This window comes from Staurois parvus, unplaced genomic scaffold (assembly GCF_062004578.1).
Source record: "Staurois parvus isolate SC_StPar_1 unplaced genomic scaffold, SC_StPar_1.0 ptg000915l, whole genome shotgun sequence".
Classification (NCBI taxonomy): domain Eukaryota; kingdom Metazoa; phylum Chordata; class Amphibia; order Anura; family Ranidae; genus Staurois; species Staurois parvus.
In genome coordinates this window covers 264,404-532,369 of record NW_028318711.1, presented here as the reverse complement: position 1 = coordinate 532,369, position 267,966 = coordinate 264,404, and the positions used below count along the sequence as shown (strand labels likewise).

The window sequence follows — 267,966 nt, the reverse complement described above, 5'->3', positions numbered from 1 at the left end:
CACTACACTACTCTACACTACTCTACCCTAACCTACACTACACTACCCTAACCTACACTACTCTACCCTAATCTACACTACACTACCCTAACGTACACTACACTACCCTAATCTACACTACCCTAGCCTACACTACACTACTCTACCCTAACCTATACTACGCTACCCTAATCTACTCTACTCTAATCTACACTACACTACTCTACCCTAACCTATACTACGCTACTCAGCCCTAACCTACACTTCACTGCTCAACCCTAATCTACACTACTCTACCCTAATCTACACTACTCTACCATAACCTACACTACTCTACCCTAATCTACACTACTCTACCCTACTCTACACTACCCTAATCTATACTACACTACTCTACCCTAACCTAAACTACACTACTCTACCTACACTACTCTACCCTAACCTACACTACTCTACCCTAATCTACACTACACTACTCTACCCTAACCTACACTAATCTACACTACTCTACCCTAATCTATACTACACTACCCTAATCTACACTACCCTACCCTAACCTACACTACTCTACCCTAACCTACACTACACTACTCTACCCTAACCTACACTACTCTACCCTAACCTACACTACTCTACTCTACTCTAATCTACACTACACTATTCTACCCTAATCTACACTACTCTACCCTAATCTACACAACCCTAGCCTACACTACACTACTCTACCCTAATCTACACTACACTACTCTACCCTAATCTACACTACACTACTCTACCCTAACCTACACTACTCTACCCTAATCTACACTAATCTACCCAAATCTACACTAATCTACCCTAATCTACACTACCCTAGCCTACACTACTCTACCCTAATCTACACTACACTACTCTACTCTAATCTACACTACTCTACCCTAATCTACACTACCCTAATCTATACTACACTACTCTATACTACACTACTCTACCCTAACCTACACTACACTACTCTACACTAACATACACTACTCTACCCTAACCTACACTACTCTACCGTAATCTACACTACTCTACCCTAATCTACACTACCCTAGCCTACACTACACTACTCTATCCTAATCTACACTACACTACTCTACCCTAATCTACATTACACTACTCTACCCTAATTTACACTACTCTACCCTAATCTACACTACACTACTCTACCCTAACCTACACTACCCTAGCTCTACCCTAATCTACACTACTCTACCCTAATCTACACTACCCTAGCCTACACTACACTACTCTACCCTAATCTACACTACACTACTCTACCCTAATCTACACTACTCTACCCTAACCTACACTACTCTACCCTAATCTACACTACACTACTCTACTCTAACCTACACTAATCTACACTACTCTACCCTAATCTATACTACACTACCCTACCCTACCCTAATCTACACTACCCTAACCTACACTACACTACTCTACCCTAATCTACACTACACTACTTTACCCTAACCTACACTACACTACTCTACCCTAATCTACACTACTCTACCCTAATCTACACTACACTACTCTACCCTAACCTACACTTCTCTACCCTAACCTACACTACTCTACCCTTATTCTACACTACTCTCCCCTAATTCTACACTACTCTACACTACACTACTCTACCCTAACCTACACTACACTACTCTACCCTAATCTACACTACTCTACCCTAACCTACACTACTCTACCCTAATCTACACTACACTACTCTACTCTAACCTACACTAATCTACACTACTCTACCCTAATCTATACTACACTACCCTACCCTACCCTAATCTACACTACCCTAACCTACACTACACTACTCTACCCTAATCTACACTACACTACTTTACCCTAACCTACACTACACTACTCTACCCTAATCTACACTACTCTACCCTAATCTACACTACACTACTCTACCCTAACTTACACTTCTCTACCCTAACCTACACTACTCTACCCTTATTCTACACTACTCTCCCCTAATTCTACACTACTCTACACTACACTACTCTACCCTAACCTACACTACACTACTCTACCCTTATCTACACTTCACTACTCTACCCTAACCTATTCTACTCTTATCTACACTACACTACTCTACCCTAACCTACACTACTCTACCCTAACCTATACTACACTACTCTACCCTAACCTACACTACTCTACCCTAACCTACACTACACTACTCTACCCTTATGTACACTACTCTACCCTAACCTATTCTACTCTAGTCTACACTACCCTACCCTAACGTACACTACACTACTCTACCCTAATCTACACTACACTACTCTACCCTAATCTACACTACTCTACCCAAATCTACACTACACCACTCGACCCTAATCTACACTACTCTACGCTAATCTACACTACTCTACCCTAATCTACACTACACTACTCTACCCTAATCTTCATTACCCTAATCTGTAAAAAAATACTCTACCCTAACCTACATTACACTACTCTACCCTAACCTACACTACACTACTCTACCCTAATCTACACTACACTACTCTACCCTAACCTACACTACTCTACCCTAATCTTCACTACACTACTCTACCCTAATCTACACTACCCTAACCTATACTACTCTACCCTAATCTACACTACTCTACCCTAATCTACACTACCCTAGCCTACACTACTGTACGATAATCTACACTACACTACTCTACCCTAACCTACACTACTCTACCCTAATCTACACTACACTACTGTACCCTAATCTACACTACACTACTCTACCCTAACCTACACTAATCTACACTACCCTAACCTACACTACACTACCCTAACCTACACTACACTACTGTACCCTAATCTACACTACACTACTCTACCCTAACCTACAATACTCTACCCTAACCTACACTACACTACTCTACCCTAATCTACACTACACTACTCTACCCTAACCTACACTAATCTACACTACTCTACCCTAACCTACACTAATCTTCACTACTCTACCCTAATCTATACTACACTACCCTACCCTAATCTACACTACCCTAACCTACACTACTCTACCCTAACCTACACTACACTACTCTACCCTAATCTACACTACACTACTCTACCCTAACCTACACTACTCTACCCTAACCTACACTACACTACTCTACCCTAATCTACACTACACTACTCTACCCTAACCTACACTACACTACTCTACCCTAATCTACACTACTCTACCCTACACTACACTATTCTACCCTAATCTACACTACACTACTTACCCTAATCTACACTACTCTACCCTAATCTACACTACCCTAATCTATATTACACTACCCTAACCTACACTACTCTACCCTAACCTACACTACCCTAATCTACACTACTCTACCCTAACCTACACTAATCTACACTACTCTACCCTAATCTACACTACACTACTCTACCCTAATTTACACTACACTACCTCTACCCTAACCTACACTAATCTACACTACTCTACCCTAACCTACACTACTCTACCCTAACCTACACTAATCTACACTACTCTACCCTAATCTATACTACACTACCCTACTCTAATCTACACTACCCTAACCTACACTACTCTACCCTAACCTACACTACCCTAATCTACACTACTCTACCCTAACCTACACTAATCTACACTACTCTACCCTAATCTATACTACACTAATCTATCTTAATCTACACTACCCTAATCTACACTACCCTACCCTTACCTACACTACTCTACCCTAACCTACACTACACTACTCTACCCTAACCTACACTACTCTACCCTAATCTACACTACTCTACCCTATCCTACCCTAATTTACACTACTCTACCCTAATCTACACTACACTACCCTAATCTACACTACACTACTCGACCCTAATATACACTACACTCCTCTACACTAATCTACACTACTCTACCCTAATCTACACTACTCTACGCTAATTTACACTACTCTACTCTAATCTACATTACCCTAATCTATACAAAACTACTCTACCCTAACCTACATTACACTACTCTACCCTAATCTACACTACACTGCTCTACCCTAACCTACACTACACTACCCTAACCTACACTACCCTAGCCTACACTACTCTACCCTAACCTATACTACGCTACCCTAATCTACTCTACTCTAATCTACACTACACTACTCTACCCTAACCTATACTACGCTACTCAACCCTAACCTACACTACACTACTCAACCCTAATCTACACTACTCTACCGTAATCTACACTACTCTACCCTAATCTACACTACTCTACCATAACCTACACTACTCTACCCTAATCTACACCTCTCTACCCTAATCTACACTACCCTAATCTATACTACACTACTCTACCTTAACCTAAACTACACTACTCTAACCTACACTACTCTACCCTAACCTACACTACTCTACCCTAATCTACACTACACTACTCTACCCTAACCTACACTAATCTACCCTAACCTACACTACTCTACCCTAATCTATACTACACTACTCTACCTTAATCTACACTACCCTAATCTACACTACCCTACCCTTACCTACACTACTCTACCCTAACCTACACTACACTACTCTACCCTAATCTACACTACCCTAATCTATACTACACTACTCTACCCTAATCTATACTACACTACTCTACCCTAACCTAAACTACACTGCTCTAACCTACACTACTCTACCCTAACCTACACTACTCTACCCTAATCTACCCTACACTACTCTACCCTAACCTACACAAATCTACACTACCCTACCCTAAACTATACTACACTACCCTACCCTAATCTACACTACCCTACCCTAACCTACACTACTCTACCCTAACCTAAACTACACTACTCTACCCTAACCTACACTACTCTACCCTAACCTACACTACTCTACCCTAACCTACACTACTCTTCTCTACTCTACTCTAATCTACACTACACTATTCTACCCTAATCTACACTACACTACTCTACCCTAATCTACACTACTCTACTCTACCCTAACCTACGCTATCTACACTACTCTACCCTAATCTATACTACACTACCCTACCCTAATCTACACTACCCTACCCTAACCTACACTACTCTACCCTAACCTACACTACACTACTCTACCCTAACCTACACTACTCTACCCTAATCTACACTACTCTACCCTAACCTACACTACCCTAACCTACACTACTCTACCCTAATCTACACTACTCTACCCTAATCTACACTACTCTACCCTTATCTACACTACCCTAACCTATACTACACTACCTTAACCTACACTACACTACTCTACCCTAACCTACACTACTCTACCCTAATCTACACTAATCTACACTACTCTACCCTAATCTATACTACACTACACTACCCTAACCTACACTACTCTACCCTAACCTATACTACTCTACCCTAACCTACACTACACTACTCTACCCTAACCTACACTACTCTACCCTAATCTACATTACACTACTCTACCCTAATCTACACTACACTACTCTACCCTAACCTACGCTATCTACACTACTCTACCCTAATCTATACTACACTTCCCTACCCTAACCTACACTACTCTACCCTAACCTACACTACACTACTCTACCCTAACCTACACTACTCTACCCTAACCTACACTACTCTACCCAAATCTACACTACTCTACCCAAATCTACACTACTCTACCCAAATCTACACTACTCTACCCTAATCTACACTACACTACTCTACCCTAATCTACACTACTCTACCCTAATCTACACTACCCTAATCTACACTACACTACTCTATACTACACTACTCTACCCTAACCTACACTACACTACTCTACCCTAACCTACACTACTCTACCCTAATCTACACTACTCTACCCTAATCTACACTACCCTAGCCTACACTACACTACTCTATCCTAATCTACACTACACTACTCTACCCTAATCTACATTACACTACTCTACCCTAACCTACACTACTCTACCCTAATCTACACTACACTACTCTACCCTAACCTACACTACTCTACCCTAATCTACACTACCCTAGCTCTACCCTAATCTACACTACTCTACCCTAATCTACACTACCCTAGCCTACACTACACTACTCTACCCTAATCTACACTACACTACTCTACCCTAATCTACACTACACTACTCTACCCTAACCTACGCTACTCTACCCTAATCTACACTACACTACTCTACCCTAACCTACACTAATCTACACTACTCTACCCTAATCTATACTACACTACCGTACCCTAATCTACACTACCCTAACCTACACTACTCTACCCTAACCTACACTACACTTCTCTACCCTAATCTACACTACTCTACCCTAATCTACACTACTCTACCCTAATCTACACTACCCTAGCCTACACTACACTAATCTACACTACACTACTCTACCCTAATCTACACTACACTACTCTACCCTAATCTATACTACCCTATCCTAATCTACACTACCCTACCCTAACCTACACTTCTCTACCCTAACCTACACTTCTCTACCCTAACCTACACTACACTACTCTACCCTAACCTACACTACTCTACCCTGATCTACACTACTCTACCCTAACCACACTACTCTACTCTACCATAATCTACACTACTCTACCCTAACCTACACTAATCTACACTACTCTACCCTAATCTATACTACACTACCCTAACCTACACTACACTACTCTACCCTAATCTACACTACTCTACCCTAACCTACACTACTCTACCCTACCCTAATCTACACTACCCTAGACTACACTACTCTACCCTAATCTACACTACTCTACCCTAATCTACACTACTCTACCCTAATCTACACTACTCTACCCTTATCTACACTACCCTAACCTATACTACACTACCCTAACCTACCCTACACTACTCTACCCTAACCTACACTACTCTACCCTAATCTACACTACTCTACCCTAACCTACACTAATCTACACTACTCTACCCTAATCTACACTACCCTAATCTACACTACCCTACCCTTACCTAAACTACTCTACCCTAATCTACACTACTCTACCCTAATCTACTCTACTCTAATCTACACTACTCTACCCTAATCTACACTACACTATTCTACCCTAATCTACACTACACTACCCTAAACTACACTACTCTACACTACACTACTCTATCCTAATCTACACTACACTAGTCTACCCTAACCTATACTACTCTACCCTAATCTACACTACTCTACCCTAATCTACACTGCACTACTCTACCCTAACCTACACTAATCTACACTACTCTACCCTAATCTATACTACACTACCCTACCCTAATCTACACTACCCTAACCTACACTACTCTACCCTAACCTACACTACACTACTCTACCCTAATCTACACTACTCTACCCTAATCTACACTACTCTACCCTAATCTACACTACTCTACACTAATCTACACTACACTAGCCTACACTACACTACTCTACCCTAATCTACACTACACTACTCTACCCTAATCTACACTACACTACTCTACCCTAATCTATACTACCCTATCCTAATCTACACTACCCTACCCTAACCTACACTTCTCTACCCTAACCTACACTACACTACTCTACCCTAACCTACACTACTCTACCCTGATCTACACTACTCTACCCTAACCACACTACTCTACCCTAATCTACACTACGCTACTCTACCCTAATCTACACTACTCTACCCTAACCTACACTACTCTACCCTAATCTACACTACTCTACCCTAATCTACACTACTCTACCCTAACCTACACTAATCTACACTACTCTTCCCTAATCTATACTACACTACCCTACCCTAATCTACACTACCCTAACCTACACTACTCTACCCTAACCTACACTACACTACTCTACCCTAATCTACACTACACTACTCTACCCTAACCTACACTACTCTACCCTAATCTACACTACCCTAGACTACACTACTCTACCCTAATCTACTCTACACTATTCTACCCTAATCTACACTACTCTACCCTTATCTACACTACCCTAACCTATACTACACTACCCTAACCTACACTACACTACTCTACCCTAACCTACACTACTCTACCCTAATCTACACTACTCTACCCTAACCTACACTAATCTACACTACTCTACCCTAATCTATACTACACTACTCTACCCTAATCTACACTACCCTAATCTACACTACCCTACCCTTACGTACACTACTCTACCCTAACCTACTCTACCCTAATCTACACTGCTCTACCCTAATCTACACTACACTATTCTACCCTAATCTACACTACCCTAAACTACACTACTCTACACTACACTACACTACTCTATCCTAATCTACACTACACTAGTCTACCCTAACCTATACTACTCTACCCTAATCTACACTACTCTACCCTAATCTACACTGCACTACTCTACCCTACCCTAATCTACATTACTCTAAACTACACTACTCTACCCGAATATACACTACTCTACCCTAATCTACACTACACTGCTCTACCCTAATCTACCCAAATCTACACTACACTACTCTACTCTACCCTAACCTGTTGTGAATAGCCCTGTACCATGTGATCTCTGTGATCATTCACAGATTTCACTAGTAGTAAGCAATGATGTCAAAAAGTGATATCTTGCTTACTACTTTTCATGTGATCACTGATTGGCCAATCAGTGATCACATGATCGGGACCTCACACAGAGGTCCCGTACAGAGATCGGTGTTCCGGATCGCGGTGCCTCGCCTTCCCAGGGAGAGCACACAGGCTTAAATGGTGGGTGCCGTTTATGAACGGCCACCCGCCCCTGCACTGCCACCGTCCGGCCGTTTATATACATGGGCCGGACGGGAAGTGGTTACATCGTATGTAGCGGTTCACATTAGTGTGCTGCATTTGTGCTTCGGTTTGAAAAGTCCTGCACCTTCCATAGAATTCAATGGTAACACAACAAAAAACATTGAAAATGCACTGCGTTTTTGGAGTCACATGTTCAGGCTTCATGGGTGCATTGCTGGGAGTCAGGAAATCCTGTTTTGTGCAGTGAAGAGAGAGAAAGCCATGAGGCAGCGCAGGACCATGGAGCGCGGCACAGCTAGTCACCGTAACATTGAGCATGGGGAGTATGAGTACTGAGCATGGGCACCCCGAGCGCTACAATACATTCTTTCATCATTCTATGTAATATTGTGCCTAGGTATGTCCCTTCCAAGTTTGGCAGTAGTCACATGTATATGCTGATGCTTTTTTCAAGTGTCTCACTCTTGTAATTGCATTTGCACTGAACTTTGACCTCTGTACATCTTGCATTGATTGCATTTGCTGTGCCAGTGTAGAGATCTGCTGCCCTCTAGCGTCTGAATTTGTAAATGCCTGTAAATACAGTGGGGAAAATAATGATTTGATCCCCTGCAGATTTTGCAAGTTTGCCCACTTACAAAGAAATGAAAGGTCTGTAATTTGTTTTTTATCAGAGGTGTATTTTAAATGACAGAGAAAGAATATTAACCAAAAATCCAGAAAAAACATGATACAAATTATATAAATTGAGTCGCAGTTCTGTGAACAAAATAAGTATTTGAGCCGCAAACAAAACATACTTGATGGAGAATTCCTTGTTGGCAAGCACAGAAGAGGTAAGATGTTTCTTGTAGTTGGTTCCCAGGTTTGCACACATCTCAGGGGGGATTTTTGTCCACGCTAATCTAATGATCTCTAAATCCTTCAGGTTTCTTGGCTGTCACTTGGCAACTAGAAGTTTCATCTCCCTCCATAAATTTTCCATAGGATTAAGGTCTGGAGGCTGGCTAGGCCACTCCAGGACCTTAACCCATTGGCGCCGGCACCTCCCGATCCTTTAAGGGTTTCAGAAGTCTGGAGGCGGGTGGGATTTTAGGGTCATGTGACTGCCGTGATTTGCTGTCACATGATCGGGAAAGGTCCCGATCACAAGAGGAGATCGGGACTTTTCCGTGAGTATCGGACATGTGTGCTGGTGGCACGCGCACTCAGCACATGGTTTTTTTAATTGCACGCAAATGTGCGGCCACTCGGCGTTGAGGCCCAGATGTTTGCTTGCGCTCGGCGTGAAGAGGTTAATGTGCTTCTTCTTCAACCACTCCTTTGTTGCCTTGGCCGTATTTGTTGGGTCATTTTCATGCTGGAAGACCCATCTTCAGTGTTCTGGTTGAGGGAAGAATACAATACATAGCCCCGTCCATTGGCCCCTCAATGCGGCAAAGTTGGCCTGTACCTTTCGCAGAGAAACAGCCCCAAAGCATAATGTTTCCACCTCCGTGCTTCACTGTACAGATGGTGCTCTTAGGGTCATAGTCAGCTGTTTTCTTCCTCCAAACACAGCGAGTCAAGTTAATGTCAAAGAGTTCAATTTTGGTGTCATCTGACCACAGCACTTTCTCCCAATCCTCCTCTGAATCATTTAGATGTTCATGGGCAAATTTCAGACAGACCTGGACATGTGCTTTCTTGAGGTGGGGAACCTTGCGGGCACTGCAGGATTTCAATCCATGGCACTGTATTGTGTTACCAATGGTTTGTTTGGTGATTGTAGTCTCAACTGCCTTGTGATCATTCACAAGATCCTCCCGTGCAGTTCTGGGCTGGTCCCTCACTTTTTTCATGATCATCCTCACCCCTTGAGGAGAAGTCTTGCATGGAGCTCCAGACCAAGGGTGATTGATGGTTATTTTGTATATCTTCCATTTGCGGATAATCGCTCCAACAGTTGTCTCCTCCTCACCAAGCTTCTTGCTGATGGTCTTATAGCCCATTCCAGCCTTGTGCAGGTTTACAGTCTTGTCCCTGATGTCCTTTGATAGCTCTTTGGTCCTGCCCATGAAGATGAGGAAGATGGATATTCTGTGGACAGGTGTCTTTTATACACATAATGTGTTGTTGTTAGGAGCACCTTCTTTAACCTCCCTAGCGGTATGATTATTTCAGATTTTTGGTGCTGAAAGCGGTACCATTTTTTTGCATGGAAATATGTAGTTTTTTTTTATTGTAGGCCTGTAATTTAGGAATAACTCACTGAAATCTGTCCGAACAAGAGTCTAGTAAACATCCCGGATATGATAAAACTTGAAACACGAAATCATAAATTATCATTTAATAAATAATCATAAAAATAATAATATAATAATAAATTTAATTCAATAATATAATCAAACCAAAAACACTGAAATTTGAAATATAGCGCTAAGTTCGCACATCGCTGAGCAAAGTCGCAGAATCGTTTTCAGTGTCTGATGATGAATTTCCCCCACGAATCATCACTCAATTCTGCAAGTGGTTCTGATTTACTATCGCTGTTCTCTAGCCGGTCTAAAACCGATTTTGACATAAAGGGACCGTTTTTGGACGCTATGGACTTTTCTAAGTTTCCAGGCAGAAAGAACAGTCAAAATGCAGGCAGGGCACAGGACAAAGCACTCGGGACAAAATGTATGTGAAATGCTTTGAAACAGCAATGTTTTGCTATGTAATAATTGTTTTAAAAAAAAATTTCATTTTTAAAAATTTTCAAATTTGCCGCCGATTCCGGCTCCCGTACATCCCGACGTCACAGGGACCGGATGCCGGCATCGGCCCGGAGGAGATGGCCTGGGACGCTGCAGGGGACGCATCGTGGGAGTGAAGGACAAGGTAAGCGCTGCAGTAAATCCCTATGCAACGCTGCATGGTAAGCCCGAGTGTAGCTCGGGCTTACCGCTTTTGGTACTGAAACTCTACCCCGAGCTACACTTGGGAATACCGCTAGGGAGGTTAATTGACAGGACTAATCTGTGAGCACATAGCCAGTCTGTGGGAGCCAGAATTGGTTGGTAGGGGATCAAATACTTATTTTACTCAATGAACGGCAACTCAATTTATAACTTTTTTATCATGTGTTTTTTCTGGATTTGTGGTTGATATTCTGTTATTTAGAATACACATATGATAAAAATTATAGACCCTTCATTTCTTTGTAAGTGGGCAAACCTACAAAATCTGCAAGGGAACAAATAATTATTTTCCCCACTGTACATTATGTATGCACTTCCTGCCCCTGGTTGCTGGCTTTGAAACCCCCCAAAGGAGGAAGTGGGGGGAGAGAGAAAGTTGCAGCCACATGTCCTGTCAATGCTGCTAAATGCTGAACCATAAAAGACTATTGTACACTTACTAGGTAGGGACCAAAGCACAGAGTAGATAGGCTGACTCATTCCAATGCAATATCACAGTTCCTGTGGGTGAGAAGTTCTATTCCAGGCTGGTCGGACTATTATCCAACTCCAAGCTGTATAAAGTTGAATGCTTATTGGATGTCAGCATATCAGGTGATGCATATTTGTATAATGAGGGAGGGTGTGGCCTAAGGAGATCAACGCCCTATAACAAGCTGTGCATAATTATTAGGCAGCTTCCTTTTCTCAGGCAAAATGGGCCAAAAAAGAGATTTACCTGACCCTGAAAAGTCACAAATTGTAAAAAGTCTGTCAGAGGGATGCAGCACTCTTGAAATTGCTAAAATAATGGGGCGTGATCAGAAAACCATCAAACGTTTTGTTGCAAATAGTCAACAGGGTCACAAGAAACGTGTTCAGAAAAACAAAAGATGCAAATTAACTGCCAAAGATTTGAGAAGAATCAAATGTGAATCTACCAGGAACCCATTCTTCTCCAGTGCGGTCATATTCCAGAACTGCAACCTACCTGAAGTGCTTAGAAGTACAAGGTGTCCAATGCTCAGAGACATGGCCAAGGTAAGGAAGGCTGAAACCCGACCACCACTGAACAAGACGCATAGGTTGAAATGTCAAGACTGCCGGCCTTTTACTTTCCAGTGCAGAGGTAGGCAACCCCAGCGCGGCGATCCACTTTAAAAACAGGGAAGAAATTAAAGATCAGCATGGGGGCCATATGTTTAAAAGGGCATGGGCGAACTAAAGTGGGCGTGGTCTGTGATGAAAGGGCAAGAAGATAAAGCATGCACTGGTTGTCTGTATATCCCCCTCCCCCCACAATTAATACTTTCCTTATATTGGTGGCTAGTAGGGAGCCCCAGTAACATCCACAACACTGGTGGTCAGTAAGCCCTCCCATCACAGTACCTCCTTTATGCAGCAACTCATCATTAAATTATTAGTAAGTACCCCCAAGTGCCATCCTATCCCCTGTCAGACGTGATGCCCTTCTTGCCTTTTCAGCAGCAGTTAGGGATGTTTAATAAAACTGGAGAGTGCAAAATCTGGTGCAGCTCTGCATAGAATCCAATCCGCTTCCAGGTTTTATTGCCATAGCTTGCTTGAACAAGCTGAAGTTACAAGCCGATTGGCTACAATGCACAGCTGCACCAGTTTTAGTAAATCTCCTCCATAGTGCCCAACCCCTCCTTCCCAATCCATCTCTTATATCTTGTCCAGGAGTTAGTATGCAACATCACAAAGTGTTTGGGATGGATGCAAGAGGAGTAGCACAGGCATGGCAGAGTATGTAGCTATCATACTGCTGCTTCTCTGAGTAGAGAAAGCATTTCCAATGGCGGGGGTGCGATAGACCTGTTGCTGACCCTCACTCGAATATTAACCTCTTCACGCCGGCCGAACACAAATGTCCTGCGTCTGGGCCTAGACAGCGAGCGGCCGCACATTTGCGTTCTATTAAAAAAGAACATATGTGCTGTAGGGAATGCGCCCTACGCGCTCCCAGCTCACATGTCCGGTACTCACGGAAAGATCCAGATCTCCTCTTTCGATCGGGACCTTTCCCGATCATGTGGCGGCGTGTCACATGACCCTAAAGCCCGATCCGCCTCCCTGCTTCTGAAACCCTTAAAGGGCCGGGAGGTGCCGGTGTGAATGGGTTAACACAGGGAAGGTGCTCAGGAAGATGGCAGAGTGTGGAGGCCTGATTGGAAGGACTTTGCTGCTTCTGAGAATGAATGGTTGTCTGCAGCTACAGAGGTCAGTGCAGGTTTGTTTTGCTGATTGGCAAGACTGTGTACATTTTTAAATGTTCATAGCCTGGTCATAGTTCCCCAAAAGCCAAGCAATATTCAGAAGGACCGCTCCACAAAAGGACAGCCTCTGTGTTTATCTCACAAAGAGTTTCCTCCATGTGAAATTTTCTTGTTTTTTACCATTTTCAATTTCAACTTCATTAAGTCATATAGGAAATTTATATACACATTGCTTTTCAATTTTAAGTAAGGAGACATTGTTGGTACGAGACACCAAGATCTAGACAGCTAGTTGCTACCATGATCCACCAGTCTGAGGCAGAAAATCCCCTCTCGAAATGCAAATAAAGCACGCTGCATCACACTACAGGCGTACCTCTGTTTACAAATTTAATGCGTTCTCCGGGACTTTTCGTATTGCGAAAAATTCGTAAACTGAATGCACTGAAAACCAATCAATCCATTCCGGAGGTCAGAAAAAAGTTTAAAAAAAGTATTTTATTTGTTCAAAACTCTTTATAAAGTGCACTTTAACCACTTGAGCTCCTGAGGATTTACCCCACTTAATGACCAGGCCTTTTTTTGCTGTTTGGCGCTGCACTAATTCAAATGATAATTGCACGGTCATGCAATGCTGTACCCAAACGAAATTTACGTCCTTTTTTTCACACAAATAGAGCTTTATTTTGGTGGTATTTTATCACCTGTGCACTTTTTATTTTTTGCGCTATAAACAAAAAAACACGAAAATTTTGAAAAAAAACAATATTTTCTACTTTCAGCTATGAAAAAATATATCGTAAACTCAAAGTTGGTCATAAATTTAAGCCAAAATGTATTCTGCTACATGTTTTTGGTAAAAAAAATCCCAATAAATGTATATTGATTGCTTTGTGTGAAAGTTATAGCGTCTACAAACTATGGTATAGATAATTTGAAATTTACACAGCTTTTACTTTCTGACCGCCCATCACATCTCTTGAGGTGCTAAAATACCAGGATAGAACAAACACCCCCAAATGACCCCTTTTTGGAAAGTAGACACCCTAAGCTATCTGCTGAGAGACATATTGTGTCCATGGAAGATTTATTTCTTTTTCCACAAGTTTCTGGAAAATGACAAAAACTTTTTTTTCTTTTTTTTTTTTTTTACACAAAGTTGTCATTTAAATGATTTATTTCTTGCACAAGCCATGGGTATATGTGGAATTACACCCCAAAATACATTCTGCTACTTCTACCGAGTATGAGGATACCACACATGTGACACTTTTTGGGAGCCTAGCCACATACAGGAGCCTGAAATCCAATGACCACTTTGAAAGCCTGAAGGTGCGTAACTTCTTCATTTCACTTCCCCACTACCTATCACAGTTTCGGAGGCCCTGAAATGCCAGGATAGCACCAACCCCCCCCCCCCCCCCCAAATGACCCCTTTTTGGAAAGTAGACACTCCAAGGAATTTAAAAAGAGGCATGGTAAGTATTTTGCAGATCTCATTTTTTCTCACAAGGTTTTGAAATATAAAAAAGAAAAGAAAAAATATGTTTTTGTTTTCTTCATTTTCCAAAAACTTGTGGCAATAAATGAGATCTGCAAAATACTTACCATGCTTCTTATCAAATTCCTTTGGGTGTCTACTTTCCAAAAATTGGTCATTTGGGGGGGGGGGGGGGTTTGGTGCTTTTCTGGCATTCCAGGGCCTCCGAAACTGTGATAGGTAGTCAGGAAGTGTAATGAGGAAATAAAGCCCTTTAAAAGCCTGAAGGTGCTTATTGGATTTTGGGGTCCTGTACTTGGCTAGACTGCCAAAATGTCTCTCACCTGTGGTACCCCCATACTTGGGAGAAGTAGCAGAATGTATTTTGGGGAGTAATTCCACATATACATATGGCTTGTGTGAGCAATAAATTATTTAAATGACAATTTTGAGTAATTTTTTTTTTAGTCATTTTCCAAAAACTTGTGGTAAAAAAATAAAAAAAGATGTTTTTTATGGGGAGTATACACATCTGCAAATTTTTGGTTAAAGTGATTTACGAGGGGCCGAATTTTGTGGAGCTGGTCAAATTCAGGGTCACCCCGAGGACGACTGAGTGTGTTGTCGTGGAAGTGCATAAAACGCATTATCGTCTCATATCTATGCCTGGCCATGGCAGCAGAGAACACGGACATGTGAACAAGTGGGTCTGCGGACCAGTACAACCGCAATTGATTTTTTTTATTAATGCCCATGTTGAGGGTTAGGCCCAAAGAAACTTTAAATTTGGAAACCGTAATGGGTTTCCATGCGAATGGTCTGGCAAGGTTTGAATTTGGGTTGGCGGCGATATATTGTCGTGCATATAAATTGCTTTGATCCACAATCAATGCATAAAGATCTTCTGTGAAAACAGCTCAAAAAAATCAAGGGGAGTATTTAAATTTGCTGTTTCCACCTGAATTCCGGGTTGGGCAGTGAATGGGGGAAGTAAGTGTGCTGCAGAATTTGTGGGCTGCCAATCGGGATTTGCAAGCACATCCGGAAGGATACTAGGGGATCGGAAGTCACCAGTGACACTAATACAGTGATCAGTAAAAATCTGTTCACTGTAATCAATGACACTGGTGACAGGGCAGTGAAGGGGTTAACTGGGGGGGGCGATCAAGGGGTTAAATGGGATTTCTGGTGCACTAGCGGTCAAACTGGCGCTATCTGGGAGGGGCGCTAACACTATCGGAAGTCACCAGTGACACTAATACAGTGATCAGTAAAAATCTGTTCACTGTAATCAATGACACTGGTGACAGGGCAGTGAAGGGGTTAACTGGGGGGGATCAAGGGGTTAAATGGGATTACTGGTGTACTGGCGGGCAAACTGGCGCTATCTGGGAGGGGCGCTAACACTATTGGAAGTCGCCAGCGACACTGATACAGTGATCAGTAAAAATCTGTTCACTGATCAATGACACTGGTGACAGGGCAGTGAAGGGGTTAACTCGGGGGGGCGATCAAGGGGTTAGACGGGATTACTGGTGTATTAGCGGGCAATCTGGCGCTATCTGGGAGGGGCGCTAACACTATCGGAAGTCGCCAGCGACACTGATACAGTGATCAGTAAAAATCGGTTCACTGATCAGTGACACTGGTGACAGGGCAGTGAAGGGGTTAACTGGGGGGGGCGATCAGGGGGTTAAATGTGTCCTAGAGTGTTCTAACTATGGGTATGTGCTGTTTTACTCACAATTTGTATGTCTTCTTGTCTGTCTGGAACAGAATGTGTCCAGGCAGAGAAGAATGACATCATATCCTGTCCTGTGTAACTGTCAACACAGGACAGGATAGGACAGGGACCGATCATCCGATTTCAGCCAGACATCACTGGCTGAAATCAAATGATTGATCCCTCTGGGATCAAATGGTGTCGCCCGCGGGTTGGCGGGAGCGCCGCGCTCCCTGCCCGCAAAAACGTCGGGAGCGCGGACCCCTTTTTAAAACGTGCTTTTGCGCCCCACTGCCGCCCTGCACACGTATATGTGCAGTGGCAGGGCGGCAAGTGGTTAAAAGGTATAAATACTGTACAGGGACATGATAAAAAAAAATTGTAAATGCATTGAAAACCAATTAATCTGTTCATATTGGGAAAAAAATTTGCAAACTGAGGCATTATTTTCAATGGATTTTTATTCGTAAACCGAAAATTACATTAACTGTGGCGTTCGTAAACCGAGGTACGCCTGTATTTTATTTTCAGGCATTCCTAACTCATCTGAATATAAAAACCAGTGGTAAACACTCTGATCTTGTCAGGCATATAGTTTTATTCTTCTATGAAAGGAGGATTTGGTGACCTGACCTAAGCGTTTTTGGCTGTACTTCTCCTGTGGATCACAGGAGTGCAGTTCGTTCTGCACTCCTGTGACCCATCTTCAGCTGGCAGCAGGCTGAAGTCCACTGTTGGCTGACGTCACTTGGGTGGGAAAAAATCCCGACTTTAAAGTCAGGATCCACCCGAGTCTGGAGCGGGACCTGGCTCAGCCTCTCAACAAAGCACTGAGAGCCTGAGCCAGCCGCTCCCTCCCCCTCCACAGCCCAGCGCTCCAGTGAGTGCGGGGGAGGGGGGGGTTGGGGTTGGCAGCGTTGCCTCTGAGCAGACGGTGGTTACTGATGGTCACCGCTCTCTGCTCAGAGGGGCAGAAAAAACTCACCGAAGGGTGGTCATGTGATTTCTGACTTCTCACCCTTCAAGCCGGCAGGGGACAGATGCGCCATCGGACCGATGCTGCATCCACCTAGGTAAGTATGATTTTTAAATTAAAATCATTCCTTTACTTTTCTTTTAATAGCAGCCACAAAAAGATCCTGTGATCCCTAAAGTGCACCTGTGCCCAGATCATGCACACCCAAGTATTTACATATTCTGGACAAGCAGCAAAAGTATATTCAAACATGCCCTTACATCTGTATCTACAAGCACTGTACAGAAATTCAATTTCAAATTTCACAACACAGGCATTGAAATCTTAGTTATTCCCCCACCCCCCCATGAAAGCAGATGCCAGCCCTCTAATGTAAACACACAGCACGTGTTTTTAACCACTTGCCCTCTAGAGCATTTACCCCCATTAATGACCAGGCCTCTTTTTGCTACTCGGCACTGCACTAATTCAACTGATAATTGCGCAGTCATGCAATGCTGTACCCAAACGAAATCTACGTCCTTTTTTTCACACAAATAGAGCTTTCTTTCGGTGGTATTTGATCACCTGTGCGCTTTTTATTTTTTGCGCTATAAACAAAAAAGACCGAATTTTTTGAAGAAAAACAATACTTTTTACTTTCGGCTATACAAAATATATAGTAAACTCAAAGTTAGTTATAAATTTAGGCCAAAATGTATTCTGCTACATGTTTTTGGTAAAAAAAATACCAATAAGTGTATATTGATTGCTTTGTGTGAAAGTTATAGCGTCTACAAACTATGGTATAGATACTGGAATTTACACAGCTTTTCCTTTCTTACTGCCCATCACATTTCTTGAGGTGCTAAAATACCAGGACAGTACAAACACCCCCAAATGACCCCTTTTCGGAAAGTAGACACCCTACACTATCTGCTGAGAGGCATATTGAGTCCATGGAAGATTTATTTTTTTCCACAAGTTTCTGGAATATGACAAAAACTTTTTTTTTTTTTACACAAAGTTGTCATTTAAATTATATATTTCTCGCACAAGCCATGGGCATATGTGGAATTACACCCTAAAATACATTCTGCTACTTCTACTGAGTATGGGGATACCACATGGGTGAGACGTTTTTGGGAGCCTAGCCATATACAGAAGCCTGAAATCCAATGACCACTTTGAAAGCCTGCAGGTGCGTAACTTCCTCATTTCACTTCCTTACTACCTATCACAGTTTCGAAGGCCCTGAAATGCCAGGATAGCCCCAAACCCCTCCAAATTACCCCTTTTTGGAAAGTAGACACAAGGAATTTAAAAAGAGGCATGATGAGTATTTTGCAGATCTCATTTTTTCTCACAAGGTTTTGAAATATAAAAAAAGAAAAGAAAAAATATGTTTTTGTTTTCTTCATTTTCCAAAAACTTGTGGCAACAAACGAGATCTGCAAAATACTCACCATGCTTCTTATCAAATTTCTTGGGGTGTCTACTTTCTAAAAAGTGGTTATTTGGGGGGGGGTTTGGATTTTGGGGTCCTGTACTTGGCTAGACTGCCAAAACGTCGCTCACATGTGGTACCCCCATATTTGGGAGAAGTAGCAGAATGTATTTTGTGGAGTAATTCCACATATACCCATGGCATGTGTGAACAATAAATCATTTAAGTGACAATTTTATGTAAAAAAAAAAAATGGTCATTTTCCAAAAACTTGTGGTAAAAAAATAAATTCTTCTATTGATTCAACATGCCTCTCAGCAAATAGTTTGGGGTGTCTTCTTTTCAAAAAGGGGTCGTTTTGGGCGGTGGGAGCATTAGAAGTTTATGCCACACATCACTCACTCTTCTAACCACCTGAAGACCAAGCCTTTTCTGCCACTGTTTGTTCACATGAAAAAATCAGTATTTTTTTGCTAGGAAATTAATTTAAACCCCACACATTATATAATTTTTAAAGCAAACACCCTAGTGAATTAAATGGTGGGTGCTGCAATTTTTTATGTTACATAGTACTCGTGCAGCGATTTTTCAAACGCAATTTAAAAAAAAAAATAAAATATTTTTACTTTTAATGCACAAAAACACAATATATTGGCCAATTATTTGGTAAAATATAAAAGATGATGGTATGCCGAGCAAATAGATACCAAACATGACATGCTTTAAAACTGCATGCCCCATGCAATGGCGACAAACTGCATACGTTTTTAATATCCATAGGCAACATTTTAAAAGCCTTTACAAGCTACCATTTTAGATGTACAGAGGAGGTCTAGTGTCAGAATTACTGCCCTTGATTTGACGTTCGTGGCGATACCTCACATGCATGGTGCAACTGCTGTTTCCATACTGGCACAGGGTCAAGGCTCACGAATGCAGGTGTGCGTGGGAGGGTGAGGGTACTTTTTTTTTTTTTAAGTTATTTTGATTTTTTAAATTATTTTTACACTGTCCCTTTTTTTTATCACTTTTAATGCTATCACAGGGAATGCAAATATCCCCTATAACTTCAGTGGGCATTGTCATATATTCTTTTTTCAGAAATCAGACTCTAGATATCTCCTCTGCCCTTACATTATCTAATGAAACCAAGATCGGTGTGATCAGATGGTTTCCCAATTTACAAATGGCGCTGTTTATATCCTGCAAAACTGAAGTGATGAAATGCTCGTAACTTCTGATTTCTTAGGCTATAGAGATGATTGGCACCATACTGGTCTCCAATCAGGTCTATGGTCAGCTGGCAGAAACACCGGCTGCATTCTCAGGTTCCCCCGATGGCACGGGACTGCCCGAGAAGGCCGTGGAAGGCAGTGGGGGAAGGGGGCATCGTCTTCTGCTGCTTGTAAAAGCAATCCTGCAGCTAATTAGCCACTAGGATTGCTTTTACATGAAAGCCGATCGCTGGCTGAAAAGAAATGATACCAGGATGATGCCTGCAGCTGTAGGTATCATCCTGGTATAACCATTTAAAGTCCAGTACCTCGGTGTACGAATTTAATTCGTTCTGCAGGACATTTCATATAGCGAAAAATTTGTAAACCAAAACACTGTTTCCCATAGGAATACATTGAAAACCAATTAATCCGTTCAGATGGTCAGAAAAACAGTAAACACTACTAAAATATTATTATGTTATTTTATTAACTCATGCGGTATTTTAGTAGTGACAACCATGTGTTAATGTTTCAGCTGTCAGCGGGGTTCCCCACTGACAGATGAATGTAAAAGAATTGCTGGTAATTAAATAAAAATTTTAATTGCAGGCAATTCACTCAGCTGTCAGGTGTCAGTTTTTAAACGTAATTACAGTTTTGGTTTTTTTCCCTTCACTATACAGTAGTTCAGAAATTCAGCTGTCACTTTCCCCCTCCAGCTGAAAGAGAGTTTCTTTTAGTTTATTTCCCCAAGTTCAAAGATACAATGTTTCCTTTCAGTTTCTTAAAATATACAAAGTATCCTTTAGCTCTCGGAAACTGACAGCTAATGTTGTGAGCTATACTGAAGAAGAAAAAAAAAAAGATGGCAATTGCATTTAAAAATCAGCACTGACATACACTTAGTATTGTGAAAACAATTTGTAAAAAATTTGCAAACGAGGCATTATTTTCAGTGGATTTTTATTCGTAAACCGAAAATTACGTTAACATAGGCATTTGTAAACCAAGGTATTACTGTATATGCTATGTTCTTTTTTTTTTTTTTTTTGTATGAAGCCTGTGGACTGAATAAAAAAAAAGAGAAGAAATCTCTGCCAGAAAAAGTATGTGATATGCCCACCATTAGAATATACCTGCATCCACCCACTTCTAATGGTGGGCACACATGAGGTCACACTTTGCCACATACGCCAGTTCCAAGATTGTACAAATGTCTAAATAGTGGCACGCTTGAATAAAAATTGTCCATGTATAAGTGGTACCCCATATGGAAAAAGGATGACGCCAAGTCCCAAACTATCATGCCACTGCTCCCCATTTAGTCTGGGTATCTGGGGGGCTCCACGTGACTATCTTTTCTCTCGTAAATCCGAAACTTATAAGTATAGCCTGTTGTCCTCTCACGGGTCTTATACACCTTGACCCCATATTTGGCACGCTTGCTGGGGAGAAATTGTTTGAATGCAAGGCGGCCAGAAAAATTAATGAGGGACTCATCAACGCAGATGTTTTGCTGGGGAGTATAAACATCTGCAAATTTTTGGTTAAGATGATTTGTGAGGGGCTGAATTTTGGGGAGCCGATCAAATTCAAGGTCACCCCGAGGACGACAGAGTGTAATGTAATTTAAATGCATAAATCACATTATACTCTCATATCTATGCCTGGCCATGGCAGCAGAGAAGACGGGCATATGATGAATCGGGTCTGCGGACCAATACAACCGCAGTTCATTTTTTTTAGTAATGCCAATGTTGAGGGTTAGGTCCAAAAAAAAAAAAAATTTAATTCAGAAACCGTAATGGGTTTCCATGGGAATGGTCTGGCAAGGTTTGAATTTGGGTTGGCGGCTCTACGGGCCTGTGTGTGAATTCTTGGTGGTTGCCGGACAATACTTGTGCTCACCACTGCGCCAGCTTGCACTACGCTTATGGGACTCGCCATGTTGCCAAATCATACTGCAGTGCTGGTACAGGATTTATATAGCGCCAACAGTTTGCTCAGTGCTTTACAATATAACGGGAAATAATACAGTTCAACACAAGAGGGTTAGGAGGGCCTGATCCTGGGAGCTTACAATCTAAGAGGTATGTGAAAGACCAGGATTTACTAGACCGCTGGTGCTCGCCAGTTCACCAAAAGGTAGTATGGCACTAGCACTGGCACTCTGCTGCATTTTAGAGTCATCAAAATTTACTGGAAAGTGCTAACAGAGATCAGGCCTGATTCTGCCAACAAAACGGTTTTGTGTACAATGTATCAAGTGACAGTGACCTACTGACATTGCACTTGCTGGGGAGAAGGGAGGGGGGGGGTAAGTGTAGGGGGTAAACACAGGTGTTGGCAGGTGCCGGGGCTAGTCCCACTAACGCTGCATTTTTGGGGATGCTATACTAATGTGAACGCTGGTATAGTACTGATCTGAATCAAGATATTGATCTGTTCAGACATACTAGCGATGAAGGTTTACTGTGTATGAGCGTCTTCCTGGCAATCAAGGGGTTAAATAAGATGACTGGTGTACTGACGGGCAATCTGACGCTATCTGGGAGGGGCCTGAAAACCAAGGAAGCGTGAATCACGTATAGATATGTGATTTTGCGCACCCATGTATTTCTGCTACAGGGCGGTCAGGAAGCGGTTACATAAGCGGTTTGTGTTACGGCGCTGCGTTACTTTAACTGACAATTGCGCAGTCATGCAACACTGCACCAAAATTAAATTTACATCTTTTTTTCCCCCATGAATTGAGCTTTCTTTCGGTGGTTCTCCAGGGCTCTTAGGTGGAGATGGGTTGTGCTGCAGACAATGTTTCCCAAGCTGGGGTTCTCTAAATCTCTCTGGTGCTAAACAAACACAGAAATGGATTGAAGATTCAAAAAACATTGGTCCCAGGAAGACTAAAGGAATAAATGTTGATTTTGATGTAAACTCTTTTGCAAGTTCTGCTGTTCCTACTCCTTTCCTCCCTACTCTGCCACTAATGCAAAGCTGTTTTATTTTGGAGGAGGAAGGGGAGTGGGTACTTGGTTTTAACAAGTACCCACTCACTTCTGCAGGCATTGTCTGGGTGAGCCCAGAGGAAATGTGTCCCCCCCCTCACCGCCTGCAGTCTCCTGGGACACTTCAAAGGTCCTAGGAAGCTGCCGGACCACTCACAGATCACAGTGCAGCTCATGCATGCATGGTGGGGAGCCAGCTGTGAAGCCACAAGGAGTCAAAGCAGGCTTAAAACAGTCAACATGGCAGCACTTGGGACCCAAAGACTGGCAAAGAACCGGCCTGGGTGAGGACAGTGCTGGATCCCTAGACCGGGAGATATCCGTTTTTAAAAATTGTCAGCTGCAGTATTTGTAGATGCTTTTTTCTTTTTATGACTGTAGATCCTCTTTGAGAAGTTTACAAACTATAAGCCTCATCTCTTTTGCATACATATCACATACAATACCATACCATACCGCTTTTCTGCACTTTGGAAGAACAGGTCTTGCTGTCTGTTCCCCATAAAGCAGTATGGAGATCGTCTGAGCTTGCTGCAATAAAACGGCCAATGGTTTCTCGCTTGTCTGGCTACCTTGACTTTCCACCACCTTAACAACAGTGGCTGTTGTATAAAGAATGATGGGTTCACCACGTCCATGGGAAAACCACCCTTTAGGCGAACAGGTCCTGCTGTCTATCCTCCGTAAAGAGGTACACCTTCTTACCCGTTTTACAGTCGAGCGTGCACACACAGACGGGACAGCAGTAAAGGGCTTTTTAGTATTTTGAGGGGGAGTTTACTAAAAAGGGAGAAGACAGAATCTGGAGCCACTGAGTATGGCAACCACTTAGCTCCTTGTGTCCATTTCAAACCTTCACTCAACAAGCTGAAGTGAGAAGCTGATTGCTTACGATGCACAACTACTCCGGATCCTGTCTGCACCCATTTTAAGTAAATTCCCCTCGAGGTAGCCCAAAGGAGGACTGTCTACAAGCTCTCTTTAGCCCATTGCACAGTAAGTCCATGAACTGTACAAGCTATATAACCACGGTAACCTACGGAAAAAATCTATATCTGCTCATATAGGAAAAGAATTGTAACATACCTGGTGGTGGAGCCTGATGTGGAGAGAGGGCGTCCTCTTTCCACTCCTGTTTGGGACCCCTGATAAGGTAGACAGGAAGTAACGAGCTGGGAGAGGCATGAGTGCCTGACGGGTCTGCGGTGACAGCTGGCAGGTGGAGACCCAGAATACCAGGATGCGGGTAGCAGGATGCAGGTGAGCAGGTGCAGCAGAGACGTGTAGCTGAGATGTGGATGACCGTGTCAGCTGGTAGCCAAGGATAGTCACAGGCAGAGTAGAATAGTCAGGCAGGCCGGGGCAGGGTCAATCGGACGGATCAGGTACAGAGGAACAAGAAAGCAGATAGTCAAGGGAGAGCCGGGTCAGTGCAGGTGGAGTTCAATTGTTTGTCAGGAATCAAGCAAGGAGGTCACAGGAGTCAAGATACAGGAAACAGGAAGTAGTAGATCAGAAGGCACCATTCTGTTTGCAGCAGGGGTTTAAATAGCCCGCCTGTGCTCGTCAGTACATGCACGTGTGCGCAGCTGTAACAATCTTCTTCCCTGACAAGAATTGTGTTTGTGACTTTTCATCTTAAGAACATTCCTTTCATTTACTAATTGGTCAATTTGATGTTTGTTTTGAAATGCAGTGAGTCATGAAACTCATTTCTAACAGTGTATGCAGTTTTCAATCAAGAAAGTCTATTCATGTGACAATCCAATGGTAAAAGAAAAGGGTAACTTGAAGTACTTTCAGACAACCTTCAGCCAGAGGTCCCCTTTAGGTGGGATGGAATATCTAAGGGGGACCTCTGGCTGACTTCTAACCACCCCAGACTCCAGAGGAGGGATATCCAGACCAGGCTGTATTTCATCCCACCCTAAAGGGGACCTCTGGCTGACAACAACATATTTATACACTGCGCATTTAAAATGCGCATCTGGTGAGTGTGCATTTTTACCATACTCTACATGTCTCCGGAATATCTGTTTATATGCCACTGGGATAACAAGATTTATTAGTTCATATCCAAATCACTTACACTTATTGGGACTGTTTTTATTTATTATATATCTGGACATTATTAATTAATATTTATTCATTGATTTGCATATCAATTATTTCCTAAGGTGGTTATTTACTAAGCACTTTATCTGGATATTAAGCATTTTGTTTTGTTATTACTAAGCACTTTATTTGGATAATATCCAGTTACTTATCCAGTCTTATTATTAGCGCTGCACTTTCTACAATTGTACTAAATCACATATATATATATATATATATATATATATACGTGACTGCACAGCCCTGCCGCCCTGTAGCATTACTGCTGCTATAAGTCGGCTGGAAAGTGGTTCAATTTCATTTATTTATTTATTTTGTTTTTACACTTTACCTTTATATTTTTTTTTTATCACCTATATTGCTATCACAAAGGATGAACAACAGCCCTTGTAATAGCATGGACCATGACAGGTCCTCTTTATGGAGACATCTGGGGTCTCTGAGACCCCAGATCTCTCCTCTGGCCTCCAAAGCAGCAGACAAAAAACTGAGATTGGTTTGATCTGCTGCTACACAAGCTAGGAATGGCTTGCAAACAAAAAAACTGAAATCTTGTTCGTCCCACTGTGTGACGTCAGAAACCAGCCGGTTTCTGACATCATACAGTGGGAGGAGTAAGATCAGTTCCTCTGTGTTCAGGGAAGCCGATGCTGCCAGTGGCATCCTTAAGGGGCCCCCTGATTGGTCAGAAGAGCCAGGTAAAGGCGGCATCTGCGGCGGCGGGAGTGGGACCAGCTTCCGTCACCGGTAACTGTAATCCAGCAGCTTCTTAGGATTGCTTTTACAGGGAAGGGGATTGCTGGCAGAAGAAAATGATATCGCCATCATTTTTGTAGCTGCAGCAATGAAAGAGATATCACTCTTCCAATACAGTGACGTACCAGTACCAAGGAGCAAGGACGATAATAAGACACCCCTGCCTCATTCCCCATGCAGAGGAAATGGGGTCCTACAATACATTATCAATTTTATACGTATATTGGTGGTATACAGTAACCATATCCATTTTATGAAACATGGGCCAAACTGAAATGCAGAGAGCACCTGCCAAAAATAATGCCACTCAATGCTGTGAAACTCTTCGGCAGTGTCAAGGGATAGAATTGCTTGCGTCCCCTTATTATCAGCGGGAATCCGCAGATTCAAAAACACTTGTCTGATATTTCGGCTTGTCCATCTATTAAGCTGGCCATACAAATATACAATTTTTGTATGAAAATTTTTACCTTCAGAACATTCGTTCGATTTCCTAATCGTTAGTGGGTTGAACGCTTTATGTGGTTTTCATTAAAAAATTATATTTATTTTAAAATTTCATGTTAAAAGCAAGTGAATTTTTCAAACTTAATTTGTCCATGCATTGAATGTGCAAAAAAATGTGCATACATGTACTCTCGTTTGTCCAGTCAAACAATTTACTAAAATGTATTTATTATTTACAACCGCCCCCCCCACCCCAATATTAGGACAGATCACCCTGTACCCCTAACAGGCACAGGGTGATTTACACATAAGAGGGATATGGGGAGCTGAGACAGGGGTCTCCCCACCTCTCCTAAGTGATCTGGGTTCCATGGCCCCCCCCCCCCACCCTAAGTGACTCCCGTCACAAACTCCAAAACACATGATATATTTTTCTAAAGCAGATGCCCTAGAGCAGAGGTGTCAAACTGGCAGCCCTCCAGCTGTTGCCAAACCACAAGTCCCATGAGGCATTGCAATACTGACGGTTATAAGCATGACTCCAAAAGGTAGAGGCATGATGGGACTTGGAAGTTTGGCAACAGCTGGAGGGCCGCCAGTTTGACACCCCTGCTCTAGAAAATAAATTGATGGTTGTTGCAATTTTTTATGTCACACGGTATTTGCGCAGCAGTTTTCAAATCCAATTTTTTGGGGGAAAAAAAATATATTTTTGTTAATTTTAATGCAAAAACAATACATAACCCAATTTTTTGGGGCAAAATCTAAAAGATGATGTTACGCCAAGCAAATAGATACCAAACATGTCACGCTTTAAAATTTTGCATGCCTGTGCGACAAAGATGAAAAGTTGTCCATAGGCTAGAATTAGTGCCTGACGTTCGCAGTGATACCTCACGTGTGGGATGATCACTGCCTGAGTGCGTGACTGATGAGTGCATTTGCCTTTGCGCACAAGCACAAGGGAATGAGAGCACTTGAATGTTTTTTTTTTTATTAATTTTTATATTTACACTGTCAGTCACTTTAATTTCCTTTTAGCAATTTTATTGCTGTCACAAGAAATGTAAATATCCTTTGTGACAACAAAAGGCATGTGACAGGTACACTTTATGGAGGGTTCTGAGGTCAATAAGACCCCAAATCCCTCTTCTGCCCTTAAAAGTATTTGATCACATGCTTTTCATTTTTAAAAATGGTGCCGTTTACATCCAGATAAATAGGAAGTGATGTAAGGTCATCGTTTCCAGTTCACTAAATCACAGAGCCGAACGGAGCGGTTCCCCTCCTTGTTCGGCTCTGTGATCAGCCGGCAGAAGCGCGGACTGGTTGATCGGGTGTCTCGGTGGGGGTGTCCCCTCCAGCTGCTTGTTTTTAGACCGTCGGCTCTAAAAAATGGTACCGGGATGATGCCTGCATGAAGCTACATTTATCATCCCAATACAACCACTTAACACCAAATGGCATACATGTACGTGATTTGACATCAAGCGGTTAAAGGCAAGTATACCTGGAGGGAGCCCCTTCCTCCCAATAGAAGCCAGGCAGGAGCACAATGGCACCTGAAGGCCTACAATGTGTCTCCACAGTAAATCCAGGGAACCAGCTATAAAAAAAAAATGACAACAATCCCAATTTATAACTAGCTATTGAAGATGCACATGGAGGGCATGGCACAGTTGAAACAGAAAATTTCCCAGCACACTTACCAGCTAGCTTGAAAAAGAAAAATTACTCAACCTAATAATTTACATTAAAAACAGAGATTTTAGTTGCAGACATTTGCAAATGTATGTGGAAGCCGCACTGCCTCACCAAGGCTCCTCTGTAAAGTGCGGTCCAACTCATAAATGTGAGAGTCTTCCTGTTGGAGCATTCACAACAGAAATAAAAATGGAACCAAAAGGAGCGATATACTCATGTTTCCGCCAACAATCCTGTCCTGCATCTTCTCCATCTCTATTGGCTGGCACGAGATGACATCACTTCTGTGCATGCACAGGAGCTAGTCATTCTGACACACAGAGACTGGCCCGGAGCCATAGGCTGAGCTGTGCATGTGCAGATCAGGTTACAGAGCTGGAGAGGACATCGAGCAGGCAGGTAGGGGCATTTAACTGCTTGCCATCCAGCCACTGTGGAAAAACAGCCACAAGGTGGCACCGCTGGGCAAAATCACGTTTAAAACGTGATATTGCAAAACAAGTAGGGGGTGCGCACGAGGCACGCAACCGCCCTACCCGTGCTGCAATAAAACGGCCAGCGGTTTGTCGCTTGTCTGACCAACTTTGACCACCCACCTCTCTCTAACAACAGTGGCTGTTGTGTAAAGAACCAGGTTGACCACGCCCATGGGAAAACCACACTTTAGGCGAACAGGTCCTGCTGTCTATCCTCCGTAAAGGGGTACACCTTCTTCCCCGTTTTACAGTCGAGCGTGCACACGCAGACGGGACAGCAGTAAAGAGCTTTGTAGTATTTTGAGGGGGCGTTTACTAAAAAGGGAGAAGACAGAATCTGGAGCCACTGAGTATGGCAACCACTCAGCTCCTTGTGTCCATTTCAAACCTTCACTCAACAAGCTGAAGTGAGAAGCTGATTGTTTACGATGCACAACTACTCCGGATCCTGTCTGCACCCATTTTAAGTAAATTCCCCTCGAGGTAGCCCAAAGGAGGACTGTCTAAAAGCTCTCTTTAGCCCATTGCACAGTAAGTCCATGAACTTTTTTTCTGATGACATGTACTCTTTAATGAAACATGTGATCTCTCCCCTGTGCTCCACTTAATGGAATCCAGTGCAGATCGCATTGCATTAGTCTTTCCCGGCCATACTGGTATACTTGTCAGATATACAGACGCCCCCATCCAAAGACCTGGCAGTGAAAGGGTTAAAAGGTGTCCAGTATGTCCCCCACACCAAATCCATTGAACAAGCTATACAGGAATTTGAAGCACCTCAATTAATAACTAGCTTTTGAAGTAAGGTGCACATGGGAGGGCATTGCACAGTACAAACAAACTGAAATTTCCCAGCATGCTTACCAGCTAGCCTTAAACAAAACACAATCGGACCCTAAAAATATACATTACAAAACAGAGGTTTTAGTTGTACACGTATGTGGAAGCTGCACTGCCTCCCAGCATCTTCTCCTGTGTCAGGCTATCTTCGTTGGTCAGCTTGGGATGAGTGACCAGTGGCGTAACGCGTAGGGGTGGGACTGTGAACGTCACTCGGAGGGAGTCAGTCCGTCGGCCGGACCACGAGCGCACAGCTCCGTCAGTCAGCGGCAGTCTGAGATTACATTTGTACTACCACTATCCGAATACATGTGAGTGTCACATCTGAAAGCAAATAAAAGGCAAGCTTTTTTAAAAACGATAAAGCACCATGTCAGGATCTTTTTTATATATGGAGAACCGCATGGAGACAGGAAGATAGAGGAGTGGCACCCTAGGAGAGGAGATTTATTCCATAATATATGTCGCATTCCATGGATTTCTTGTAACAGGAGTTCGTAACAAGCAGGTTCCAAAGGAGGTGAACCGCAAGCTTTAATAGCCTAATTGCAGGCTACCTATGAGGTGAGCGCACATCTTCACTTGAGGGAGGAGTCACAAGCAGTCACCGATTTTATGCCATTTGAAGATTTTTTCAGCACAAAGTCACTTTTTGGGACATTTATTATATATTATATATAATTATACATTATATATTTATATTATTTACATTTTTTTATTTGTTTATTTATTTATCATTGCCCCATGTACACTGGTTATTTGAGTTGATTCAAAAGATTCACAAGTATAAGTATCTATGTTTATTAATACACATTTTTTAATATATATTGATTGAAGGATTGAGAGCGCAACACTATATATATTTTTATTTCAGCTTGGGATGAGGCTAGTCATTCTAGCATACAGAGACAGGCCCAGTGCTGTAAGCTGAGTTGAGTATGTGCAGCTCAGGTGACAGGACAGCGAGCAGGCAGGGAGGGGCATTGCATAAGAATGTGCAGGGGGGTGGGGCGATGGTAAACACATCAGGATTACCAGCCCCTTCCTTTCTTGAATGAAGACAGTGAGCAATCGCTGCTGTGTTTATTCATCACTGAAGCATAGTTTTTACTTTTCTATGCTTCTGTTTATAAATAAATAGAAAGCAGAAGCTTCCTAATTATCTGCGGTGCACCTGAGGCTGCAGAGAAAAAAAAATAAAGACTCCATCCTCAGTCCCTTTTTCTGCGTCTCAATAAAGATTTTGGTGGTCTATTTGCACCCCTGATATTTATTATTATTTATTTCAGGTACTTATATAGTGCCATCAATTTACACAGCGCTTTACATATATATTGTACATTCACATCAGTCCCTAACCCTCAAGGGGCGTACAATCTAAGGTCCCTAACTCACATTCATACATACACATACATACTAGGGACACTTTAGACAGGAGCCAATTAACCGAGCAGCATGTCTTTGGAGTGTGGGAGGAAACCCACGCAGGCACAGGGAGAACATGCAAACTCCAGGCAGGAGGTGCCGTGGCTGGGATTCGAACCAACGACCCTAATACTGCCAGGCGGAAGTGCAAACCATTTAGCCACTGTGCTGCCCACTGATATCTCACCAAAGATCCCCCACCAGGGCTGTAATAATAACATTGCAACACAAAAAAAAAAATTCCTTATTCACAGGGGGCATCCCACAGCAAATACCCAGGAGAAGCTGTTTTAACCTGCTTGGGGATGCACAGATGTTCAATGCAGGCAGTCCGACTGATGTCCCAATGGACATCCATGAGGGATCCATAATAGATAAAAAAAAAAAATAATAAATCAAATAACAATAATAGATAATACATAAAATATTGACTGTATCAATAAACATTATAGGTAAAATACAAAAAAAAAATCTAAAAATAGATAAAACAATAAAAGACAATAATAAACAATATGAATAATAAAATATTAAGAACATATGTAATCAATAAACTAAGACAGTAATAAATAACAGATATAATAGTAATAAAATAGTAATCAATACTATATTAATAGATATCAATAATAATAAAATGATAAATAAAAGTCAATAATAACACCAGATATAATCAATAATATTAGATAATAAATAAAATAATAGCAATAAAAAAAAAAAACTACACTCCCTCGGCCTCAGAGATTCTGCTCTCTCCTGGCTCTCATCCTACCTGTCACAATGCTCTTTCAGCGTTACCTATAATGCTACCACCTCCCTCTCACTCCCCCTCTCTGTTGGGGTCCCTCAAGGCTCTGTCCTCGGGCCCCTTCTCTTCTCCATCTACACCTCCTCCCTTGGCCAACTCATACACTCTCACGGCTTCAACTACCACCTCTATGCCGACGACACACAAATCTATCTCTCAACCCCCCACCTCACCCCCTCGGTCTCCGCCCGAATCACACACCTGTTGAGCGACATATCAGACTGGATGTCGCTCCACTTCCTTAAACTGAACCTCTCCAAAACCGAGTTTCTTGTCTTCCCCCCAGCCCGGACACCCCCCCCCCATTGACTTCTCTATCACATCGAACAATGCTACCATCAAACCCGCCCCGCAGGCCAGAGTACTTGGTGTCATTTTGGACTCCAACCTATCCTTCCAGCCCCAAGTCCACTCTTTAACAAACTCGTGCAGACTCCACCTCCGCAACATCGCCAAAATCCGCACGTTCCTAACTCCAGAAACCACTAAACAGCTCATCCACTCCCTCATCATATCACGACTCGACTACTGCAACTCCCTCCTCACTGGCCTGCCTCGCCGCTGGCTATCCCCGCTTCAGTCCATCCTGAATACGGCTGCCAGACTCATTCACCTTTCCAACCGCTCCGTTTCCGCCACCCCCCTCTGCCAATCCCTCCACTGGCTTCCGATTGCGCAATGGATCAAATTCAAAATCCTAACGCTGACGTACAAAGCTGTCCACCATACTGCCCCGAACTACATCACTGACCTAATATCCAAGTACCGCCCAACACGCACACTCCGCTCCTCACAAGACCTCCTTCTCTCTAGTTCCCTGGTCTGCTCCTCCCATGCCCACCTCCAGGACTTCTCCAGGGTGTCACCCATCCTCTTGAACTCCCTGCCCCAACCCATCAGATTATCACCTACTCTCCTCTCCTTTAGGCGCACCCTGAAAACCCATCTCTTCAGGGAAGCCTACACCACCCCCTGCTAACTTGCCGACCTCCTCCACTCTTCCTACCACTCCATCCCCCACAGCTATCTCCTCCTGTGCCACCATCCCCTCCCTCCTAGATTGTAAGCTCGAAAGAGCAGGGCCCTCAATCCCCTCATGTTTTGTACTGTATTGGTATTGTTCTGTCACATGTTCTGTCCCCCTCTGTAATGTACAGCACTGAGCGAACTATTGGCGCTTTATAAATACTGTATAATAATAATAATAATAATAAAGGGTGGGCCAACTCAGTACTGAACCCTACGGACTAAGATTGGGATGCCAGTGTGCGTGTAAAGGCAGGTGTCCCAATACTTTTGGTAATATACTGTATATAGCCTGCTTTTCTACCTGTTTTATAGCAGGAGCCTAGGAGGAAGCCTCCATGATGTCCCCTGCATTCTTTAGCGCCCAGCACCCTTTGGCCCATGCTGTCGGCGTCCAGCAATAAGCATCAGCCCTGCCCTTTCTCTTGCGCCTCTGAGGCCGAAACCAGAAGCCTCTGGTGCAGAGAGAACATCACATCCCCCAGAATCATGACACCCAGCATCTTCCAGGCTAGCTGCGTCACATCCGGCCTCCAGGAAGGCACTCCCTCAGCACTGCCTGACCTAAACGCGCCAAGGATGGATGCCATTCTAACCAGCTCCTTCACTGGCACTGGAAAGAGGTAGAAGCGGGTACATTCCTACACCGATGCAGAGGGGACTTGAGGCCAAAAAGTAAAGAACTGCAGGTGAGGGCACATTTCCTGGGCAGCCCTTGAGACATGGCTTGCTGCTTAAAAAGCAGTTCTTCTAGTCAACATGCTTTTTCCAGACAGAGTAAACACAAAATGGCCATGTTCCTGTAGGACCATCTTAAGAAGCTTGAAGCAATGTGTTTCCTATCCTGGTTGAAGGAGCTCAATCGTTCAAGGTCTGTCCTGGAAGACAACCAGGGGGGAAAAATTATATACATTTCATTTGTGTACAGTGTTGCATGACCAAGCAATTGCTAGTTAAAGCTGCAGTGCTGAAAAGCAAAAAAGTTCCATGATCATGAAGGGGTTAAAACCTTCTGGAGATCAAGTGGTTAAAGTCTAATTTGGCCAGGTTTTGAGCCTCTCTGTTGGTCTGTTATTATAAAGACTTCAGGTTGATTTGTATTTTTATATAAAAGTTTTTTTTCCCAATGATATCCCTAGTTCCCATTCACATGGAATCTGTATACAGCATTGTTCAATTAAAAAAAATGCAGTTCCAAAGCCACCCATTTACAAATACCACAAATGCATACCAGTTCATAAGGAAAAAACTATTACTGCAAACTTGAGAAAGTACTTTAATAGTTTTCATTTTACATTTTAGATCTAAAAAGGAACACATGCAGCAAGTGAATATTAAGAATTCTGCTGGAACCAACTGTTTAAATTATATGTACAGAGAGGATTACTATCAAAACTAGTAACCTTCAGTGAGGCTATTTACAGAATTTACAAAAAAAAAAAAAGAAAAAAAAAAAGGACAAAGTGTATCAGTACAACAAAGGCAACATGAAAATTAGCATACTGTGGTATTCTGAGACTTGTATCGAATAAAGCTTTCAGAAGCAAAAAGCTACCAAAAATACTCTTTCCAGTCCACAAGAAAACATGTCACCAAAGTAAATTTACAATATTAGGTACATAAGCAGAATACCAAGGTGAACATTTAGAAATAGCATTGTACACTACAATTTCATAAAACTGAAGGGAAGAAACAAATTAACATACTGCCCACAAGTTTCACCTTTGAACCTTGAAAACTTCAGGTGACATCTGGCTGGTTGCTTTGGGCATGCAAATTAATATCTTTTCTTTCACGTCCAGATAATCCTCTCCCAAAGGGTGACCAATCACAGAGCTACCAGGGATATAGAAATATCAGCATTCTGTCCTGGAACTGCTCTATATAATAAAGACTTGTTTTAAATAACACTTTCATTCTTTGTCTTAAACCTACAATAATAAATCAATATGTTATAACATCTAGTTGAAGCCGTGTATAGAGTGGTACAACTCAAAGAGGAACAAAACATGATGGATCTCTTACAAATGTAGGCAGTCTTTGTATTAAAAATGCTTCATCAGAAGGAAGTAAAAGCGTCCTGATAAATGGCAATTTCACAGGACACGTGGAGCTGAACTAAACAGAGCTGTCGTGAGGTGGTGAACTCCATCGTGACTGCAGATGCCGAAGAATGCTGTTCGATATCGTCCCAAGTTTTTCCTGCATTTCAAAAAGCTGGCTTCCAGAATATTTTCCAAGCTCCTCTGTAGTCACCAACAAAGAAAGTGTACTAATCTGTGCATCAAGGTCTAGGGTGGCTGCAGATTCCACAGGTGCTGTGGCAGATGCTTCAGGCAGGTCTGTAAAGCAAGCAAGGATTAGTTATGGTGAAGTAACTGAAAAAAAAAAAACTCATGAAATACGCCAATACTCTAGGGGTCACCATACATGTTACAATCTGACTGCAATACATCAAAACATAATAGGAGAACCTTCCTAAACTTTCCAGTCAGTTTGTATTCAATCAAGCCCTTGCATTACATAATTGGTAGATCCAAAAGAAGACTACAATAAGATATTGGCAGAAAGTCAGTGCAAAAAATGCCCATCAGTAGTTTGATTTGCAGAGACACCCAATGTGGTTGTTCAAAGGATAGGCAGGAGTCGTCTGCTTTAGTAGAACATCCAATTACTTTATTTCACCAAATACATTTTTTTATTATTATTATGAACTACCGCATCGGACACCTCAGCCAATCGAACTACCGAGAGCCTTTTATGTGCTGGCTCTTCCTATCAATGCGTTCACCCACCTGAGAACCCCCACAGAACGGGAATGTCCGAGGCATAGACCGTGTCCACACTGTGCACTAGGAATGCTGCATGTCCCCCACCCCCCTTGCTGGGTGACCAGTCAACAGCTGCAAGTCCATTTTGACCTTTTTCTTTTTATTGTGGAACCGTTTACCCTTGTTTCTGAATTTAGTACACGATAAGGGCTCTCCCACCTCCTTCTCTTTTTCAGTGGAAACGAAAGACCCCTGGTCAGCTCCTCAGGATATTTCAGTCTACAATGTTCCACCAAACCCCAGACCCTACAATAAGATTGTAATGTGTGTGGAAAGCTTTACAACTATCGGTGGTCACCTTTTTAGAGTCTCAATTGTAATATAGAGTAGTATCAATGGTACTTGCACAGCACTGCCATACAGTACGTGCCTAAACTGGAAAATACAGGAATGGAAAGAGCTTGGGAGGAATGGTGGAACTAAAATCGCAGCAATCTGCTGCAATGTTGCAGGCTCAGAATTCATGGAATTACGCAGCCTGGATCAGACAGAATTAAACTGAGAACAGAATAGATAAAATGGCCTATAACCTGGACTGCTTTTTTTAAATTTTAATTGAGACAATCTTTAAATTAAATTTTAAAAAGCAAGAAAAATTAGCAGATTAATAATTTAAAGCCCCATAGCTTTAAGTACAGCTCACGGTCTTAAAAAGCAGCTTAATCATTAAGCGTAGGTTCCACAACTTCGCAGTTCTGCGTGTCACGTTTGCAAGGGCACAGCTGCGTTTCCTGCAATCTTTTTTAAAAACATGGACGCACAGAAATCACATGGTGCTTTGACACCACTTTCCTTAAAGCAACACACTTTTTGTGCGGCTGCGGGAACGTGTGCGATTTACACACACAGTCCTATGGAAATCTATGGAAAGAACTAAAGATCAGAGTTCACAGAAGAGGCCCACAGAACCTTCAAGATTAGAAGACCGTTTGTGTGGAAGAATGGGCCAAAAATCACACGTGAGCAATGCAATGCGACTAGTTTCTCCATATAGGAGGCATCTTGAAGCTGTCATTACCAACAAGGATTTTGGATGAAGTATTTATTTTTTTTTGTATGCACGGATTATTACTGACATGTGGTGAAAACGCAGTTATTTACCTGTTAACTGTATTTCCAGGAATCTTCTAGGACAGCTTCACTTGAGAGATAGGGCTCCTCCCAGGAAACACCCGCTCCACCTTTTCCCCTTTATAAGTATCCGCTCTCCCAGTGGGCCCTCAGTATAAGAATATGACCGAAGGCCTAGGAGAAAGCATAAAATAAAAAACGGTAATAGAGACAACCCATCACAGGTTCATAACATACCTAGACATCAGTACATAATCACACAGCAATCGGGAGGGAGTTATGCTGTCCTAGAAGATTCCTGGAAATACAGTTAACAGGTAAATAACTGCGTTTTCCCGTGTCATCTTCTAGGACAGCTTCACTTGAGAGGAGTTGAATAGAAATACATACATTAGGGTGGGCCCCTTGCTTGTAGGACCTTCCTGCCGAACGCCTGGTCATTGCTGCCAATCAGATCCAATCTGTAGTGCTTAGCAAAGGTGGCGAAACTGGACCACGTTGCGGCTCTGCAGATCTGTCCGGGGGAGGCCCGCTCTTCAGGACCGTGCCCAGGTCCCATGTGGGGTACTTCGATGTGGACGGGGCTCGGCGCCTGGAGATAGCCCTCAGGAACCTGATTATCAACGGGTCTGCCGCCAACCTCAACTCCAGAAAGCTTGACAAAGCCGCTACCTGCACTTTAAGGGTATTAGCGGCCAGGTTCTTATCCGCCCCGGCTTGGAGGAATTCAAGCATTGTATGCAAGATGGGAGCCCGGGTTCCTCGTTCCTGTCCTTCCAGGCGGAAAATTTCTTCCAGACTTTATCATATATGGCGTTTGTTGATTTCTTCCTTCCGTCCAAGATGGTGGCGACCACTCTTTCAGACAGTCCCTTCTCCACTAGCCTGTCCCGTTCAGAAGCCACGCTGCTAGGGACAGCCTTTCTGGGTGAGGATGTAGCACTCCCCCTTGGGCAAGTAAATCGTGTGAAGGTGTATCATCCATGGGTCTGTTAAGCTTAGTTCCCTCAGCCGGGAGAACCATGATCTTTTGGGCCAAAATGGTGCAATCAGGATGACCGTGGCTTGAGAAGACTGGATCTTCTGTACCACCTTTGGTAATAATCTGAACGGAGGAAAGGCATAGAGGAGGTTTCCTTCCCAATGCTGGGCTAGCGCGTCTATCCCTGCACTCCTGGGGTTCTTCTGCAGGCAGAAGTATCTCTCCAGCTTCACATTTTGGCTGTTGACGAAGAGATCCGTAGAGGGGGTGCCCCATCTGGCGCATATTTGATTGAATGCTGGACAACTGAGGCACCATTCTGTCTGGGTGACCTCTTTCCAACTCAACTGGTCCGCCAACTGGTTCAGATTCCCTTTTAGATGCACCGCAGTGATGGACTCTAGGTTCCTCTCTGCACAGGTCAGGAGGGTTCCTGCCAATTCCATCAGCCTCGGGGACCTCGTGCCCCCCTGCCTGTTCAAGTATGCTACTGCCGTTGTGTTGTTGGATAGAATCTGGACTTCTCTCCCCTCTATCCTCTCCTGAAAAGCCGTAAGAGCTTTGAAGATTGCCGACAGCTCCTTGTAGTTCGATGATTTCCTTGAATTTTCTGCATCCCATCTGCCCTGGGCTAGGCAGTCTCCCATATGAGCAACCCACCTGGTCATGCTTGCATCCGTGGTGATCCTCACTGGGCTGGCTTGCTTCCATTTCCTTCCCGCCTCCAAGGTGTGGATGTTCCCCCACCACCTTAGTGATTCCCTCACCTTGTGCGTGAGGCAGATCCTGGAATTCAGACCTGCTTGGCTGCCATCTCAGTGGGAGAGGGTGTGATTCTGTAGTACCCTGGAGTGGAGCTGTGCCCATTGCACCCCTGGCATTGCGGCTGTCATGCTCCCGACTAGCTTCATTGTGGTCCTTACTGTGCAGGTCGACATCCTTTGGAAGGCTCTCGTGTCTTGCTGCAGTTTGAGAGCTTTTTCCGTTGTCAGGTATGAGCAAGCATTTGCGGAGTCCAGGATGTACCCCAAGTACGTGATCCTCCTGGAGGGTACTAGCTGTGATTTTTCCTCGTTCATCAACCACCCCAAGCTCTCTAGAAAAGATATTGTGCGTTCGACATGGGACCTCAGGCCTCTTTCTGTATCTGAAAATAGAAGCAGGTCGTCCAAGTAGGGGATGATATTTATTCCTTCCAGCCTCAAGACTCTTAGGGGTTCCGCCAGGATCTTGGTAAATATCCTTGGAGCTGATGACAGGCCAAAGGGGAGTGCATTGAACTGAAACAGAATCGTTCTTTTTGCGCCTTCCAGCGCAAACCTCAGGAACTTCCTCGATTCCTCCCTTATCGGGACGTGCAGATATGCATCTTTCAAATCTATTGAGGCCATGAATGCTCCTGGCGACAAGAGTTCTTTTACCGTGTATAAGGTCTCCATGCAGAACTTCTTGGGTCTCACGAACTTGTTTACCTTCTTCAGATTTAGTATCATCCTGTAGGTACCGGACGACTTCTTCCTTAGGAAGAAATGGGAGAAGAACCCACTTCCCTTCTCTTCCTCCTCCAGCTGGCAAATCACATTCTGCCTGAGCATCCCTTCCAGGAGGTCCACCAATGCATCTGCCTTCTCCCTGTCCCTTGGCAGGGGTGTTGCGAAGAATCTTTGAGGGGGGGGCCTTAAAAACTCTATTTTGTAACCTCTGCGAACGGCCTCTAGAATGTAAGTGTTCTGGGTGATCTTCAGCCATTGTGTGTGGAAGTGCCCCAGCCTTCCTCCCACCTGGCTTCTCCAGTCACTTGGGCTGGGTCTTGGGTCTATTCTGGTTGGGGTTGAAGAGGAAACCTCCCCTTCCCCTTGACTCGTTCCTGCCCCTCCTTGCGCCCCAGCCTGTGCGCTGGCTTTGAAATCATCGTGTACTGCCTGTTGAGGAGAAACCCCTTTCGTCCTACTTGCCTGCTGGGGACTGGAAAGCTCTTCTTTTTTTTTATCGGCCGACCTTTCCAGGACCGAAGTTAGTTCCGGCCCGAAGAGGAGTTTTCCCTCGAAGGGCAGACCGCAGAGTTTGGACTTAGAGGCAAGGTCCCCCTGCAAAGACTTTAGCTAGATAGCTCTTCTCGCGGAATTTATGAGCGCCGTTGATCTAGCTAAGAATCTGATAGTTTCTGCTGATGCGTCTGCAATAAAAGCCACCGCTTTTTCCAGTACAGGCAGCGACTTCAGGATTTCCTCCGCCGGGGTGCCTTGTTCCAGGTGCGAGCGGAGCTGCCCCAACCATACATCCAAAGTTCTGGAGACACACGTCGTCGCAACTGCTGGCTTGAAATTCACCGCGGATGCTTCCCATGCTCTCCTCAGGAATGTATCCGCTTTCCAGTCCATCCATTGGGTCATTCAGGGACCCGCTGTCCTCGAAGGACAGGTCCATCGCTTTCGAGATTCTAGAAAGGGGGGCATCTGGCTTCGGGCAGATTTCCCACACGGAAGCGTCTTCTTCCTTGAACGGGAATCGCCTCTTAAGGTTCTTGGGAAAGAAAGCCTTTTTCTCCGGCTCTTCCCATTCCCTCCTGATAGTGGACCATAGGGCAGAGTGCACTGGGAATGTGCGGCTGCTCTTTGTAGCCCTGCGTACAGCTGGTCATGGAGAGAGGGGTCCTGCTGTTCCTCCTCCAGATCCAGAGTCTCGTAGATCACTTTCAGAAGGTCTTCTGCCTGAAAAAGGAATCTTTGTGCTTTTGGGTCATGATCCTCGACCTCGTCTTCCTCCGAGTCTGAAGTACTCAATGGTTCGGCTCCCCTTGCGACAGTTACCTGGTCCTTCCTCTTTTTCCCCCCCTGGGCATTGCCTGAAGTGCCCGGTTGGGGCTCGTCCTGGGCCGGTCCCTGCTTCTGCTCCCTAAAGCTCTGAAAAGTCTTGGACATATCTTGCATCATGTTCTGTAAGAAATCCTTAAAGAGGGACCCAGACTCCTTTTTGATAAGCTTATCTATGCAGTCTTGGCAGAGTTGCTTCCGTCAGGAACTCGCCAGCCTCTTTCTGCAAGTGGCGCATTTCTTTTTCAGCTCGCAAGGAGCTTCTCTTTCCCCTCTATCCTCCTCCTGTGGGCCCATCTGGGGACAAGAAGACATAGGTATTCATCAACCGCGGAGGCTCCCCCCCCAGGGATTGCCCCCCGTGCACTCCCCCAACACCCTAAAAAGTCAGCATGTGGGGGGGGGGGGGGAGATGAGTGTGGGGGTGCCCAAGGGTCCCAGAGGGGGGAGGGGGGGAAGGGGGAGGGGGTGAGTGGCGGCCAAATACCTTGCCGCAGGATTCCCCCGGCCCAGACAGATCTGCCTCCATCCTGCCGCGAACTCCTCCTCAGTGCGGCGATTTTTCAGGGTTTGGCGGGCTCCGCCCCCTCCCTGGGATCCCTGCGCGCCGACCTTCCTCTCACGGCCGCAGGTGGAGAAGCGGCCGTGGTGTGGGCTCGTTCCGCGGTCCGCCGCCCATTTCCAACATGGCGGCCGCTGCTCCATGCTTCCTGCGCCGGAAGTGACGCCGTCCCGTGCCCGGAAGTGACGTGTTTGCGGCATCCTGACCCCGACAGCCTCACCCCCTGGCCATGCTGCCGGGATCCTGGAACAGGTAGGACTTACCTCAGCCCCCCCAGGGAAAGGCACCACTGCCCAGGTCGGCGGAGCGGGCTCTACCCCCCTGGAGAGCCCCGCTGGGACCATCCGGGGTCTGTCACCCCCACCCCGAAGGGTCTGTCCATAGGATGAGCCTGGATGAAAACCCCCCCACAAGGTCCCTGCCATCCTTAGAGAAAGGAGGAAGGGGGGGCCTCAGCCAGGGGCCCTCTGTACCTCGCCAGGCAGCCGGGGAAAAAATAACAAACCGGGCGTAGCTCCGTCCTGGCCGGAGGAAACACTAATACTGAGGGCCCACTGGGAGAGAGGATACTTATAAAGGGGAAAAGGTGGAGCGGGTGTTTCCTGGGAGGAGCCCTATCTCTCAAGTGAAGCTGTCCTAGAAGATGACTCAGGAAAATTTTATGTCAATAGCACCTTTAGATATATATTTACCTAGAAAAACGGTGACGTTTTCAATACTTATTTTACCCGATGTACTATTAAAACCTGTTGTTTTTTTTTCAGGATTTGAGTGCAATGACTACACTTCTGCTTCCCCAGAATACCCTGAGAACACGACAGTGTCGTATGTCACGACAACAGACCCTCTCTGCACTCCAATCCCTGCCCATCAGAGCAGATCACATGTAGACAGTTTGCTCACAAAAACAAGGACACGCCCATGAGACACACCCACTATGCAGAAATGCTGCATTGCATGCTGGGAAATGTAGTTTCTTACTTCAATTATAGGGCTTATTTGCAAGGTGAAGCACTAGATTACATTAAGGCAGCACAAATGCTGGTCAGACATTTAGATGTCTATTTTCCAATGATTGCTGATGCATGCATGTTACCCTACGCCTGTTAAGACCTTAAAATGTACTATGAATGCAGTTAGCCAGAAATTAGACCTATGACTACTAATCTCAAGTACGATCCCTATTCTTGCATGAGAGATTTTCCGCAAAAATGTATGGGTGTCAACTATAGGTGAATTCAAATCTAACTGCAGATTTCAGTGAACTTAAGTCATTTGGACCAAGCTGGCATAAACAAATTTACTTCACTTAACAGATGAAGTGGATGTGAGCACTGTATAAACAGGTATGTCGTCTCAGCCACATACAGCACTGTGTTCCAGCAGCTGTCAAATTGGACTGAGTGCTGCTCAGCCATTCACAGGCGGTTGGGTGCCCTCACAGTCTCCACCTCAGCCTGAGGAACCTTTGTATTCATTCATAGTCCCATAGCCTGAACACAGCAACGCATATGTAGCTGATGCTACATACAGTTTATAGAGGTGCTGCATCTGTTAATGATGTAAACAGTACATTTGGACTAGCTTGGTCCAAACTATTCAAAGTTCACTAAAACCTGGAGATCAGCTTTAATCGCTCATCCCCAATAATCACACATTTTATGTTAAGATAAATCATACACAAAAGGTAAGACTTTTATCCTTCTCACCTTAAAAACTTCAAAGAGACGAGAGAACTGCTTTCCAACCAAGACATTGAAAACTTTCCCATCTTCTCCACTAAGACGGCTACAAAGAGGACAAATGTCAAATTATTACACACAAACTGATATACATTACCCTAAATATTTTATTGTGGAATATAATGTTCTACTTGAAGGAATATTCACCACTAAATAGTTCTAAAGATCAGAATGGAAGATTATACACCATGGGGTTGTTTTAGCTGAATTTGCTTGCCAAAGAGGTAAAGCACTCTGGCAGCTGTCCGCTCTAGTGTGAATTCAGCCTGAAAGGGTTTTGTTATATCTGCTTGATAAGTGCAAAAAATACCTGTTGATCTTGTTAGAAATCTCGTGAGCTGATAACTTACTGTGCACTCTGCTAACTATTATCTCTAAGGTGTACAGAAGCACTCCCCTCCGGTATGTACAATAAGAGAAGGACAGCATTCTGTAGTCCTGTCTTGTTTCTGCTGATACAAAAGGAAGAGTAGGCATTGTCATCCTACGGCAGTTTTGTTACTGGAGGATCATCAGGGAAAAAATAAAGGAAGAAAACTAGTGCAGCGACATCTAAGGACTAGAAAGCTGCAATATATTCATTTTTTTGTGGCTTAGATGCACTTTAAGAATAGGCTGTTCAACTAGAAAAGTTGGTATTGAGTGAAAACAGCTCCCCTTGTTCACTAACATTTATTGGCTAGGTATTCCTTAGTAAATCAATTCCTGCATCCACTGCAATATTCTGCACCGCAACAATCTGGAATGTTTCTAGCTCCAAAATGCAATTGTACTCACTTTGCAATTGCAAGATAAGCATCTGTCTGTTCTGTATGTGAGGTAGATGTGTCTTCCAAGGTTTCTAGTAAAGGCAAGAATTGAGCGTTTTCAGGATTAGCAGCCATATTCCCAAAAAACTGCAAAGAAATAAGAAGTCACTTAAAATAATCAGCCCAGTGGTTTGCTACAGTAGGAAATAAATTGTGTTTCTATATCTTACAGTTTTCTTGCTTAGTGCAGCAACTATAGATACAAAACGTTACACTTTTTATCTGCTTGAACACCAGACTGTTTCACCCCCTTCCTGCCCAGGCCATTTTTCAGATTTCAGCGCTGTCGTACTTTGAATGACAATTACTCAGTCATGCAACACTGTACCCATATGAAATTTATATCAATCTGTGAGACAGATAGAGCTTTCTTTTGGTGGTATTAAGTCATTTAGTCACAACTGTTTTTTTTGTTTTGTTTTTTGCGCTATATAAAATGGAAAAAAGTTTTTTGCCATTTCTTCATTTCCTGTCTGTAAAGTTTTGCCAAGAATATTTCTTCATAAATGTGGGCCAAAATACATTCTACTACATACAAACTATGGTATATACTGTATATCCATAAAATGATCAATTCTGATGTACTGACTGCCCAACTCATTTCTTGAGGCCCTAAAATGCTAGGACAGTACAAATACCCCCCAAATTACCCTTTTTTTCATTTTAATTCAGACAGTCCAAGGTATTTAGTAAGAGGCATAGTAACATTTTTGAAGTTGTAATTGTTCAGAAAATGAAAGAAAAAAAAACCATTTCCCCAAGTTGTCATTTTAAAAAGTTTTTTCACATAAGCAGCATGGGCACACTTACAATTACACCTCAACACATTCTGCTTCTCCTCCTTAGTATGGGGATAGCACATGCATGAGACGTTTTCACAACTTACCCACATGGGGGGGGGGGCCCAAAATCAAAGTAGAACCTTCAAGCTTTATAAGGGTGTAAATTAGGCATCTCATTTCCTCACTACCTCTCTCATTTATGTAGGCCCTGGAGCACAAGGACAGCAGAAACGCCCAAACGAATAGGACTGCCTGCATGGGGATGCACAGAACACCTGCTCCCAGTTTGACATCCTTGCAGGTGTACAGCCCCAAATGCAGACAGTGATTTCGGGGACATGCACCTGCACTGATGTTGGATTGGGAAAAGCGGCTGTGTCCATGCAGCTGTTGTGTCCCAATAATCAATGTGACTGCCTGCATGGGATGCACAGAGCACCTGTGCAGGTAAACATGGCCCTTGCACAAGGTATGCATCGATAAGCCCCTTGTGAACAAAACCTTACGTCAACACTGGGGCAGATGTGACATAGCGATGTTCAGGGACACTGACTGGCTGCACTGGTGTGGTAATGGTGTATTTACACTGGGGGGGTTGGGGAATGCTACGGTTGAGTCAAATTTTTACCACCCCTCAACTGTTCCCCCTTAAGCTGGGAGCGCAGCAGTCAGGGAAGTACACATGCTGCAGCAGGAATTTCACCACATTGAGCTCAGCAGGCACTACTAAGGATCACTGTTGTATATAAATGGCAGGACTGTGGTAGTGCAAGGTCGAGTGGCCGGTTATAAACGGCCTCCCCGCCCCCTGCTTTTGCGCGCTCCCTGGGATAGCACAGCACCACGATCCGGTGCCCGCTGTGTCCTCCGGACACAGTGAAACACCGATCGTCATACGGAACCTCTGTGCGAGGTCCCGATCATGTGATCACTGCTTGGCCAATCAGTGATCACATGCAAAGTATTATTACTATACAGTATTTATATAGCGCTAAGAGTTTGCTCAGCGCTGTACATTATAGTGGGGTACAGTAACAATACAATGCGATACACGAGGGGTTCGAGGGCCCTGCTCCTCGGAGCTAACAATCTAGGAGTAAGTAAGATGTCACTTCTGACATCATTGCTTACTACGTGTGAAATCTGTGAATGATCACAGAGATCACATGGTACAAGGCTGTTGTGAACAGCCTTGTACCATGTGACAAGCTGGGACCAATCACAGCTCACACAGTAGTTCTCAATGGATGCAAGAATGTAGTCAGAGAGACGGAGAAATGATTGCTTTTACAGCCTTTATGGGTATAAAAGCAATCAATGTAAACAAAAAAATAAAAAATCATCCCCCACAAGTAGTACAGTGTCACCATGGTGACACTGTACTGCTAGAGTGACAGTATGCAAAAAAAAAAATAAAAAAATGTAAAAAAATTTTTAAAATGATAATTTTTGGTTATAAACTAATTTGGCTTTTTTTTTACTAAAAAGATAACAAAATAAATTTTGGCCAAGATTTATGATGAAATATTTATTTGAAAAATTTTATAAGAAAAACACTCAAAATTTTTGGACTTTTTCATTTACATAGCAAAACAAAAAAAATCCAAGTGGTGAATAAATACCACCAAAATAAAGCTTTATTGGTCTCAAAAAAATGCTAAAAAACATTCATATGGGTACAGTGTTGCATGACCACGCAATTGTCATTCAAAATATGATAGCGCTGAAAGCTGAAAATTGGCCTGGACAGGAAGGGGGCAAAAGTGTCCGGACTTGAAGTGGTTAAATAAAAATGGAGTCTGATATGTACCAGATTCAACCTCTAATAGTATATAAGTCTCTTCTGTCATTCTCAGAGTGGATAAGATATCTTGTTCCTTAACCACATAGCTGGTTATTTATATTTACCACTGCATATTGATATCCAAGAAATTGTCTATTTTAAACTTTACATACTAACTAAATTATACACCACACTTTTGTCAAGGTTTTTTTTTTATCTGATTAATCAAAGCAATAATTGGCCAACTAATCGATTATGAAAACAATCATTAGTAGCAGTCCTATAGGGGTCCCCTTTGTATTGGAGGTGTCAGATATTACCCCGTATCCAGGTACTGGAGGTGTCAGGTGTCCCTACCCCTTGTCCTGGTGTTGGCAGTGTCCCATTTGTCCTTGTATTGGAGGTGTCTCCCTGGTGTTGGGAGGGATCCTAGTATTAGAAGTGTGCCCCTAGTGTTAGGTGTCCCCTCCATCCTAGTACTGGAGGTGTCTCCCTGGTGTTAGAGAGTTCCTGGTATTGGTGGTGTACCACCTTCCCCCATCCAGGTATTGGTGGGGAACCTCCCACCCAAGAAATGGCAGTGTCTCTGTGATATTTAAAATGCCGCCCCCTCCCCCATTCCATTACTGGATGTATCAGATGCCCCCGTCCCAATAATGGTGGTATCCCCCTGGTATTAGAGTTATCACTTTTCTACCCTGCCCCAGTATTGGAGGTGTCCCCTCCATCACAGTACTGGAAGTGTTGTCTCCCTGGTGTTGAATGTTCCTCCACCTCCCCACCATTGCAGTATTAAGAGACGTCAGGTCCCCCTCCACCCTGGTATTGGAGATGTTATCCTTGTCCTATTATCTCAGGTGTCCAATATCGCCCCCGTGTACTGGAGGGGATCTGCCCCCTGTCCTGGTTGTGAAGGTGTCAAGTGTCCCCCCCATCCTGGTGTACTGGAGAGGTGGCCCCTGGAATTGGATGTGTCCTGGTATTAGAGCTGTCAGATGTTCCATGTCCCCCCCCCCCCCCTTCCCAGTTTTGAAGGTGTCCCCTCTTTCCCCATATTGAAGGTATCCCCTCTGTCCTGGATTTGGCAGTGTCCACCCCTTTTGCAGCATTGGAGGTGGCCGCTGCCCCCCCCAGTACTGGAGTGGCCCCTGGTATTAAAGGTGCCCCCCCCAGCCCCAGTGCTGGAGGTATCCCCCCTGCTGGAGGTGTCAGGTGCCACCCCTGCCCCAGTGCTGGAGATGTCCCCACTTTCCGAGTATTGGAGGTGTCCCCCCTGCCCCTGTGCTGGAGGTATTCCCCATGATGGAGGTGTCAGGTGCCCCCCCTGCCACAGTGCTGGAGATTTCCCCACTATCCGAGTATTGGAGGTGTCCCCCCTGCCCCAGTGCTGGAGGTGTCCCCACTGTCCGAGTATTGGAGGTGTTCCCCTGCCCCAGTGCTGGAGGTGTGCCACCTGCCCCAGTGCTGGAGGTAACCCCCCTGCCCCAGTGCTGGAGGTGTCCCCACTGAACGAGTATTGGAGGTGTCCCCCCTGCCCCAGTGCTGGAGGTGTCCCCACTGTCCGAGTATTGGAGGTGTCCCCTATGCTCCAGTGCTGGAGGTGTCCCCACTGTCCGAGTATTGGAGGTGTCCCCCCTGCCCCAGTGCTGGAGGTGTCCCCACTGACCCAGTGCTGGAGGTGTCCCCACTGTCCGAGTATTGGAGGTGCCCCCCCTGCCCCAGTGCTGGAGGTGTCCCCACTGTCCGAGTATTGGAGGTGTCCCCCCTGCCACAGTGCTGGAGGTGTCCCGCGCTCTTTGGCTGCAGCTCATGGCCGGTCAGTTTGCCATTAATCTGGACCAGATACTAGGCTCGTACCCCATATTCAGGGCTTTGCACTCCTGTATCTCTGCGGAGCCTCCGACATCAGAGTGGAGTTTATCCCCTGTTTCAGGGCCTCTCACACTTGTCTTGTAGAGCCTCCAACATTAGCGAGGAGTTCATCCCCTATTTCAGGGCCTAGGACGCTACTGTCTAGGACACTGGTGCTGAGCTGGTTCCCTGTCTCAGACATTGGCTTTGGTACCAAGCTCTCCTCCTCTCTACAACAGATTATCCAGAGAAACATCCAACCTTTAGAGAACCTCTAGAGGCTACAGGCGAAAGCTTGACTTTCACCTTCAAGAAATCCCAACAAGTAGCCCAAAGAGGACTCTGTCAGAGCTCCACTAGGGCCTACAGTGCAACCGTTGTCACATTTGTAAAATGGCACCTTTGTGCTCCACACAGACATGGGAAGATCCAGGAACAACCCTCTGCACACTGCTATATATCCTTTCCAGCAAACTTTGCCATAAACATTGAGATTTTTAGTTCACACATATTGCAATACATGTTTAACCTGGCCAACTGCGTCAAACTAAACCTTTCTGGCCAAACCCTACTCTACCAAAAGCAAATGCTACTGTGGACACAATGCCAACATGGGGCAAAAAGACACAAAGTGGGGGGAGAGCTGCTAGGTTAAAACCTGGCTACTGACCTTCAAAGCTCTAGAGGATGTGAGAAACATGCTTCACTAGGGCATCCCGCGCTCTTTGGCTGCAGCTCATGGCCGGTCAGTTTGCCATTAATCTGGACCAGATACTAGGCTCGTACCCCATATTCAGGGCTTTGCACTCCTGTGTCTCTGCGGAGCCTCCGACATCAGAGTGGAGTTTATCCCCTGTTTCAGGGCCTCTCACACTTGTCTTGTAGAGCCTCCAACATTAGCGAGGAGTTTATCCCCTATTTCAGGGCCTCGGACGCTACTGTCTAGGACACTGGTGCTGAGCTGGTTCCCTGTCTCAGACATTGGCTTTGGTACCAAGCTCTCCTCCTCTCTACAACAGATTATCCAGAGAAACATCCAACCTTTAGAGAACCTCTAGAGGCTACAGGCGAAAGCTTGACTTTCACCTTCAAGAAATCCCAACAAGTAGCCCAAAGAGGACTCTGTCAGAGCTCCACTAGGGCCTACAGTGCAACCGTTGTCACATTTGTAAAATGGCACCTTTGTGCTCCACACAGACATGGGAAGATCCAGGAACAACCCTCTGCACACTGCTATATATCCTTTCCAGCAAACTTTGCCATAAACATTGAGATTTTTAGTTCACACATATTGCAATACATGTTTAAGCTGGCCAACTGCGTCAAACTAAACCTTTCTGGCCAAACCCTACTCTACCAAAAGCAAATGCTACTGTGGACACAATGCCAACATGGGGCAAAAAGACACAAAATTGGGGGAGAGCTGCTAGGTTAAAACCTGGCTACTGACCTTCAAAGCTCTAGAGGATGTGAGAAGCATGCTTCACTAGGGCATCCCGCGCTCTTTGGCTGCAGCTCATGGCCGGTCAGTTTGCCATTAATCTGGACCAGATACTAGGCTCGTACCCCATATTCAGGGCTTTGCACTCCTGTGTCTCTGCGGAGCCTCCGACATCAGAGTGGAGTTTATCCCCTGTTTCAGGGCCTCTCACACTTGTCTTGTAGAGCCTCCAACATTAGCGTGGAGTTCATCCCCTATTTCAGGGCCTCGGACGCTACTGTCTAGGACACTGGTGCTGAGCTGGTTCCCTGTCTCAGACATTGGCTTTGGTACCAAGCTCTCCTCCTCTCTACAACAGATTATCCAGAGAAACATCCAACCTTTAGAGAACCTCTAGAGGCTACAGGCGAAAGCTTGACTTTCACCTTCAAGAAATCCCAACAAGTAGCCCAAAGAGGACTCTGTCAGAGCTCCACTAGGGCCTAAAGTGCAACCGTTGTCACATTTGTAAAATGGCACCTTTGTGCTCCACACAGACATGGGAAGATCCAGGAACAACCCTCTGCACACTGCTATATATCCTTTCCAGCAAACTTTGCCATAAACATTGAGATTTTTAGTTCACACATATTGCAATACATGTTTAAGCTGGCCAACTGCGTCAAACTAAACCTTTCTGGCCAAACCCTACTCTACCAAAAGCAAATGCTACTGTGGACACAATGCCAACATGGGGCAAAAAGACACAAAGTGGGGGGAGAGCTGCTAGGTTAAAACCTGGCTACTGACCTTCAAAGCTCTAGAGGATGTGAGAAACATGCTTCACTAGGGCATCCCGCGCTCTTTGGCTGCAGCTCATGGCCGGTCAGTTTGCCATTAATTTGGACCAGATACTAGGCTCGTACCCCATATTCAGGGCTTTGCACTCCTGTGTCTCTGCGGAGCCTCCGACATCAGAGTGGAGTTTATCCCCTGTTTCAGGGCCTCTCACACTTGTCTTGTAGAGCCTCCAACATTAGCGAGGAGTTTATCCCCTATTTCAGGGCCTCGGACGCTACTGTCTAGGACACTGGTGCTGAGCTGGTTCCCTGTCTCAGACATTGGCTTTGGTACCAAGCTCTCCTCCTCTCTACAACAGATTATCCAGAGAAACATCCAACCTTTAGAGAACCTCTAGAGGCTACAGGCGAAAGCTTGACTTTCACCTTCAAGAAATCCCAACAAGTAGCCCAAAGAGGACTCTGTCAGAGCTCCACTAGGGCCTACAGTGCAACCGTTGTCACATTTGTAAAATGGCACCTTTGTGCTCCACACAGACATGGGAAGATCCAGGAACAACCCTCTGCACACTGCTATATATCCTTTCCAGCAAACTTTGCCATAAACATTGAGATTTTTAGTTCACACATATTGCAATACATGTTTAAGCTGGCCAACTGCGTCAAACTAAACCTTTCTGGCAAAACCCTACTCTACCAAAAGCAAATGCTACTGTGGACACAATGCCAACATGGGGCAAAAAGACACAAAGTGGGGGGAGAGCTGCTAGGTTAAAACCTGGCTACTGACCTTCAAAGCTCTAGAGGATGTGAGAAGCATGCTTCACTAGGGCATCCCGCGCTCTTTGGCTGCAGCTCATGGCCGGTCAGTTTGCCATTAATCTGGACCAGATACTAGGCTCGTACCCCATATTCAGGGCTTTGCACTCCTGTGTCTCTGCGGAGCCTCCGACATCAGAGTGGAGTTTATCCCCTGTTTCAGGGCCTCTCACACTTGTCTTGTAGAGCCTCCAACATTAGCGAGGAGTTCATCCCCTATTTCAGGGCCTAGGACGCTACTGTCTAGGACACTGGTGCTGAGCTGGTTCCCTGTCTCAGACATTGGCTTTGGTACCAAGCTCTCCTCCTCTCTACAACAGATTATCCAGAGAAACATCCAACCTTTAGAGAACCTCTAGAGGCTACAGGCGAAAGCTTGACTTTCACCTTCAAGAAATCCCAACAAGTAGCCCAAAGAGGACTCTGTCAGAGCTCCACTAGGGCCTAAAGTGCAACCGTTGTCACATTTGTAAAATGGCACCTTTGTGCTCCACACAGACATGGGAAGATCCAGGAACAACCCTCTGCACACTGCTATATATCCTTTCCAGCAAACTTTGCCATAAACATTGAGATTTTTAGTTCACACATATTGCAATACATGTTTAAGCTGGCCAACTGCGTCAAACTAAACCTTTCTGGCCAAACCCTACTCTACCAAAAGCAAATGCTACTGTGGACACAATGCCAACATGGGGCAAAAAGACACAAAGTGGGGGGAGAGCTGCTAGGTTAAAACCTGGCTACTGACCTTCAAAGCTCTAGAGGATGTGAGAAGCATGCTTCACTAGGGCATCCCGCGCTCTTTGGCTGCAGCTCATGGCCGGTCAGTTTGCCATTAATCTGGACCAGATACTAGGCTCGTACCCCATATTCAGGGCTTTGCACTCCTGTGTCTCTGCGGAGCCTCCGACATCAGAGTGGAGTTTATCCCCTGTTTCAGGGCCTCTCACACTTGTCTTGTAGAGCCTCCAACATTAGCGAGGAGTTCATCCCCTATTTCAGGGCCTCGGACGCTACTGTCTAGGACACTGGTGCTGAGCTGGTTCCCTGTCTCAGACATTGGCTTTGGTACCAAGCTCTCCTCCTCTCTACAACAGATTATCCAGAGAAACATCCAACCTTTAGAGAACCTCTAGAGGCTACAGGCGAAAGCTTGACTTTCACCTTCAAGAAATCCCAACAAGTAGCCCAAAGAGGACTCTGTCAGAGCTCCACTAGGGCCTACAGTGCAACCGTTGTCACATTTGTAAAATGGCACCTTTGTGCTCCACACAGACATGGGAAGATCCAGGAACAACCCTCTGCACACTGCTATATATCCTTTCCAGCAAACTTTGCCATAAACATTGAGATTTTTAGTTCACACATATTGCAATACATGTTTAAGCTGGCCAACTGCGTCAAACTAAACCTTTCTGGCCAAACCCTACTCTACCAAAAGCAAATGCTACTGTGGACACAATGCCAACATGGGGCAAAAAGACACAAAGTGGGGGGAGAGCTGCTAGGTTAAAACCTGGCTACTGACCTTCAAAGCTCTAGAGGATGTGAGAAGCATGCTTCACTAGGGCATCCCGCGCTCTTTGGCTGCAGCTCATGGCCGGTCAGTTTGCCATTAATCTGGACCAGATACTAGGCTCGTACCCCATATTCAGGGCTTTGCACTCCTGTGTCTCTGCGGAGCCTCCGACATCAGAGTGGAGTTTATCCCCTGTTTCAGGGCCTCTCACACTTGTCTTGTAGAGCCTCCAACATTAGCGAGGAGTTCATCCCCTATTTCAGGGCCTCGGACGCTACTGTCTAGGACACTGGTGCTGAGCTGGTTCCCTGTCTCAGACATTGGCTTTGGTACCAAGCTCTCCTCCTCTCTACAACAGATTATCCAGAGAAACATCCAACCTTTAGAGAACCTCTAGAGGCTACAGGCGAAAGCTTGACTTTCACCTTCAAGAAATCCCAACAAGTAGCCCAAAGAGGACTCTGTCAGAGCTCCACTAGGGCCTACAGTGCAACCGTTGTCACATTTGTAAAATGGCACCTTTGTGCTCCACACAGACATGGGAAGATCCAGGAACAACCCTCTGCACACTGCTATATATCCTTTCCAGCAAACTTTGCCATAAACATTGAGATTTTTAGTTCACACATATTGCAATACATGTTTAAGCTGGCCAACTGCGTCAAACTAAACATTAAGGCAGCACAAATGCTGGTCAGACATTTAGATGTCTATTTTCCAATGATTGCTGATGCATGCATGTTACCCTACGCCTGTTAAGACCTTAAAATGTACTATGAATGCAGTTAGCCAGAAATTAAACCTATGACTACCAATCTCAAGTACGATCCCTATTCTTGCATGAGAGATTTTCCGAAAAAATGTATGGGTATCAACTGTAGGTGAATTCAAATCTAACTGCAGAATTCTGCGAACTTAAGTAATTTGGACCAAGCTGGCATAAACAAATTTACTTCACTTAACAGATGAAGTGGATGTGAGCGCTATATAAACAGGTATGTCGTCTCAGCCACATACAGCACTGTGTTCCAGCAGCTGTCAAATTGGATTGAGTGCTGCTCAGCCATTCACAGGCGGTTGGGTGCCCTCACAGTCTCCACCTCAGCCTGAGGAACCTTTGTATTCATTCATAGTCCCATAGCCTGAACACAGCAACGCATATGTAGCTGATGCTACATACAGTTTATAGAGGTGCTGCATCTGTTAATGATGTAAACAGTACATTTGGACTAGCTTGGTCCAAACTATTCAAAGTTCGCTAAAACCTGGAGATCAGCTTTAATCGCTCATCCCCAATAATCACACATTTTATGTTAAGATAAATCATACACAAAAGGTAAGACTTTTATCCTTCTCACCTTAAAAACTTCAAAGAGACGAGAGAACTGCTTTCCAACCAAGACATTGAAAACTTTCCCATCTTCTCCACTAAGACGGCTACAAAGGAGGACAAATGTCAAATTATTACACACAAACTGATATACATTACCCTAAATATTTTATTGTGGAATATAATTTCTACTTGAAGGAATATTCACCACTAAATAGTTCTAAAGATCAGAATGGAAGATTATACACCATGGGGTTGTTTTAGCTGAATTTGCTTGCCAAAGAGGTAAAGCACTCTGGCAGCTGTCCGCTCTAGTGTGAATTCAGCCTGAAAGGGTTTTGTTATATCTGCTTGATAAGTGCAAAAAATACCTGTTGATCTTGTTAGAAATCTCGTGAGCTGATAACTTACTGTGCACTCTGCTAACTATTATCTCTAAGGTGTACAGAAGCACTCCCCTCCGGTATGTACAATAAGAGAAGGACAGCATTCTGTTGTCCTGTCTTGTTTCTGCTGATACAAAAGGAAGAGTAGGCATTGTCATCCTACGGCAGTTTTGTTACTGGAGGATCATCAGGGGAAAAAATAAAGGAAGAAAACTAGTGCAGCCACCACATCTAAGGACTAGAAAGCTGCAATATATTCATTTTTTTGTGGCTTAGATGCACTTTAAGAATAGGCTGTTCAACTAGAAAAGTTGGTATTGAGTGAAAACAGCTCCCCTTGTTCACTAACATTTATTGGCTAGGTATTCCTTAGTAAATCAATTCCTGCATCCACTGCAATATTCTGCACCGCAACAATCTGGAATGTTTCTAGCTCCAAAATGCAATTGTACTCACTTTGCAATTGCAAGATAAGCATCTGTCTGTTCTGTATGTGAGGTAGATGTGTCTTCCAAGGTTTCTAGTAAAGGCAAGAGTTGAGCGTTTTCAGGATTAGCAGCCATATTCCCAAAAAACTGCAAAGAAATAAGAAGTCACTTAAAATAATCAGCCCAGTGGTTTGCTACAGTAGGAAATAAATTGTGTTTCTATATCTTACAGTTTTCTTGCTTAGTGCAGCAACTATAGATACAAAACGTTACACTTTTTATCTGCTTGAACACCAGACTGTTTCACCCCCTTCCTGCCCAGGCCATTTTTCAGATTTCAGCGCTGTCGTACTTTGAATGACAATTACTCAGTCATGCAACACTGTACCCATATGAAATTTATATCAATCTGTGAGACAGATAGAGCTTTCTTTTGGTGGTATTAAGTCATTTAGTCACAACTGTTTTTTTTGTTTTGTTTTTTGCACTATATAAAATGGAAAAACGTTTTGCCATTTCTTCATTTCCGGTCTGTAAAGTTTTGCCAATAATATTTCTTCATAAATGTGGGCCAAAATACATTCTACTACATACAAACTATGGTATATACTGTATATCCATAAAATGATCAATTCTGATGTACTGACTGCCCAACTCATTTCTTGAGGCCCTAAAATGCTAGGACAGTACAAATACCCCCCAAATTACCCTTTTTTTTTAATTTTAAATCAGACAGTCCAAGGTATTTAGTAAGAGGCATAGTAACATTTTTGAAGTTGTAATTGTTCAGAAAATGAAAGAAAAAAAACAAAACAAAACAAAAAAAAAAAACATTTCCCCAAGTTGTCATTTTAAAAAGTTTTTTCACATAAGCAGCATGGGCACACTTACAATTACACCTCAACACATTCTGCTTCTCCTCCTTAGTATGGGGATAGCACATGCATGAGACGTTTTCACAACTTACCCACATGGGGGGGGGGGGGGGGGGGGGCCCAAAATCAAAGTAGAACCTTCAAGCTTTATAAGGGTGTAAATTAGGCATCTCATTTCCTCACTACCTCTCTCATTTATGTAGGCCCTGGAGCACAAGGACAGCAGGAACGCCCAAACGAATAGGACTGCCTGCATGGGGATGCACAGAACTCCTGCCCCCAGTCTGACATCCTTGCAGGTGTACAGCCCCAAATGCAGACAGTGATTTCGGGGACATGCACCTGCACTGATGTTGGATTGGGAAAAGCGGCTGTGTCCATGCAGCTGTTGTGTCCCAATAATCAATGTGACTGCCTGCATGGGATGCACAGAGCACCTGTGCAGGTAAACATGGCCCTTGCACAAGGTATGCATCGATAAGCCCCTTGTGAACAAAACCTTACGTCAACACTGGGGCAGATGTGACATAGCGATGTTCAGGGACACTGACTGGCTGCACTGGTGTGGTAATGGTGTATTTACACTGGGGGGGTTGGGGAATGCTACGGTTGAGTCAAATTTTTACCACCCCTCAACTGTTCCCCCTTTAGCTGGGAGGGCAGCAGTCAGGGAAGTACACATGCTGCAGCAGGAATTTCACCACATTGAGCTCAGCAGGCACTACTAAGGATCACTGTTGTATATAAATGGCCGGACTGTGGCAGTGCAAGGTCGAGTGGCCGGTTATAAACGGCCTCCCCGCCCCCTGCTTTTGCGCGCTCCCTGGGATCGCACAGCACCACGATCCGGTGCCCGCTGTGTCCTCCGGACACAGTGAAACACCGATCGTCATACAGAACCTCTGTGTGAGGTCCCAATCATGTGATCACTGATTGGCCAATCAGTGATCACATGCAAAGAATTATTACTATACAGTATTTATATAGCGCTAAGAGTTTGCTCAGCGCTGTACATTTTAGTGGGGTACAGTAACAATACAATACACGAGGGGTTCGAGGGCACTGCTCCACGGAGCTAACAATCTAGGAGTAAGTAAGATGTCACTTCTGACATCATTGCTTACTACGTGTGAAATCTGTGAATTATCACAGAGATCACATGGTACAAGGCTGTTGTGAACAGCCTTGTACCATGTGACAAGCTGGGACCAATCACAGCTCACACAGTAGTTCTCAATGGATGCAAGAATGTAGTCAGAGAGAAGGAGAAATGATTGCTTTTACAGCCTTTATGGGTATAAAAGCAATCAGTGTAAACAAGAAAATAAAAAATCATCCCCCACAAGTAGTACAGTGTCACCATGGTGACACTGTACTGCTAGAGTGACAGTATGTAAAAAAAAAAAAAATAATAAAATGTAAAAATTTTTTAAAATGATAATTTTTGGTTATAAACTAATTTGGCATTTTTTTTTACTAAAAAGATAACAAAATAAATTTTGGCCAAGATTTATGATGAAATATTTATTTGAAAAATTTTATAAGAAAAACACTCAAAATTTGTGGACTTTTTCATTTACATAGCAAAACAAAAAAAATCCCAGTGGTGAATAAATACCACCAAAATAAAGCTTTATTGGTCTCAAAAAAATGCTAAAAAACATTCATATGGGTACAGTGTTGCATGACCACGCAATTGTCATTCAAAATATGATAGCGCTGAAAGCTGAAAATTGGCCTGGACAGGAAGGAGGCAAAAGTGTCCGGACTTGAAGTGGTTAAATAAAAATGGAGTCTGATATGTACCAGATTCAACCTCTAATAGTATATAAGTCTCTTCTGTCATTCTCAGAGTGGATAAGATATCTTGTTCCTTAACCACATAGCTGGTTATTTATATTTACCACTGCATATTGATATCCAAGAAATTGTCTATTTTAAACTTTACATACTAACTAAATTATACACCACACTTTTGTCAAGGTTTTTTTTTTATCTGATTAATCAAAGCAATAATTGGCCAACTAATCGATTATGAAAACAATCATTAGTAGCAGTCCTATAGGGGTCCCCTTTGTATTGGAGATGTCAGATATTACCCCGTATCCAGGTACTGGAGGTGTCAGGTGTCCCTACCCCTTGTCCTGGTGTTGGCAGTGTCCCATTTGTCCTTGTATTGGAGGTGTCTCCCTGGTGTTGGGAGGGATCCTAGTATTAGAAGTGTGCCCCTAGTGTTAGGTGTCCCCTCCATCCTAGTACTGGAGGTGTCTCCCTGGTGTTAGAGAGTTCCTGGTATTGGTGGTGTACCCCCATCCAGGTATTGGTGGGGAACCTCCCACCCAAGAAATGGCAGTGTCTCTGTGATATTTAAAATACCGCCCCCTCCCCCATTCCATTACTGGATGTATCAGATGCCCCCGTCCCAATAATGGTGGTATCCCCCTGGTATTAGAGTTATCACTTTTCTACCCTGCCCCAGTATTGGAGGTGTCCCCTCCATCCCAGTACTGGAAGTGTTGTCTCCCTGGTGTTGGATGTTCCTCCACCTCCCCACCATTGCAGTATTAAGAGAAGTCAGGTCCCCCTCCACCCTGGTATTGGAGATGTTCTCCTTGTCCTATTATCTCAGGTGTCCAATATCGCCCCCGTGTACTGGAGGGGACCTGCCTCCTGTACTGGTTGTGAAGGTGTCAAGTGTCCCCCCCATCCTGGTGTACTGGAGAGGTGGCCCCTGGTATTGGATGTGTCCTGGTATTAGAGCTGTCAGATGTTCCATGTCCCCCCCCCCTTCCCAGTTTTGAAGATGTCCCCTCTTTCCCCATATTGAAGGTATCCCCTCTGTCCTGGATTTGGCAGTGTCCACCCCTTTTGCAGCATTGGAGGTGGCCGCTGCCCCCCCCCCCCCAGTACTGGAGTGGCCCCTGGTTTTAAAGGTAGCCCCCCCAGCCCCAGTGCTGGAGGTATCCCCCCTGCTGGAGGTGTCAGGTGCCCCCCCCTGCCCCAGTGCTGTAGATTTCCCCACTGTCCGAGTTTTGGAGGTGTCCCCCCTGCCCCAGTGCTGGAGGTATCCCCCATGCTGAAGGTGTCCCCCCTGCCCCAGTGCTGGAGGTGTCCCCACTGTCCAAGTATTGGAGGTGCCCCCTCTGTCCCAGTGCTGGAGGTGTCCCCACTGTCCGAGTATTGGAGGTGTCCCCCCTGCCCCAGTGCTGGAGGTGTCCCCCCTGCCCCAGTGCTGGAGGTGTCCCCACTGTCCGAGTATTGGAGGTGTCCCCCCTGCCCCAACGCTGGAGGTGTCCCCCCTGCCCCAGTGCTGGTTGTGTGCCCACTGTCCGAGTATTGGAGGTGTCCCCCCTGCCCCAGTGCTGCAGGTGTCCCCACTGTCCGAGTATTGGAGGTGTCCCCCCTGCCCCAGTGCTGGAGGTGTCCCCCCTGCCCCAGTACTGGAGGTGTCCCCCCTGCACCAGTGCTGGAGGTGTCCCGCGCTCTTTGGCTGCAGCTCATGGCCGCTCAGTTTGCCATTAATCTGGACCAGATACTAGGCTCGTACCCCATATTCAGGGCTTTGCACTCCTGTGTCTCTGCGGAGCCTCCGACATCAGAGTGGAGTTTATCCCCTGTTTCAGGGCCTCTCACACTTGTCTTGTAGAGCCTCCAACATTAGCGAGGAGTTTATCCCCTATTTCAGGGCCTCGGACGCTACTGTCTAGGACACTGGTGCTGAGCTGGTTCCCTGTCTCAGACATTGGCTTTGGTACCAAGCTCTCCTCCTCTCTACAACAGATTATCCAGAGAAACATCCAACCTTTAGAGAACCTCTAGAGGCTACAGGCGAAAGCTTGACTTTCACCTTCAAGAAATCCCAACAAGTAGCCCAAAGAGGACTCTGTCAGAGCTCCACTAGGGCCTACAGTGCAACCGTTGTCACATTTGTAAAATGGCACCTTTGTGCTCCACACAGACATGGGAAGATCCAGGAACAACCCTCTGCACACTGCTATATATCCTTTCCAGCAAACTTTGCCATAAACATTGAGATTTTTAGTTCACACATATTGCAATACATGTTTAAGCTGGCCAACTGCGTCAAACTAAACCTTTCTGGCCAAACCCTACTCTACCAAAAGCAAATGCTACTGTGGACACAATGCCAACATGGGGCAAAAAGACACAAAGTGGGGGGAGAGCTGCTAGGTTAAAACCTGGCTACTGACCTTCAAAGCTCTAGAGGATGTGAGAAGCATGCTTCACTAGGGCATCCCGCGCTCTTTGGCTGCAGCTCATGGCCGGTCAGTTTGCCATTAATCTGGACCAGATACTAGGCTCGTACCCCATATTCAGGGCTTTGCACTCCTGTGTCTCTGCGGAGCCTCCGACATCAGAGTGGAGTTTATCCCCTGTTTCAGGGCCTCTCACACTTGTCTTGTAGAGCCTCCAACATTAGCGAGGAGTTCATCCCCTATTTCAGGGCCTCGGACGCTACTGTCTAGGACACTGGTGCTGAGCTGGTTCCCTGTCTCAGACATTGGCTTTGGTACCAAGCTCTCCTCCTCTCTACAACAGATTATCCAGAGAAACATCCAACCTTTAGAGAACCTCTAGAGGCTACAGGCGAAAGCTTGACTTTCACCTTCAAGAAATCCCAACAAGTAGCCCAAAGAGGACTCTGTCAGAGCTCCACTAGGGCCTACAGTGCAACCGTTGTCACATTTGTAAAATGGCACCTTTGTGCTCCACACAGACATGGGAAGATCCAGGAACAACCCTCTGCACACTGCTATATATCCTTTCCAGCAAACTTTGCCATAAACATTGAGATTTTTAGTTCACACATATTGCAATACATGTTTAAGCTGGCCAACTGCGTCAAAGTAAACCTTTCTGGCCAAACCCTACTCTACCAAAAGCAAATGCTACTGTGGACACAATGCCAACATGGGGCAAAAAGACACAAAGTGGGGGGAGAGCTGCTAGGTTAAAACCTGGCTACTGACCTTCAAAGCTCTAGAGGATGTGAGAAGCATGCTTCACTAGGGCATCCCGCGCTCTTTGGCTGCAGCTCATGGCCGGTCAGTTTGCCATTAATCTGGACCAGATACTAGGCTCGTACCCCATATTCAGGGCTTTGCACTCCTGTGTCTCTGCGGAGCCTCCGACATCAGAGTGGAGTTTATCCCCTGTTTCAGGGCCTCTCACACTTGTCTTGTAGAGCCTCCAACATTAGCGAGGAGTTCATCCCCTATTTCAGGGCCTCGGACGCTACTGTCTAGGACACTGGTGCTGAGCTGGTTCCCTGTCTCAGACATTGGCTTTGGTACCAAGCTCTCCTCCTCTCTACAACAGATTATCCAGAGAAACATCCAACCTTTAGAGAACCTCTAGAGGCTACAGGCGAAAGCTTGACTTTCACCTTCAAGAAATCCCAACAAGTAGCCCAAAGAGGACTCTGTCAGAGCTCCACTAGGGCCTACAGTGCAACCGTTGTCACATTTGTAAAATGGCACCTTTGTGCTCCACACAGACATGGGAAGATCCAGGAACAACCCTCTGCACACTGCTATATATCCTTTCCAGCAAACTTTGCCATAAACATTGAGATTTTTAGTTCACACATATTGCAATACATGTTTAAGCTGGCCAACTGCGTCAAACTAAACCTTTCTGGCCAAACCCTACTCTACCAAAAGCAAATGCTACTGTGGACACAATGCCAACATGGGGCAAAAAGACACAAAGTGGGGGGAGAGCTGCTAGGTTAAAACCTGGCTACTGACCTTCAAAGCTCTAGAGGATATGAGAAGCATGCTTCACTAGGGCATCCCGCGCTCTTTGGCTGCAGCTCATGGCCGGTCAGTTTGCCATTAATCTGGACCAGATACTAGGCTCGTACCCCATATTCAGGGCTTTGCACTCCTGTGTCTCTGCGGAGCCTCCGACATCAGAGTGGAGTTTATCCCCTGTTTCAGGGCCTCTCACACTTGTCTTGTAGAGCCTCCAACATTAGCGAGGAGTTTATCCCCTATTTCAGGGCCTCGGACGCTACTGTCTAGGACACTGGTGCTGAGCTGGTTCCCTGTCTCAGACATTGGCTTTGGTACCAAGCTCTCCTCCTCTCTACAACAGATTATCCAGAGAAACATCCAACCTTTAGAGAACCTCTAGAGGCTACAGGCGAAAGCTTGACTTTCACCTTCAAGAAATCCCAACAAGTAGCCCAAAGAGGACTCTGTCAGAGCTCCACTAGGGCCTACAGTGCAACCGTTGTCACATTTGTAAAATGGCACCTTTGTGCTCCACACAGACATGGGAAGATCCAGGAACAACCCTCTGCACACTGATATATATCCTTTCCAGCAAACTTTGCCATAAACATTGAGATTTTTAGTTCACACATATTGCAATACATGTTTAAGCTGGCCAACTGCGTCAAAGTAAACCTTTCTGGCCAAACCCTACTCTACCAAAAGCAAATGCTACTGTGGACACAATGCCAACATGGGGCAAAAAGACACAAAGTGGGGGGAGAGCTGCTAGGTTAAAACCTGGCTACTGACCTTCAAAGCTCTAGAGGATGTGAGAAGCATGCTTCACTAGGGCATCCCGCGCTCTTTGGCTGCAGCTCATGGCCGCTCAGTTTGCCATTAATCTGGACCAGATACTAGGCTCGTACCCCATATTCAGGGCTTTGCACTCCTGTGTCTCTGCGGAGCCTCCGACATCAGAGTGGAGTTTATCCCCTGTTTCAGGGCCTCTCACACTTGTCTTGTAGAGCCTCCAACATTAGCGAGGAGTTCATCCCCTATTTCAGGGCCTAGGACGCTACTGTCTAGGACACTGGTGCTGAGCTGGTTCCCTGTCTCAGACATTGGCTTTGGTACCAAGCTCTCCTCCTCTCTACAACAGATTATCCAGAGAAACATCCAACCTTTAGAGAACCTCTAGAGGCTACAGGCGAAAGCTTGACTTTCACCTTCAAGAAATCCCAACAAGTAGCCCAAAGAGGACTCTGTCAGAGCTCCACTAGGGCCTACAGTGCAACCGTTGTCACATTTGTAAAATGGCACCTTTGTGCTCCACACAGACATGGGAAGATCCAGGAACAACCCTCTGCACACTGCTATATATCCTTTCCAGCAAACTTTGCCATAAACATTGAGATTTTTAGTTCACACATATTGCAATACATGTTTAAGCTGGCCAACTGCGTCAAACTAAACCTTTCTGGCCAAACCCTACTCTACCAAAAGCAAATGCTACTGTGGACACAATGCCAACATGGGGCAAAAAGACACAAAGTGGGGGGAGAGCTGCTAGGTTAAAACCTGGCTACTGACCTTCAAAGCTCTAGAGGATGTGAGAAGCATGCTTCACTAGGGCATCCCGCGCTCTTTGGCTGCAGCTCATGGCCGGTCAGTTTGCCATTAATCTGGACCAGATACTAGGCTCGTACCCCATATTCAGGGCTTTGCACTCCTGTGTCTCTGCGGAGCCTCCGACATCAGAGTGGAGTTTATCCCCTGTTTCAGGGCCTCTCACACTTGTCTTGTAGAGCCTCCAACATTAGCGAGGAGTTCATCCCCTATTTCAGGGCCTCGGACGCTACTGTCTAGGACACTGGTGCTGAGCTGGTTCCCTGTCTCAGACATTGGCTTTGGTACCAAGCTCTCCTCCTCTCTACAACAGATTATCCAGAGAAACATCCAACCTTTAGAGAACCTCTAGAGGCTACAGGCGAAAGCTTGACTTTCACCTTCAAGAAATCCCAACAAGTAGCCCAAAGAGGACTCTGTCAGAGCTCCACTAGGGCCTACAGTGCAACCGTTGTCACATTTGTAAAATGGCACCTTTGTGCTCCACACAGACATGGGAAGATCCAGGAACAACCCTCTGCACACTGCTATATATCCTTTCCAGCAAACTTTGCCATAAACATTGAGATTTTTAGTTCACACATATTGCAATACATGTTTAAGCTGGCCAACTGCGTCAAACTAAACCTTTCTGGCCAAACCCTACTCTACCAAAAGCAAATGCTACTGTGGACACAATGCCAACATGGGGCAAAAAGACACAAAGTGGGGGGAGAGCTGCTAGGTTAAAACCTGGCTACTGACCTTCAAAGCTCTAGAGGATGTGAGAAGCATGCTTCACTAGGGCATCCCGCGCTCTTTGGCTGCAGCTCATGGCCGGTCAGTTTGCCATTAATCTGGACCAGATACTAGGCTCGTACCCCATATTCAGGGCTTTGCACTCCTGTGTCTCTGCGGAGCCTCCGACATCAGAGTGGAGTTTATCCCCTGTTTCAGGGCCTCTCACACTTGTCTTGTAGAGCCTCCAACATTAGCGAGGAGTTTATCCCCTATTTCAGGGCCTAGGACGCTACTGTCTAGGACACTGGTGCTGAGCTGGTTCCCTGTCTCAGACATTGGCTTTGGTACCAAGCTCTCCTCCTCTCTACAACAGATTATCCAGAGAAACATCCAACCTTTAGAGAACCTCTAGAGGCTACAGGCGAAAGCTTGACTTTCACCTTCAAGAAATCCCAACAAGTAGCCCAAAGAGGACTCTGTCAGAGCTCCACTAGGGCCTAAAGTGCAACCGTTGTCACATTTGTAAAATGGCACCTTTGTGCTCCACACAGACATGGGAAGATCCAGGAACAACCCTCTGCACACTGCTATATATCCTTTCCAGCAAACTTTGCCATAAACATTGAGATTTTTAGTTCACACATATTGCAATACATGTTTAAGCTGGCCAACTGCGTCAAACTAAACCTTTCTGGCCAAACCCTACTCTACCAAAAGCAAATGCTACTGTGGACACAATGCCAACATGGGGCAAAAAGACACAAAGTGGGGGGAGAGCTGCTAGGTTAAAACCTGGCTACTGACCTTCAAAGCTCTAGAGGATGTGAGAAGCATGCTTCACTAGGGCATCCCGCGCTCTTTGGCTGCAGCTCATGGCCGCTCAGTTTGCCATTAATCTGGACCAGATACTAGGCTCGTACCCCATATTCAGGGCTTTGCACTCCTGTGTCTCTGCGGAGCCTCCGACATCAGAGTGGAGTTTATCCCCTGTTTCAGGGCCTCTCACACTTGTCTTGTAGAGCCTCCAACATTAGCGAGGAGTTTATCCCCTATTTCAGGGCCTCGGACGCTACTGTCTAGGACACTGGTGCTGAGCTGGTTCCCTGTCTCAGACATTGGCTTTGGTACCAAGCTCTCCTCCTCTCTACAACAGATTATCCAGAGAAACATCCAACCTTTAGAGAACCTCTAGAGGCTACAGGCGAAAGCTTGACTTTCACCTTCAAGAAATCCCAACAAGTAGCCCAAAGAGGACTCTGTCAGAGCTCCACTAGGGCCTACAGTGCAACCGTTGTCACATTTGTAAAATGGCACCTTTGTGCTCCACACAGACATGGGAAGATCCAGGAACAACCCTCTGCACACTGCTATATATCCTTTCCAGCAAACTTTGCCATAAACATTGAGATTTTTAGTTCACACATATTGCAATACATGTTTAAGCTGGCCAACTGCGTCAAACTAAACCTTTCTGGCCAAACCCTACTCTACCAAAAGCAAATGCTACTGTGGACACAATGCCAACATGGGGCAAAAAGACACAAAGTGGGGGGAGAGCTGCTAGGTTAAAACCTGGCTACTGACCTTCAAAGCTCTAGAGGATGTGAGAAGCATGCTTCACTAGGGCATCCCGCGCTCTTTGGCTGCAGCTCATGGCCGGTCAGTTTGCCATTAATCTGGACCAGATACTAGGCTCGTACCCCATATTCAGGGCTTTGCACTCCTGTGTCTCTGCGGAGCCTCCGACATCAGAGTGGAGTTTATCCCCTGTTTCAGGGCCTCTCACACTTGTCTTGTAGAGCCTCCAACATTAGCGAGGAGTTTATCCCCTATTTCAGGGCCTCGGACGCTACTGTCTAGGACACTGGTGCTGAGCTGGTTCCCTGTCTCAGACATTGGCTTTGGTACCAAGCTCTCCTCCTCTCTACAACAGATTATCCAGAGAAACATCCAACCTTTAGAGAACCTCTAGAGGCTACAGGCGAAAGCTTGACTTTCACCTTCAAGAAATCCCAACAAGTAGCCCAAAGAGGACTCTGTCAGAGCTCCACTAGGGCCTACAGTGCAACCGTTGTCACATTTGTAAAATGGCACCTTTGTGCTCCACACAGACATGGGAAGATCCAGGAACAACCCTCTGCACACTGCTATATATCCTTTCCAGCAAACTTTGCCATAAACATTGAGATTTTTAGTTCACACATATTGCAATACATGTTTAAGCTGGCCAACTGCGTCAAACTAAACCTTTCTGGCCAAACCCTACTCTACCAAAAGCAAATGCTACTGTGGACACAATGCCAACATGGGGCAAAAAGACACAAAGTGGGGGGAGAGCTGCTAGGTTAAAACCTGGCTACTGACCTTCAAAGCTCTAGAGGATGTGAGAAGCATGCTTCACTAGGGCATCCCGCGCTCTTTGGCTGCAGCTCATGGCCGGTCAGTTTGCCATTAATCTGGACCAGATACTAGGCTCGTACCCCATATTCAGGGCTTTGCACTCCTGTGTCTCTGCGGAGCCTCCGACATCAGAGTGGAGTTTATCCCCTGTTTCAGGGCCTCTCACACTTGTCTTGTAGAGCCTCCAACATTAGCGAGGAGTTCATCCCCTATTTCAGGGCCTCGGACGCTACTGTCTAGGACACTGGTGCTGAGCTGGTTCCCTGTCTCAGACATTGGCTTTGGTACCAAGCTCTCCTCCTCTCTACAACAGATTATCCAGAGAAACATCCAACCTTTAGAGAACCTCTAGAGGCTACAGGCGAAAGCTTGACTTTCACCTTCAAGAAATCCCAACAAGTAGCCCAAAGAGGACTCTGTCAGAGCTCCACTAGGGCCTACAGTGCAACCGTTGTCACATTTGTAAAATGGCACCTTTGTGCTCCACACAGACATGGGAAGATCCAGGAACAACCCTCTGCACACTGCTATATATCCTTTCCAGCAAACTTTGCCATAAACATTGAGATTTTTAGTTCACACATATTGCAATACATGTTTAAGCTGGCCAACTGCGTCAAACTAAACCTTTCTGGCCAAACCCTACTCTACCAAAAGCAAATGCTACTGTGGACACAATGCCAACATGGGGCAAAAAGACACAAAGTGGGGGGAGAGCTGCTAGGTTAAAACCTGGCTACTGACCTTCAAAGCTCTAGAGGATGTGAGAAGCATGCTTCACTAGGGCATCCCGCGCTCTTTGGCTGCAGCTCATGGCCGGTCAGTTTGCCATTAATCTGGACCAGATACTAGGCTCGTACCCCATATTCAGGGCTTTGCACTCCTGTGTCTCTGCGGAGCCTCCGACATCAGAGTGGAGTTTATCCCCTGTTTCAGGGCCTCTCACACTTGTCTTGTAGAGCCTCCAACATTAGCGAGGAGTTTATCCCCTATTTCAGGGCCTCGGACGCTACTGTCTAGGACACTGGTGCTGAGCTGGTTCCCTGTCTCAGACATTGGCTTTGGTACCAAGCTCTCCTCCTCTCTACAACAGATTATCCAGAGAAACATCCAACCTTTAGAGAACCTCTAGAGGCTACAGGCGAAAGCTTGACTTTCACCTTCAAGAAATCCCAACAAGTAGCCCAAAGAGGACTCTGTCAGAGCTCCACTAGGGCCTACAGTGCAACCGTTGTCACATTTGTAAAATGGCACCTTTGTGCTCCACACAGACATGGGAAGATCCAGGAACAACCCTCTGCACACTGCTATATATCCTTTCCAGCAAACTTTGCCATAAACATAGAGATTTTTAGTTCACACATATTGCAATACATGTTTAAGCTGGCCAACTGCGTCAAACTAAACCTTTCTGGCCAAACCCTACTCTACCAAAAGCAAATGCTACTGTGGACACAATGCCAACATGGGGCAAAAAGACACAAAGTGGGGGGAGAGCTGCTAGGTTAAAACCTGGCTACTGACCTTCAAAGCTCTAGAGGATGTGAGAAGCATGCTTCACTAGGGCATCCCGCGCTCTTTGGCTGCAGCTCATGGCCGGTCAGTTTGCCATTAATCTGGACCAGATACTAGGCTCGTACCCCATATTCAGGGCTTTGCACTCCTGTGTCTCTGCGGAGCCTCCGACATCAGAGTGGAGTTTATCCCCTGTTTCAGGGCCTCTCACACTTGTCTTGTAGAGCCTCCAACATTAGCGAGGAGTTTATCCCCTATTTCAGGGCCTCGGACGCTACTGTCTAGGACACTGGTGCTGAGCTGGTTCCCTGTCTCAGACATTGGCTTTGGTACCAAGCTCTCCTCCTCTCTACAACAGATTATCCAGAGAAACATCCAACCTTTAGAGAACCTCTAGAGGCTACAGGCGAAAGCTTGACTTTCACCTTCAAGAAATCCCAACAAGTAGCCCAAAGAGGACTCTGTCAGAGCTCCACTAGGGCCTACAGTGCAACCGTTGTCACATTTGTAAAATGGCACCTTTGTGCTCCACACAGACATGGGAAGATCCAGGAACAACCCTCTGCACACTGCTATATATCCTTTCCAGCAAACTTTGCCATAAACATTGAGATTTTTAGTTCACACATATTGCAATACATGTTTAAGCTGGCCAACTGCGTCAAACTAAACCTTTCTGGCCAAACCCTACTCTACCAAAAGCAAATGCTACTGTGGACACAATGCCAACATGGGGCAAAAAGACACAAAGTGGGGGGAGAGCTGCTAGGTTAAAACCTGGCTACTGACCTTCAAAGCTCTAGAGGATGTGAGAAGCATGCTTCACTAGGGCATCCCGCGCTCTTTGGCTGCAGCTCATGGCCGGTCAGTTTGCCATTAATCTGGACCAGATACTAGGCTCGTACCCCATATTCAGGGCTTTGCACTCCTGTGTCTCTGTGGAGCCTCCGACATCAGAGTGGAGTTTATCCCCTGTTTCAGGGCCTCTCACACTTGTCTTGTAGAGCCTCCAACATTAGCGAGGCGTTCATCCCCTATTTCAGGGCCTCGGACGCTACTGTCTAGGACACTGGTGCTGAGCTGGTTCCCTGTCTCAGACATTGGCTTTGGTACCAAGCTCTCCTCCTCTCTACAACAGATTATCCAGAGAAACATCCAACCTTTAGAGAACCTCTAGAGGCTACAGGCGAAAGCTTGACTTTCACCTTCAAGAAATCCCAACAAGTAGCCCAAAGAGGACTCTGTCAGAGCTCCACTAGGGCCTACAGTGCAACCGTTGTCACATTTGTAAAATGGCACCTTTGTGCTCCACACAGACATGGGAAGATCCAGGAACAACCCTCTGCACACTGCTATACATCCTTTCCAGCAAACTTTGCCATAAACATTGAGATTTTTAGTTCACACATATTGCAATACATGTTTAAGCTGGCCAACTGCGTCAAACTAAACCTTTCTGGCCAAACCCTACTCTACCAAAAGCAAATGCTACTGTGGACACAATGCCAACATGGGGCAAAAAGACACAAAGTGGGGGGAGAGCTGCTAGGTTAAAACCTGGCTACTGACCTTCAAAGCTCTAGAGGATGTGAGAAGCATGCTTCACTAGGGCATCCCGCGCTCTTTGGCTGCAGCTCATGGCCGGTCAGTTTGCCATTAATCTGGACCAGATACTAGGCTCGTACCCCATATTCAGGGCTTTGCACTCCTGTGTCTCTGCGGAGCCTCCGACATCAGAGTGGAGTTTATCCCCTGTTTCAGGGCCTCTCACACTTGTCTTGTAGAGCCTCCAACATTAGCGAGGAGTTTATCCCCTATTTCAGGGCCTCGGACGCTACTGTCTAGGACACTGGTGCTGAGCTGGTTCCCTGTCTCAGACATTGGCTTTGGTACCAAGCTCTCCTCCTCTCTACAACAGATTATCCAGAGAAACATCCAACCTTTAGAGAACCTCTAGAGGCTACAGGCGAAAGCTTGACTTTCACCTTCAAGAAATCCCAACAAGTAGCCCAAAGAGGACTCTGTCAGAGCTCCACTAGGGCCTACAGTGCAACCGTTGTCACATTTGTAAAATGGCACCTTTGTGCTCCACACAGACATGGGAAGATCCAGGAACAACCCTCTGCACACTGATATATATCCTTTCCAGCAAACTTTGCCATAAACATTGAGATTTTTAGTTCACACATATTGCAATACATGTTTAAGCTGGCCAACTGCGTCAAAGTAAACCTTTCTGGCCAAACCCTACTCTACCAAAAGCAAATGCTACTGTGGACACAATGCCAACATGGGGCAAAAAGACACAAAGTGGGGGGAGAGCTGCTAGGTTAAAACCTGGCTACTGACCTTCAAAGCTCTAGAGGATGTGAGAAGCATGCTTCACTAGGGCATCCCGCGCTCTTTGGCTGCAGCTCATGGCCGCTCAGTTTGCCATTAATCTGGACCAGATACTAGGCTCGTACCCCATATTCAGGACTTTGCACTCCTGTGTCTCTGCGGAGCCTCCGACATCAGAGTGGAGTTTATCCCCTGTTTCAGGGCCTCTCACACTTGTCTTGTAGAGCCTCCAACATTAGCGAGGAGTTTATCCCCTATTTCAGGGCCTCGGACGCTACTGTCTAGGACACTGGTGCTGAGCTGGTTCCCTGTCTCAGACATTGGCTTTGGTACCAAGCTCTCCTCCTCTCTACAACAGATTATCCAGAGAAACATCCAACCTTTAGAGAACCTCTAGAGGCTACAGGCGAAAGCTTGACTTTCACCTTCAAGAAATCCCAACAAGTAGCCCAAAGAGGACTCTGTCAGAGCTCCACTAGGGCCTACAGTGCAACCGTTGTCACATTTGTAAAATGGCACCTTTGTGCTCCACACAGACATGGGAAGATCCAGGAACAACCCTCTGCACACTGCTATATATCCTTTCCAGCAAACTTTGCCATAAACATTGAGATTTTTAGTTCACACATATTGCAATACATGTTTAAGCTGGCCAACTGCGTCAAACTAAACCTTTCTGGCCAAACCCTACTCTACCAAAAGCAAATGCTACTGTGGACACAATGCCAACATGGGGCAAAAAGACACAAAGTGGGGGGAGAGCTGCTAGGTTAAAACCTGGCTACTGACCTTCAAAGCTCTAGAGGATGTGAGAAGCATGCTTCACTAGGGCATCCCGCGCTCTTTGGCTGCAGCTCATGGCCGGTCAGTTTGCCATTAATCTGGACCAGATACTAGGCTCGTACCCCATATTCAGGGCTTTGCACTCCTGTGTCTCTGTGGAGCCTCCGACATCAGAGTGGAGTTTATCCCCTGTTTCAGGGCCTCTCACACTTGTCTTGTAGAGCCTCCAACATTAGCGAGGCGTTCATCCCCTATTTCAGGGCCTCGGACGCTACTGTCTAGGACACTGGTGCTGAGCTGGTTCCCTGTCTCAGACATTGGCTTTGGTACCAAGCTCTCCTCCTCTCTACAACAGATTATCCAGAGAAACATCCAACCTTTAGAGAACCTCTAGAGGCTACAGGCGAAAGCTTGACTTTCACCTTCAAGAAATCCCAACAAGTAGCCCAAAGAGGACTCTGTCAGAGCTCCACTAGGGCCTACAGTGCAACCGTTGTCACATTTGTAAAATGGCACCTTTGTGCTCCACACAGACATGGGAAGATCCAGGAACAACCCTCTGCACACTGCTATACATCCTTTCCAGCAAACTTTGCCATAAACATTGAGATTTTTAGTTCACACATATTGCAATACATGTTTAAGCTGGCCAACTGCGTCAAACTAAACCTTTCTGGCCAAACCCTACTCTACCAAAAGCAAATGCTACTGTGGACACAATGCCAACATGGGGCAAAAAGACACAAAGTGGGGGGAGAGCTGCTAGGTTAAAACCTGGCTACTGACCTTCAAAGCTCTAGAGGATGTGAGAAGCATGCTTCACTAGGGCATCCCGCGCTCTTTGGCTGCAGCTCATGGCCGGTCAGTTTGCCATTAATCTGGACCAGATACTAGGCTCATACCCCATATTCAGGGCTTTGCACTCCTGTGTCTCTGCGGAGCCTCCGACATCAGAGTGGAGTTTATCCCCTGTTTCAGGGCCTCTCACACTTGTCTTGTAGAGCCTCCAACATTAGCGAGGAGTTTATCCCCTATTTCAGGGCCTCGGACGCTACTGTCTAGGACACTGGTGCTGAGCTGGTTCCCTGTCTCAGACATTGGCTTTGGTACCAAGCTCTCCTCCTCTCTACAACAGATTATCCAGAGAAACATCCAACCTTTAGAGAACCTCTAGAGGCTACAGGCGAAAGCTTGACTTTCACCTTCAAGAAATCCCAACAAGTAGCCCAAAGAGGACTCTGTCAGAGCTCCACTAGGGCCTACAGTGCAACCGTTGTCACATTTGTAAAATGGCACCTTTGTGCTCCACACAGACATGGGAAGATCCAGGAACAACCCTCTGCACACTGCTATATATCCTTTCCAGCAAACTTTGCCATAAACATTGAGATTTTTAGTTCACACATATTGCAATACATGTTTAAGCTGGCCAACTGCGTCAAACTAAACCTTTCTGGCCAAACCCTACTCTACCAAAAGCAAATGCTACTGTGGACACAATGCCAACATGGGGCAAAAAGACACAAAGTGGGGGGAGAGCTGCTAGGTTAAAACCTGGCTACTGACCTTCAAAGCTCTAGAGGATGTGAGAAGCATGCTTCACTAGGGCATCCCGCGCTCTTTGGCTGCAGCTCATGGCCGCTCAGTTTGCCATTAATCTGGACCAGATACTAGGCTCGTACCCCATATTCAGGGCTTTGCACTCCTGTGTCTCTGCGGAGCCTCCGACATCAGAGTGGAGTTTATCCCCTGTTTCAGGGCCTCTCACACTTGTCTTGTAGAGCCTCCAACATTAGCGAGGAGTTTATCCCCTATTTCAGGGCCTCGGACGCTACTGTCTAGGACACTGGTGCTGAGCTGGTTCCCTGTCTCAGACATTGGCTTTGGTACCAAGCTCTCCTCCTCTCTACAACAGATTATCCAGAGAAACATCCAACCTTTAGAGAACCTCTAGAGGCTACAGGCGAAAGCTTGACTTTCACCTTCAAGAAATCCCAACAAGTAGCCCAAAGAGGACTCTGTCAGAGCTCCACTAGGGCCTACAGTGCAACCGTTGTCACATTTGTAAAATGGCACCTTTGTGCTCCACACAGACATGGGAAGATCCAGGAACAACCCTCTGCACACTGATATATATCCTTTCCAGCAAACTTTGCCATAAACATTGAGATTTTTAGTTCACACATATTGCAATACATGTTTAAGCTGGCCAACTGCGTCAAACTAAACCTTTCTGGCCAAACCCTACTCTACCAAAAGCAAATGCTACTGTGGACACAATGCCAACATGGGGCAAAAAGACACAAAGTGGGGGGAGAGCTGCTAGGTTAAAACCTGGCTACTGACCTTCAAAGCTCTAGAGGATGTGAGAAGCATGCTTCACTAGGGCATCCCGCGCTCTTTGGCTGCAGCTCATGGCCGCTCAGTTTGCCATTAATCTGGACCAGATACTAGGCTCGTATCCCATATTCAGGGCTTTGCACTCCTGTGTCTCTGCGGAGCCTCCGACATCAGAGTGGAGTTTATCCCCTGTTTCAGGGCCTCTCACACTTGTCTTGTAGAGCCTCCAACATTAGCGAGGAGTTTATCCCCTATTTCAGGGCCTAGGACGCTACTGTCTAGGACACTGGTGCTGAGCTGGTTCCCTGTCTCAGACATTGGCTTTGGTACCAAGCTCTCCTCCTCTCTACAACAGATTATCCAGAGAAACATCCAACCTTTAGAGAACCTCTAGAGGCTACAGGCGAAAGCTTGACTTTCACCTTCAAGAAATCCCAACAAGTAGCCCAAAGAGGACTCTGTCAGAGCTCCACTAGGGCCTACAGTGCAACCGTTGTCACATTTGTAAAATGGCACCTTTGTGCTCCACACAGACATGGGAAGATCCAGGAACAACCCTCTGCACACTGCTATATATCCTTTCCAGCAAACTTTGCCATAAACATTGAGATTTTTAGTTCACACATATTGCAATACATGTTTAAGCTGGCCAACTGCGTCAAACTAAACCTTTCTGGCCAAACCCTACTCTACCAAAAGCAAATGCTACTGTGGACACAATGCCAACATGGGGCAAAAAGACACAAAGTGGGGGGAGAGCTGCTAGGTTAAAACCTGGCTACTGACCTTCAAAGCTCTAGAGGATGTGAGAAGCATGCTTCACTAGGGCATCCCGCGCTCTTTGGCTGCAGCTCATGGCCGCTCAGTTTGCCATTAATCTGGACCAGATACTAGGCTCGTACCCCATATTCAGGGCTTTGCACTCCTGTGTCTCTGCGGAGCCTCCGACATCAGAGTGGAGTTTATCCCCTGTTTCAGGGCCTCTCACACTTGTCTTGTAGAGCCTCCAACATTAGCGAGGAGTTTATCCCCTATTTCAGGGCCTCGGACGCTACTGTCTAGGACACTGGTGCTGAGCTGGTTCCCTGTCTCAGACATTGGCTTTGGTACCAAGCTCTCCTCCTCTCTACAACAGATTATCCAGAGAAACATCCAACCTTTAGAGAACCTCTAGAGGCTACAGGCGAAAGCTTGACTTTCACCTTCAAGAAATCCCAACAAGTAGCCCAAAGAGGACTCTGTCAGAGCTCCACTAGGGCCTACAGTGCAACCGTTGTCACATTTGTAAAATGGCACCTTTGTGCTCCACACAGACATGGGAAGATCCAGGAACAACCCTCTGCACACTGCTATATATCCTTTCCAGCAAACTTTGCCATAAACATTGAGATTTTTAGTTCACACATATTGCAATACATGTTTAAGCTGGCCAACTGCGTCAAACTAAACCTTTCTGGCCAAACCCTACTCTACCAAAAGCAAATGCTACTGTGGACACAATGCCAACATGGGGCAAAAAGACACAAAGTGGGGGGAGAGCTGCTAGGTTAAAACCTGGCTACTGACCTTCAAAGCTCTAGAGGATGTGAGAAGCATGCTTCACTAGGGCATCCCGCGCTCTTTGGCTGCAGCTCATGGCCGCTCAGTTTGCCATTAATCTGGACCAGATACTAGGCTCGTACCCCATATTCAGGGCTTTGCACTCCTGTGTCTCTGCGGAGCCTCCGACATCAGAGTGGAGTTTATCCCCTGTTTCAGGGCCTCTCACACTTGTCTTGTAGAGCCTCCAACATTAGCGAGGAGTTCATCCCCTATTTCAGGGCCTAGGACGCTACTGTCTAGGACACTGGTGCTGAGCTGGTTCCCTGTCTCAGACATTGGCTTTGGTACCAAGCTCTCCTCCTCTCTACAACAGATTATCCAGAGAAACATCCAACCTTTAGAGAACCTCTAGAGGCTACAGGCGAAAGCTTGACTTTCACCTTCAAGAAATCCCAACAAGTAGCCCAAAGAGGACTCTGTCAGAGCTCCACTAGGGCCTACAGTGCAACCGTTGTCACATTTGTAAAATGGCACCTTTGTGCTCCACACAGACATGGGAAGATCCAGGAACAACCCTCTGCACACTGCTATATATCCTTTCCAGCAAACTTTGCCATAAACATTGAGATTTTTAGTTCACACATATTGCAATACATGTTTAAGCTGGCCAACTGCGTCAAACTAAACCTTTCTGGCCAAACCCTACTCTACCAAAAGCAAATGCTACTGTGGACACAATGCCAACATGGGGCAAAAAGACACAAAGTGGGGGGAGAGCTGCTAGGTTAAAACCTGGCTACTGACCTTCAAAGCTCTAGAGGATGTGAGAAGCATGCTTCACTAGGGCATCCCGCGCTCTTTGGCTGCAGCTCATGGCCGGTCAGTTTGCCATTAATCTGGACCAGATACTAGGCTCGTACCCCATATTCAGGGCTTTGCACTCCTGTGTCTCTGCGGAGCCTCCGACATCAGAGTGGAGTTTATCCCCTGTTTCAGGGCCTCTCACACTTGTCTTGTAGAGCCTCCAACATTAGCGAGGAGTTTATCCCCTATTTCAGGGCCTCGGACGCTACTGTCTAGGACACTGGTGCTGAGCTGGTTCCCTGTCTCAGACATTGGCTTTGGTACCAAGCTCTCCTCCTCTCTACAACAGATTATCCAGAGAAACATCCAACCTTTAGAGAACCTCTAGAGGCTACAGGCGAAAGCTTGACTTTCACCTTCAAGAAATCCCAACAAGTAGCCCAAAGAGGACTCTGTCAGAGCTCCACTAGGGCCTACAGTGCAACCGTTGTCACATTTGTAAAATGGCACCTTTGTGCTCCACACAGACATGGGAAGATCCAGGAACAACCCTCTGCACACTGCTATATATCCTTTCCAGCAAACTTTGCCATAAACATTGAGATTTTTAGTTCACACATATTGCAATACATGTTTAAGCTGGCCAACTGCGTCAAACTAAACCTTTCTGGCCAAACCCTACTCTACCAAAAGCAAATGCTACTGTGGACACAATGCCAACATGGGGCAAAAAGACACAAAGTGGGGGGAGAGCTGCTAGGTTAAAACCTGGCTACTGACCTTCAAAGCTCTAGAGGATGTGAGAAGCATGCTTCACTAGGGCATCCCGCGCTCTTTGGCTGCAGCTCATGGCCGGTCAGTTTGCCATTAATCTGGACCAGATACTAGGCTCGTACCCCATATTCAGGGCTTTGCACTCCTGTGTCTCTGCGGAGCCTCCGACATCAGAGTGGAGTTTATCCCCTGTTTCAGGGCCTCTCACACTTGTCTTGTAGAGCCTCCAACATTAGCGAGGAGTTTATCCCCTATTTCAGGGCCTAGGACGCTACTGTCTAGGACACTGGTGCTGAGCTGGTTCCCTGTCTCAGACATTGGCTTTGGTACCAAGCTCTCCTCCTCTCTACAACAGATTATCCAGAGAAACATCCAACCTTTAGAGAACCTCTAGAGGCTACAGGCGAAAGCTTGACTTTCACCTTCAAGAAATCCCAACAAGTAGCCCAAAGAGGACTCTGTCAGAGCTCCACTAGGGCCTACAGTGCAACCGTTGTCACATTTGTAAAATGGCACCTTTGTGCTCCACACAGACATGGGAAGATCCAGGAACAACCCTCTGCACACTGCTATATATCCTTTCCAGCAAACTTTGCCATAAACATTGAGATTTTTAGTTCACACATATTGCAATACATGTTTAAGCTGGCCAACTGCGTCAAACTAAACCTTTCTGGCCAAACCCTACTCTACCAAAAGCAAATGCTACTGTGGACACAATGCCAACATGGGGCAAAAAGACACAAAGTGGGGGGAGAGCTGCTAGGTTAAAACCTGGCTACTGACCTTCAAAGCTCTAGAGGATGTGAGAAGCATGCTTCACTAGGGCATCCCGCGCTCTTTGGCTGCAGCTCATGGCCGGTCAGTTTGCCATTAATCTGGACCAGATACTAGGCTCGTACCCCATATTCAGGGCTTTGCACTCCTGTGTCTCTGCGGAGCCTCCGACATCAGAGTGGAGTTTATCCCCTGTTTCAGGGCCTCTCACACTTGTCTTGTAGAGCCTCCAACATTAGCGAGGAGTTCATCCCCTATTTCAGGGCCTCGGACGCTACTGTCTAGGACACTGGTGCTGAGCTGGTTCCCTGTCTCAGACATTGGCTTTGGTACCAAGCTCTCCTCCTCTCTACAACAGATTATCCAGAGAAACATCCAACCTTTAGAGAACCTCTAGAGGCTACAGGCGAAAGCTTGACTTTCACCTTCAAGAAATCCCAACAAGTAGCCCAAAGAGGACTCTGTCAGAGCTCCACTAGGGCCTACAGTGCAACCGTTGTCACATTTGTAAAATGGCACCTTTGTGCTCCACACAGACATGGGAAGATCCAGGAACAACCCTCTGCACACTGCTATATATCCTTTCCAGCAAACTTTGCCATAAACATTGAGATTTTTAGTTCACACATATTGCAATACATGTTTAAGCTGGCCAACTGCGTCAAACTAAACCTTTCTGGCCAAACCCTACTCTACCAAAAGCAAATGCTACTGTGGACACAATGCCAACATGGGGCAAAAAGACACAAAGTGGGGGGAGAGCTGCTAGGTTAAAACCTGGCTACTGACCTTCAAAGCTCTAGAGGATGTGAGAAGCATGCTTCACTAGGGCATCCCGCGCTCTTTGGCTGCAGCTCATGGCCGCTCAGTTTGCCATTAATCTGGACCAGATACTAGGCTCGTACCCCATATTCAGGGCTTTGCACTCCTGTGTCTCTGCGGAGCCTCCGACATCAGAGTGGAGTTTATCCCCTGTTTCAGGGCCTCTCACACTTGTCTTGTAGAGCCTCCAACATTAGCGAGGAGTTTATCCCCTATTTCAGGGCCTCGGACGCTACTGTCTAGGACACTGGTGCTGAGCTGGTTCCCTGTCTCAGACATTGGCTTTGGTACCAAGCTCTCCTCCTCTCTACAACAGATTATCCAGAGAAACATCCAACCTTTAGAGAACCTCTAGAGGCTACAGGCGAAAGCTTGACTTTCACCTTCAAGAAATCCCAACAAGTAGCCCAAAGAGGACTCTGTCAGAGCTCCACTAGGGCCTACAGTGCAACCGTTGTCACATTTGTAAAATGGCACCTTTGTGCTCCACACAGACATGGGAAGATCCAGGAACAACCCTCTGCACACTGCTATATATCCTTTCCAGCAAACTTTGCCATAAACATTGAGATTTTTAGTTCACACATATTGCAATACATGTTTAAGCTGGCCAACTGCGTCAAACTAAACCTTTCTGGCCAAACCCTACTCTACCAAAAGCAAATGCTACTGTGGACACAATGCCAACATGGGGCAAAAAGACACAAAGTGGGGGGAGAGCTGCTAGGTTAAAACCTGGCTACTGACCTTCAAAGCTCTAGAGGATGTGAGAAGCATGCTTCACTAGGGCATCCCGCGCTCTTTGGCTGCAGCTCATGGCCGCTCAGTTTGCCATTAATCTGGACCAGATACTAGGCTCGTACCCCATATTCAGGGCTTTGCACTCCTGTGTCTCTGCGGAGCCTCCGACATCAGAGTGGAGTTTATCCCCTGTTTCAGGGCCTCTCACACTTGTCTTGTAGAGCCTCCAACATTAGCGAGGAGTTCATCCCCTATTTCAGGGCCTAGGACGCTACTGTCTAGGACACTGGTGCTGAGCTGGTTCCCTGTCTCAGACATTGGCTTTGGTACCAAGCTCCCCTCCTCTCTACAACAGATTATCCAGAGAAACATCCAACCTTTAGAGAACCTCTAGAGGCTACAGGCGAAAGCTTGACTTTCACCTTCAAGAAATCCCAACAAGTAGCCCAAAGAGGACTCTGTCAGAGCTCCACTAGGGCCTACAGTGCAACCGTTGTCACATTTGTAAAATGGCACCTTTGTGCTCCACACAGACATGGGAAGATCCAGGAACAACCCTCTGCACACTGCTATATATCCTTTCCAGCAAACTTTGCCATAAACATTGAGATTTTTAGTTCACACATATTGCAATACATGTTTAAGCTGGCCAACTGCGTCAAACTAAACCTTTCTGGCCAAACCCTACTCTACCAAAAGCAAATGCTACTGTGGACACAATGCCAACATGGGGCAAAAAGACACAAAGTGGGGGGAGAGCTGCTAGGTTAAAACCTGGCTACTGACCTTCAAAGCTCTAGAGGATGTGAGAAGCATGCTTCACTAGGGCATCCCGCGCTCTTTGGCTGCAGCTCATGGCCGGTCAGTTTGCCATTAATCTGGACCAGATACTAGGCTCGTACCCCATATTCAGGGCTTTGCACTCCTGTGTCTCTGCGGAGCCTCCGACATCAGAGTGGAGTTTATCCCCTGTTTCAGGGCCTCTCACACTTGTCTTGTAGAGCCTCCAACATTAGCGAGGAGTTTATCCCCTATTTCAGGGCCTCGGACGCTACTGTCTAGGACACTGGTGCTGAGCTGGTTCCCTGTCTCAGACATTGGCTTTGGTACCAAGCTCTCCTCCTCTCTACAACAGATTATCCAGAGAAACATCCAACCTTTAGAGAACCTCTAGAGGCTACAGGCGAAAGCTTGACTTTCACCTTCAAGAAATCCCAACAAGTAGCCCAAAGAGGACTCTGTCAGAGCTCCACTAGGGCCTACAGTGCAACCGTTGTCACATTTGTAAAATGGCACCTTTGTGCTCCACACAGACATGGGAAGATCCAGGAACAACCCTCTGCACACTGCTATATATCCTTTCCAGCAAACTTTGCCATAAACATTGAGATTTTTAGTTCACACATATTGCAATACATGTTTAAGCTGGCCAACTGCGTCAAACTAAACCTTTCTGGCCAAACCCTACTCTACCAAAAGCAAATGCTACTGTGGACACAATGCCAACATGGGGCAAAAAGACACAAAGTGGGGGGAGAGCTGCTAGGTTAAAACCTGGCTACTGACCTTCAAAGCTCTAGAGGATGTGAGAAGCATGCTTCACTAGGGCATCCCGCGCTCTTTGGCTGCAGCTCATGGCCGGTCAGTTTGCCATTAATCTGGACCAGATACTAGGCTCGTACCCCATATTCAGGGCTTTGCACTCCTGTGTCTCTGCGGAGCCTCCGACATCAGAGTGGAGTTTATCCCCTGTTTCAGGGCCTCTCACACTTGTCTTGTAGAGCCTCCAACATTAGCGAGGAGTTTATCCCCTATTTCAGGGCCTAGGACGCTACTGTCTAGGACACTGGTGCTGAGCTGGTTCCCTGTCTCAGACATTGGCTTTGGTACCAAGCTCTCCTCCTCTCTACAACAGATTATCCAGAGAAACATCCAACCTTTAGAGAACCTCTAGAGGCTACAGGCAAAAGCTTGACTTTCACCTTCAAGAAATCCCAACAAGTAGCCCAAAGAGGACTCTGTCAGAGCTCCACTAGGGCCTAAAGTGCAACCGTTGTCACATTTGTAAAATGGCACCTTTGTGCTCCACACAGACATGGGAAGATCCAGGAACAACCCTCTGCACACTGCTATATATCCTTTCCAGCAAACTTTGCCATAAACATTGAGATTTTTAGTTCACACATATTGCAATACATGTTTAAGCTGGCCAACTGCGTCAAACTAAACCTTTCTGGCCAAACCCTACTCTACCAAAAGCAAATGCTACTGTGGACACAATGCCAACATGGGGCAAAAAGACACAAAGTGGGGGGAGAGCTGCTAGGTTAAAACCTGGCTACTGACCTTCAAAGCTCTAGAGGATGTGAGAAGCATGCTTCACTAGGGCATCCCGCGCTCTTTGGCTGCAGCTCATGGCCGGTCAGTTTGCCATTAATCTGGACCAGATACTAGGCTCGTACCCCATATTCAGGGCTTTGCACTCCTGTGTCTCTGCGGAGCCTCCGACATCAGAGTGGAGTTTATCCCCTGTTTCAGGGCCTCTCACACTTGTCTTGTAGAGCCTCCAACATTAGCGAGGAGTTTATCCCCTATTTCAGGGCCTAGGACGCTTCTGTCTAGGACACTGGTGCTGAGCTGGTTCCCTGTCTCAGACATTGGCTTTGGTACCAAGCTCTCCTCCTCTCTACAACAGATTATCCAGAGAAACATCCAACCTTTAGAGAACCTCTAGAGGCTACAGGCGAAAGCTTGACTTTCACCTTCAAGAAATCCCAACAAGTAGCCCAAAGAGGACTCTGTCAGAGCTCCACTAGGGCCTACAGTGCAACCGTTGTCACATTTGTAAAATGGCACCTTTGTGCTCCACACAGACATGGGAAGATCCAGGAACAACCCTCTGCACACTGCTATATATCCTTTCCAGCAAACTTTGCCATAAACATTGAGATTTTTAGTTCACACATATTGCAATACATGTTTAAGCTGGCCAACTGCGTCAAACTAAACCTTTCTGGCCAAACCCTACTCTACCAAAAGCAAATGCTACTGTGGACACAATGCCAACATGGGGCAAAAAGACACAAAGTGGGGGGAGAGCTGCTAGGTTAAAACCTGGCTACTGACCTTCAAAGCTCTAGAGGATGTGAGAAGCATGCTTCACTAGGGCATCCCGCGCTCTTTGGCTGCAGCTCATGGCCGGTCAGTTTGCCATTAATCTGGACCAGATACTAGGCTCGTACCCCATATTCAGGGCTTTGCACTCCTGTGTCTCTGCGGAGCCTCCGACATCAGAGTGGAGTTTATCCCCTGTTTCAGGGCCTCTCACACTTGTCTTGTAGAGCCTCCAACATTAGCGAGGAGTTTATCCCCTATTTCAGGGCCTAGGACGCTTCTGTCTAGGACACTGGTGCTGAGCTGGTTCCCTGTCTCAGACATTGGCTTTGGTACCAAGCTCTCCTCCTCTCTACAACAGATTATCCAGAGAAACATCCAACCTTTAGAGAACCTCTAGAGGCTACAGGCGAAAGCTTGACTTTCACCTTCAAGAAATCCCAACAAGTAGCCCAAAGAGGACTCTGTCAGAGCTCCACTAGGGCCTACAGTGCAACCGTTGTCACATTTGTAAAATGGCACCTTTGTGCTCCACACAGACATGGGAAGATCCAGGAACAACCCTCTGCACACTGCTATATATCCTTTCCAGCAAACTTTGCCATAAACATTGAGATTTTTAGTTCACACATATTGCAATACATGTTTAAGCTGGCCAACTGCGTCAAACTAAACCTTTCTGGCCAAACCCTACTCTACCAAAAGCAAATGCTACTGTGGACACAATGCCAACATGGGGCAAAAAGACACAAAGTGGGGGGAGAGCTGCTAGGTTAAAACCTGGCTACTGACCTTCAAAGCTCTAGAGGATGTGAGAAGCATGCTTCACTAGGGCATCCCGCGCTCTTTGGCTGCAGCTCATGGCCGGTCAGTTTGCCATTAATCTGGACCAGATACTAGGCTCGTACCCCATATTCAGGGCTTTGCACTCCTGTGTCTCTGCGGAGCCTCCGACATCAGAGTGGAGTTTATCCCCTGTTTCAGGGCCTCTCATACTTGTCTTGTAGAGCCTCCAACATTAGCGAGGAGTTCATCCCCTATTTCAGGGCCTAGGACGCTACTGTCTAGGACACTGGTGCTGAGCTGGTTCCCTGTCTCAGACATTGGCTTTGGTACCAAGCTCTCCTCCTCTCTACAACAGATTATCCAGAGAAACATCCAACCTTTAGAGAACCCCTAGAGGCTACAGGCGAAAGCTTGACTTTCACCTTCAAGAAATCCCAACAAGTAGCCCAAAGAGGACTCTGTCAGAGCTCCACTAGGGCCTACAGTGCAACCGTTGTCACATTTGTAAAATGGCACCTTTGTGCTCCACACAGACATGGGAAGATCCAGGAACAACCCTCTGCACACTGCTATATATCCTTTCCAGCAAACTTTGCCATAAACATTGAGATTTTTAGTTCACACATATTGCAATACATGTTTAAGCTGGCCAACTGCGTCAAACTAAACCTTTCTGGCCAAACCCTACTCTACCAAAAGCAAATGCTACTGTGGACACAATGCCAACATGGGGCAAAAAGACACAAAGTGGGGGGAGAGCTGCTAGGTTAAAACCTGGCTACTGACCTTCAAAGCTCTAGAGGATGTGAGAAGCATGCTTCACTAGGGCATCCCGCGCTCTTTGGCTGCAGCTCATGGCCGGTCAGTTTGCCATTAATCTGGACCAGATACTAGGCTCGTACCCCATATTCAGGGCTTTGCACTCCTGTGTCTCTGCGGAGCCTCCGACATCAGAGTGGAGTTTATCCCCTGTTTCAGGGCCTCTCACACTTGTCTTGTAGAGCCTCCAACATTAGCGAGGAGTTCATCCCCTATTTCAGGGCCTAGGACGCTACTGTCTAGGACACTGGTGCTGAGCTGGTTCCCTGTCTCAGACATTGGCTTTGGTACCAAGCTCTCCTCCTCTCTACAACAGATTATCCAGAGAAACATCCAACCTTTAGAGAACCTCTAGAGGCTACAGGCGAAAGCTTGACTTTCACCTTCAAGAAATCCCAACAAGTAGCCCAAAGAGGACTCTGTCAGAGCTCCACTAGGGCCTACAGTGCAACCGTTGTCACATTTGTAAAATGGCACCTTTGTGCTCCACACAGACATGGGAAGATCCAGGAACAACCCTCTGCACACTGCTATATATCCTTTCCAGCAAACTTTGCCATAAACATTGAGATTTTTAGTTCACACATATTGCAATACATGTTTAAGCTGGCCAACTGCGTCAAACTAAACCTTTCTGGCCAAACCCTACTCTACCAAAAGCAAATGCTACTGTGGACACAATGCCAACATGGGGCAAAAAGACACAAAGTGGGGGGAGAGCTGCTAGGTTAAAACCTGGCTACTGACCTTCAAAGCTCTAGAGGATGTGAGAAGCATGCTTCACTAGGGCATCCCGCGCTCTTTGGCTGCAGCTCATGGCCGGTCAGTTTGCCATTAATCTGGACCAGATACTAGGCTCGTACCCCATATTCAGGGCTTTGCACTCCTGTGTCTCTGCGGAGCCTCCGACATCAGAGTGGAGTTTATCCCCTGTTTCAGGGCCTCTCACACTTGTCTTGTAGAGCCTCCAACATTAGCGAGGAGTTCATCCCCTATTTCAGGGCCTCGGACGCTACTGTCTAGGACACTGGTGCTGAGCTGGTTCCCTGTCTCAGACATTGGCTTTGGTACCAAGCTCTCCTCCTCTCTACAACAGATTATCCAGAGAAACATCCAACCTTTAGAGAACCTCTAGAGGCTACAGGCGAAAGCTTGACTTTCACCTTCAAGAAATCCCAACAAGTAGCCCAAAGAGGACTCTGTCAGAGCTCCACTAGGGCCTACAGTGCAACCGTTGTCACATTTGTAAAATGGCACCTTTGTGCTCCACACAGACATGGGAAGATCCAGGAACAACCCTCTGCACACTGCTATATATCCTTTCCAGCAAACTTTGCCATAAACATTGAGATTTTTAGTTCACACATATTGCAATACATGTTTAAGCTGGCCAACTGCGTCAAACTAAACCTTTCTGGCCAAACCCTACTCTACCAAAAGCAAATGCTACTGTGGACACAATGCCAACATGGGGCAAAAAGACACAAAGTGGGGGGAGAGCTGCTAGGTTAAAACCTGGCTACTGACCTTCAAAGCTCTAGAGGATGTGAGAAGCATGCTTCACTAGGGCATCCCGCGCTCTTTGGCTGCAGCTCATGGCCGGTCAGTTTGCCATTAATCTGGACCAGATACTAGGCTCGTACCCCATATTCAGGGCTTTGCACTCCTGTGTCTCTGCGGAGCCTCCGACATCAGAGTGGAGTTTATCCCCTGTTTCAGGGCCTCTCACACTTGTCTTGTAGAGCCTCCAACATTAGCGAGGAGTTTATCCCCTATTTCAGGGCCTCGGACGCTACTGTCTAGGTCACTGGTGCTGAGCTGGTTCCCTGTCTCAGACATTGGCTTTGGTACCAAGCTCTCCTCCTCTCTACAACAGATTATCCAGAGAAACATCCAACCTTTAGAGAACCTCTAGAGGCTACAGGCGAAAGCTTGACTTTCACCTTCAAGAAATCCCAACAAGTAGCCCAAAGAGGACTCTGTCAGAGCTCCACTAGGGCCTACAGTGCAACCGTTGTCACATTTGTAAAATGGCACCTTTGTGCTCCACACAGACATGGGAAGATCCAGGAACAACCCTCTGCACACTGCTATATATCCTTTCCAGCAAACTTTGCCATAAACATTGAGATTTTTAGTTCACACATATTGCAATACATGTTTAAGCTGGCCAACTGCGTCAAACTAAACCTTTCTGGCCAAACCCTACTCTACCAAAAGCAAATGCTACTGTGGACACAATGCCAACATGGGGCAAAAAGACACAAAGTGGGGGGAGAGCTGCTAGGTTAAAACCTGGCTACTGACCTTCAAAGCTCTAGAGGATGTGAGAAGCATGCTTCACTAGGGCATCCCGCGCTCTTTGGCTGCAGCTCATGGCCGGTCAGTTTGCCATTAATCTGGACCAGATACTAGGCTCGTACCCCATATTCAGGGCTTTGCACTCCTGTGTCTCTGCGGAGCCTCCGACATCAGAGTGGAGTTTATCCCCTGTTTCAGGGCCTCTCACACTTGTCTTGTAGAGCCTCCAACATTAGCGAGGAGTTTATCCCCTATTTCAGGGCCTCGGACGCTACTGTCTAGGACACTGGTGCTGAGCTGGTTCCCTGTCTCAGACATTGGCTTTGGTACCAAGCTCTCCTCCTCTCTACAACAGATTATCCAGAGAAACATCCAACCTTTAGAGAACCTCTAGAGGCTACAGGCGAAAGCTTGACTTTCACCTTCAAGAAATCCCAACAAGTAGCCCAAAGAGGACTCTGTCAGAGCTCCACTAGGGCCTACAGTGCAACCGTTGTCACATTTGTAAAATGGCACCTTTGTGCTCCACACAGACATGGGAAGATCCAGGAACAACCCTCTGCACACTGCTATATATCCTTTCCAGCAAACTTTGCCATAAACATTGAGATTTTTAGTTCACACATATTGCAATACATGTTTAAGCTGGCCAACTGCGTCAAACTAAACCTTTCTGGCCAAACCCTACTCTACCAAAAGCAAATGCTACTGTGGACACAATGCCAACATGGGGCAAAAAGACACAAAGTGGGGGGAGAGCTGCTAGGTTAAAACCTGGCTACTGACCTTCAAAGCTCTAGAGGATGTGAGAAGCATGCTTCACTAGGGCATCCCGCGCTCTTTGGCTGCAGCTCATGGCCGGTCAGTTTGCCATTAATCTGGACCAGATACTAGGCTCGTACCCCATATTCAGGGCTTTGCACTCCTGTGTCTCTGCGGAGCCTCCGACATCAGAGTGGAGTTTATCCCCTGTTTCAGGGCCTCTCACACTTGTCTTGTAGAGCCTCCAACATTAGCGAGGAGTTTATCCCCTATTTCAGGGCCTCGGACGCTACTGTCTAGGACACTGGTGCTGAGCTGGTTCCCTGTCTCAGACATTGGCTTTGGTACCAAGCTCTCCTCCTCTCTACAACAGATTATCCAGAGAAACATCCAACTTTTAGAGAACCTCTAGAGGCTACAGGCGAAAGCTTGACTTTCACCTTCAAGAAATCCCAACAAGTAGCCCAAAGAGGACTCTGTCAGAGCTCCACTAGGGCCTACAGTGCAACCGTTGTCACATTTGTAAAATGGCACCTTTGTGCTCCACACAGACATGGGAAGATCCAGGAACAACCCTCTGCACACTGCTTTATATCCTTTCCAGCAAACTTTGCCATAAACATTGAGATTTTTAGTTCACACATATTGCAATACATGTTTAAGCTGGCCAACTGCGTCAAACTAAACCTTTCTGGCCAAACCCTACTCTACCAAAAGCAAATGCTACTGTGGACACAATGCCAACATGGGGCAAAAAGACACAAAGTGGGGGGAGAGCTGCTAGGTTAAAACCTGGCTACTGACCTTCAAAGCTCTAGAGGATGTGAGAAGCATGCTTCACTAGGGCATCCCGCGCTCTTTGGCTGCAGCTCATGGCCGGTCAGTTTGCCATTAATCTGGACCAGATACTAGGCTCGTACCCCATATTCAGGGCTTTGCACTCCTGTGTCTCTGCGGAGCCTCCGACATCAGAGTGGAGTTTATCCCCTGTTTCAGGGCCTCTCACACTTGTCTTGTAGAGCCTCCAACATTAGCGAGGAGTTTATCCCCTATTTCAGGGCCTCGGACGCTACTGTCTAGGACACTGGTGCTGAGCTGGTTCCCTGTCTCAGACATTGGCTTTGGTACCAAGCTCTCCTCCTCTCTACAACAGATTATCCAGAGAAACATCCAACCTTTAGAGAACCTCTAGAGGCTACAGGCGAAAGCTTGACTTTCACCTTCAAGAAATCCCAACAAGTAGCCCAAAGAGGACTCTGTCAGAGCTCCACTAGGGCCTACAGTGCAACCGTTGTCACATTTGTAAAATGGCACCTTTGTGCTCCACACAGACATGGGAAGATCCAGGAACAACCCTCTGCACACTGCTATATATCCTTTCCAGCAAACTTTGCCATAAACATTGAGATTTTTAGTTCACACATATTGCAATACATGTTTAAGCTGGCCAACTGCGTCAAACTAAACCTTTCTGGCCAAACCCTACTCTACCAAAAGCAAATGCTACTGTGGACACAATGCCAACATGGGGCAAAAAGACACAAAGTGGGGGGAGAGCTGCTAGGTTAAAACCTGGCTACTGACCTTCAAAGCTCTAGAGGATGTGAGAAGCATGCTTCACTAGGGCATCCCGCGCTCTTTGGCTGCAGCTCATGGCCGGTCAGTTTGCCATTAATCTGGACCAGATACTAGGCTCGTACCCCATATTCAGGGCTTTGCACTCCTGTGTCTCTGCGGAGCCTCCGACATCAGAGTGGAGTTTATCCCCTGTTTCAGGGCCTCTCACACTTGTCTTGTAGAGCCTCCAACATTAGCGAGGAGTTCATCCCCTATTTCAGGGCCTCGGACGCTACTGTCTAGGACACTGGTGCTGAGCTGGTTCCCTGTCTCAGACATTGGCTTTGGTACCAAGCTCTCCTCCTCTCTACAACAGATTATCCAGAGAAACATCCAACCTTTAGAGAACCTCTAGAGGCTACAGGCGAAAGCTTGACTTTCACCTTCAAGAAATCCCAACAAGTAGCCCAAAGAGGACTCTGTCAGAGCTCCACTAGGGCCTACAGTGCAACCGTTGTCACATTTGTAAAATGGCACCTTTGTGCTCCACACAGACATGGGAAGATCCAGGAACAACGCTCTGCACACTGCTATATATCCTTTCCAGCAAACTTTGCCATAAACATTGAGATTTTTAGTTCACACATATTGCAATACATGTTTAAGCTGGCCAACTGCGTCAAACTAAACCTTTCTGGCCAAACCCTACTCTACCAAAAGCAAATGCTACTGTGGACACAATGCCAACATGGGGCAAAAAGACACAAAGTGGGGGGAGAGCTGCTAGGTTAAAACCTGGCTACTGACCTTCAAAGCTCTAGAGGATGTGAGAAGCATGCTTCACTAGGGCATCCCGCGCTCTTTGGCTGCAGCTCATGGCCGGTCAGTTTGCCATTAATCTGGACCAGATACTAGGCTCGTACCCCATATTCAGGGCTTTGCACTCCTGTGTCTCTGCGGAGCCTCCGACATCAGAGTGGAGTTTATCCCCTGTTTCAGGGCCTCTCACACTTGTCTTGTAGAGCCTCCAACATTAGCGAGGAGTTCATCCCCTATTTCAGGGCCTCGGACGCTACTGTCTAGGACACTGGTGCTGAGCTGGTTCCCTGTCTCAGACATTGGCTTTGGTACCAAGCTCTCCTCCTCTCTACAACAGATTATCCAGAGAAACATCCAACCTTTAGAGAACCTCTAGAGGCTACAGGCGAAAGCTTGACTTTCACCTTCAAGAAATCCCAACAAGTAGCCCAAAGAGGACTCTGTCAGAGCTCCACTAGGGCCTACAGTGCAACCGTTGTCACATTTGTAAAATGGCACCTTTGTGCTCCACACAGACATGGGAAGATCCAGGAACAACCCTCTGCACACTGCTATATATCCTTTCCAGCAAACTTTGCCATAAACATTGAGATTTTTAGTTCACACATATTGCAATACATGTTTAAGCTGGCCAACTGCGTCAAACTAAACCTTTCTGGCCAAACCCTACTCTACCAAAAGCAAATGCTACTGTGGACACAATGCCAACATGGGGCAAAAAGACACAAAGTGGGGGGAGAGCTGCTAGGTTAAAACCTGGCTACTGACCTTCAAAGCTCTAGAGGATGTGAGAAGCATGCTTCACTAGGGCATCCCGCGCTCTTTGGCTGCAGCTCATGGCCGCTCAGTTTGCCATTAATCTGGACCAGATACTAGGCTCGTACCCCATATTCAGGGCTTTGCACTCCTGTGTCTCTGCGGAGCCTCCGACATCAGAGTGGAGTTTATCCCCTGTTTCAGGGCCTCTCACACTTGTCTTGTAGAGCCTCCAACATTAGCGAGGAGTTTATCCCCTATTTCAGGGCCTCGGACGCTACTGTCTAGGTCACTGGTGCTGAGCTGGTTCCCTGTCTCAGACATTGGCTTTGGTACCAAGCTCTCCTCCTCTCTACAACAGATTATCCAGAGAAACATCCAACCTTTAGAGAACCTCTAGAGGCTACAGGCGAAAGCTTGACTTTCACCTTCAAGAAATCCCAACAAGTAGCCCAAAGAGGACTCTGTCAGAGCTCCACTAGGGCCTACAGTGCAACCGTTGTCACATTTGTAAAATGGCACCTTTGTGCTCCACACAGACATGGGAAGATCCAGGAACAACCCTCTGCACACTGCTATATATCCTTTCCAGCAAACTTTGCCATAAACATTGAGATTTTTAGTTCACACATATTGCAATACATGTTTAAGCTGGCCAACTGCGTCAAACTAAACCTTTCTGGCCAAACCCTACTCTACCAAAAGCAAATGCTACTGTGGACACAATGCCAACATGGGGCAAAAAGACACAAAGTGGGGGGAGAGCTGCTAGGTTAAAACCTGGCTACTGACCTTCAAAGCTCTAGAGGATGTGAGAAGCATGCTTCACTAGGGCATCCCGCGCTCTTTGGCTGCAGCTCATGGCCGGTCAGTTTGCCATTAATCTGGACCAGATACTAGGCTCGTACCCCATATTCAGGGCTTTGCACTCCTGTGTCTCTGCGGAGCCTCCGACATCAGAGTGGAGTTTATCCCCTGTTTCAGGGCCTCTCACACTTGTCTTGTAGAGCCTCCAACATTAGCGAGGAGTTTATCCCCTATTTCAGGGCCTCGGACGCTACTGTCTAGGACACTGGTGCTGAGCTGGTTCCCTGTCTCAGACATTGGCTTTGGTACCAAGCTCTCCTCCTCTCTACAACAGATTATCCAGAGAAACATCCAACCTTTAGAGAACCTCTAGAGGCTACAGGCGAAAGCTTGACTTTCACCTTCAAGAAATCCCAACAAGTAGCCCAAAGAGGACTCTGTCAGAGCTCCACTAGGGCCTACAGTGCAACCGTTGTCACATTTGTAAAATGGCACCTTTGTGCTCCACACAGACATGGGAAGATCCAGGAACAACCCTCTGCACACTGCTATATATCCTTTCCAGCAAACTTTGCCATAAACATTGAGATTTTTAGTTCACACATATTGCAATACATGTTTAAGCTGGCCAACTGCGTCAAACTAAACCTTTCTGGCCAAACCCTACTCTACCAAAAGCAAATGCTACTGTGGACACAATGCCAACATGGGGCAAAAAGACACAAAGTGGGGGGAGAGCTGCTAGGTTAAAACCTGGCTACTGACCTTCAAAGCTCTAGAGGATGTGAGAAGCATGCTTCACTAGGGCATCCCGCGCTCTTTGGCTGCAGCTCATGGCCGGTCAGTTTGCCATTAATCTGGACCAGATACTAGGCTCGTACCCCATATTCAGGGCTTTGCACTCCTGTGTCTCTGCGGAGCCTCCGACATCAGAGTGGAGTTTATCCCCTGTTTCAGGGCCTCTCACACTTGTCTTGTAGAGCCTCCAACATTAGCGAGGAGTTTATCCCCTATTTCAGGGCCTCGGACGCTACTGTCTAGGACACTGGTGCTGAGCTGGTTCCCTGTCTCAGACATTGGCTTTGGTACCAAGCTCTCCTCCTCTCTACAACAGATTATCCAGAGAAACATCCAACTTTTAGAGAACCTCTAGAGGCTACAGGCGAAAGCTTGACTTTCACCTTCAAGAAATCCCAACAAGTAGCCCAAAGAGGACTCTGTCAGAGCTCCACTAGGGCCTACAGTGCAACCGTTGTCACATTTGTAAAATGGCACCTTTGTGCTCCACACAGACATGGGAAGATCCAGGAACAACCCTCTGCACACTGCTTTATATCCTTTCCAGCAAACTTTGCCATAAACATTGAGATTTTTAGTTCACACATATTGCAATACATGTTTAAGCTGGCCAACTGCGTCAAACTAAACCTTTCTGGCCAAACCCTACTCTACCAAAAGCAAATGCTACTGTGGACACAATGCCAACATGGGGCAAAAAGACACAAAGTGGGGGGAGAGCTGCTAGGTTAAAACCTGGCTACTGACCTTCAAAGCTCTAGAGGATGTGAGAAGCATGCTTCACTAGGGCATCCCGCGCTCTTTGGCTGCAGCTCATGGCCGGTCAGTTTGCCATTAATCTGGACCAGATACTAGGCTCGTACCCCATATTCAGGGCTTTGCACTCCTGTGTCTCTGCGGAGCCTCCGACATCAGAGTGGAGTTTATCCCCTGTTTCAGGGCCTCTCACACTTGTCTTGTAGAGCCTCCAACATTAGCGAGGAGTTTATCCCCTATTTCAGGGCCTCGGACGCTACTGTCTAGGACACTGGTGCTGAGCTGGTTCCCTGTCTCAGACATTGGCTTTGGTACCAAGCTCTCCTCCTCTCTACAACAGATTATCCAGAGAAACATCCAACCTTTAGAGAACCTCTAGAGGCTACAGGCGAAAGCTTGACTTTCACCTTCAAGAAATCCCAACAAGTAGCCCAAAGAGGACTCTGTCAGAGCTCCACTAGGGCCTACAGTGCAACCGTTGTCACATTTGTAAAATGGCACCTTTGTGCTCCACACAGACATGGGAAGATCCAGGAACAACCCTCTGCACACTGCTATATATCCTTTCCAGCAAACTTTGCCATAAACATTGAGATTTTTAGTTCACACATATTGCAATACATGTTTAAGCTGGCCAACTGCGTCAAACTAAACCTTTCTGGCCAAACCCTACTCTACCAAAAGCAAATGCTACTGTGGACACAATGCCAACATGGGGCAAAAAGACACAAAGTGGGGGGAGAGCTGCTAGGTTAAAACCTGGCTACTGACCTTCAAAGCTCTAGAGGATGTGAGAAGCATGCTTCACTAGGGCATCCCGCGCTCTTTGGCTGCAGCTCATGGCCGGTCAGTTTGCCATTAATCTGGACCAGATACTAGGCTCGTACCCCATATTCAGGGCTTTGCACTCCTGTGTCTCTGCGGAGCCTCCGACATCAGAGTGGAGTTTATCCCCTGTTTCAGGGCCTCTCACACTTGTCTTGTAGAGCCTCCAACATTAGCGAGGAGTTCATCCCCTATTTCAGGGCCTCGGACGCTACTGTCTAGGACACTGGTGCTGAGCTGGTTCCCTGTCTCAGACATTGGCTTTGGTACCAAGCTCTCCTCCTCTCTACAACAGATTATCCAGAGAAACATCCAACCTTTAGAGAACCTCTAGAGGCTACAGGCGAAAGCTTGACTTTCACCTTCAAGAAATCCCAACAAGTAGCCCAAAGAGGACTCTGTCAGAGCTCCACTAGGGCCTACAGTGCAACCGTTGTCACATTTGTAAAATGGCACCTTTGTGCTCCACACAGACATGGGAAGATCCAGGAACAACGCTCTGCACACTGCTATATATCCTTTCCAGCAAACTTTGCCATAAACATTGAGATTTTTAGTTCACACATATTGCAATACATGTTTAAGCTGGCCAACTGCGTCAAACTAAACCTTTCTGGCCAAACCCTACTCTACCAAAAGCAAATGCTACTGTGGACACAATGCCAACATGGGGCAAAAAGACACAAAGTGGGGGGAGAGCTGCTAGGTTAAAACCTGGCTACTGACCTTCAAAGCTCTAGAGGATGTGAGAAGCATGCTTCACTAGGGCATCCCGCGCTCTTTGGCTGCAGCTCATGGCCGGTCAGTTTGCCATTAATCTGGACCAGATACTAGGCTCGTACCCCATATTCAGGGCTTTGCACTCCTGTGTCTCTGCGGAGCCTCCGACATCAGAGTGGAGTTTATCCCCTGTTTCAGGGCCTCTCACACTTGTCTTGTAGAGCCTCCAACATTAGCGAGGAGTTTATCCCCTATTTCAGGGCCTCGGACGCTACTGTCTAGGACACTGGTGCTGAGCTGGTTCCCTGTCTCAGACATTGGCTTTGGTACCAAGCTCTCCTCCTCTCTACAACAGATTATCCAGAGAAACATCCAACCTTTAGAGAACCTCTAGAGGCTACAGGCGAAAGCTTGACTTTCACCTTCAAGAAATCCCAACAAGTAGCCCAAAGAGGACTCTGTCAGAGCTCCACTAGGGCCTACAGTGCAACCGTTGTCACATTTGTAAAATGGCACCTTTGTGCTCCACACAGACATGGGAAGATCCAGGAACAACCCTCTGCACACTGCTATATATCCTTTCCAGCAAACTTTGCCATAAACATTGAGATTTTTAGTTCACACATATTGCAATACATGTTTAAGCTGGCCAACTGCGTCAAACTAAACCTTTCTGGCCAAACCCTACTCTACCAAAAGCAAATGCTACTGTGGACACAATGCCAACATGGGGCAAAAAGACACAAAGTGGGGGGAGAGCTGCTAGGTTAAAACCTGGCTACTGACCTTCAAAGCTCTAGAGGATGTGAGAAGCATGCTTCACTAGGGCATCCCGCGCTCTTTGGCTGCAGCTCATGGCCGGTCAGTTTGCCATTAATCTGGACCAGATACTAGGCTCGTATCCCATATTCAGGGCTTTGCACTCCTGTGTCTCTGCGGAGCCTCCGACATCAGAGTGGAGTTTATCCCCTGTTTCAGGGCCTCTCACACTTGTCTTGTAGAGCCTCCAACATTAGCGAGGAGTTTATCCCCTATTTCAGGGCCTCGGACGCTACTGTCTAGGACACTGGTGCTGAGCTGGTTCCCTGTCTCAGACATTGGCTTTGGTACCAAGCTCTCCTCCTCTCTACAACAGATTATCCAGAGAAACATCCAACCTTTAGAGAACCTCTAGAGGCTACAGGCGAAAGCTTGACTTTCACCTTCAAGAAATCCCAACAAGTAGCCCAAAGAGGACTCTGTCAGAGCTCCACTAGGGCCTACAGTGCAACCGTTGTCACATTTGTAAAATGGCACCTTTGTGCTCCACACAGACATGGGAAGATCCAGGAACAACCCTCTGCACACTGCTATATATCCTTTCCAGCAAACTTTGCCATAAACATTGAGATTTTTAGTTCACACATATTGCAATACATGTTTAAGCTGGCCAACTGCGTCAAACTAAACCTTTCTGGCCAAACCCTACTCTACCAAAAGCAAATGCTACTGTGGACACAATGCCAACATGGGGCAAAAAGACACAAAGTGGGGGGAGAGCTGCTAGGTTAAAACCTGGCTACTGACCTTCAAAGCTCTAGAGGATGTGAGAAGCATGCTTCACTAGGGCATCCCGCGCTCTTTGGCTGCAGCTCATGGCCGCTCAGTTTGCCATTAATCTGGACCAGATACTAGGCTCGTACCCCATATTCAGGGCTTTGCACTCCTGTGTCTCTGCGGAGCCTCCGACATCAGAGTGGAGTTTATCCCCTGTTTCAGGGCCTCTCACACTTGTCTTGTAGAGCCTCCAACATTAGCGAGGAGTTTATCCCCTATTTCAGGGCCTCGGACGCTACTGTCTAGGACACTGGTGCTGAGCTGGTTCCCTGTCTCAGACATTGGCTTTGGTACCAAGCTCTCCTCCTCTCTACAACAGATTATCCAGAGAAACATCCAACCTTTAGAGAACCTCTAGAGGCTACAGGCGAAAGCTTGACTTTCACCTTCAAGAAATCCCAACAAGTGGCCCAAAGAGGACTCTGTCAGAGCTCCACTAGGGCCTACAGTGCAACCGTTGTCACATTTGTAAAATGGCACCTTTGTGCTCCACACAGACATGGGAAGATCCAGGAACAACCCTCTGCACACTGCTATATATCCTTTCCAGCAAACTTTGCCATAAACATTGAGATTTTTAGTTCACACATATTGCAATACATGTTTAAGCTGGCCAACTGCGTCAAACTAAACCTTTCTGGCCAAACCCTACTCTACCAAAAGCAAATGCTACTGTGGACACAATGCCAACATGGGGCAAAAAGACACAAAGTGGGGGGAGAGCTGCTAGGTTAAAACCTGGCTACTGACCTTCAAAGCTCTAGAGGATGTGAGAAGCATGCTTCACTAGGGCATCCCGCGCTCTTTGGCTGCAGCTCATGGCCGGTCAGTTTGCCATTAATCTGGACCAGACACTAGGCTCGTACCCCATATTCAGGGCTTTGCACTCCTGTGTCTCTGCGGAGCCTCCGACATCAGAGTGGAGTTTATCCCCTGTTTCAGGGCCTCTCACACTTGTCTTGTAGAGCCTCCAACATTAGCGAGGAGTTCATCCCCTATTTCAGGGCCTAGGACGCTACTGTCTAGGACACTGGTGCTGAGCTGGTTCCCTGTCTCAGACATTGGCTTTGGTACCAAGCTCTCCTCCTCTCTACAACAGATTATCCAGAGAAACATCCAACCTTTAGAGAACCTCTAGAGGCTACAGGCGAAAGCTTGACTTTCACCTTCAAGAAATCCCAACAAGTAGCCCAAAGAGGACTCTGTCAGAGCTCCACTAGGGCCTACAGTGCAACCGTTGTCACATTTGTAAAATGGCACCTTTGTGCTCCACACAGACATGGGAAGATCCAGGAACAACCCTCTGCACACTGCTATATATCCTTTCCAGCAAACTTTGCCATAAACATTGAGATTTTTAGTTCACACATATTGCAATACATGTTTAAGCTGGCCAACTGCGTCAAACTAAACCTTTCTGGCCAAACCCTACTCTACCAAAAGCAAATGCTACTGTGGACACAATGCCAACATGGGGCAAAAAGACACAAAGTGGGGGGAGAGCTGCTAGGTTAAAACCTGGCTACTGACCTTCAAAGCTCTAGAGGATGTGAGAAGCATGCTTCACTAGGGCATCCCGCGCTCTTTGGCTGCAGCTCATGGCCGGTCAGTTTGCCATTAATCTGGACCAGATACTAGGCTCGTACCCCATATTCAGGGCTTTGCACTCCTGTGTCTCTGCGGAGCCTCCGACATCAGAGTGGAGTTTATCCCCTGTTTCAGGGCCTCTCACACTTGTCTTGTAGAGCCTCCAACATTAGCGAGGAGTTCATCCCCTATTTCAGGGCCTCGGACGCTACTGTCTAGGACACTGGTGCTGAGCTGGTTCCCTGTCTCAGACATTGGCTTTGGTACCAAGCTCTCCTCCTCTCTACAACAGATTATCCAGAGAAACATCCAACCTTTAGAGAACCTCTAGAGGCTACAGGCGAAAGCTTGACTTTCACCTTCAAGAAATCCCAACAAGTAGCCCAAAGAGGACTCTGTCAGAGCTCCACTAGGGCCTACAGTGCAACCGTTGTCACATTTGTAAAATGGCACCTTTGTGCTCCACACAGACATGGGAAGATCCAGGAACAACCCTCTGCACACTGCTATATATCCTTTCCAGCAAACTTTGCCATAAACATTGAGATTTTTAGTTCACACATATTGCAATACATGTTTAAGCTGGCCAACTGCGTCAAACTAAACCTTTCTGGCCAAACCCTACTCTACCAAAAGCAAATGCTACTGTGGACACAATGCCAACATGGGGCAAAAAGACACAAAGTGGGGGGAGAGCTGCTAGGTTAAAACCTGGCTACTGACCTTCAAAGCTCTAGAGGATGTGAGAAGCATGCTTCACTAGGGCATCCCGCGCTCTTTGGCTGCAGCTCATGGCCGGTCAGTTTGCCATTAATCTGGACCAGATACTAGGCTCGTACCCCATATTCAGGGCTTTGCACTCCTGTGTCTCTGCGGAGCCTCCGACATCAGAGTGGAGTTTATCCCCTGTTTCAGGGCCTCTCACACTTGTCTTGTAGAGCCTCCAACATTAGCGAGGAGTTTATCCCCTATTTCAGGGCCTCGGACGCTACTGTCTAGGACACTGGTGCTGAGCTGGTTCCCTGTCTCAGACATTGGCTTTGGTACCAAGCTCTCCTCCTCTCTACAACAGATTATCCAGAGAAACATCCAACCTTTAGAGAACCTCTAGAGGCTACAGGCGAAAGCTTGACTTTCACCTTCAAGAAATCCCAACAAGTAGCCCAAAGAGGACTCTGTCAGAGCTCCACTAGGGCCTACAGTGCAACCGTTGTCACATTTGTAAAATGGCACCTTTGTGCTCCACACAGACATGGGAAGATCCAGGAACAACCCTCTGCACACTGCTATATATCCTTTCCAGCAAACTTTGCCATAAACATTGAGATTTTTAGTTCACACATATTGCAATACATGTTTAAGCTGGCCAACTGCGTCAAACTAAACCTTTCTGGCCAAACCCTACTCTACCAAAAGCAAATGCTACTGTGGACACAATGCCAACATGGGGCAAAAAGACACAAAGTGGGGGGAGAGCTGCTAGGTTAAAACCTGGCTACTGACCTTCAAAGCTCTAGAGGATGTGAGAAGCATGCTTCACTAGGGCATCCCGCGCTCTTTGGCTGCAGCTCATGGCCGGTCAGTTTGCCATTAATCTGGACCAGATACTAGGCTCGTACCCCATATTCAGGGCTTTGCACTCCTGTGTCTCTGCGGAGCCTCCGACATCAGAGTGGAGTTTATCCCCTGTTTCAGGGCCTCTCACACTTGTCTTGTAGAGCCTCCAACATTAGCGAGGAGTTTATCCCCTATTTCAGGGCCTCGGACGCTACTGTCTAGGACACTGGTGCTGAGCTGGTTCCCTGTCTCAGACATTGGCTTTGGTACCAAGCTCTCCTCCTCTCTACAACAGATTATCCAGAGAAACATCCAACTTTTAGAGAACCTCTAGAGGCTACAGGCGAAAGCTTGACTTTCACCTTCAAGAAATCCCAACAAGTAGCCCAAAGAGGACTCTGTCAGAGCTCCACTAGGGCCTACAGTGCAACCGTTGTCACATTTGTAAAATGGCACCTTTGTGCTCCACACAGACATGGGAAGATCCAGGAACAACCCTCTGCACACTGCTTTATATCCTTTCCAGCAAACTTTGCCATAAACATTGAGATTTTTAGTTCACACATATTGCAATACATGTTTAAGCTGGCCAACTGCGTCAAACTAAACCTTTCTGGCCAAACCCTACTCTACCAAAAGCAAATGCTACTGTGGACACAATGCCAACATGGGGCAAAAAGACACAAAGTGGGGGGAGAGCTGCTAGGTTAAAACCTGGCTACTGACCTTCAAAGCTCTAGAGGATGTGAGAAGCATGCTTCACTAGGGCATCCCGCGCTCTTTGGCTGCAGCTCATGGCCGGTCAGTTTGCCATTAATCTGGACCAGATACTAGGCTCGTACCCCATATTCAGGGCTTTGCACTCCTGTGTCTCTGCGGAGCCTCCGACATCAGAGTGGAGTTTATCCCCTGTTTCAGGGCCTCTCACACTTGTCTTGTAGAGCCTCCAACATTAGCGAGGAGTTTATCCCCTATTTCAGGGCCTCGGACGCTACTGTCTAGGACACTGGTGCTGAGCTGGTTCCCTGTCTCAGACATTGGCTTTGGTACCAAGCTCTCCTCCTCTCTACAACAGATTATCCAGAGAAACATCCAACCTTTAGAGAACCTCTAGAGGCTACAGGCGAAAGCTTGACTTTCACCTTCAAGAAATCCCAACAAGTAGCCCAAAGAGGACTCTGTCAGAGCTCCACTAGGGCCTACAGTGCAACCGTTGTCACATTTGTAAAATGGCACCTTTGTGCTCCACACAGACATGGGAAGATCCAGGAACAACCCTCTGCACACTGCTATATATCCTTTCCAGCAAACTTTGCCATAAACATTGAGATTTTTAGTTCACACATATTGCAATACATGTTTAAGCTGGCCAACTGCGTCAAACTAAACCTTTCTGGCCAAACCCTACTCTACCAAAAGCAAATGCTACTGTGGACACAATGCCAACATGGGGCAAAAAGACACAAAGTGGGGGGAGAGCTGCTAGGTTAAAACCTGGCTACTGACCTTCAAAGCTCTAGAGGATGTGAGAAGCATGCTTCACTAGGGCATCCCGCGCTCTTTGGCTGCAGCTCATGGCCGGTCAGTTTGCCATTAATCTGGACCAGATACTAGGCTCGTACCCCATATTCAGGGCTTTGCACTCCTGTGTCTCTGCGGAGTCTCCGACATCAGAGTGGAGTTTATCCCCTGTTTCAGGGCCTCTCACACTTGTCTTGTAGAGCCTCCAACATTAGCGAGGAGTTTATCCCCTATTTCAGGGCCTCGGACGCTACTGTCTAGGACACTGGTGCTGAGCTGGTTCCCTGTCTCAGACATTGGCTTTGGTACCAAGCTCTCCTCCTCTCTACAACAGATTATCCAGAGAAACATCCAACCTTTAGAGAACCTCTAGAGGCTACAGGCGAAAGCTTGACTTTCACCTTCAAGAAATCCCAACAAGTAGCCCAAAGAGGACTCTGTCAGAGCTCCACTAGGGCCTACAGTGCAACCGTTGTCACATTTGTAAAATGGCACCTTTGTGCTCCACACAGACATGGGAAGATCCAGGAACAACCCTCTGCACACTGATATATATCCTTTCCAGCAAACTTTGCCATAAACATTGAGATTTTTAGTTCACACATATTGCAATACATGTTTAAGCTGGCCAACTGCGTCAAACTAAACCTTTCTGGCCAAACCCTACTCTACCAAAAGCAAATGCTACTGTGGACACAATGCCAACATGGGGCAAAAAGACACAAAGTGGGGGGAGAGCTGCTAGGTTAAAACCTGGCTACTGACCTTCAAAGCTCTAGAGGATGTGAGAAGCATGCTTCACTAGGGCATCCCGCGCTCTTTGGCTGCAGCTCATGGCCGGTCAGTTTGCCATTAATCTGGACCAGATACTAGGCTCGTACCCCATATTCAGGACTTTGCACTCCTGTGTCTCTGCGGAGCCTCCGACATCAGAGTGGAGTTTATCCCCTGTTTCAGGGCCTCTCACACTTGTCTTGTAGAGCCTCCAACATTAGCGAGGAGTTTATCCCCTATTTCAGGGCCTCGGACGCTACTGTCTAGGACACTGGTGCTGAGCTGGTTCCCTGTCTCAGACATTGGCTTTGGTACCAAGCTCTCCTCCTCTCTACAACAGATTATCCAGAGAAACATCCAACCTTTAGAGAACCTCTAGAGGCTACAGGCGAAAGCTTGACTTTCACCTTCAAGAAATCCCAACAAGTAGCCCAAAGAGGACTCTGTCAGAGCTCCACTAGGGCCTACAGTGCAACCGTTGTCACATTTGTAAAATGGCACCTTTGTGCTCCACACAGACATGGGAAGATCCAGGAACAACCCTCTGCACACTGCTATATATCCTTTCCAGCAAACTTTGCCATAAACATTGAGATTTTTAGTTCACACATATTGCAATACATGTTTAAGCTGGCCAACTGCGTCAAACTAAACCTTTCTGGCCAAACCCTACTCTACCAAAAGCAAATGCTACTGTGGACACAATGCCAACATGGGGCAAAAAGACACAAAGTGGGGGGAGAGCTGCTAGGTTAAAACCTGGCTACTGACCTTCAAAGCTCTAGAGGATGTGAGAAGCATGCTTCACTAGGGCATCCCGCGCTCTTTGGCTGCAGCTCATGGCCGCTCAGTTTGCCATTAATCTGGACCAGATACTAGGCTCGTATCCCATATTCAGGGCTTTGCACTCCTGTGTCTCTGCGGAGCCTCCGACATCAGAGTGGAGTTTATCCCCTGTTTCAGGGCCTCTCACACTTGTCTTGTAGAGCCTCCAACATTAGCGAGGAGTTTATCCCCTATTTCAGGGCCTCGGACGCTACTGTCTAGGACACTGGTGCTGAGCTGGTTCCCTGTCTCAGACATTGGCTTTGGTACCAAGCTCTCCTCCTCTCTACAACAGATTATCCAGAGAAACATCCAACCTTTAGAGAACCTCTAGAGGCTACAGGCGAAAGCTTGACTTTCACCTTCAAGAAATCCCAACAAGTAGCCCAAAGAGGACTCTGTCAGAGCTCCACTAGGGCCTACAGTGCAACCGTTGTCACATTTGTAAAATGGCACCTTTGTGCTCCACACAGACATGGGAAGATCCAGGAACAACCCTCTGCACACTGCTATATATCCTTTCCAGCAAACTTTGCCATAAACATTGAGATTTTTAGTTCACACATATTGCAATACATGTTTAAGCTGGCCAACTGCGTCAAACTAAACCTTTCTGGCCAAACCCTACTCTACCAAAAGCAAATGCTACTGTGGACACAATGCCAACATGGGGCAAAAAGACACAAAGTGGGGGGAGAGCTGCTAGGTTAAAACCTGGCTACTGACCTTCAAAGCTCTAGAGGATGTGAGAAGCATGCTTCACTAGGGCATCCCGCGCTCTTTGGCTGCAGCTCATGGCCGCTCAGTTTGCCATTAATCTGGACCAGATACTAGGCTCGTACCCCATATTCAGGGCTTTGCACTCCTGTGTCTCTGCGGAGCCTCCGACATCAGAGTGGAGTTTATCCCCTGTTTCAGGGCCTCTCACACTTGTCTTGTAGAGCCTCCAACATTAGCGAGGAGTTTATCCCCTATTTCAGGGCCTCGGACGCTACTGTCTAGGACACTGGTGCTGAGCTGGTTCCCTGTCTCAGACATTGGCTTTGGTACCAAGCTCTCCTCCTCTCTACAACAGATTATCCAGAGAAACATCCAACCTTTAGAGAACCTCTAGAGGCTACAGGCGAAAGCTTGACTTTCACCTTCAAGAAATCCCAACAAGTGGCCCAAAGAGGACTCTGTCAGAGCTCCACTAGGGCCTACAGTGCAACCGTTGTCACATTTGTAAAATGGCACCTTTGTGCTCCACACAGACATGGGAAGATCCAGGAACAACCCTCTGCACACTGCTATATATCCTTTCCAGCAAACTTTGCCATAAACATTGAGATTTTTAGTTCACACATATTGCAATACATGTTTAAGCTGGCCAACTGCGTCAAACTAAACCTTTCTGGCCAAACCCTACTCTACCAAAAGCAAATGCTACTGTGGACACAATGCCAACATGGGGCAAAAAGACACAAAGTGGGGGGAGAGCTGCTAGGTTAAAACCTGGCTACTGACCTTCAAAGCTCTAGAGGATGTGAGAAGCATGCTTCACTAGGGCATCCCGCGCTCTTTGGCTGCAGCTCATGGCCGGTCAGTTTGCCATTAATCTGGACCAGATACTAGGCTCGTACCCCATATTCAGGGCTTTGCACTCCTGTGTCTCTGCGGAGCCTCCGACATCAGAGTGGAGTTTATCCCCTGTTTCAGGGCCTCTCACACTTGTCTTGTAGAGCCTCCAACATTAGCGAGGAGTTCATCCCCTATTTCAGGGCCTAGGACGCTACTGTCTAGGACACTGGTGCTGAGCTGGTTCCCTGTCTCAGACATTGGCTTTGGTACCAAGCTCTCCTCCTCTCTACAACAGATTATCCAGAGAAACATCCAACCTTTAGAGAACCTCTAGAGGCTACAGGCGAAAGCTTGACTTTCACCTTCAAGAAATCCCAACAAGTAGCCCAAAGAGGACTCTGTCAGAGCTCCACTAGGGCCTACAGTGCAACCGTTGTCACATTTGTAAAATGGCACCTTTGTGCTCCACACAGACATGGGAAGATCCAGGAACAACCCTCTGCACACTGCTATATATCCTTTCCAGCAAACTTTGCCATAAACATTGAGATTTTTAGTTCACACATATTGCAATACATGTTTAAGCTGGCCAACTGCGTCAAACTAAACCTTTCTGGCCAAACCCTACTCTACCAAAAGCAAATGCTACTGTGGACACAATGCCAACATGGGGCAAAAAGACACAAAGTGGGGGGAGAGCTGCTAGGTTAAAACCTGGCTACTGACCTTCAAAGCTCTAGAGGATGTGAGAAGCATGCTTCACTAGGGCATCCCGCGCTCTTTGGCTGCAGCTCATGGCCGGTCAGTTTGCCATTAATCTGGACCAGATACTAGGCTCGTACCCCATATTCAGGGCTTTGCACTCCTGTGTCTCTGCGGAGCCTCCGACATCAGAGTGGAGTTTATCCCCTGTTTCAGGGCCTCTCACACTTGTCTTGTAGAGCCTCCAACATTAGCGAGGAGTTCATCCCCTATTTCAGGGCCTCGGACGCTACTGTCTAGGACACTGGTGCTGAGCTGGTTCCCTGTCTCAGACATTGGCTTTGGTACCAAGCTCTCCTCCTCTCTACAACAGATTATCCAGAGAAACATCCAACCTTTAGAGAACCTCTAGAGGCTACAGGCGAAAGCTTGACTTTCACCTTCAAGAAATCCCAACAAGTAGCCCAAAGAGGACTCTGTCAGAGCTCCACTAGGGCCTACAGTGCAACCGTTGTCACATTTGTAAAATGGCACCTTTGTGCTCCACACAGACATGGGAAGATCCAGGAACAACCCTCTGCACACTGCTATATATCCTTTCCAGCAAACTTTGCCATAAACATTGAGATTTTTAGTTCACACATATTGCAATACATGTTTAAGCTGGCCAACTGCGTCAAACTAAACCTTTCTGGCCAAACCCTACTCTACCAAAAGCAAATGCTACTGTGGACACAATGCCAACATGGGGCAAAAAGACACAAAGTGGGGGGAGAGCTGCTAGGTTAAAACCTGGCTACTGACCTTCAAAGCTCTAGAGGATGTGAGAAGCATGCTTCACTAGGGCATCCCGCGCTCTTTGGCTGCAGCTCATGGCCGGTCAGTTTGCCATTAATCTGGACCAGATACTAGGCTCGTACCCCATATTCAGGGCTTTGCACTCCTGTGTCTCTGCGGAGCCTCCGACATCAGAGTGGAGTTTATCCCCTGTTTCAGGGCCTCTCACACTTGTCTTGTAGAGCCTCCAACATTAGCGAGGAGTTTATCCCCTATTTCAGGGCCTCGGACGCTACTGTCTAGGACACTGGTGCTGAGCTGGTTCCCTGTCTCAGACATTGGCTTTGGTACCAAGCTCTCCTCCTCTCTACAACAGATTATCCAGAGAAACATCCAACCTTTAGAGAACCTCTAGAGGCTACAGGCGAAAGCTTGACTTTCACCTTCAAGAAATCCCAACAAGTAGGCCAAAGAGGACTCTGTCAGAGCTCCACTAGGGCCTACAGTGCAACCGTTGTCACATTTGTAAAATGGCACCTTTGTGCTCCACACAGACATGGGAAGATCCAGGAACAACCCTCTGCACACTGCTATATATCCTTTCCAGCAAACTTTGCCATAAACATTGAGATTTTTAGTTCACACATATTGCAATACATGTTTAAGCTGGCCAACTGCGTCAAACTAAACCTTTCTGGCCAAACCCTACTCTACCAAAAGCAAATGCTACTGTGGACACAATGCCAACATGGGGCAAAAAGACACAAAGTGGGGGGAGAGCTGCTAGGTTAAAACCTGGCTACTGACCTTCAAAGCTCTAGAGGATGTGAGAAGCATGCTTCACTAGGGCATCCCGCGCTCTTTGGCTGCAGCTCATGGCCGGTCAGTTTGCCATTAATCTGGACCAGATACTAGGCTCGTACCCCATATTCAGGGCTTTGCACTCCTGTGTCTCTGCGGAGCCTCCGACATCAGAGTGGAGTTTATCCCCTGTTTCAGGGCCTCTCACACTTGTCTTGTAGAGCCTCCAACATTAGCGAGGAGTTTATCCCCTATTTCAGGGCCTCGGACGCTACTGTCTAGGACACTGGTGCTGAGCTGGTTCCCTGTCTCAGACATTGGCTTTGGTACCAAGCTCTCCTCCTCTCTACAACAGATTATCCAGAGAAACATCCAACCTTTAGAGAACCTCTAGAGGCTACAGGCGAAAGCTTGACTTTCACCTTCAAGAAATCCCAACAAGTAGCCCAAAGAGGACTCTGTCAGAGCTCCACTAGGGCCTACAGTGCAACCGTTGTCACATTTGTAAAATGGCACCTTTGTGCTCCACACAGACATGGGAAGATCCAGGAACAACCCTCTGCACACTGCTATATATCCTTTCCAGCAAACTTTGCCATAAACATTGAGATTTTTAGTTCACACATATTGCAATACATGTTTAAGCTGGCCAACTGCGTCAAACTAAACCTTTCTGGCCAAACCCTACTCTACCAAAAGCAAATGCTACTGTGGACACAATGCCAACATGGGGCAAAAAGACACAAAGTGGGGGGAGAGCTGCTAGGTTAAAACCTGGCTACTGACCTTCAAAGCTCTAGAGGATGTGAGAAGCATGCTTCACTAGGGCATCCCGCGCTCTTTGGCTGCAGCTCATGGCCGGTCAGTTTGCCATTAATCTGGACCAGATACTAGGCTCGTACCCCATATTCAGGGCTTTGCACTCCTGTGTCTCTGCGGAGCCTCCGACATCAGAGTGGAGTTTATCCCCTGTTTCAGGGCCTCTCACACTTGTCTTGTAGAGCCTCCAACATTAGCGAGGAGTTCATCCCCTATTTCAGGGCCTCGGACGCTACTGTCTAGGACACTGGTGCTGAGCTGGTTCCCTGTCTCAGACATTGGCTTTGGTACCAAGCTCTCCTCCTCTCTACAACAGATTATCCAGAGAAACATCCAACCTTTAGAGAACCTCTAGAGGCTACAGGCGAAAGCTTGACTTTCACCTTCAAGAAATCCCAACAAGTAGCCCAAAGAGGACTCTGTCAGAGCTCCACTAGGGCCTACAGTGCAACCGTTGTCACATTTGTAAAATGGCACCTTTGTGCTCCACACAGACATGGGAAGATCCAGGAACAACCCTCTGCACACTGCTATATATCCTTTCCAGCAAACTTTGCCATAAACATTGAGATTTTTAGTTCACACATATTGCAATACATGTTTAAGCTGGCCAACTGCGTCAAACTAAACCTTTCTGGCCAAACCCTACTCTACCAAAAGCAAATGCTACTGTGGACACAATGCCAACATGGGGCAAAAAGACACAAAGTGGGGGGAGAGCTGCTAGGTTAAAACCTGGCTACTGACCTTCAAAGCTCTAGAGGATGTGAGAAGCATGCTTCACTAGGGCATCCCGCGCTCTTTGGCTGCAGCTCATGGCCGCTCAGTTTGCCATTAATCTGGACCAGATACTAGGCTCGTACCCCATATTCAGGGCTTTGCACTCCTGTGTCTCTGCGGAGCCTCCGACATCAGAGTGGAGTTTATCCCCTGTTTCAGGGCCTCTCACACTTGTCTTGTAGAGCCTCCAACATTAGCGAGGAGTTTATCCCCTATTTCAGGGCCTCGGACGCTACTGTCTAGGACACTGGTGCTGAGCTGGTTCCCTGTCTCAGACATTGGCTTTGGTACCAAGCTCTCCTCCTCTCTACAACAGATTATCCAGAGAAACATCCAACCTTTAGAGAACCTCTAGAGGCTACAGGCGAAAGCTTGACTTTCACCTTCAAGAAATCCCAACAAGTAGCCCAAAGAGGACTCTGTCAGAGCTCCACTAGGGCCTACAGTGCAACCGTTGTCACATTTGTAAAATGGCACCTTTGTGCTCCACACAGACATGGGAAGATCCAGGAACAACCCTCTGCACACTGCTATATATCCTTTCCAGCAAACTTTGCCATAAACATTGAGATTTTTAGTTCACACATATTGCAATACATGTTTAAGCTGGCCAACTGCGTCAAACTAAACCTTTCTGGCCAAACCCTACTCTACCAAAAGCAAATGCTACTGTGGACACAATGCCAACATGGGGCAAAAAGACACAAAGTGGGGGGAGAGCTGCTAGGTTAAAACCTGGCTACTGACCTTCAAAGCTCTAGAGGATGTGAGAAGCATGCTTCACTAGGGCATCCCGCGCTCTTTGGCTGCAGCTCATGGCCGGTCAGTTTGCCATTAATCTGGACCAGATACTAGGCTCGTACCCCATATTCAGGGCTTTGCACTCCTGTGTCTCTGCGGAGCCTCCGACATCAGAGTGGAGTTTATCCCGTTTCAGGGTCTCTCACACTTGTCTTGTAGAGCCTCCAACATTAGCGAGGAGTTTATCCCCTATTTCAGGGCCTCGGACGCTACTGTCTAGGACACTGGTGCTGAGCTGGTTCCCTGTCTCAGACATTGGCTTTGGTACCAAGCTCTCCTCCTCTCTACAACAGATTATCCAGAGAAACATCCAACCTTTAGAGAACCTCTAGAGGCTACAGGCGAAAGCTTGACTTTCACCTTCAAGAAATCCCAACAAGTAGCCCAAAGAGGACTCTGTCAGAGCTCCACTAGGGCCTACAGTGCAACCGTTGTCACATTTGTAAAATGGCACCTTTGTGCTCCACACAGACATGGGAAGATCCAGGAACAACCCTCTGCACACTGCTATATATCCTTTCCAGCAAACTTTGCCATAAACATTGAGATTTTTAGCTCACACATATTGCAATACATGTTTAAGCTGGCCAACTGCGTCAAACTAAACCTTTCTGGCCAAACCCTACTCTACCAAAAGCAAATGCTACTGTGGACACAATGCCAACATGGGGCAAAAAGACACAAAGTGGGGGGAGAGCTGCTAGGTTAAAACCTGGCTACTGACCTTCAAAGCTCTAGAGGATGTGAGAAGCATGCTTCACTAGGGCATCCCGCGCTCTTTGGCTGCAGCTCATGGCCGGTCAGTTTGCCATTAATCTGGACCAGATACTAGGCTCGTACCCCATATTCAGGGCTTTGCACTCCTGTGTCTCTGCGGAGCCTCCGACATCAGAGTGGAGTTTATCCCCTGTTTCAGGGCCTCTCACACTTGTCTTGTAGAGCCTCCAACATTAGCGAGGAGTTTATCCCCTATTTCAGGGCCTCGGACGCTACTGTCTAGGACACTGGTGCTGAGCTGGTTCCCTGTCTCAGACATTGGCTTTGGTACCAAGCTCTCCTCCTCTCTACAACAGATTATCCAGAGAAACATCCAACCTTTAGAGAACCTCTAGAGGCTACAGGCGAAAGCTTGACTTTCACCTTCAAGAAATCCCAACAAGTAGCCCAAAGAGGACTCTGTCAGAGCTCCACTAGGGCCTACAGTGCAACCGTTGTCACATTTGTAAAATGGCACCTTTGTGCTCCACACAGACATGGAAAGATCCAGGAACAACCCTCTGCACACTGCTATATATCCTTTCCAGCAAACTTTGCCATAAACATTGAGATTTTTAGTTCACACATATTGCAATACATGTTTAAGCTGGCCAACTGCGTCAAACTAAACCTTTCTGGCCAAACCCTACTCTACCAAAAGCAAATGCTACTGTGGACACAATGCCAACATGGGGCAAAAAGACACAAAGTGGGGGGAGAGCTGCTAGGTTAAAACCTGGCTACTGACCTTCAAAGCTCTAGAGGATGTGAGAAGCATGCTTCACTAGGGCATCCCGCGCTCTTTGGCTGCAGCTCATGGCCGGTCAGTTTGCCATTAATCTGGACCAGATACTAGGCTCGTACCCCATATTCAGGGCTTTGCACTCCTGTGTCTCTGCGGAGCCTCCGACATCAGAGTGGAATTTATCCCGTTTCAGGGCCTCTCACACTTGTCTTGTAGAGCCTCCAACATTAGCGAGGAGTTTATCCCCTATTTCAGGGCCTCGGACGCTACTGTCTAGGACACTGGTGCTGAGCTGGTTCCCTGTCTCAGACATTGGCTTTGGTACCAAGCTCTCCTCCTCTCTACAACAGATTATCCAGAGAAACATCCAACCTTTAGAGAACCTCTAGAGGCTACAGGCGAAAGCTTGACTTTCACCTTCAAGAAATCCCAACAAGTAGCCCAAAGAGGACTCTGTCAGAGCTCCACTAGGGCCTACAGTGCAACCGTTGTCACATTTGTAAAATGGCACCTTTGTGCTCCACACAGACATGGGAAGATCCAGGAACAACCCTCTGCACACTGATATATATCCTTTCCAGCAAACTTTGCCATAAACATTGAGATTTTTAGTTCACACATATTGCAATACATGTTTAAGCTGGCCAACTGCGTCAAAGTAAACCTTTCTGGCCAAACCCTACTCTACCAAAAGCAAATGCTACTGTGGACACAATGCCAACATGGGGCAAAAAGACACAAAGTGGGGGGAGAGCTGCTAGGTTAAAACCTGGCTACTGACCTTCAAAGCTCTAGAGGATGTGAGAAGCATGCTTCACTAGGGCATCCCGCGCTCTTTGGCTGCAGCTCATGGCCGGTCAGTTTGCCATTAATCTGGACCAGATACTAGGCTCGTATCCCATATTCAGGGCTTTGCACTCCTGTGTCTCTGCGGAGCCTCCGACATCAGAGTGGAGTTTATCCCCTGTTTCAGGGCCTCTCACACTTGTCTTGTAGAGCCTCCAACATTAGCGAGGAGTTTATCCCCTATTTCAGGGCCTAGGACGCTACTGTCTAGGACACTGGTGCTGAGCTGGTTCCCTGTCTCAGACATTGGCTTTGGTACCAAGCTCTCCTCCTCTCTACAACAGATTATCCAGAGAAACATCCAACCTTTAGAGAACCTCTAGAGGCTACAGGCGAAAGCTTGACTTTCACCTTCAAGAAATCCCAACAAGTAGCCCAAAGAGGACTCTGTCAGAGCTCCACTAGGGCCTACAGTGCAACCGTTGTCACATTTGTAAAATGGCACCTTTGTGCTCCACACAGACATGGGAAGATCCAGGAACAACCCTCTGCACACTGCTATATATCCTTTCCAGCAAACTTTGCCATAAACATTGAGATTTTTAGTTCACACATATTGCAATACATGTTTAAGCTGGCCAACTGCGTCAAACTAAACCTTTCTGGCCAAACCCTACTCTACCAAAAGCAAATGCTACTGTGGACACAATGCCAACATGGGGCAAAAAGACACAAAGTGGGGGGAGAGCTGCTAGGTTAAAACCTGGCTACTGACCTTCAAAGCTCTAGAGGATGTGAGAAGCATGCTTCACTAGGGCATCCCGCGCTCTTTGGCTGCAGCTCATGGCCGGTCAGTTTGCCATTAATCTGGACCAGATACTAGGCTCGTACCCCATATTCAGGGCTTTGCACTCCTGTGTCTCTGCGGAGCCTCCGACATCAGAGTGGAGTTTATCCCCTGTTTCAGGGCCTCTCACACTTGTCTTGTAGAGCCTCCAACATTAGCGAGGAGTTTATCCCCTATTTCAGGGCCTCGGACGCTACTGTCTAGGACACTGGTGCTGAGCTGGTTCCCTGTCTCAGACATTGGCTTTGGTACCAAGCTCTCCTCCTCTCTACAACAGATTATCCAGAGAAACATCCAACCTTTAGAGAACCTCTAGAGGCTACAGGCGAAAGCTTGACTTTCACCTTCAAGAAATCCCAACAAGTAGCCCAAAGAGGACTCTGTCAGAGCTCCACTAGGGCCTACAGTGCAACCGTTGTCACATTTGTAAAATGGCACCTTTGTGCTCCACACAGACATGGGAAGATCCAGGAACAACCCTCTGCACACTGCTATATATCCTTTCCAGCAAACTTTGCCATAAACATTGAGATTTTTAGTTCACACATATTGCAATACATGTTTAAGCTGGCCAACTGCGTCAAACTAAACCTTTCTGGCCAAACCCTACTCTACCAAAAGCAAATGCTACTGTGGACACAATGCCAACATGGGGCAAAAAGACACAAAGTGGGGGGAGAGCTGCTAGGTTAAAACCTGGCTACTGACCTTCAAAGCTCTAGAGGATGTGAGAAGCATGCTTCACTAGGGCATCCCGCGCTCTTTGGCTGCAGCTCATGGCCGGTCAGTTTGCCATTAATCTGGACCAGATACTAGGCTCGTACCCCATATTCAGGGCTTTGCACTCCTGTGTCTCTGCGGAGCCTCCGACATCAGAGTGGAGTTTATCCCCTGTTTCAGGGCCTCTCACACTTGTCTTGTAGAGCCTCCAACATTAGCGAGGAGTTTATCCCCTATTTCAGGGCCTCGGACGCTACTGTCTAGGACACTGGTGCTGAGCTGGTTCCCTGTCTCAGACATTGGCTTTGGTACCAAGCTCTCCTCCTCTCTACAACAGATTATCCAGAGAAACATCCAACCTTTAGAGAACCTCTAGAGGCTACAGGCGAAAGCTTGACTTTCACCTTCAAGAAATCCCAACAAGTAGCCCAAAGAGGACTCTGTCAGAGCTCCACTAGGGCCTACAGTGCAACCGTTGTCACATTTGTAAAATGGCACCTTTGTGCTCCACACAGACATGGGAAGATCCAGGAACAACCCTCTGCACACTGCTATATATCCTTTCCAGCAAACTTTGCCATAAACATTGAGATTTTTAGTTCACACATATTGCAATACATGTTTAAGCTGGCCAACTGCGTCAAACTAAACCTTTCTGGCCAAACCCTACTCTACCAAAAGCAAATGCTACTGTGGACACAATGCCAACATGGGGCAAAAAGACACAAAGTGGGGGGAGAGCTGCTAGGTTAAAACCTGGCTACTGACCTTCAAAGCTCTAGAGGATGTGAGAAGCATGCTTCACTAGGGCATCCCGCGCTCTTTGGCTGCAGCTCATGGCCGGTCAGTTTGCCATTAATCTGGACCAGATACTAGGCTCGTACCCCATATTCAGGGCTTTGCACTCCTGTGTCTCTGCGGAGCCTCCGACATCAGAGTGGAGTTTATCCCCTGTTTCAGGGCCTCTCACACTTGTCTTGTAGAGCCTCCAACATTAGCGAGGAGTTTATCCCCTATTTCAGGGCCTCGGACGCTACTGTCTAGGACACTGGTGCTGAGCTGGTTCCCTGTCTCAGACATTGGCTTTGGTACCAAGCTCTCCTCCTCTCTACAACAGATTATCCAGAGAAACATCCAACCTTTAGAGAACCTCTAGAGGCTACAGGCGAAAGCTTGACTTTCACCTTCAAGAAATCCCAACAAGTAGCCCAAAGAGGACTCTGTCAGAGCTCCACTAGGGCCTACAGTGCAACCGTTGTCACATTTGTAAAATGGCACCTTTGTGCTCCACACAGACATGGGAAGATCCAGGAACAACCCTCTGCACACTGCTATATATCCTTTCCAGCAAACTTTGCCATAAACATTGAGATTTTTAGTTCACACATATTGCAATACATGTTTAAGCTGGCCAACTGCGTCAAACTAAACCTTTCTGGCCAAACCCTACTCTACCAAAAGCAAATGCTACTGTGGACACAATGCCAACATGGGGCAAAAAGACACAAAGTGGGGGGAGAGCTGCTAGGTTAAAACCTGGCTACTGACCTTCAAAGCTCTAGAGGATGTGAGAAGCATGCTTCACTAGGGCATCCCGCGCTCTTTGGCTGCAGCTCATGGCCGCTCAGTTTGCCATTAATCTGGACCAGATACTAGGCTCGTACCCCATATTCAGGGCTTTGCACTCCTGTGTCTCTGCGGAGCCTCCGACATCAGAGTGGAGTTTATCCCCTGTTTCAGGGCCTCTCACACTTGTCTTGTAGAGCCTCCAACATTAGCGAGGAGTTCATCCCCTATTTCAGGGCCTCGGACGCTACTGTCTAGGACACTGGTGCTGAGCTGGTTCCCTGTCTCAGACATTGGCTTTGGTACCAAGCTCTCCTCCTCTCTACAACAGATTATCCAGAGAAACATCCAACCTTTAGAGAACCTCTAGAGGCTACAGGCGAAAGCTTGACTTTCACCTTCAAGAAATCCCAACAAGTAGCCCAAAGAGGACTCTGTCAGAGCTCCACTAGGGCCTACAGTGCAACCGTTGTCACATTTGTAAAATGGCACCTTTGTGCTCCACACAGACATGGGAAGATCCAGGAACAACCCTCTGCACACTGCTATATATCCTTTCCAGCAAACTTTGCCATAAACATTGAGATTTTTAGTTCACACATATTGCAATACATGTTTAAGCTGGCCAACTGCGTCAAACTAAACCTTTCTGGCCAAACCCTACTCTACCAAAAGCAAATGCTACTGTGGACACAATGCCAACATGGGGCAAAAAGACACAAAGTGGGGGGAGAGCTGCTAGGTTAAAACCTGGCTACTGACCTTCAAAGCTCTAGAGGATGTGAGAAGCATGCTTCACTAGGGCATCCCGCGCTCTTTGGCTGCAGCTCATGGCCGGTCAGTTTGCCATTAATCTGGACCAGATACTAGGCTCGTACCCCATATTCAGGACTTTGCACTCCTGTGTCTCTGCGGAGCCTCCAACATCAGAGTGGAGTTTATCCCCTGTTTCAGGGCCTCTCACACTTGTCTTGTAGAGCCTCCAACATTAGCGAGGAGTTTATCCCCTATTTCAGGGCCTCGGACGCTACTGTCTAGGACACTGGTGCTGAGCTGGTTCCCTGTCTCAGACATTGGCTTTGGTACCAAGCTCTCCTCCTCTCTACAACAGATTATCCAGAGAAACATCCAACCTTTAGAGAACCTCTAGAGGCTACAGGCAAAAGCTTGACTTTCACCTTCAAGAAATCCCAACAAGTAGCCCAAAGAGGACTCTGTCAGAGCTCCACTAGGGCCTACAGTGCAACCGTTGTCACATTTGTAAAATGGCACCTTTGTGCTCCACACAGACATGGGAAGATCCAGGAACAACCCTCTGCACACTGCTATATATCCTTTCCAGCAAACTTTGCCATAAACATTGAGATTTTTAGTTCACACATATTGCAATACATGTTTAAGCTGGCCAACTGCGTCAAACTAAACCTTTCTGGCCAAACCCTACTCTACCAAAAGCAAATGCTACTGTGGACACAATGCCAACATGGGGCAAAAAGACACAAAGTGGGGGGAGAGCTGCTAGGTTAAAACCTGGCTACTGACCTTCAAAGCTCTAGAGGATGTGAGAAGCATGCTTCACTAGGGCATCCCGCGCTCTTTGGCTGCAGCTCATGGCCGGTCAGTTTGCCATTAATCTGGACCAGATACTAGGCTCGTATCCCATATTCAGGGCTTTGCACTCCTGTGTCTCTGCGGAGCCTCCGACATCAGAGTGGAGTTTATCCCCTGTTTCAGGGCCTCTCACACTTGTCTTGTAGAGCCTCCAACATTAGCGAGGAGTTTATCCCCTATTTCAGGGCCTAGGACGCTACTGTCTAGGACACTGGTGCTGAGCTGGTTCCCTGTCTCAGACATTGGCTTTGGTACCAAGCTCTCCTCCTCTCTACAACAGATTATCCAGAGAAACATCCAACCTTTAGAGAACCTCTAGAGGCTACAGGCGAAAGCTTGACTTTCACCTTCAAGAAATCCCAACAAGTAGCCCAAAGAGGACTCTGTCAGAGCTCCACTAGGGCCTACAGTGCAACCGTTGTCACATTTGTAAAATGGCACCTTTGTGCTCCACACAGACATGGGAAGATCCAGGAACAACCCTCTGCACACTGCTATATATCCTTTCCAGCAAACTTTGCCATAAACATTGAGATTTTTAGTTCACACATATTGCAATACATGTTTAAGCTGGCCAACTGCGTCAAACTAAACCTTTCTGGCCAAACCCTACTCTACCAAAAGCAAATGCTACTGTGGACACAATGCCAACATGGGGCAAAAAGACACAAAGTGGGGGGAGAGCTGCTAGGTTAAAACCTGGCTACTGACCTTCAAAGCTCTAGAGGATGTGAGAAGCATGCTTCACTAGGGCATCCCGCGCTCTTTGGCTGCAGCTCATGGCCGCTCAGTTTGCCATTAATCTGGACCAGATACTAGGCTCGTACCCCATATTCAGGGCTTTGCACTCCTGTGTCTCTGCGGAGCCTCCGACATCAGAGTGGAGTTTATCCCCTGTTTCAGGGCCTCTCACACTTGTCTTGTAGAGCCTCCAACATTAGCGAGGAGTTTATCCCCTATTTCAGGGCCTCGGACGCTACTGTCTAGGACACTGGTGCTGAGCTGGTTCCCTGTCTCAGACATTGGCTTTGGTACCAAGCTCTCCTCCTCTCTACAACAGATTATCCAGAGAAACATCCAACCTTTAGAGAACCTCTAGAGGCTACAGGCGAAAGCTTGACTTTCACCTTCAAGAAATCCCAACAAGTAGCCCAAAGAGGACTCTGTCAGAGCTCCACTAGGGCCTACAGTGCAACCGTTGTCACATTTGTAAAATGGCACCTTTGTGCTCCACACAGACATGGGAAGATCCAGGAACAACCCTCTGCACACTGCTATATATCCTTTCCAGCAAACTTTGCCATAAACATTGAGATTTTTAGTTCACACATATTGCAATACATGTTTAAGCTGGCCAACTGCGTCAAACTAAACCTTTCTGGCCAAACCCTACTCTACCAAAAGCAAATGCTACTGTGGACACAATGCCAACATGGGGCAAAAAGACACAAAGTGGGGGGAGAGCTGCTAGGTTAAAACCTGGCTACTGACCTTCAAAGCTCTAGAGGATGTGAGAAGCATGCTTCACTAGGGCATCCCGCGCTCTTTGGCTGCAGCTCATGGCCGGTCAGTTTGCCATTAATCTGGACCAGATACTAGGCTCGTACCCCATATTCAGGACTTTGCACTCCTGTGTCTCTGCGGAGCCTCCAACATCAGAGTGGAGTTTATCCCCTGTTTCAGGGCCTCTCACACTTGTCTTGTAGAGCCTCCAACATTAGCGAGGAGTTTATCCCCTATTTCAGGGCCTCGGACGCTACTGTCTAGGACACTGGTGCTGAGCTGGTTCCCTGTCTCAGACATTGGCTTTGGTACCAAGCTCTCCTCCTCTCTACAACAGATTATCCAGAGAAACATCCAACCTTTAGAGAACCTCTAGAGGCTACAGGCGAAAGCTTGACTTTCACCTTCAAGAAATCCCAACAAGTAGCCCAAAGAGGACTCTGTCAGAGCTCCACTAGGGCCTACAGTGCAACCGTTGTCACATTTGTAAAATGGCACCTTTGTGCTCCACACAGACATGGGAAGATCCAGGAACAACCCTCTGCACACTGCTATATATCCTTTCCAGCAAACTTTGCCATAAACATTGAGATTTTTAGTTCACACATATTGCAATACATGTTTAAGCTGGCCAACTGCGTCAAACTAAACCTTTCTGGCCAAACCCTACTCTACCAAAAGCAAATGCTACTGTGGACACAATGCCAACATGGGGCAAAAAGACACAAAGTGGGGGGAGAGCTGCTAGGTTAAAACCTGGCTACTGACCTTCAAAGCTCTAGAGGATGTGAGAAGCATGCTTCACTAGGGCATCCCGCGCTCTTTGGCTGCAGCTCATGGCCGGTCAGTTTGCCATTAATCTGGACCAGATACTAGGCTCGTATCCCATATTCAGGGCTTTGCACTCCTGTGTCTCTGCGGAGCCTCCGACATCAGAGTGGAGTTTATCCCCTGTTTCAGGGCCTCTCACACTTGTCTTGTAGAGCCTCCAACATTAGCGAGGAGTTTATCCCCTATTTCAGGGCCTAGGACGCTACTGTCTAGGACACTGGTGCTGAGCTGGTTCCCTGTCTCAGACATTGGCTTTGGTACCAAGCTCTCCTCCTCTCTACAACAGATTATCCAGAGAAACATCCAACCTTTAGAGAACCTCTAGAGGCTACAGGCGAAAGCTTGACTTTCACCTTCAAGAAATCCCAACAAGTAGCCCAAAGAGGACTCTGTCAGAGCTCCACTAGGGCCTACAGTGCAACCGTTGTCACATTTGTAAAATGGCACCTTTGTGCTCCACACAGACATGGGAAGATCCAGGAACAACCCTCTGCACACTGCTATATATCCTTTCCAGCAAACTTTGCCATAAACATTGAGATTTTTAGTTCACACATATTGCAATACATGTTTAAGCTGGCCAACTGCGTCAAACTAAACCTTTCTGGCCAAACCCTACTCTACCAAAAGCAAATGCTACTGTGGACACAATGCCAACATGGGGCAAAAAGACACAAAGTGGGGGGAGAGCTGCTAGGTTAAAACCTGGCTACTGACCTTCAAAGCTCTAGAGGATGTGAGAAGCATGCTTCACTAGGGCATCCCGCGCTCTTTGGCTGCAGCTCATGGCCGCTCAGTTTGCCATTAATCTGGACCAGATACTAGGCTCGTACCCCATATTCAGGGCTTTGCACTCCTGTGTCTCTGCGGAGCCTCCGACATCAGAGTGGAGTTTATCCCCTGTTTCAGGGCCTCTCACACTTGTCTTGTAGAGCCTCCAACATTAGCGAGGAGTTTATCCCCTATTTCAGGGCCTCGGACGCTACTGTCTAGGACACTGGTGCTGAGCTGGTTCCCTGTCTCAGACATTGGCTTTGGTACCAAGCTCTCCTCCTCTCTACAACAGATTATCCAGAGAAACATCCAACCTTTAGAGAACCTCTAGAGGCTACAGGCGAAAGCTTGACTTTCACCTTCAAGAAATCCCAACAAGTAGCCCAAAGAGGACTCTGTCAGAGCTCCACTAGGGCCTACAGTGCAACCGTTGTCACATTTGTAAAATGGCACCTTTGTGCTCCACACAGACATGGGAAGATCCAGGAACAACCCTCTGCACACTGCTATATATCCTTTCCAGCAAACTTTGCCATAAACATTGAGATTTTTAGTTCACACATATTGCAATACATGTTTAAGCTGGCCAACTGCGTCAAACTAAACCTTTCTGGCCAAACCCTACTCTACCAAAAGCAAATGCTACTGTGGACACAATGCCAACATGGGGCAAAAAGACACAAAGTGGGGGGAGAGCTGCTAGGTTAAAACCTGGCTACTGACCTTCAAAGCTCTAGAGGATGTGAGAAGCATGCTTCACTAGGGCATCCCGCGCTCTTTGGCTGCAGCTCATGGCCGGTCAGTTTGCCATTAATCTGGACCAGATACTAGGCTCGTACCCCATATTCAGGGCTTTGCACTCCTGTGTCTCTGCGGAGCCTCCGACATCAGAGTGGAGTTTATCCCCTGTTTCAGGGCCTCTCACACTTGTCTTGTAGAGCCTCCAACATTAGCGAGGAGTTCATCCCCTATTTCAGGGCCTAGGACGCTACTGTCTAGGACACTGGTGCTGAGCTGGTTCCCTGTCTCAGACATTGGCTTTGGTACCAAGCTCTCCTCCTCTCTACAACAGATTATCCAGAGAAACATCCAACCTTTAGAGAACCTCTAGAGGCTACAGGCGAAAGCTTGACTTTCACCTTCAAGAAATCCCAACAAGTAGCCCAAAGAGGACTCTGTCAGAGCTCCACTAGGGCCTACAGTGCAACCGTTGTCACATTTGTAAAATGGCACCTTTGTGCTCCACACAGACATGGGAAGATCCAGGAACAACCCTCTGCACACTGCTATATATCCTTTCCAGCAAACTTTGCCATAAACATTGAGATTTTTAGTTCACACATATTGCAATACATGTTTAAGCTGGCCAACTGCGTCAAACTAAACCTTTCTGGCCAAACCCTACTCTACCAAAAGCAAATGCTACTGTGGACACAATGCCAACATGGGGCAAAAAGACACAAAGTGGGGGGAGAGCTGCTAGGTTAAAACCTGGCTACTGACCTTCAAAGCTCTAGAGGATGTGAGAAGCATGCTTCACTAGGGCATCCCGCGCTCTTTGGCTGCAGCTCATGGCCGGTCAGTTTGCCATTAATCTGGACCAGATACTAGGCTCGTACCCAATATTCAGGGCTTTGCACTCCTGTGTCTCTGCGGAGCCTCCGACATCAGAGTGGAGTTTATCCCCTGTTTCAGGGCCTCTCACACTTGTCTTGTAGAGCCTCCAACATTAGCGAGGAGTTCATCCCCTATTTCAGGGCCTCGGACGCTACTGTCTAGGACACTGGTGCTGAGCTGGTTCCCTGTCTCAGACATTGGCTTTGGTACCAAGCTCTCCTCCTCTCTACAACAGATTATCCAGAGAAACATCCAACCTTTAGAGAACCTCTAGAGGCTACAGGCGAAAGCTTGACTTTCACCTTCAAGAAATCCCAACAAGTAGCCCAAAGAGGACTCTGTCAGAGCTCCACTAGGGCCTACAGTGCAACCGTTGTCACATTTGTAAAATGGCACCTTTGTGCTCCACACAGACATGGGAAGATCCAGGAACAACCCTCTGCACACTGCTATATATCCTTTCCAGCAAACTTTGCCATAAACATTGAGATTTTTAGTTCACACATATTGCAATACATGTTTAAGCTGGCCAACTGCGTCAAACTAAACCTTTCTGGCCAAACCCTACTCTACCAAAAGCAAATGCTACTGTGGACACAATGCCAACATGGGGCAAAAAGACACAAAGTGGGGGGAGAGCTGCTAGGTTAAAACCTGGCTACTGACCTTCAAAGCTCTAGAGGATGTGAGAAGCATGCTTCACTAGGGCATCCCGCGCTCTTTGGCTGCAGCTCATGGCCGGTCAGTTTGCCATTAATCTGGACCAGATACTAGGCTCGTACCCCATATTCAGGGCTTTGCACTCCTGTGTCTCTGCGGAGCCTCCGACATCAGAGTGGAGTTTATCCCCTGTTTCAGGGCCTCTCACACTTGTCTTGTAGAGCCTCCAACATTAGCGAGGAGTTTATCCCCTATTTCAGGGCCTCGGACGCTACTGTCTAGGACACTGGTGCTGAGCTGGTTCCCTGTCTCAGACATTGGCTTTGGTACCAAGCTCTCCTCCTCTCTACAACAGATTATCCAGAGAAACATCCAACCTTTAGAGAACCTCTAGAGGCTACAGGCGAAAGCTTGACTTTCACCTTCAAGAAATCCCAACAAGTAGCCCAAAGAGGACTCTGTCAGAGCTCCACTAGGGCCTACAGTGCAACCGTTGTCACATTTGTAAAATGGCACCTTTGTGCTCCACACAGACATGGGAAGATCCAGGAACAACCCTCTGCACACTGCTATATATCCTTTCCAGCAAACTTTGCCATAAACATTGAGATTTTTAGTTCACACATATTGCAATACATGTTTAAGCTGGCCAACTGCGTCAAACTAAACCTTTCTGGCCAAACCCTACTCTACCAAAAGCAAATGCTACTGTGGACACAATGCCAACATGGGGCAAAAAGACACAAAGTGGGGGGAGAGCTGCTAGGTTAAAACCTGGCTACTGACCTTCAAAGCTCTAGAGGATGTGAGAAGCATGCTTCACTAGGGCATCCCGCGCTCTTTGGCTGCAGCTCATGGCCGGTCAGTTTGCCATTAATCTGGACCAGATACTAGGCTCGTACCCCATATTCAGGGCTTTGCACTCCTGTGTCTCTGCGGAGCCTCCGACATCAGAGTGGAGTTTATCCCCTGTTTCAGGGCCTCTCACACTTGTCTTGTAGAGCCTCCAACATTAGCGAGGAGTTCATCCCCTATTTCAGGGCCTCGGACGCTACTGTCTAGGACACTGGTGCTGAGCTGGTTCCCTGTCTCAGACATTGGCTTTGGTACCAAGCTCTCCTCCTCTCTACAACAGATTATCCAGAGAAACATCCAACCTTTAGAGAACCTCTAGAGGCTACAGGCGAAAGCTTGACTTTCACCTTCAAGAAATCCCAACAAGTAGCCCAAAGAGGACTCTGTCAGAGCTCCACTAGGGCCTACAGTGCAACCGTTGTCACATTTGTAAAATGGCACCTTTGTGCTCCACACAGACATGGGAAGATCCAGGAACAACCCTCTGCACACTGCTATATATCCTTTCCAGCAAACTTTGCCATAAACATTGAGATTTTTAGTTCACACATATTGCAATACATGTTTAAGCTGGCCAACTGCGTCAAACTAAACCTTTCTGGCCAAACCCTACTCTACCAAAAGCAAATGCTACTGTGGACACAATGCCAACATGGGGCAAAAAGACACAAAGTGGGGGGAGAGCTGCTAGGTTAAAACCTGGCTACTGACCTTCAAAGCTCTAGAGGATGTGAGAAGCATGCTTCACTAGGGCATCCCGCGCTCTTTGGCTGCAGCTCATGGCCGGTCAGTTTGCCATTAATCTGGACCAGATACTAGGCTCGTACCCCATATTCAGGGCTTTGCACTCCTGTGTCTCTGCGGAGCCTCCGACATCAGAGTGGAGTTTATCCCCTGTTTCAGGGCCTCTCACACTTGTCTTGTAGAGCCTCCAACATTAGCGAGGAGTTTATCCCCTATTTCAGGGCCTCGGACGCTACTGTCTAGGACACTGGTGCTGAGCTGGTTCCCTGTCTCAGACATTGGCTTTGGTACCAAGCTCTCCTCCTCTCTACAACAGATTATCCAGAGAAACATCCAACCTTTAGAGAACCTCTAGAGGCTACAGGCGAAAGCTTGACTTTCACCTTCAAGAAATCCCAACAAGTAGCCCAAAGAGGACTCTGTCAGAGCTCCACTAGGGCCTACAGTGCAACCGTTGTCACATTTGTAAAATGGCACCTTTGTGCTCCACACAGACATGGGAAGATCCAGGAACAACCCTCTGCACACTGCTATATATCCTTTCCAGCAAACTTTGCCATAAACATTGAGATTTTTAGTTCACACATATTGCAATACATGTTTAAGCTGGCCAACTGCGTCAAACTAAACCTTTCTGGCCAAACCCTACTCTACCAAAAGCAAATGCTACTGTGGACACAATGCCAACATGGGGCAAAAAGACACAAAGTGGGGGGAGAGCTGCTAGGTTAAAACCTGGCTACTGACCTTCAAAGCTCTAGAGGATGTGAGAAGCATGCTTCACTAGGGCATCCCGCGCTCTTTGGCTGCAGCTCATGGCCGGTCAGTTTGCCATTAATCTGGACCAGATACTAGGCTCGTACCCCATATTCAGGGCTTTGCACTCCTGTGTCTCTGCGGAGCCTCCGACATCAGAGTGGAGTTTATCCCCTGTTTCAGGGCCTCTCACACTTGTCTTGTAGAGCCTCCAACATTAGCGAGGAGTTCATCCCCTATTTCAGGGCCTCGGACGCTACTGTCTAGGACACTGGTGCTGAGCTGGTTCCCTGTCTCAGACATTGGCTTTGGTACCAAGCTCTCCTCCTCTCTACAACAGATTATCCAGAGAAACATCCAACCTTTAGAGAACCTCTAGAGGCTACAGGCGAAAGCTTGACTTTCACCTTCAAGAAATCCCAACAAGTAGCCCAAAGAGGACTCTGTCAGAGCTCCACTAGGGCCTACAGTGCAACCGTTGTCACATTTGTAAAATGGCACCTTTGTGCTCCACACAGACATGGGAAGATCCAGGAACAACCCTCTGCACACTGCTATATATCCTTTCCAGCAAACTTTGCCATAAACATTGAGATTTTTAGTTCACACATATTGCAATACATGTTTAAGCTGGCCAACTGCGTCAAACTAAACCTTTCTGGCCAAACCCTACTCTACCAAAAGCAAATGCTACTGTGGACACAATGCCAACATGGGGCAAAAAGACACAAAGTGGGGGGAGAGCTGCTAGGTTAAAACCTGGCTACTGACCTTCAAAGCTCTAGAGGATGTGAGAAGCATGCTTCACTAGGGCATCCCGCGCTCTTTGGCTGCAGCTCATGGCCGGTCAGTTTGCCATTAATCTGGACCAGATACTAGGCTCGTACCCCATATTCAGGACTTTGCACTCCTGTGTCTCTGCGGAGCCTCCAACATCAGAGTGGAGTTTATCCCCTGTTTCAGGGCCTCTCACACTTGTCTTGTAGAGCCTCCAACATTAGCGAGGAGTTTATCCCCTATTTCAGGGCCTCGGACGCTACTGTCTAGGACACTGGTGCTGAGCTGGTTCCCTGTCTCAGACATTGGCTTTGGTACCAAGCTCTCCTCCTCTCTACAACAGATTATCCAGAGAAACATCCAACCTTTAGAGAACCTCTAGAGGCTACAGGCGAAAGCTTGACTTTCACCTTCAAGAAATCCCAACAAGTAGCCCAAAGAGGACTCTGTCAGAGCTCCACTAGGGCCTACAGTGCAACCGTTGTCACATTTGTAAAATGGCACCTTTGTGCTCCACACAGACATGGGAAGATCCAGGAACAACCCTCTGCACACTGCTATATATCCTTTCCAGCAAACTTTGCCATAAACATTGAGATTTTTAGTTCACACATATTGCAATACATGTTTAAGCTGGCCAACTGCGTCAAACTAAACCTTTCTGGCCAAACCCTACTCTACCAAAAGCAAATGCTACTGTGGACACAATGCCAACATGGGGCAAAAAGACACAAAGTGGGGGGAGAGCTGCTAGGTTAAAACCTGGCTACTGACCTTCAAAGCTCTAGAGGATGTGAGAAGCATGCTTCACTAGGGCATCCCGCGCTCTTTGGCTGCAGCTCATGGCCGGTCAGTTTGCCATTAATCTGGACCAGATACTAGGCTCGTATCCCATATTCAGGGCTTTGCACTCCTGTGTCTCTGCGGAGCCTCCGACATCAGAGTGGAGTTTATCCCCTGTTTCAGGGCCTCTCACACTTGTCTTGTAGAGCCTCCAACATTAGCGAGGAGTTTATCCCCTATTTCAGGGCCTAGGACGCTACTGTCTAGGACACTGGTGCTGAGCTGGTTCCCTGTCTCAGACATTGGCTTTGGTACCAAGCTCTCCTCCTCTCTACAACAGATTATCCAGAGAAACATCCAACCTTTAGAGAACCTCTAGAGGCTACAGGCGAAAGCTTGACTTTCACCTTCAAGAAATCCCAACAAGTAGCCCAAAGAGGACTCTGTCAGAGCTCCACTAGGGCCTACAGTGCAACCGTTGTCACATTTGTAAAATGGCACCTTTGTGCTCCACACAGACATGGGAAGATCCAGGAACAACCCTCTGCACACTGCTATATATCCTTTCCAGCAAACTTTGCCATAAACATTGAGATTTTTAGTTCACACATATTGCAATACATGTTTAAGCTGGCCAACTGCGTCAAACTAAACCTTTCTGGCCAAACCCTACTCTACCAAAAGCAAATGCTACTGTGGACACAATGCCAACATGGGGCAAAAAGACACAAAGTGGGGGGAGAGCTGCTAGGTTAAAACCTGGCTACTGACCTTCAAAGCTCTAGAGGATGTGAGAAGCATGCTTCACTAGGGCATCCCGCGCTCTTTGGCTGCAGCTCATGGCCGGTCAGTTTGCCATTAATCTGGACCAGATACTAGGCTCGTACCCCATATTCAGGGCTTTGCACTCCTGTGTCTCTGCGGAGCCTCCGACATCAGAGTGGAGTTTATCCCCTGTTTCAGGGCCTCTCACACTTGTCTTGTAGAGCCTCCAACATTAGCGAGGAGTTCATCCCCTATTTCAGGGCCTCGGACGCTACTGTCTAGGACACTGGTGCTGAGCTGGTTCCCTGTCTCAGACATTGGCTTTGGTACCAAGCTCTCCTCCTCTCTACAACAGATTATCCAGAGAAACATCCAACCTTTAGAGAACCTCTAGAGGCTACAGGCGAAAGCTTGACTTTCACCTTCAAGAAATCCCAACAAGTAGCCCAAAGAGGACTCTGTCAGAGCTCCACTAGGGCCTACAGTGCAACCGTTGTCACATTTGTAAAATGGCACCTTTGTGCTCCACACAGACATGGGAAGATCCAGGAACAACCCTCTGCACACTGCTATATATCCTTTCCAGCAAACTTTGCCATAAACATTGAGATTTTTAGTTCACACATATTGCAATACATGTTTAAGCTGGCCAACTGCGTCAAACTAAACCTTTCTGGCCAAACCCTACTCTACCAAAAGCAAATGCTACTGTGGACACAATGCCAACATGGGGCAAAAAGACACAAAGTGGGGGGAGAGCTGCTAGGTTAAAACCTGGCTACTGACCTTCAAAGCTCTAGAGGATGTGAGAAGCATGCTTCACTAGGGCATCCCGCGCTCTTTGGCTGCAGCTCATGGCCGGTCAGTTTGCCATTAATCTGGACCAGATACTAGGCTCGTACCCCATATTCAGGGCTTTGCACTCCTGTGTCTCTGCGGAGCCTCCGACATCAGAGTGGAGTTTATCCCCTGTTTCAGGGCCTCTCACACTTGTCTTGTAGAGCCTCCAACATTAGCGAGGAGTTTATCCCCTATTTCAGGGCCTCGGACGCTACTGTCTAGGACACTGGTGCTGAGCTGGTTCCCTGTCTCAGACATTGGCTTTGGTACCAAGCTCTCCTCCTCTCTACAACAGATTATCCAGAGAAACATCCAACCTTTAGAGAACCTCTAGAGGCTACAGGCGAAAGCTTGACTTTCACCTTCAAGAAATCCCAACAAGTAGGCCAAAGAGGACTCTGTCAGAGCTCCACTAGGGCCTACAGTGCAACCGTTGTCACATTTGTAAAATGGCACCTTTGTGCTCCACACAGACATGGGAAGATCCAGGAACAACCCTCTGCACACTGCTATATATCCTTTCCAGCAAACTTTGCCATAAACATTGAGATTTTTAGTTCACACATATTGCAATACATGTTTAAGCTGGCCAACTGCGTCAAACTAAACCTTTCTGGCCAAACCCTACTCTACCAAAAGCAAATGCTACTGTGGACACAATGCCAACATGGGGCAAAAAGACACAAAGTGGGGGGAGAGCTGCTAGGTTAAAACCTGGCTACTGACCTTCAAAGCTCTAGAGGATGTGAGAAGCATGCTTCACTAGGGCATCCCGCGCTCTTTGGCTGCAGCTCATGGCCGCTCAGTTTGCCATTAATCTGGACCAGATACTAGGCTCGTACCCCATATTCAGGGCTTTGCACTCCTGTGTCTCTGCGGAGCCTCCGACATCAGAGTGGAGTTTATCCCCTGTTTCAGGGCCTCTCACACTTGTCTTGTAGAGCCTCCAACATTAGCGAGGAGTTTATCCCCTATTTCAGGGCCTCGGACGCTACTGTCTAGGACACTGGTGCTGAGCTGGTTCCCTGTCTCAGACATTGGCTTTGGTACCAAGCTCTCCTCCTCTCTACAACAGATTATCCAGAGAAACATCCAACCTTTAGAGAACCTCTAGAGGCTACAGGCGAAAGCTTGACTTTCACCTTCAAGAAATCCCAACAAGTAGCCCAAAGAGGACTCTGTCAGAGCTCCACTAGGGCCTACAGTGCAACCGTTGTCACATTTGTAAAATGGCACCTTTGTGCTCCACACAGACATGGGAAGATCCAGGAACAACCCTCTGCACACTGCTATATATCCTTTCCAGCAAACTTTGCCATAAACATTGAGATTTTTAGTTCACACATATTGCAATACATGTTTAAGCTGGCCAACTGCGTCAAACTAAACCTTTCTGGCCAAACCCTACTCTACCAAAAGCAAATGCTACTGTGGACACAATGCCAACATGGGGCAAAAAGACACAAAGTGGGGGGAGAGCTGCTAGGTTAAAACCTGGCTACTGACCTTCAAAGCTCTAGAGGATGTGAGAAGCATGCTTCACTAGGGCATCCCGCGCTCTTTGGCTGCAGCTCATGGCCGGTCAGTTTGCCATTAATCTGGACCAGATACTAGGCTCGTACCCCATATTCAGGGCTTTGCACTCCTGTGTCTCTGCGGAGCCTCCGACATCAGAGTGGAGTTTATCCCCTGTTTCAGGGCCTCTCACACTTGTCTTGTAGAGCCTCCAACATTAGCGAGGAGTTCATCCCCTATTTCAGGGCCTCGGACGCTACTGTCTAGGACACTGGTGCTGAGCTGGTTCCCTGTCTCAGACATTGGCTTTGGTACCAAGCTCTCCTCCTCTCTACAACAGATTATCCAGAGAAACATCCAACCTTTAGAGAACCTCTAGAGGCTACAGGCGAAAGCTTGACTTTCACCTTCAAGAAATCCCAACAAGTAGCCCAAAGAGGACTCTGTCAGAGCTCCACTAGGGCCTACAGTGCAACCGTTGTCACATTTGTAAAATGGCACCTTTGTGCTCCACACAGACATGGGAAGATCCAGGAACAACCCTCTGCACACTGCTATATATCCTTTCCAGCAAACTTTGCCATAAACATTGAGATTTTTAGTTCACACATATTGCAATACATGTTTAAGCTGGCCAACTGCGTCAAACTAAACCTTTCTGGCCAAACCCTACTCTACCAAAAGCAAATGCTACTGTGGACACAATGCCAACATGGGGCAAAAAGACACAAAGTGGGGGGAGAGCTGCTAGGTTAAAACCTGGCTACTGACCTTCAAAGCTCTAGAGGATGTGAGAAGCATGCTTCACTAGGGCATCCCGCGCTCTTTGGCTGCAGCTCATGGCCGGTCAGTTTGCCATTAATCTGGACCAGATACTAGGCTCGTACCCCATATTCAGGGCTTTGCACTCCTGTGTCTCTGCGGAGCCTCCGACATCAGAGTGGAGTTTATCCCCTGTTTCAGGGCCTCTCACACTTGTCTTGTAGAGCCTCCAACATTAGCGAGGAGTTTATCCCCTATTTCAGGGCCTCGGACGCTACTGTCTAGGACACTGGTGCTGAGCTGGTTCCCTGTCTCAGACATTGGCTTTGGTACCAAGCTCTCCTCCTCTCTACAACAGATTATCCAGAGAAACATCCAACCTTTAGAGAACCTCTAGAGGCTACAGGCGAAAGCTTGACTTTCACCTTCAAGAAATCCCAACAAGTAGCCCAAAGAGGACTCTGTCAGAGCTCCACTAGGGCCTACAGTGCAACCGTTGTCACATTTGTAAAATGGCACCTTTGTGCTCCACACAGACATGGGAAGATCCAGGAACAACCCTCTGCACACTGCTATATATCCTTTCCAGCAAACTTTGCCATAAACATTGAGATTTTTAGTTCACACATATTGCAATACATGTTTAAGCTGGCCAACTGCGTCAAACTAAACCTTTCTGGCCAAACCCTACTCTACCAAAAGCAAATGCTACTGTGGACACAATGCCAACATGGGGCAAAAAGACACAAAGTGGGGGGAGAGCTGCTAGGTTAAAACCTGGCTACTGACCTTCAAAGCTCTAGAGGATGTGAGAAGCATGCTTCACTAGGGCATCCCGCGCTCTTTGGCTGCAGCTCATGGCCGGTCAGTTTGCCATTAATCTGGACCAGATACTAGGCTCGTATCCCATATTCAGGGCTTTGCACCCCTGTGTCTCTGCGGAGCCTCCGACATCAGAGTGGAGTTTATCCCCTGTTTCAGGGCCTCTCACACTTGTCTTGTAGAGCCTCCAACATTAGCGAGGAGTTTATCCCCTATTTCAGGGCCTAGGACGCTACTGTCTAGGACACTGGTGCTGAGCTGGTTCCCTGTCTCAGACATTGGCTTTGGTACCAAGCTCTCCTCCTCTCTACAACAGATTATCCAGAGAAACATCCAACCTTTAGAGAACCTCTAGAGGCTACAGGCGAAAGCTTGACTTTCACCTTCAAGAAATCCCAACAAGTAGCCCAAAGAGGACTCTGTCAGAGCTCCACTAGGGCCTACAGTGCAACCGTTGTCACATTTGTAAAATGGCACCTTTGTGCTCCACACAGACATGGGAAGATCCAGGAACAACCCTCTGCACACTGCTATATATCCTTTCCAGCAAACTTTGCCATAAACATTGAGATTTTTAGTTCACACATATTGCAATACATGTTTAAGCTGGCCAACTGCGTCAAACTAAACCTTTCTGGCCAAACCCTACTCTACCAAAAGCAAATGCTACTGTGGACACAATGCCAACATGGGGCAAAAAGACACAAAGTGGGGGGAGAGCTGCTAGGTTAAAACCTGGCTACTGACCTTCAAAGCTCTAGAGGATGTGAGAAGCATGCTTCACTAGGGCATCCCGCGCTCTTTGGCTGCAGCTCATGGCCGCTCAGTTTGCCATTAATCTGGACCAGATACTAGGCTCGTACCCCATATTCAGGGCTTTGCACTCCTGTGTCTCTGCGGAGCCTCCGACATCAGAGTGGAGTTTATCCCCTGTTTCAGGGCCTCTCACACTTGTCTTGTAGAGCCTCCAACATTAGCGAGGAGTTTATCCCCTATTTCAGGGCCTCGGACGCTACTGTCTAGGACACTGGTGCTGAGCTGGTTCCCTGTCTCAGACATTGGCTTTGGTACCAAGCTCTCCTCCTCTCTACAACAGATTATCCAGAGAAACATCCAACCTTTAGAGAACCTCTAGAGGCTACAGGCGAAAGCTTGACTTTCACCTTCAAGAAATCCCAACAAGTAGCCCAAAGAGGACTCTGTCAGAGCTCCACTAGGGCCTACAGTGCAACCGTTGTCACATTTGTAAAATGGCACCTTTGTGCTCCACACAGACATGGGAAGATCCAGGAACAACCCTCTGCACACTGCTATATATCCTTTCCAGCAAACTTTGCCATAAACATTGAGATTTTTAGTTCACACATATTGCAATACATGTTTAAGCTGGCCAACTGCGTCAAACTAAACCTTTCTGGCCAAACCCTACTCTACCAAAAGCAAATGCTACTGTGGACACAATGCCAACATGGGGCAAAAAGACACAAAGTGGGGGGAGAGCTGCTAGGTTAAAACCTGGCTACTGACCTTCAAAGCTCTAGAGGATGTGAGAAGCATGCTTCACTAGGGCATCCCGCGCTCTTTGGCTGCAGCTCATGGCCGCTCAGTTTGCCATTAATCTGGACCAGATACTAGGCTCGTACCCCATATTCAGGGCTTTGCACTCCTGTGTCTCTGCGGAGCCTCCGACATCAGAGTGGAGTTTATCCCCTGTTTCAGGGCCTCTCACACTTGTCTTGTAGAGCCTCCAACATTAGCGAGGAGTTCATCCCCTATTTCAGGGCCTCGGACGCTACTGTCTAGGACACTGGTGCTGAGCTGGTTCCCTGTCTCAGACATTGGCTTTGGTACCAAGCTCTCCTCCTCTCTACAACAGATTATCCAGAGAAACATCCAACCTTTAGAGAACCTCTAGAGGCTACAGGCGAAAGCTTGACTTTCACCTTCAAGAAATCCCAACAAGTAGCCCAAAGAGGACTCTGTCAGAGCTCCACTAGGGCCTACAGTGCAACCGTTGTCACATTTGTAAAATGGCACCTTTGTGCTCCACACAGACATGGGAAGATCCAGGAACAACCCTCTGCACACTGCTATATATCCTTTCCAGCAAACTTTGCCATAAACATTGAGATTTTTAGTTCACACATATTGCAATACATGTTTAAGCTGGCCAACTGCGTCAAACTAAACCTTTCTGGCCAAACCCTACTCTACCAAAAGCAAATGCTACTGTGGACACAATGCCAACATGGGGCAAAAAGACACAAAGTGGGGGGAGAGCTGCTAGGTTAAAACCTGGCTACTGACCTTCAAAGCTCTAGAGGATGTGAGAAGCATGCTTCACTAGGGCATCCCGCGCTCTTTGGCTGCAGCTCATGGCCGGTCAGTTTGCCATTAATCTGGACCAGATACTAGGCTCGTACCCCATATTCAGGGCTTTGCACTCCTGTGTCTCTGCGGAGCCTCCGACATCAGAGTGGAGTTTATCCCCTGTTTCAGGGCCTCTCACACTTGTCTTGTAGAGCCTCCAACATTAGCGAGGAGTTTATCCCCTATTTCAGGGCCTAGGACGCTACTGTCTAGGACACTGGTGCTGAGCTGGTTCCCTGTCTCAGACATTGGCTTTGGTACCAAGCTCTCCTCCTCTCTACAACAGATTATCCAGAGAAACATCCAACCTTTAGAGAACCTCTAGAGGCTACAGGCGAAAGCTTGACTTTCACCTTCAAGAAATCCCAACAAGTAGCCCAAAGAGGACTCTGTCAGAGCTCCACTAGGGCCTACAGTGCAACCGTTGTCACATTTGTAAAATGGCACCTTTGTGCTCCACACAGACATGGGAAGATCCAGGAACAACCCTCTGCACACTGCTATATATCCTTTCCAGCAAACTTTGCCATAAACATTGAGATTTTTAGTTCACACATATTGCAATACATGTTTAAGCTGGCCAACTGCGTCAAACTAAACCTTTCTGGCCAAACCCTACTCTACCAAAAGCAAATGCTACTGTGGACACAATGCCAACATGGGGCAAAAAGACACAAAGTGGGGGGAGAGCTGCTAGGTTAAAACCTGGCTACTGACCTTCAAAGCTCTAGAGGATGTGAGAAGCATGCTTCACTAGGGCATCCCGCGCTCTTTGGCTGCAGCTCATGGCCGGTCAGTTTGCCATTAATCTGGACCAGATACTAGGCTCGTACCCCATATTCAGGGCTTTGCACTCCTGTGTCTCTGCGGAGCCTCCGACATCAGAGTGGAGTTTATCCCCTGTTTCAGGGCCTCTCACACTTGTCTTGTAGAGCCTCCAACATTAGCGAGGAGTTTATCCCCTATTTCAGGGCCTCGGACGCTACTGTCTAGGACACTGGTGCTGAGCTGGTTCCCTGTCTCAGACATTGGCTTTGGTACCAAGCTCTCCTCCTCTCTACAACAGATTATCCAGAGAAACATCCAACCTTTAGAGAACCTCTAGAGGCTACAGGCGAAAGCTTGACTTTCACCTTCAAGAAATCCCAACAAGTAGCCCAAAGAGGACTCTGTCAGAGCTCCACTAGGGCCTACAGTGCAACCGTTGTCACATTTGTAAAATGGCACCTTTGTGCTCCACACAGACATGGGAAGATCCAGGAACAACCCTCTGCACACTGCTATATATCCTTTCCAGCAAACTTTGCCATAAACATTGAGATTTTTAGTTCACACATATTGCAATACATGTTTAAGCTGGCCAACTGCGTCAAACTAAACCTTTCTGGCCAAACCCTACTCTACCAAAAGCAAATGCTACTGTGGACACAATGCCAACATGGGGCAAAAAGACACAAAGTGGGGGGAGAGCTGCTAGGTTAAAACCTGGCTACTGACCTTCAAAGCTCTAGAGGATGTGAGAAGCATGCTTCACTAGGGCATCCCGCGCTCTTTGGCTGCAGCTCATGGCCGGTCAGTTTGCCATTAATCTGGACCAGATACTAGGCTCGTACCCCATATTCAGGGCTTTGCACTCCTGTGTCTCTGCGGAGCCTCCGACATCAGAGTGGAGTTTATCCCCTGTTTCAGGGCCTCTCACACTTGTCTTGTAGAGCCTCCAACATTAGCGAGGAGTTTATCCCCTATTTCAGGGCCTCGGACGCTACTGTCTAGGACACTGGTGCTGAGCTGGTTCCCTGTCTCAGACATTGGCTTTGGTACCAAGCTCTCCTCCTCTCTACAACAGATTATCCAGAGAAACATCCAACCTTTAGAGAACCTCTAGAGGCTACAGGCGAAAGCTTGACTTTCACCTTCAAGAAATCCCAACAAGTAGCCCAAAGAGGACTCTGTCAGAGCTCCACTAGGGCCTACAGTGCAACCGTTGTCACATTTGTAAAATGGCACCTTTGTGCTCCACACAGACATGGGAAGATCCAGGAACAACCCTCTGCACACTGCTATATATCCTTTCCAGCAAACTTTGCCATAAACATTGAGATTTTTAGTTCACACATATTGCAATACATGTTTAAGCTGGCCAACTGCGTCAAACTAAACCTTTCTGGCCAAACCCTACTCTACCAAAAGCAAATGCTACTGTGGACACAATGCCAACATGGGGCAAAAAGACACAAAGTGGGGGGAGAGCTGCTAGGTTAAAACCTGGCTACTGACCTTCAAAGCTCTAGAGGATGTGAGAAGCATGCTTCACTAGGGCATCCCGCGCTCTTTGGCTGCAGCTCATGGCCGCTCAGTTTGCCATTAATCTGGACCAGATACTAGGCTCGTACCCCATATTCAGGGCTTTGCACTCCTGTGTCTCTGCGGAGCCTCCGACATCAGAGTGGAGTTTATCCCCTGTTTCAGGGCCTCTCACACTTGTCTTGTAGAGCCTCCAACATTAGCGAGGAGTTTATCCCCTATTTCAGGGCCTCGGACGCTACTGTCTAGGACACTGGTGCTGAGCTGGTTCCCTGTCTCAGACATTGGCTTTGGTACCAAGCTCTCCTCCTCTCTACAACAGATTATCCAGAGAAACATCCAACCTTTAGAGAACCTCTAGAGGCTACAGGCGAAAGCTTGACTTTCACCTTCAAGAAATCCCAACAAGTAGCCCAAAGAGGACTCTGTCAGAGCTCCACTAGGGCCTACAGTGCAACCGTTGTCACATTTGTAAAATGGCACCTTTGTGCTCCACACAGACATGGGAAGATCCAGGAACAACCCTCTGCACACTGCTATATATCCTTTCCAGCAAACTTTGCCATAAACATTGAGATTTTTAGTTCACACATATTGCAATACATGTTTAAGCTGGCCAACTGCGTCAAACTAAACCTTTCTGGCCAAACCCTACTCTACCAAAAGCAAATGCTACTGTGGACACAATGCCAACATGGGGCAAAAAGACACAAAGTGGGGGGAGAGCTGCTAGGTTAAAACCTGGCTACTGACCTTCAAAGCTCTAGAGGATGTGAGAAGCATGCTTCACTAGGGCATCCCGCGCTCTTTGGCTGCAGCTCATGGCCGGTCAGTTTGCCATTAATCTGGACCAGATACTAGGCTCGTACCCCATATTCAGGGCTTTGCACTCCTGTGTCTCTGCGGAGCCTCCGACATCAGAGTGGAGTTTATCCCCTGTTTCAGGGCCTCTCACACTTGTCTTGTAGAGCCTCCAACATTAGCGAGGAGTTTATCCCCTATTTCAGGGCCTAGGACGCTACTGTCTAGGACACTGGTGCTGAGCTGGTTCCCTGTCTCAGACATTGGCTTTGGTACCAAGCTCTCCTCCTCTCTACAACAGATTATCCAGAGAAACATCCAACCTTTAGAGAACCTCTAGAGGCTACAGGCGAAAGCTTGACTTTCACCTTCAAGAAATCCCAACAAGTAGCCCAAAGAGGACTCTGTCAGAGCTCCACTAGGGCCTAAAGTGCAACCGTTGTCACATTTGTAAAATGGCACCTTTGTGCTCCACACAGACATGGGAAGATCCAGGAACAACCCTCTGCACACTGCTATATATCCTTTCCAGCAAACTTTGCCATAAACATTGAGATTTTTAGTTCACACATATTGCAATACATGTTTAAGCTGGCCAACTGCGTCAAACTAAACCTTTCTGGCCAAACCCTACTCTACCAAAAGCAAATGCTACTGTGGACACAATGCCAACATGGGGCAAAAAGACACAAAGTGGGGGGAGAGCTGCTAGGTTAAAACCTGGCTACTGACCTTCAAAGCTCTAGAGGATGTGAGAAGCATGCTTCACTAGGGCATCCCGCGCTCTTTGGCTGCAGCTCATGGCCGGTCAGTTTGCCATTAATCTGGACCAGATACTAGGCTCGTACCCCATATTCAGGGCTTTGCACTCCTGTGTCTCTGCGGAGCCTCCGACATCAGAGTGGAGTTTATCCCCTGTTTCAGGGCCTCTCACACTTGTCTTGTAGAGCCTCCAACATTAGCGAGGAGTTTATCCCCTATTTCAGGGCCTCGGACGCTACTGTCTAGGACACTGGTGCTGAGCTGGTTCCCTGTCTCAGACATTGGCTTTGGTACCAAGCTCTCCTCCTCTCTACAACAGATTATCCAGAGAAACATCCAACCTTTAGAGAACCTCTAGAGGCTACAGGCGAAAGCTTGACTTTCACCTTCAAGAAATCCCAACAAGTAGCCCAAAGAGGACTCTGTCAGAGCTCCACTAGGGCCTACAGTGCAACCGTTGTCACATTTGTAAAATGGCACCTTTGTGCTCCACACAGACATGGGAAGATCCAGGAACAACCCTCTGCACACTGCTATATATCCTTTCCAGCAAACTTTGCCATAAACATTGAGATTTTTAGTTCACACATATTGCAATACATGTTTAAGCTGGCCAACTGCGTCAAACTAAACCTTTCTGGCCAAACCCTACTCTACCAAAAGCAAATGCTACTGTGGACACAATGCCAACATGGGGCAAAAAGACACAAAGTGGGGGGAGAGCTGCTAGGTTAAAACCTGGCTACTGACCTTCAAAGCTCTAGAGGATGTGAGAAGCATGCTTCACTAGGGCATCCCGCGCTCTTTGGCTGCAGCTCATGGCCGCTCAGTTTGCCATTAATCTGGACCAGATACTAGGCTCGTACCCCATATTCAGGGCTTTGCACTCCTGTGTCTCTGCGGAGCCTCCGACATCAGAGTGGAGTTTATCCCCTGTTTCAGGGCCTCTCACACTTGTCTTGTAGAGCCTCCAACATTAGCGAGGAGTTTATCCCCTATTTCAGGGCCTCGGACGCTACTGTCTAGGACACTGGTGCTGAGCTGGTTCCCTGTCTCAGACATTGGCTTTGGTACCAAGCTCTCCTCCTCTCTACAACAGATTATCCAGAGAAACATCCAACCTTTAGAGAACCTCTAGAGGCTACAGGCGAAAGCTTGACTTTCACCTTCAAGAAATCCCAACAAGTAGCCCAAAGAGGACTCTGTCAGAGCTCCACTAGGGCCTACAGTGCAACCGTTGTCACATTTGTAAAATGGCACCTTTGTGCTCCACACAGACATGGGAAGATCCAGGAACAACCCTCTGCACACTGCTATATATCCTTTCCAGCAAACTTTGCCATAAACATTGAGATTTTTAGTTCACACATATTGCAATACATGTTTAAGCTGGCCAACTGCGTCAAACTAAACCTTTCTGGCCAAACCCTACTCTACCAAAAGCAAATGCTACTGTGGACACAATGCCAACATGGGGCAAAAAGACACAAAGTGGGGGGAGAGCTGCTAGGTTAAAACCTGGCTACTGACCTTCAAAGCTCTAGAGGATGTGAGAAGCATGCTTCACTAGGGCATCCCGCGCTCTTTGGCTGCAGCTCATGGCCGGTCAGTTTGCCATTAATCTGGACCAGATACTAGGCTCGTACCCCATATTCAGGGCTTTGCACTCCTGTGTCTCTGCGGAGCCTCCGACATCAGAGTGGAGTTTATCCCCTGTTTCAGGGCCTCTCACACTTGTCTTGTAGAGCCTCCAACATTAGCGAGGAGTTTATCCCCTATTTCAGGGCCTAGGACGCTACTGTCTAGGACACTGGTGCTGAGCTGGTTCCCTGTCTCAGACATTGGCTTTGGTACCAAGCTCTCCTCCTCTCTACAACAGATTATCCAGAGAAACATCCAACCTTTAGAGAACCTCTAGAGGCTACAGGCGAAAGCTTGACTTTCACCTTCAAGAAATCCCAACAAGTAGCCCAAAGAGGACTCTGTCAGAGCTCCACTAGGGCCTAAAGTGCAACCGTTGTCACATTTGTAAAATGGCACCTTTGTGCTCCACACAGACATGGGAAGATCCAGGAACAACCCTCTGCACACTGCTATATATCCTTTCCAGCAAACTTTGCCATAAACATTGAGATTTTTAGTTCACACATATTGCAATACATGTTTAAGCTGGCCAACTGCGTCAAACTAAACCTTTCTGGCCAAACCCTACTCTACCAAAAGCAAATGCTACTGTGGACACAATGCCAACATGGGGCAAAAAGACACAAAGTGGGGGGAGAGCTGCTAGGTTAAAACCTGGCTACTGACCTTCAAAGCTCTAGAGGATGTGAGAAGCATGCTTCACTAGGGCATCCCGCGCTCTTTGGCTGCAGCTCATGGCCGGTCAGTTTGCCATTAATCTGGACCAGATACTAGGCTCGTACCCCATATTCAGGGCTTTGCACTCCTGTGTCTCTGCGGAGCCTCCGACATCAGAGTGGAGTTTATCCCCTGTTTCAGGGCCTCTCACACTTGTCTTGTAGAGCCTCCAACATTAGCGAGGAGTTTATCCCCTATTTCAGGGCCTCGGACGCTACTGTCTAGGACACTGGTGCTGAGCTGGTTCCCTGTCTCAGACATTGGCTTTGGTACCAAGCTCTCCTCCTCTCTACAACAGATTATCCAGAGAAACATCCAACCTTTAGAGAACCTCTAGAGGCTACAGGCGAAAGCTTGACTTTCACCTTCAAGAAATCCCAACAAGTAGCCCAAAGAGGACTCTGTCAGAGCTCCACTAGGGCCTACAGTGCAACCGTTGTCACATTTGTAAAATGGCACCTTTGTGCTCCACACAGACATGGGAAGATCCAGGAACAACCCTCTGCACACTGCTATATATCCTTTCCAGCAAACTTTGCCATAAACATTGAGATTTTTAGTTCACACATATTGCAATACATGTTTAAGCTGGCCAACTGCGTCAAACTAAACCTTTCTGGCCAAACCCTACTCTACCAAAAGCAAATGCTACTGTGGACACAATGCCAACATGGGGCAAAAAGACACAAAGTGGGGGGAGAGCTGCTAGGTTAAAACCTGGCTACTGACCTTCAAAGCTCTAGAGGATGTGAGAAGCATGCTTCACTAGGGCATCCCGCGCTCTTTGGCTGCAGCTCATGGCCGCTCAGTTTGCCATTAATCTGGACCAGATACTAGGCTCGTACCCCATATTCAGGGCTTTGCACTCCTGTGTCTCTGCGGAGCCTCCGACATCAGAGTGGAGTTTATCCCCTGTTTCAGGGCCTCTCACACTTGTCTTGTAGAGCCTCCAACATTAGCGAGGAGTTTATCCCCTATTTCAGGGCCTCGGACGCTACTGTCTAGGACACTGGTGCTGAGCTGGTTCCCTGTCTCAGACATTGGCTTTGGTACCAAGCTCTCCTCCTCTCTACAACAGATTATCCAGAGAAACATCCAACCTTTAGAGAACCTCTAGAGGCTACAGGCGAAAGCTTGACTTTCACCTTCAAGAAATCCCAACAAGTAGCCCAAAGAGGACTCTGTCAGAGCTCCACTAGGGCCTACAGTGCAACCGTTGTCACATTTGTAAAATGGCACCTTTGTGCTCCACACAGACATGGGAAGATCCAGGAACAACCCTCTGCACACTGCTATATATCCTTTCCAGCAAACTTTGCCATAAACATTGAGATTTTTAGTTCACACATATTGCAATACATGTTTAAGCTGGCCAACTGCGTCAAACTAAACCTTTCTGGCCAAACCCTACTCTACCAAAAGCAAATGCTACTGTGGACACAATGCCAACATGGGGCAAAAAGACACAAAGTGGGGGGAGAGCTGCTAGGTTAAAACCTGGCTACTGACCTTCAAAGCTCTAGAGGATGTGAGAAGCATGCTTCACTAGGGCATCCCGCGCTCTTTGGCTGCAGCTCATGGCCGGTCAGTTTGCCATTAATCTGGACCAGATACTAGGCTCGTACCCCATATTCAGGGCTTTGCACTCCTGTGTCTCTGCGGAGCCTCCGACATCAGAGTGGAGTTTATCCCCTGTTTCAGGGCCTCTCACACTTGTCTTGTAGAGCCTCCAACATTAGCGAGGAGTTTATCCCCTATTTCAGGGCCTCGGACGCTACTGTCTAGGACACTGGTGCTGAGCTGGTTCCCTGTCTCAGACATTGGCTTTGGTACCAAGCTCTCCTCCTCTCTACAACAGATTATCCAGAGAAACATCCAACCTTTAGAGAACCTCTAGAGGCTACAGGCGAAAGCTTGACTTTCACCTTCAAGAAATCCCAACAAGTAGCCCAAAGAGGACTCTGTCAGAGCTCCACTAGGGCCTACAGTGCAACCGTTGTCACATTTGTAAAATGGCACCTTTGTGCTCCACACAGACATGGGAAGATCCAGGAACAACCCTCTGCACACTGCTATATATCCTTTCCAGCAAACTTTGCCATAAACATTGAGATTTTTAGTTCACACATATTGCAATACATGTTTAAGCTGGCCAACTGCGTCAAACTAAACCTTTCTGGCCAAACCCTACTCTACCAAAAGCAAATGCTACTGTGGACACAATGCCAACATGGGGCAAAAAGACACAAAGTGGGGGGAGAGCTGCTAGGTTAAAACCTGGCTACTGACCTTCAAAGCTCTAGAGGATGTGAGAAGCATGCTTCACTAGGGCATCCCGCGCTCTTTGGCTGCAGCTCATGGCCGCTCAGTTTGCCATTAATCTGGACCAGATACTAGGCTCGTACCCCATATTCAGGGCTTTGCACTCCTGTGTCTCTGCGGAGCCTCCGACATCAGAGTGGAGTTTATCCCCTGTTTCAGGGCCTCTCACACTTGTCTTGTAGAGCCTCCAACATTAGCGAGGAGTTCATCCCCTATTTCAGGGCCTAGGACGCTACTGTCTAGGACACTGGTGCTGAGCTGGTTCCCTGTCTCAGACATTGGCTTTGGTACCAAGCTCTCCTCCTCTCTACAACAGATTATCCAGAGAAACATCCAACCTTTAGAGAACCTCTAGAGGCTACAGGCGAAAGCTTGACTTTCACCTTCAAGAAATCCCAACAAGTAGCCCAAAGAGGACTCTGTCAGAGCTCCACTAGGGCCTACAGTGCAACCGTTGTCACATTTGTAAAATGGTACCTTTGTGCTCCACACAGACATGGGAAGATCCAGGAACAACCCTCTGCACACTGCTATATATCCTTTCCAGCAAACTTTGCCATAAACATTGAGATTTTTAGTTCACACATATTGCAATACATGTTTAAGCTGGCCAACTGCGTCAAACTAAACCTTTCTGGCCAAACCCTACTCTACCAAAAGCAAATGCTACTGTGGACACAATGCCAACATGGGGCAAAAAGACACAAAGTGGGGGGAGAGCTGCTAGGTTAAAACCTGGCTACTGACCTTCAAAGCTCTAGAGGATGTGAGAAGCATGCTTCACTAGGGCATCCCGCGCTCTTTGGCTGCAGCTCATGGCCGGTCAGTTTGCCATTAATCTGGACCAGATACTAGGCTCGTACCCCATATTCAGGGCTTTGCACTCCTGTGTCTCTGCGGAGCCTCCGACATCAGAGTGGAGTTTATCCCGTTTCAGGGCCTCTCACACTTGTCTTGTAGAGCCTCCAACATTAGCGAGGAGTTCATCCCCTATTTCAGGGCCTCGGACGCTACTGTCTAGGACACTGGTGCTGAGCTGGTTCCCTGTCTCAGACATTGGCTTTGGTACCAAGCTCTCCTCCTCTCTACAACAGATTATCCAGAGAAACATCCAACCTTTAGAGAACCTCTAGAGGCTACAGGCGAAAGCTTGACTTTCACCTTCAAGAAATCCCAACAAGTAGCCCAAAGAGGACTCTGTCAGAGCTCCACTAGGGCCTACAGTGCAACCGTTGTCACATTTGTAAAATGGCACCTTTGTGCTCCACACAGACATGGGAAGATCCAGGAACAACCCTCTGCACACTGCTATATATCCTTTCCAGCAAACTTTGCCATAAACATTGAGATTTTTAGTTCACACATATTGCAATACATGTTTAAGCTGGCCAACTGCGTCAAACTAAACCTTTCTGGCCAAACCCTACTCTACCAAAAGCAAATGCTACTGTGGACACAATGCCAACATGGGGCAAAAAGACACAAAGTGGGGGGAGAGCTGCTAGGTTAAAACCTGGCTACTGACCTTCAAAGCTCTAGAGGATGTGAGAAGCATGCTTCACTAGGGCATCCCGCGCTCTTTGGCTGCAGCTCATGGCCGGTCAGTTTGCCATTAATCTGGACCAGATACTAGGCTCGTACCCCATATTCAGGGCTTTGCACTCCTGTGTCTCTGCGGAGCCTCCGACATCAGAGTGGAGTTTATCCCCTGTTTCAGGGCCTCTCACACTTGTCTTGTAGAGCCTCCAACATTAGCGAGGAGTTTATCCCCTATTTCAGGGCCTCGGACGCTACTGTCTAGGACACTGGTGCTGAGCTGGTTCCCTGTCTCAGACATTGGCTTTGGTACCAAGCTCTCCTCCTCTCTACAACAGATTATCCAGAGAAACATCCAACCTTTAGAGAACCTCTAGAGGCTACAGGCGAAAGCTTGACTTTCACCTTCAAGAAATCCCAACAAGTAGCCCAAAGAGGACTCTGTCAGAGCTCCACTAGGGCCTACAGTGCAACCGTTGTCACATTTGTAAAATGGCACCTTTGTGCTCCACACAGACATGGGAAGATCCAGGAACAACCCTCTGCACACTGCTATATATCCTTTCCAGCAAACTTTGCCATAAACATTGAGATTTTTAGTTCACACATATTGCAATACATGTTTAAGCTGGCCAACTGCGTCAAACTAAACCTTTCTGGCCAAACCCTACTCTACCAAAAGCAAATGCTACTGTGGACACAATGCCAACATGGGGCAAAAAGACACAAAGTGGGGGGAGAGCTGCTAGGTTAAAACCTGGCTACTGACCTTCAAAGCTCTAGAGGATGTGAGAAGCATGCTTCACTAGGGCATCCCGCGCTCTTTGGCTGCAGCTCATGGCCGGTCAGTTTGCCATTAATCTGGACCAGATACTAGGCTCGTACCCCATATTCAGGGCTTTGCACTCCTGTGTCTCTGCGGAGCCTCCGACATCAGAGTGGAGTTTATCCCCTGTTTCAGGGCCTCTCACACTTGTCTTGTAGAGCCTCCAACATTAGCGAGGAGTTCATCCCCTATTTCAGGGCCTAGGACGCTACTGTCTAGGACACTGGTGCTGAGCTGGTTCCCTGTCTCAGACATTGGCTTTGGTACCAAGCTCTCCTCCTCTCTACAACAGATTATCCAGAGAAACATCCAACCTTTAGAGAACCTCTAGAGGCTACAGGCGAAAGCTTGACTTTCACCTTCAAGAAATCCCAACAAGTAGCCCAAAGAGGACTCTGTCAGAGCTCCACTAGGGCCTACAGTGCAACCGTTGTCACATTTGTAAAATGGCACCTTTGTGCTCCACACAGACATGGGAAGATCCAGGAACAACCCTCTGCACACTGCTATATATCCTTTCCAGCAAACTTTGCCATAAACATTGAGATTTTTAGTTCACACATATTGCAATACATGTTTAAGCTGGCCAACTGCGTCAAACTAAACCTTTCTGGCCAAACCCTACTCTACCAAAAGCAAATGCTACTGTGGACACAATGCCAACATGGGGCAAAAAGACACAAAGTGGGGGGAGAGCTGCTAGGTTAAAACCTGGCTACTGACCTTCAAAGCTCTAGAGGATGTGAGAAGCATGCTTCACTAGGGCATCCCGCGCTCTTTGGCTGCAGCTCATGGCCGGTCAGTTTGCCATTAATCTGGACCAGATACTAGGCTCGTACCCCATATTCAGGGCTTTGCACTCCTGTGTCTCTGCGGAGCCTCCGACATCAGAGTGGAGTTTATCCCCTGTTTCAGGGCCTCTCACACTTGTCTTGTAGAGCCTCCAACATTAGCGAGGAGTTTATCCCCTATTTCAGGGCCTCGGACGCTACTGTCTAGGACACTGGTGCTGAGCTGGTTCCCTGTCTCAGACATTGGCTTTGGTACCAAGCTCTCCTCCTCTCTACAACAGATTATCCAGAGAAACATCCAACTTTTAGAGAACCTCTAGAGGCTACAGGCGAAAGCTTGACTTTCACCTTCAAGAAATCCCAACAAGTAGCCCAAAGAGGACTCTGTCAGAGCTCCACTAGGGCCTACAGTGCAACCGTTGTCACATTTGTAAAATGGCACCTTTGTGCTCCACACAGACATGGGAAGATCCAGGAACAACCCTCTGCACACTGCTTTATATCCTTTCCAGCAAACTTTGCCATAAACATTGAGATTTTTAGTTCACACATATTGCAATACATGTTTAAGCTGGCCAACTGCGTCAAACTAAACCTTTCTGGCCAAACCCTACTCTACCAAAAGCAAATGCTACTGTGGACACAATGCCAACATGGGGCAAAAAGACACAAAGTGGGGGGAGAGCTGCTAGGTTAAAACCTGGCTACTGACCTTCAAAGCTCTAGAGGATGTGAGAAGCATGCTTCACTAGGGCATCCCGCGCTCTTTGGCTGCAGCTCATGGCCGGTCAGTTTGCCATTAATCTGGACCAGATACTAGGCTCGTACCCCATATTCAGGGCTTTGCACTCCTGTGTCTCTGCGGAGCCTCCGACATCAGAGTGGAGTTTATCCCCTGTTTCAGGGCCTCTCACACTTGTCTTGTAGAGCCTCCAACATTAGCGAGGAGTTTATCCCCTATTTCAGGGCCTCGGACGCTACTGTCTAGGACACTGGTGCTGAGCTGGTTCCCTGTCTCAGACATTGGCTTTGGTACCAAGCTCTCCTCCTCTCTACAACAGATTATCCAGAGAAACATCCAACCTTTAGAGAACCTCTAGAGGCTACAGGCGAAAGCTTGACTTTCACCTTCAAGAAATCCCAACAAGTAGCCCAAAGAGGACTCTGTCAGAGCTCCACTAGGGCCTACAGTGCAACCGTTGTCACATTTGTAAAATGGCACCTTTGTGCTCCACACAGACATGGGAAGATCCAGGAACAACCCTCTGCACACTGCTATATATCCTTTCCAGCAAACTTTGCCATAAACATTGAGATTTTTAGTTCACACATATTGCAATACATGTTTAAGCTGGCCAACTGCGTCAAACTAAACCTTTCTGGCCAAACCCTACTCTACCAAAAGCAAATGCTACTGTGGACACAATGCCAACATGGGGCAAAAAGACACAAAGTGGGGGGAGAGCTGCTAGGTTAAAACCTGGCTACTGACCTTCAAAGCTCTAGAGGATGTGAGAAGCATGCTTCACTAGGGCATCCCGCGCTCTTTGGCTGCAGCTCATGGCCGCTCAGTTTGCCATTAATCTGGACCAGATACTAGGCTCGTACCCCATATTCAGGGCTTTGCACTCCTGTGTCTCTGCGGAGCCTCCGACATCAGAGTGGAGTTTATCCCCTGTTTCAGGGCCTCTCACACTTGTCTTGTAGAGCCTCCAACATTAGCGAGGAGTTTATCCCCTATTTCAGGGCCTCGGACGCTACTGTCTAGGACACTGGTGCTGAGCTGGTTCCCTGTCTCAGACATTGGCTTTGGTACCAAGCTCTCCTCCTCTCTACAACAGATTATCCAGAGAAACATCCAACCTTTAGAGAACCTCTAGAGGCTACAGGCGAAAGCTTGACTTTCACCTTCAAGAAATCCCAACAAGTAGCCCAAAGAGGACTCTGTCAGAGCTCCACTAGGGCCTACAGTGCAACCGTTGTCACATTTGTAAAATGGCACCTTTGTGCTCCACACAGACATGGGAAGATCCAGGAACAACCCTCTGCACACTGATATATATCCTTTCCAGCAAACTTTGCCATAAACATTGAGATTTTTAGTTCACACATATTGCAATACATGTTTAAGCTGGCCAACTGCGTCAAACTAAACCTTTCTGGCCAAACCCTACTCTACCAAAAGCAAATGCTACTGTGGACACAATGCCAACATGGGGCAAAAAGACACAAAGTGGGGGGAGAGCTGCTAGGTTAAAACCTGGCTACTGACCTTCAAAGCTCTAGAGGATGTGAGAAGCATGCTTCACTAGGGCATCCCGCGCTCTTTGGCTGCAGCTCATGGCCGGTCAGTTTGCCATTAATCTGGACCAGATACTAGGCTCGTACCCCATATTCAGGACTTTGCACTCCTGTGTCTCTGCGGAGCCTCCGACATCAGAGTGGAGTTTATCCCCTGTTTCAGGGCCTCTCACACTTGTCTTGTAGAGCCTCCAACATTAGCGAGGAGTTTATCCCCTATTTCAGGGCCTCGGACGCTACTGTCTAGGACACTGGTGCTGAGCTGGTTCCCTGTCTCAGACATTGGCTTTGGTACCAAGCTCTCCTCCTCTCTACAACAGATTATCCAGAGAAACATCCAACCTTTAGAGAACCTCTAGAGGCTACAGGCGAAAGCTTGACTTTCACCTTCAAGAAATCCCAACAAGTAGCCCAAAGAGGACTCTGTCAGAGCTCCACTAGGGCCTACAGTGCAACCGTTGTCACATTTGTAAAATGGCACCTTTGTGCTCCACACAGACATGGGAAGATCCAGGAACAACCCTCTGCACACTGCTATATATCCTTTCCAGCAAACTTTGCCATAAACATTGAGATTTTTAGTTCACACATATTGCAATACATGTTTAAGCTGGCCAACTGCGTCAAACTAAACCTTTCTGGCCAAACCCTACTCTACCAAAAGCAAATGCTACTGTGGACACAATGCCAACATGGGGCAAAAAGACACAAAGTGGGGGGAGAGCTGCTAGGTTAAAACCTGGCTACTGACCTTCAAAGCTCTAGAGGATGTGAGAAGCATGCTTCACTAGGGCATCCCGCGCTCTTTGGCTGCAGCTCATGGCCGGTCAGTTTGCCATTAATCTGGACCAGATACTAGGCTCGTATCCCATATTCAGGGCTTTGCACTCCTGTGTCTCTGCGGAGCCTCCGACATCAGAGTGGAGTTTATCCCCTGTTTCAGGGCCTCTCACACTTGTCTTGTAGAGCCTCCAACATTAGCGAGGAGTTTATCCCCTATTTCAGGGCCTAGGACGCTACTGTCTAGGACACTGGTGCTGAGCTGGTTCCCTGTCTCAGACATTGGCTTTGGTACCAAGCTCTCCTCCTCTCTACAACAGATTATCCAGAGAAACATCCAACCTTTAGAGAACCTCTAGAGGCTACAGGCGAAAGCTTGACTTTCACCTTCAAGAAATCCCAACAAGTAGCCCAAAGAGGACTCTGTCAGAGCTCCACTAGGGCCTACAGTGCAACCGTTGTCACATTTGTAAAATGGCACCTTTGTGCTCCACACAGACATGGGAAGATCCAGGAACAACCCTCTGCACACTGCTATATATCCTTTCCAGCAAACTTTGCCATAAACATTGAGATTTTTAGTTCACACATATTGCAATACATGTTTAAGCTGGCCAACTGCGTCAAACTAAACCTTTCTGGCCAAACCCTACTCTACCAAAAGCAAATGCTACTGTGGACACAATGCCAACATGGGGCAAAAAGACACAAAGTGGGGGGAGAGCTGCTAGGTTAAAACCTGGCTACTGACCTTCAAAGCTCTAGAGGATGTGAGAAGCATGCTTCACTAGGGCATCCCGCGCTCTTTGGCTGCAGCTCATGGCCGCTCAGTTTGCCATTAATCTGGACCAGATACTAGGCTCGTACCCCATATTCAGGGCTTTGCACTCCTGTGTCTCTGCGGAGCCTCCGACATCAGAGTGGAGTTTATCCCCTGTTTCAGGGCCTCTCACACTTGTCTTGTAGAGCCTCCAACATTAGCGAGGAGTTTATCCCCTATTTCAGGGCCTCGGACGCTACTGTCTAGGACACTGGTGCTGAGCTGGTTCCCTGTCTCAGACATTGGCTTTGGTACCAAGCTCTCCTCCTCTCTACAACAGATTATCCAGAGAAACATCCAACCTTTAGAGAACCTCTAGAGGCTACAGGCGAAAGCTTGACTTTCACCTTCAAGAAATCCCAACAAGTAGCCCAAAGAGGACTCTGTCAGAGCTCCACTAGGGCCTACAGTGCAACCGTTGTCACATTTGTAAAATGGCACCTTTGTGCTCCACACAGACATGGGAAGATCCAGGAACAACCCTCTGCACACTGCTATATATCCTTTCCAGCAAACTTTGCCATAAACATTGAGATTTTTAGTTCACACATATTGCAATACATGTTTAAGCTGGCCAACTGCGTCAAACTAAACCTTTCTGGCCAAACCCTACTCTACCAAAAGCAAATGCTACTGTGGACACAATGCCAACATGGGGCAAAAAGACACAAAGTGGGGGGAGAGCTGCTAGGTTAAAACCTGGCTACTGACCTTCAAAGCTCTAGAGGATGTGAGAAGCATGCTTCACTAGGGCATCCCGCGCTCTTTGGCTGCAGCTCATGGCCGGTCAGTTTGCCATTAATCTGGACCAGATACTAGGCTCGTACCCCATATTCAGGGCTTTGCACTCCTGTGTCTCTGCGGAGCCTCCGACATCAGAGTGGAGTTTATCCCCTGTTTCAGGGCCTCTCACACTTGTCTTGTAGAGCCTCCAACATTAGCGAGGAGTTCATCCCCTATTTCAGGGCCTCGGACGCTACTGTCTAGGACACTGGTGCTGAGCTGGTTCCCTGTCTCAGACATTGGCTTTGGTACCAAGCTCTCCTCCTCTCTACAACAGATTATCCAGAGAAACATCCAACCTTTAGAGAACCTCTAGAGGCTACAGGCGAAAGCTTGACTTTAACCTTCAAGAAATCCCAACAAGTAGCCCAAAGAGGACTCTGTCAGAGCTCCACTAGGGCCTACAGTGCAACCGTTGTCACATTTGTAAAATGGCACCTTTGTGCTCCACACAGACATGGGAAGATCCAGGAACAACGCTCTGCACACTGCTATATATCCTTTCCAGCAAACTTTGCCATAAACATTGAGATTTTTAGTTCACACATATTGCAATACATGTTTAAGCTGGCCAACTGCGTCAAACTAAACCTTTCTGGCCAAACCCTACTCTACCAAAAGCAAATGCTACTGTGGACACAATGCCAACATGGGGCAAAAAGACACAAAGTGGGGGGAGAGCTGCTAGGTTAAAACCTGGCTACTGACCTTCAAAGCTCTAGAGGATGTGAGAAGCATGCTTCACTAGGGCATCCCGCGCTCTTTGGCTGCAGCTCATGGCCGGTCAGTTTGCCATTAATCTGGACCAGATACTAGGCTCGTACCCCATATTCAGGGCTTTGCACTCCTGTGTCTCTGCGGAGCCTCCGACATCAGAGTGGAGTTTATCCCCTGTTTCAGGGCCTCTCACACTTGTCTTGTAGAGCCTCCAACATTAGCGAGGAGTTTATCCCCTATTTCAGGGCCTCGGACGCTACTGTCTAGGACACTGGTGCTGAGCTGGTTCCCTGTCTCAGACATTGGCTTTGGTACCAAGCTCTCCTCCTCTCTACAACAGATTATCCAGAGAAACATCCAACCTTTAGAGAACCTCTAGAGGCTACAGGCGAAAGCTTGACTTTCACCTTCAAGAAATCCCAACAAGTAGCCCAAAGAGGACTCTGTCAGAGCTCCACTAGGGCCTACAGTGCAACCGTTGTCACATTTGTAAAATGGCACCTTTGTGCTCCACACAGACATGGGAAGATCCAGGAACAACCCTCTGCACACTGATATATATCCTTTCCAGCAAACTTTGCCATAAACATTGAGATTTTTAGTTCACACATATTGCAATACATGTTTAAGCTGGCCAACTGCGTCAAACTAAACCTTTCTGGCCAAACCCTACTCTACCAAAAGCAAATGCTACTGTGGACACAATGCCAACATGGGGCAAAAAGACACAAAGTGGGGGGAGAGCTGCTAGGTTAAAACCTGGCTACTGACCTTCAAAGCTCTAGAGGATGTGAGAAGCATGCTTCACTAGGGCATCCCGCGCTCTTTGGCTGCAGCTCATGGCCGGTCAGTTTGCCATTAATCTGGACCAGATACTAGGCTCGTACCCCATATTCAGGACTTTGCACTCCTGTGTCTCTGCGGAGCCTCCGACATCAGAGTGGAGTTTATCCCCTGTTTCAGGGCCTCTCACACTTGTCTTGTAGAGCCTCCAACATTAGCGAGGAGTTTATCCCCTATTTCAGGGCCTCGGACGCTACTGTCTAGGACACTGGTGCTGAGCTGGTTCCCTGTCTCAGACATTGGCTTTGGTACCAAGCTCTCCTCCTCTCTACAACAGATTATCCAGAGAAACATCCAACCTTTAGAGAACCTCTAGAGGCTACAGGCGAAAGCTTGACTTTCACCTTCAAGAAATCCCAACAAGTAGCCCAAAGAGGACTCTGTCAGAGCTCCACTAGGGCCTACAGTGCAACCGTTGTCACATTTGTAAAATGGCACCTTTGTGCTCCACACAGACATGGGAAGATCCAGGAACAACCCTCTGCACACTGCTATATATCCTTTCCAGCAAACTTTGCCATAAACATTGAGATTTTTAGTTCACACATATTGCAATACATGTTTAAGCTGGCCAACTGCGTCAAACTAAACCTTTCTGGCCAAACCCTACTCTACCAAAAGCAAATGCTACTGTGGACACAATGCCAACATGGGGCAAAAAGACACAAAGTGGGGGGAGAGCTGCTAGGTTAAAACCTGGCTACTGACCTTCAAAGCTCTAGAGGATGTGAGAAGCATGCTTCACTAGGGCATCCCGCGCTCTTTGGCTGCAGCTCATGGCCGGTCAGTTTGCCATTAATCTGGACCAGATACTAGGCTCGTATCCCATATTCAGGGCTTTGCACTCCTGTGTCTCTGCGGAGCCTCCGACATCAGAGTGGAGTTTATCCCCTGTTTCAGGGCCTCTCACACTTGTCTTGTAGAGCCTCCAACATTAGCGAGGAGTTTATCCCCTATTTCAGGGCCTAGGACGCTACTGTCTAGGACACTGGTGCTGAGCTGGTTCCCTGTCTCAGACATTGGCTTTGGTACCAAGCTCTCCTCCTCTCTACAACAGATTATCCAGAGAAACATCCAACCTTTAGAGAACCTCTAGAGGCTACAGGCGAAAGCTTGACTTTCACCTTCAAGAAATCCCAACAAGTAGCCCAAAGAGGACTCTGTCAGAGCTCCACTAGGGCCTACAGTGCAACCGTTGTCACATTTGTAAAATGGCACCTTTGTGCTCCACACAGACATGGGAAGATCCAGGAACAACCCTCTGCACACTGCTATATATCCTTTCCAGCAAACTTTGCCATAAACATTGAGATTTTTAGTTCACACATATTGCAATACATGTTTAAGCTGGCCAACTGCGTCAAACTAAACCTTTCTGGCCAAACCCTACTCTACCAAAAGCAAATGCTACTGTGGACACAATGCCAACATGGGGCAAAAAGACACAAAGTGGGGGGAGAGCTGCTAGGTTAAAACCTGGCTACTGACCTTCAAAGCTCTAGAGGATGTGAGAAGCATGCTTCACTAGGGCATCCCGCGCTCTTTGGCTGCAGCTCATGGCCGCTCAGTTTGCCATTAATCTGGACCAGATACTAGGCTCGTACCCCATATTCAGGGCTTTGCACTCCTGTGTCTCTGCGGAGCCTCCGACATCAGAGTGGAGTTTATCCCCTGTTTCAGGGCCTCTCACACTTGTCTTGTAGAGCCTCCAACATTAGCGAGGAGTTTATCCCCTATTTCAGGGCCTCGGACGCTACTGTCTAGGACACTGGTGCTGAGCTGGTTCCCTGTCTCAGACATTGGCTTTGGTACCAAGCTCTCCTCCTCTCTACAACAGATTATCCAGAGAAACATCCAACCTTTAGAGAACCTCTAGAGGCTACAGGCGAAAGCTTGACTTTCACCTTCAAGAAATCCCAACAAGTGGCCCAAAGAGGACTCTGTCAGAGCTCCACTAGGGCCTACAGTGCAACCGTTGTCACATTTGTAAAATGGCACCTTTGTGCTCCACACAGACATGGGAAGATCCAGGAACAACCCTCTGCACACTGCTATATATCCTTTCCAGCAAACTTTGCCATAAACATTGAGATTTTTAGTTCACACATATTGCAATACATGTTTAAGCTGGCCAACTGCGTCAAACTAAACCTTTCTGGCCAAACCCTACTCTACCAAAAGCAAATGCTACTGTGGACACAATGCCAACATGGGGCAAAAAGACACAAAGTGGGGGGAGAGCTGCTAGGTTAAAACCTGGCTACTGACCTTCAAAGCTCTAGAGGATGTGAGAAGCATGCTTCACTAGGGCATCCCGCGCTCTTTGGCTGCAGCTCATGGCCGGTCAGTTTGCCATTAATCTGGACCAGATACTAGGCTCGTACCCCATATTCAGGGCTTTGCACTCCTGTGTCTCTGCGGAGCCTCCGACATCAGAGTGGAGTTTATCCCCTGTTTCAGGGCCTCTCACACTTGTCTTGTAGAGCCTCCAACATTAGCGAGGAGTTCATCCCCTATTTCAGGGCCTAGGACGCTACTGTCTAGGACACTGGTGCTGAGCTGGTTCCCTGTCTCAGACATTGGCTTTGGTACCAAGCTCTCCTCCTCTCTACAACAGATTATCCAGAGAAACATCCAACCTTTAGAGAACCTCTAGAGGCTACAGGCGAAAGCTTGACTTTCACCTTCAAGAAATCCCAACAAGTAGCCCAAAGAGGACTCTGTCAGAGCTCCACTAGGGCCTACAGTGCAACCGTTGTCACATTTGTAAAATGGCACCTTTGTGCTCCACACAGACATGGGAAGATCCAGGAACAACCCTCTGCACACTGCTATATATCCTTTCCAGCAAACTTTGCCATAAACATTGAGATTTTTAGTTCACACATATTGCAATACATGTTTAAGCTGGCCAACTGCGTCAAACTAAACCTTTCTGGCCAAACCCTACTCTACCAAAAGCAAATGCTACTGTGGACACAATGCCAACATGGGGCAAAAAGACACAAAGTGGGGGGAGAGCTGCTAGGTTAAAACCTGGCTACTGACCTTCAAAGCTCTAGAGGATGTGAGAAGCATGCTTCACTAGGGCATCCCGCGCTCTTTGGCTGCAGCTCATGGCCGGTCAGTTTGCCATTAATCTGGACCAGATACTAGGCTCGTACCCCATATTCAGGGCTTTGCACTCCTGTGTCTCTGCGGAGCCTCCGACATCAGAGTGGAGTTTATCCCCTGTTTCAGGGCCTCTCACACTTGTCTTGTAGAGCCTCCAACATTAGCGAGGAGTTCATCCCCTATTTCAGGGCCTCGGACGCTACTGTCTAGGACACTGGTGCTGAGCTGGTTCCCTGTCTCAGACATTGGCTTTGGTACCAAGCTCTCCTCCTCTCTACAACAGATTATCCAGAGAAACATCCAACCTTTAGAGAACCTCTAGAGGCTACAGGCGAAAGCTTGACTTTCACCTTCAAGAAATCCCAACAAGTAGCCCAAAGAGGACTCTGTCAGAGCTCCACTAGGGCCTACAGTGCAACCGTTGTCACATTTGTAAAATGGCACCTTTGTGCTCCACACAGACATGGGAAGATCCAGGAACAACCCTCTGCACACTGCTATATATCCTTTCCAGCAAACTTTGCCATAAACATTGAGATTTTTAGTTCACACATATTGCAATACATGTTTAAGCTGGCCAACTGCGTCAAACTAAACCTTTCTGGCCAAACCCTACTCTACCAAAAGCAAATGCTACTGTGGACACAATGCCAACATGGGGCAAAAAGACACAAAGTGGGGGGAGAGCTGCTAGGTTAAAACCTGGCTACTGACCTTCAAAGCTCTAGAGGATGTGAGAAGCATGCTTCACTAGGGCATCCCGCGCTCTTTGGCTGCAGCTCATGGCATGTCAGTTTGCCATTAATCTGGACCAGATACTAGGCTCGTACCCCATATTCAGGGCTTTGCACTCCTGTGTCTCTGCGGAGCCTCCGACATCAGAGTGGAGTTTATCCCCTGTTTCAGGGCCTCTCACACTTGTCTTGTAGAGCCTCCAACATTAGCGAGGAGTTTATCCCCTATTTCAGGGCCTCGGACGCTACTGTCTAGGACACTGGTGCTGAGCTGGTTCCCTGTCTCAGACATTGGCTTTGGTACCAAGCTCTCCTCCTCTCTACAACAGATTATCCAGAGAAACATCCAACCTTTAGAGAACCTCTAGAGGCTACAGGCGAAAGCTTGACTTTCACCTTCAAGAAATCCCAACAAGTAGGCCAAAGAGGACTCTGTCAGAGCTCCACTAGGGCCTACAGTGCAACCGTTGTCACATTTGTAAAATGGCACCTTTGTGCTCCACACAGACATGGGAAGATCCAGGAACAACCCTCTGCACACTGCTATATATCCTTTCCAGCAAACTTTGCCATAAACATTGAGATTTTTAGTTCACACATATTGCAATACATGTTTAAGCTGGCCAACTGCGTCAAACTAAACCTTTCTGGCCAAACCCTACTCTACCAAAAGCAAATGCTACTGTGGACACAATGCCAACATGGGGCAAAAAGACACAAAGTGGGGGGAGAGCTGCTAGGTTAAAACCTGGCTACTGACCTTCAAAGCTCTAGAGGATGTGAGAAGCATGCTTCACTAGGGCATCCCGCGCTCTTTGGCTGCAGCTCATGGCCGGTCAGTTTGCCATTAATCTGGACCAGATACTAGGCTCGTACCCCATATTCAGGGCTTTGCACTCCTGTGTCTCTGCGGAGCCTCCGACATCAGAGTGGAGTTTATCCCCTGTTTCAGGGCCTCTCACACTTGTCTTGTAGAGCCTCCAACATTAGCGAGGAGTTTATCCCCTATTTCAGGGCCTCGGACGCTACTGTCTAGGACACTGGTGCTGAGCTGGTTCCCTGTCTCAGACATTGGCTTTGGTACCAAGCTCTCCTCCTCTCTACAACAGATTATCCAGAGAAACATCCAACCTTTAGAGAACCTCTAGAGGCTACAGGCGAAAGCTTGACTTTCACCTTCAAGAAATCCCAACAAGTAGCCCAAAGAGGACTCTGTCAGAGCTCCACTAGGGCCTACAGTGCAACCGTTGTCACATTTGTAAAATGGCACCTTTGTGCTCCACACAGACATGGGAAGATCCAGGAACAAACCTCTGCACACTGCTATATATCCTTTCCAGCAAACTTTGCCATAAACATTGAGATTTTTAGTTCACACATATTGCAATACATGTTTAAGCTGGCCAACTGCGTCAAACTAAACCTTTCTGGCCAAACCCTACTCTACCAAAAGCAAATGCTACTGTGGACACAATGCCAACATGGGGCAAAAAGACACAAAGTGGGGGGAGAGCTGCTAGGTTAAAACCTGGCTACTGACCTTCAAAGCTCTAGAGGATGTGAGAAGCATGCTTCACTAGGGCATCCCGCGCTCTTTGGCTGCAGCTCATGGCCGGTCAGTTTGCCATTAATCTGGACCAGATACTAGGCTCGTACCCCATATTCAGGGCTTTGCACTCCTGTGTCTCTGCGGAGCCTCCGACATCAGAGTGGAGTTTATCCCCTGTTTCAGGGCCTCTCACACTTGTCTTGTAGAGCCTCCAACATTAGCGAGGAGTTCATCCCCTATTTCAGGGCCTCGGACGCTACTGTCTAGGACACTGGTGCTGAGCTGGTTCCCTGTCTCAGACATTGGCTTTGGTACCAAGCTCTCCTCCTCTCTACAACAGATTATCCAGAGAAACATCCAACCTTTAGAGAACCTCTAGAGGCTACAGGCGAAAGCTTGACTTTCACCTTCAAGAAATCCCAACAAGTAGCCCAAAGAGGACTCTGTCAGAGCTCCACTAGGGCCTACAGTGCAACCGTTGTCACATTTGTAAAATGGCACCTTTGTGCTCCACACAGACATGGGAAGATCCAGGAACAACCCTCTGCACACTGCTATATATCCTTTCCAGCAAACTTTGCCATAAACATTGAGATTTTTAGTTCACACATATTGCAATACATGTTTAAGCTGGCCAACTGCGTCAAACTAAACCTTTCTGGCCAAACCCTACTCTACCAAAAGCAAATGCTACTGTGGACACAATGCCAACATGGGGCAAAAAGACACAAAGTGGGGGGAGAGCTGCTAGGTTAAAACCTGGCTACTGACCTTCAAAGCTCTAGAGGATGTGAGAAGCATGCTTCACTAGGGCATCCCGCGCTCTTTGGCTGCAGCTCATGGCCGGTCAGTTTGCCATTAATCTGGACCAGATACTAGGCTCGTACCCCATATTCAGGGCTTTGCACTCCTGTGTCTCTGCGGAGCCTCCGACATCAGAGTGGAGTTTATCCCCTGTTTCAGGGCCTCTCACACTTGTCTTGTAGAGCCTCCAACATTAGCGAGGAGTTTATCCCCTATTTCAGGGCCTCGGACGCTACTGTCTAGGACACTGGTGCTGAGCTGGTTCCCTGTCTCAGACATTGGCTTTGGTACCAAGCTCTCCTCCTCTCTACAACAGATTATCCAGAGAAACATCCAACCTTTAGAGAACCTCTAGAGGCTACAGGCGAAAGCTTGACTTTCACCTTCAAGAAATCCCAACAAGTAGCCCAAAGAGGACTCTGTCAGAGCTCCACTAGGGCCTACAGTGCAACCGTTGTCACATTTGTAAAATGGCACCTTTGTGCTCCACACAGACATGGGAAGATCCAGGAACAACCCTCTGCACACTGCTATATATCCTTTCCAGCAAACTTTGCCATAAACATTGAGATTTTTAGTTCACACATATTGCAATACATGTTTAAGCTGGCCAACTGCGTCAAACTAAACCTTTCTGGCCAAACCCTACTCTACCAAAAGCAAATGCTACTGTGGACACAATGCCAACATGGGGCAAAAAGACACAAAGTGGGGGGAGAGCTGCTAGGTTAAAACCTGGCTACTGACCTTCAAAGCTCTAGAGGATGTGAGAAGCATGCTTCACTAGGGCATCCCGCGCTCTTTGGCTGCAGCTCATGGCCGGTCAGTTTGCCATTAATCTGGACCAGATACTAGGCTCGTACCCCATATTCAGGGCTTTGCACTCCTGTGTCTCTGCGGAGCCTCCGACATCAGAGTGGAGTTTATCCCCTGTTTCAGGGCCTCTCACACTTGTCTTGTAGAGCCTCCAACATTAGCGAGGAGTTCATCCCCTATTTCAGGGCCTCGGACGCTACTGTCTAGGACACTGGTGCTGAGCTGGTTCCCTGTCTCAGACATTGGCTTTGGTACCAAGCTCTCCTCCTCTCTACAACAGATTATCCAGAGAAACATCCAACCTTTAGAGAACCTCTAGAGGCTACAGGCGAAAGCTTGACTTTCACCTTCAAGAAATCCCAACAAGTAGCCCAAAGAGGACTCTGTCAGAGCTCCACTAGGGCCTACAGTGCAACCGTTGTCACATTTGTAAAATGGCACCTTTGTGCTCCACACAGACATGGGAAGATCCAGGAACAACCCTCTGCACACTGCTATATATCCTTTCCAGCAAACTTTGCCATAAACATTGAGATTTTTAGCTCACACATATTGCAATACATGTTTAAGCTGGCCAACTGCGTCAAACTAAACCTTTCTGGCCAAACCCTACTCTACCAAAAGCAAATGCTACTGTGGACACAATGCCAACATGGGGCAAAAAGACACAAAGTGGGGGGAGAGCTGCTAGGTTAAAACCTGGCTACTGACCTTCAAAGCTCTAGAGGATGTGAGAAGCATGCTTCACTAGGGCATCCCGCGCTCTTTGGCTGCAGCTCATGGCCGGTCAGTTTGCCATTAATCTGGACCAGATACTAGGCTCGTACCCCATATTCAGGGCTTTGCACTCCTGTGTCTCTGCGGAGCCTCCGACATCAGAGTGGAGTTTATCCCCTGTTTCAGGGCCTCTCACACTTGTCTTGTAGAGCCTCCAACATTAGCGAGGAGTTTATCCCCTATTTCAGGGCCTCGGACGCTACTGTCTAGGACACTGGTGCTGAGCTGGTTCCCTGTCTCAGACATTGGCTTTGGTACCAAGCTCTCCTCCTCTCTACAACAGATTATCCAGAGAAACATCCAACCTTTAGAGAACCTCTAGAGGCTACAGGCGAAAGCTTGACTTTCACCTTCAAGAAATCCCAACAAGTAGCCCAAAGAGGACTCTGTCAGAGCTCCACTAGGGCCTACAGTGCAACCGTTGTCACATTTGTAAAATGGCACCTTTGTGCTCCACACAGACATGGGAAGATCCAGGAACAACCCTCTGCACACTGCTATATATCCTTTCCAGCAAACTTTGCCATAAACATTGAGATTTTTAGTTCACACATATTGCAATACATGTTTAAGCTGGCCAACTGCGTCAAAGTAAACCTTTCTGGCCAAACCCTACTCTACCAAAAGCAAATGCTACTGTGGACACAATGCCAACATGGGGCAAAAAGACACAAAGTGGGGGGAGAGCTGCTAGGTTAAAACCTGGCTACTGACCTTCAAAGCTCTAGAGGATGTGAGAAGCATGCTTCACTAGGGCATCCCGCGCTCTTTGGCTGCAGCTCATGGCCGGTCAGTTTGCCATTAATCTGGACCAGATACTAGGCTCGTACCCCATATTCAGGACTTTGCACTCCTGTGTCTCTGCGGAGCCTCCGACATCAGAGTGGAGTTTATCCCCTGTTTCAGGGCCTCTCACACTTGTCTTGTAGAGCCTCCAACATTAGCGAGGAGTTTATCCCCTATTTCAGGGCCTCGGACGCTACTGTCTAGGACACTGGTGCTGAGCTGGTTCCCTGTCTCAGACATTGGCTTTGGTACCAAGCTCTCCTCCTCTCTACAACAGATTATCCAGAGAAACATCCAACCTTTAGAGAACCTCTAGAGGCTACAGGCGAAAGCTTGACTTTCACCTTCAAGAAATCCCAACAAGTAGCCCAAAGAGGACTCTGTCAGAGCTCCACTAGGGCCTACAGTGCAACCGTTGTCACATTTGTAAAATGGCACCTTTGTGCTCCACACAGACATGGGAAGATCCAGGAACAACCCTCTGCACACTGCTATATATCCTTTCCAGCAAACTTTGCCATAAACATTGAGATTTTTAGTTCACACATATTGCAATACATGTTTAAGCTGGCCAACTGCGTCAAACTAAACCTTTCTGGCCAAACCCTACTCTACCAAAAGCAAATGCTACTGTGGACACAATGCCAACATGGGGCAAAAAGACACAAAGTGGGGGGAGAGCTGCTAGGTTAAAACCTGGCTACTGACCTTCAAAGCTCTAGAGGATGTGAGAAGCATGCTTCACTAGGGCATCCCGCGCTCTTTGGCTGCAGCTCATGGCCGGTCAGTTTGCCATTAATCTGGACCAGATACTAGGCTCGTATCCCATATTCAGGGCTTTGCACTCCTGTGTCTCTGCGGAGCCTCCGACATCAGAGTGGAGTTTATCCCCTGTTTCAGGGCCTCTCACACTTGTCTTGTAGAGCCTCCAACATTAGCGAGGAGTTTATCCCCTATTTCAGGGCCTAGGACGCTACTGTCTAGGACACTGGTGCTGAGCTGGTTCCCTGTCTCAGACATTGGCTTTGGTACCAAGCTCTCCTCCTCTCTACAACAGATTATCCAGAGAAACATCCAACCTTTAGAGAACCTCTAGAGGCTACAGGCGAAAGCTTGACTTTCACCTTCAAGAAATCCCAACAAGTAGCCCAAAGAGGACTCTGTCAGAGCTCCACTAGGGCCTACAGTGCAACCGTTGTCACATTTGTAAAATGGCACCTTTGTGCTCCACACAGACATGGGAAGATCCAGGAACAACCCTCTGCACACTGCTATATATCCTTTCCAGCAAACTTTGCCATAAACATTGAGATTTTTAGTTCACACATATTGCAATACATGTTTAAGCTGGCCAACTGCGTCAAACTAAACCTTTCTGGCCAAACCCTACTCTACCAAAAGCAAATGCTACTGTGGACACAATGCCAACATGGGGCAAAAAGACACAAAGTGGGGGGAGAGCTGCTAGGTTAAAACCTGGCTACTGACCTTCAAAGCTCTAGAGGATGTGAGAAGCATGCTTCACTAGGGCATCCCGCGCTCTTTGGCTGCAGCTCATGGCCGGTCAGTTTGCCATTAATCTGGACCAGATACTAGGCTCGTACCCCATATTCAGGGCTTTGCACTCCTGTGTCTCTGCGGAGCCTCCGACATCAGAGTGGAGTTTATCCCCTGTTTCAGGGCCTCTCACACTTGTCTTGTAGAGCCTCCAACATTAGCGAGGAGTTCATCCCCTATTTCAGGGCCTCGGACGCTACTGTCTAGGACACTGGTGCTGAGCTGGTTCCCTGTCTCAGACATTGGCTTTGGTACCAAGCTCTCCTCCTCTCTACAACAGATTATCCAGAGAAACATCCAACCTTTAGAGAACCTCTAGAGGCTACAGGCGAAAGCTTGACTTTCACCTTCAAGAAATCCCAACAAGTAGCCCAAAGAGGACTCTGTCAGAGCTCCACTAGGGCCTACAGTGCAACCGTTGTCACATTTGTAAAATGGCACCTTTGTGCTCCACACAGACATGGGAAGATCCAGGAACAACCCTCTGCACACTGCTATATATCCTTTCCAGCAAACTTTGCCATAAACATTGAGATTTTTAGTTCACACATATTGCAATACATGTTTAAGCTGGCCAACTGCGTCAAACTAAACCTTTCTGGCCAAACCCTACTCTACCAAAAGCAAATGCTACTGTGGACACAATGCCAACATGGGGCAAAAAGACACAAAGTGGGGGGAGAGCTGCTAGGTTAAAACCTGGCTACTGACCTTCAAAGCTCTAGAGGATGTGAGAAGCATGCTTCACTAGGGCATCCCGCGCTCTTTGGCTGCAGCTCATGGCCGCTCAGTTTGCCATTAATCTGGACCAGATACTAGGCTCGTACCCCATATTCAGGGCTTTGCACTCCTGTGTCTCTGCGGAGCCTCCGACATCAGAGTGGAGTTTATCCCCTGTTTCAGGGCCTCTCACACTTGTCTTGTAGAGCCTCCAACATTAGCGAGGAGTTTATCCCCTATTTCAGGGCCTCGGACGCTACTGTCTAGGACACTGGTGCTGAGCTGGTTCCCTGTCTCAGACATTGGCTTTGGTACCAAGCTCTCCTCCTCTCTACAACAGATTATCCAGAGAAACATCCAACCTTTAGAGAACCTCTAGAGGCTACAGGCGAAAGCTTGACTTTCACCTTCAAGAAATCCCAACAAGTAGCCCAAAGAGGACTCTGTCAGAGCTCCACTAGGGCCTACAGTGCAACCGTTGTCACATTTGTAAAATGGCACCTTTGTGCTCCACACAGACATGGGAAGATCCAGGAACAACCCTCTGCACACTGCTATATATCCTTTCCAGCAAACTTTGCCATAAACATTGAGATTTTTAGCTCACACATATTGCAATACATGTTTAAGCTGGCCAACTGCGTCAAACTAAACCTTTCTGGCCAAACCCTACTCTACCAAAAGCAAATGCTACTGTGGACACAATGCCAACATGGGGCAAAAAGACACAAAGTGGGGGGAGAGCTGCTAGGTTAAAACCTGGCTACTGACCTTCAAAGCTCTAGAGGATGTGAGAAGCATGCTTCACTAGGGCATCCCGCGCTCTTTGGCTGCAGCTCATGGCCGGTCAGTTTGCCATTAATCTGGACCAGATACTAGGCTCGTACCCCATATTCAGGGCTTTGCACTCCTGTGTCTCTGCGGAGCCTCCGACATCAGAGTGGAGTTTATCCCCTGTTTCAGGGCCTCTCACACTTGTCTTGTAGAGCCTCCAACATTAGCGAGGAGTTTATCCCCTATTTCAGGGCCTCGGACGCTACTGTCTAGGACACTGGTGCTGAGCTGGTTCCCTGTCTCAGACATTGGCTTTGGTACCAAGCTCTCCTCCTCTCTACAACAGATTATCCAGAGAAACATCCAACCTTTAGAGAACCTCTAGAGGCTACAGGCGAAAGCTTGACTTTCACCTTCAAGAAATCCCAACAAGTAGCCCAAAGAGGACTCTGTCAGAGCTCCACTAGGGCCTACAGTGCAACCGTTGTCACATTTGTAAAATGGCACCTTTGTGCTCCACACAGACATGGGAAGATCCAGGAACAACCCTCTGCACACTGCTATATATCCTTTCCAGCAAACTTTGCCATAAACATTGAGATTTTTAGTTCACACATATTGCAATACATGTTTAAGCTGGCCAACTGCGTCAAACTAAACCTTTCTGGCCAAACCCTACTCTACCAAAAGCAAATGCTACTGTGGACACAATGCCAACATGGGGCAAAAAGACACAAAGTGGGGGGAGAGCTGCTAGGTTAAAACCTGGCTACTGACCTTCAAAGCTCTAGAGGATGTGAGAAGCATGCTTCACTAGGGCATCCCGCGCTCTTTGGCTGCAGCTCATGGCCGGTCAGTTTGCCATTAATCTGGACCAGATACTAGGCTCGTACCCCATATTCAGGGCTTTGCACTCCTGTGTCTCTGCGGAGCCTCCGACATCAGAGTGGAGTTTATCCCCTGTTTCAGGGCCTCTCACACTTGTCTTGTAGAGCCTCCAACATTAGCGAGGAGTTCATCCCCTATTTCAGGGCCTCGGACGCTACTGTCTAGGACACTGGTGCTGAGCTGGTTCCCTGTCTCAGACATTGGCTTTGGTACCAAGCTCTCCTCCTCTCTACAACAGATTATCCAGAGAAACATCCAACCTTTAGAGAACCTCTAGAGGCTACAGGCGAAAGCTTGACTTTCACCTTCAAGAAATCCCAACAAGTAGCCCAAAGAGGACTCTGTCAGAGCTCCACTAGGGCCTACAGTGCAACCGTTGTCACATTTGTAAAATGGCACCTTTGTGCTCCACACAGACATGGGAAGATCCAGGAACAACCCTCTGCACACTGCTATATATCCTTTCCAGCAAACTTTGCCATAAACATTGAGATTTTTAGTTCACACATATTGCAATACATGTTTAAGCTGGCCAACTGCGTCAAACTAAACCTTTCTGGCCAAACCCTACTCTACCAAAAGCAAATGCTACTGTGGACACAATGCCAACATGGGGCAAAAAGACACAAAGTGGGGGGAGAGCTGCTAGGTTAAAACCTGGCTACTGACCTTCAAAGCTCTAGAGGATGTGAGAAGCATGCTTCACTAGGGCATCCCGCGCTCTTTGGCTGCAGCTCATGGCCGGTCAGTTTGCCATTAATCTGGACCAGATACTAGGCTCGTACCCCATATTCAGGGCTTTGCACTCCTGTGTCTCTGCGGAGCCTCCGACATCAGAGTGGAGTTTATCCCCTGTTTCAGGGCCTCTCACACTTGTCTTGTAGAGCCTCCAACATTAGCGAGGAGTTTATCCCCTATTTCAGGGCCTCGGACGCTACTGTCTAGGACACTGGTGCTGAGCTGGTTCCCTGTCTCAGACATTGGCTTTGGTACCAAGCTCTCCTCCTCTCTACAACAGATTATCCAGAGAAACATCCAACCTTTAGAGAACCTCTAGAGGCTACAGGCGAAAGCTTGACTTTCACCTTCAAGAAATCCCAACAAGTAGCCCAAAGAGGACTCTGTCAGAGCTCCACTAGGGCCTACGGTGCAACCGTTGTCACATTTGTAAAATGGCACCTTTGTGCTCCACACAGACATGGGAAGATCCAGGAACAACCCTCTGCACACTGCTATATATCCTTTCCAGCAAACTTTGCCATAAACATTGAGATTTTTAGTTCACACATATTGCAATACATGTTTAAGCTGGCCAACTGCGTCAAACTAAACCTTTCTGGCCAAACCCTACTCTACCAAAAGCAAATGCTACTGTGGACACAATGCCAACATGGGGCAAAAAGACACAAAGTGGGGGGAGAGCTGCTAGGTTAAAACCTGGCTACTGACCTTCAAAGCTCTAGAGGATGTGAGAAGCATGCTTCACTAGGGCATCCCGCGCTCTTTGGCTGCAGCTCATGGCCGGTCAGTTTGCCATTAATCTGGACCAGATACTAGGCTCGTACCCCATATTCAGGGCTTTGCACTCCTGTGTCTCTGCGGAGCCTCCGACATCAGAGTGGAGTTTATCCCCTGTTTCAGGGCCTCTCACACTTGTCTTGTAGAGCCTCCAACATTAGCGAGGAGTTTATCCCCTATTTCAGGGCCTCGGACGCTACTGTCTAGGACACTGGTGCTGAGCTGGTTCCCTGTCTCAGACATTGGCTTTGGTACCAAGCTCTCCTCCTCTCTACAACAGATTATCCAGAGAAACATCCAACCTTTAGAGAACCTCTAGAGGCTACAGGCGAAAGCTTGACTTTCACCTTCAAGAAATCCCAACAAGTAGCCCAAAGAGGACTCTGTCAGAGCTCCACTAGGGCCTACAGTGCAACCGTTGTCACATTTGTAAAATGGCACCTTTGTGCTCCACACAGACATGGGAAGATCCAGGAACAACCCTCTGCACACTGCTATATATCCTTTCCAGCAAACTTTGCCATAAACATTGAGATTTTTAGCTCACACATATTGCAATACATGTTTAAGCTGGCCAACTGCGTCAAACTAAACCTTTCTGGCCAAACCCTACTCTACCAAAAGCAAATGCTACTGTGGACACAATGCCAACATGGGGCAAAAAGACACAAAGTGGGGGGAGAGCTGCTAGGTTAAAACCTGGCTACTGACCTTCAAAGCTCTAGAGGATGTGAGAAGCATGCTTCACTAGGGCATCCCGCGCTCTTTGGCTGCAGCTCATGGCCGGTCAGTTTGCCATTAATCTGGACCAGATACTAGGCTCGTACCCCATATTCAGGGCTTTGCACTCCTGTGTCTCTGCGGAGCCTCCGACATCAGAGTGGAGTTTATCCCCTGTTTCAGGGCCTCTCACACTTGTCTTGTAGAGCCTCCAACATTAGCGAGGAGTTTATCCCCTATTTCAGGGCCTCGGACGCTACTGTCTAGGACACTGGTGCTGAGCTGGTTCCCTGTCTCAGACATTGGCTTTGGTACCAAGCTCTCCTCCTCTCTACAACAGATTATCCAGAGAAACATCCAACCTTTAGAGAACCTCTAGAGGCTACAGGCGAAAGCTTGACTTTCACCTTCAAGAAATCCCAACAAGTAGCCCAAAGAGGACTCTGTCAGAGCTCCACTAGGGCCTACAGTGCAACCGTTGTCACATTTGTAAAATGGCACCTTTGTGCTCCACACAGACATGGGAAGATCCAGGAACAACCCTCTGCACACTGCTATATATCCTTTCCAGCAAACTTTGCCATAAACATTGAGATTTTTAGTTCACACATATTGCAATACATGTTTAAGCTGGCCAACTGCGTCAAACTAAACCTTTCTGGCCAAACCCTACTCTACCAAAAGCAAATGCTACTGTGGACACAATGCCAACATGGGGCAAAAAGACACAAAGTGGGGGGAGAGCTGCTAGGTTAAAACCTGGCTACTGACCTTCAAAGCTCTAGAGGATGTGAGAAGCATGCTTCACTAGGGCATCCCGCGCTCTTTGGCTGCAGCTCATGGCCGCTCAGTTTGCCATTAATCTGGACCAGATACTAGGCTCGTACCCCATATTCAGGGCTTTGCACTCCTGTGTCTCTGCGGAGCCTCCGACATCAGAGTGGAGTTTATCCCCTGTTTCAGGGCCTCTCACACTTGTCTTGTAGAGCCTCCAACATTAGCGAGGAGTTTATCCCCTATTTCAGGGCCTCGGACGCTACTGTCTAGGACACTGGTGCTGAGCTGGTTCCCTGTCTCAGACATTGGCTTTGGTACCAAGCTCTCCTCCTCTCTACAACAGATTATCCAGAGAAACATCCAACCTTTAGAGAACCTCTAGAGGCTACAGGCGAAAGCTTGACTTTCACCTTCAAGAAATCCCAACAAGTAGCCCAAAGAGGACTCTGTCAGAGCTCCACTAGGGCCTACAGTGCAACCGTTGTCACATTTGTAAAATGGCACCTTTGTGCTCCACACAGACATGGGAAGATCCAGGAACAACCCTCTGCACACTGCTATATATCCTTTCCAGCAAACTTTGCCATAAACATTGAGATTTTTAGTTCACACATATTGCAATACATGTTTAAGCTGGCCAACTGCGTCAAACTAAACCTTTCTGGCCAAACCCTACTCTACCAAAAGCAAATGCTACTGTGGACACAATGCCAACATGGGGCAAAAAGACACAAAGTGGGGGGAGAGCTGCTAGGTTAAAACCTGGCTACTGACCTTCAAAGCTCTAGAGGATGTGAGAAGCATGCTTCACTAGGGCATCCCGCGCTCTTTGGCTGCAGCTCATGGCCGGTCAGTTTGCCATTAATCTGGACCAGATACTAGGCTCGTACCCCATATTCAGGGCTTTGCACTCCTGTGTCTCTGCGGAGCCTCCGACATCAGAGTGGAGTTTATCCCCTGTTTCAGGGCCTCTCACACTTGTCTTGTAGAGCCTCCAACATTAGCGAGGAGTTTATCCCCTATTTCAGGGCCTCGGACGCTACTGTCTAGGACACTGGTGCTGAGCTGGTTCCCTGTCTCAGACATTGGCTTTGGTACCAAGCTCTCCTCCTCTCTACAACAGATTATCCAGAGAAACATCCAACCTTTAGAGAACCTCTAGAGGCTACAGGCGAAAGCTTGACTTTCACCTTCAAGAAATCCCAACAAGTAGCCCAAAGAGGACTCTGTCAGAGCTCCACTAGGGCCTACAGTGCAACCGTTGTCACATTTGTAAAATGGCACCTTTGTGCTCCACACAGACATGGGAAGATCCAGGAACAACCCTCTGCACACTGCTATATATCCTTTCCAGCAAACTTTGCCATAAACATTGAGATTTTTAGTTCACACATATTGCAATACATGTTTAAGCTGGCCAACTGCGTCAAACTAAACCTTTCTGGCCAAACCCTACTCTACCAAAAGCAAATGCTACTGTGGACACAATGCCAACATGGGGCAAAAAGACACAAAGTGGGGGGAGAGCTGCTAGGTTAAAACCTGGCTACTGACCTTCAAAGCTCTAGAGGATGTGAGAAGCATGCTTCACTAGGGCATCCCGCGCTCTTTGGCTGCAGCTCATGGCCGGTCAGTTTGCCATTAATCTGGACCAGATACTAGGCTCGTATCCCATATTCAGGGCTTTGCACTCCTGTGTCTCTGCGGAGCCTCCGACATCAGAGTGGAGTTTATCCCCTGTTTCAGGGCCTCTCACACTTGTCTTGTAGAGCCTCCAACATTAGCGAGGAGTTTATCCCCTATTTCAGGGCCTAGGACGCTACTGTCTAGGACACTGGTGCTGAGCTGGTTCCCTGTCTCAGACATTGGCTTTGGTACCAAGCTCTCCTCCTCTCTACAACAGATTATCCAGAGAAACATCCAACCTTTAGAGAACCTCTAGAGGCTACAGGCGAAAGCTTGACTTTCACCTTCAAGAAATCCCAACAAGTAGCCCAAAGAGGACTCTGTCAGAGCTCCACTAGGGCCTACAGTGCAACCGTTGTCACATTTGTAAAATGGCACCTTTGTGCTCCACACAGACATGGGAAGATCCAGGAACAACCCTCTGCACACTGCTATATATCCTTTCCAGCAAACTTTGCCATAAACATTGAGATTTTTAGTTCACACATATTGCAATACATGTTTAAGCTGGCCAACTGCGTCAAACTAAACCTTTCTGGCCAAACCCTACTCTACCAAAAGCAAATGCTACTGTGGACACAATGCCAACATGGGGCAAAAAGACACAAAGTGGGGGGAGAGCTGCTAGGTTAAAACCTGGCTACTGACCTTCAAAGCTCTAGAGGATGTGAGAAGCATGCTTCACTAGGGCATCCCGCGCTCTTTGGCTGCAGCTCATGGCCGGTCAGTTTGCCATTAATCTGGACCAGATACTAGGCTCGTACCCCATATTCAGGGCTTTGCACTCCTGTGTCTCTGCGGAGCCTCCGACATCAGAGTGGAGTTTATCCCCTGTTTCAGGGCCTCTCACACTTGTCTTGTAGAGCCTCCAACATTAGCGAGGAGTTCATCCCCTATTTCAGGGCCTCGGACGCTACTGTCTAGGACACTGGTGCTGAGCTGGTTCCCTGTCTCAGACATTGGCTTTGGTACCAAGCTCTCCTCCTCTCTACAACAGATTATCCAGAGAAACATCCAACCTTTAGAGAACCTCTAGAGGCTACAGGCGAAAGCTTGACTTTCACCTTCAAGAAATCCCAACAAGTAGCCCAAAGAGGACTCTGTCAGAGCTCCACTAGGGCCTACAGTGCAACCGTTGTCACATTTGTAAAATGGCACCTTTGTGCTCCACACAGACATGGGAAGATCCAGGAACAACCCTCTGCACACTGCTATATATCCTTTCCAGCAAACTTTGCCATAAACATTGAGATTTTTAGTTCACACATATTGCAATACATGTTTAAGCTGGCCAACTGCATCAAACTAAACCTTTCTGGCCAAACCCTACTCTACCAAAAGCAAATGCTACTGTGGACACAATGCCAACATGGGGCAAAAAGACACAAAGTGGGGGGAGAGCTGCTAGGTTAAAACCTGGCTACTGACCTTCAAAGCTCTAGAGGATGTGAGAAGCATGCTTCACTAGGGCATCCCGCGCTCTTTGGCTGCAGCTCATGGCCGGTCAGTTTGCCATTAATCTGGACCAGATACTAGGCTCGTACCCCATATTCAGGGCTTTGCACTCCTGTGTCTCTGCGGAGCCTCCGACATCAGAGTGGAGTTTATCCCCTGTTTCAGGGCCTCTCACACTTGTCTTGTAGAGCCTCCAACATTAGCGAGGAGTTTATCCCCTATTTCAGGGCCTCGGACGCTACTGTCTAGGACACTGGTGCTGAGCTGGTTCCCTGTCTCAGACATTGGCTTTGGTACCAAGCTCTCCTCCTCTCTACAACAGATTATCCAGAGAAACATCCAACCTTTAGAGAACCTCTAGAGGCTACAGGCGAAAGCTTGACTTTCACCTTCAAGAAATCCCAACAAGTAGCCCAAAGAGGACTCTGTCAGAGCTCCACTAGGGCCTACAGTGCAACCGTTGTCACATTTGTAAAATGGCACCTTTGTGCTCCACACAGACATGGGAAGATCCAGGAACAACCCTCTGCACACTGCTATATATCCTTTCCAGCAAACTTTGCCATAAACATTGAGATTTTTAGTTCACACATATTGCAATACATGTTTAAGCTGGCCAACTGCGTCAAACTAAACCTTTCTGGCCAAACCCTACTCTACCAAAAGCAAATGCTACTGTGGACACAATGCCAACATGGGGCAAAAAGACACAAAGTGGGGGGAGAGCTGCTAGGTTAAAACCTGGCTACTGACCTTCAAAGCTCTAGAGGATGTGAGAAGCATGCTTCACTAGGGCATCCCGCGCTCTTTGGCTGCAGCTCATGGCCGGTCAGTTTGCCATTAATCTGGACCAGATACTAGGCTCGTACCCCATATTCAGGGCTTTGCACTCCTGTGTCTCTGCGGAGCCTCCGACATCAGAGTGGAGTTTATCCCCTGTTTCAGGGCCTCTCACACTTGTCTTGTAGAGCCTCCAACATTAGCGAGGAGTTTATCCCCTATTTCAGGGCCTCGGACGCTACTGTCTAGGACACTGGTGCTGAGCTGGTTCCCTGTCTCAGACATTGGCTTTGGTACCAAGCTCTCCTCCTCTCTACAACAGATTATCCAGAGAAACATCCAACCTTTAGAGAACCTCTAGAGGCTACAGGCGAAAGCTTGACTTTCACCTTCAAGAAATCCCAACAAGTAGCCCAAAGAGGACTCTGTCAGAGCTCCACTAGGGCCTACAGTGCAACCGTTGTCACATTTGTAAAATGGCACCTTTGTGCTCCACACAGACATGGGAAGATCCAGGAACAACCCTCTGCACACTGCTATATATCCTTTCCAGCAAACTTTGCCATAAACATTGAGATTTTTAGTTCACACATATTGCAATACATGTTTAAGCTGGCCAACTGCGTCAAACTAAACCTTTCTGGCCAAACCCTACTCTACCAAAAGCAAATGCTACTGTGGACACAATGCCAACATGGGGCAAAAAGACACAAAGTGGGGGGAGAGCTGCTAGGTTAAAACCTGGCTACTGACCTTCAAAGCTCTAGAGGATGTGAGAAGCATGCTTCACTAGGGCATCCCGCGCTCTTTGGCTGCAGCTCATGGCCGGTCAGTTTGCCATTAATCTGGACCAGATACTAGGCTCGTACCCCATATTCAGGGCTTTGCACTCCTGTGTCTCTGCGGAGCCTCCGACATCAGAGTGGAGTTTATCCCCTGTTTCAGGGCCTCTCACACTTGTCTTGTAGAGCCTCCAACATTAGCGAGGAGTTTATCCCCTATTTCAGGGCCTCGGACGCTACTGTCTAGGACACTGGTGCTGAGCTGGTTCCCTGTCTCAGACATTGGCTTTGGTACCAAGCTCTCCTCCTCTCTACAACAGATTATCCAGAGAAACATCCAACCTTTAGAGAACCTCTAGAGGCTACAGGCGAAAGCTTGACTTTCACCTTCAAGAAATCCCAACAAGTAGCCCAAAGAGGACTCTGTCAGAGCTCCACTAGGGCCTACAGTGCAACCGTTGTCACATTTGTAAAATGGCACCTTTGTGCTCCACACAGACATGGGAAGATCCAGGAACAACCCTCTGCACACTGCTATATATCCTTTCCAGCAAACTTTGCCATAAACATTGAGATTTTTAGTTCACACATATTGCAATACATGTTTAAGCTGGCCAACTGCGTCAAACTAAACCTTTCTGGCCAAACCCTACTCTACCAAAAGCAAATGCTACTGTGGACACAATGCCAACATGGGGCAAAAAGACACAAAGTGGGGGGAGAGCTGCTAGGTTAAAACCTGGCTACTGACCTTCAAAGCTCTAGAGGATGTGAGAAGCATGCTTCACTAGGGCATCCCGCGCTCTTTGGCTGCAGCTCATGGCCGGTCAGTTTGCCATTAATCTGGACCAGATACTAGGCTCGTACCCCATATTCAGGGCTTTGCACTCCTGTGTCTCTGCGGAGCCTCCGACATCAGAGTGGAGTTTATCCCCTGTTTCAGGGCCTCTCACACTTGTCTTGTAGAGCCTCCAACATTAGCGAGGAGTTCATCCCCTATTTCAGGGCCTCGGACGCTACTGTCTAGGACACTGGTGCTGAGCTGGTTCCCTGTCTCAGACATTGGCTTTGGTACCAAGCTCTCCTCCTCTCTACAACAGATTATCCAGAGAAACATCCAACCTTTAGAGAACCTCTAGAGGCTACAGGCGAAAGCTTGACTTTCACCTTCAAGAAATCCCAACAAGTAGCCCAAAGAGGACTCTGTCAGAGCTCCACTAGGGCCTACAGTGCAACCGTTGTCACATTTGTAAAATGGCACCTTTGTGCTCCACACAGACATGGGAAGATCCAGGAACAACCCTCTGCACACTGCTATATATCCTTTCCAGCAAACTTTGCCATAAACATTGAGATTTTTAGTTCACACATATTGCAATACATGTTTAAGCTGGCCAACTGCGTCAAACTAAACCTTTCTGGCCAAACCCTACTCTACCAAAAGCAAATGCTACTGTGGACACAATGCCAACATGGGGCAAAAAGACACAAAGTGGGGGGAGAGCTGCTAGGTTAAAACCTGGCTACTGACCTTCAAAGCTCTAGAGGATGTGAGAAGCATGCTTCACTAGGGCATCCCGCGCTCTTTGGCTGCAGCTCATGGCCGGTCAGTTTGCCATTAATCTGGACCAGATACTAGGCTCGTACCCCATATTCAGGGCTTTGCACTCCTGTGTCTCTGCGGAGCCTCCGACATCAGAGTGGAGTTTATCCCCTGTTTCAGGGCCTCTCACACTTGTCTTGTAGAGCCTCCAACATTAGCGAGGAGTTTATCCCCTATTTCAGGGCCTCGGACGCTACTGTCTAGGACACTGGTGCTGAGCTGGTTCCCTGTCTCAGACATTGGCTTTGGTACCAAGCTCTCCTCCTCTCTACAACAGATTATCCAGAGAAACATCCAACCTTTAGAGAACCTCTAGAGGCTACAGGCGAAAGCTTGACTTTCACCTTCAAGAAATCCCAACAAGTAGCCCAAAGAGGACTCTGTCAGAGCTCCACTAGGGCCTACGGTGCAACCGTTGTCACATTTGTAAAATGGCACCTTTGTGCTCCACACAGACATGGGAAGATCCAGGAACAACCCTCTGCACACTGCTATATATCCTTTCCAGCAAACTTTGCCATAAACATTGAGATTTTTAGTTCACACATATTGCAATACATGTTTAAGCTGGCCAACTGCGTCAAACTAAACCTTTCTGGCCAAACCCTACTCTACCAAAAGCAAATGCTACTGTGGACACAATGCCAACATGGGGCAAAAAGACACAAAGTGGGGGGAGAGCTGCTAGGTTAAAACCTGGCTACTGACCTTCAAAGCTCTAGAGGATGTGAGAAGCATGCTTCACTAGGGCATCCCGCGCTCTTTGGCTGCAGCTCATGGCCGGTCAGTTTGCCATTAATCTGGACCAGATACTAGGCTCGTACCCCATATTCAGGGCTTTGCACTCCTGTGTCTCTGCGGAGCCTCCGACATCAGAGTGGAGTTTATCCCCTGTTTCAGGGCCTCTCACACTTGTCTTGTAGAGCCTCCAACATTAGCGAGGAGTTTATCCCCTATTTCAGGGCCTCGGACGCTACTGTCTAGGACACTGGTGCTGAGCTGGTTCCCTGTCTCAGACATTGGCTTTGGTACCAAGCTCTCCTCCTCTCTACAACAGATTATCCAGAGAAACATCCAACCTTTAGAGAACCTCTAGAGGCTACAGGCGAAAGCTTGACTTTCACCTTCAAGAAATCCCAACAAGTAGCCCAAAGAGGACTCTGTCAGAGCTCCACTAGGGCCTACAGTGCAACCGTTGTCACATTTGTAAAATGGCACCTTTGTGCTCCACACAGACATGGGAAGATCCAGGAACAACCCTCTGCACACTGCTATATATCCTTTCCAGCAAACTTTGCCATAAACATTGAGATTTTTAGCTCACACATATTGCAATACATGTTTAAGCTGGCCAACTGCGTCAAACTAAACCTTTCTGGCCAAACCCTACTCTACCAAAAGCAAATGCTACTGTGGACACAATGCCAACATGGGGCAAAAAGACACAAAGTGGGGGGAGAGCTGCTAGGTTAAAACCTGGCTACTGACCTTCAAAGCTCTAGAGGATGTGAGAAGCATGCTTCACTAGGGCATCCCGCGCTCTTTGGCTGCAGCTCATGGCCGGTCAGTTTGCCATTAATCTGGACCAGATACTAGGCTCGTACCCCATATTCAGGGCTTTGCACTCCTGTGTCTCTGCGGAGCCTCCGACATCAGAGTGGAGTTTATCCCCTGTTTCAGGGCCTCTCACACTTGTCTTGTAGAGCCTCCAACATTAGCGAGGAGTTTATCCCCTATTTCAGGGCCTCGGACGCTACTGTCTAGGACACTGGTGCTGAGCTGGTTCCCTGTCTCAGACATTGGCTTTGGTACCAAGCTCTCCTCCTCTCTACAACAGATTATCCAGAGAAACATCCAACCTTTAGAGAACCTCTAGAGGCTACAGGCGAAAGCTTGACTTTCACCTTCAAGAAATCCCAACAAGTAGCCCAAAGAGGACTCTGTCAGAGCTCCACTAGGGCCTACAGTGCAACCGTTGTCACATTTGTAAAATGGCACCTTTGTGCTCCACACAGACATGGGAAGATCCAGGAACAACCCTCTGCACACTGCTATATATCCTTTCCAGCAAACTTTGCCATAAACATTGAGATTTTTAGTTCACACATATTGCAATACATGTTTAAGCTGGCCAACTGCGTCAAACTAAACCTTTCTGGCCAAACCCTACTCTACCAAAAGCAAATGCTACTGTGGACACAATGCCAACATGGGGCAAAAAGACACAAAGTGGGGGGAGAGCTGCTAGGTTAAAACCTGGCTACTGACCTTCAAAGCTCTAGAGGATGTGAGAAGCATGCTTCACTAGGGCATCCCGCGCTCTTTGGCTGCAGCTCATGGCCGCTCAGTTTGCCATTAATCTGGACCAGATACTAGGCTCGTACCCCATATTCAGGGCTTTGCACTCCTGTGTCTCTGCGGAGCCTCCGACATCAGAGTGGAGTTTATCCCGTTTCAGGGCCTCTCACACTTGTCTTGTAGAGCCTCCAACATTAGCGAGGAGTTTATCCCCTATTTCAGGGCCTCGGACGCTACTGTCTAGGACACTGGTGCTGAGCTGGTTCCCTGTCTCAGACATTGGCTTTGGTACCAAGCTCTCCTCCTCTCTACAACAGATTATCCAGAGAAACATCCAACCTTTAGAGAACCTCTAGAGGCTACAGGCGAAAGCTTGACTTTCACCTTCAAGAAATCCCAACAAGTAGCCCAAAGAGGACTCTGTCAGAGCTCCACTAGGGCCTACAGTGCAACCGTTGTCACATTTGTAAAATGGCACCTTTGTGCTCCACACAGACATGGGAAGATCCAGGAACAACCCTCTGCACACTGCTATATATCCTTTCCAGCAAACTTTGCCATAAACATTGAGATTTTTAGTTCACACATATTGCAATACATGTTTAAGCTGGCCAACTGCGTCAAACTAAACCTTTCTGGCCAAACCCTACTCTACCAAAAGCAAATGCTACTGTGGACACAATGCCAACATGGGGCAAAAAGACACAAAGTGGGGGGAGAGCTGCTAGGTTAAAACCTGGCTACTGACCTTCAAAGCTCTAGAGGATGTGAGAAGCATGCTTCACTAGGGCATCCCGCGCTCTTTGGCTGCAGCTCATGGCCGCTCAGTTTGCCATTAATCTGGACCAGATACTAGGCTCGTACCCCATATTCAGGGCTTTGCACTCCTGTGTCTCTGCGGAGCCTCCGACATCAGAGTGGAGTTTATCCCCTGTTTCAGGGCCTCTCACACTTGTCTTGTAGAGCCTCCAACATTAGCGAGGAGTTTATCCCCTATTTCAGGGCCTCGGACGCTACTGTCTAGGACACTGGTGCTGAGCTGGTTCCCTGTCTCAGACATTGGCTTTGGTACCAAGCTCTCCTCCTCTCTACAACAGATTATCCAGAGAAACATCCAACCTTTAGAGAACCTCTAGAGGCTACAGGCGAAAGCTTGACTTTCACCTTCAAGAAATCCCAACAAGTAGCCCAAAGAGGACTCTGTCAGAGCTCCACTAGGGCCTACATTGCAACCGTTGTCACATTTGTAAAATGGCACCTTTGTGCTCCACACAGACATGGGAAGATCCAGGAACAACCCTCTGCACACTGCTATATATCCTTTCCAGCAAACTTTGCCATAAACATTGAGATTTTTAGTTCACACATATTGCAATACATGTTTAAGCTGGCCAACTGCGTCAAACTAAACCTTTCTGGCCAAACCCTACTCTACCAAAAGCAAATGCTACTGTGGACACAATGCCAACATGGGGCAAAAAGACACAAAGTGGGGGGAGAGCTGCTAGGTTAAAACCTGGCTACTGACCTTCAAAGCTCTAGAGGATGTGAGAAGCATGCTTCACTAGGGCATCCCGCGCTCTTTGGCTGCAGCTCATGGCCGGTCAGTTTGCCATTAATCTGGACCAGATACTAGGCTCGTACCCCATATTCAGGGCTTTGCACTCCTGTGTCTCTGCGGAGCCTCCGACATCAGAGTGGAGTTTATCCCCTGTTTCAGGGCCTCTCACACTTGTCTTGTAGAGCCTCCAACATTAGCGAGGAGTTCATCCCCTATTTCAGGGCCTCGGACGCTACTGTCTAGGACACTGGTGCTGAGCTGGTTCCCTGTCTCAGACATTGGCTTTGGTACCAAGCTCTCCTCCTCTCTACAACAGATTATCCAGAGAAACATCCAACCTTTAGAGAACCTCTAGAGGCTACAGGCGAAAGCTTGACTTTCACCTTCAAGAAATCCCAACAAGTAGCCCAAAGAGGACTCTGTCAGAGCTCCACTAGGGCCTACAGTGCAACCGTTGTCACATTTGTAAAATGGCACCTTTGTGCTCCACACAGACATGGGAAGATCCAGGAACAACCCTCTGCACACTGCTATATATCCTTTCCAGCAAACTTTGCCATAAACATTGAGATTTTTAGTTCACACATATTGCAATACATGTTTAAGCTGGCCAACTGCGTCAAACTAAACCTTTCTGGCCAAACCCTACTCTACCAAAAGCAAATGCTACTGTGGACACAATGCCAACATGGGGCAAAAAGACACAAAGTGGGGGGAGAGCTGCTAGGTTAAAACCTGGCTACTGACCTTCAAAGCTCTAGAGGATGTGAGAAGCATGCTTCACTAGGGCATCCCGCGCTCTTTGGCTGCAGCTCATGGCCGGTCAGTTTGCCATTAATCTGGACCAGATACTAGGCTCGTACCCCATATTCAGGGCTTTGCACTCCTGTGTCTCTGCGGAGCCTCCGACATCAGAGTGGAGTTTATCCCCTGTTTCAGGGCCTCTCACACTTGTCTTGTAGAGCCTCCAACATTAGCGAGGAGTTTATCCCCTATTTCAGGGCCTCGGACGCTACTGTCTAGGACACTGGTGCTGAGCTGGTTCCCTGTCTCAGACATTGGCTTTGGTACCAAGCTCTCCTCCTCTCTACAACAGATTATCCAGAGAAACATCCAACCTTTAGAGAACCTCTAGAGGCTACAGGCGAAAGCTTGACTTTCACCTTCAAGAAATCCCAACAAGTAGCCCAAAGAGGACTCTGTCAGAGCTCCACTAGGGCCTACAGTGCAACCGTTGTCACATTTGTAAAATGGCACCTTTGTGCTCCACACAGACATGGGAAGATCCAGGAACAACCCTCTGCACACTGCTATATATCCTTTCCAGCAAACTTTGCCATAAACATTGAGATTTTTAGCTCACACATATTGCAATACATGTTTAAGCTGGCCAACTGCGTCAAACTAAACCTTTCTGGCCAAACCCTACTCTACCAAAAGCAAATGCTACTGTGGACACAATGCCAACATGGGGCAAAAAGACACAAAGTGGGGGGAGAGCTGCTAGGTTAAAACCTGGCTACTGACCTTCAAAGCTCTAGAGGATGTGAGAAGCATGCTTCACTAGGGCATCCCGCGCTCTTTGGCTGCAGCTCATGGCCGGTCAGTTTGCCATTAATCTGGACCAGATACTAGGCTCGTACCCCATATTCAGGGCTTTGCACTCCTGTGTCTCTGCGGAGCCTCCGACATCAGAGTGGAGTTTATCCCGTTTCAGGGCCTCTCACACTTGTCTTGTAGAGCCTCCAACATTAGCGAGGAGTTTATCCCCTATTTCAGGGCCTCGGACGCTACTGTCTAGGACACTGGTGCTGAGCTGGTTCCCTGTCTCAGACATTGGCTTTGGTACCAAGCTCTCCTCCTCTCTACAACAGATTATCCAGAGAAACATCCAACCTTTAGAGAACCTCTAGAGGCTACAGGCGAAAGCTTGACTTTCACCTTCAAGAAATCCCAACAAGTAGCCCAAAGAGGACTCTGTCAGAGCTCCACTAGGGCCTACGGTGCAACCGTTGTCACATTTGTAAAATGGCACCTTTGTGCTCCACACAGACATGGGAAGATCCAGGAACAACCCTCTGCACACTGCTATATATCCTTTCCAGCAAACTTTGCCATAAACATTGAGATTTTTAGTTCACACATATTGCAATACATGTTTAAGCTGGCCAACTGCGTCAAACTAAACCTTTCTGGCCAAACCCTACTCTACCAAAAGCAAATGCTACTGTGGACACAATGCCAACATGGGGCAAAAAGACACAAAGTGGGGGGAGAGCTGCTAGGTTAAAACCTGGCTACTGACCTTCAAAGCTCTAGAGGATGTGAGAAGCATGCTTCACTAGGGCATCCCGCGCTCTTTGGCTGCAGCTCATGGCCGGTCAGTTTGCCATTAATCTGGACCAGATACTAGGCTCGTACCCCATATTCAGGGCTTTGCACTCCTGTGTCTCTGCGGAGCCTCCGACATCAGAGTGGAGTTTATCCCCTGTTTCAGGGCCTCTCACACTTGTCTTGTAGAGCCTCCAACATTAGCGAGGAGTTTATCCCCTATTTCAGGGCCTCGGACGCTACTGTCTAGGACACTGGTGCTGAGCTGGTTCCCTGTCTCAGACATTGGCTTTGGTACCAAGCTCTCCTCCTCTCTACAACAGATTATCCAGAGAAACATCCAACCTTTAGAGAACCTCTAGAGGCTACAGGCGAAAGCTTGACTTTCACCTTCAAGAAATCCCAACAAGTAGCCCAAAGAGGACTCTGTCAGAGCTCCACTAGGGCCTACAGTGCAACCGTTGTCACATTTGTAAAATGGCACCTTTGTGCTCCACACAGACATGGGAAGATCCAGGAACAACCCTCTGCACACTGCTATATATCCTTTCCAGCAAACTTTGCCATAAACATTGAGATTTTTAGTTCACACATATTGCAATACATGTTTAAGCTGGCCAACTGCGTCAAACTAAACCTTTCTGGCCAAACCCTACTCTACCAAAAGCAAATGCTACTGTGGACACAATGCCAACATGGGGCAAAAAGACACAAAGTGGGGGGAGAGCTGCTAGGTTAAAACCTGGCTACTGACCTTCAAAGCTCTAGAGGATGTGAGAAGCATGCTTCACTAGGGCATCCCGCGCTCTTTGGCTGCAGCTCATGGCCGGTCAGTTTGCCATTAATCTGGACCAGATACTAGGCTCGTATCCCATATTCAGGGCTTTGCACTCCTGTGTCTCTGCGGAGCCTCCGACATCAGAGTGGAGTTTATCCCCTGTTTCAGGGCCTCTCACACTTGTCTTGTAGAGCCTCCAACATTAGCGAGGAGTTTATCCCCTATTTCAGGGCCTAGGACGCTACTGTCTAGGACACTGGTGCTGAGCTGGTTCCCTGTCTCAGACATTGGCTTTGGTACCAAGCTCTCCTCCTCTCTACAACAGATTATCCAGAGAAACATCCAACCTTTAGAGAACCTCTAGAGGCTACAGGCGAAAGCTTGACTTTCACCTTCAAGAAATCCCAACAAGTAGCCCAAAGAGGACTCTGTCAGAGCTCCACTAGGGCCTACAGTGCAACCGTTGTCACATTTGTAAAATGGCACCTTTGTGCTCCACACAGACATGGGAAGATCCAGGAACAACCCTCTGCACACTGCTATATATCCTTTCCAGCAAACTTTGCCATAAACATTGAGATTTTTAGTTCACACATATTGCAATACATGTTTAAGCTGGCCAACTGCGTCAAACTAAACCTTTCTGGCCAAACCCTACTCTACCAAAAGCAAATGCTACTGTGGACACAATGCCAACATGGGGCAAAAAGACACAAAGTGGGGGGAGAGCTGCTAGGTTAAAACCTGGCTACTGACCTTCAAAGCTCTAGAGGATGTGAGAAGCATGCTTCACTAGGGCATCCCGCGCTCTTTGGCTGCAGCTCATGGCCGGTCAGTTTGCCATTAATCTGGACCAGATACTAGGCTCGTACCCCATATTCAGGGCTTTGCACTCCTGTGTCTCTGCGGAGCCTCCGACATCAGAGTGGAGTTTATCCCCTGTTTCAGGGCCTCTCACACTTGTCTTGTAGAGCCTCCAACATTAGCGAGGAGTTTATCCCCTATTTCAGGGCCTCGGACGCTACTGTCTAGGACACTGGTGCTGAGCTGGTTCCCTGTCTCAGACATTGGCTTTGGTACCAAGCTCTCCTCCTCTCTACAACAGATTATCCAGAGAAACATCCAACCTTTAGAGAACCTCTAGAGGCTACAGGCGAAAGCTTGACTTTCACCTTCAAGAAATCCCAACAAGTAGCCCAAAGAGGACTCTGTCAGAGCTCCACTAGGGCCTACAGTGCAACCGTTGTCACATTTGTAAAATGGCACCTTTGTGCTCCACACAGACATGGGAAGATCCAGGAACAACCCTCTGCACACTGCTATATATCCTTTCCAGCAAACTTTGCCATAAACATTGAGATTTTTAGTTCACACATATTGCAATACATGTTTAAGCTGGCCAACTGCGTCAAACTAAACCTTTCTGGCCAAACCCTACTCTACCAAAAGCAAATGCTACTGTGGACACAATGCCAACATGGGGCAAAAAGACACAAAGTGGGGGGAGAGCTGCTAGGTTAAAACCTGGCTACTGACCTTCAAAGCTCTAGAGGATGTGAGAAGCATGCTTCACTAGGGCATCCCGCGCTCTTTGGCTGCAGCTCATGGCCGGTCAGTTTGCCATTAATTTGGACCAGATACTAGGCTCGTACCCCATATTCAGGGCTTTGCACTCCTGTGTCTCTGCGGAGCCTCCGACATCAGAGTGGAGTTTATCCCCTGTTTCAGGGCCTCTCACACTTGTCTTGTAGAGCCTCCAACATTAGCGAGGAGTTTATCCCCTATTTCAGGGCCTCGGACGCTACTGTCTAGGACACTGGTGCTGAGCTGGTTCCCTGTCTCAGACATTGGCTTTGGTACCAAGCTCTCCTCCTCTCTACAACAGATTATCCAGAGAAACATCCAACCTTTAGAGAACCTCTAGAGGCTACAGGCGAAAGCTTGACTTTCACCTTCAAGAAATCCCAACAAGTAGCCCAAAGAGGACTCTGTCAGAGCTCCACTAGGGCCTACAGTGCAACCGTTGTCACATTTGTAAAATGGCACCTTTGTGCTCCACACAGACATGGGAAGATCCAGGAACAACCCTCTGCACACTGCTATATATCCTTTCCAGCAAACTTTGCCATAAACATTGAGATTTTTAGTTCACACATATTGCAATACATGTTTAAGCTGGCCAACTGCGTCAAACTAAACCTTTCTGGCCAAACCCTACTCTACCAAAAGCAAATGCTACTGTGGACACAATGCCAACATGGGGCAAAAAGACACAAAGTGGGGGGAGAGCTGCTAGGTTAAAACCTGGCTACTGACCTTCAAAGCTCTAGAGGATGTGAGAAGCATGCTTCACTAGGGCATCCCGCGCTCTTTGGCTGCAGCTCATGGCCGGTCAGTTTGCCATTAATCTGGACCAGATACTAGGCTCGTACCCCATATTCAGGGCTTTGCACTCCTGTGTCTCTGCGGAGCCTCCGACATCAGAGTGGAGTTTATCCCCTGTTTCAGGGCCTCTCACACTTGTCTTGTAGAGCCTCCAACATTAGCGAGGAGTTTATCCCCTATTTCAGGGCCTCGGACGCTACTGTCTAGGACACTGGTGCTGAGCTGGTTCCCTGTCTCAGACATTGGCTTTGGTACCAAGCTCTCCTCCTCTCTACAACAGATTATCCAGAGAAACATCCAACCTTTAGAGAACCTCTAGAGGCTACAGGCGAAAGCTTGACTTTCACCTTCAAGAAATCCCAACAAGTAGGCCAAAGAGGACTCTGTCAGAGCTCCACTAGGGCCTACAGTGCAACCGTTGTCACATTTGTAAAATGGCACCTTTGTGCTCCACACAGACATGGGAAGATCCAGGAACAACCCTCTGCACACTGCTATATATCCTTTCCAGCAAACTTTGCCATAAACATTGAGATTTTTAGTTCACACATATTGCAATACATGTTTAAGCTGGCCAACTGCGTCAAACTAAACCTTTCTGGCCAAACCCTACTCTACCAAAAGCAAATGCTACTGTGGACACAATGCCAACATGGGGCAAAAAGACACAAAGTGGGGGGAGAGCTGCTAGGTTAAAACCTGGCTACTGACCTTCAAAGCTCTAGAGGATGTGAGAAGCATGCTTCACTAGGGCATCCCGCGCTCTTTGGCTGCAGCTCATGGCCGGTCAGTTTGCCATTAATCTGGACCAGATACTAGGCTCGTACCCCATATTCAGGGCTTTGCACTCCTGTGTCTCTGCGGAGCCTCCGACATCAGAGTGGAGTTTATCCCCTGTTTCAGGGCCTCTCACACTTGTCTTGTAGAGCCTCCAACATTAGCGAGGAGTTTATCCCCTATTTCAGGGCCTCGGACGCTACTGTCTAGGACACTGGTGCTGAGCTGGTTCCCTGTCTCAGACATTGGCTTTGGTACCAAGCTCTCCTCCTCTCTACAACAGATTATCCAGAGAAACATCCAACCTTTAGAGAACCTCTAGAGGCTACAGGCGAAAGCTTGACTTTCACCTTCAAGAAATCCCAACAAGTAGCCCAAAGAGGACTCTGTCAGAGCTCCACTAGGGCCTACAGTGCAACCGTTGTCACATTTGTAAAATGGCACCTTTGTGCTCCACACAGACATGGGAAGATCCAGGAACAACCCTCTGCACACTGCTATATATCCTTTCCAGCAAACTTTGCCATAAACATTGAGATTTTTAGCTCACACATATTGCAATACATGTTTAAGCTGGCCAACTGCGTCAAACTAAACCTTTCTGGCCAAACCCTACTCTACCAAAAGCAAATGCTACTGTGGACACAATGCCAACATGGGGCAAAAAGACACAAAGTGGGGGGAGAGCTGCTAGGTTAAAACCTGGCTACTGACCTTCAAAGCTCTAGAGGATGTGAGAAGCATGCTTCACTAGGGCATCCCGCGCTCTTTGGCTGCAGCTCATGGCCGCTCAGTTTGCCATTAATCTGGACCAGATACTAGGCTCGTACCCCATATTCAGGGCTTTGCACTCCTGTGTCTCTGCGGAGCCTCCGACATCAGAGTGGAGTTTATCCCCTGTTTCAGGGCCTCTCACACTTGTCTTGTAGAGCCTCCAACATTAGCGAGGAGTTTATCCCCTATTTCAGGGCCTCGGACGCTACTGTCTAGGACACTGGTGCTGAGCTGGTTCCCTGTCTCAGACATTGGCTTTGGTACCAAGCTCTCCTCCTCTCTACAACAGATTATCCAGAGAAACATCCAACCTTTAGAGAACCTCTAGAGGCTACAGGCGAAAGCTTGACTTTCACCTTCAAGAAATCCCAACAAGTAGCCCAAAGAGGACTCTGTCAGAGCTCCACTAGGGCCTACAGTGCAACCGTTGTCACATTTGTAAAATGGCACCTTTGTGCTCCACACAGACATGGGAAGATCCAGGAACAACCCTCTGCACACTGCTATATATCCTTTCCAGCAAACTTTGCCATAAACATTGAGATTTTTAGTTCACACATATTGCAATACATGTTTAAGCTGGCCAACTGCGTCAAAGTAAACCTTTCTGGCCAAACCCTACTCTACCAAAAGCAAATGCTACTGTGGACACAATGCCAACATGGGGCAAAAAGACACAAAGTGGGGGGAGAGCTGCTAGGTTAAAACCTGGCTACTGACCTTCAAAGCTCTAGAGGATGTGAGAAGCATGCTTCACTAGGGCATCCCGCGCTCTTTGGCTGCAGCTCATGGCCGGTCAGTTTGCCATTAATCTGGACCAGATACTAGGCTCGTACCCCATATTCAGGGCTTTGCACTCCTGTGTCTCTGCGGAGCCTCCGACATCAGAGTGGAGTTTATCCCCTGTTTCAGGGCCTCTCACACTTGTCTTGTAGAGCCTCCAACATTAGCGAGGAGTTTATCCCCTATTTCAGGGCCTCGGACGCTACTGTCTAGGACACTGGTGCTGAGCTGGTTCCCTGTCTCAGACATTGGCTTTGGTACCAAGCTCTCCTCCTCTCTACAACAGATTATCCAGAGAAACATCCAACCTTTAGAGAACCTCTAGAGGCTACAGGCGAAAGCTTGACTTTCACCTTCAAGAAATCCCAACAAGTAGCCCAAAGAGGACTCTGTCAGAGCTCCACTAGGGCCTACAGTGCAACCGTTGTCACATTTGTAAAATGGCACCTTTGTGCTCCACACAGACATGGGAAGATCCAGGAACAACCCTCTGCACACTGCTATATATCCTTTCCAGCAAACTTTGCCATAAACATTGAGATTTTTAGTTCACACATATTGCAATACATGTTTAAGCTGGCCAACTGCGTCAAACTAAACCTTTCTGGCCAAACCCTACTCTACCAAAAGCAAATGCTACTGTGGACACAATGCCAACATGGGGCAAAAAGACACAAAGTGGGGGGAGAGCTGCTAGGTTAAAACCTGGCTACTGACCTTCAAAGCTCTAGAGGATGTGAGAAGCATGCTTCACTAGGGCATCCCGCGCTCTTTGGCTGCAGCTCATGGCCGCTCAGTTTGCCATTAATCTGGACCAGATACTAGGCTCGTACCCCATATTCAGGGCTTTGCACTCCTGTGTCTCTGCGGAGCCTCCGACATCAGAGTGGAGTTTATCCCCTGTTTCAGGGCCTCTCACACTTGTCTTGTAGAGCCTCCAACATTAGCGAGGAGTTTATCCCCTATTTCAGGGCCTCGGACGCTACTGTCTAGGACACTGGTGCTGAGCTGGTTCCCTGTCTCAGACATTGGCTTTGGTACCAAGCTCTCCTCCTCTCTACAACAGATTATCCAGAGAAACATCCAACCTTTAGAGAACCTCTAGAGGCTACAGGCGAAAGCTTGACTTTCACCTTCAAGAAATCCCAACAAGTAGCCCAAAGAGGACTCTGTCAGAGCTCCACTAGGGCCTACAGTGCAACCGTTGTCACATTTGTAAAATGGCACCTTTGTGCTCCACACAGACATGGGAAGATCCAGGAACAACCCTCTGCACACTGCTATATATCCTTTCCAGCAAACTTTGCCATAAACATTGAGATTTTTAGTTCACACATATTGCAATACATGTTTAAGCTGGCCAACTGCGTCAAACTAAACCTTTCTGGCCAAACCCTACTCTACCAAAAGCAAATGCTACTGTGGACACAATGCCAACATGGGGCAAAAAGACACAAAGTGGGGGGAGAGCTGCTAGGTTAAAACCTGGCTACTGACCTTCAAAGCTCTAGAGGATGTGAGAAGCATGCTTCACTAGGGCATCCCGCGCTCTTTGGCTGCAGCTCATGGCCGGTCAGTTTGCCATTAATCTGGACCAGATACTAGGCTCGTACCCCATATTCAGGGCTTTGCACTCCTGTGTCTCTGCGGAGCCTCCGACATCAGAGTGGAGTTTATCCCCTGTTTCAGGGCCTCTCACACTTGTCTTGTAGAGCCTCCAACATTAGCGAGGAGTTCATCCCCTATTTCAGGGCCTCGGACGCTACTGTCTAGGACACTGGTGCTGAGCTGGTTCCCTGTCTCAGACATTGGCTTTGGTACCAAGCTCTCCTCCTCTCTACAACAGATTATCCAGAGAAACATCCAACCTTTAGAGAACCTCTAGAGGCTACAGGCGAAAGCTTGACTTTCACCTTCAAGAAATCCCAACAAGTAGCCCAAAGAGGACTCTGTCAGAGCTCCACTAGGGCCTACAGTGCAACCGTTGTCACATTTGTAAAATGGCACCTTTGTGCTCCACACAGACATGGGAAGATCCAGGAACAACCCTCTGCACACTGCTATATATCCTTTCCAGCAAACTTTGCCATAAACATTGAGATTTTTAGTTCACACATATTGCAATACATGTTTAAGCTGGCCAACTGCGTCAAACTAAACCTTTCTGGCCAAACCCTACTCTACCAAAAGCAAATGCTACTGTGGACACAATGCCAACATGGGGCAAAAAGACACAAAGTGGGGGGAGAGCTGCTAGGTTAAAACCTGGCTACTGACCTTCAAAGCTCTAGAGGATGTGAGAAGCATGCTTCACTAGGGCATCCCGCGCTCTTTGGCTGCAGCTCATGGCCGGTCAGTTTGCCATTAATCTGGACCAGATACTAGGCTCGTACCCCATATTCAGGGCTTTGCACTCCTGTGTCTCTGCGGAGCCTCCGACATCAGAGTGGAGTTTATCCCCTGTTTCAGGGCCTCTCACACTTGTCTTGTAGAGCCTCCAACATTAGCGAGGAGTTCATCCCCTATTTCAGGGCCTCGGACGCTACTGTCTAGGACACTGGTGCTGAGCTGGTTCCCTGTCTCAGACATTGGCTTTGGTACCAAGCTCTCCTCCTCTCTACAACAGATTATCCAGAGAAACATCCAACCTTTAGAGAACCTCTAGAGGCTACAGGCGAAAGCTTGACTTTCACCTTCAAGAAATCCCAACAAGTAGCCCAAAGAGGACTCTGTCAGAGCTCCACTAGGGCCTACAGTGCAACCGTTGTCACATTTGTAAAATGGCACCTTTGTGCTCCACACAGACATGGGAAGATCCAGGAACAACCCTCTGCACACTGCTATATATCCTTTCCAGCAAACTTTGCCATAAACATTGAGATTTTTAGTTCACACATATTGCAATACATGTTTAAGCTGGCCAACTGCGTCAAACTAAACCTTTCTGGCCAAACCCTACTCTACCAAAAGCAAATGCTACTGTGGACACAATGCCAACATGGGGCAAAAAGACACAAAGTGGGGGGAGAGCTGCTAGGTTAAAACCTGGCTACTGACCTTCAAAGCTCTAGAGGATGTGAGAAGCATGCTTCACTAGGGCATCCCGCGCTCTTTGGCTGCAGCTCATGGCCGGTCAGTTTGCCATTAATCTGGACCAGATACTAGGCTCGTACCCCATATTCAGGGCTTTGCACTCCTGTGTCTCTGCGGAGCCTCCGACATCAGAGTGGAGTTTATCCCCTGTTTCAGGGCCTCTCACACTTGTCTTGTAGAGCCTCCAACATTAGCGAGGAGTTTATCCCCTATTTCAGGGCCTCGGACGCTACTGTCTAGGACACTGGTGCTGAGCTGGTTCCCTGTCTCAGACATTGGCTTTGGTACCAAGCTCTCCTCCTCTCTACAACAGATTATCCAGAGAAACATCCAACCTTTAGAGAACCTCTAGAGGCTACAGGCGAAAGCTTGACTTTCACCTTCAAGAAATCCCAACAAGTAGCCCAAAGAGGACTCTGTCAGAGCTCCACTAGGGCCTACAGTGCAACCGTTGTCACATTTGTAAAATGGCACCTTTGTGCTCCACACAGACATGGGAAGATCCAGGAACAACCCTCTGCACACTGCTATATATCCTTTCCAGCAAACTTTGCCATAAACATTGAGATTTTTAGCTCACACATATTGCAATACATGTTTAAGCTGGCCAACTGCGTCAAACTAAACCTTTCTGGCCAAACCCTACTCTACCAAAAGCAAATGCTACTGTGGACACAATGCCAACATGGGGCAAAAAGACACAAAGTGGGGGGAGAGCTGCTAGGTTAAAACCTGGCTACTGACCTTCAAAGCTCTAGAGGATGTGAGAAGCATGCTTCACTAGGGCATCCCGCGCTCTTTGGCTGCAGCTCATGGCCGGTCAGTTTGCCATTAATCTGGACCAGATACTAGGCTCGTACCCCATATTCAGGGCTTTGCACTCCTGTGTCTCTGCGGAGCCTCCGACATCAGAGTGGAGTTTATCCCGTTTCAGGGCCTCTCACACTTGTCTTGTAGAGCCTCCAACATTAGCGAGGAGTTTATCCCCTATTTCAGGGCCTCGGACGCTACTGTCTAGGACACTGGTGCTGAGCTGGTTCCCTGTCTCAGACATTGGCTTTGGTACCAAGCTCTCCTCCTCTCTACAACAGATTATCCAGAGAAACATCCAACCTTTAGAGAACCTCTAGAGGCTACAGGCGAAAGCTTGACTTTCACCTTCAAGAAATCCCAACAAGTAGCCCAAAGAGGACTCTGTCAGAGCTCCACTAGGGCCTACGGTGCAACCGTTGTCACATTTGTAAAATGGCACCTTTGTGCTCCACACAGACATGGGAAGATCCAGGAACAACCCTCTGCACACTGCTATATATCCTTTCCAGCAAACTTTGCCATAAACATTGAGATTTTTAGTTCACACATATTGCAATACATGTTTAAGCTGGCCAACTGCGTCAAACTAAACCTTTCTGGCCAAACCCTACTCTACCAAAAGCAAATGCTACTGTGGACACAATGCCAACATGGGGCAAAAAGACACAAAGTGGGGGGAGAGCTGCTAGGTTAAAACCTGGCTACTGACCTTCAAAGCTCTAGAGGATGTGAGAAGCATGCTTCACTAGGGCATCCCGCGCTCTTTGGCTGCAGCTCATGGCCGGTCAGTTTGCCATTAATCTGGACCAGATACTAGGCTCGTACCCCATATTCAGGGCTTTGCACTCCTGTGTCTCTGCGGAGCCTCCGACATCAGAGTGGAGTTTATCCCCTGTTTCAGGGCCTCTCACACTTGTCTTGTAGAGCCTCCAACATTAGCGAGGAGTTTATCCCCTATTTCAGGGCCTCGGACGCTACTGTCTAGGACACTGGTGCTGAGCTGGTTCCCTGTCTCAGACATTGGCTTTGGTACCAAGCTCTCCTCCTCTCTACAACAGATTATCCAGAGAAACATCCAACCTTTAGAGAACCTCTAGAGGCTACAGGCGAAAGCTTGACTTTCACCTTCAAGAAATCCCAACAAGTAGCCCAAAGAGGACTCTGTCAGAGCTCCACTAGGGCCTACAGTGCAACCGTTGTCACATTTGTAAAATGGCACCTTTGTGCTCCACACAGACATGGGAAGATCCAGGAACAACCCTCTGCACACTGCTATATATCCTTTCCAGCAAACTTTGCCATAAACATTGAGATTTTTAGTTCACACATATTGCAATACATGTTTAAGCTGGCCAACTGCGTCAAACTAAACCTTTCTGGCCAAACCCTACTCTACCAAAAGCAAATGCTACTGTGGACACAATGCCAACATGGGGCAAAAAGACACAAAGTGGGGGGAGAGCTGCTAGGTTAAAACCTGGCTACTGACCTTCAAAGCTCTAGAGGATGTGAGAAGCATGCTTCACTAGGGCATCCCGCGCTCTTTGGCTGCAGCTCATGGCCGGTCAGTTTGCCATTAATCTGGACCAGATACTAGGCTCGTACCCCATATTCAGGGCTTTGCACTCCTGTGTCTCTGCGGAGCCTCCGACATCAGAGTGGAGTTTATCCCCTGTTTCAGGGCCTCTCACACTTGTCTTGTAGAGCCTCCAACATTAGCGAGGAGTTTATCCCCTATTTCAGGGCCTCGGACGCTACTGTCTAGGACACTGGTGCTGAGCTGGTTCCCTGTCTCAGACATTGGCTTTGGTACCAAGCTCTCCTCCTCTCTACAACAGATTATCCAGAGAAACATCCAACCTTTAGAGAACCTCTAGAGGCTACAGGCGAAAGCTTGACTTTCACCTTCAAGAAATCCCAACAAGTAGCCCAAAGAGGACTCTGTCAGAGCTCCACTAGGGCCTACAGTGCAACCGTTGTCACATTTGTAAAATGGCACCTTTGTGCTCCACACAGACATGGGAAGATCCAGGAACAACCCTCTGCACACTGCTATATATCCTTTCCAGCAAACTTTGCCATAAACATTGAGATTTTTAGTTCACACATATTGCAATACATGTTTAAGCTGGCCAACTGCGTCAAACTAAACCTTTCTGGCCAAACCCTACTCTACCAAAAGCAAATGCTACTGTGGACACAATGCCAACATGGGGCAAAAAGACACAAAGTGGGGGGAGAGCTGCTAGGTTAAAACCTGGCTACTGACCTTCAAAGCTCTAGAGGATGTGAGAAGCATGCTTCACTAGGGCATCCCGCGCTCTTTGGCTGCAGCTCATGGCCGGTCAGTTTGCCATTAATTTGGACCAGATACTAGGCTCGTACCCCATATTCAGGGCTTTGCACTCCTGTGTCTCTGCGGAGCCTCCGACATCAGAGTGGAGTTTATCCCCTGTTTCAGGGCCTCTCACACTTGTCTTGTAGAGCCTCCAACATTAGCGAGGAGTTTATCCCCTATTTCAGGGCCTCGGACGCTACTGTCTAGGACACTGGTGCTGAGCTGGTTCCCTGTCTCAGACATTGGCTTTGGTACCAAGCTCTCCTCCTCTCTACAACAGATTATCCAGAGAAACATCCAACCTTTAGAGAACCTCTAGAGGCTACAGGCAAAAGCTTGACTTTCACCTTCAAGAAATCCCAACAAGTAGCCCAAAGAGGACTCTGTCAGAGCTCCACTAGGGCCTACAGTGCAACCGTTGTCACATTTGTAAAATGGCACCTTTGTGCTCCACACAGACATGGGAAGATCCAGGAACAACCCTCTGCACACTGCTATATATCCTTTCCAGCAAACTTTGCCATAAACATTGAGATTTTTAGTTCACACATATTGCAATACATGTTTAAGCTGGCCAACTGCGTCAAACTAAACCTTTCTGGCCAAACCCTACTCTACCAAAAGCAAATGCTACTGTGGACACAATGCCAACATGGGGCAAAAAGACACAAAGTGGGGGGAGAGCTGCTAGGTTAAAACCTGGCTACTGACCTTCAAAGCTCTAGAGGATGTGAGAAGCATGCTTCACTAGGGCATCCCGCGCTCTTTGGCTGCAGCTCATGGCCGGTCAGTTTGCCATTAATCTGGACCAGATACTAGGCTCGTACCCCATATTCAGGGCTTTGCACTCCTGTGTCTCTGCGGAGCCTCCGACATCAGAGTGGAGTTTATCCCCTGTTTCAGGGCCTCTCACACTTGTCTTGTAGAGCCTCCAACATTAGCGAGGAGTTTATCCCCTATTTCAGGGCCTCGGACGCTACTGTCTAGGACACTGGTGCTGAGCTGGTTCCCTGTCTCAGACATTGGCTTTGGTACCAAGCTCTCCTCCTCTCTACAACAGATTATCCAGAGAAACATCCAACCTTTAGAGAACCTCTAGAGGCTACAGGCGAAAGCTTGACTTTCACCTTCAAGAAATCCCAACAAGTAGGCCAAAGAGGACTCTGTCAGAGCTCCACTAGGGCCTACAGTGCAACCGTTGTCACATTTGTAAAATGGCACCTTTGTGCTCCACACAGACATGGGAAGATCCAGGAACAACCCTCTGCACACTGCTATATATCCTTTCCAGCAAACTTTGCCATAAACATTGAGATTTTTAGTTCACACATATTGCAATACATGTTTAAGCTGGCCAACTGCGTCAAACTAAACCTTTCTGGCCAAACCCTACTCTACCAAAAGCAAATGCTACTGTGGACACAATGCCAACATGGGGCAAAAAGACACAAAGTGGGGGGAGAGCTGCTAGGTTAAAACCTGGCTACTGACCTTCAAAGCTCTAGAGGATGTGAGAAGCATGCTTCACTAGGGCATCCCGCGCTCTTTGGCTGCAGCTCATGGCCGGTCAGTTTGCCATTAATCTGGACCAGATACTAGGCTCGTACCCCATATTCAGGGCTTTGCACTCCTGTGTCTCTGCGGAGCCTCCGACATCAGAGTGGAGTTTATCCCCTGTTTCAGGGCCTCTCACACTTGTCTTGTAGAGCCTCCAACATTAGCGAGGAGTTTATCCCCTATTTCAGGGCCTCGGACGCTACTGTCTAGGACACTGGTGCTGAGCTGGTTCCCTGTCTCAGACATTGGCTTTGGTACCAAGCTCTCCTCCTCTCTACAACAGATTATCCAGAGAAACATCCAACCTTTAGAGAACCTCTAGAGGCTACAGGCGAAAGCTTGACTTTCACCTTCAAGAAATCCCAACAAGTAGCCCAAAGAGGACTCTGTCAGAGCTCCACTAGGGCCTACAGTGCAACCGTTGTCACATTTGTAAAATGGCACCTTTGTGCTCCACACAGACATGGGAAGATCCAGGAACAACCCTCTGCACACTGCTATATATCCTTTCCAGCAAACTTTGCCATAAACATTGAGATTTTTAGCTCACACATATTGCAATACATGTTTAAGCTGGCCAACTGCGTCAAACTAAACCTTTCTGGCCAAACCCTACTCTACCAAAAGCAAATGCTACTGTGGACACAATGCCAACATGGGGCAAAAAGACACAAAGTGGGGGGAGAGCTGCTAGGTTAAAACCTGGCTACTGACCTTCAAAGCTCTAGAGGATGTGAGAAGCATGCTTCACTAGGGCATCCCGCGCTCTTTGGCTGCAGCTCATGGCCGCTCAGTTTGCCATTAATCTGGACCAGATACTAGGCTCGTACCCCATATTCAGGGCTTTGCACTCCTGTGTCTCTGCGGAGCCTCCGACATCAGAGTGGAGTTTATCCCCTGTTTCAGGGCCTCTCACACTTGTCTTGTAGAGCCTCCAACATTAGCGAGGAGTTTATCCCCTATTTCAGGGCCTCGGACGCTACTGTCTAGGACACTGGTGCTGAGCTGGTTCCCTGTCTCAGACATTGGCTTTGGTACCAAGCTCTCCTCCTCTCTACAACAGATTATCCAGAGAAACATCCAACCTTTAGAGAACCTCTAGAGGCTACAGGCGAAAGCTTGACTTTCACCTTCAAGAAATCCCAACAAGTAGCCCAAAGAGGACTCTGTCAGAGCTCCACTAGGGCCTACAGTGCAACCGTTGTCACATTTGTAAAATGGCACCTTTGTGCTCCACACAGACATGGGAAGATCCAGGAACAACCCTCTGCACACTGCTATATATCCTTTCCAGCAAACTTTGCCATAAACATTGAGATTTTTAGTTCACACATATTGCAATACATGTTTAAGCTGGCCAACTGCGTCAAAGTAAACCTTTCTGGCCAAACCCTACTCTACCAAAAGCAAATGCTACTGTGGACACAATGCCAACATGGGGCAAAAAGACACAAAGTGGGGGGAGAGCTGCTAGGTTAAAACCTGGCTACTGACCTTCAAAGCTCTAGAGGATGTGAGAAGCATGCTTCACTAGGGCATCCCGCGCTCTTTGGCTGCAGCTCATGGCCGGTCAGTTTGCCATTAATCTGGACCAGATACTAGGCTCGTACCCCATATTCAGGGCTTTGCACTCCTGTGTCTCTGCGGAGCCTCCGACATCAGAGTGGAGTTTATCCCCTGTTTCAGGGCCTCTCACACTTGTCTTGTAGAGCCTCCAACATTAGCGAGGAGTTTATCCCCTATTTCAGGGCCTCGGACGCTACTGTCTAGGACACTGGTGCTGAGCTGGTTCCCTGTCTCAGACATTGGCTTTGGTACCAAGCTCTCCTCCTCTCTACAACAGATTATCCAGAGAAACATCCAACCTTTAGAGAACCTCTAGAGGCTACAGGCGAAAGCTTGACTTTCACCTTCAAGAAATCCCAACAAGTAGCCCAAAGAGGACTCTGTCAGAGCTCCACTAGGGCCTACAGTGCAACCGTTGTCACATTTGTAAAATGGCACCTTTGTGCTCCACACAGACATGGGAAGATCCAGGAACAACCCTCTGCACACTGCTATATATCCTTTCCAGCAAACTTTGCCATAAACATTGAGATTTTTAGTTCACACATATTGCAATACATGTTTAAGCTGGCCAACTGCGTCAAACTAAACCTTTCTGGCCAAACCCTACTCTACCAAAAGCAAATGCTACTGTGGACACAATGCCAACATGGGGCAAAAAGACACAAAGTGGGGGGAGAGCTGCTAGGTTAAAACCTGGCTACTGACCTTCAAAGCTCTAGAGGATGTGAGAAGCATGCTTCACTAGGGCATCCCGCGCTCTTTGGCTGCAGCTCATGGCCGGTCAGTTTGCCATTAATCTGGACCAGATACTAGGCTCGTACCCCATATTCAGGGCTTTGCACTCCTGTGTCTCTGCGGAGCCTCCGACATCAGAGTGGAGTTTATCCCCTGTTTCAGGGCCTCTCACACTTGTCTTGTAGAGCCTCCAACATTAGCGAGGAGTTCATCCCCTATTTCAGGGCCTAGGACGCTACTGTCTAGGACACTGGTGCTGAGCTGGTTCCCTGTCTCAGACATTGGCTTTGGTACCAAGCTCTCCTCCTCTCTACAACAGATTATCCAGAGAAACATCCAACCTTTAGAGAACCTCTAGAGGCTACAGGCGAAAGCTTGACTTTCACCTTCAAGAAATCCCAACAAGTAGCCCAAAGAGGACTCTGTCAGAGCTCCACTAGGGCCTACAGTGCAACCGTTGTCACATTTGTAAAATGGCACCTTTGTGCTCCACACAGACATGGGAAGATCCAGGAACAACCCTCTGCACACTGCTATATATCCTTTCCAGCAAACTTTGCCATAAACATTGAGATTTTTAGTTCACACATATTGCAATACATGTTTAAGCTGGCCAACTGCGTCAAACTAAACCTTTCTGGCCAAACCCTACTCTACCAAAAGCAAATGCTACTGTGGACACAATGCCAACATGGGGCAAAAAGACACAAAGTGGGGGGAGAGCTGCTAGGTTAAAACCTGGCTACTGACCTTCAAAGCTCTAGAGGATGTGAGAAGCATGCTTCACTAGGGCATCCCGCGCTCTTTGGCTGCAGCTCATGGCCGGTCAGTTTGCCATTAATCTGGACCAGATACTAGGCTCGTACCCCATATTCAGGGCTTTGCACTCCTGTGTCTCTGCGGAGCCTCCGACATCAGAGTGGAGTGTATCCCCTGTTTCAGGGCCTCTCACACTTGTCTTGTAGAGCCTCCAACATTAGCGAGGAGTTTATCCCCTATTTCAGGGCCTCGGACGCTACTGTCTAGGACACTGGTGCTGAGCTGGTTCCCTGTCTCAGACATTGGCTTTGGTACCAAGCTCTCCTCCTCTCTACAACAGATTATCCAGAGAAACATCCAACCTTTAGAGAACCTCTAGAGGCTACAGGCGAAAGCTTGACTTTCACCTTCAAGAAATCCCAACAAGTAGCCCAAAGAGGACTCTGTCAGAGCTCCACTAGGGCCTACAGTGCAACCGTTGTCACATTTGTAAAATGGCACCTTTGTGCTCCACACAGACATGGGAAGATCCAGGAACAACCCTCTGCACACTGCTATATATCCTTTCCAGCAAACTTTGCCATAAACATTGAGATTTTTAGTTCACACATATTGCAATACATGTTTAAGCTGGCCAACTGCGTCAAACTAAACCTTTCTGGCCAAACCCTACTCTACCAAAAGCAAATGCTACTGTGGACACAATGCCAACATGGGGCAAAAAGACACAAAGTGGGGGGAGAGCTGCTAGGTTAAAACCTGGCTACTGACCTTCAAAGCTCTAGAGGATGTGAGAAGCATGCTTCACTAGGGCATCCCGCGCTCTTTGGCTGCAGCTCATGGCCGCTCAGTTTGCCATTAATCTGGACCAGATACTAGGCTCGTACCCCATATTCAGGGCTTTGCACTCCTGTGTCTCTGCGGAGCCTCCGACATCAGAGTGGAGTTTATCCCCTGTTTCAGGGCCTCTCACACTTGTCTTGTAGAGCCTTCAACATTAGCGAGGAGTTTATCCCCTATTTCAGGGCCTCGGACGCTACTGTCTAGGACACTGGTGCTGAGCTGGTTCCCTGTCTCAGACATTGGCTTTGGTACCAAGCTCTCCTCCTCTCTACAACAGATTATCCAGAGAAACATCCAACCTTTAGAGAACCTCTAGAGGCTACAGGCGAAAGCTTGACTTTCACCTTCAAGAAATCCCAACAAGTAGCCCAAAGAGGACTCTGTCAGAGCTCCACTAGGGCCTACAGTGCAACCGTTGTCACATTTGTAAAATGGCACCTTTGTGCTCCACACAGACATGGGAAGATCCAGGAACAACCCTCTGCACACTGCTATATATCCTTTCCAGCAAACTTTGCCATAAACATTGAGATTTTTAGTTCACACATATTGCAATACATGTTTAAGCTGGCCAACTGCGTCAAACTAAACCTTTCTGGCCAAACCCTACTCTACCAAAAGCAAATGCTACTGTGGACACAATGCCAACATGGGGCAAAAAGACACAAAGTGGGGGGAGAGCTGCTAGGTTAAAACCTGGCTACTGACCTTCAAAGCTCTAGAGGATGTGAGAAGCATGCTTCACTAGGGCATCCCGCGCTCTTTGGCTGCAGCTCATGGCCGGTCAGTTTGCCATTAATCTGGACCAGATACTAGGCTCGTACCCCATATTCAGGGCTTTGCACTCCTGTGTCTCTGCGGAGCCTCCGACATCAGAGTGGAGTTTATCCCCTGTTTCAGGGCCTCTCACACTTGTCTTGTAGAGCCTCCAACATTAGCGAGGAGTTTATCCCCTATTTCAGGGCCTCGGACGCTACTGTCTAGGACACTGGTGCTGAGCTGGTTCCCTGTCTCAGACATTGGCTTTGGTACCAAGCTCTCCTCCTCTCTACAACAGATTATCCAGAGAAACATCCAACCTTTAGAGAACCTCTAGAGGCTACAGGCGAAAGCTTGACTTTCACCTTCAAGAAATCCCAACAAGTAGCCCAAAGAGGACTCTGTCAGAGCTCCACTAGGGCCTACAGTGCAACCGTTGTCACATTTGTAAAATGGCACCTTTGTGCTCCACACAGACATGGGAAGATCCAGGAACAACCCTCTGCACACTGCTATATATCCTTTCCAGCAAACTTTGCCATAAACATTGAGATTTTTAGTTCACACATATTGCAATACATGTTTAAGCTGGCCAACTGCGTCAAACTAAACCTTTCTGGCCAAACCCTACTCTACCAAAAGCAAATGCTACTGTGGACACAATGCCAACATGGGGCAAAAAGACACAAAGTGGGGGGAGAGCTGCTAGGTTAAAACCTGGCTACTGACCTTCAAAGCTCTAGAGGATGTGAGAAGCATGCTTCACTAGGGCATCCCGCGCTCTTTGGCTGCAGCTCATGGCCGCTCAGTTTGCCATTAATCTGGACCAGATACTAGGCTCGTACCCCATATTCAGGGCTTTGCACTCCTGTGTCTCTGCGGAGCCTCCGACATCAGAGTGGAGTTTATCCCCTGTTTCAGGGCCTCTCACACTTGTCTTGTAGAGCCTCCAACATTAGCGAGGAGTTTATCCCCTATTTCAGGGCCTCGGACGCTACTGTCTAGGACACTGGTGCTGAGCTGGTTCCCTGTCTCAGACATTGGCTTTGGTACCAAGCTCTCCTCCTCTCTACAACAGATTATCCAGAGAAACATCCAACCTTTAGAGAACCTCTAGAGGCTACAGGCGAAAGCTTGACTTTCACCTTCAAGAAATCCCAACAAGTAGCCCAAAGAGGACTCTGTCAGAGCTCCACTAGGGCCTACAGTGCAACCGTTGTCACATTTGTAAAATGGCACCTTTGTGCTCCACACAGACATGGGAAGATCCAGGAACAACCCTCTGCACACTGCTATATATCCTTTCCAGCAAACTTTGCCATAAACTTAGAGATTTTTAGTGCGTGCCATGGGTGACATATGTGGGCGTTGCCTTAGCTTGGACTCCGCCCCTGCCACGCTCTGTCTTTGAGATTGGCTTCTCCTATTTCTGGAAGTCCTGTCAGAGCAGGTTAGGAGGATATGGTGAAGTTCTTGGCTGCGGCTGAGACGGGAGTGTGTGAAGGGGGAGACGGGGGACTACATGTCTCAGCATGGACCTGGGGGTTTTCTGTGACAGAGAGAGCCAGGGGGTCCCAGACTGAGAAAGGAGAGAGAAATGAGAAAGGTGTAGGGGCAAGATGAGTATCCCATGAAAGTCCGTATCCCCTGAATCCCCGGTATATAAGGCACGACAAGCCGATCACCGAACTACTGCAGCCGAACATGTACCTGAGTTAAATTAACACTTTACATGCCGAATGGTCGGCAGCAGGACACAGGATTGGCCGGGGAAACAGAATTATTAACCCCTTACATGCTGAGTGGTCGTCGGGGCTGTTACATGCCAAATTATCTGCAGCGACTTCGGACAGTGTCAGTGACATCGGGGGGGGGGGGGCAGTGATTTTTTTCTTTGGGGGGGGGGGATAGTGTAAGTGACCTGGGGAGAATGGTGATATGGGGGGGGGGGGCAGTGATAGTGACTTTGGGGAGGACTGTTCTACTCAATGTTACTATCACTGCCCTGCCCCCACCATGTCACTGACACTTTGCCCGCCCCCACCATGTCACTGACACTGCCCCCCTCCCCATGTCTCTACTTTCTCCATCTCCACCCAGTAACTCACTGCTTACGAGATTGCCAATCATTTCAAAATCAAGATTGATGCAATGTGTGAGGTCATCTCCACTGCACAGACATCTATCCCACTTAGCATACCTTATGCTAAACCTCCCTCAACACTTTTCTCCTTTAACCTGGCTACTACCGAAGAGGTCACTAAAGTTTTCTCAGAAGCCCATCTCACCACCTGCCTTCTGGATCCTGTCCCCTCGCAACTACTACGATCACCTTCTTCTTCTATTCTATGTTCCCTCACTCACATCTTCAATCTCTCCCTCTCTACTGACACCTTCCTCTCCCCTCTAAGCATGCACAGATCACTACCGTACTTAAAAAGCCCTCACTGGACCCCACCAACCTGAACAACTTAAGACCCATCTCCCTGCTCCCGTTTACCTCTAAGCTCCTACCTCACTGACAACAACCTTCTTGACCCTTAAGAGTCTGGCTTTCGCTCACTCCACTCCACTCCACTCCACTGAAACTGCCCTACTAAAACTCACTAATGATTTACTAACTACTAAAACCAATGGCCACTACTCCATACTCTTGACCTCTCTGCGGCTTTTGATACTATTGACCATCCCCTCCTCCTCAAAAAACTCCACTCCCTTGGCCTCCGAGACTTTAATGGTTCTCCTTCTACCTATCGCAGCACTCCTTCAGTGTTACCTATAACTCTGTCTCCTCCTCGCCACTTCTCCATCAAGATCAATTATACAACCATCAGTCCCTCCCCTCATGCCAGGGTACTAGGTGTAATCCTGGACTCCCATCTGTCCTTTCAGCCCCAAATCCAGTCACTGTCCAAATCTTGTAGACTTCACCTCCGCAACATCTCCAAAATACGCCCGTTTTTAGCCACCAAAACCACTAAGCAACTTATTCACTCCCTTGTTATCTCTCGCTTTGACTATTGTAACTCCCTCCTCACTGGCCTACCTCATCACAAGCTATCCCCTCTTCAGTCTATGATGAATGTTGCTGCCAGACTCATTCACCTTGCCAACTGTTCCATGTCTGCCATCCCTCTCTGCCAATCCCTCCACTGGCCTCCCATTGCCCAACGGATAAAATTCAAAACATTAACAATAACAAATAAGGCCATTTCTAACTCTGCCCCCAATTACATCACCAATCTTGTCTCCAAATATCACCCAAAACGTCTTCTCTGCTCCACCCACAACCTTCTGTCCTCTAGCTCCCTTGTCTCCTCCTCCTATGCTTGTCTCCAGGACTTCTCCAGAGCCTCCCCCATCCTCTGCCACTCTCTACCCCAATCTTTCCGACTATGGCCTACTCTGCCCACTTTTACGCGATCTCCGAAAACCTCTCTTTAAGGAATCTAACAACCAAATCTTCTATTTCTCCTATCAGTTCATCCCCCACAGTTATTACCTTCTGTACCACCAGTCCCTCCCTCTTAGATTGTAAGGTCCTCCTAACCCTCTTGTATTGAACTGTATTGTTGCTGTATTGTCTCCCTTTATATTGTAAAGCGCTGAGCAAACTGTTGGTGCTATATAAATCATGGATTATAATATTAATAAAAAATACAAAAAAAGTAAATTTTAGGACACACAAGCGGAATAAAATTACCCAATTTAATTTTTGTAAAATATAAAAGATAAGGTTACACCTCACAGATACCCAATGTGTTAAACCTTAAATTTGCGTGTGGCCATGAAATGGCGACCAACTTTAGTACCCTATATTTTCTATAGGTGATGCTTTAAAAGCCAAACAAGAGTATGGAGAAGGAAAGGAACTGCTCATGATCCTAAGCATACCACCTCATCAGTGAAGCATGGTGGTGGTAGTGTCATGGCGTGGGCATGTATGGCTGCCAATGGAACTGGTTCTCTTGTATTTATTGATGATGTGACTGCTGACAAAAGCAGCAGGATGAATTCTGAAGTGTTTCGGGCAATATTATCTGCTCATATTCAGCCAAATGCTTCAGAACTCATTGGACGCCGCTTCATAGTGCAGATGGACAATGACCCAAAGCATACTGCAAAAGCAGCCAAAGAGTTTTTTAAGGGAAAGAAGTGGAATGTTATGCAATGGCCAAGTCAATCACCTGACCTGAATCCGATTGAGCATGCATTTCACTTGCTGAAGACAAAACTGAAGGGAAAATGCCCCAATAACAAGCAGGAACTGAAGACAGTTGCAGTAGAGGCCTGTCAGTGCATCATCAGGGATGAAACCCAGCGTCTGGTGATGTCTATGCGTTCCAGACTTCAGGCTGTAATTGACTGCAAAGGATTTGTAACCAAGTATTAAAAAGTGAAAGTTTGATTTAGAATTATTATTCTGTCCCATTACTTTTGGTCCCTTAACAAGTGGGAGGCACATGTGCTGTCATGGAAATTTTGTATTACAGGTTGAACTTTAAATGTGTCATATATTAATGTTATTCATATGTCTCTTGTGTGGCTTAATTAAAGCTCTGAAGGCTGCAATTAGGCCATGCGCATTTGCAATGTATATATTACAGTACTCAGCTCGGTAATGGATGAGATGGCAGATCTGCGCTTATAGACTGGCGTGTATGCCACCACGGCATTCGATGCCAATGCCGCGGGCCTGTATCCACATATCAGCAGCATAGTACCACATGGACTTCGTATGGCCAGGCGCCGGGCAGTGCGAACTCCGCGTGTAGGCTCATGTATATCTTACAAGCCACTACCGACCTGAACTGTATCTGGATGGATGTGTTTTAATAAAGATCGTATCGGGCCCATTCAGATACAGACTGACACGGTTTAATCTAGGGGATGCTTGTACAGAGAGTGAACATACTACTAGGAGCTGAGAGCATGTAAAGGATGGGAAGCTTGCTCTCCAGAGAGCTTATGGGGGAGGGGAGGACTGGTTTAACTGGTTTTCAGTATAGATAAGAGGAAACACTACACTCCAAGCAGGATGGACATTCTCGTGTATGGACACCCCCTATACATTGTTCTGTGGGAGGGGATTGACCTGACCCCCCGTGTGGGGGGGGGCATGTGTGTGCTTTTAATAAAACAAGAGTCTGGGGTTAGAGCCAGAGACAGAGTGAATTCAACCTCCAACCTGAGAGTATCATCTGATTATTCCTGGGTCACGGGAGCTCCATTTTTCCCCACATCTCAAAAGAGCTACTCACGGTAAGGAAAAATTTGTTGAAAACGAATTTCCAAGACAATGCAAACTGTTGTAATTCCTACACCGTTCACCTGATTTGGATGTAAATACCCTCAAATAAAGCTGACAGTCTGCAGTTAAAGCACCTCTTGTTCGTTTCATTTCAAATCCATTGTGGTGGTGTATAGAGCCAAAAATGTTAGAATTGTGTCGATGTCCCAATATTTATGGACCTGACCTACATAAAAACCAGACATATCTTCAGAGGAGACAAACAGTTTGATAGGTCACACTCCCTGACTGGAATACCTAGGAAAGCAGAAAACTACATCTCTGGAACCCTTCAAATATCTATTTCATATCTACCCACTCCTCAGATGTGTCTGCATAATAGTTTACCCGCGGGTGGAATGTCACTTCTGCATAGAGAAAGTTATGAGCCAAAATATGAACTATAAGAGATTTTGGCTCTAGTTTAGGTCTACGCCCAGACCTTCCCTCCTTAAACGAGGTATTGGTCCTTGACTTCAGAGACACCCCCTGCTAGGGAACTACAAAATGGGCTGTCAAGCCTAAGAAAGGAAGTTGAAGAATTCTCCCTTTTAACATCAGAACCACCTGGGGAGACCCATGCCCTTTCGCTCTGAAACTTGATCTGCTAACCCAGGACTTTGGCAAGTACTTTAACCCTCTAACTTCTCTCTGTTATCCCTTTGCTGTGCTGTTGTTCTCTGTATATTTATGTATATATATTAGTTACATCTTTTTTCTGTAAATATTTTTATTGCACCCTTTTGACCTTTTAGTAATAAATCTTTCCTTCTGAAAGCGTTGAACTGTTTCTATAGCTCTTTATTGCAATTTACAAATTCCTGCCTCTACTCTGTTTGACCCTCTGTATAACCGGCCTGCGGTGACCGTGTTATACAGACGATTATCTCAACCATTATAGTGTTATAGCTGATATCATCGAGTTTCCTCATTCTCTGTACAAAAAGGAGGTGGTGGCAGTGTGAAGGGTTAACTGCGTAATTAACTTGACCCAGTAACAATCGCTCCCAGGCTGCCAGTACACAGATTGTGGTCCAATTAGCTGGAAAATTGTTGTGCAGAGTGCAGCTGGGCTTGGCATTGTTACGCACGTGACATCACGGTTTTAGATTGGCTAGTCCTTCGGTCTTGAGTTTGGTGAGGAGGTCAGGGGTCTGACGCCGCATTCGTCAGAGTCTGGTGTTAGAATGATTGCTCTCACTCCCGGCGTGCACCGGGATACGTAACGTGTAGCACAATCAACGTTTTATGCGTAGGCACCCCTGACTTTGCATGTGGGGGGGGGATGCTTGGGTGTCAATTTACATTTTTTACAATTGAAAACTTTTTTTTTCACTTTTTTTTTTTCACAGTGGACAAAACGTCCCCTAATGTGGTGATTTTTCTGGTGACACATACTCTTTCATGAAACATCTGATATTTCCCCTGTGCTCCACTTAATGGAATCCAGTCCAGATCGCATTGCATTACAGTCTTTCCCGGCCATACTGGTATACTTGTCAGATATACAGACGCCCCCATCCACAGACCTGGCAGTGAAAGGGTTAAAGGTGTCCCCCCCACACCAAATCCAGCGAACAAGCTATACAGGCATTTTAACCACCTCAATTAATAACTACCGTATTTGCCGGCGTATAAGACGACTGGGCGTACAAGACGACCCCCTACTTTTCCTGCTAAAATGTAGTGTTTGGGCTATACTCGCCGTATAAGACTACCCCTCTTCCAATGCACACCAGTGGGAAGAATAGTACCCCATCATCGGTGTCAGTGGGAGGAATAGTGCCCCATCATCGGTGTCAGTGGGAGGAATAGTGCCCCATCATTGGTATTAGTGGCAGGAATAGTGCCCCATCATTGGTATTAGTGGCAGGAATAGTGCCCCATCATTGGTATTAGTGGGGGGAATAGGTGCCCCATCATTGGTATTAGTGGCAGGAATAGTGCCCCATCATTAGTATCAGTGGAAGGAATAGGTGCCCCATCATTGGTATCAGTGGCAGGAATAGTGCCCCATCATTGGTATCAGTGGGAGGAATAGTGCCCCATCATTGGTATCAGTGGGGGGAATAGGTGCCCCATCATTGGTATCAGTGGCAGTAATAGTGCCCCATCATTGGTATCAGTGGCAGGAATAGTGCCCCATCATTGGTATCAGTGGCAGGAATAGTGCCCCATCATTAGTATCAGTGGGGGGAATAGGTGCCCCATCATTGGTATCAGTGGAAGGAATAGTGCCCCATCATTGGTATCAGTGGCAGGAATAGTGCCCCATCATTAGTATCAGTGGGGGGAATAGGTGCCCCATCATTGGTATCAGTGGAAGGAATAGTGCCCCATCATTGGTGTCAGTGGCAGGAATAGTGCCCCATCATTGGTATCAGGGGCAGGAATAGTGCCCCATCATTAGTATCAGTGGGGGGAATAGTGCCCCATCATTGGTGTCAGTGGGAGGAATAGTGTCCCAACATTGGTGTCAGTGGGGGGTGGAATAGTGCCCCATCATTGGTGTCAGTGGGGGGTGGAATAGTGCCCCATCATTGGTGTCAGTGGGGGGTGGAATAGTGCCCCATCATTGGTGTCAGTGGGGGGTGGAATAGTGCCCCATCATTGGTGTCAGTGAGAGGGGGGAATAGTGCCCCATCGTTGGTGTTAGTGGGGGGGGAGGAATAGTGCCCCATCGTTGGTGTCAGTGGGAGGAATAGTGCCCCATCATTGGTGTCAGTGGGAGGAATAGTGCTCCATCATTGGTATCAGTGACACCAATGATGGGGCACTATTCCTCCCACTGACACCAATTACACTTGCTGACCCCTATTGCAGTATGGTGCTGCTGAAGCCAGCATATGTGGTTGCAGCAGCACCTCTACACTGAACACTTACCTGCTGCTCCTGCACTCGATTTTCGCCAGGCCGCTCGGCTCCGCCCCCTCGCCGGTGATTGGCCGCCTGTGTGTCTTTCCTAAGCTACAGTTCTGGCGGCCAATCACCGGTGTGGAGGCGGAGCCGAGCAGCCGCCCGAACATCCAGTGGCCGAACCGAAGGAGCAGCCGCGCTTCCTGGACTGGACCGTCGTGGGACCGGATCCAGGTAAGAGACAGCAGCCCCTCCCAACCCCTGTACTTAGTGTCCCTTCCGTTGGAAGGGGGGGGCGGCACCGCGCCGCCCCCCTAAAAAGTGTCAGTATGCCGTATACCGGCGTATAAGACGACCCCCGACTTTTGAGAAGATTTTCAAGGGGTAAAAAGTCGTCTTATACGCCGGCAAATACGGTAGCTTTTGAAGTAAGGTGCACATGGGAGCGCATTGCACAATACAAGCAAACTGAAATTTCCCAGCACGCTTACCAGCTAGCCTAAAAAAAAAAAAAAAAAAAAAAATTTGACCCTAATTGCAACACAAAAAAATGGCCATATTCACATGGGGCATCCCACAGCAAATACCCATGAGAAGCTGTTTTAACCTGCTTGGGGATGCACAGATGTTCCATGCATCCCCATGCAGGCAGTCCAATTGATGTCAGTTGGGACACAGCAGCTACTCCAGATGTGACATCCATGAGAGATCCATAATAGATATAACAAGCAATCAAATAATAGATAATACATAAAATATTAACCACTTGAGCTCCTGAGGATTTACCCCCCTTAATGACCAGGCCTTTTTTTGCTGTTTGGCGCTGCACCAATTCAAATGATAATTGCGCGGTCATGCAATGCTGTACCCGAACGAAATTTACGTCCTTTTTTTATCACACAAATAGAGCTTTCTTTTGGTGGTATTTTATCACCTGTGTGCTTTTTATTTTTTGCGCTATAAACAAAAAAATACACAAAAATATTGAAAAAAAACTATATTTTCTACCTTCAGCTATAAAAAATATATCGTAAACTCAAAGTTAGTCATAAATTTAAGCCAAAATGTATTCTGCTACATGTTTTTGGTAAAAAAAAATCCCGTGCATTAGCGGGCAAACTGGCGCTATATGGGAGCGGCGCTAACAATATCGGAAGTCACCAGTGACACTAATACAGTGATCAGTAAAAATTTGTTCAATGTAATCAATGACACTGGTGACAGGGCAGTGAAGGGGTTAACTGGGGGGGGATTAAGGGGTTAAACGGGATTACTGGTGTACTGGCGGGCAAACTGGCGCTATCTGGGAGGGGCGCTAACACTATCGGAAGTCGCCAGCGACACTGATACAGTGATCAGTAAAAATCGGTTCACTGATCAGTGACACTGGTAACAGGGCAGTGAAGGGGTTAACTGGGGGGGGGGGAATTAAGGGGTTAACCGGGATTACTGGTGTACTGGCGGGCAAAAAGGTGCTATCTGGGAGGGGCACCAACATTATCGGAAGTCGCTAGCGACACTGATACAGTGATCAGTAAAAATCGATTCACTGATCAGTGACACTGGTGACAGGGCAGTGAAGGGGTTAACTGGGGGGGCGATCAAGGGGTTAAACGGGATTACTGGTGTACTGGCGGGAAAACTGGCGCTATCTGGGAGGGGCGCTAACACTATCGGAAGTCGCCAGCGACACTGATACAGTGATCAGTAAATTCGGTTCACTGATCAGTGACACTGGTGACAGGGCAGTGAAGGGGTTAACTGGGGGGGGTTAAACGGGATTACTGGTGTACTGGCGAGCAAACTGGCGCTATCTGGGAGGGGCGCTAACACTAACTGGGGGGGGGGGGCGATCAGGGGGTTAAATGTGACCTAGGTGTGTTCTAACTGTGGGTATGTGCTGTTTTACTCACTTTTACTGTGTCTTCTTCTCTGTCTGGGACGAATGTCCCCTGGCAGAGAAGAATGACATCATATCCTCTCCTGTGTAAACTTCAACACAGGACAGGATAGGACAGGGACCGATCATCTGATTTCAGCCAGACATCACTGGCTGAAATCTAATGATTGATCCCTCCGGGATCGAATGGTGTCACCCGCGGGTCGGCGGAAGCGCGCGTACACAGCCCCCTGCCGGTGAAAACGTCGGGAGCGCGGAACCCGTTTTAAAACGTGCTTTTGCGCCTGAGTGCCGCCCTGCACAAGTGTATATATACAGTGGCAGGGCGGCAAGCGGTTAACTGTATCAATAAAAATTATAGGTAAAGTACAAAAAAAAAAAAATCTAAAAATAAATAAAACAATAAAAGATAAAAAATAATGAACAATATTAATAATACCATATTAACAACAGATATAATCAATAAACTAAGACAATAAAGAACAGACAGATATAATAGTAATAAAATAGTAATCAATACTATATTAATAGATATAATCAATAATAATAAAATACAAAAGTCAATAATAATACCAGATATAATCAATAATAATTGATAATAAAATAGATAATGCAAAAAATATTGATCAGTAAGCTAGATATTGATTATGTCTATATGTACTATTGTTAACTTATTTTTATGCTTTATAATTTAAAAAAAGATATAAATAGTCAATAATAAATAATAAAAATACAATAAATCAATAATAAAATAATAATACCAGATCTCATCAATGATATTAATATTAGATAATAATAAAATAATCATAAGTATAATCAATATTATTATTACTATTTATATCTTATTATTTTATGTATTGTTTAATCTCTATTTCTTGTTTAAATCTATATTGTTGTTTTATTTATTATATAAATAGCAGTTATCGCTATAATCAATATTAATAAACAATAAATAGAATAGTATTACATATAATGAAGAATAATAGATATAAACAATAATCAAATATTAGCAGTAGATAGAATCGCTAATAACAGACAATAATAAAATCCCCCCAATCACAGATAGAAGAATAATAGGAGATAGAAGGGGATTTCTTACCGGGCTCCCCGCTCCTGGCTCAGGTAGCTCTGGCTTTCCGTCCTCCCCTCAGCCCGGCTCTCAGAGGACGGCGCTGTATACGGACATTGGGAGGGAGGATCCACCCAGCGGTAGAAGTCCTCTTCTTGACTAAGGTGGGCATGCTGGGACTTGTAGTACTTATAGGGGGCTCGCTCTCGTCATCGGAGATGGGAGAGATGTGATTGGACGGCACACATGACAAGCAAACTTCCCAAACAGAAATCCCGTCCATTGGTGAGGAAGGATCTGTTCTGGGGGAGAAATAAAGGACGGCGTCTGTCACCATGGCAACAAGTTGGTGTGCCTGTTAGTGGACTCCGCCCCTGTTCAGTGAGTTCTAGGGGTGTAGCGTTACCCGTTCAGGGACATCCGGTGATTGGCGGTGACTCTGTGGAACAAGATTTACATGTATTGGATAGAAAGTAATGGCCGGGGGTGTGCCGCTCCTCCTCCGGACTCCGCCTCCTCCCGCTCTCCATTCTGCGTCTTCCTCCCAGCAAATCCCGGCTCTGACTGAGGTCTTGTGTGCGCAGTTCTGTTGTGCGCAGGTGCCTCTGCTAGAACCCCGCCCCTTTTTCACGCGGGGGCGTGGCTTACCCCGTTCCCGGAAGTGCTGTGAAGGCGGTTGGTTACAAGTTTGGCGACATCCGGTGATTGGCGGTGACTCTGTGGAACAAGATTTACATGTATTAGATAGAAGGTAATGGCCGGGGGTGTGCCGCTCCTCCTCCGGACTCCGCCTCCTCCCGCTCTCCATTCTGCGTCCTCCTCCCAGCAAATCCCGGCTCTGACTGAGGTCCTGTGTGCGCAGTTCTGTTGTGCGCAGGTGACTCTGCTAGAACCCCGCCCCTTTTTCGCGCGGGGGCGTGGCTTACCCCGTTTCCGGAAGTGCTGTGAAGGCGGGTGGTTACAAGATTGGAGACACGCTGTGCTTCTCTTCCGGAGGATAGAGCTTCGGCCAGACAGCTGAGCTCCGTCTTCCGGGGGTGAGGAGCAGCCCGGGGGGACTGCAAGTCTCAACATGGACTTCCGGGACAACTTAACAGGTGGTGAGGAGACAGAGAACCTGTCAGCCATGGAGCCGGCTGGAGAGGGAGACGGGTGGCACATAGAGGACTGTGCATTTCTTGTTTGCTCTATGTGCCTCCGCTATCCATCTCCTGCATGCACCCCCACGGCCCCCCTCCAGCACTGCAGGGGATCTGTCAGCAGCATATGCACTCCCCAGTGCTGACAGTCCCCCCCCACATACAGGCGTGAGAGCAGAGAGAAAGCTGCCTCTCCTCCTCCTGTGTCACCCCCGCCCACACTTCCAGCCAGCCTTGTGTATGCTTCCCCCCCCCCCTCTCTCTCTTCACTCCCTCTCCCCCCCCCTCTCTCTTCACTCCCTCTCCCCCCCCCTCTTCACTCCCTCTCCCCCCCCCTCTTCACTCCCTCTCGCTCCCCCCCTCTCTCTTCACTCCCTCTCGCTCCCCCCCTCTCTCTTCACTCCCTCTCGCTCCCCCCCTCTCTCTTCACTCCCTCTCGCCCCCTCTCTCTCTCTCTTCCCCCCTCCTCTCTCTCTCTCCCCCCTCCTCCCCCTCTCTCCTCCCCCTCCTCTCTCTCTCTCCCCCTCTCTCCTCCCCCTCCTCTCTCTCTCCCCTCCTCTCTCTCTCCCCCCCTCTCTCTCTCTCCCCCCCTCTCTCTCTCTCCCCCCCCCCTCCTCTCTCTCCTTTAGTATGTCAGCAGTCTCTGACCGTCTCCTGTCCTCAGTCTCTGACCGTCTCTTGTCCACCGTCTCCTGTATCCTGTCCATAGTCTCTGATCATCTCCTTTAGTATGTCAGCAGTCTCTGACCGTCTCCTGTATCCTGTCTGCCGTCTTGCCTAGGGCAGCACAATACCAAAATACACCACTGGGTACAGGTAGGGCTAGTTAAGATAGCAGGCACTCGGTGGCGGGGTATAGGGAGGTGTAGTTAGTAGGATAGCAGACACTCAGCCGCAGGGTACAGGAAGGTGTAGTTAGTAGGATAGCAGACACCCAGCCGCAGGGTACAGGAAGGTGTAGTTAGTAGGATAGCAGACACCCAGCCGCAGGGTACAGGAAGGTGTAGTTAGTAGGATAGCAGACACTCAGCCGCAGGGTACAGGAAGGTGTAGTTAGTAGGATAGCAGACACCCAGCCGCAGGGTACAGGAAGGTGTAGTTAGGATAGCAGGCAGACAGCAGTGTGAGGATGACCCGGGCAGAATGCAGGAAGCTGGAAAGTAAGGTAGGCAGACTGGCAGAGCTCTATGACTGGGGAAGGAGGAGGATGGGCACTAGGTATGGTTCGGTCACAGCTCTCCCCACCCCCAACTCCCTCACCTCTGGAGTCAGCACACAAAGGATGACTGCTTGGGGGACTTGACTTGGGGGGGGGGGGGGGGTATGGGGTCACACAGGGCGATCGAAACTGGTGGGGGGATGGGGTGACACGGAGGTTCTGTGTGCGCAGGTGCCTCTGCTAGAGCTCTGCCCCCTTTTCATGCAGGGGCGTGGCTTACCCTGTTCCCGGAAGTGCTGTGAGGGCGGGAGGTTACCAGACCGGGGACATGCTGTGCTTCTCTCCCGGAGGTTAGAGCCTTGGCCAGAGAGATGAGCTCCGTCTTCAGGGGGTGAGGAGGAGCCCGGGGCTCGGCGGGGGGATTGCAAGTCTCAGCATGGACCTCCTGTGGACTTCCAGGACAACTTAAGAGACACAAGGGGGCCAGACTGACAGGGAGGCTGGGCTGCTGTTACAGGGACCCCCCTCCCTCCACAGTGGCAGGAAGGGGTAGTTAGTAGGATAGCAGGGTACAGGGAAGGTAGTTAGTAGGATAGCAGGCACACAGTGGCGGGGTATAGGGAGGGGTAGTTAGGATAGCGTTCACTCAGTGGCAGGGTGGGGTAGTTAGTAGGATAGCAGCATTCAGTGGCAAGGTACAGGGAGGGGTAGTTAGTAGAATAGCAGGGTAAAGGGAGGGGTAGTTAGTAGGATAGCAGGGTAAAGGGAGGGGTAGTTAGTAGGATAGCAGGCTACAGGAAGGTGTAGTTAGTAGGATAGCAGGCAGACAGCAGTGTGAGGATGAACCGGGCAGGAAGCTGGAATGTAAGGTAGACAGACTGGCAGAGCTCTATGATTGGGGAAGGAGGGGGATGGGCATTAGGTAAGGTTATTTCACAGCTCTCCCCACTCCCAACTCCCTCACCTCTGGAGTCAGCACACAAAGGATGATTGGTTGGGGGACTTGATTTGGGGGGATGGGGACACACAGGGTGATCACAATGTGGGGGTGGGAGGCACAGGGTGATCGGAACTGCCAGAGGGGGTGCAGATAATGGAACTGATCCTCCCGTGGCTCCCTGCAGCAACTAAAAGCTGTCTGGAGGAGGAGGAGGAGCTGCTCGCTGTGCTGCAGGCCGAGACACAGTGGAATCGGTTTCAGTGATAAGGCAGTACAGCCAGCCCTCCTGTCAGGTGGCGGGGCCCCCTGTTGAGCTGGTCAGGTCCGATACAGGAGGGCCGGCTCTACCATTTTTATCAGCAGCCCTGGAGATCGGAGAGACCGAAGACAAGAACCGAGAGAGGGGGACCAGGGACTTGAAGAGGGGACAGGGACCGAGAGAGCAGTCCTTTTCTGTTTTTTTTTTTCCTGTCCCGTCATCTACTTACAGGGGATGATGAACAGTCTGTGCAGATGGCGGAGAGCTGGGGAAATGAAGGCGTGGTACAGGACGCCTACAAAGGATTTGTCGCCATCAAAATGGCCAGTAAGTTGTGTAGTGGCCTGTATGTAACAAGGGCCTGATACAAGATCCATCTGTGTTGTTCCTGTGACTGTATAATAAAATAATTCTTCCATGATTACCGTCTGTGAAGGTTCTTATTTATCCGGGGTACAGCATGGCTAGTACTAGTATTCAGTAGTATTCATCTGGACTGCGTCTGAATAAACCTTTCTGGCCAGTCCTACTCTACCAAAAGCAAATGCTACTGTGGACACAATGCCAACATGGGGCAAAAAGACACAAAGTGGGGGGAGAGCTGCTAGGTTAAAACCTGGCTACTGACCTTCAAAGCTCTAGAGGATGTGAGAAGCATGCTTCGCTAGGGCATCCCGCGCTCTTTGGCTGCAGCTCATGGCCGGTCAGTTTGCCATTAATCTGGAACAGATACTGGGCTCGTACCCCGTATTCAGGGCTTGGCACTTCTGTCTCTGCGGGCCTCCGACATTAGCGTGGAGTTTATCCCCTGTTTCAGGGCCTCTCCCCCATGATTCTGACCATTCCTTCATAATCATGTCCGTCATGACTGGAAAGGAGAAACTTTAGACTTTTTTGTTTAAGCCTTGGTACATTAAATCATGTTTGGAGAGCGGAGCTACCCCATCCTGAATCTCAAAAGGTCTCATACAGTATAAATGAATCCCCAAAAAGGTCAGACTTCCTCTAGAGAGTGCCTAAACTTTGCCGCTTTAGTTGCTTCCACATGACCTTCTTCCAGTCCCGAATCTGAGTCAGAAATCTGGGTCACCTATCCCTGGGCTGCATACCCTACACCAGCTGACTCTGCTGAGCCAGAAGCCACTGGAAGTAGGGAGTATTGCACATGATCAGGCTGACTAGAAGAAGTGGTAGGCCATTTGACATCAGAGATGCCTGAAAGGTGCACTGCACCTGCTCTCTAAAAGGAACTTAGAAACTTTGCATAAGGTGATTCAGCTTCTGCTTTCAAGAAGTTAGAAATACACTGCAGCAAAAGACTTGTTATAATTAGAAGATAATTTAGTGCTCCAGTTAGCACATTTTATTTTAGAGGTGAACTTATCCTCTTTAGCCTAAGACAAAAAGAGAGGGGAGGAGGGCTCCAAGTTAAAAGCCAGGTCCTTATTAGGTCAGGAGCACCACCCCTGCACCCAGTGCTGCCTATGTCAAAAAACAAATGTCTAGAAGACTGCTTGAGACACCCCTCAAGGAACCCCAGAAGTACCAACCACCTCCACCAAAAGCACACAGCACATATACTATATTGCCAAAACATTTGGGACACCCCTCCAAATCATTGGATTTAGGTGTTAAAATCACCTCCATGGCCACAGGTGTATAGAATCAAGCACCTAGGCTTGCAGACTGCTTCTACAAACATTTGTGAAAGAATGGGTCGCACTCAGGAGATCAGTGAATTCAAGCGTGGTACCGTGATAGGTCACCACCTGTGCAATAAGTCCATCCGTGAAATTTCCTTGTTATTGAATATTCCATGGTCAACTGTGAGTGGTATTATGATAAAGTGGAAGCAAGTGGGAACAGCAACTCAGCCAAGTGGTAGGCCAGGTAAAATGATAGCGCGGGGTCAGTGCAAGCTGAAGCGTACAGTGTACAGAAGTTGCCAACTGTCTGCAGAGTCGATAGCAAAAGACCTCCAAACTTCACGTGGCCTTCAGATTAGCACAGCAACAGTGCATATTGAGCTTCATGGAATTGGCTTCCATGGCCATGTAGCTGCATCCAAGCCTTACATCACCAAGTGCAATGCAAAGCATCGGATGCAGTGGTGTACAGCATGCTGCCACCAGACTTTAGAGCAGTAGACACATGTTCTATGGAGGACTTATCACCGTCTCTATCTGAAAATTCGATGGACGTGTCCCGGTTTAGCAGTTGCCAGGAGAACAGTACTTGCTTGACTGCATTATGCCAAGTGTAAAGTTTGGTGGAGGGGGGATTATGGTGTGGTGGTTTTCAGGGGTTGAGCTTGGCTTTAGTTCCAGTGAAAGGAACTCTTAAGGCATCAGCAAACCAAGACATTTTGGACAATTCTATGCTCCCAACTTTGTGGGAACAGTTTGGGGATGGCTCCTTCATGTTCCAACCTGACTGTGTACCAGTTCACAAAGCAAGATCCATAAAAATATGGATGAGCGAGTTGGGGGTGGAGGAATCTCTCTGGCCTGCACAGAGTCCTGATTTCAACCTGATAGAACACCTTTGGGATGAATTAGATCGAAGACTGCAAGCCAGGCCTTCTCGTCTGACATCAGTGTCTGACCTCACAAATGCACTTCTGGAAGAATGGTCAAACCTTCCCATAGACACTCCTAAACCTTGTGGATAGCCTTCCCAGAAGAGTTGAAGCCATTATAGCTGCAAAGGGTGGGCCAACTCAGTACTGAACCCTACGGACTAAGACTGGGATGCCAGTGTGCGTGTAAAGGCAGGTGTCCCAATACTTTTGGTAATATACTGTATATAGCCTGCTTTTCTACCTGTTTTATAGCAGGAGCCTAGGAGGAAGCCTCCATGATGTCCCCTGCATTCTTTAGCGCCCAGCACCCTTTGGCCCATGCTGTCGGCGTCCAGCAATAAGCATCAGCCCTGCCCTTTCTCTTGCGCCTCTGAGGCCGAAACCAGAAGCCTCTGGTGCAGAGAGGACATCACATCCCCCAGAATCATGACACCCAGCATCTTCCAGGCTAGCTGCGTCACATCCGGCCTCCAGGAAGGCACTCCCTCAGCCCTGACTGACCTAAACGCGCCAAGGATGGATGCCATTCTAACCAGCTCCTTCACTGGCACTGGAAAGAGGTAGAAGCGGGTACATTCCTACACCGATGCAGAGGGGACTTGAGGCCAAAAAGTAAAGAACTGCAGGTGAGGGCACGTTTCCTGGGCAGCCCTTGAGACATGGCTTGCTGCTTAAAAAGCAGTTCTTCTAGTCAACATGCTTTTTCCAGACAGAGTAAACACAAAATGGCCATGTTCCTGTAGGACCATCTTAAGAAGCTTGAAGCAATGTGTTTCCTGTCCTGGTTGAAGGAGCTCAATCGTTCAAGGTCTGTCCTGGAAGACAACCGGGGGGGGGGGGGGAAATTATATACATTTCATTTGTGTACAGTGTTGCATGACCAAGAAATTGCTAGTTAAAGCTGCAGTTCTGAAAAGCAAAAAAGTGCCATGATCATGAAGGGGTTAAAACCTTCTGGAGATCAAGTGGTTAAAGTCTAATTTGGCCAGGTTTTGAGCCTCTCTGTTGGTCTGTTATTATAAAGACTTCAGGTTGATTTGTATTTTTATATAAAAGTTTTTTTTCCCATTGATATCCACAGTTCCCATTCACATGGAATCTGTATACAGCATTGTTCAATTTAAAAAAATGCAGTTCCAAAGCCACCCATTTACAAATACCACAAATGCATAACAGTTCATAAGGAAAAAACTATTACTGCAAACTTGAGAAAGTACTTTAATAGTTTTCATTTTACATTTTAGATCTAAAAAGGAACACATGCAGCAAGTGAATATTAAGAATTCTGCTGGAACCAACTGTTTAAATTATATGTACAGAGAGGATTACTATCAAAACTAGTAACCTTCAGTGAGGCTATTTACAGAATTTACAAAAAAAAAAAAAAAGGACAAAGTGTATCAGTACAACAAAGGCAACATGAAAATTAGCATACTGTGGTATTCTGAGACTTGTATCGAATAAAGCTTTCAGAAGCAAAAAGCTACCAAAAATACTCTTTCCAGTCCACAAGAAAACATGTCACCAAAGTAAATTTACAATATTAGGTACAGAAGCAGAATACCAAGGTGAACATTTAGAAATAGCATTGTACACTACAATTTCATAAAACTGAAGGGAAGAAACAATTAACATACTGCCCACAAGTTTCACCTTTGAACCTTGAAAACTTCAGGTGACATCTGGCTGGTTGCTTTGGGCATGCAAATTAATATCTTTTCTTTCACGTCCAGATAATCCTCTCCCAAAGGGTGACCAATCACAGAGCTACCAGGGATATAGAAATATCAGCATTCTGTCCTGGAACTGCTCTATACAATAAAGAACTTGTTTTAAATAACACTTTCATTCTTTGTCTTAAACCTACAATAATGAATCAATATGTTATAACATCTAGTTGAAGCAGTGTATAGAGTGGTACAACTCAAAGAGGAACAAAACATGATGGATCTCTTACAAAATGTAGGCAGTCTTTGTATTAAAAATGCTTCATCAGAAGGAAGTAAAAGCGTCCTGATAAATGGCAATTTCACAGGACACGTGGAGCTGAACTAAACAGAGCTGTCGTGAGGTGGTGAACTCCATCGTGACTGCAGATGCCGAAGAATGCTGTTCGATATCGTCCCAAGTTTTTCCTGCATTTCAAAAAGCTGGCTTCCAGAATATTTTCCAAGCTCCTCTGTAGTCACCAACAAAGAAAGTGTACTAATCTGTGCAGCAAGGTCTAGGGTGGCTGCAGATTCCACAGGTGCTGTGGCAGATGCTTCAGGCAGGTCTGTAAAGCAAGCAAGGATTAGTTATGGTGAAGTAACGGAAAAAAAAAAACTCATGAAATACGCCAATACTCTAGGGGTCACCATACATGTTACAATCTGACTGCAATACATCAAAACATAATAGGAGAACCTTCCTAAACTTTCCAGTCAGTTTGTATTCAATCAAGCCCTTGCATTACATAATTGGTAGATCCAAAAGAAGACTACAATAAGATATTGGCAGAAAGTCAGTGCAAAAAATGCCCATCAGTAGTTTGAACAACCACATTGGGTGTCTCTGCAAATCAAAGGATAGGCAGGAGTCGTCTGTTTTAGTAGAACATCCAATTACTTTATTTCACCAAATACATTTTTTTATTATTATTATGAACTACCGCATCGGACACCTCAGCCAATCGAACTACCGAGAGCCTTTTATGTGCTGGCTCTTCCTATCAATGCGTTCACCCACCTGAGAACCCCCACAGAACGGGAATGCCCGAGGCATAGACCGTGTCCACACTGTGCACTAGGAATGCTGCATGTCCCCCACCCCCCTTGCTGGGTGACCAGTCAACAGCTGCAAGTCCATTTTGACCTTTTTCTTTTTATTGTGGAACCGTTTTACCCTTGTTTCTGAATTTAGTACACGATAAGGGCTCTCCCACCTCCCTCTCTTTTTCAGTGGAAACGAAAGACCCCTGGTCAGCTCCTCAGGATATTTCAGTCTACAATGTTCCATCAAACCCCAGACCCTACAATAAGATTGTAATGTGTGTGGAAAGCTTTACAACTATCGGTGGTCACCTTTTTAGAGTCTCAATTGTAATATACAGTAGTATCAATGGTACTTGCACAGCACTGCCATACAGTACGTGCCTAAACTGGAAAATACAGGAATGGAAAGAGCTTGGGAGGAATGGTGGAACTAAAATCGCAGCAATCTGCTGCAATGTTGCAGGCTCAGAATTCATGGAATTACGCAGCCTGGATCAGACAGAATTAAACTGAGAACAGAATAGATAAAATGGCCTATAACCTGGACTGCTTTTTTTTTTATTTTAATTGAGGCAATCTTTAAATTCAATTTTAAAAAGCAAGAAAAATTAGCAGATTAATAATTTAAAGCCCCATAGCTTTAAGTACAGCTCACGGGTCTTAAAAAGCAGCTTAATCATTAAGCGTAGGTTCCACAACTTCGCAGTTCTGCGTGTCACGTTTGCAAGGGCACAGCTGCGTTTCCTGCAATCTTTTTTAAAAACATGGACGCACAGAAATCACATGGTGCTTTGACACCACTTTCCTTAAAGCAACACACTTTTTGTGCGGCTGCGGGAACGTGTGCGATTTACACACACAGTCCTATGGAAATCTATGGAAAGAACTAAAGATCAGAGTTCACAGAAGAGGCCCACAGAACCTTCAAGATTAGAAGACCGTTTGTGTGGAAGAATGGGCCAAAAATCACACGTGAGCAATGCAATGCGACTAGTTTCTCCATATAGGAGGCATCTTGAAGCTGTCATTACCAACAAGGATTTTGGATGAAGTATTTATTTTTTTTTGTATGCACGGATTATTACTGACATGTAGTGAAAATGCAGTTATTTACCTGTTAACTGTATTTCCAGGAATCTTCTAGGACAGCTTCACTTGAGAGATAGGGCTCCTCCCAGGAAACACCCGCTCCACCTTTTCCCCTTTATAAGTATCCTCTCTCCCAGTGGGCCCTCAGTATAAGAATATGACCGAAGGCCTAGGAGAAAGCATAAAATAAAAAACGGTAATAGAGACAACCCATCACAGGTTCATAACATACCTAGACATCAGTACATAATCACACAGCAATCGGGAGGGAGTTATGCTGTCCTAGAAGATTCCTGGAAATACAGTTAACAGGTAAATAACTGCGTTTTCCCGTGTCATCTTCTAGGACAGCTTCACTTGAGAGGAGTTGAATAGAAATACATACATTAGGGTGGGCCCCTTGCTTGTAGGACCTTCCTGCCAATCAGATCCAATCTGTAGTGCTTAGCAAAGTTGGCGAAACTGGACCACGTTGCGGCTCTGCAGATCTGTCCGGGGGAGGCACGCTCTTCAGGACCGTGCCCAGGTCCCATGTGGGGTACTTCGATGTGGACGGGGCTCGGCACCTGGAGATAGCCCTCAGGAACCTGATTATCAACGGGTCTGCCGCCAACCTCAACTCCAGAAAGCTTGACAAAGCCGCTACCTGCACTTTAAGGGTATTAGCGGCCAGGTTCTTATCCGCCCCGGCTTGGAGGAATTCAAGCATTGTATGCAAGATGGGAGCCCGGGTTCCTCGTTCCTGTCCTTCCAGGCGGAAAATTTCTTCCAGACTTTATCATATATGGCGTTTGTTGATTTCTTCCTTCCGTCCAAGATGTTGGCGACCACTCTTTCAGACAGTCCCTTCTTCACTAGCCTGTCCCGTTCAGAAGCCACGCTGCTAGGGACAGCCTTTCTGGGTGAGGATGTAGCACTCCCCCTTGGGCAAGTAAATCGTGTGAAGGTGTATCATCCATGGGTCTGTTAAGCTTAGTTCCCTCAGCCGGGAGAACCATGATCTTTTGGGCCAAAATGGTGCAATCAGGATGACCGTGGCTTGAGAAGACTGGATCTTCTGTACCACCTTTGGTAATAATCTGAACGGAGGAAAGGCATAGAGGAGGTTTCCTTCCCAATGCTGGGCTAGCGCGTCTATCCCTGCACTCCTGGGGTCCTTCTGCAGGCAGAAGTATCTCTCCAGCTTCACATTTTGGCTGTTGGCGAAAAGATCCGTAGAGGGGGTGCCCCATCTGGCGCATATTTGATTGAATGCTGGACAGCTGAGGCACCATTCTGTCTGGGTGACCTCTTTCCGACTCAACTGGTCCGCCAACTGGTTCAGATTCCCTTTTAGATGCACCGCAGTGATGGACTCTAGGTTCCTCTCTGCACAGGTCAGGAGGGTTCCTGCCAATTCCATCAGCCTCGGGGACCTCGTGCCCCCCTGCCTGTTCAAGTATGCTACTGCCGTTGTGTTGTTGGATAGAATCTGGACTTCTCTCCCCTCTATCCTCTCCTGAAAAGCCGTAAGAGCTTTGAAGATTGCCGACAGCTCCTTGTAGTTCGATGATTTCCTTGAATTTTCTGCATCCCATCTGCCCTGGGCTAGGCAGTCTCCCATATGAGCAACCCACCTGGTCATGCTTGCATCCGTGGTGATCCTCACTGGGCTGGCTTGCTTCCATTTCCTTCCCGCCTCCAAGGTGTGGATGTTCCCCCACCACCTTAGTGATTCCCTCACCTTGTGCGTGAGGCAGATCCTGGAATTCAGACCTGCTTGGCTGCCATCTCAGTGGGAGAGGGTGTGATTCTGTAGTACCCTGGAGTGGAGCTGTGCCCATTGCACCCCTGGCATTGCGGCTGTCATGCTCCCGACTAGCTTCATTGTGGTCCTTACTGTGCAGGTCGACATCCTTTGGAAGGCTCTCGTGTCTTGCTGCAGTTTGAGAGCTTTTTCCGTTGTCAGGTATGAGCAAGCATTTGCGGAGTCCAGGATGTACCCCAAGTACGTGATCCTCCTGGAGGGTACTAGCTGTGATTTTTCCTCGTTCATCAACCACCCCAAGCTCTCTAGAAAAGATATTGTGCGTTCGACATGGGACCTCAGGCCTCTTTCTGTATCTGAAAATAGAAGCAGGTCGTCCAAGTAGGGGATGATATTTATTCCTTCCAGCCTCAAGACTCTTAGGGGTTCCGCCAGGATCTTGGTAAATATCCTTGGAGCTGATGACAGGCCAAAGGGGAGTGCATTGAACTGAAACAGAATCGTTCTTTTTGCGCCTTCCAGCGCAAACCTCAGGAACTTCCTCGATTCCTCCCTTATCGGGACGTGCAGATATGCATCTTTCAAATCTATTGAGGCCATGAATGCTCCTGGCGACAAGAGTTCTTTTACCGTGTATAAGGTCTCCATGCAGAACTTCTTGGGTCTCACGAACTTGTTTACCTTCTTCAGATTTAGTATCATCCTGTAGGTACCGGACGACTTCTTCCTTAGGAAGAAATGGGAGAAGAACCCACTTCCCTTCTCTTCCTCCTCCAGCTGGCAAATCACATTCTGCCTGAGCATCCCTTCCAGGAGGTCCACCAATGCATCTGCCTTCTCCCTGTCCCTTGGCAGGGGTGTTGCGAAGAATCTTTGAGGGGGGGGCCTTAAAAACTCTATTTTGTAACCTCTGCGAATGGCCTCTAGAATGTAAGTGTTCTGGGTGATCTTCAGCCATTGTGTGTGGAAGTGCCCCAGCCTTCCTCCCACCTGGCTTCTCCAGTCACTTGGGCTGGGTCTTGGGTCTATTCTGGTTGGGGTTGAAGAGGAAACCTCCCCTTCCCCTTGACTCGTTCCTGCCCCTCCTTGCGCCCCAGCCTGTGCGCTGGCTTTGAAATCATCGTGTACTGCCTGTTGAGGAGAAACCCCTTTCGTCCTACTTGCCTGCTGGGGACTGGAAAGCTCTTCTTTTTTTTTTATCGGCCGACCTTTCCAGGACCGAAGTTAGTTCCGGCCCGAAGAGGAGTTTTCCCTCGAAGGGCAGACCGCAGAGTTTGGACTTAGAGGCAAGGTCCCCCTGCAAAGACTTTAGCTAGATAGCTCTTCTCGTGGAATTTATGAGCGCCGTTGATCTAGCTAAGAATCTGATAGTTTCTGCTGATGCGTCTGCAATAAAAGCCACCGCTTTTTCCAGTACAGGCAGCGACTTCAGGATTTCCTCCGCCGGGGTGCCTTGTTCCAGGTGCGAGCGGAGCTGCCCCAACCATACATCCAAAGTTCTGGAGACACACGTCGTCGCAACTGCTGGCTTGAAATTCACCGCGGATGCTTCCCATGCTCTCCTCAGGAATGTATCCGCTTTCCAGTCCATCCATTGGGTCATTCAGGGACCCGCTGTCCTCGAAGGACAGGTCCATCGCTTTCGAGATTCTAGAAAGGGGGGCATCTGGCTTCGGGCAGATTTCCCACACGGAAGCGTCTTCTTCCTTGAACGGGAATCGCCTCTTAAGGTTCTTGGGAAAGAAAGCCTTTTTCTCCGGCTCTTCCCATTCCCTCCTGATAGTGGACCATAGGGCAGAGTGCACTGGGAATGTGCGGCTGCTCTTTGTAGCCCTGCGTACAGCTGGTCATGGAGAGAGGGGTCCTGCTGTTCCTCCTCCAGATCCAGAGTCTCGTAGATCACTTTCAGAAGGCCCTCCGTGTCTTCTGCCTGAAAAAGGAATCTTTGTGCTTTTGGGTCATGATCCTCGACCTCGTCTTCCTCCGAGTCTGAAGTACTCAATGGTTTGGCTCCCCTTGCGACAGTTACCTGGTCCTTCCTCTTTTTCCCCCCCTGGGCATTGCCTGAAGTGCCCGGTTGGGGCTCGTCCTGGGCCGGTCCCTGCTTCTGCTCCCTAAAGCTCTGAAAAGTCTTGGACATATCTTGCATCATGTTCTGTAAGAAATCCTTAAAGAGGGACCCAGACTCCTTTTTGATAAGCTTATCTATGCAGTCTTGGCAGAGTTGCTTCCGTCAGGAACTCGCCAGCCTCTTTCTGCAAGTGGCGCATTTCTTTTTCAGCTCGCAAGGAGCTTCTCTTTCCCCTCTATCCTCCTCCTGTGGGCCCATCTGGGGACAAGAAGACATAGGTATTCATCAACCGCGGAGGCTCCCCCCCCAGGGATTGCCCCCCGTGCACTCCCCCAACACCCTAAAAAGTCAGCAGTGGGGGGGGGGGGGGAGATGAGTGTGGGGGTGCCCAAGGGTCCCAGAGGGGGGAGGGGGGGAAGGGGGAGGGGGTGAGTGGCGGCCAAATACCTTGCCGCAGGATTCCCCCGGCCCAGACAGATCTGCCTCCATCCTGCCGCGAACTCCTCCTCAGTGCGGCGATTTTTCAGGGTTTGGCGGGCTCCGCCCCCTCCCTGGGATCCCTGCGCGCCGACCTTCCTCTCACGGCCGCAGGTGGAGAAGCGGCCGTGGTGTGGGCTCGTTCCGCGGTCCGCCGCCCATTTCCAACATGGCGGCCGCTGCTCCATGCTTCCTGCGCCGGAAGTGACGCCGTCCCGTGCCCGGAAGTGACGTGTTTGCGGCATCCTGACCCCGACAGCCTCACCCCCTGGCCATGCTGCCGGGATCCTGGAACAGGTAGGACTTACCTCAGCCCCCCCAGGGAAAGGCACCACTGCCCAGGTCGGCGGAGCGGGCTCTACCCCCCTGGAGAGCCCCGCTGGGACCATCCGGGGTCTGTCACCCCCACCCCGAAGGGTCTGTCCATAGGATGAGCCTGGATGAAAACCCCCCCACAAGGTCCCTGCCATCCTTAGAGAAAGGAGGAAGGGGGGGCCTCAGCCAGGGGCCCTCTGTACCTCGCCAGGCAGCCGGGGAAAAAATAACAAACCGGGCGTAGCTCCGTCCTGGCCGGAGGAAACACTAATACTGAGGGCCCACTGGGAGAGAGGATACTTATAAAGGGGAAAAGGTGGAGCGGGTGTTTCCTGGGAGGAGCCCTATCTCTCAAGTGAAGCTGTCCTAGAAGATGACTCAGGAAAATTTTATGTCAATAGCACCTTTAGATATATATTTACCTAGAAAAACGGTGACGTTTTCAATACTTATTTTACCCGCTGTACTATTAAAACCTGTTGTTTTTTTTTCAGGATTTGAGTGCAATGACTACACTTCTGCTTCCCCAGAATACCCTGAGAACACGACAGTGTCGTATGTCACGACAACAGACCCTCTCTGCACTCCAATCCCTGCCCATCAGAGCAGATCACATGTAGACAGTTTGCTCACAAAAACAAGGACACGCCCATGAGACACACCCACTATGCAGAAATGCTGCATTGCATGCTGGGAAATGTAGTTTCTTACTTCAATTATAGGGCTTATTTGCAAGGTGAAGCACTAGATTACATTAAGGCAGCACAAATGCTGGTCAGACATTTAGATGTCTATTTTCCAATGATTGCTGATGCATGCATGTTACCCTACGCCTGTTAAGACCTTAAAATGTACTATGAATGCAGTTAGCCAGAAATTAGACCTATGACTACTAATCTCAAGTACGATCCCTATTCTTGCATGAGAGATTTTCCGCAAAAATGTATGGGTGTCAACTGTAGGTGAATTCAAATCAAACTGCAGATTTCAGTGAACTTAAGTCATTTGGACCAAGCTGGCATAAACAAATTTACTTCACTTAACAGATGAAGTGGATGTGAGCGCTGTATAAACAGGTATGTCGTCTCAGCCACATACAGCACTGTGTTCCAGCAGCTGTCAAATTGGACTGAGTGCTGCTCAGCCATTCACAGGCGGTTGGGTGCCCTCACAGTCTCCACCTCAGCCTGAGGAACCTTTGTATTCATTCATAGTCCCATAGCCTGAACACAGCAACGCATATGTAGCTGATGCTACATACAGTTTATAGAGGTGCTGCATCTGTTAATGATGTAAACAGTACATTTGGACTAGCTTGGTCCAAACTATTCAAAGTTCACTAAAACCTGGAGATCAGCTTTAATCGCTCATCCCCAATAATCACACATTTTATGTTAAGATAAATCATACACAAAAGGTAAGACTTTTATCCTTCTCACCTTAAAAACTTCAAAGAGACGAGAGAACTGCTTTCCAACCAAGACATTGAAAACTTTCCCATCTTCTCCACTAAGACGGCTACAAAGAGGACAAATGTCAAATTATTACACACAAACTGATATACATTACCCTAAATATTTTATTGTGGAATATAATGTTCTACTTGAAGGAATATTCACCACTAAATAGTTCTAAAGATCAGAATGGAAGATTATACACCATGGGGTTGTTTTAGCTGAATTTGCTTGCCAAAGAGGTAAAGCACTCTGGCAGCTGTCCGCTCTAGTGTGAATTCAGCCTGAAAGGGTTTTGTTATATCTGCTTGATAAGTGCAAAAAATACCTGTTGATCTTGTTAGAAATCTCGTGAGCTGATAACTTACTGTGCACTCTGCTAACTATTATCTCTAAGGTGTACAGAAGCACTCCCCTCCGGTATGTACAATAAGAGAAGGACAGCATTCTGTAGTCCTGTCTTGTTTCTGCTGATACAAAAGGAAGAGTAGGCATTGTCATCCTACGGCAGTTTTGTTACTGGAGGATCATCAGGGAAAAAATAAAGGAAGAAAACTAGTGCAGCCACATCTAAGGACTAGAAAGCTGCAATATATTCATTTTTTTGTGGCTTAGATGCACTTTAAGAATAGGCTGTTCAACTAGAAAAGTTGGTATTGAGTGAAAACAGCTCCCCTTGTTCACTAACATTTATTGGCTAGGTATTCCTTAGTAAATCAATTCCTGCATCCACTGCAATATTCTGCACCGCAACAATCTGGAATGTTTCTAGCTCCAAAATGCAATTGTACTCACTTTGCAATTGCAAGATAAGCATCTGTCTGTTCTGTATGTGAGGTAGATGTGTCTTCCAAGGTTTCTAGTAAAGGCAAGAATTGAGCGTTTTCAGGATTAGCAGCCATATTCCCAAAAAACTGCAAAGAAATAAGAAGTCACTTAAAATAATCAGCCCAGTGGTTTGCTACAGTAGGAAATAAATTGTGTTTCTATATCTTACAGTTTTCTTGCTTAGTGCAGCAACTATAGATACAAAACGTTACACTTTTTATCTGCTTGAACACCAGACTGTTTCACCCCCTTCCTGCCCAGGCCATTTTTCAGATTTCAGCGCTGTCGTACTTTGAATGACAATTACTCAGTCATGCAACACTGTACCCATATGAAATTTATATCAATCTGTGAGACAGATAGAGCTTTCTTTTGGTGGTATTAAGTCATTTAGTCACAACTGTTTTTTTTGTTTTGTTTTTTGCGCTATATAAAATGGAAAAAAGTTTTTTGCCATTTCTTCATTTCCTGTCTGTAAAGTTTTGCCAAGAATATTTCTTCATAAATGTGGGCCAAAATACATTCTACTACATACAAACTATGGTATATACTGTATATCCATAAAATGATCAATTCTGATGTACTGACTGCCCAACTCATTTCTTGAGGCCCTAAAATGCTAGGACAGTACAAATACCCCCCAAATTACCCTTTTTTTCATTTTAAATCAGACAGTCCAAGGTATTTAGTAAGAGGCATAGTAACATTTTTGAAGTTGTAATTGTTCAGAAAATGAAAGAAAAAAAAACCATTTCCCCAAGTTGTCATTTTAAAAAGTTTTTTCACATAAGCAGCATGGGCACACTTACAATTACACCTCAACACATTCTGCTTCTCCTCCTTAGTATGGGGATAGCACATGCATGAGACGTTTTCACAACTTACCCACATGGGGGGGGGGGGGGCCCAAAATCAAAGTAGAACCTTCAAGCTTTATAAGGGTGTAAATTAGGCATCTCATTTCCTCACTACCTCTCTCATTTATGTAGGCCCTGGAGCACAAGGACAGCAGAAACGCCCAAACGAATAGGACTGCCTGCATGGGGATGCACAGAACTCCTGCCCCCAGTCTGACATCCTTGCAGGTGTACAGCCCCAAATGCAGACAGTGATTTCGGGGACATGCACCTGCACTGATGTTGGATTGGGAAAAGCGGCTGTGTCCATGCAGCTGTTGTGTCCCAATAATCAATGTGACTGCCTGCATGGGATGCACAGAGCACCTGTGCAGGTAAACATGGCCCTTGCACAAGGTATGCATCGATAAGCCCCTTGTGAACAAAACCTTACGTCAACACTGGGGCAGATGTGACATAGCGATGTTCAGGGACACTGACTGGCTGCACTGGTGTGGTAATGGTGTATTTACACTGGGGGGGTTGGGGAATGCTACGGTTGAGTCAAATTTTTACCACCCCTCAACTGTTCCCCCTTTAGCTGGGAGGGCAGCAGTCAGGGAAGTACACATGCTGCAGCAGGAATTTCACCACATTGAGCTCAGCAGGCACTACTAAGGATCACTGTTGTATATAAATGGCCGGACTGTGGCAGTGCAAGGTCGAGTGGCCGGTTATAAACGGCCTCCCCGCCCCCTGCTTTTGCTCGCTCCCTGGGATCGCACAGCACCACGATCCGGTGCCCGCTGTGTCCTCCGGACACAGTGAAACACCGATCGTCATACAGAACCTCTGTGTGAGGTCCCAATCATGTGATCACTGATTGGCCAATCAGTGATCACATGCAAAGAATTATTACTATACAGTATTTATATAGCGCTAAGAGTTTGCTCAGCGCTGTACATTTTAGTGGGGTACAGTAACAATACAATACACGAGGGGTTCGAGGGCACTGCTCCACGGAGCTAACAATCTAGGAGTAAGTAAGATGTCACTTCTGACATCATTGCTTACTACGTGTGAAATCTGTGAATGATCACAGAGATCACATGGTACAAGGCTGTTGTGAACAGCCTTGTACCATGTGACAAGCTGGGACCAATCACAGCTCACACAGTAGTTCTCAATGGATGCAAGAATGTAGTCAGAGAGAAGGAGAAATGATTGCTTTTACAGCCTTTATGGGTATAAAAGCAATCAGTGTAAACAAGAAAATAAAAAATCATCCCCCACAAGTAGTACAGTGTCACCATGGTGACACTGTACTGCTAGAGTGACAGTATGTAAAAAAAAAAAAAATAATAAAATGTAAAAATTTTTTAAAATGATAATTTTTGGTTATAAACTAATTTGGCATTTTTTTTTACTAAAAAGATAACAAAATAAATTTTGGCCAAGATTTATGATGAAATATTTATTTGAAAAATTTTATAAGAAAAACACTCAAAATTTGTGGACTTTTTCATTTACATAGCAAAACAAAAAAAATCCCAGTGGTGAATAAATACCACCAAAATAAAGCTTTATTGGTCTCAAAAAAATGCTAAAAAACATTCATATGGGTACAGTGTTGCATGACCACGCAATTGTCATTCAAAATATGATAGCGCTGAAAGCTGAAAATTGGCCTGGACAGGAAGGAGGCAAAAGTGTCCGGACTTGAAGTGGTTAAATAAAAATGGAGTCTGATATGTACCAGATTCAACCTCTAATAGTATATAAGTCTCTTCTGTCATTCTCAGAGTGGATAAGATATCTTGTTCCTTAACCACATAGCTGGTTATTTATATTTACCACTGCATATTGATATCCAAGAAATTGTCTATTTTAAACTTTACATACTAACTAAATTATACACCACACTTTTGTCAAGGTTTTTTTTTTATCTGATTAATCAAAGCAATAATTGGCCAACTAATCGATTATGAAAACAATCATTAGTAGCAGTCCTATAGGGGTCCCCTTTGTATTGGAGATGTCAGATATTACCCCGTATCCAGGTACTGGAGGTGTCAGGTGTCCCTACCCCTTGTCCTGGTGTTGGCAGTGTCCCATTTGTCCTTGTATTGGAGGTGTCTCCCTGGTGTTGGGAGGGATCCTAGTATTAGAAGTGTGCCCCTAGTGTTAGGTGTCCCCTCCATCCTAGTACTGGAGGTGTCTCCCTGGTGTTAGAGAGTTCCTGGTATTGGTGGTGTACCCCCATCCAGGTATTGGTGGGGAACCTCCCACCCAAGAAATGGCAGTGTCTCTGTGATATTTAAAATACCGCCCCCTCCCCCATTCCATTACTGGATGTATCAGATGCCCCCGTCCCAATAATGGTGGTATCCCCCTGGTATTAGAGTTATCACTTTTCTACCCTGCCCCAGTATTGGAGGTGTCCCCTCCATCCCAGTACTGGAAGTGTTGTCTCCCTGGTGTTGGATGTTCCTCCACCTCCCCACCATTGCAGTATTAAGAGAAGTCAGGTCCCCCTCCACCCTGGTATTGGAGATGTTCTCCTTGTCCTATTATCTCAGGTGTCCAATATCGCCCCCGTGTACTGGAGGGGACCTGCCTCCTGTACTGGTTGTGAAGGTGTCAAGTGTCCCCCCCATCCTGGTGTACTGGAGAGGTGGCCCCTGGTATTGGATGTGTCCTGGTATTAGAGCTGTCAGATGTTCCATGTCCCCCCCCCCTTCCCAGTTTTGAAGATGTCCCCTCTTTCCCCATATTGAAGGTATCCCCTCTGTCCTGGATTTGGCAGTGTCCACCCCTTTTGCAGCATTGGAGGTGGCCGCTGCCCCCCCCCCCCCCCCAGTACTGGAGTGGCCCCTGGTATTAAAGGTAGCCCCCCCAGCCCCAGTGCTGGAGGTATCCCCCCTGCTGGAGGTGTCAGGTGCCCCCCCTGCCCCAGTGCTATAGATTTCCCCACTGTCCGAGTTTTGGAGGTGTCCCCCCTGCCCCAGTGCTGGAGGTATCCCCCATGCTGGAGGTGTCCCCCCTGCCCAAGTGCTGGAGATTTCCCCACTGTCCGAGTATTGGAGGTGTCCCCCCTGCCCCAGTGCTGGAGGTGTCCCCACTGTCCAAGTATTGGAGGTGTCCCCTCTGCCCCAGTGCTGGAGGTGTCCCCACTGTCCGAGTATTGGAGGTGCCCCCTCTGCCCCAGTGCTGGAGGTGTCCCCACTGTCCGAGTATTGGAGGTGTCCCCCCTGCCCCAGTGCTGGAGGTGTCCCCCCTGCCCCAGTGCTGGAGGTGTCCCCACTGTCCGAGTATTGGAGGTGTCCCCCCTGCCCCAACGCTGGAGGTGTCCCCCCTGCCCCAGTGCTGGTTGTGTGCCCACTGTCCGAGTATTGGAGGTGTCCCCCCTGCCCCAGTGCTGCAGGTGTCCCCACTGTCCGAGTATTGGAGGTGTCCCCCCTGCCCCAGTGCTGGAGGTGTCCCCCCTGCCCCAGTACTGGAGGTGTCCCCCCTGCACCAGTGCTGGAGGTGTCCCGCGCTCTTTGGCTGCAGCTCATGGCCGGTCAGTTTGCCATTAATCTGGACCAGATACTAGGCTCGTACCTCATATTCAGGGCTTTGCACTCCTGTGTCTCTGCGGAGCCTCCGACATTAGAGTGGAGTTTATCCCCTGTTTAAGGGCCTCTCACACTTGTCTTGTAGAGCCTCCAACATTAGCGTGGAGTTCATCCCCTATTTCAGGGCCTCGGACGCTACTGTCTAGGACACTGGTGCTGAGCTGGTTCCCTGTCTCAGACATTGGCTTTGGTACCAAGCTCTCCTCCTCTCTAGAACACATTATCCAGAGAAACATCCAACCTTTAGAGAACCTCTAGAGGCTACAGGCGAAAGCTTGACTTTCACCTTCAAGAAATCCCAACAAGTAGCCCAAAGAGGACTCTGTCAGAGCTCCACTAGGGCCTACAGTGCAACCGTTGTCACATTTGTAAAATGGCACCTTTGTGCTCCACACAGACATGGGAAGATCCAGGAACAACCCTCTGCACACTGCTATATATCCTTTCCAGCAAACTTTGCCATAAACATTGAGATTTTTAGTTCACACATATTGCAATACATGTTTAAGCTGGCCAACTGCGTCAAACTAAACCTTTCTGGCCAAACCCTACTCTACCAAAAGCAAATGCTACTGTGGACACAATGCCAACATGGGGCAAAAAGACACAAAGTGGGGGGAGAGCTGCTAGGTTAAAACCTGGCTACTGACCTTCAAAGCTCTAGAGGATGTGAGAAGCATGCTTCACTAGGGCATCCCGCGCTCTTTGGCTGCAGCTCATGGCCGCTCAGTTTGCCATTAATCTGGACCAGATACTAGGCTCGTACCCCATATTCAGGGCTTTGCACTCCTGTGTCTCTGCGGAGCCTCCGACATCAGAGTGGAGTTTATCCCCTGCTTCAGGGCCTCTCACACTTGTCTTGTAGAGCCTCCAACATTAGCGAGGAGTTCATCCCCTATTTCAGGGCCTAGGACGCTACTGTCTAGGACACTGGTGCTGAGCTGGTTCCCTGTCTCAGACATTGGCTTTGGTACCAAGCTCTCCTCCTCTCTACAACAGATTATCCAGTGAAACATCCAACCTTTAGAGAACCTCTAGAAGCTACAGGCGAAAGCTTGACTTTCACCTTCAAGAAATCCCAACAAGTAGCCCAAAGAGGACTCTGTCAGAGCTCCACTAGGGCCTACAGTGCAACCGTTGTCACATTTGTAAAATGGCACCTTTGTGCTCCACACAGACATGGGAAGATCCAGGAACAACCCTCTGCACACTGCTATATATCCTTTCCAGCAAACTTTGCCATAAACATTGAGATTTTTAGTTCACACATATTGCAATACATGTTTAAGCTGGCCAACTGCGTCAAACTAAACCTTTCTGGCCAAACCCTACTCTACCAAAAGCAAATGCTACTGTGGACACAATGCCAACATGGGGCAAAAAGACACAAAGTGGGGGGAGAGCTGCTAGGTTAAAACCTGGCTACTGACCTTCAAAGCTCTAGAGGATGTGAGAAGCATGCTTCACTAGGGCATCCCGCGCTCTTTGGCTGCAGCTCATGGCCGCTCAGTTTGCCATTAATCTGGACCAGATACTAGGCTCGTACCCCATATTCAGGGCTTTGCACTCCTGTGTCTCTGCGGAGCCTCCGACATCAGAGTGGAGTTTATCCCCTGTTTCAGGGCCTCTCACACTTGTCTTGTAGAGCCTCCAACATTAGCGAGGAGTTCATCCCCTATTTCAGGGCCTAGGACGCTACTGTCTAGGACACTGGTGCTGAGCTGGTTCCCTGTCTCAGACATTGGCTTTGGTACCAAGCTCTCCTCCTCTCTACAACAGATTATCCAGAGAAACATCCAACCTTTAGAGAACCTCTAGAGGCTACAGGCGAAAGCTTGACTTTCACCTTCAAGAAATCCCAACAAGTAGCCCAAAGAGGACTCTGTCAGAGCTCCACTAGGGCCTACAGTGCAACCGTTGTCACATTTGTAAAATGGCACCTTTGTGCTCCACACAGACATGGGAAGATCCAGGAACAACCCTCTGCACACTGCTATATATCCTTTCCAGCAAACTTTGCCATAAACATTGAGATTTTTAGTTCACACATATTGCAATACATGTTTAAGCTGGCCAACTGCGTCAAACTAAACCTTTCTGGCCAAACCCTACTCTACCAAAAGCAAATGCTACTGTGGACACAATGCCAACATGGGGCAAAAAGACACAAAGTGGGGGGAGAGCTGCTAGGTTAAAACCTGGCTACTGACCTTCAAAGCTCTAGAGGATGTGAGAAGCATGCTTCACTAGGGCATCCCGCGCTCTTTGGCTGCAGCTCATGGCCGCTCAGTTTGCCATTAATCTGGACCAGATACTAGGCTCGTACCCCATATTCAGGGCTTTGCACTCCTGTGTCTCTGCGGAGCCTCCGACATCAGAGTGGAGTTTATCCCCTGTTTCAAGGCCTCTCACACTTGTCTTGTAGAGCCTCCAACATTAGCGAGGAGTTCATCCCCTATTTCAGGGCCTAGGACGCTACTGTCTAGGACACTGGTGCTGAGCTGGTTCCCTGTCTCAGACATTGGCTTTGGTACCAAGCTCTCCTCCTCTCTACAACAGATTATCCAGAGAAACATCCAACCTTTAGAGAACCTCTAGAGGCTACAGGCGAAAGCTTGACTTTCACCTTCAAGAAATCCCAACAAGTAGCCCAAAGAGGACTCTGTCAGAGCTCCACTAGGGCCTACAGTGCAACCGTTGTCACATTTGTAAAATGGCACCTTTGTGCTCCACACAGACATGGGAAGATCCAGGAACAACCCTCTGCACACTGCTATATATCCTTTCCAGCAAACTTTGCCATAAACATTGAGATTTTTAGTTCACACATATTGCAATACATGTTTAAGCTGGCCAACTGCGTCAAACTAAACCTTTCTGGCCAAACCCTACTCTACCAAAAGCAAATGCTACTGTGGACACAATGCCAACATGGGGCAAAAAGACACAAAGTGGGGGGAGAGCTGCTAGGTTAAAACCTGGCTACTGACCTTCAAAGCTCTAGAGGATGTGAGAAGCATGCTTCACTAGGGCATCCCGCGCTCTTTGGCTGCAGCTCATGGCCGCTCAGTTTGCCATTAATCTGGACCAGATACTAGGCTCGTACCCCATATTCAGGGCTTTGCACTCCTGTGTCTCTGCGGAGCCTCCGACATCAGAGTGGAGTTTATCCCCTGTTTCAGGGCCTCTCACACTTGTCTTGTAGAGCCTCCAACATTAGCGAGGAGTTTATCCCCTATTTCAGGGCCTCGGACGCTACTGTCTAGGACACTGGTGCTGAGCTGGTTCCCTGTCTCAGACATTGGCTTTGGTACCAAGCTCTCCTCCTCTCTACAACAGATTATCCAGAGAAACATCCAACCTTTAGAGAACCTCTAGAGGCTACAGGCGAAAGCTTGACTTTCACCTTCAAGAAATCCCAACAAGTAGCCCAAAGAGGACTCTGTCAGAGCTCCACTAGGGCCTACAGTGCAACCGTTGTCACATTTGTAAAATGGCACCTTTGTGCTCCACACAGACATGGGAAGATCCAGGAACAACCCTCTGCACACTGCTATATATCCTTTCCAGCAAACTTTGCCATAAACATTGAGATTTTTAGTTCACACATATTGCAATACATGTTTAAGCTGGCCAACTGCGTCAAACTAAACATTAAGGCAGCACAAATGCTGGTCAGACATTTAGATGTCTATTTTCCAATGATTGCTGATGCATGCATGTTACCCTACGCCTGTTAAGACCTTAAAATGTACTATGAATGCAGTTAGCCAGAAATTAAACCTATGACTACCAATCTCAAGTACGATCCCTATTCTTGCATGAGAGATTTTCCGAAAAAATGTATGGGTATCAACTGTAGGTGAATTCAAATCTAACTGCAGAATTCAGCGAACTTAAGTAATTTGGACCAAGCTGGCATAAACAAATTTACTTCACTTAACAGATGAAGTGGATGTGAGCGCTATATAAACAGGTATGTCGTCTCAGCCACATACAGCACTGTGTTCCAGCAGCTGTCAAATTGGATTGAGTGCTGCTCAGCCATTCACAGGCGGTTGGGTGCCCTCACAGTCTCCACCTCAGCCTGAGGAACCTTTGTATTCATTCATAGTCCCATAGCCTGAACACAGCAACGCATATGTAGCTGATGCTACATACAGTTTATAGAGGTGCTGCATCTGTTAATGATGTAAACAGTACATTTGGACTAGCTTGGTCCAAACTATTCAAAGTTCGCTAAAACCTGGAGATCAGCTTTAATCGCTCATCCCCAATAATCACACATTTTATGTTAAGATAAATCATACACAAAAGGTAAGACTTTTATCCTTCTCACCTTAAAAACTTCAAAGAGACGAGAGAACTGCTTTCCAACCAAGACATTGAAAACTTTCCCATCTTCTCCACTAAGACGGCTACAAAGGAGGACAAATGTCAAATTATTACACACAAACTGATATACATTACCCTAAATATTTTATTGTGGAATATAATTTCTACTTGAAGGAATATTCACCACTAAATAGTTCTAAAGATCAGAATGGAAGATTATACACCATGGGGTTGTTTTAGCTGAATTTGCTTGCCAAAGAGGTAAAGCACTCTGGCAGCTGTCCGCTCTAGTGTGAATTCAGCCTGAAAGGGTTTTGTTATATCTGCTTGATAAGTGCAAAAAATACCTGTTGATCTTGTTAGAAATCTCGTGAGCTGATAACTTACTGTGCACTCTGCTAACTATTATCTCTAAGGTGTACAGAAGCACTCCCCTCCGGTATGTACAATAAGAGAAGGACAGCATTCTGTTGTCCTGTCTTGTTTCTGCTGATACAAAAGGAAGAGTAGGCATTGTCATCCTACGGCAGTTTTGTTACTGGAGGATCATCAGGGGAAAAAATAAAGGAAGAAAACTAGTGCAGCCACCACATCTAAGGACTAGAAAGCTGCAATATATTCATTTTTTTGTGGCTTAGATGCACTTTAAGAATAGGCTGTTCAACTAGAAAAGTTGATATTGAGTGAAAACAGCTCCCCTTGTTCACTAACATTTATTGGCTAGGTATTCCTTAGTAAATCAATTCCTGCATCCACTGCAATATTCTGCACCGCAACAATCTGGAATGTTTCTAGCTCCAAAATGCAATTGTACTCACTTTGCAATTGCAAGATAAGCATCTGTCTGTTCTGTATGTGAGGTAGATGTGTCTTCCAAGGTTTCTAGTAAAGGCAAGAGTTGAGCGTTTTCAGGATTAGCAGCCATATTCCCAAAAAACTGCAAAGAAATAAGAAGTCACTTAAAATAATCAGCCCAGTGGTTTGCTACAGTAGGAAATAAATTGTGTTTCTATATCTTACAGTTTTCTTGCTTAGTGCAGCAACTATAGATACAAAACGTTACACTTTTTATCTGCTTGAACACCAGACTGTTTCACCCCCTTCCTGCCCAGGCCATTTGTCAGATTTCAGCGCTGTCGTACTTTGAATGACAATTACTCAGTCATGCAACACTGTACCCATATGAAATTTATATCAATCTGTGAGACAGATAGAGCTTTCTTTTGGTGGTATTAAGTCATTTAGTCACAACTGTTTTTTTTGTTTTGTTTTTTGCACTATATAAAATGGAAAAAAGTTTTGCCATTTCTTCATTTCCGGTCTGTAAAGTTTTGCCAATAATATTTCTTCATAAATGTGGGCCAAAATACATTCTACTACATACAAACTATGGTATATACTGTATATCCATAAAATGATCAATTCTGATGTACTGACTGCCCAACTCATTTCTTGAGGCCCTAAAATGCTAGGACAGTACAAATACCCCCCAAATTACCCTTTTTTTTTAATTTTAAATCAGACAGTCCAAGGTATTTAGTAAGAGGCATAGTAACATTTTTGAAGTTGTAATTGTTCAGAAAATGAAAGAAAAAAAACAAAACAAAACAAAAAAAAAAAACATTTCCCCAAGTTGTCATTTTAAAAAGTTTTTTCACATAAGCAGCATGGGCACACTTACAATTACACCTCAACACATTCTGCTTCTCCTCCTTAGTATGGGGATAGCACATGCATGAGACGTTTTCACAACTTACCCACATGGGGGGGGGGGGGGCCCAAAATCAAAGTAGAACCTTCAAGCTTTATAAGGGTGTAAATTAGGCATCTCATTTCCTCACTACCTCTCTCATTTATGTAGGCCCTGGAGCACAAGGACAGCAGAAACGCCCAAACGAATAGGACTGCCTGCATGGGGATGCACAGAACTCCTGCCCCCAGTCTGACATCCTTGCAGGTGTACAGCCCCAAATGCAGACAGTGATTTCGGGGACATGCACCTGCACTGATGTTGGATTGGGAAAAGCGGCTGTGTCCATGCAGCTGTTGTGTCCCAATAATCAATGTGACTGCCTGCATGGGATGCACAGAGCACCTGTGCAGGTAAACATGGCCCTTGCACAAGGTATGCATCGATAAGCCCCTTGTGAACAAAACCTTACGTCAACACTGGGGCAGATGTGACATAGCGATGTTCAGGGACACTGACTGGCTGCACTGGTGTGGTAATGGTGTATTTACACTGGGGGGGTTGGGGAATGCTACGGTTGAGTCAAATTTTTACCACCCCTCAACTGTTCCCCCTTTAGCTGGGAGGGCAGCAGTCAGGGAAGTACACATGCTGCAGCAGGAATTTCACCACATTGAGCTCAGCAGGCACTACTAAGGATCACTGTTGTATATAAATGGCCGGACTGTGGCAGTGCAAGGTCGAGTGGCCGGTTATAAACGGCCTCCCCGCCCCCTGCTTTTGCTCGCTCCCTGGGATCGCACAGCACCACGATCCGGTGCCCGCTGTGTCCTCCGGACACAGTGAAACACCGATCGTCATACAGAACCTCTGTGTGAGGTCCCAATCATGTGATCACTGATTGGCCAATCAGTGATCACATGCAAAGAATTATTACTATACAGTATTTATATAGCGCTAAGAGTTTGCTCAGCGCTGTACATTTTAGTGGGGTACAGTAACAATACAATACACGAGGGGTTCGAGGGCACTGCTCCACGGAGCTAACAATCTAGGAGTAAGTAAGATGTCACTTCTGACATCATTGCTTACTACGTGTGAAATCTGTGAATGATCACAGAGATCACATGGTACAAGGCTGTTGTGAACAGCCTTGTACCATGTGACAAGCTGGGACCAATCACAGCTCACACAGTAGTTCTCAATGGATGCAAGAATGTAGTCAGAGAGAAGGAGAAATGATTGCTTTTACAGCCTTTATGGGTATAAAAGCAATCAGTGTAAACAAGAAAATAAAAAATCATCCCCCACAAGTAGTACAGTGTCACCATGGTGACACTGTACTGCTAGAGTGACAGTATGTAAAAAAAAAAAAATAATAAAATGTAAAAAATTTTTAAAATGATAATTTTTGGTTATAAACTAATTTGGCATTTTTTTTTACTAAAAAGATAACAAAATAAATTTTGGCCAAGATTTATGATGAAATATTTATTTGAAAAATTTTATAAGAAAAACACTCAAAATTTGTGGACTTTTTCATTTACATAGCAAAACAAAAAAAATCCCAGTGGTGAATAAATACCACCAAAATAAAGCTTTATTGGTCTCAAAAAAATGCTAAAAAACATTCATATGGGTACAGTGTTGCATGACCACGCAATTGTCATTCAAAATATGATAGCGCTGAAAGCTGAAAATTGGCCTGGACAGGAAGGAGGCAAAAGTGTCCGGACTTGAAGTGGTTAAATAAAAATGGAGTCTGATATGTACCAGATTCAACCTCTAATAGTATATAAGTCTCTTCTGTCATTCTCAGAGTGGATAAGATATCTTGTTCCTTAACCACATAGCTGGTTATTTATATTTACCACTGCATATTGATATCCAAGAAATTGTCTATTTTAAACTTTACATACTAACTAAATTATACACCACACTTTTGTCAAGGTTTTTTTTTTATCTGATTAATCAAAGCAATAATTGGCCAACTAATCGATTATGAAAACAATCATTAGTAGCAGTCCTATAGGGGTCCCCTTTGTATTGGAGATGTCAGATATTACCCCGTATCCAGGTACTGGAGGTGTCAGGTGTCCCTACCCCTTGTCCTGGTGTTGGCAGTGTCCCATTTGTCCTTGTATTGGAGGTGTCTCCCTGGTGTTGGGAGGGATCCTAGTATTAGAAGTGTGCCCCTAGTGTTAGGTGTCCCCTCCATCCTAGTACTGGAGGTGTCTCCCTGGTGTTAGAGAGTTCCTGGTATTGGTGGTGTACCCCCATCCAGGTATTGGTGGGGAACCTCCCACCCAAGAAATGGCAGTGTCTCTGTGATATTTAAAATACCGCCCCCTCCCCCATTCCATTACTGGATGTATCAGATGCCCCCGTCCCAATAATGGTGGTATCCCCCTGGTATTAGAGTTATCACTTTTCTACCCTGCCCCAGTATTGGAGGTGTCCCCTCCATCCCAGTACTGGAAGTGTTGTCTCCCTGGTGTTGGATGTTCCTCCACCTCCCCACCATTGCAGTATTAAGAGAAGTCAGGTCCCCCTCCACCCTGGTATTGGAGATGTTCTCCTTGTCCTATTATCTCAGGTGTCCAATATCACCCCCGTGTACTGGAGGGGACCTGCCTCCTGTACTGGTTGTGAAGGTGTCAAGTGTCCCCCCCATCCTGGTGTACTGGAGAGGTGGCCCCTGGTATTGGATGTGTCCTGGTATTAGAGCTGTCAGATGTTCCATGTCCCCCCCCCCTTCCCAGTTTTGAAGATGTCCCCTCTTTCCCCATATTGAAGGTATCCCCTCTGTCCTGGATTTGGCAGTGTCCACCCCTTTTGCAGCATTGGAGGTGGCCGCTGCCCCCCCCCCAGTACTGGAGTGGCCCCTGGTATTAAAGGTAGCCCCCCCAGCCCCAGTGCTGGAGGTATCCCCCCTGCTGGAGGTGTCAGGTGCCCCCCCTGCCCCAGTGCTATAGATTTCCCCACTTTCCGAGTTTTGGAGGTGTCCCCCCTGCCCCAGTGCTGGAGGTATCCCCCATGCTGGAGGTGTCCCCCCTGCCCAAGTGCTGGAGATTTCCCCACTGTCCGAGTATTGGAGGTGTCCCCCCTGCCCCAGTGCTGGAGGTGTCCCCACTGTCCAAGTATTGGAGGTGTCCCCTCTGCCCCAGTGCTGGAGGTGTCCCCACTGTCCGAGTATTGGAGGTGCCCCCTCTGCCCCAGTGCTGGAGGTGTCCCCACTGTCCGAGTATTGGAGGTGTCCCCCCTGCCCCAGTGCTGGAGGTGTCCCCCCTGCCCCAGTGCTGGAGGTGTCCCCACTGTCCGAGTATTGGAGGTGTCCCCCCTGCCCCAACGCTGGAGGTGTCCCCCCTGCCCCAGTGCTGGTTGTGTGCCCACTGTCCGAGTATTGGAGGTGTCCCCCCTGCCCCAGTGCTGCAGGTGTCCCCACTGTCCGAGTATTGGAGGTGTCCCCCCTGCCCCAGTGCTGGACGTGTCCCCCCTGCCCCAGTACTGGAGGTGTCCCCCCTGCACCAGTGCTGGAGGTGTCCCGCGCTCTTTGGCTGCAGCTCATGGCCGGTCAGTTTGCCATTAATCTGGACCAGATACTAGGCTCGTACCTCATTTTCAGGGCTTTGCACTCCTGTGTCTCTGCGGAGCCTCCGACATTAGAGTGGAGTTTATCCCCTGTTTAAGGGCCTCTCACACTTGTCTTGTAGAGCCTCCAACATTAGCGTGGAGTTCATCCCCTATTTCAGGGCCTCGGACGCTACTGTCTAGGACACTGGTGCTGAGCTGGTTCCCTGTCTCAGACATTGGCTTTGGTACCAAGCTCTCCTCCTCTCTAGAACACATTATCCAGAGAAACATCCAACCTTTAGAGAACCTCTAGAGGCTACAGGCGAAAGCTTGACTTTCACCTTCAAGAAATCCCAACAAGTAGCCCAAAGAGGACTCTGTCAGAGCTCCACTAGGGCCTACAGTGCAACCGTTGTCACATTTGTAAAATGGCACCTTTGTGCTCCACACAGACATGGGAAGATCCAGGAACAACCCTCTGCACACTGCTATATATCCTTTCCAGCAAACTTTGCCATAAACATTGAGATTTTTAGTTCACACATATTGCAATACATGTTTAAGCTGGCCAACTGCGTCAAACTAAACCTTTCTGGCCAAACCCTACTCTACCAAAAGCAAATGCTACTGTGGACACAATGCCAACATGGGGCAAAAAGACACAAAGTGGGGGGAGAGCTGCTAGGTTAAAACCTGGCTACTGACCTTCAAAGCTCTAGAGGATGTGAGAAGCATGCTTCACTAGGGCATCCCGCGCTCTTTGGCTGCAGCTCATGGCCGCTCAGTTTGCCATTAATCTGGACCAGATACTAGGCTCGTACCCCATATTCAGGGCTTTGCACTCCTGTGTCTCTGCGGAGCCTCCGACATCAGAGTGGAGTTTATCCCCTGCTTCAGGGCCTCTCACACTTGTCTTGTAGAGCCTCCAACATTAGCGAGGAGTTCATCCCCTATTTCAGGGCCTAGGACGCTACTGTCTAGGACACTGGTGCTGAGCTGGTTCCCTGTCTCAGACATTGGCTTTGGTACCAAGCTCTCCTCCTCTCTACAACAGATTATCCAGAGAAACATCCAACCTTTAGAGAACCTCTAGAGGCTACAGGCGAAAGCTTGACTTTCACCTTCAAGAAATCCCAACAAGTAGCCCAAAGAGGACTCTGTCAGAGCTCCACTAGGGCCTACAGTGCAACCGTTGTCACATTTGTAAAATGGCACCTTTGTGCTCCACACAGACATGGGAAGATCCAGGAACAACCCTCTGCACACTGCTATATATCCTTTCCAGCAAACTTTGCCATAAACATTGAGATTTTTAGCTCACACATATTGCAATACATGTTTAAGCTGGCCAACTGCGTCAAACTAAACCTTTCTGGCCAAACCCTACTCTACCAAAAGCAAATGCTACTGTGGACACAATGCCAACATGGGGCAAAAAGACACAAAGTGGGGGGAGAGCTGCTAGGTTAAAACCTGGCTACTGACCTTCAAAGCTCTAGAGGATGTGAGAAGCATGCTTCACTAGGGCATCCCGCGCTCTTTGGCTGCAGCTCATGGCCGGTCAGTTTGCCATTAATCTGGACCAGATACTAGGCTCGTACCACATATTCAGGGCTTTGCACTCCTGTGTCTCTGCGGAGTCTCCGACATCAGAGTGGAGTTTATCCCCTGTTTCAGGGCCTCTCACACTTGTCTTGTAGAGCCTCCAACATTAGCGAGGAGTTTATCCCCTATTTCAGGGCCTCGGACGCTACTGTCTAGGACACTGGTGCTGAGCTGGTTCCCTGTCTCAGACATTGGCTTTGGTACCAAGCTCTCCTCCTCTCTACAACAGATTATCCAGAGAAACATCCAACCTTTAGAGAACCTCTAGAGGCTACAGGCGAAAGCTTGACTTTCACCTTCAAGAAATCCCAACAAGTAGCCCAAAGAGGACTCTGTCAGAGCTCCACTAGGGCCTACAGTGCAACCGTTGTCACATTTGTAAAATGGCACCTTTGTGCTCCACACAGACATGGGAAGATCCAGGAACAACCCTCTGCACACTGCTATATATCCTTTCCAGCAAACTTTGCCATAAACATTGAGATTTTTAGTTCACACATATTGCAATACATGTTTAAGCTGGCCAACTGCGTCAAACTAAACCTTTCTGGCAAAACCCTACTCTACCAAAAGCAAATGCTACTGTGGACACAATGCCAACATGGGGCAAAAAGACACAAAGTGGGGGGAGAGCTGCTAGGTTAAAACCTGGCTACTGACCTTCAAAGCTCTAGAGGATGTGAGAAGCATGCTTCACTAGGGCATCCCGCGCTCTTTGGCTGCAGCTCATGGCCGGTCAGTTTGCCATTAATCTGGACCAGATACTAGGCTCGTACCCCATATTCAGGGCTTTGCACTCCTGTGTCTCTGCGGAGCCTCCGACATCAGAGTGGAGTTTATCCCCTGTTTCAGGGCCTCTCACACTTGTCTTGTAGAGCCTCCAACATTAGCGAGGAGTTCATCCCCTATTTCAGGGCCTAGGACGCTACTGTCTAGGACACTGGTGCTGAGCTGGTTCCCTGTCTCAGACATTGGCTTTGGTACCAAGCTCTCCTCCTCTCTACAACAGATTATCCAGAGAAACATCCAACCTTTAGAGAACCTCTAGAGGCTACAGGCGAAAGCTTGACTTTCACCTTCAAGAAATCCCAACAAGTAGCCCAAAGAGGACTCTGTCAGAGCTCCACTAGGGCCTACAGTGCAACCGTTGTCACATTTGTAAAATGGCACCTTTGTGCTCCACACAGACATGGGAAGATCCAGGAACAACCCTCTGCACACTGCTATATATCCTTTCCAGCAAACTTTGCCATAAACATTGAGATTTTTAGTTCACACATATTGCAATACATGTTTAAGCTGGCCAACTGCGTCAAACTAAACCTTTCTGGCCAAACCCTACTCTACCAAAAGCAAATGCTACTGTGGACACAATGCCAACATGGGGCAAAAAGACACAAAGTGGGGGGAGAGCTGCTAGGTTAAAACCTGGCTACTGACCTTCAAAGCTCTAGAGGATGTGAGAAGCATTCTTCACTAGGGCATCCCGCGCTCTTTGGCTGCAGCTCATGGCCGCTCAGTTTGCCATTAATCTGGACCAGATACTAGGCTCGTACCCCATATTCAGGGCTTTGCACTCCTGTGTCTCTGCGGAGCCTCCGACATCAGAGTGGAGTTTATCCCCTGTTTCAGGGCCTCTCACACTTGTCTTGTAGAGCCTCCAACATTAGCGAGGAGTTTATCCCCTATTTCAGGGCCTAGGACGCTACTGTCTAGGACACTGGTGCTGAGCTGGTTCCCTGTCTCAGACATTGGCTTTGGTACCAAGCTCTCCTCCTCTCTACAACAGATTATCCAGAGAAACATCCAACCTTTAGAGAACCTCTAGAGGCTACAGGCGAAAGCTTGACTTTCACCTTCAAGAAATCCCAACAAGTAGCCCAAAGAGGACTCTGTCAGAGCTCCACTAGGGCCTACAGTGCAACCGTTGTCACATTTGTAAAATGGCACCTTTGTGCTCCACACAGACATGGGAAGATCCAGGAACAACCCTCTGCACACTGCTATATATCCTTTCCAGCAAACTTTGCCATAAACATTGAGATTTTTAGTTCACACATATTGCAATACATGTTTAAGCTGGCCAACTGCGTCAAACTAAACCTTTCTGGCCAAACCCTACTCTACCAAAAGCAAATGCTACTGTGGACACAATGCCAACATGGGGCAAAAAGACACAAAGTGGGGGGAGAGCTGCTAGGTTAAAACCTGGCTACTGACCTTCAAAGCTCTAGAGGATGTGAGAAGCATGCTTCACTAGGGCATCCCGCGCTCTTTGGCTGCAGCTCATGGCCGCTCAGTTTGCCATTAATCTGGACCAGATACTAGGCTCGTACCCCATATTCAGGGCTTTGCACTCCTGTGTCTCTGCGGAGCCTCCGACATCAGAGTGGAGTTTATCCCCTGTTTCAGGGCCTCTCACACGTGTCTTGTAGAGCCTCCAACATTAGCGAGGAGTTCATCCCCTATTTCAGGGCCTAGGACGCTACTGTCTAGGACACTGGTGCTGAGCTGGTTCCCTGTCTCAGACATTGGCTTTGGTACCAAGCTCTCCTCCTCTCTACAACAGATTATCCAGAGAAACATCCAACCTTTAGAGAACCTCTAGAGGCTACAGGCGAAAGCTTGACTTTCACCTTCAAGAAATCCCAACAAGTAGCCCAAAGAGGACTCTGTCAGAGCTCCACTAGGGCCTACAGTGCAACCGTTGTCACATTTGTAAAATGGCACCTTTGTGCTCCACACAGACATGGGAAGATCCAGGAACAACCCTCTGCACACTGCTATATATCCTTTCCAGCAAACTTTGCCATAAACATTGAGATTTTTAGTTCACACATATTGCAATACATGTTTAAGCTGGCCAACTGCGTCAAACTAAACCTTTCTGGCCAAACCCTACTCTACCAAAAGCAAATGCTACTGTGGACACAATGCCAACATGGGGCAAAAAGACACAAAGTGGGGGGAGAGCTGCTAGGTTAAAACCTGGCTACTGACCTTCAAAGCTCTAGAGGATGTGAGAAGCATGCTTCACTAGGGCATCCCGCGCTCTTTGGCTGCAGCTCATGGCCGCTCAGTTTGCCATTAATCTGGACCAGATACTAGGCTCGTACCCCATATTCAGGGCTTTGCACTCCTGTGTCTCTGCGGAGCCTCCGACATCAGAGTGGAGTTTATCCCCTGTTTCAGGGCCTCTCACACTTGTCTTGTAGAGCCTCCAACATTAGCGAGGAGTTCATCCCCTATTTCAGGGCCTCGGACGCTACTGTCTAGGACACTGGTGCTGAGCTGGTTCCCTGTCTCAGACATTGGCTTTGGTACCAAGCTCTCCTCCTCTCTACAACAGATTATCCAGAGAAACATCCAACCTTTAGAGAACCTCTAGAGGCTACAGGCGAAAGCTTGACTTTCACCTTCAAGAAATCCCAACAAGTAGCCCAAAGAGGACTCTGTCAGAGCTCCACTAGGGCCTACAGTGCAACCGTTGTCACATTTGTAAAATGGCACCTTTGTGCTCCACACAGACATGGGAAGATCCAGGAACAACCCTCTGCACACTGCTATATATCCTTTCCAGCAAACTTTGCCATAAACATTGAGATTTTTAGTTCACACATATTGCAATACATGTTTAAGCTGGCCAACTGCGTCAAACTAAACCTTTCTGGCCAAACCCTACTCTACCAAAAGCAAATGCTACTGTGGACACAATGCCAACATGGGGCAAAAAGACACAAAGTGGGGGGAGAGCTGCTAGGTTAAAACCTGGCTACTGACCTTCAAAGCTCTAGAGGATGTGAGAAGCATGCTTCACTAGGGCATCCCGCGCTCTTTGGCTGCAGCTCATGGCCGGTCAGTTTGCCATTAATCTGGACCAGATACTAGGCTCGTACCCCATATTCAGGGCTTTGCACTCCTGTGTCTCTGCGGAGCCTCCGACATCAGAGTGGAGTTTATCCCCTGTTTCAGGGCCTCTCACACTTGTCTTGTAGAGCCTCCAACATTAGCGAGGAGTTTATCCCCTATTTCAGGGCCTCGGACGCTACTGTCTAGGACACTGGTGCTGAGCTGGTTCCCTGTCTCAGACATTGGCTTTGGTACCAAGCTCTCCTCCTCTCTACAACAGATTATCCAGAGAAACATCCAACCTTTAGAGAACCTCTAGAGGCTACAGGCGAAAGCTTGACTTTCACCTTCAAGAAATCCCAACAAGTAGCCCAAAGAGGACTCTGTCAGAGCTCCACTAGGGCCTACAGTGCAACCGTTGTCACATTTGTAAAATGGCACCTTTGTGCTCCACACAGACATGGGAAGATCCAGGAACAACCCTCTGCACACTGCTATATATCCTTTCCAGCAAACTTTGCCATAAACATTGAGATTTTTAGTTCACACATATTGCAATACATGTTTAAGCTGGCCAACTGCGTCAAACTAAACCTTTCTGGCCAAACCCTACTCTACCAAAAGCAAATGCTACTGTGGACACAATGCCAACATGGGGCAAAAAGACACAAAGTGGGGGGAGAGCTGCTAGGTTAAAACCTGGCTACTGACCTTCAAAGCTCTAGAGGATGTGAGAAGCATGCTTCACTAGGGCATCCCGCGCTCTTTGGCTGCAGCTCATGGCCGCTCAGTTTGCCATTAATCTGGACCAGATACTAGGCTCGTACCCCATATTCAGGGCTTTGCACTCCTGTGTCTCTGCGGAGCCTCCGACATCAGAGTGGAGTTTATCCCCTGTTTCAGGGCCTCTCACACTTGTCTTGTAGAGCCTCCAACATTAGCGAGGAGTTTATCCCCTATTTCAGGGCCTCGGACGCTACTGTCTAGGACACTGGTGCTGAGCTGGTTCCCTGTCTCAGACATTGGCTTTGGTACCAAGCTCTCCTCCTCTCTACAACAGATTATCCAGAGAAACATCCAACCTTTAGAGAACCTCTAGAGGCTACAGGCGAAAGCTTGACTTTCACCTTCAAGAAATCCCAACAAGTAGCCCAAAGAGGACTCTGTCAGAGCTCCACTAGGGCCTACAGTGCAACCGTTGTCACATTTGTAAAATGGCACCTTTGTGCTCCACACAGACATGGGAAGATCCAGGAACAACCCTCTGCACACTGCTATATATCCTTTCCAGCAAACTTTGCCATAAACATTGAGATTTTTAGTTCACACATATTGCAATACATGTTTAAGCTGGCCAACTGCGTCAAACTAAACCTTTCTGGCCAAACCCTACTCTACCAAAAGCAAATGCTACTGTGGACACAATGCCAACATGGGGCAAAAAGACACAAAGTGGGGGGAGAGCTGCTAGGTTAAAACCTGGCTACTGACCTTCAAAGCTCTAGAGGATGTGAGAAGCATGCTTCACTAGGGCATCCCGCGCTCTTTGGCTGCAGCTCATGGCCGCTCAGTTTGCCATTAATCTGGACCAGATACTAGGCTCGTACCCCATATTCAGGGCTTTGCACTCCTGTGTCTCTGCGGAGCCTCCGACATCAGAGTGGAGTTTATCCCCTGTTTCAGGGCCTCTCACACTTGTCTTGTAGAGCCTCCAACATTAGCGAGGAGTTCATCCCCTATTTCAGGGCCTCGGACGCTACTGTCTAGGACACTGGTGCTGAGCTGGTTCCCTGTCTCAGACATTGGCTTTGGTACCAAGCTCTCCTCCTCTCTACAACAGATTATCCAGAGAAACATCCAACCTTTAGAGAACCTCTAGAGGCTACAGGCGAAAGCTTGACTTTCACCTTCAAGAAATCCCAACAAGTAGCCCAAAGAGGACTCTGTCAGAGCTCCACTAGGGCCTACAGTGCAACCGTTGTCACATTTGTAAAATGGCACCTTTGTGCTCCACATAGACATGGGAAGATCCAGGAACAACCCTCTGCACACTGCTATATATCCTTTCCAGCAAACTTTGCCATAAACATTGAGATTTTTAGTTCACACATATTGCAATACATGTTTAAGCTGGCCAACTGCGTCAAACTAAACATTAAGGCAGCACAAATGCTGGTCAGACATTTAGATGTCTATTTTCCAATGATTGCTGATGCATGCATGTTACCCTACGCCTGTTAAGACCTTAAAATGTACTATGAATGCAGTTAGCCAGAAATTAAACCTATGACTACCAATCTCAAGTACGATCCCTATTCTTGCATGAGAGATTTTCCGAAAAAATGTATGGGTATCAACTGTAGGTGAATTCAAATCTAACTGCAGAATTCAGCGAACTTAAGTAATTTGGACCAAGCTGGCATAAACAAATTTACTTCACTTAACAGATGAAGTGGATGTGAGCGCTATATAAACAGGTATGTCGTCTCAGCCACATACAGCACTGTGTTCCAGCAGCTGTCAAATTGGATTGAGTGCTGCTCAGCCATTCACAGGCGGTTGGGTGCCCTCACAGTCTCCACCTCAGCCTGAGGAACCTTTGTATTCATTCATAGTCCCATAGCCTGAACACAGCAACGCATATGTAGCTGATGCTACATACAGTTTATAGAGGTGCTGCATCTGTTAATGATGTAAACAGTACATTTGGACTAGCTTGGTCCAAACTATTCAAAGTTCGCTAAAACCTGGAGATCAGCTTTAATCGCTCATCCCCAATAATCACACATTTTATGTTAACATAAATCATACACAAAAGGTAAGACTTTTATCCTTCTCACCTTAAAAACTTCAAAGAGACGAGAGAACTGCTTTCCAACCAAGACATTGAAAACTTTCCCATCTTCTCCACTAAGACGGCTACAAAGGAGGACAAATGTCAAATTATTACACACAAACTGATATACATTACCCTAAATATTTTATTGTGGAATATAATTTCTACTTGAAGGAATATTCACCACTAAATAGTTCTAAAGATCAGAATGGAAGATTATACACCATGGGGTTGTTTTAGCTGAATTTGCTTGCCAAAGAGGTAAAGCACTCTGGCAGCTGTCCGCTCTAGTGTGAATTCAGCCTGAAAGGGTTTTGTTATATCTGCTTGATAAGTGCAAAAAATACCTGTTGATCTTGTTAGAAATCTCGTGAGCTGATAACTTACTGTGCACTCTGCTAACTATTATCTCTAAGGTGTACAGAAGCACTCCCCTCCAGTATGTACAATAAGAGAAGGACAGCATTCTGTTGTCCTGTCTTGTTTCTGCTGATACAAAAGGAAGAGTAGGCATTGTCATCCTACGGCAGTTTTGTTACTGGAGGATCATCAGGGGAAAAAATAAAGGAAGAAAACTAGTGCAGCCACCACATCTAAGGACTAGAAAGCTGCAATATATTCATTTTTTTGTGGCTTAGATGCACTTTAAGAATAGGCTGTTCAACTAGAAAAGTTGGTATTGAGTGAAAACAGCTCCCCTTGTTCACTAACATTTATTGGCTAGGTATTCCTTAGTAAATCAATTCCTGCATCCACTGCAATATTCTGCACCGCAACAATCTGGAATGTTTCTAGCTCCAAAATGCAATTGTACTCACTTTGCAATTGCAAGATAAGCATCTGTCTGTTCTGTATGTGAGGTAGATGTGTCTTCCAAGGTTTCTAGTAAAGGCAAGAGTTGAGCGTTTTCAGGATTAGCAGCCATATTCCCAAAAAACTGCAAAGAAATAAGAAGTCACTTAAAATAATCAGCCCAGTGGTTTGCTACAGTAGGAAATAAATTGTGTTTCTATATCTTACAGTTTTCTTGCTTAGTGCAGCAACTATAGATACAAAACGTTACACTTTTTATCTGCTTGAACACCAGACTGTTTCACCCCCTTCCTGCCCAGGCCATTTTTCAGATTTCAGCGCTGTCGTACTTTGAATGACAATTACTCAGTCATGCAACACTGTACCCATATGAAATTTATATCAATCTGTGAGACAGATAGAGCTTTCTTTTGGTGGTATTAAGTCATTTAGTCACAACTGTTTTTTTTGTTTTGTTTTTTGCACTATATAAAATGGAAAAAAGTTTTGCCATTTCTTCATTTCCGGTCTGTAAAGTTTTGCCAATAATATTTCTTCATAAATGTGGGCCAAAATACATTCTACTACATACAAACTATGGTATATACTGTATATCCATAAAATGATCAATTCTGATGTACTGACTGCCCAACTCATTTCTTGAGGCCCTAAAATGCTAGGACAGTACAAATACCCCCCAAATTACCCTTTTTTTTTAATTTTAAATCAGACAGTCCAAGGTATTTAGTAAGAGGCATAGTAACATTTTTGAAGTTGTAATTGTTCAGAAAATGAAAGAAAAAAAACAAAACAAAACAAAAAAAAAAAACATTTCCCCAAGTTGTCATTTTAAAAAGTTTTTTCACATAAGCAGCATGGGCACACTTACAATTACACCTCAACACATTCTGCTTCTCCTCCTTAGTATGGGGATAGCACATGCATGAGACGTTTTCACAACTTACCCACATGGGGGGGGGGGGGCCCAAAATCAAAGTAGAACCTTCAAGCTTTATAAGGGTGTAAATTAGGCATCTCATTTCCTCACTACCTCTCTCATTTATGTAGGCCCTGGAGCACAAGGACAGCAGAAACGCCCAAACGAATAGGACTGCCTGCATGGGGATGCACAGAACTCCTGCCCCCAGTCTGACATCCTTGCAGGTGTACAGCCCCAAATGCAGACAGTGATTTCGGGGACATGCACCTGCACTGATGTTGGATTGGGAAAAGCGGCTGTGTCCATGCAGCTGTTGTGTCCCAATAATCAATGTGACTGCCTGCATGGGATGCACAGAGCACCTGTGCAGGTAAACATGGCCCTTGCACAAGGTATGCATCGATAAGCCCCTTGTGAACAAAACCTTACGTCAACACTGGGGCAGATGTGACATAGCGATGTTCAGGGACACTGACTGGCTGCACTGGTGTGGTAATGGTGTATTTACACTGGGGGGGTTGGGGAATGCTACGGTTGAGTCAAATTTTTACCACCCCTCAACTGTTCCCCCTTTAGCTGGGAGGGCAGCAGTCAGGGAAGTACACATGCTGCAGCAGGAATTTCACCACATTGAGCTCAGCAGGCACTACTAAGGATCACTGTTGTATATAAATGGCCGGACTGTGGCAGTGCAAGGTCGAGTGGCCGGTTATAAACGGCCTCCCCGCCCCCTGCTTTTGCGCGCTCCCTGGGATCGCACAGCACCACGATCCGGTGCCCGCTGTGTCCTCCGGACACAGTGAAACACCGATCGTCATACAGAACCTCTGTGTGAGGTCCCAATCATGTGATCACTGATTGGCCAATCAGTGATCACATGCAAAGAATTATTACTATACAGTATTTATATAGCGCTAAGAGTTTGCTCAGCGCTGTACATTTTAGTGGGGTACAGTAACAATACAATACACGAGGGGTTCGAGGGCACTGCTCCACGGAGCTAACAATCTAGGAGTAAGTAAGATGTCACTTCTGACATCATTGCTTACTACGTGTGAAATCTGTGAATGATCACAGAGATCACATGGTACAAGGCTGTTGTGAACAGCCTTGTACCATGTGACAAGCTGGGACCAATCACAGCTCACACAGTAGTTCTCAATGGATGCAAGAATGTAGTCAGAGAGAAGGAGAAATGATTGCTTTTACAGCCTTTATGGGTATAAAAGCAATCAGTGTAAACAAGAAAATAAAAAATCATCCCCCACAAGTAGTACAGTGTCACCATGGTGACACTGTACTGCTAGAGTGACAGTATGTAAAAAAAAAAAAAATAATAAAATGTAAAAATTTTTTAAAATGATAATTTTTGGTTATAAACTAATTTGGCATTTTTTTTTACTAAAAAGATAACAAAATAAATTTTGGCCAAGATTTATGATGAAATATTTATTTGAAAAATTTTATAAGAAAAACACTCAAAATTTGTGGACTTTTTCATTTACATAGCAAAACAAAAAAAATCCCAGTGGTGAATAAATACCACCAAAATAAAGCTTTATTGGTCTCAAAAAAATGCTAAAAAACATTCATATGGGTACAGTGTTGCATGACCACGCAATTGTCATTCAAAATATGATAGCGCTGAAAGCTGAAAATTGGCCTGGACAGGAAGGAGGCAAAAGTGTCCGGACTTGAAGTGGTTAAATAAAAATGGAGTCTGATATGTACCAGATTCAACCTCTAATAGTATATAAGTCTCTTCTGTCATTCTCAGAGTGGATAAGATATCTTGTTCCTTAACCACATAGCTGGTTATTTATATTTACCACTGCATATTGATATCCAAGAAATTGTCTATTTTAAACTTTACATACTAACTAAATTATACACCACACTTTTGTCAAGGTTTTTTTTTTATCTGATTAATCAAAGCAATAATTGGCCAACTAATCGATTATGAAAACAATCATTAGTAGCAGTCCTATAGGGGTCCCCTTTGTATTGGAGATGTCAGATATTACCCCGTATCCAGGTACTGGAGGTGTCAGGTGTCCCTACCCCTTGTCCTGGTGTTGGCAGTGTCCCATTTGTCCTTGTATTGGAGGTGTCTCCCTGGTGTTGGGAGGGATCCTAGTATTAGAAGTGTGCCCCTAGTGTTAGGTGTCCCCTCCATCCTAGTACTGGAGGTGTCTCCCTGGTGTTAGAGAGTTCCTGGTATTGGTGGTGTACCCCCATCCAGGTATTGGTGGGGAACCTCCCACCCAAGAAATGGCAGTGTCTCTGTGATATTTAAAATACCGCCCCCTCCCCCATTCCATTACTGGATGTATCAGATGCCCCCGTCCCAATAATGGTGGTATCCCCCTGGTATTAGAGTTATCACTTTTCTACCCTGCCCCAGTATTGGAGGTGTCCCCGCCATCCCAGTACTGGAAGTGTTGTCTCCCTGGTGTTGGATGTTCCTCCACCTCCCCACCATTGCAGTATTAAGAGAAGTCAGGTCCCCCTCCACCCTGGTATTGGAGATGTTCTCCTTGTCCTATTATCTCAGGTGTCCAATATCGCCCCCGTGTACTGGAGGGGACCTGCCTCCTGTACTGGTTGTGAAGGTGTCAAGTGTCCCCCCCATCCTGGTGTACTGGAGAGGTGGCCCCTGGTATTGGATGTGTCCTGGTATTAGAGCTGTCAGATGTTCCATGTCCCCCCCCCCTTCCCAGTTTTGAAGATGTTCCCTCTTTCCCCATATTGAAGGTATCCCCTCTGTCCTGGATTTGGCAGTGTCCACCCCTTTTGCAGCATTGGAGGTGGCCGCTGCCCCCCCCCCCCCCAGTACTGGAGTGGCCCCTGGTATTAAAGGTAGCCCCCCCAGCCCCAGTGCTGGAGGTATCCCCCCTGCTGGAGGTGTCAGGTGCCCCCCCTGCCCCAGTGCTGTAGATTTCCCCACTGTCCGAGTTTTGGAGGTGTCCCCCCTGCCCCAGTGCTGGAGGTATCCCCCATGCTGGAGGTGTCCCCCCTGCCCAAGTGCTGGAGATTTCCCCACTGTCCGAGTATTGGAGGTGTCCCCCCTGCCCCAGTGCTGGAGGTGTCCCCACTGTCCAAGTATTGGAGGTGTCCCCTCTACCCCAGTGCTGGAGGTGTCCCCACTGTCCGAGTATTGGAGGTGCCCCCTCTGCCCCAGTGCTGGAGGTGTCCCCACTGTCCGAGTATTGGAGGTGTCCCCCCTGCCCCAGTGCTGGAGGTGTCCCCCCTGCCCCAGTGCTGGAGGTGTCCCCACTGTCCGAGTATTGGAGGTGTCCCCCCTGCCCCAACGCTGGAGGTGTCCCCCCTGCCCCAGTGCTGGTTGTGTGCCCACTGTCCGAGTATTGGAGGTGTCCCCCATGCCCCAGTGCTGGAGGTGTCCCCCCTGCCCCAGTACTGGAGGTGTCCCCCCTGCCCCAGTACTGGAGGTGTCCCCCCTGCCCCAGTGCTGGAGGTGTCCCGCGCTCTTTGGCTGCAGCTCATGGCCGGTCAGTTTGCCATTAATCTGGACCAGATACTAGGCTCGTACCTCATATTCAGGGCTTTGCACTCCTGTGTCTCTGCGGAGCCTCCGACATTAGAGTGGAGTTTATCCCCTGTTTAAGGGCCTCTCACACTTGTCTTGTAGAGCCTCCAACATTAGCGTGGAGTTCATCCCCTATTTCAGGGCCTCGGACGCTACTGTCTAGGACACTGGTGCTGAGCTGGTTCCCTGTCTCAGACATTGGCTTTGGTACCAAGCTCTCCTCCTCTCTAGAACACATTATCCAGAGAAACATCCAACCTTTAGAGAACCTCTAGAGGCTACAGGCGAAAGCTTGACTTTCACCTTCAAGAAATCCCAACAAGTAGCCCAAAGAGGACTCTGTCAGAGCTCCACTAGGGCCTACAGTGCAACCGTTGTCACATTTGTAAAATGGCACCTTTGTGCTCCACACAGACATGGGAAGATCCAGGAACAACCCTCTGCACACTGCTATATATCCTTTCCAGCAAACTTTGCCATAAACATAGAGATTTTTAGTTCACACATATTGCAATACATGTTTAAGCTGGCCAACTGCCTCAAAGTAAACCTTTCTGGCCAAACCCTACTCTACCAAAAGCAAATGCTACTGTGGACACAATGCCAACATGGGGCAAAAAGACACAAAGTGGGGGGAGAGCTGCTAGGTTAAAACCTGGCTACTGACCTTCAAAGCTCTAGAGGATGTGAGAAGCATGCTTCACTAGGGCATCCCGCGCTCTTTGGCTGCAGCTCATGGCCGGTCAGTTTGCCATTAATCTGGACCAGATACTAGGCTCGTACCCCATATTCAGGGCTTTGCACTCCTGTGTCTCTGCGGAGCCTCCGACATCAGAGTGGAGTTTATCCCCTGTTTCAGGGCCTCTCACACTTGTCTTGTAGAGCCTCCAACATTAGCGAGGAGTTCATCCCCTATTTCAGGGCCTCGGACGCTACTGTCTAGGACACTGGTGCTGAGCTGGTTCCCTGTCTCAGACATTGGCTTTGGTACCAAGCTCTCCTCCTCTCTACAACAGATTATCCAGAGAAACATCCAACCTTTAGAGAACCTCTAGAGGCTACAGGCGAAAGCTTGACTTTCACCTTCAAGAAATCCCAACAAGTAGCCCAAAGAGGACTCTGTCAGAGCTCCACTAGGGCCTACAGTGCAACCGTTGTCACATTTGTAAAATGGCACCTTTGTGCTCCACACAGACATGGGAAGATCCAGGAACAACCTTCTGCTCACTGCTATATATCCTTTCCAGCAAACTTTGCCATAAACATTGAGATTTTTAGTTCACACATATTGCAATACATGTTTAAGCTGGCCAACTGCGTCAAACTAAACCTTTCTGGCCAAACCCTACTCTACCAAAAGCAAATGCTACTGTGGACACAATGCCAACATGGGGCAAAAAGACACAAAGTGGGGGGAGAGCTGCTAGGTTAAAACCTGGCTACTGACCTTCAAAGCTCTAGAGGATGTGAGAAGCATGCTTCACTAGGGCATCCCGCGCTCTTTGGCTGCAGCTCATGGCCGGTCAGTTTGCCATTAATCTGGACCAGATACTAGGCTCGTACCCCATATTCAGGGCTTTGCACTCCTGTGTCTCTGCGGAGCCTCCGACATCAGAGTGGAGTTTATCCCCTGTTTCAGGGCCTCTCACACTTGTCTTGTAGAGCCTCCAACATTAGCGAGGAGTTTATCCCCTATTTCAGGGCCTCGGACGCTACTGTCTAGGACACTGGTGCTGAGCTGGTTCCCTGTCTCAGACATTGGCTTTGGTACCAAGCTCTCCTCCTCTCTACAACAGATTATCCAGAGAAACATCCAACCTTTAGAGAACCTCTAGAGGCTACAGGCGAAAGCTTGACTTTCACCTTCAAGAAATCCCAACAAGTAGCCCAAAGAGGACTCTGTCAGAGCTCCACTAGGGCCTACAGTGCAACCGTTGTCACATTTGTAAAATGGCACCTTTGTGCTCCACACAGACATGGGAAGATCCAGGAACAACCCTCTGCACACTGCTATATATCCTTTCCAGCAAACTTTGCCATAAACATTGAGATTTTTAGTTCACACATATTGCAATACATGTTTAAGCTGGCCAACTGCGTCAAACTAAACCTTTCTGGCCAAACCCTACTCTACCAAAAGCAAATGCTACTGTGGACACAATGCCAACATGGGGCAAAAAGACACAAAGTGGGGGGAGAGCTGCTAGGTTAAAACCTGGCTACTGACCTTCAAAGCTCTAGAGGATGTGAGAAGCATGCTTCACTAGGGCATCCCGCGCTCTTTGGCTGCAGCTCATGGCCGGTCAGTTTGCCATTAATCTGGACCAGATACTAGGCTCGTACCCCATATTCAGGGCTTTGCACTCCTGTGTCTCTGCGGAGCCTCCGACATCAGAGTGGAGTTTATCCCCTGTTTCAGGGCCTCTCACACTTGTCTTGTAGAGCCTCCAACATTAGCGAGGAGTTTATCCCCTATTTCAGGGCCTCGGACGCTACTGTCTAGGACACTGGTGCTGAGCTGGTTCCCTGTCTCAGACATTGGCTTTGGTACCAAGCTCTCCTCCTCTCTACAACAGATTATCCAGAGAAACATCCAACCTTTAGAGAACCTCTAGAGGCTACAGGCGAAAGCTTGACTTTCACCTTCAAGAAATCCCAACAAGTAGCCCAAAGAGGACTCTGTCAGAGCTCCACTAGGGCCTACAGTGCAACCGTTGTCACATTTGTAAAATGGCACCTTTGTGCTCCACACAGACATGAGAAGATCCAGGAACAACCCTCTGCACACTGCTATATATCCTTTCCAGCAAACTTTGCCATAAACATTGAGATTTTTAGTTCACACATATTGCAATACATGTTTAAGCTGGCCAACTGCGTCAAACTAAACCTTTCTGGCCAAACCCTACTCTACCAAAAGCAAATGCTACTGTGGACACAATGCCAACATGGGGCAAAAAGACACAAAGTGGGGGGAGAGCTGCTAGGTTAAAACCTGGCTACTGACCTTCAAAGCTCTAGAGGATGTGAGAAGCATGCTTCACTAGGGCATCCCGCGCTCTTTGGCTGCAGCTCATGGCCGGTCAGTTTGCCATTAATCTGGACCAGATACTAGGCTCGTACCCCATATTCAGGGCTTTGCACTCCTGTGTCTCTGCGGAGCCTCCGACATCAGAGTGGAGTTTATCCCCTGTTTCAGGGCCTCTCACACTTGTCTTGTAGAGCCTCCAACATTAGCGAGGAGTTCATCCCCTATTTCAGGGCCTAGGACGCTACTGTCTAGGACACTGGTGCTGAGCTGGTTCCCTGTCTCAGACATTGGCTTTGGTACCAAGCTCTCCTCCTCTCTACAACAGATTATCCAGAGAAACATCCAACCTTTAGAGAACCTCTAGAGGCTACAGGCGAAAGCTTGACTTTCACCTTCAAGAAATCCCAACAAGTAGCCCAAAGAGGACTCTGTCAGAGCTCCACTAGGGCCTACAGTGCAACCGTTGTCACATTTGTAAAATGGCACCTTTGTGCTCCACACAGACATGGGAAGATCCAGGAACAACCCTCTGCACACTGCTATATATCCTTTCCAGCAAACTTTGCCATAAACATTGAGATTTTTAGTTCACACATATTGCAATACATGTTTAAGCTGGCCAACTGCGTCAAACTAAACCTTTCTGGCCAAACCCTACTCTACCAAAAGCAAATGCTACTGTGGACACAATGCCAACATGGGGCAAAAAGACACAAAGTGGGGGGAGAGCTGCTAGGTTAAAACCTGGCTACTGACCTTCAAAGCTCTAGAGGATGTGAGAAGCATGCTTCACTAGGGCATTCCGCGCTCTTTGGCTGCAGCTCATGGCCGGTCAGTTTGCCATTAATCTGGACCAGATACTAGGCTCGTACCCCATATTCAGGGCTTTGCACTCCTGTGTCTCTGCGGAGCCTCCGACATCAGAGTGGAGTTTATCCCCTGTTTCAGGGCCTCTCACACTTGTCTTGTAGAGCCTCCAACATTAGCGAGGAGTTTATCCCCTATTTCAGGGCCTCGGACGCTACTGTCTAGGACACTGGTGCTGAGCTGGTTCCCTGTCTCAGACATTGGCTTTGGTACCAAGCTCTCCTCCTCTCTACAACAGATTATCCAGAGAAACATCCAACCTTTAGAGAACCTCTAGAGGCTACAGGCGAAAGCTTGACTTTCACCTTCAAGAAATCCCAACAAGTAGCCCAAAGAGGACTCTGTCAGAGCTCCACTAGGGCCTACAGTGCAACCGTTGTCACATTTGTAAAATGGCACCTTTGTGCTCCACACAGACATGGGAAGATCCAGGAACAACCCTCTGCACACTGCTATATATCCTTTCCAGCAAACTTTGCCATAAACATTGAGATTTTTAGTTCACACATATTGCAATACATGTTTAAGCTGGCCAACTGCGTCAAACTAAACCTTTCTGGCCAAACCCTACTCTACCAAAAGCAAATGCTACTGTGGACACAATGCCAACATGGGGCAAAAAGACACAAAGTGGGGGGAGAGCTGCTAGGTTAAAACCTGGCTACTGACCTTCAAAGCTCTAGAGGATGTGAGAAGCATGCTTCACTAGGGCATCCCGCGCTCTTTGGCTGCAGCTCATGGCCGCTCAGTTTGCCATTAATCTGGACCAGATACTAGGCTCGTACCCCATATTCAGGGCTTTGCACTCCTGTGTCTCTGCGGAGCCTCCGACATCAGAGTGGAGTTTATCCCCTGTTTCAGGGCCTCTCACACTTGTCTTGTAGAGCCTCCAACATTAGCGTGGAGTTCATCCCCTATTTCAGGGCCTCGGACGCTACTGTCTAGGACACTGGTGCTGAGCTGGTTCCCTGTCTCAGACATTGGCTTTGGTACCAAGCTCTCCTCCTCTCTACAACAGATTATCCAGAGAAACATCCAACCTTTAGAGAACCTCTAGAGGCTACAGGCAAAAGCTTGACTTTCACCTTCAAGAAATCCCAACAAGTAGCCCAAAGAGGACTCTGTCAGAGCTCCACTAGGGCCTACAGTGCAACCGTTGTCACATTTGTAAAATGGCACCTTTGTGCTCCACACAGACATGGGAAGATCCAGGAACAACCCTCTGCACACTGCTATATATCCTTTCCAGCAAACTTTGCCATAAACATTGAGATTTTTAGTTCACACATATTGCAATACATGTTTAAGCTGGCCAACTGCGTCAAACTAAACCTTTCTGGCCAAACCCTACTCTACCAAAAGCAAATGCTACTGTGGACACAATGCCAACATGGGGCAAAAAGACACAAAGTGGGGGGAGAGCTGCTAGGTTAAAACCTGGCTACTGACCTTCAAAGCTCTAGAGGATGTGAGAAGCATGCTTCACTAGGGCATCCCGCGCTCTTTGGCTGCAGCTCATGGCCGCTCAGTTTGCCATTAATCTGGACCAGATACTAGGCTCGTACCCCATATTCAGGGCTTTGCACTCCTGTGTCTCTGCGGAGCCTCCGACATCAGAGTGGAGTTTATCCCCTGTTTCAGGGCCTCTCACACTTGTCTTGTAGAGCCTCCAACATTAGCGAGGAGTTCATCCCCTATTTCAGGGCATAGGACGCTACTGTCTAGGACACTGGTGCTGAGCTGGTTCCCTGTCTCAGACATTGGCTTTGGTACCAAGCTCTCCTCCTCTCTACAACAGATTATCCAGAGAAACATCCAACCTTTAGAGAACCTCTAGAGGCTACAGGCGAAAGCTTGACTTTCACCTTCAAGAAATCCCAACAAGTAGCCCAAAGAGGACTCTGTCAGAGCTCCACTAGGGCCTACAGTGCAACCGTTGTCACATTTGTAAAATGGCACCTTTGTGCTCCACATAGACATGGGAAGATCCAGGAACAACCCTCTGCACACTGCTATATATCCTTTCCAGCAAACTTTGCCATAAACATTGAGATTTTTAGTTCACACATATTGCAATACATGTTTAAGCTGGCCAACTGCGTCAAACTAAACATTAAGGCAGCACAAATGCTGGTCAGACATTTAGATGTCTATTTTCCAATGATTGCTGATGCATGCATGTTACCCTACGCCTGTTAAGACCTTAAAATGTACTATGAATGCAGTTAGCCAGAAATTAAACCTATGACTACCAATCTCAAGTACGATCCCTATTCTTGCATGAGAGATTTTCCGAAAAAATGTATGGGTATCAACTGTAGGTGAATTCAAATCTAACTGCAGAATTCAGCGAACTTAAGTAATTTGGACCAAGCTGGCATAAACAAATTTACTTCACTTAACAGATGAAGTGGATGTGAGCGCTATATAAACAGGTATGTCGTCTCAGCCACATACAGCACTGTGTTCCAGCAGCTGTCAAATTGGATTGAGTGCTGCTCAGCCATTCACAGGCGGTTGGGTGCCCTCACAGTCTCCACCTCAGCCTGAGGAACCTTTGTATTCATTCATAGTCCCATAGCCTGAACACAGCAACGCATATGTAGCTGATGCTACATACAGTTTATAGAGGTGCTGCATCTGTTAATGATGTAAACAGTACATTTGGACTAGCTTGGTCCAAACTATTCAAAGTTCGCTAAAACCTGGAGATCAGCTTTAATCGCTCATCCCCAATAATCACACATTTTATGTTAACATAAATCATACACAAAAGGTAAGACTTTTATCCTTCTCACCTTAAAAACTTCAAAGAGACGAGAGAACTGCTTTCCAACCAAGACATTGAAAACTTTCCCATCTTCTCCACTAAGACGGCTACAAAGGAGGACAAATGTCAAATTATTACACACAAACTGATATACATTACCCTAAATATTTTATTGTGGAATATAATTTCTACTTGAAGGAATATTCACCACTAAATAGTTCTAAAGATCAGAATGGAAGATTATACACCATGGGGTTGTTTTAGCTGAATTTGCTTGCCAAAGAGGTAAAGCACTCTGGCAGCTGTCCGCTCTAGTGTGAATTCAGCCTGAAAGGGTTTTGTTATATCTGCTTGATAAGTGCAAAAAATACCTGTTGATCTTGTTAGAAATCTCGTGAGCTGATAACTTACTGTGCACTCTGCTAACTATTATCTCTAAGGTGTACAGAAGCACTCCCCTCCGGTATGTACAATAAGAGAAGGACAGCATTCTGTTGTCCTGTCTTGTTTCTGCTGATACAAAAGGAAGAGTAGGCATTGTCATCCTACGGCAGTTTTGTTACTGGAGGATCATCAGGGGAAAAAATAAAGGAAGAAAACTAGTGCAGCCACCACATCTAAGGACTAGAAAGCTGCAATATATTCATTTTTTTGTGGCTTAGATGCACTTTAAGAATAGGCTGTTCAACTAGAAAAGTTGGTATTGAGTGAAAACAGCTCCCCTTGTTCACTAACATTTATTGGCTAGGTATTCCTTAGTAAATCAATTCCTGCATCCACTGCAATATTCTGCACCGCAACAATCTGGAATGTTTCTAGCTCCAAAATGCAATTGTACTCACTTTGCAATTGCAAGATAAGCATCTGTCTGTTCTGTATGTGAGGTAGATGTGTCTTCCAAGGTTTCTAGTAAAGGCAAGAGTTGAGCGTTTTCAGGATTAGCAGCCATATTCCCAAAAAACTGCAAAGAAATAAGAAGTCACTTAAAATAATCAGCCCAGTGGTTTGCTACAGTAGGAAATAAATTGTGTTTCTATATCTTACAGTTTTCTTGCTTAGTGCAGCAACTATAGATACAAAACGTTACACTTTTTATCTGCTTGAACACCAGACTGTTTCACCCCCTTCCTGCCCAGGCCATTTTTCAGATTTCAGCGCTGTCGTACTTTGAATGACAATTACTCAGTCATGCAACACTGTACCCATATGAAATTTATATCAATCTGTGAGACAGATAGAGCTTTCTTTTGGTGGTATTAAGTCATTTAGTCACAACTGTTTTTTTTGTTTTGTTTTTTGCACTATATAAAATGGAAAAAAGTTTTGCCATTTCTTCATTTCCGGTCTGTAAAGTTTTGCCAATAATATTTCTTCATAAATGTGGGCCAAAATACATTCTACTACATACAAACTATGGTATATACTGTATATCCATAAAATGATCAATTCTGATGTACTGACTGCCCAACTCATTTCTTGAGGCCCTAAAATGCTAGGACAGTACAAATACCCCCCAAATTACCCTTTTTTTTTAATTTTAAATCAGACAGTCCAAGGTATTTAGTAAGAGGCATAGTAACATTTTTGAAGTTGTAATTGTTCAGAAAATGAAAGAAAAAAAACAAAACAAAACAAAAAAAAAAAACATTTCCCCAAGTTGTCATTTTAAAAAGTTTTTTCACATAAGCAGCATGGGCACACTTACAATTACACCTCAACACATTCTGCTTCTCCTCCTTAGTATGGGGATAGCACATGCATGAGACGTTTTCACAACTTACCCACATGGGGGGGGGGGGCCCAAAATCAAAGTAGAACCTTCAAGCTTTATAAGGGTGTAAATTAGGCATCTCATTTCCTCACTACCTCTCTCATTTATGTAGGCCCTGGAGCACAAGGACAGCAGAAACGCCCAAACGAATAGGACTGCCTGCATGGGGATGCACAGAACTCCTGCCCCCAGTCTGACATCCTTGCAGGTGTACAGCCCCAAATGCAGACAGTGATTTCGGGGACATGCACCTGCACTGATGTTGGATTGGGAAAAGCGGCTGTGTCCATGCAGCTGTTGTGTCCCAATAATCAATGTGACTGCCTGCATGGGATGCACAGAGCACCTGTGCAGGTAAACATGGCCCTTGCACAAGGTATGCATCGATAAGCCCCTTGTGAACAAAACCTTACGTCAACACTGGGGCAGATGTGACATAGCGATGTTCAGGGACACTGACTGGCTGCACTGGTGTGGTAATGGTGTATTTACACTGGGGGGGTTGGGGAATGCTACGGTTGAGTCAAATTTTTACCACCCCTCAACTGTTCCCCCTTTAGCTGGGAGGGCAGCAGTCAGGGAAGTACACATGCTGCAGCAGGAATTTCACCACATTGAGCTCAGCAGGCACTACTAAGGATCACTGTTGTATATAAATGGCCGGACTGTGGCAGTGCAAGGTCGAGTGGCCGGTTATAAACGGCCTCCCCGCCCCCTGCTTTTGCGCGCTCCCTGGGATCGCACAGCACCACGATCCGGTGCCCGCTGTGTCCTCCGGACACAGTGAAACACCGATCGTCATACAGAACCTCTGTGTGAGGTCCCAATCATGTGATCACTGATTGGCCAATCAGTGATCACATGCAAAGAATTATTACTATACAGTATTTATATAGCGCTAAGAGTTTGCTCAGCGCTGTACATTTTAGTGGGGTACAGTAACAATACAATACACGAGGGGTTCGAGGGCACTGCTCCACGGAGCTAACAATCTAGGAGTAAGTAAGATGTCACTTCTGACATCATTGCTTACTACGTGTGAAATCTGTGAATGATCACAGAGATCACATGGTACAAGGCTGTTGTGAACAGCCTTGTACCATGTGACAAGCTGGGACCAATCACAGCTCACACAGTAGTTCTCAATGGATGCAAGAATGTAGTCAGAGAGAAGGAGAAATGATTGCTTTTACAGCCTTTATGGGTATAAAAGCAATCAGTGTAAACAAGAAAATAAAAAATCATCCCCCACAAGTAGTACAGTGTCACCATGGTGACACTGTACTGCTAGAGTGACAGTATGTAAAAAAAAAAAAAATAATAAAATGTAAAAATTTTTTAAAATGATAATTTTTGGTTATAAACTAATTTGGCATTTTTTTTTTACTAAAAAGATAACAAAATAAATTTTGGCCAAGATTTATGATGAAATATTTATTTGAAAAATTTTATAAGAAAAACACTCAAAATTTGTGGACTTTTTCATTTACATAGCAAAACAAAAAAAATCCCAGTGGTGAATAAATACCACCAAAATAAAGCTTTATTGGTCTCAAAAAAATGCTAAAAAACATTCATATGGGTACAGTGTTGCATGACCACGCAATTGTCATTCAAAATATGATAGCGCTGAAAGCTGAAAATTGGCCTGGACAGGAAGGAGGCAAAAGTGTCCGGACTTGAAGTGGTTAAATAAAAATGGAGTCCGATATGTACCAGATTCAACCTCTAATAGTATATAAGTCTCTTCTGTCATTCTCAGAGTGGATAAGATATCTTGTTCCTTAACCACATAGCTGGTTATTTATATTTACCACTGCATATTGATATCCAAGAAATTGTCTATTTTAAACTTTACATACTAACTAAATTATACACCACACTTTTGTCAAGGTTTTTTTTTTATCTGATTAATCAAAGCAATAATTGGCCAACTAATCGATTATGAAAACAATCATTAGTAGCAGTCCTATAGGGGTCCCCTTTGTATTGGAGATGTCAGATATTACCCCGTATCCAGGTACTGGAGGTGTCAGGTGTCCCTACCCCTTGTCCTGGTGTTGGCAGTGTCCCATTTGTCCTTGTATTGGAGGTGTCTCCCTGGTGTTGGGAGGGATCCTAGTATTAGAAGTGTGCCCCTAGTGTTAGGTGTCCCCTCCATCCTAGTACTGGAGGTGTCTCCCTGGTGTTAGAGAGTTCCTGGTATTGGTGGTGTACCCCCATCCAGGTATTGGCGGGGAACCTCCCACCCAAGAAATGGCAGTGTCTCTGTGATATTTAAAATACCGCCCCCTCCCCCATTCCATTACTGGATGTATCAGATGCCCCCGTCCCAATAATGGTGGTATCCCCCTGGTATTAGAGTTATCACTTTTCTACCCTGCCCCAGTATTGGAGGTGTCCCCGCCATCCCAGTACTGGAAGTGTTGTCTCCCTGGTGTTGGATGTTCCTCCACCTCCCCACCATTGCAGTATTAAGAGAAGTCAGGTCCCCCTCCACCCTGGTATTGGAGATGTTCTCCTTGTCCTATTATCTCAGGTGTCCAATATCGCCCCCGTGTACTGGAGGGGACCTGCCTCCTGTACTGGTTGTGAAGGTGTCAAGTGTCCCCCCCATCCTGGTGTACTGGAGAGGTGGCCCCTGGTATTGGATGTGTCCTGGTATTAGAGCTGTCAGATGTTCCATGTCCCCCCCCCCTTCCCAGTTTTGAAGATGTTCCCTCTTTCCCCATATTGAAGGTATCCCCTCTGTCCTGGATTTGGCAGTGTCCACCCCTTTTGCAGCATTGGAGGTGGCCGCTGCCCCCCCCCCCCAGTACTGGAGTGGCCCCTGGTATTAAAGGTAGCCCCCCCAGCCCCAGTGCTGGAGGTATCCCCCCTGCTGGAGGTGTCAGGTGCCCCCCCTGCCCCAGTGCTGTAGATTTCCCCACTGTCCGAGTTTTGGAGGTGTCCCCCCTGCCCCAGTGCTGGAGGTATCCCCCATGCTGGAGGTGTCCCCCCTGCCCAAGTGCTGGAGATTTCCCCACTGTCCGAGTATTGGAGGTGTCCCCCCTGCCCCAGTGCTGGAGGTGTCCCCACTGTCCAAGTATTGGAGGTGTCCCCTCTGCCCCAGTGCTGGAGGTGTCCCCACTGTCCGAGTATTGGAGGTGCCCCCTCTGCCCCAGTGCTGGAGGTGTCCCCACTGTCCGAGTATTGGAGGTGTCCCCCCTGCCCCAGTGCTGGAGGTGTCCCCCCTGCCCCAGTGCTGGAGGTGTCCCCACTGTCCGAGTATTGGAGGTGTCCCCCCTGCCCCAACGCTGGAGGTGTCCCCCCTGCCCCAGTGCTGGTTGTGTGCCCACTGTCCGAGTATTGGAGGTGTCCCCCCTGCCCCAGTGCTGCAGGTGTCCCCACTGTCCGAGTATTGGAGGTGTCCCCCCTGCCCCAGTGCTGGAGGTGTCCCCCCTGCCCCAGTACTGGAGGTGTCCCCCCTGCCCCAGTACTGGAGGTGTCCCCCCTGCCCCAGTGCTGGAGGTGTCCCGCGCTCTTTGGCTGCAGCTCATGGCCGGTCAGTTTGCCATTAATCTGGACCAGATACTAGGCTCGTACCTCATATTCAGGGCTTTGCACTCCTGTGTCTCTGCGGAGCCTCCGACATTAGAGTGGAGTTTATCCCCTGTTTAAGGGCCTCTCACACTTGTCTTGTAGAGCCTCCAACATTAGCGTGGAGTTCATCCCCTATTTCAGGGCCTCGGACGCTACTGTCTAGGACACTGGTGCTGAGCTGGTTCCCTGTCTCAGACATTGGCTTTGGTACCAAGCTCTCCTCCTCTCTAGAACACATTATCCAGAGAAACATCCAACCTTTAGAGAACCTCTAGAGGCTACAGGCGAAAGCTTGACTTTCACCTTCAAGAAATCCCAACAAGTAGCCCAAAGAGGACTCTGTCAGAGCTCCACTAGGGCCTACAGTGCAACCGTTGTCACATTTGTAAAATGGCACCTTTGTGCTCCACACAGACATGGGAAGATCCAGGAACAACCCTCTGCACACTGCTATATATCCTTTCCAGCAAACTTTGCCATAAACATAGAGATTTTTAGTTCACACATATTGCAATACATGTTTAAGCTGGCCAACTGCCTCAAAGTAAACCTTTCTGGCCAAACCCTACTCTACCAAAAGCAAATGCTACTGTGGACACAATGCCAACATGGGGCAAAAAGACACAAAGTGGGGGGAGAGCTGCTAGGTTAAAACCTGGCTACTGACCTTCAAAGCTCTAGAGGATGTGAGAAGCATGCTTCACTAGGGCATCCCGCGCTCTTTGGCTGCAGCTCATGGCCGGTCAGTTTGCCATTAATCTGGACCAGATACTAGGCTCGTACCCCATATTCAGGGCTTTGCACTCCTGTGTCTCTGCGGAGCCTCCGACATCAGAGTGGAGTTTATCCCCTGTTTCAGGGCCTCTCACACTTGTCTTGTAGAGCCTCCAACATTAGCGAGGAGTTCATCCCCTATTTCAGGGCCTCGGACGCTACTGTCTAGGACACTGGTGCTGAGCTGGTTCCCTGTCTCAGACATTGGCTTTGGTACCAAGCTCTCCTCCTCTCTACAACAGATTATCCAGAGAAACATCCAACCTTTAGAGAACCTCTAGAGGCTACAGGCGAAAGCTTGACTTTCACCTTCAAGAAATCCCAACAAGTAGCCCAAAGAGGACTCTGTCAGAGCTCCACTAGGGCCTACAGTGCAACCGTTGTCACATTTGTAAAATGGCACCTTTGTGCTCCACACAGACATGGGAAGATCCAGGAACAACCCTCTGCACACTGCTATATATCCTTTCCAGCAAACTTTGCCATAAACATTGAGATTTTTAGTTCACACATATTGCAATACATGTTTAAGCTGGCCAACTGCGTCAAACTAAACCTTTCTGGCCAAACCCTACTCTACCAAAAGCAAATGCTACTGTGGACACAATGCCAACATGGGGCAAAAAGACACAAAGTGGGGGGAGAGCTGCTAGGTTAAAACCTGGCTACTGACCTTCAAAGCTCTAGAGGATGTGAGAAGCATGCTTCACTAGGGCATCCCGCGCTCTTTGGCTGCAGCTCATGGCCGCTCAGTTTGCCATTAATCTGGACCAGATACTAGGCTCGTACCCCATATTCAGGGCTTTGCACTCCTGTGTCTCTGCGGAGCCTCCGACATCAGAGTGGAGTTTATCCCCTGTTTCAGGGCCTCTCACACTTGTCTTGTAGAGCCTCCAACATTAGCGAGGAGTTCATCCCCTATTTCAGGGCCTCGGACGCTACTGTCTAGGACACTGGTGCTGAGCTGGTTCCCTGTCTCAGACATTGGCTTTGGTACCAAGCTCTCCTCCTCTCTACAACAGATTATCCAGAGAAACATCCAACCTTTAGAGAACCTCTAGAGGCTACAGGCGAAAGCTTGACTTTCACCTTCAAGAAATCCCAACAAGTAGCCCAAAGAGGACTCTGTCAGAGCTCCACTAGGGCCTACAGTGCAACCGTTGTCACATTTGTAAAATGGCACCTTTGTGCTCCACACAGACATGGGAAGATCCAGGAACAACCTTCTGCTCACTGCTATATATCCTTTCCAGCAAACTTTGCCATAAACATTGAGATTTTTAGTTCACACATATTGCAATACATGTTTAAGCTGGCCAACTGCGTCAAACTAAACCTTTCTGGCCAAACCCTACTCTACCAAAAGCAAATGCTACTGTGGACACAATGCCAACATGGGGCAAAAAGACACAAAGTGGGGGGAGAGCTGCTAGGTTAAAACCTGGCTACTGACCTTCAAAGCTCTAGAGGATGTGAGAAGCATGCTTCACTAGGGCATCCCGCGCTCTTTGGCTGCAGCTCATGGCCGCTCAGTTTGCCATTAATCTGGACCAGATACTAGGCTCGTACCCCATATTCAGGGCTTTGCACTCCTGTGTCTCTGCGGAGCCTCCGACATCAGAGTGGAGTTTATCCCCTGTTTCAGGGCCTCTCACACTTGTCTTGTAGAGCCTCCAACATTAGCGAGGAGTTTATCCCCTATTTCAGGGCCTCGGACGCTACTGTCTAGGACACTGGTGCTGAGCTGGTTCCCTGTCTCAGACATTGGCTTTGGTACCAAGCTCTCCTCCTCTCTACAACAGATTATCCAGAGAAACATCCAACCTTTAGAGAACCTCTAGAGGCTACAGGCGAAAGCTTGACTTTCACCTTCAAGAAATCCCAACAAGTAGCCCAAAGAGGACTCTGTCAGAGCTCCACTAGGGCCTACAGTGCAACCGTTGTCACATTTGTAAAATGGCACCTTTGTGCTCCACACAGACATGGGAAGATCCAGGAACAACCCTCTGCACACTGCTATATATCCTTTCCAGCAAACTTTGCCATAAACATTGAGATTTTTAGTTCACACATATTGCAATACATGTTTAAGCTGGCCAACTGCGTCAAACTAAACCTTTCTGGCCAAACCCTACTCTACCAAAAGCAAATGCTACTGTGGACACAATGCCAACATGGGGCAAAAAGACACAAAGTGGGGGGAGAGCTGCTAGGTTAAAACCTGGCTACTGACCTTCAAAGCTCTAGAGGATGTGAGAAGCATGCTTCACTAGGGCATCCCGCGCTCTTTGGCTGCAGCTCATGGCCGCTCAGTTTGCCATTAATCTGGACCAGATACTAGGCTCGTACCCCATATTCAGGGCTTTGCACTCCTGTGTCTCTGCGGAGCCTCCGACATCAGAGTGGAGTTTATCCCCTGTTTCAGGGCCTCTCACACTTGTCTTGTAGAGCCTCCAACATTAGCGAGGAGTTTATCCCCTATTTCAGGGCCTCGGACGCTACTGTCTAGGACACTGGTGCTGAGCTGGTTCCCTGTCTCAGACATTGGCTTTGGTACCAAGCTCTCCTCCTCTCTACAACAGATTATCCAGAGAAACATCCAACCTTTAGAGAACCTCTAGAGGCTACAGGCGAAAGCTTGACTTTCACCTTCAAGAAATCCCAACAAGTAGCCCAAAGAGGACTCTGTCAGAGCTCCACTAGGGCCTACAGTGCAACCGTTGTCACATTTGTAAAATGGCACCTTTGTGCTCCACACAGACATGGGAAGATCCAGGAACAACCCTCTGCACACTGCTATATATCCTTTCCAGCAAACTTTGCCATAAACATTGAGATTTTTAGTTCACACATATTGCAATACATGTTTAAGCTGGCCAACTGCGTCAAACTAAACCTTTCTGGCCAAACCCTACTCTACCAAAAGCAAATGCTACTGTGGACACAATGCCAACATGGGGCAAAAAGACACAAAGTGGGGGGAGAGCTGCTAGGTTAAAACCTGGCTACTGACCTTCAAAGCTCTAGAGGATGTGAGAAGCATGCTTCACTAGGGCATCCCGCGCTCTTTGGCTGCAGCTCATGGCCGGTCAGTTTGCCATTAATCTGGACCAGATACTAGGCTCGTACCCCATATTCAGGGCTTTGCACTCCTGTGTCTCTGCGGAGCCTCCGACATTAGAGTGGAGTTTATCCCCTGTTTCAGGGCCTCTCACACTTGTCTTGTAGAGCCTCCAACATTAGCGAGGAGTTTATCCCCTATTTCAGGGCCTTGGACGCTACTGTCTAGGACACTGGTGCTGAGCTGGTTCCCTGTCTCAGACATTGGCTTTGGTACCAAGCTCTCCTCCTCTCTACAACAGATTATCCAGAGAAACATCCAACCTTTAGAGAACCTCTAGAGGCTACAGGCGAAAGCTTGACTTTCACCTTCAAGAAATCCCAACAAGTAGCCCAAAGAGGACTCTGTCAGAGCTCCACTAGGGCCTACAGTGCAACCGTTGTCACATTTGTAAAATGGCACCTTTGTGCTCCACACAGACATGAGAAGATCCAGGAACAACCCTCTGCACACTGCTATATATCCTTTCCAGCAAACTTTGCCATAAACATTGAGATTTTTAGTTCACACATATTGCAATACATGTTTAAGCTGGCCAACTGCGTCAAACTAAACCTTTCTGGCCAAACCCTACTCTACCAAAAGCAAATGCTACTGTGGACACAATGCCAACATGGGGCAAAAAGACACAAAGTGGGGGGAGAGCTGCTAGGTTAAAACCTGGCTACTGACCTTCAAAGCTCTAGAGGATGTGAGAAGCATGCTTCACTAGGGCATCCCGCGCTCTTTGGCTGCAGCTCATGGCCGGTCAGTTTGCCATTAATCTGGACCAGATACTAGGCTCGTACCCCATATTCAGGGCTTTGCACTCCTGTGTCTCTGCGGAGCCTCCGACATCAGAGTGGAGTTTATCCCCTGTTTCAGGGCCTCTCACACTTGTCTTGTAGAGCCTCCAACATTAGCGAGGAGTTCATCCCCTATTTCAGGGCCTAGGACGCTACTGTCTAGGACACTGGTGCTGAGCTGGTTCCCTGTCTCAGACATTGGCTTTGGTACCAAGCTCTCCTCCTCTCTACAACAGATTATCCAGAGAAACATCCAACCTTTAGAGAACCTCTAGAGGCTACAGGCGAAAGCTTGACTTTCACCTTCAAGAAATCCCAACAAGTAGCCCAAAGAGGACTCTGT

The 267,966-nt window shown here is 47.2% G+C and overlaps 3 long non-coding RNA genes across 3 annotated transcripts; all 3 read right to left on the bottom strand.

The window, feature by feature from the left end:
* Positions 1–34,642: 34,642 nt before the first annotated feature.
* LOC149442081 (uncharacterized) lies at positions 34,643–44,038 on the bottom strand. Its single transcript, XR_016307242.1, has 2 exons — positions 43,348–44,038; positions 34,643–35,721 (listed from the first exon to the last, which is right to left on the bottom strand). It is a non-coding gene; the product is annotated as an uncharacterized LOC149442081 (long non-coding RNA).
* An 11,300-nt stretch (positions 44,039–55,338) lies between these two features.
* On the bottom strand, positions 55,339–207,878 carry LOC149442080 (uncharacterized). Its single transcript, XR_016307240.1, has 2 exons — positions 206,521–207,878; positions 55,339–55,457 (listed from the first exon to the last, which is right to left on the bottom strand). It is a non-coding gene; the product is annotated as an uncharacterized LOC149442080 (long non-coding RNA).
* A 5,895-nt stretch (positions 207,879–213,773) lies between these two features.
* On the bottom strand, positions 213,774–224,200 carry LOC149442079 (uncharacterized). The gene is made up of 2 exons (XR_016307239.1): positions 222,460–224,200; positions 213,774–214,843 (listed from the first exon to the last, which is right to left on the bottom strand). It is a non-coding gene; the product is annotated as an uncharacterized LOC149442079 (long non-coding RNA).
* Positions 224,201–267,966: the final 43,766 nt, after the last annotated feature.